General features: G+C 40.7%; 1 protein-coding gene, 1 long non-coding RNA gene and 1 pseudogene across 3 annotated transcripts; 1 reads left to right on the plus strand and 2 right to left on the minus strand.

Annotated features, from left to right (window-relative positions):
- Positions 1-8,525: 8,525 nt before the first annotated feature.
- Positions 8,526-208,874, minus strand: cdh4 (cadherin 4, type 1, R-cadherin (retinal)). 2 transcript variants are annotated; one of them, XM_067588137.1, is made up of 17 exons: positions 208,663-208,874; positions 207,256-207,367; positions 125,824-125,847; positions 85,572-85,798; positions 77,778-77,960; positions 58,480-58,635; positions 54,062-54,206; positions 42,827-42,999; positions 33,793-33,930; positions 28,958-29,143; positions 28,362-28,615; positions 19,012-19,163; positions 16,220-16,456; positions 12,791-13,024; positions 12,530-12,669; positions 11,058-11,222; positions 8,526-10,450 (listed from the first exon to the last, which is right to left on the minus strand). In XM_067588137.1, the coding sequence occupies exons 1-17, from the start codon at positions 208,714-208,716 to the stop codon at positions 10,244-10,246; spliced, it is 2,787 nt and encodes a 928-aa protein (XP_067444238.1). In that variant the 5' UTR covers positions 208,717-208,874; the 3' UTR covers positions 8,526-10,243. The 2 variants fall into 2 exon arrangements, with proteins under 2 accessions (XP_067444238.1, XP_067444239.1); XM_067588138.1 differs by having other exon boundaries at positions 19,021-19,163; positions 208,663-208,873.
- On the plus strand, positions 26,156-27,877 carry LOC137180776 (piggyBac transposable element-derived protein 4-like; annotated as a pseudogene).
- A 26,937-nt stretch (positions 208,875-235,811) lies between the features above and the next one.
- LOC137181974 (uncharacterized) lies at positions 235,812-238,330 on the minus strand. The gene is made up of 2 exons (XR_010928215.1): positions 237,631-238,330; positions 235,812-236,301 (listed from the first exon to the last, which is right to left on the minus strand). It is a non-coding gene; the product is annotated as an uncharacterized lncRNA (long non-coding RNA).
- Positions 238,331-288,358: the final 50,028 nt, after the last annotated feature.

The following is a 288,358-nucleotide window of genomic DNA, read 5'->3' on the forward strand; positions in this document are numbered from 1 at the left end:
GTGTCCTCTTCTTTGTTGGGCTGTCTTGTTTGAGTCCGTCTCCATTATCAGCCTAACACATGGTGCATTGGCAACAGCTGCCACATCAGCTGCTAACATTCAGTACAACCATAGGCTGGAAATAATTAGGCCATTCTGCCACTGGGAGAGTAGCCTGATGTTACAATGATTGGGAGCAGCTTTCGTTTGCGCACCGACCAAAGAGGAACAATAAGTGTACATTTGGAGCCATCGGTGATGATCAGCCACAATTTCAGTTTCTATAATGAAAGTACATCTGGGAGCCAGTAGGTGGCAATAGCTCATTTTACCACATTACAGGATTCTGCTGTGGTGGACATGGACTGAAACTGCATCTTCATGTTCTTCTTTGTAGTTAATATTACCTAGTTACATTTGGTTGACTTAATTGTTCACATGCTTATATTTTGCTCTGCTGGGCACCCACATTACAGACTTCTAGGCCAAACTGTCAGGCATTTTGCACAACATTTGGCAAAAAAGAAACAGTATGGATTGTTAATAATATCAAAGCATTGTCCTGCTGTGAAAAAGCAGAGCCAGATAAAACCTTGGCTTTCTGTTGTGAGTACAGAACCAGCGTGGCCTGACAGTCTCTCATGGCGTCTCTGTCTGGTGGCAGTGGTGAAGCAGGTAAGGCCTCGCGCCTTGTGCCTCAACCCAATCCAATATTTTTCCTGGTAATCCCCCCTTCCACTCCTCAACACTACTGCTCTTTCAGAGTTAAGTCCACATAAGCTCCCACTTGAGTGCCAGAGGCAGAGCAGCAACAGGGATGGTGCGGTTGCCTAGCGACGTCTCAGTCACTGCACCTGAGGGTGTTGGGTAAACACCCAGAGCTTGCCAGAGGGAAGAAGAGAGAAGTAACATCAGTGTTTCCTTCCATAACATTTATTAAAGGGGCTGTTATTAATTTGTTACATACGGTGTTGTCATTTTTGCTTTCACCCCAGGGCGAGATTATATAATAAACCATATCTAAAGCAAGTTTATTTGTGTGTGTGTGTGTGTGCAGGCACACTCATGCTTGTGAATGTTCGACTGCTCGTCTGTACTTCTGTACTTAGCTATGGGTGCTTTTGTCTGAATCCAAGATGGGTTTTGACTGCTCTGATAGTGCATCTCAGCAGGGTGTTCCTCTCGTGCTTTTATGATAAGTCTTCAGTCTAAAATTCTTTGCTTGTTTACGCTCACTGAAGGGCTCAGTTTTAATGATGGTTAGAGGCAGATAAAAGCTCTCCCAGCCCCCATTACCTACATGAAATAGAAGGTTATGAAATTCTTTATGAAGGTAAGACCCCTATAGCTAGATGAATAAGAAGGTTGTGATATTTTTTTCAATGACATTACTTTGCAAACCAATGAATTCAAAATTCCATTTGTAATCCCACCGTATTCATGCTGTGAGACAAATGCAACACTAAAAGTCAGTTAATTAATTTGATCCCTTTCAATGCCTCCTTGCATATTGTTGATTAAGCTCTGAGCTTATGAATAAAACTCTCTCCTAGGAGGGACATGAGAATGTGATTTGGATGAACTGATGTGGCACACTGTGATTCAGTCACTGCACTTTATCATCCATTAAGATCCACTAATCCAGTAGCCTATAACCATTTTCATCCTGAAATGAAAGAGAATGATTTTCAGCCTCTCTTGAGGAATCAAACCCTGAAATATAACATGCAACAACAGTTCATTAGTTTACACCTCCTCACAAGTCCATTTCCTGTGCGTCCCTGACCCTGTTCCACCCAGGTTAATGCTGACTTTAGGACTCTTTTGTTATGGGGTTGACCGGGGCAGTCTGCTTTGGCCCGGAGATACTATAATAAGGCCAGTGTTTATGACCGCTGCTGAATTGGGTTTGTAAGCGCAGCTGAACCTGTGAGGTATTGACGCAGGGGTTAATAGCCTGTTGGCCTCTTTAATGGAGCTGAATCAGGCCAAGCAGCAGGCAGAGTCAGCCCACAGGAGAAGAACATCTCGTTTTACAAAGTCATCTCCTATATGAGGCAGGACAGGCACCAAAATGTGTTGAGTGTACACACCTGTGGTTCACACAGAGAAATATGTGACATGCACTTGAACACACACTCGGACAGACAGAGGAACAAACATGCTGAGGTGCCAGACTCCACCTTTTTCTACATGACATAGGTTGATGTGAAAGTCAGACTGACTTTCTGCATTTGAACCCACTGAGCTTTTATCTGGTTCTCAGATTGGAGCACTTTCTCCTTTTTCTTTCTTTCTTGATCTGATTATGATCCTCAAGAGTCTGCACACTTTAATAACTTGCTCAGCTAATGCAAACCCAGTGTAATGTCAGGAGATATTACACTTTGACACTAAAAAAAAAAAAAAGACTAGAAGAGTCTACAGCTATGCTAGCAGCTCTGTGAGGCTGTATTTAGGCACAACTAGTGTTAACATGCTGATGTTTAGCAGGTTCAATGTTAACAGTACCATGGCCACCATGTTAGTTTAGTTTACAAATATGCTAACATTTGCTAATTAGCAAACACTAAGTAAAGCTGAAACTGAATGTTGTTAGATGTAAACCAAAGTATTGATCAAAATGAAATTTTGACCTGATGATGGCACCAATGTTATACAATCAATCAATCAATCAATCAATCAATCAATCAATCAATCAATCAATCAATCAATATATGATCTTAAAAGGTACTCTTAGCCATACTGGTCAGTGATGTTCCCCATCAGGACGCTCTTGATGGTGCAAGAGTAGAAATTCTTCAGTATTTGAGGGGATTTCCGGATTTTCTTCAAGCGTCTAAGGTGAAACAGTCTCTGCCTTGCCTTTCTCACCACTGAGTCAGTATGCAGCCCCCAGGTCAGGCCACCAAGTTACTTGAAGCTGTCTACCCTCTCTACCGAGGACCCATTGATATTAAAGGGGGTGTAGTTCCTTCCCTGATTCTTCCCAAAGTCCACTATCAGCTCCTTAGTCTTGCTGACATTTAGAAGTATGTTGTTGTCCTGACACCAGCGGGTCAGATTCTCTACTTGCCTTTCCATGTTATCTGTGATCAGGCCTATATGGAAGTCCTGAAAGGCAAGTGAGATAAAAAAAAATCTGGAGATCTATTTTCTAAGTCTGATCTAAATTGTTTTCTCTCCTGTGTCCACAAGAGGCTGAAGTGCACCACTACCCCTTGTTCTCAATAGGATTAAAAGCATTCATGTTTTCTTCCAGGTGAGTTTTAATTTCTCCATGCACTCCAAACACGAGGTACATTTATTACATGTTAGTTATCTAACATTACTCTCCAGACTCCACTTTGAGAACCAATGACTTAGACCAATCTAAATCACCCTTGAGTGAGTACAGCAGGGGGCTCAGAACACAGCCCAGGGATGCTTGAGTGATACGGATGAGGGTAGAAGAGGTGAGTCCACCTACCCGTCAGGAAGTCAAGGATCCACATGCACAGTGAGGTGTTTAATCTAAGGTCCTTGAGCTTGATGATGAGCCTGGAGGGAACTATGGTGTTAAACGCTGAACTGTAGTCAATGAACAGCGATCTCACATAGCTCCCTTTCTTGTCCAGGTGAGATAGGGTGGTGTGGAGGGATGTATGCTATGGCGTCTTCTGTTGATCAGTTGGGACGGTAGGCAAACTGTAGTGGGTCCAGTGTGCTGGATAGTGAGGAGCAGATGTAATCTTTGGCCAGCCATTCAAAGCACTTCATCATCACTACAGAGGTGAGTGCCACTGGGTGGTAGTCATTCAGGCAGGCTGTTCTTGTTTTCTTGGGCACAGGAATGATGGTGAACTTCTTGAAGCATGTGGGGATGACAGACTGAGCCAGGGACAGGTTGAATATCATTGTAAATACCGGTGCTAGTTGGTCAGCACATAGTTTGAGGACCCGCCCATTGATACTGTCTGTAATCTGTCATAGTTCTCAGACCTTGCCACATGCTTTTGGGATTGCCCTCCTGGAATTGTAGTTCCACTTAATTCCTGTAGTATAAATGATAAATGATCGAAATTGTTTTCTCTCCTGTGTTTATATATATAAATGAAAAAACAAATGTTCATGAATGCTGCTACAGCTTTCAATTACCTGTACCAATTCAACCTTGCACACTATATTCTTTATATTTCTTTCTTTATTTTATTTATATTTTTTTAAACCTTAATTTTAAATTAATCATTGAATCCTATACCAAATTTCATGGCAACCCATCCAATATGATGAAAACCAAAAATGTCAACATCATGGTGGCACTAGGTGGAACAGTCTCCAAGAGTACGTACAGTTCATCTTTTTGCCACTATGAGTGTCTGTACATGATTTGATTTGATAGCAATCCATAAATTGTTGAGATATTTCAGTCTGGACCAAAGCGATGGACCGACTGACCAACGTTGCCATAGAGCACCACTATCATGGCTAGAAATTGTCAAATTCTGCCAAAAAATATATCACATTAAATGAAATATCCGCAAATTCTGAATAAGAAAAGGCATGAAAAGGAATATAAAAGACCCTGAGTCTTTAGGTCAAGAAATTCTCCTCACCTTGAATCACTTTAAAATTCACAAAGACATGAATTATTAAAAGTGTTACGTCTTTAATGAGGAATCACCATGAAACATGTGTATATTATGCTGTATGAGTTTATGAATATAGAGTTGATATATGACACACACATAGCCTATAACAACAAAGTCATCAAGCTGTGACTAATCAGCTTACATTACGCACATGACCAGATAGGTTGTCGTTCCTCCCCATCATGTTACTGTAATATCATCATAACATTTACAAGACTAATGCTGTTACACACGTGTGGTGTTCAATTATTTATTTATACTAATGACTGTGCTATACATCTATTATTCATTGTGAGCGCTGGTCTGTCTTCCTGAAGTGATGCTGACAGAGGGAAATGGAGGGGCAGATGGGAATGGATGCTTGATTGTACCCTAAAGGACACCAGAGACAGACTTGGCTTCAAAGGAATCATCTCCTACCATTTAGAGATGTAGCCAGTGTCCCGGGGAAGGCACTTAACCTGTGGCGGAGGTGAAGAATTATATCCAGTTGATTAGAGCAGCCGCTCTGCTCGAGGATGCAGCTTGGATTTCCCACTGCACTCTAGCATGTAATCACACAGAGAAGTCAGTCTCTACAGGGCTGCTCAGCATCAGGAGCACAGGTTTCAGGTACTTGAGTTGAGGATGACTGTCAACAAATAACAAAAGGGCAATCCCAGGATGCATTTTTCATTATATAAGTGTTCCTTTACCTTACGAGGCAGCTGGATTCGCAAGATCACAACATCACGAGATCACATGAAACCATCTGGCACATCAGGTTAGGTGTTCCTGAATATGATAAGAGTATTTGGGCTGTTGTGTGAACATTCATTGTTCAAAGCTCTTAGGTTCATTAGGTTCATTAGTCAGTGGTACAAAGTATTCAGATCCTTTACATACTGTAACTTACTAGTTTACATAAAAGTTCCGTATCACAATATGGAAATGCTTGATTACAAGTCGAGGCTGATAAAAGTTTTACAATTAAAGTGGTACTGCAATTATTTAGTATTGTATCTCCATAAATTTTGTTTGTTTTGCAGGATTTTTGTAATGAACAAATTCAAAATCTGACCTGATGAAAGAAGTCAAAGGATCACCAAAGTTATTACATTTTATCCTGAGTGGAACATGAATGTTTGTATCATAGAAATCAACCTCATGGTGGCGCTATAGGAAAAGTCAGGTGATCACCAAAAACATTGGGATACATCATCTGGGGAAACCTGAATGGGAACAAAACATTTTGTGCCAACAGTAGACATTTTGACAGCTGTAAGTAAATATAAAGACTAATGATGGCTCAATTACATTAAGCATCTCAGTAAGTCATGTTAGTGAGTGAGCATGTACAATACCAGAGCCCTGAAACTGGCTCACTTAAATGGAATGCAGCCATCATTAATGTCATTAATTCCAGCTTTTGCTTTTTCTGCTTTCAAATGTCAAAATGTCTGCTGTGAAAAGCATCTATCCATCCAGTAATTCACACATAGTGAACTGGGGCTTTCGTAGTCCCTGGAGGTGCCTGCTGTTGCCTGATTTGCCAGTTTAAGAATCCAGCGGTGCTACTACACTACAGCCACTGCACTAGTACAACTCAATATTTTTAGGTAGTTTAATATATATGATTGCATCCTATTATCTCATCTCATTTCATCTTATCATATGTCTAACATGTAAAAATGTAATTAGTGAGATAGTCATTATAGTTTTCAAATAAATGTAGTGGAGTAAAAAGAACAATATTTCCATCTGAAATGTAGAGTAGAGACATAAATAAGCACAAAATTGATATACTCAAGGTATAACTACTTAAAAATTGGACTTTAGTACTTAAATAAATGTACTTACTCCTCAACTCTGAATAAGATTTATGTTTATTTCCGTTTCTTAATTAGTTACTCTCTAACAAAAAAACTAAATGATCTCTGCAAATGCTGTTTGATTGTGTAGATATAGTGTTTCAGAACCTTACTGAAAATAATTTCCTAATGTTGGTATTAGCTGGACCAGTCATCCATATCATGAATGGCTGGTCGTTAACAAGGAGATATTCTCTCCCCCACATGTAGCGGGAACATCAAATTTATTCTGCTGCTTTGATCTCATTTTAGACTGAGTCCTAAAATAGCAGGAAGCCCAGAGTGGTGTCAGCAGAAAAGCAGGCAGCAGAGCCAGCCCGTGCTGGGCGGTACCTTTGCTGAATAGCAACATCAACACTAAACTGTGAACAGTTGGCATCAGAACCAACATCCGGTGGTGTTTTTCAGATTTGGACCATTCCCAGCATCAGCCCAAGAGACAAACTAGCTATATGGAAAGTGAGTGAAAAGAGCCAGGCTTGGACATGTTTGAAGAGGAGAACTTTATTTACAACACACAACGCACTGGCTGCAAGCCAGCAACAAAGCTCAGTCTATGTACGCCATTTATCAAGGGGAGAACTTCACTTTACTTTCTTCTTTCACTCTGCCTATCTGCCACAGGGAAACCAAGTGAACCTCAGATAAGCCCATCAAAGAAACCTTCCATGAAGTTAATCTCCTTATCTGGCAACTAGCAATGGCCAAGATGACTTTTTTACCAACTTGATTATCATTTCAGAGCAGTAGAGCCCACCACTGATGAATCTCTTATTAACATGGGTCCACTATCCTGCCAAGTCTGTAGGCAAATTCATTATTGTACCAAAGGTTATCTAGTCCAGTATGCTCAATCAGCTCTGCTCATCTCTACCTAAATCTTTCTGTTGCCCACTCCTCTAATTTATGGCCATAATGCACAATACAAGATTAACTGCACTCATGTTTCACTTCCTCATATCTAACCTTTTGTTTCAAACCATTTTCTAAATGTTATGCATTGTCCCTGCTGTGCTTGAATCGTCCCTCCCTCTGCTGACCCTCTCTTCCATCCTACTAATCACTTCTCCACACGGCCTACCTGCATCTTGCCACCACCTCATTTTTCTCCCTCTCTCTTACTGCCTGCCTCTCTGCTCTCTCTCTGGGTGTCTCATTAAAGGCGCTCTATCTAATGAGATTACGCCGTGGGGATTAATGGTGTGGCTAATTGATAGACACACAGCCGGAGAGGATTAAATCCCTTTAAGTCCCCAGTGGGTTTTTTGGCGCTTCAGCTGACTAATTGAAATCACAGGAATGGACACAAATATAGTTCTTGACCCCATACACTGCTCTCAGAGATGCAATAAAAGGACGAATAGCGAGTGTTTTATTAAAAAATGAAGCCAGTTCCGAACAATAGGGTCAAAGATTAACTGCGTAATTCCAAAGGGAGTCTGCTCCACTTAATGACTCTTTCTAACAATTAAAATACATACATTCTACAGTTAAAAATAAAGAAGATGCAGCCAGTGAATCTGCAACTATACAAACTAGTCATTTCATGAACACATAAGTGGATTTAAAGCCACCATGTATAGAATTTTTTATATGATTATAGCATCTTAATTTATTATTATTATTATTATTATTATTATTATTATTATTATTATTATTATTATTATTATTATTATTCTGACAAATAAGACAATCCATGTGAAAACTGATGCTGTCTCTGCATTGCTTTCATCCCATTCATCATCAGTATTTCCTGGTTAGTACATGTGGGTGGGGGTAGTGGAATGCAATGCTGTCTGCCATAGTACTTTATTTGGTACTACCACTGGGGGGCGCCAAAGTCAGAAATATTTAAATCCTACATGTAGCGGCTTTAACAGTGGCCAACTCGAGATAAAGCTGTAATAAATAATAACTCTCAAAACAGGATCACTGTGGCCCATTATTATTTGAAGCTTTGAGTGACATTATTTTTAAATTACCACTGTTGAACCAACCAGGCCTCTTCATACAGCATACACCTGAAGATGATACATGTAAGCAATATTCCAAAAAAGATGGCACCTTTTCAAAACATGTCTTTATTTTCTAAAGCACACATCCAGTATCTAGATGAATGAATAAAAGAATTCCAGTACACTTAATAATAGAACAACTATCAGCAGGCATGGCTAATGAACCTTCCACTGTCCCAAGGCCAGAGGCCAGCGGGAGCAACACTGTCAGAGACAATACAGAGTGAAAGGGGAAGGCTGTGTTTTATATATAAAAGGAGTATAACAAAGCGTTTTTAAAAAACAATCTGCAAAATGAAAATAAAAGAGCAAAACCGAAACAAAGAATGTGTAAGCAGGCATCTTAAAAAATGGAATCATATGCTTCAACAGAAGAAAAAGAAAATATCTACATATTAAAAATGAACGGGCCAAAAATCCCCTAAGCCCAGTGAAGAGCTAGAGAAAGAGAGCAGCAACTTTTATGTCATCAATACTTCAAAAATAGGTATCTTACAGTATTTTTATTTTCTCAGTGTCTTTATACAGAGTATATTCATATAGTTTCTGCTGACTACTTTCACATTCTCACCACATAGTAACAAGTGCTTTGAGTAAAACATTTTGGAAAAAAAAATCATGCACCTTTAATACTTTTGTTGGCCTATAAAAAACGGGAATGTTCAAGGCGACAAAAAAATCTTTCGGTACTTGTTAGAGGTTTTCGTTCCAAGTCATTTCAAGTTCCACTTTCTTACACTGTCTGACTGATCAGATCATGCCTACATAAGCTTTACATTGTGGAGAAAGCAACACAAAACCATACAGGGCAGGCAAGCGTCTCAACATATAGGCTCCTAAATTCATGAGTCCACAGAGGAAAGGCAGGCATTCTCCACTAAATTAGAAAACCCCCACATGTATAAAAATGGTCTCACACAATGTCAGCGTGTCACTGCAGTTGTGTCGACAGGTGATGCTTGTGTAAGTCAAACTGAGCAGGTCCTTGGAGAAGAGGTTTGTCCTCACTTAAAACTCTTATTGGCTTCTTTCAGGCCATATTTCATTGGGTTATGATATCTGATAGTCTGCCCTGGTTGTGTCCTTCCCTCCTGGGACTGGCTGCTGGGGTTCATCTGCACCACTGTGAAGGGGAGAGGAGAGTGACAGGCAGGGCTGGTTTGAGGAGTGCAGGGGAGGCGGCGAGAGAACGTGCCTCCACTGTACTGCACGAATGGCAACCGATCCTGAGATAGCAGGAGTCTGATACAAAAACACACCACAAAAGGCACTTTATAAAATGACAGTGCTTCTGTTCTAAGGAAATTCAAGTTGACAGAGTGAAAGAGAGAGTCCGAGAGCATCTTCCCAAAAAACATTCTCTTCAGTGTGAGACTAAAGCAAGAGATGGTATTGTTTTAACAATCAATCAAAGCACAAATTCACTACTCGTGTCTCTCACGACCGCCTTGATTCGTCCCCAGAGAGCTCCGGGTCCAGCACGGTGAGAGAACAACAAAAATAAAAATAAAACATCACACTACAAACTCGCCACTAAAAAATATAAAGCCAGAATACAGTTGCGTTGCAGCAGAATTCATGTTTGCGGGCTCGGTCGCTGTGAGCAAACTAACGCAGCCCATGTAAGGGTCCATTCCTCACATGTCTACCGTGGAGCCTGCGTCATGTTCGTGGCCCCTGCCCATGGTTTTGAGGGGCATCCATCCAACCGATCCCGCCTCTCCCGACCCCTGCCACAGCCCTGCCCAGCCCCCCCCCAGCTCCGCTCTCAGTCATCGTCCCCTCCTCCGTAGAGGTCAGCCAGCTTCTTGAAGCGAGGGCCCCAGTCGTTGAGGTAGTCGTAGTCCTGGTCCCCTGAGCTGGTGGAGTTGAGCGAGCTGACGGAGCCGGCAGTTGAACCGCTGCCCTCGTAGTCGAACACCAGCAGGGAGTCGTAGGGAGGAGCTGTGGGGTCGTTGTCTGCTGCCCTCAGACCCTGGAGACACAAAGACATGAAAGATCGACGATGAAATCTTCAACCAGGACTCTCAGTGACAGTCTGTCCTGTTCTGTGTGGTTACCCCGTTATGTAAACATAGCCTTATAAACATGGATGTAGGCATTGTTGTCCACCGGCCATATAATAGAGGTGATGATTGTACTGTAATGGGTTCAGGGTGCACCTGCAACAAAACCTGTCTCACCCTGCTCAACCGCATGAAAGATTTTCATGAGTTTTTTATTGAGTGTTTTAATGTTCCATCATGGTCTGAATACTGTCTCGGTGCCAGACATTGAGCGGTTTACAGGGGGCCAAACATTTCTACTAGTGCTCCTGCTGTCAGGAATACAATTCTGGGAAAAAAGAGTGAAATTCTGCCTTTTTTTCCTTGACATATTTAAAGATAATCCATTTTGGGTATTGTTGTTCCAAAAACACAGGAAATTTTCAGCTCGCAAAATTCATGTTGTGTAAAGCTTTTGCATGAGTCACATCAATGAGGTAACAATAACACTGTGTGAACCACTGCTAGACTGCCTAGCTTTTAAATAGAAACAGTTAGAGAAACAACAACAAAATATTTACATCCATTCAAACCTACATCATTAATGAAATCTCCGATGTCTCCAGGGTGGGGCAGACTGGGTCTGACGGGATACTGTGACTCAGCGATCACAGGCCTCTCATCCACCCTGCGCACCCCTGCCGGCTTATTGATGATGTGGTCCAGAGACTCAGGCTGCTGCAGCTGGCTCAGGTCATAGTCCTGGATGAAAGCCGTGGAGAGAAAAAAATGAGAATCAGTTTGAACCTTTTTTCTAATCTAGCAATTCCCTAAATATACATTGTGTTTGGAATGGAGCACAGTTTCCAAGTTGGGATATATTCTCGGATCAGGACCCAGTGTGCGCCATCACAGTCTCACGGACTTTGATGTGCGTTCCTGTTAAGTCTGCGAGGGCTCAGGAGCGACCTGCTGTGAAATCTGTGCTACAGGGCTTTCTAACAGACTTTGACAGTTGACAGTGCTGCAGACTTTGCTCAAGAAAATTCCCACAATTCACAGTGTTCTGATGTTAAAAACAAGGATGTAAGAACATGTTTACATTTAAATAGCAGCTGTAGTTTGACTGAACATTTCTGACAATATATACGATGAGTTATCATTAAATTCATAAGTGAACAACCAACACTCAATTTTATGAACACCTGAGAGCCTCACACTTCATTCATATCACTCTTAAAGCATGCAGAGCTCCTGCAACCTCTGACTCATCAATACTCACTCTTTCTCACAGAGACACACAAACACTCACAGATGCTCTCAATTTGCTGATATCTATGTACTAATTTTTCTGACTGTACTTTGGACTTGCCGTTTTATTTGTATTCATTGCTGATTTCAGTGAGTCTAATCTGAGTCTGATTTGTTAGTACAAATGACTACACTGTATGTTGTAAACAGAGCTGGTCGATGAGTTCTTTTTACTGCTTTGCTGCAGCTGATAAATAATTGCACCTAATAAATCCTCATAGAGGTACTTAAGATTGAAAACATCCCTATACACACTGCAGCCATCTGATACCAGTGTATGTGTGTGTGTGTGTGTGTGTGTTTTTTTTTAACTCATTTGGTGTGTGTATAGCGAGTATCAATAATAGCATAATTAATAATATAATAAATTAATCAAACATGCTAGAGCTTATCAGTGTTAAAGGTTTGTGTTTTTTTAGAAAATAATATTAGATAAGAGGAGGTGGTGTGCAGTAGGTGTTTAACTTATATAAAATGTTTTTGGGCAGAAAAAAGCTCATCATATGGAAAGAGCTGCACAGTCAACTATATGTGGAATTCAAGCTAAGCAGCATATTCAGCCCCAGCACTTGTTTTACCGCAGAGGGCAGATTGAACCATTAAAAAAACTCTAAATCTCACTTAGTTTTAGAAAAACTGAGGGGGAACTGGTGTGAGACTTATGTTCAAGAAAAGTAACATTCCTCATAGATGCCACTGCTGACAGCTTTTTATGACTTTGGTTTATATTATATACATTTACAATCAACAAACAATACCTGGTCCTCCTCTCCTCCTCCTTCCTCATCGTACTTGAGGATGTTGTCCCTGACGTCGTCCTCAGGGTCGATCAGCAAGGGTTTTGCCTGCCGCTCCTTCTCTCTGCGCTTCATCCACACCACAAACAGGAGAACCATGCCTGCGAGAAGAGGAAACATGAAGGGTTTATGAGCAGTGTGGTGGAGAGAAAAGGTGGTAATATGCAGTGTCACAACTAAAATGTGTCATTTTTCAAGCTCCTGATCCAATGTTGTACTCACTGAGCAGTATGATGATACAGATGAGTATAGCGATGATGGCCCCTGTGCCGAGGCCGGCGGCCGCCACAGCCCCTGTGGTGCTGCAGTCCCCATTGTCATCACAAGGACACACTTTGACTCTGATCAAGGAGCGGTTTGACAGAGGAGGGTTCCCTGAGTCAGACACAATGACAGGGATCTCATACACACCTGCCTCCAGGTAAGGAATCCTCAACCTCAGCTGAGCATAGTCACCTAGAGAGTGGGAGTGAGACAGTGTTGATAATGGAAAGCAAACAGTGGAAATGGGAGGAGGACATTAAGAGACGGAAGGGAATGTGTAGGAAGACATGAAGGAGGAAAAGAAGAAGAAGAAGAAAGAAAAAATAAGATTGGACAGTGTACTGCAGAGAAATTACATTTTGTTTACTGCAGGATATCATGTCATCATGTGTGTAGGTACAGGTGAGTGCATAGCATAGCAGCACCCCTACCCCAAGGTGCAGCACCTCCAGGTGGTTGGCAACCTATAGGCCCATTTGTGTTTTTGCAATAATTAATTTTTTTCTGTCATGTGTGAGCCGCTCCAGCAAGTACACCCTGCATGTAATTGTAGTGGAGTGGGGAAAAGACGTGTGGCTCATGGACCCGGTTGACACATTCTGGTTAGAATTGTCTCCAGCAGCCCGACAAAGCCGTGATGTGACGCAGTCACTTAGTGTGGACATTACACTCCACCTCTACCAGAGCCTGTAGGCTACAATTATGCCTTTTAAATTATGTCAAGCAGCACAAGCTTTCCAGGTGATTTTTTTATTGTGTGTCGTATTGATGTATGAGTGTTTTCTTTAACGATTCACTTTAAAGATTAGAGAGGCTGCTTTCAGTAATTGTAAACGTTTGCATGTGCATAGTAGCTAATTAACCTGACGTGCCAGATGGTTTGTTACACAGAGCCATCTGAGAAGTCGTCCTTGGAAATTCTTTGGAAAAGGGCAGGCACTTTCAAAAAAAAAAAATACTTGGCAGATGATTGGATGAACCATCTGTCTATCACTGTCTATCACCGTCTTACCTTGCGAGGCAGCTGGATTCACGAGATCATGAGAGAATCGTGAGAGGATACTGATTGACAAGATGGATTCTCATGTGATGGTGTGTTCTTGTAAATCCAGCTGCCTAAGTAGCTAATGTCACTGCAGAGAATATAGTGGGACATTTAAGCAGCAAAGCTAAATACTGTAGTTGTAAACTCGACAGGACAGAGGAAACTCTCCAGGGGAAACAGAATTAAACTTTTAGCTTCTGAAATAAATTTTTTAGACCGCTCTGATGGAGCTCAGGATTCATCAGGACGACGGCTGCTTTATTCCAAACATTTTCACTGTATGAACCTGGACTGTGTGTGTGGAGCAGCTGACCTTTAGGATGTGTAAAAGAACACAGAACATTAATTAACATTAGATCCTGACTGATCGTGTCGGTGTGTCTGGGGATTTAACCCTTACATACTGTTATATTCTGACCCTTCTTAGTATGAAGTGGCTCATTTTTGACTCGGCTCAAGTATCCCTTTATAATTAGTCCCTATACCAAATTTTAAACCACAAATGTATTTTGCATCCATATATAGCATATCTTATCAGTCATTAATAAATAGGTGATTAATCTTTCATTAATGTTTCAGAGAGCAGAGAGAGCGTTTTCTTTAGGTTTGACACTATTCATTTATAGTGAAAATATATTCACAATCACACTATATTATGATCTCATGTTATTTAAAACATGAGAACAAGACAAGGCATAATTATTTCTATGAATTTTATTGAAAGTGAAGCATGCAACAATTTCAACTGCCTGTAAACTACATGCCCTCTTCTTTTTCTGTCAATTGTACACGATCAACTCTGCACTGAGCATATTAATCATAAAACATACAACACTTACAAATTTCAAACTAAGAAAACTGCAAAAAAAAAACAACATTACTTTTGCAGTCCTTTTTTGTTGTGCAGAAGTTGCATCTCCCTCTCTTTTGTCCTCTTGTGGCAATTGTGACTGTGAGACTGCAGACTGATCAGGGTAAGATTTGGACTACTGTGCTGCTGTAGCTGCTGTGGCTCGTGTGTGGGGAAGGTGGCATCACCTTTGCATGAGAGAAGTCACAAGGACCTTTCCTCCATTTTATCTATGTTGTCCTCTTCTAAAACTTTCTCCTCAATTCACTGTCTCTTTTTTCATTTTGAAATAATAAATGCACCAAATTACTCTTTTCACTCCACCAAATCAGTGAAATAGGGGCTCAGGTACTTTTTATAGTCCTATGAAGGCTACCCTCCACTACAGGGAGGACTGTGTTGGGCAACCACTCTGTTGGTTGCCTGGGAATTGATGGGTTTGTTTTGTTACATTTTATAGGCTTATTTGCAGGTTCAGACGAAGGCAGTTCTCATAATAGTGTAAAGGTCCCCCTTGAGCTCTGTCCCCACTGTCCCAAATTTGACCCGGAACACCCTCTTTGTACAAATATTCATTCCAGCTGCCCCAAAATAAGTATTTTTGAAATATTTCCATTTTTGTATGTTCTGGGCCACTTTAGGAAAAGCCATCACATTTCAGTCTTAAAGAATGTCATGTAGGGTGTTTTTAATGCTTTCAAATGTCAAAATGGGTCAAATTTGACCCGAACAGTATGTAAGGGTTAAATAATCAATAATCAAGTCGCTGTGTCTTGTGTGTGAATGGGCTCTCTTAAGTATCTCTCTTAATGGACCTAATGTACTTATAGTTTCTGCTTCAGGGGGATCACTGCATGGAGTAAATAGTCAGTACCCCCCACACCCCCAACTGAAATCATGTTCTTGTAGCTATAAAAAAGCCGCAACCAAATAAATTGCACAGCAGTCATTCTGACATGCATGTATGCGAAGAGGCATTAAAGATATAAAAAACCCCACAACATATAACCCTCTGCATCTATCACTCAGTCAAGCTACGACAAGAGTCTCAGTGGGAGAAGAATCCAGGTATGTGATCAGATTTGTCCTCAAGACAACTGCTGTGATACATCCATCTGGGTGGATTAGGTGACAGATCGGCTGCTCGGGGGACAGGGAGATGAATGGATCTCATTTGTCACAAACGATAGATCGTATGTCAACACTGGATGGCACCCGCGTCTCTCACTGTGAGCTTTGTGAGACATTTTGTTAAACTTGGACTTCTCTCCCAGCTCAAAGCAATCCCTGGTCCCCCGATTGATGTCGCCAGTCATCCTGCAGAGGGATTTTGCATCCCATCTGTTAAGTTTATGGTTTAATTCAGCTGAGGATGCAGAGCATTCATATATCACTCCACCGTACCTCCTAAATTTTAGTTTACAATGGTGCATTTCAAGGTAAAATATTTGTGAAATGAATGTTGTCAAGACAATGTACAGCATTTTATTACCGTTGAGTCTGGAAATGGTCCAGTTGCGGCGAACGCTGGCGGGAAAGGAAGGCAGCTCAAAGACAAAGGGCCCTACATTGGGGTCAGCATCAGCATCCGAGGCTGTGAGATTGATCCTGGAGTTTGGGCGTGCACGCTCGCACACTTGGGCCTCCCTGGGTATCAGCACTGGCGCGTTGTCATTCACATCGATTAGGTAAATCTGGAGGGTGCCTGTCCCACTGGCTTGTGGTGAACCTGAGGGGAGGCGAAAGGAAAGAGAGGAAGCAAAGAGATCAAAGGAGGCAGGAGGATAAACATTAGAGAGGAGGATGGCGAGATAATAACGTAGCGATCGAGAGAACAGCGAACAGCGGTGAGGCAGAGGAGCAGAGATGAAATGATTGGAGATGGAGCAAGAAGCAAGAAAGGGGAGTTGAGAGGCAGTGTGATCAAACAGCTACGGTAGACATGTGAGATGGCAAAACAATTCTTCCATTTGAATCACATTTTTCTGGTTGATTTATGTGTGGAACTGAGAAAATGAGGAGTACAGGTAAAGAAACAACTGGGAGGAAAAAGGTTTTGTTTACTGAGGTGGTTGGCTGTAAATGGAAGGACAACACTGTGTACTTTTGTATTGGAGCACCCAAACAAAACAGCCAGAATGAATGAAAGAACACATACATTTTTTAGTCCGTGTGTTTAGAAGTGGATCCTTTGTGAAAGACTGAGGCAAGACTCATATTGGAGAGGACAATGCTCACATAGAGGTTACTGTTATGTGTACTCCGCTGGGAAATGACTCAAACGCTAGTCCTCACTACATCCAGCAACACAAGCTCATCATAATGTCTTCAGGATTTCTTACTACTGCTACACCAGAACAGAACCATCAGCTTGGGAGACACATTTCTGATGTTTTATGCATTGTTAACAGAAAACCTCTAATGTGCTTTGATTACAGAACACACAGTAACTGAACTGTTGTTTTCCTCCCACTGTTTATGTTGCAGTCGATGCTGTACAACAAGGTGCTGGGAATAAGTGCCTCATTGTTTTTTAAGTGCACTGCTTACCTTCAAAATCAAAGTGAACTTGAACTCAAGTATAGTCATGAAAACAGTCAAAACATTTGTGATGAGATTGAACTCTGGTGCGAGGTTAAATACTGAAGTCTAAGAATGCCTCTTTAAAAATGCATACATCAATGTCTGTTGATTAGAACAGACACTTCATTATATATATATATATATATATATATATACATTCATATTTATATAAACACAGACATATGGGTAGCGCTAATATGATCTAGGCTCCACTTCTGATCGTAACATTAACACTCTAAAATACAGATGCAGAAAGTATATGTAATGCTCTGTTGAACAAACAAACTGCAGTGATATATTGTGGCCTTGATATTCAGTTGACAACCCCCTGCACACAGACTGTCAGCAAGCGGAACTGAATTACTGATGCAGTGCAGCATAGATAGAGTTTACCGCAGTAGCTCATCAGTGTTGTACTTCAACTTTTTTTCTCTATCAGACAGTAACTTGGTGCATCAACTATGTAAAGGTCTGTTGCCCCGGGCCCCAAGGCCCATCGACCGTCTTGTCGGTTATGATTGGCTGGGTGCTTTGTTGCTTCTTACGCTTCGCTTGAGTAGAATAAGTAAAGAGAATTTCAATCAAAGTGGAATATATCCCCTTGTTGACACTAGGCTCCAGAATCAATAGGCAGTCAACACTTTGAGCTTAAGTTGGTGTGCTTCAGGGCAACCAATCCCTCATTTCTCACTGGAGTCAAAACACCTTGGTCCCTCCCACTTACACAGAGAGCTAGCACCTCCATTTGTAGTGCTTTAGTTCTTTAGCTTTGTACGTTGTTGCAGCAGCTGAGGCTGATACTCAAGACCTTTATTGACACATATTACTTATTTATTATTTAAAGAACAATGAATGTTTGTGAACTATATATGGTATAGTACCCACTATATGAGTGCACTGTCCCACTTATTCAAAATCCACCCACACTATGGCTGAGATATGGCAGTAGCAAAGGTATAGTTCCAGCATGGAGCATTATTCATCTTTTACAAGAGCTAAAGTCTACTGACATACTTACAACTTTACTTTAAAATACTGAAAATGTCTTGTTATAAAAAGTTTAGTAGTGCCAACTTATGTCATCCGTCTAACCTGCACAAATGAGTATTTGCTTTGGTTAAATACAGAAGAGCAAAGAGAGCTGACAGACAAATATAAGGCAACCCTAATGTGTTTCTTTAATATTATGTGTGCAGGATATTTCCTGGCTTAAGCTGAGGGAGAGAGACTGAGGTCTGATCAGTACTGAGGTGAGTGAAAAGCTTACAAGGCTGTTATTTCAGTGTATACAAGCTAGTGCTGAAGGTACAGACCCAATATATACTATAATATATAATGTTACATAATGGGATCATAGTTTTAGATGATCAGGGCCTAAGCAATTATAATAATTATATTGTGCCTCAAACATTCCTTCACAACCTCTGTATTGATCCTCTGCCTGTTCTACTTTCATTCTGACGATGAAGGATGATGAAAAATGGCAATGCTTCTTTTCTGGTGTTTCTTATCAATATATAGCTGATGTACTTGTAAAAGTTTAGTAAGGGGCTAACCGAAGTCATTATGATTTATACTTTGGGGACCATGAAAGTCTACACCAAATGTCTAAGCAGGGCTTAAAAGTGCAGCTATCTTTCTTGGGGTTTACTTTTTATCTGATCATAACAACATTATAACACATAAGTCATCCTGACTTACCAGACTTACCATTGTCGAAGGCCAGGAATGTGGCCTCATACATGTTGTTTTTGACGTACATGGACTCTCGGTCAAGCAGGGCCATGGTGGTGATTTGACCATTGGTCCTGTTGATCTTCAGCCAGTTAGCAGGGTCTGATAACTTGGAGTACCTGTACACACATGCACACAGAGGCAGGGAGACAGAGAGAAACACATACTTAATAAAATCCTCAGGCGCATATACAAACACATAATCAATCAATCAATCAATCAATTAATTTTATTTAAAATGCAGAATCATCAGGCAGCATGATATCCAAATACACATTACAATTAAAGAGAATAAATAGGACAAAACATATAGCAAGCAAATAAAATAATTAAAAATTAAAATAAAACAACTACATTAAAAACATCTAAGTGGATGTTAAAATGTGATGGATACCTGACTAAGTTCTAGGGTCAGGTGTAATGAAGTGAATAAAGGTAGGCTTTCAGTCTTGATTTAAAGATTTCAACTGAACTTGCTTCCTAACATGTAATGGGAGACCATTCCAGAGATAAGGGCATGGTAGGCAAATGCTCTGAACCAAAGTGATTTTTTGTTAACTGACAGAATGTGGTGCAAGTCCATGCAAGGTCTTATAAGTTAAAAGAAGGACCTTAAAATCAGCTCTAGCTTGCACTGGTAACCAGTGAAGAGAGGCCAGAGTAGGTGTTATATGGTCACATTTTCTAGTTTTTGACTCTAGCTGCAACACTCTGAACAAGCGGCGGAATTCTAATAACACAACTAAGAAGACCAGAGAAAGGGACATTACAATAATCAAGTCCGGAAGATACAAATGCATGGATTAAGGTTTCAACATCACACAATGATAGAATAGGTCAGATTTTGGCAATATTAAAAATGCTGTCTTGGTAATAGCCTTGATATGAGACTGGAATGTCAGATGAGAATCCAAAATCATGCCAAGGTTTTTGGTGGTTGAGCTTTCAGAAATAATACAGCCATCAATGTTAACACTCAAATTCTCATACAAATGCCAATATTTGGCTCATCCAACAACTAATAGCTCTGTTTTATCAGCATTTAACAGCAAAAAGTTCATACCCATCCATTTTTTAAATTTCTGATAGACATACCTCTAAATTTAGGAGTTGTGAAGGGTCATTTGGCTATACAGGTAACATATAGCTGTGTGTCATCAACATGGCAATGCAAATTAATACCATATTTGCAAATGATGTCACCAAGGGGAAGCATGTAGATAGAAAAAAGCATAGAGCCAAGGACTGATCCCTGGGGTACACCAAACTTTACTTCAGAAACTTCAGAGAGTATTGTTGTAACTTACACGTTGAGTTCTATTTGATAAATATGAATGAAACCATGAAAGCATCATCCCCTAAATACCAAAATGCTTCTCCAAGCGGCCTAGAGGTATGCGGTGGTCCACAGTGTCAAAAGCTGTACTCAAGTAAAGAAGCAGCAACAATGATGTTAAGTCAGAATCAACAGTAATTAGTAGATCATTGACTACTCTGGTCAAGGCAGTTTCAGTAGAATGATGGGACCAAAAGCCAGATTGAAATTTATCAAAAAGATTGTTCTTGGATAAGTAGGCAGTAAGTTGATCAGCGACTGCTCTCTCAAGTAATTTCAACATAAAAGGAAGATTGGTCTCGAATTGTTCAGAATTTGTGGATCAATATTAGGTTTTTTAAGCAGCAGTTTGATAATGGTAGTTTTGAAAGCTGAGGGCACTGAGCCCATGGAAAGCAACTTATTTATAATATCAAAAATAGGACTAGTTAAAACAGGAAACTGTTCCTTAAAAAGATTAGATGTATGGGGTCTAATATGCAGGTTGTAGGTTTGGAAGCAGTTACCAGGCTGGTAAAGGCCTCAGGGGAAATTATTTCAAACTGTGAAAGAGTGCACTTGGTCCGAGTCACAGTACCTGCATCGATCAAAGTATTGGAAAGGATTGAGTATCTGACAGGATTGTGGACCAGTGATTTTATCTCTAATTGAGTCAATCTTATTTGTGAGGAATTTCAGAAAATCATCAGCATTGAATCAAGAGGTATTGGCAGGGATTCTGTTTGAGTTTAGTAACAATATCAAACATAAACCATGGATTATTTTAATGTTATCCTAGCAGCTGAAAATGCACGTTTATACTTGTTAAAACTCTCGACCCAGGCAAGGCGATAAATCTCTTGTTTTGTCATGCGCCACCTGCTCTCAAGCTTTCTGCAAATCTGTTTGAATGCACCGGTGTCATCTGAAAATCATGGTGCTGATTTCATAAGGGTGTGTTTTCTGGTTGTAAGAGGAGCCTTTGAGTGAGGCACCATTCAGATTCAGACTGCTTTTTTTTTTTTTTTTGTCCTAGGCCTACTTCTTTGATGTACAGTCTAGGCACTAGCTTGAGTTCTATTACATAGGACAGGTATGCTGTGGTGGAGGTCACTGTGTGTAAACTGGGAGAGGCCGTACTGAGGTTGATATGACCAGGATGTGGTAGGAAGCAAGAGGTGGTAGGAAGCACAATTACCCAGAGATGTGGTTACCTGAGTAAAACACCTTCCTACCACAGTGGAGTATCAGGGGGCAAAACAGGTGGAGATATCATCTAGCAGGAAGTGAGAACCTAATTCTGCATATTAACTTTTGCAGCCAACTGTTACTTGAATTCCAGCAGCTCTGAATCTTTTATTTGTTGATCCAAAGTACCCATTATCAGACTGAATGTTCATTACCATAATAAGCAATAGCAGCCAAGCACCTTTGAAATATTACAGTGACATGGAGAGCGGAACATATGTTCACCGAGCTTATCATAGCAGCAGCTCATTAGCATGAAGACCGATGAAAACTTGACGACTTTCCTGCTCTATGTACCCACACAGTAGTCACAGCAACTCTCATAGTCGTCAATGGTCGATACATCAAAGGAGTGGAAAGTGACAGCTGCAATTAAAGTCTATGAATCCCATTAACAACTATGACGAGTCTTAACTATTGATTGAGTTGAGGAAGTGCTTCTCTGTCAGTCCTAATGAAATATGGTTAATTGTGGACAAGCGAGAAGTCTCTGGTAGGTAGATGGTCAGCGTGTCACCGTAATGACAGGTGGTGGGGGTCAGAGTCACAGGCTGACAGGGAGAGAAAGTGAGAGAGATCAGAGGCGTCTTTCTAAATCTAAGCATGGTCAGTAGAAAGCGTGATGAGGGGGAAAGGGGGCTTAATTAAAGCAGTGCGTTGGAGGCTGACACTATAGTTTGCAAGAGCCTCACAGGCATTGAGAAAACTAAGTCCATCTCCATCTAATGACACACACTGCTGGACTAGTGCACACTTAGCAAACAGCTGAATTAGACGGAGAGAAGACATGTTGACAGGCAGGAACACTCTCTATCATATTTTTTACAGTTTCCCTACTTGAATAAAAAACAACACAAATAGATGAAAATAAATACAATTTCCAGTAAAGAGACTGTCATGCTGTGTTAGTCAGGATTTGATGCTGCCTCGCAGGTTAGATTGTGGTGTTTGCGTTGCATGCCTGGCACTCTCATTTCCTTCCTGTGCCAACAAGTTGTCACCATCTGCTGTCTTCTTCTGCAGCTGGCAGAGCAAAGTACACATGAATATGTCTTACTATACTTGTGAGGACTTGCTCCTGATAAGATTCATGCCAAATTTAACCCTAAATCGTAACCCCAATGCTCTCCAGCACATTCTTTACCATAAAACACACAACTAATTTCTAACCTTGAAGGAATAGTTTGATTTTTTTTGGAAATACTCATAATACTTTCTTGCTGAGACTTAGATGAGAAGATTGATACCAATCTCATGTCTATATGGTCAATATGAAGATGGCGCCCAATCAGAAGGCTTCCTTTTTGCTGGATCATCCAATGAATAGCAGTCAATGAATAATGTTTCTATTATCTGACTATATGATGAATAAAAATAAACCAATTCTTGTTTCTTGCTTCTTGTTTACCATGTGATGATGTTAAGCCAGATTTTTTGAGTGGCAGTGCATTTTGCAAATATCAGATTCACTCAGTGTACAGCCTGCACATTGCACTGAAAGACAGAAGCTTACTGTCTGCTAGCTAGCTGCTTTTAATGTAGTTTAAGATAAAAACCATGGCGAATCAAAGCAGTCAAAAAAAGACACTGAAGAACAGGAGAAAGAGAAGTCAGCTCAAGTTCAGCCATTATTCTCAACCCAGACACCTATTCCTGCGCTAGTTTCTCCTCAACAAGTGCCAAGTAGTAACAAAACGTATGTGGCTGCTAATACAGCCCTTTCTCTATCAGCAACAAACTGTACTGTTGAAAGACTCTTTTCAACTGTCAGTTGGATAAAAATTGGCAGGGCATCAGTGATGACATACAGACTGAACTCTTTGTCCCTGCTCTCCTTTGAAAGAGAACTGACTGAAGCGTTGGACTATAATGAAATAATTTCAGTGTTCAACACCAATAAGCCCTGTCGTCTCCTGCTGTAATCATCAAAAGTAAGCTAATTTACGATTTTAGACTATAGTAGCCTATTGCCTATTTCAATATTATTGTTTTACTGGGTGTTTGTTGGGTGTACAATTGGATTTTATGCTGATGTTGCTGCATCTGCCATCTGTGTGTGTGTGTGTGTGTGTGTGTGTGTGTGTTCAGGTGTCATTGTAAACATTACTCAGCATGTTGGTGCTGGTGTGCCTCTATCCATACATTGTGCTGTTGCGTCTGTCAGCTGTCTGTGTGTGTCTGTGTGACAGGTTATGTGATACTCTTAATGTTCATCTTGGTGCCTGTAACATTACCTCTGATGATGTATAAGGCCTGTATGATTAAACTGTGGTGCATTCAGGCAAGTATAGTTGTAATGGCCTATTTTGGTTAAAATATGTGTTTCAGAACCTATTAAGTAGGATTGGTCTTGGACGGGCTAGGCCCACCTCATTTTCTCTGTGCCCACCCACACTTTGATTTCTGCCTACGCTACTGACATGAAGCTAGAACCAGCAGCTGCTTAGCTTAGCATAAACACTGGAAACAGGAGGAAACAGCTAGCTCCTTCCAAAGGTAACAAAATCTGCACCTCTTAAGCTCACTAATTAACACTTATTATATATGGGACTATTTCTTGGCCGGGCGTAGTAACATCCTTGAGTGTTTGTTGGTTGCCTGACATACTCATAGTGATGACAAGATCCCTTGTAAAAGCACACATTGTCGTTTTAACATATCAGTTTTGTAATGATTAAACAAATGACATATAATGTGTTAGTGAGCTTTAAAGGTACTGAAATAAGCTGTTTATTAGTTAATTAGTGAATATCTCAAAATGCTTAAACCCTTGACCCAAGCACTAAACTTAACTTGAGCAGTAAAGATTAACCAACGGATGACATCAGAAAGAAAAGTCTTACTCCATAAAAGCAATATTCTGATATTAACCAGGGCAGAAATACAAGAGCACACACACGCAGACAAACACACATAAATTCACTCTTGCTGCCACTTAAATCACATTTAACAGGAAAATCAGCTGGCAAACGGCCTCACATCATCTTCTCTTCCCTGGAGGAGCCCACAGAGAGAGATAAAAAGCAAGAAATTCAAAACATAAGAAAAGCCGAGCTGGCTCCTCTCCCATCTACTGCTCACTCACGCACAGGCCTTTCATCCTCTGCGGGTGCTTGTGTGCATGCTCATGTGAGTTTTGTGAGTCTAAGTTTGTGCATTTCTCTTTCTTTTGTGTGTGGGGGTTCAAGCGAGGTCATCTAGGGAATACAGCAGCAGCAGAGATGAGGCTGTCTAAGCATGAGCTGAGCATCTGCTGGCAAGCTGCTTTGGTGAAGACAGCAGCTCTGAGCTCCCATCAATAACAGACACACAGACTGACAGAGAAGAAAGTGACAGGGTCAGCCAGAGCAAGAGAGGAGAAAGGATGAGAGAAAAGAGAGAGTAAAAAGGAGTTACTTCTCTAAAGGTGCATAGGAGCCCACTTAGTTGGCATGTCTTTTTGGGAGAAGAAACCTGAGATGTAGATAATGTTCTCTCTCTATATGTGTAAATCTTGCACTACCTCCCCCTCGCTATCTATTCAGTAACATTTCCACTGGGTTTGTTGGTGGAAGAGGCCGTCTCACTGACATTAAGAAAAATCAATCTCTCTCGTTGGAGCTGGCTATGGAGTGGAACGGTGCTGCTGGACCTTAGTGGGCATGTGGGCGTTTCTGTAATACAGGGTCGATGCCTGGATGGCACAATGCCCACTGTGTGTCATCCCAGTTAGGAAGGATGGAGGGAGGGATCAATGAGAAGGAAGAGAAGAAGATAGGGATCTAAGGAGGGCAGACAGACAGTGTCCAACTCATTACAGGATGACCTCTTCACACCAGTCACCAGGTAACAAGGAGGTAACTGGAGCCCGGCCTGTGGGCGGAGGAGGGTCAGTTGAGAATGTCACAGAAGAGGGATAAACTGTGGAGAAAGTGCTCACCACTGATTGAACACTGGTGGCAGATTCAGAACATTAAAAAAACTTAAAATATATTGCACCAGATTTTGGGTGTAGACTCTATGGTACTGTTGTAAGAAGGGCTGAGTTAAGATTTAGGCTATTTTTTTAATATGTTTTATATATCATTTCACTTACCCACAACCCCAGAAATAGTCTTAATGCAGTAACTATCAAGTTAATCATTAATGCTAACTGTAAATGACCCCAGTACAGTGTGTTTCATATGGCTTAAGTTTGCATTCGTAAATGTATTTCTTATCCTGCTTTTATTTTATTTACCATGAACACAGAAGTGCTTTATTTTGAAAAGACACTAGAAGCATGTAAAATGTAGAAACAGACAGGAAGTTACACTGGCTACGAAATGCAGATCTCAACAGTCTCCTTCGGTAGGTAATCGTGGTGCTATTCTCTCCTGAAAAAATATTAAATCTTAATAAAGTGACAGATTAACAGTCTACAGAAAAACTCAGACAAAACTAAAACCTTCTTGTGCATGTGCAGCATCTCCCCTCCACGACCTCACACATAACTCAAGTTCATGGACAAAATAAACAAAATTTTAGACAGGATAAACATTTCTTGAAAGCATTGTTTACTAATGGGGAATGCAGTCAGAGGCTGTAAGTGCTGCAGATGATAGTACCCCCAGTTCTCTCTTTGCTGAAGCCATGAGTGCACATTTCAGTGCCCTACAGGCCGTAGATCTGATTTTTTCAGATGTCCAGGAGGATCAAGAGAACAATGATTTAGAAGAGGAGAGGGTATCTGAAGAAGAAGATGGGGAAGAATACAACCCAGAGCACAATGCATTATCTTCAGATGAAGAAGAAATCCCCCAAGCTGAAAGAGAGACATTTTTGTCAAAGAACAGCAAAATAACATAGTCCTTGTCACCATATGACAACCAGGGTATGATGGCAGCACAAAACATCATAAGGATGACCCCAGAGCCCTCATGACATGGAGTTACCCTTGCCTAGGACATCGCCTCAACATTCTACATGTTCATCAGGCCAGCCATTGGTTTCCATAAATATGGAGACAACTGGAAAATGGATGAGATTGACCTACATAGGGCTGCTAATCTTAGCAGATGTGTATAGTTTCCGTGGCATAACTACATCTAGTCTTTCACACTTTCTCAAGAATGCCACGATTTAATAACTGTGAGTCAAGACCTCTAAGACGTGTGAGAGACAAACTGATGGCCAGAGAGGTCTGGGAGAAGTGGGTGGAGCTTCTGCCATACCTCTACAACCCTGAGCCTGAAGCAACAGTGGATGAGTAACTGGTTCCATTCAGAGGTTAATTTTTTATTTTCGTATCTGTAATGTAAGAGATTTTCACTGTTAATTTTATTATGCATTGCTGTAATATCATTGATTTATGTAATTGTTTCCTGTGACACTGATACTAATTACTGATAGTAATCTCTTTTGTCAAAAGGTCCTTTCTGGCAGTATATGCCCAGCAAGCCAGTAAAGTATGGCATCAAGATATGGGTGGCCTGTGATGCACAATCCTACTACCGTTAGAAGATTCAAGTCTACACAAAGTGTAGACCAGTGGAGGCCCACAGATGAACCAGGGAATGCGGGTTGTGTTTGATGTGACAGATGGACTGAGGGGGCACAATGTCACTTGTGACAATTTCTTCAGCTCTTATGAACTCAGCCAGCAGCTCCTGAAGAAAAGGATCACCATGTCTGGCACAGTTAGAAAGAACAAGACTGAGCTCCCCCTTCACTCCTAACAATAAGGGGGAAAGAGGCCTTCTTATCAAAGTTTGCCTTCACCCCACCACCACTCTAGTTTCTTACCTCCCAAAGAGGAGCAAGAATGTGGTCCTCCTGAGCACACTGCACAAAACAGCTGAGAGCATTGATGGTGAGGACTGGAAGCCAGCCATCATCCTGGACTACAACCACAACAAAGGAGGCGTGGACAACCTTGACAAGGTGATTGGAACTTACAGCTGCAGGAGGATGACTGCCCGCTGGCCCATGATCATCTTCCATAACATCATTGATGTGTCCTCGCACAATACCTTTATGATATGGAACAAGATCAACCCTACCCGGATGCCTGATAAGCGGAACAAGAGCAGAGTGTTCCTGGAGCAGCTGGGAAAGGCACTTGTAATCCCACACATTCAAAGAAGGGAGCACCTCCCCCACAAAGCAGCCTCTGCAGCACTTGTGAAAGCTGTTCAGGGGGCTGAATCTTGTTCTGATTCACCTGAGGCTGCAGCTGGGGCAGGCAAGAGGACATGCCAATTCTGCACCCCAAAGAAGGATTGTAAAACAAATACTATGTACTGCACATAAAAACCTCATTGTACGCTACCTATCCAAACAGCAGACAGACAAAGTTACCAACTGTAGCTGGAGAACATATGATGAAACATTTAGCAGATAAAGAACCAGATATTTCCGTCAGGAGTTGGTGGAGACCAAAAATGGAGCTAAAAGGAGAATGAATATTGTGTAGTAACTTACATTCATCAGGTGGACACAGCATGACTCAAATGAATGTTGATTTATGTGTAAATAAGCAACTATTTGCTAACAAGTGTGCCACCTTAAAATGTAAATATATGTTGACCCATGACTAAGTGGCCAAAAATTCCTTTATTGCAGGTTTAAGGATACTGATTTTACCATCTCATTTTCAGATGGTTGTCTAAAAATATGCTGATCAGGAAGACCAAAGTGTACTTACTGTATGTTGTATCACATTATGAGTACTGATGTACCACACTCAGAAAATATTGTGAGTGAACCCTCCATATTGAGGTGTCCTAAAAAGTACCTGACAGTCTGGTGGATGAAGTGGTCAGGGTCCTGAGCAGCAAACACAGTAAGAGTGGTCCCTGCTGGAACACCCTCCTCAAAGCGGATCATCTTAGGGTTGACGGGGAAGACAGGCGGCTCGTTCACATCCTGAACAGAGATGGTGACTCCAGCTGTGGACTGAAGCGACGACTGGATGCCACTGGCCAGGTGGGCCTGGTTGGACACCACCACAGTCAGCATGAAGGCGCGGTTCATCTCAAAATCCACCGGCTAGAGAAGAATGAATGAGTTAGGAGAGCGCAGAGCGATACAGATGACCAAATAAAGAGAGATGGGAGGAAAATGAATGTGGCTGATTGCAAAATTAGCTCTAACTGTCTTACAATTTGAGAAATGACATATCATTCAAAACAATGGAAGACAAAAGTGCTCAGTCATCAACAGCTGGCACTTCAGAGCAGCTGGAAACATGTGAGATGCAGAGCACAACTCATGCTGAATATTAATGTACAACAACACACTTTCAATTTAAAAGACTTAAACATCAGACTTACAGTCGTCACACATCTCGGGATGTGTGTAAAGCAGCCAAATGTAACGCTTCACTCTTACCTTGATCACTGTCAGCATGCCCTCATTGGTGATGGGGTTGGTGCGGATGGTGAAGTGTCCGGAGGGGTCCCCGCTGACAATGCGGTAGACGGCATTCCAGTTGGGGCTGTGGGGCTGATCCCTGTCCACCACCGTCAGGTTGGTCACCACCACATTCACCTTGTTCTCTGGCACTTCCCCAGAAAACTACAGAGCGGGAAGAAGGGAGGAAGAGAAGAGGAGAGGAGGGAGGGGAGGTGACAGCAGGGAGGATGGGAGAGATAACATTATGCTGATGTTGTTCCAGCAGTCGGCTAATGCATGTTAATAACTTGATTTATTGAGACTTGAAACTTTTGCTTGTGCCATCATCAATCTTTTAGCATTTTCCATAATTGTTGTTACAAACTGCTTTTTGGGTCATGCCAATAATGCTCATTACATTAAAACATGAATGGAAAGTGGTAGCTAAACAAATTGGGAATTGGAAAGATGGGAGAGGGAGAAAAAAAAAAGCAGACGGCAGCAAACATATTTGTTTAAATGTGAATAATAGAGAATCATATCTCCCATTATGTTAATGCAGTCCCTTACTCCACGCCATGTCTGCTCATATGAAACTCCTTATTTGAACTAATGGATTTGTTCAATTAAGTGTTTACCCATTTAATTTAGATTCTGTGCATTCACCAAATCTCGGTCTTAATAAGCAATTAGATAAGTACTGCAATTAAAGCAGCGGTAGGAATAATCTTTGGCTAATGATCTTCATTATATTGCAATCTGAAACAACTCCCCTCTGAACTAACTCTGGAGGAAACTTGGTGACAGCTGCAGAGCCTGGAGAAGAATTTCCAGTGCAATAGGATACGTGTCCTTCTCTATAGGGATTTATCTAGCTACAGAGGGATGGGCACTCAAAGGTAGACACACACAAACACACACACACACACGGGCACACACTAAAAGCTCTCATTGTCAAACGATAATCCGTGTTTCCTCTTGTGAAGCGTTAACTTGTTTATGGAGTGTGTCTGCCAGCTGCTGTTCACTTTAATGGCTTCATCATCGTGGGATTGAAGCAGCGTCCAAGCCACCCGATTCCTCTCTTCCTACTTCTTTTCCCTCCCTCCTGCCCTCCCTCCTCTTCTCCTATCCCCTGCAGTACAACCAGGCTGATAAGCACAGAACAAATTAAATATGTACTCTCAGTCTCTGGTGTGTGGGCTCCTCCATTTCCTTTTCACCCCGAGCTTTAGCACAACACCACCACAAACCTTCCAAGCTTTTTGGCCGTGCTGTCAGACAGCCAAATGGAATATGCTCTCTCAGAGGCATACACAATGGCGCTGACTGTAGGGGAGGGTGCTTCCAAAATGGCAACTCTCTCTAAAATGCAATGTGGACCCATTGATAAGACACTAGAGACAGAGGCTCTGAGTTTCTGAAGGGTTTTGTAGTTATAAAGAAGAGGGGAAAGAGTGGGGCAAATATGATTCAATTGTAGGTAAAACAGGACCTAAGTTTACTTAACCAGTGAATGTAAAATTTAAATGAGACAAAATTAATCATACAACTTAGCTATATGTTTCAGTATAGCTATTGTCAACATTACAGATTCTGGCTTTACATGCAAATGTTAAGTGCTCTGCCTATTTAAACAATCAACAATGAAAACTTTATTGCAAATCTTGGGAACAGTGTGACGTTGTTCAACTACATTAGGTAAAGACATTTTCTGGAGGCCTGCAAAAAGGATGAGAAGACTGCAAATGAACAGTTAAGATTTCTGAAACAAAATGTTTTTGTTGCCAAGCTTTAAATCTCTTGGCTTCAAAGTGAGACTGTATAACAGAGGCTGATTACAGGATAATAGTGAATGCTAAAATATAGTATAACAGTGGCCCACGTGGAGTCATACATTTAATGACCTGATTCAGTAATGTCACAAATGTAATGTTACAAAGCAACATCTGTCTAACGTTTACTAACTTTAGCTAACATTAGCCACCATAAGCTACTGGTCAAACAAGACCAAGTAAGGTTGTAGCGACAAAACCCCTTAGTGTATTGAATTGAGCGTGGGTTTGTTTTATTTCTTATTAATTCCTTTTTCTTACAGTTTGAATGTGTTTTGTCTTCCTTCAAACATTACATAGTCTTGCTTTGAAGAACTATGTAATAAGAGATGAGGACATTACAGGCCAGCAGTGGTTGTCCCCGGGGACAAAATTACTTTCATGACTATAACTTTTAACACCATCCAAGGCATAAGCATCATCAGTGACACTTACCACTGCGTCTTATTTTATGAACCTCCATCACACATGTATGAAGGACAGCACTAAACAAAACCCAGATAATATAGGGTCCCTTATGCCGGAACACTTCCATTTATTGCTTTTCACATTTCAAACTGTCTATAGACATAACTAGCCTTCTGATATTTGAATTGCAGTCAAGCCAGGGGAAATTAGTGAGAATACAGTGCTGTATAGACCCCAAATCATTTTAGAAAATGAATCTATATGAAGGTGTGCTGCACAACAGGGGAAATCTAATATCTTCTTACTGAAAACTGACTCAGCAAATGAAAATGTCCCCTTTTAGATGGCAGAGCTACAGCTTAACATGACTAAATGAGCTCTTATTTTCCATCATATAGGGTGTTGAAAACAACACCAAAGGGTAATGGCAGTATTACGAGGGAATAAAAGTCCAAAAACAGACAGACATCAGTTCACTTAAGATGGCTGCTATGGCTTCTCTATGGTGTAATAAAGATATAGCTACTGGCAACAGGCGTCTATCTTCATCCTCATTTTTCCTGTTATACAGTCATATCCATCTGCCTTTTCTTGGAGCCTCTACTCCTTTTTAACACAAAGTCGTGGAGTTGGAAGCATAGGTAAGTGTTGAATGCCAATAATCTCAGGCACTTCAACTCTTTCAGGTATTTAGAAGCCTCAGCTCTACAGGTTAATCACAAATAGCACTTTATTCAGATCTGTAAGCCTGTGTGTCTGGGAGTTTTTCAATCAACTCCCCTGTTCCTCGTCATTATTTGGTGAATGACAAACTACTGGGTACACTTTCGCGCAGGTGTGATACACTTGATTAGATAGTTTGATTAGATAGATTGTGGCAAGTACCGTTGTCTTTTTGTTTATCACATAATGATGAGCATAGCACTAACATAGCCCATTCGGGCCCATGTGGTGAAATGAATAAAACATTTGGCTTTTTTTTTTCAAATTAGATGCAATATATCAGCTTGGTTTACACCCCCCCTGCAAGCAATTTCACTTAATTAACGTGCTTATGTTTTCTCTATGACTCCCATAGAGAGCAATGAATTCTTCTTGTGTCTGTCATACACAAATAATTATGAACTGCTCCAAGTTTAGTTGCTTGAGTGGGAAGCAAAAGATTGACAAAGCAGTGGTAACAGCATCTGGCAGAGAGCAATTTCTCAGCCATGGATGTTCATGTGAACATGTGTGGCAGTTTGTGTCTAAGTGACATCAAAAACACATTTTTATTCCTTTTTGCTCATTATCACCTTTGAGTCACACACCAAAATATGGTCATAACTGTTCCTTCACCAGCAAGCTCAGGCAAAATTTCTACAGTCGTTTATTGATGAGTGTTGCAGGGAAAGTAATGAGTGAGGCCCTGTGGAGATGAGAAAAGTGACATTTATTACAAGGTGTGTGAGCATACATGTATGTGCATGTGAATTGTATGTGTCAAGGACATATGTGTTTCTGTATGTTTATTGAAGTGAAGCGTGGCCTTCGCTTGCGAGCAAGAGAACTATGGTCCAGAGCTCCTCCCCAGTGTAGAGCGGTGACGGAGCCAGCTCCGCAGACGGGGATGGAGCAGTTCTGAGTGGAGCGGCAGCCTTGTTCGGTGAGCTCTACCCCTGACAGCTGGGGAGCTCTTATCAGAGCATGCGGCTGGAACTGTACTGGCATGCATGCTGACGACGGCCCCGCCGAGGAGACGGGGATCACAGTGTGTGACGCTGACACACTGCTCGGTCTGCCTCTGAGCTCTGCTGCAGACAGCATCTGTCTCTCTCTGGAATCTCAGAAATCCACATAAAGAGAAGCTCCAATCCTGTAGGTCTGTCAGGCTGCGGTCAGCATTTGTTTCTGTTCTATGACCGGAGTAGAGAATACAAGCTATAATGGGGAAATGCGTGCATTCATGCAGCACGCAGAGCTTCTCTTTTCAATTGATGTTTCCTTGTCAATAACCTCTCATAAAGTAACCCTCATTCTCAAAAAACAAACAACTCTCAACTTAATCACACTCACACACTGGGAAAGTAGGCCAGCTGTAGCCTGGCTTCCTGTCAGACCAGTGTGGAGGTATCAGGGACCAGGGCCAGATGCCTGCAGACAAACCCTGGCCACCAGAGGCCCCGCTGGCTGGGATAACACAGAGAGGGAGGGAGGAGAACCCCTCTCATCACAAAACTCATCTCAAACTCACTTTCAGTCCCAGTCTCTTTCTTCACCTTTTTCTGTCTCTCCATATGTTATTCTCTCACAGTGTGTCTTAATCTGTCACTGCATTGTTTTCTATGCCCATTTTTGTCCCCTTATGTATCTGTCTTTATCCCACATCTCTGTCAGTTGTTCCCCTAATCTCAGTTTTCTCTCAAGGCGTATTTCAGTAAAGGTATTTTTCTAGCAATATCTCAGAGAAGTCTTTCGCTTGTAGATCTGTTGAACCTGTTTTGCCTACAAACATAGCCCACATAGTGACTAAAGGTGAAACTGTTTGGTGGCTGAGTCTGACCTCTTACAGGGACGAATAAAATATCTGTGGGGGAGTGTGGGACTCACCGTCCTGACTGTCAGTTCTGGGGGGTTGTCGTTGATGTCCGTAATGGAGATTAGGGCTGTGGCTGTGTTGGACAAGCCAAAGTTCAAGTTGCCTTCCATGTCGGTGGCTTGGACAATGATGGTGTACTCAGACACTTTCTGCAGAGAGAGGCAGACAGAGAGTAAACATGATTAAAGATTTGCATATCAAATTGCTTCAACAAACCTGGATACAAACCTGGATTCTTCTTTTTTCATATATATATGTATATATATATATATGTATTTATGTGTGGCATATTGAGTCATATGAGTGAAAGAGTGCATCAATGAAAATTTATCCAACTCCCACCCATACATACACATTTTCTCTCTTTTCACAGCTGCCCACTCACTGGAGCAACAGAGTAACTGGAGACTGCTGAAACACCTTATTTGGTCAGTACCAGATAGTAAACAGCGCACACACACACACACTCACACACACACACACTAACATGCACAGCCATACAAGGAGTAACAGGGAGGGAGCAATGTGTTGGTAAAAGGCCCATCCATTAATGCCTCCAAGTCTTGGCTTTCCACTGTGTGAACAGACCTGGATCATCACTCATTTTAATGGAGGCGCCGCCACTTTAAGAAGCGCCACAATGCTGCAGATAATACTAGGAGGTGAACGGGCCTTCTTTAGTCCAGTTACAGTGAGGAGGAGTTGCCCCAGAGTGTACTGCAGTACCAGCTGAAATATTACAGAGCTATGACAAGAGACACCATCAAACATTAGGCTTTAGACACAAGTGAATGAAACAGTTTCTAAAACAAAAAGGCAGAGAGACAGTGTATCCACATCCCAGCATGGTGTCTCTGTCCATGGTGCTGAAAGTTCAGTCTGTCCTCCAGACTCACCACTTGCGAGAAGACTGTGTGTGTATGTGTGTGCATTTCCATCCTAGCCAATCCTAACAGTATAAGCCTCCCTCTGCTTTGTGGTATTTTTCTCTTCTTATTAATCCATTTGGCTTAAGCCTCCAATGCGTCAGTGTGCAGAGACGGAGACAGAAAGAATGGACGTCAAGGACAGGCCAGTGTTCTGAGTTCAGAGTCTGCTGCTTTGTTCAACCTCCACATTGCGTCCTATCGATGGTCTTATGTTTATTTGTTGCTAGGCTAGTTTCGCTGTGTTCATCCTGGCGTTGTGCTTTCTACTGACTTGACAGCCAGTGGCAGTGATGTCAGGGACTGCCTGAATAAACAAGAACAAACCCAGGCAAAGGTCTAGCTATAGATGGGAGACTTATTGCTTCGTGCTTAGGTGGCATCTTCTCTGCTTTTCTTTTTATTTCTTTGAGCTGCAGCTTTTTTTTTTTCATCTGGTTTATTGTGTGTTCTTTGCAACTCACATTCTGTGCTTCTTTCAATCTCTTGCTATCTTTCTCATCGCATCTAGGTTGACACTGTTCTCCGCCTGTCTGTTCTCTATCCGTCTATCTCGCTGTCTGTCTTTCTGCATGTCTCTGTGTATCTCTATATCTGCTTTCTCTCTCCCACTCTTTTTTTTCAGTTGTGAAGGATGCAGTTGATTGTTAGATCAGTCAGACAACTGAAGCCAGTTAAAACACCCAGCTGGAGTCATTAAGCATCTCTCAAAATCATTATGAAGTGCACAGACATGTTAATCTGCACCAAACCAACCCTATTAATGAAAACTCAATACTGGCTGCCCTTTATTAGACTCATAATGAAATATCAATACCATCTCCCCTCATAGAGCGCTTCAGTAAATAGAGCCTCCAATGAATGTGTCTCTCTGCAGACTCATTTAGATCTGGTCACATACATCACTCTAGAAATAGCACCAGATGGCTGTGGGAAGCTAATAGGCTCGAGCTTTTGATGGACGCCTCTTTCTTTGGTCAGGTGAAGAGAAATGACTGGAGCTGAGCCAGCAGGTGGAGCTCTCACACAGTCAGGGATGTGGCTGATGCACCCTATCCTGCAGGGTTATATCACTCATCTGAGGGTAGTTGGGAGTTTATGGCCCTTCTAGTGCACACATACACATACGCTAACGCACCAGTGAGTGGGAACAGGTGGGACACTCAGACACTTACACACACTGGATACACACCAAACACACACACAACCGAGCGCACTCTGCTGTCCAAAAGTGGCTGCCCGAACAAGCCAGAAAAGGGCTCTCTAATGAGTCCTATAGAAGTGCTGAACAGAAAATCTCTCTGTTAGATTAGAGTCCAGTGCTGGCAGGAAATACAGCTTCTTGTCTCACTACCAACAGCAACAGCAACTCCCTCCAAAGGCCTTGAGCCTCATGGACTTAATCTGCGGACGCCGAAAGCCATCAGAAACACCTGTACACAGAGCTTTGCCAACGATAAAACCCAATTGCTTTTTTTCATGGGGCCTAAATTAGGTAGTTTACCATCCAGGAGACTGAAGAAAGAAAAAGGAAAATGGCTTTAGGCTATCCATGTTAGCTACTCAACAAGTCATGCCAAGCAGCTGACAGGACAGGTGGAAAAACCTGGCTGCTCATGGTTTGTAAGCAAACTGATTTGTGCCCCAGTGAGACTTTGTTAGCAAGGACAAGGCAGGGGACATAATGGTCAGAACTGGTAAGGTGATGTCGAACAAGAAAATGGAGAGGAGTGTTTTTCTGGCAAAACATTAACAGTGGTGAATTAATTATACCTATGAGCTGAGTCTGCATTTTCTCTTGGCGTGCTGTGAAGGACCACTCAAATAGAGTAAAGAGGGAAAGGCCAGATGAGAGAGAGAGAAAAAAGAGAAAAACTTGGTCTTTACTTGTTTCCTTTGTGGATTGTGTTCTGGCCTGCCAGGCTCCTACTGGCCATAGTCATTAGCTTGTCACTTGCAATCTGTCTCAAATGGCCCAGCACTCCACTCATGGCGACCAGCTACCCCTTTTCTTTCGACTACAGTCTCTCTCTCTCTACCTCAGTGACCCTCAGTGTCAGTGACCCTCACTACTGTTTCCAATCAGCGGAGATCATTTCAATCAAATTCACTGATTTGATGCTACTTGATTCAATTCAATTTGATTTCGGTTGAGTTCAATTCAGTCAAATCTATTTCAGTTCAGTTCACTTACACGTCCATGTTTCCAGTGAAGTGCCGAGCCATTAATGGAAGTTACAAGTGATGTACTTCCAGTTAGTGAAATTCTGACTGAATTATAGAACATGGCTACACAGTTATTTTCTATTCTCACATATTTTCCCAGTGAGTCCTAAAATTATGCAGAGAAGTCACTTTTATTTCTTTATCATCCATCCCTCTCTCTTTATCCCTTGCAGGGCTGCTCTTTCAGGCTGGGTTGAGGACACAAAACAGCTCTCGGACTAACACTGATTTGAAGAGAACACAAACCAGCGGTGACTTATTGCAAGCAACGCGCTGTTTGCTGAAAGCTTTTCTCTGAGTCCCACTGTACAGACAATCAGATACGTAGGTAAATCTGAGATATAAACTCAGAATCCACTTGATTAGATACGCCTCCACATCTACGCAAACAGCTCAGAGTCACATACTGGATAAATAAAGGCTGTGAGTCACATATGAATACAGCTGCTAAAATAAAGCATGAAGACCAGGCAAGAGTTTTAGTTAATTGTTTGACTGAGCATTGTGATACAATGGACAGGACATGATTAAGCAAATATGAGCATGATGAATATGCTGTTACCAGACTTTCTGGCTCCAGCATGTCTCAAACAGATAAAAAAAAAAAAAGTAATGCCAGAGAGCAAGCAAACACTCCTTAAAAAAACAAAAAAGTCAGAGAAGAAAAGAAAACAGAACAAAAGTGATGTGTAGAAGACACCTTGTTATGCCTTGATCTCCTACAGCAGCACATCATGTCAGGTTTCTTCTCTCTCATCAAAGAACACAAAAGGAGCCTCCAGAGGCCATGTGATCCCCAAAACTGGTCAAAATACCAAAATACCCGTGGACGTTTTGTTGAATCAAGGCCTTTAGCAATAAATCCTATCTCAAATTACATCTTAGAGAGGGTTATGTGAAATGTTAACCTAACATATTGAAAACGGAGCCATAACATACAAAATATATTAGATGAGCCCTGTGACTCTATTTATTTTACAGTTTAAGAATTAAGACTATCTATAATCCAACGGGAGTGAGAGGGAGGATATTTGGACAATGAATCAGTATCAATCGTCTTTCTAACAAGGTGACAAAAGCTATAACAGGAGAGAGAGGGAGTAGGAGGGATCCCGAATAAAGCTGTGAATGTGTTTGGCGCAACAGCGTCTCCAGTGATATCTGATATAGTGTTAAAAATCATCCAAATACTTAAAGAAGGACATAGAAAATATGTGTGTAAGGTTTGCAGGGGAATGCTGACATCGATCACATGTAGGAGGAATATTGTTATAGGTTTTAGTTAACCTGGCTTCGGTCTAATAGTAGGTATGGTGTATAATTCTGCATTGTATGAAGGCAAGCTTACGCAGATAAGGGATTTATGCATAAGGAGCAAAATATTGGACCAAGAGTCATTTGGTATTTCCTCTTTCATCTTATCCTCCCACAGGCAGGATGATTTATAGAGTTGGACATTTGTGTCCGGTGAATTCTAGTGTAAACGGATAAGATTAAGAACTTAAAAGAATTGGCTGGTATCAAAAAATCATCTAGGGGTGTGCCCATGGGTATACTGACTGGATATTTTCTTAGTCCTCTTGATTGAATGTTGGCTACAAGCAGTCAGCATCCACCTACATGCATCAATACTCTACATTCAGCAACCCGCTCACAATCCTCTGATGGCTTCGCTGTCTGGCTGTTAGAGCTCGGATGCTAGTCAGCGAGTTAACATAACTCAGCGTCTCTTAGACAATAAAGCCCCAGGCCCATTCAGGATGCCAGCACTCATGCCTGATTCCCCAGTCAGGCTCTGCATATCCTAATAGAGCCAGGTTGTGGGCGCTCATGTCCTTGAGGCAGCCCAAGCGATGTCCTAATCGACGGCGAGACGGTCCCACGTAGAGCTGGCATCAGCCCGGCGGACAGCCTGGCGAAGAGCCACACCACACCATGCCACACCAGACTGTTCCAGTCTGGGGCTCATGGGGGATTGAGACAGCCTGGGGTAATGAAAGACAACAGCTCTGCCTGCCAGTGCAGCCGCTGCCATGGACAGAGGGCACAAAGGGAGAACATCCTCGCCAGCTGTGGCACCCTGACATCTTCAGAACCTGCTTGGGGTTTAGTCTCTCTTTTCACACACCTGCAGCACTAGAGACATGCTTCATTAGAAATGTACTTGATCCATGATTGGCTGAGAGAAGAGTCTATTTTTGGCAAAACAATAGCACAGATAAACATACACAAAACTGTATAAACCCTAACCTAAACCTTCTTCGGTAGTAATTCTTATTACCCCAAATACCAAACCCACAACCACACACAAAGAGCCATGATACTGCCAAAAAGATTAGGAAGTCAAACACATGTACAGTATATAGCTTAGCCCTGCTTGTTGGCCTGTGGGCTGGAGCACATGGAAGCATGTGAGGTCAGAGGAGAAGAGGGGTTACTGGCGCTGATGAGGGACAATAATTGGTATTCATTGGTGTCAGAGGTAAGTGATACCAGGCTAACCTCCATGTACCCCCTGGTCTCCTCAACACGAGAGAACCTGCTTCACCCCTTAATTAGCGCATAAATATTCTAATTAGACACCAGCAGGGTGGATGAGGATGAGCTCAAGTGTGAGAAGAAGAGATGGGAGAGGAGACAGAGAATATATGTGCTGCAAAGATGAGGGTGCTCATTGTCTATACAGTGGGTATGCATATTCATGTTTTTGTGTAGCAGCATATGTACACACTCATCTGACTGCAAGGATCCAGTGTGACACCTGGGATTGTATTTATCATACACGCATGCTTTACTGCGTATAAACAACAAACGTAACTGCATGGGAGTGTGTATGCAAACACGTGCCCGTGTGTCTGAGTATGTTTGTGCGCTTGTGTTGATGACCTTGACAGCAGGTGGGTGAACTCCCAGGTGTGTCCCAGTTTTAGTGGGAGGATCAGAGGCAGGTAGGACTGAGCCTGGCTTGATGTGTCCAGATTAATGAGCTTTCCCTCACTCACATCAGCTGCTACTGCTACCGCCTGGGCCAAGCTGGAAACAGGGACACAGAGCTGGCCCGCATTCACTAGACTCATTTATATTGTCCCACAAATGTATCATGCTATCATGCATTGCCAACTCTGAATAAATTTTGGATAAGGAATGAGCACTGGTGTGTTGTATTCTTCTGTTATCAAAACCTGGTTTTGTTCTTGAGACTTTTAACCGCAATTATTCTCCAAATACGTATGTCTTACTGTTGGTAGAATCCAGTTTTAATTTTCAAAGTGTTGCCTGGCCGGGTTTAGTGTTGAGAGGGACCAGCGGGACTTCTCAGAATATAAACATTATGAGATACACTCAACGGTGCTTTTATGTCTGTAGTAAAATCAGCCAACTAAAATACAAGGATGAGATTATCCTTATAATGGCGGCATATGAATTTGAACATTTCTATGATTTGGCCAGTTGTATCTTTTTTAAGTCTTGCACCACAGAGAGACAAGGGTACCGTCTGTGTGTATGTGTGAGAGCAAGGCCGCAAGATGAACAATCTGCTATGAAACGCTACTGCCCACAGTCACCTGATGCAGCTTGGGATAAACAAAAGTCGACCCTGCGTGACCTCCCTCATTAGGAGAATAAGATGGAAGACTGAGAAGGGATGATGTGTGTTGTGGTGGTGCTGGTGTGTGGGTTGGCGGACAACCACAGTAAGCAAAAGACACACACGCACACACACACACACACACACACACCAGCAGTGGATGAGGCAAAAGAAAACAATGAGGAGAAAGCTCCCCTGACCTCGTCAGCAGAGAGGTGTTGGATTTGCGTGGCCCTTATATTTGCCGTGCTCTACGCTCTGAGAAAAACATTAGATATGAGCCTGTCATTTATATTTATACACAATAAGAAAACAAACAAATGACTATTTTTCGTCTTTGGTTTATTTTATTTGACATATTTGCTGCTAAAAGTGCCCCTGATTTTGTTAAGGTATAGTTATATCCAGGGATTGGACTGGGATTTGCAGGCTGAGATATTTATTTGGTTATTTCATAGACTTGTGCATCCATGAAAATGGTACAGAAAAGATATTGTGTTGCAGCAAGCTAATATTAAAAGGATGTTGAGAAAATTGCTTTTACATGATGACCAGTGGAATATAATTTAGTTTTGGGTTGAAAGTGATTGGATTTTAAGTTCATTACCTTTTTAACATTTAGGGAATTTAAAATCCCCCTCCAGTCAAAAATATCTTTTTCTTCTTGTTCCTTCAATTGGATGTTTGAGCTTCACTGTCACTATAAGGCTGTTTTCATGTTCATCTGCAGAGTGGAGAGTTGGAAGTGGAAATTTTCTCTGTGCTCACCTTAAATCTGAGTTTAAGGGGCAAACCTATAAGCATGATTTGTGACATCACATCTAGTTTGGGGCCAGTCAGCCAGTATACAACTTATCTAAGTGTGGTAGTGTGATGTGGAAACTTGAAGCCTCTAGTACACATGAACTGGAAATGGACTTTTCAGTGAAGTAGGAGACATCTTATCTCCAAGAGTTTAACTTTTGAAACGAAACATAGTGGCATATTTATAGATTCTGGATTTTTAATGAGGTAGACAGACAATTACACAATATATTATTCCAAGTAGAGGGTGTTCATATGCCCTAATACATGTCTGTAGGGGATCTTTAAGGATTTGTTTGTGGATGTCTGGAAAACATCTTATTGTACTAATTTACCTGTATTGTAGGTAACATGCATTTGATTGATTTGATGTCTTTCCATGAAGATACAAGCTGCTGTGAAGCAACACATTGCACCACAGCTGTGTGTGTGTGTGTGTGTGTGTGTGTGTGTGCATTGTGGGTCCTTGTCTCAGCAGAGAGGCTATGTGAAATAATGAATGACTGGATGGAATAGCTGTTTTATTTTCAAGTTCATTCTGGAGTGGGTAGGACATGGGGGAGCAGGTCAGTGGCTGTGACCAGACAGTGAAAAATCATTTACACGTTACATATTACCCCCTTAAAATAGTAGTAACATTACGTGTTACTTTACTTTCATTGCTCAGCCGTCACCTCTGTCAAAGGTGACTTTTAAACAATGTCAAAGCCTCCATCTATTGTGTTTAATATGTGTAGAAAAAGAAAACAAGACATTGTGGTTTAACAGGTATCCAGTCTACAGTTTGGATGTATTTACTGACCATCAACCACAGTTACTGGAAGATGTCCTGTCTTCTAAGTAAAGCTGTATTGTTCTCACATCCTCCAGCTCTGAACTAAACCAGCTGATTCCTGAATGTAGTCTTAGTAGCGAGCGGGTAACGTTAGCAGGCCAGCTAAGAAGACACAACATGCAAACAAGACAACTTTGGAGTTACCTGCAGTTACATTTTTCTTCTTCCTCCAGCTGCCAAACCAAACAAACACAACCTAACAGAACTGTTATCAACCCTCCATCAAACTACTGTAAGATGGCAAACATGTCAACCCCCAAACTGTTACTAGGATTAGTAACTGAAATGTAATTATGAAATTTCAATTTGAAAAAAGTAATTACATTACTCTAACATGTTACAAAGTAATGCATTACTGCCCAACATTGTAACTGGAGTAAAAAATCAAGAATACAGACACTACATTTAAGTTTTATAATGGAAATTTTCTCTGTTTGTCTACCAACAGTCAGGACTTGAAGCTGAGCTCTGACAAGACGCAGATAGAATGTTGTTCAACCAAAGCAACATTTTACCTTGTGATGGCTAAAGAGTGGAACATCTGTTCAGTAAGTTGTTAATAGCTGAAGGCCCAAAATGTAAGACACTATAATGATAGACTGGGTGGACGCAAATGAGAGGTAGAATGATCAAACAGTGACATAACACATGCAGCTGACCCTCACCTCTCTGTCCAAGCCGGCTGCCACTGTAACTATGTCTCCAGTCTCGCTGTTGATGGTGAACATGTTGGGGATGGGGCTGTGGGGTGTCTGCGAGAGGATGCGGTAGCGAACCATGCCGTTAGCTGTGGTGGAATCGTCCGAGTCACTGGCTGTCACCTGCATCACAGACGAGCCTGCGGAGAAAAAGTTAGTTAGCTAAGAAGACTAAAGAATGAAGTAGAATGAGCACTAGAGGAGGTCAAGTTGGGAAAAAAGCAAGACAGAAAAACAAGCAGGCGGCATTCATTAAAATACAAAGATGTGCTTTTCAAGGTCCTTCGCACACATACGTTCGAAAAATTTCAGCATAATGAGGGTTTCCTGTAAGCACATTACCGTTAATGAATTTGTAGAAAATATCAAAAAGAAGAAAGAGGACGCAGAGAAAACCCATTTATATGCACAGAAACAAGTCAATCAGACTTTGCAAATTGCCGTGACATTCTCTGTTCTTTGGCAAGCAACTTTTAGAGTGGGAGCTATTAGAGAGTAGAGTACAAAAACACAAACAAAATCTGTTAAATACACCCCTATTTTAAGCTGTGCTGTTTCGTCCTCTGTATATAGCCAAGCTAGTGGGACAAAGTTTCCACCTCTGCAGAGTCCATTTAGTAATGAGCAGCATTGGGTCTTCTGCCATTTCCACCATCCATTATTTCAGCCTTCAGCGGCACCGTGGCTGCCCTTAATGCTCCGATGCTCTCTCCCTATTTGTCTTAGAATCACGGATAAACACTGCCATTTAAGGCAGACAGCACAGAGGTGGTGAGGCGGAGGAAGTGTGTGTGTGTGTGTGTGTGGGGGGGAGGGTAAAGAGTGTATATACGCCTAATAGGTACGTGTGTGCATCTGTATGCATGTGTGTATGTCCTCACAGCACGTATCAGGGTGAGAGGCTCTGTGTCCCTGCATCTTTCCTGAGCAGAATTATTGATTTGCACGAGTTTGTCAGCTGGGCTCACAAATGCGACCAGGCAATTAGGAGCACTTTGTGCTGGAAAGAGGAGAGATCACCTCGCCTCTCTCACAGGGTTCTGTGAAAATGTCACTTTCCATCAGGCAGCCATTTACAGGCTGCTGCTGCTGAGAGAAAGACTGTCAACTCGCAGGAGGGGGACAGCAAAGAGAAGAGACGGCTGAAGCGCTAACATGCTTGTACAAGAAGACAGTGTAAGTAGAGAAAAACTTAAAAGGAGGGAGACAAGGACATAGGAGCTGAAGGGTGAAAAGGAGACGGGGAAGCAGAGAAAAGGAGAAAGGGTGGTGATTCTAACGCCTACATGTAATTCCTTGTCTAAATTATTTGGAAACCTATAATTTTGACAACATTTCTGATGGATTTTAAAGATATACCACAGTTTTCATGTCGCACCAACTAATGAATAGACACTCTGGTTGCCTCAGTGGGCATGACGGTGGGTGGTGGGTGACATGCTGAGCAGGCACTATACCAGAAATGCTAAATTATCACATTGAAAACCCATCAAAATTAGTCCGCAAAAAACATGTCTTCTATGATGTACTGTTCAGCAGAAGTAAGACAATCAGGTTTTGCTTCACCACCTTTCAAATCATAAATGTTAATGTCTGAGCTGAAGCATGAGAGCTGCTGGATTTGAGCAGATTCGGCAGTCCCCTGTGGGTCTGAGCAGTTACAGGTGTCTCCATTCCCATAATTGGGTCTAGATGGCACCATCATTCCTGTGACAGCCTGCATGGACAGGATAATTGTAGCCCAGAATTCTATTTCAAACTTCATTAAGTTTCAAAGCAGGATTTGTCACTTTGTCCAGCAAGGAAAAGAAAAGGGTCCCAGGAAAGACAAGAAGAAGAAAAACAATTACTGCTACTCCACCGAGGACAGCGTCAATATATATAATCAACCTCTCCACTCCCACAGGGAGAGAGAGGACGTGATGTTGGATCACATGTTAGTGCTGCTCCCTTTCATTTCAGTGAGGAGGATTCAGTGATATCATGATAGCGTGCCCTCAGATCCAAAGAGTGGTGGCCATGCCTGAAAGGGTTAATCTCTGAGCCTGTTTAATTCCTCTTTAATTTGAACACTAATTCCAAATCCTAATTGCTTTTCCGCCAAATTCGCTGGAGCTGAAAATTTAATTGGTGGCAGGCGCACATATTGTTGGTCATTTTGCTCACGTGATTCGAGATCACCGGTGAGGTCTATCTACTGCCTAAACATTAGTCTGCCAGAGTCAACATCTGCCTCCCAATTAGAGGGAAGTTTGAGAAAAAAAGATGAAGATGGATAGAGATAGACAGAGAGAGAGAGAGAGAGAGAGAGAGAGAGAGAGAGAGAGAGAGAGAGCAGTAAAAGGGAGGTAGACACAAACAGATGCAAAGCTGAGGAGGAAATTGTAAAGCAGATATAGAAAGAAAAGATGAGAATAGAGCTGAGATGGTATATAAAGACCACTAAAAGCAAAAGTACAAGGGGAAGCCAGGGAGCGAAAGGGCAGGGGATGGACTGTATAAGAGGATAATAACTCTCATCAGTGGAGGGAAGATAGAGTTTGCCTTGTAGAGGGAAAGAGTGGTGGCGAAACAGTAGATAGAGAGTAAGGAGGAGAAATACCAATTGAGAAGTAAGGTAGGTAAGAGAAAAGATTGAAACCCAGTGAATCTTTGAGGAAATTATGAAGGGGACACAGTGTTCACACAAGAGCCTCTAATAGAGTCCACTACTTTCTGAGGACACAAGCCAAACCATTTAAAACCAGCCACTACGAAAAATAATGTCAGAAACTGGCATTCGTACCTCAATGCAAAGGCCAGATCAAAGACTCTTTTTGGAGCCCTGATCCCTGTTACTGCACAATAGCCTTGTCTGTGGATCCCTACCTGCTTAATCTTATTCAGGGTCACAAGGGCTGAAGCTTTTGCCAGTGTGACAGGCAGACAGCTGACCCTCCTCAAGTCTAGTCTATGAAGCAGAAAAGCAACAAAGTGGCTAAGTGTGGGAAGTTATTTCAAGCATCAAGGATTCCAGTTGCAGTAAAAGACTCGTCATTTTCTGCAAAGACTGGCAGCTGGATCACTTTCAAGGCAAAAGATGAGCAACCACGTTTTTTTATTCTAGTTCTCCACATTTTACACATGGAGACGAGTTTACTTGTCATGGTCAGTGCTGCTCAGCCTGCGGAAACAGTTGTGTAATGTCTTCCGTGGAGGAGTTTTAATATTTAACACCAGAAAATAACAGGTGGTCAGCAGGGTATCAGACTGTGCTTGGAGACTTTAACAGAAAGTCTGTTAAAAACTGGGTTCATCTTGAAAGGTGCAGGCATATACATGGGTTTGAATTGGATTATGGGAAGTGTAGGATTCAGTGTTTTTGGAGCTTGGCCCATGCTAGTATCACCCTTGACAAAAAGTCAAAGGTGCATAAATACACCACAAGAGATGTCTATACAACCTCTTGCAGCAACGCTTGCTGAGGCTCAGAGGGAGGAGCCATTTTGGGCGCCCCTGGTTACAGTCGCATTCATTTTCTCCATAGATGATGTTATGTGACTCAGAGTTGGAGCACTTTTACCATTTGAATTGTTATGAAATTTTCCTAATTGAATCAGCAGTACAAAACATGAACAACGGTGGTAGAAAACATCTGGTTCTTTGATTTGAAGGTTGGGGGTCAATCTAAACTTAATTCAGCAACTATGGTACTGAAACTGCAACAACCAAGAACTTTATTACTTGTTACAGCTCTGATTTTTGCCTTAGCTTGGCTATTTCCATGACATAAAACAACAGTATTTTTAAATTATCAAGAAGTATCCCGTGTTTATATGTTCATGAACATTGAGGATATCACAATAAGACAACTCACTAGCCTCGTGATCTTAGTGTGTTTCCTCATAGAGGGTTCATTTCCTCTGTCTGTCTGAAAACTGCTCCTGGAGTTTTCTGTGCTTATTATTATTAACTAAATGGTACCTACCTCTGTGTTGGATAGGCAAAATTGAACACCCAACCATTTTGTTAGCACTCAATACAGATTTGATGAGGTTTTGAAGCATGCCAATGGCTAAACACACTTAATGACAAAACTCACTGAATTACAAATTGTTAATGGAGCAGAGGCTAAGAAGGTCAAGTGGCAGGACTTCAGCTTTTTATAACACCTACAGGTAAAATAGATTCTTTGCTCCACATGACTTTCCTGTCGGAACAAACTGAAGGACAAGGTAAAAAAAGCAAACTGACACAGAAATGGTCCTTCATACAAAGTTGGCAGTGCTAACCACTGAGCCTCCACGTCAAGAGAAACTGTTCATGTGACCCTGATTGGCACCATGACACACTGAACATGGCCATATAGTAAGGAGCAAATGAGAAACTCTTGGTGCCTTAGCTGCTCACACAGTCTAGGTCCAATATCCTGATTGAAATATTTTTCTTCCTCCACCTCTACTTGCCTCCATCACTCCATCTCTGCCTTCCTGTGCCTATCCTTAATTAACCCCCCCCAGGCAAGACAGAGAAAGTCTCTCACATCTCTCTGCAAGTGTTAGCAAACTCTTCAGGAGAGAGAGACAGAGAGAGAGAGAGAGAGAAACATGCCTGTCCTCCCTTGGGAGGGCAAATCGACTGTGAGAGAAGGCACTCAGCTGCTGGTTTTGATCTTGCACTCTCATTTCAGTAGGCCTTTTTGATAAAGACGATCCATAAAAGGGAACAACTTGCTGTCAAGAGTCAGGGGAGAAGCAGGAGGGAAGGAGAAGGACAGGACATCACAGGGCAGATGTTCTGAGTACACTGCAAACTCAGAACACACGAACTTTCTGAAGAAGTCACGGCATGTCGACTAATCTTTATCTGAGGCCACTTAACAAAACCCAAGGAGTGTCTCACGTCACAGTCTTGAAGATTTTATAGAGCATTAGATCATTTTGGTGACCTCACTTGAAAAAACAGCTATGTTTTATGCATTGTTTTAGTTCTATGTGTGTGTGCTGCATGTTAGCTTCACCTTATAGCACTTGACCCAGAAGCTATGGGTGATTTTTTTATGATACTGAATGACGAGAGCTACCAAAAGACCCTATTTGCACATCTTTAACCTGTTTAGCAGGTTTCCAAGGATAATCCTCCTAATTGCAGACTGAATTCCATTTATTCCTCATTAACAGCAACACAAAAACTGAATGTGATCAGATAGCTCACTTTGTTATGTACTGTTTTGTTATGTTTGATTACCTGCACAAATTAAATTCTATTAGTCACAGGTTCATTTGGTGCTGAGCAGGGGCCCGGTGGCAGAAAGTGACAAATGAAGCCGTTTCAAACTGATCCTGGCTGATGGTTTGATCGGATCTCTCACTACGTAACATCTGGTGACGGTGATAAGGGTGGTTCCCTGTAGGTCTCCCTCTTTGATGGCTTTCACACAGTGATAGATGGAGAGATGTGTTGTAATGCTTCAGAGAACCTTTGAGATGTAGGTCTGTTGATACAGAATGTGATACTACCACAGTTTAACTCCTTGTATCCCCAGTTTGCTTGGCTTTTAGAAAAAAATGATTATATCTTATATTTCTGATATTTTCTGATTTTTATTGAGTAACTATCCAAAATAAAGGTTTGTTACTATTACACACATTTTCATAATATTATGAATATTAACAGGGATGTATCGTGCAGATTTCCAAGTCTATATTTATATATAGGGGCTCTACTGCACAATCTTTGCATGATTTACAGTTAAAAAAACTCCTTATTTGTCTTATACTGCAACCCCTCAGTTCAGCCTCTGTCTGAAACAGGCAGTTTTAGATCTTGTCTCTTTAAGGCCCCCACCTGATGAGCCCACTCTGGTCTGATTCTTTACTGAAAATGGAAACTTCTGTACATCTTTGAGCCTAGATCTGATCTGAAATACGCAAGTGGACAACCTTGGCAACAAAAGGTTTGGAACAGATGGCCATTTGTGGGCATGTGTGAACAATCTGATGTCGACATGAGGAGAAAGTAGAGGTAACACTGTAAACAAAGCATATATAGCAGGTTGAAGCCTGGGCTTTTGACTTGCAGGGAGCATACCTTCACTTCAAGTTTTGGACCTTTGATCTTGTTTAACATAGACGTCCAACATCATAATTAAAAATAACAGAAAATCACAAAAACCATGTTATGTCCTCTTTAAGCATTTGAACTGTTTCTATAGAGTTGGACTATTTAGTGTGCATGCTGAAGATGAAGACTGTATTTCCTTTGTTCACAGATTTATTTAAACTCATTCTCATTGATATGACAGAAAACCATGCAATTAATTTCTCCACTTTTCATGCATCATGTTTCATCTTTCTGCTGAGACACTGTTGAAACAAATGCCTTCAATTAAGTTTGTATTGGATGCAGCACTGATTTGACTGCATGCAAGCAGCACATACATTAAATATATTAGAAATATTTCACACATTTTAGATTCATTTGGAGTAATTCTTCTTTTTTTGATGAAAATTATGGAATTAAAATATTTCACATTTATTAAAGTGAATAATTCTGAATGATCTCTAGTGATATTTATCCAAGCAGATAATTTTTTGCAAAGGTTTTTGACATCTCTGCTGCTGAGGCTTTTGTCACCATGCTCATACAAGTGAGACCCGCAAATTTATTTTTTAGTTTAGTTTTGTAAATGAGAAAATGTGTTTTAATGGCTTTTTGGTTTTTGATGTGGGTGAAGTGACTTTAAAATAAATTTCATGGCACTTTATGAGTTTCATGATAAAACTATTGCATTGCTTATTACCCTGAAAATTCATATAAAACATTGTATGATTGGAAGCCTGTAAAATATTGTCTTTGTTTTTTTCCACATATGCAGTGAATAGCTACAATAATGTTTTGGAAAACCCACAATGTGACTGTAACTCCATCACTGTGCATCATGATGTAGTACTGGATATACAGTACTGTTTTATGTGTCACTAATACTCTGACCTGCTGTGGGCAGTGGCTGACAGAGAATTGAGATATTCCAGTAGCATCGCTGCCCAGAGCAGCACCTGTCAGCTGCAATGCTGCGGCAGGTTTCAACACTGCACCTGTTCTCAGAATGGAAAGAGTCACCTGAGGTAACACCCTTGGGGATTTTCTTGGCCTTTCCTTTCCACAGAATGATCAAAACCACATCACTGCATTTGGTGTGTGACATTAAGCTTACATAAAAGTATATTAAAAGCATTAAATAAAGGACTGAGTGGAAGATATTAATATTGTAATGGTTTAAGAACCAAGGAGAAGTGAGGACTGAAAGACAAAAAAAATTAGAGAACCTGAGACACTCCTATGCCAAAAATAAGTGCCTCAGATTTATCTCTATTTCTTTTATTCACTGTTAATATTTTTGGTTGTTGCCTTAGGTTTTATGAGTCAATGCAGCAGAGTTTCTAAAGTGTAAAATGTAAAGAAAGGCACATACAAAAGAGTTTAGTCAAAGTCAGACCTGACATTAATTTATATACTTTACCTTGAGTGCATATCTCACAGTTGGCATTTATCCCTTTCTCTAACTGCAGGGCTGCTGGGTACAAAAACTGACTTTAGCAAAACTGTAGAGCACTTCATTTGAGGTCTAAACTGGGTCCATTATTAGTGAGTAAAAGACTTAACTGACGGAGGATATATTAAAGGCTTAAATGGGCCAGAAAAGTATAAAGTGTTTCCTTGAACCTACAGCACCAGTCAAAAGTTTGGACACACTTTCTCATTCAAGTGAATAGGAAGATGTGTCCAAACATTTGACGTTCTGTACACTGAAGATGAATCACAGTAATTCTTGTTTTCTTCGACTAAACAGGCAATTAGGCCAATGTGGCTTTGTAGCCTGTTTTCCTAATTAAAATTCATCAATTCAGAGACCAATGACTGAGCAAAGGAAGACAAAAAGAGCTGCGTTCGACACACAAAATGCTTTTTTGACACCAAACTCTCCACACCTGACATTATGCTCCACAAACAAATGTTACTTGGCAGTGACTGCTTAATGAAGAGCAGAGCAATTATGCCGTACATGGTGTAATATGTTTCTTGTTAATTGGGATTACGGATAGCATTCTCTTCAAAACAAAATTGAATTCAAAGACTTTTGTCATTGCACACTCTCATTTTAAACTAAGTAGAGAGTATCAGAGTGAAAAACAAAGAAAGTAGCTTTTGGAATGTCTGGCTGCCCTCGCTAATTAGGAGCTCTGTATATAGACCCACGCTCCACTGAGGAGTAACCAGTATTCACACGCACACACATACACAAAGTCAATCCCATACTCACTCATCCATACACACATACAAACACACACACACACACACACACACATACAAACCATGCTTTCCTATATTGTTTACAAATCCCCCTGAGATTAAACTTTGCAGCAGAACAATATCTGAACGCTGTGAAGACAAACATGGGTCCTCGGGGTCTGATTGTTAGTACATGAGTTCTTCCAGTCGAGACATGAGAGCTACTTGCACATTCTGCTCTCGTCTCTGGCTTTGCACTGACCACAACTCTGTTCCCTGATTCTGAGGGAAGGTCTACGTCTCTCCATGGTCTGCAGAATCTTATAATGATGCATCCAGCTAAGATACTGTAACACAAATATCTTATGAACTTGCCCTTGTCTGAACCAACTGAAAACTCAGAGAGTCAAATCCACACCTCAAAACGTTGGTTGTCCAAGTTCAAGTTATTCAAGGTTACTGTAAGTGAGATCGAAACATGGAGGAACCTCTGAAGACTGAAAAAAGTGCATCTGACTGGTCAAACTGACATTAAATGCTATCAAGTTCAAGGAAACCCTCCATGACTCATAGTTTAAAACAAAGACGCAAACAGAATCCTTAAGCAATAGGAGGCTTTGCATTTAAGTAATTTTGAACATTTTCTTTTTTAAATTATTTTTAGTTTTTTAAACTGAACGTTGCTATTAATAAATCAGTCTAACTCACAGCTTCAAATGGATTACTGCATTAATAATGTTCTGTAAAGTACAGTACTGGGGATACAAAAGTGCTAGTATAAGTGGTGGTTTTCAGTTAGTGCAGCAATTTAAGTTGTTACATTATACAATTTAAACTTTATAATTGCAAATGATTGCAGGATTGTACTTATAGGTATTTTATGGCTTTAGATATGACTCAGCCACTGAGAACTGAACAAAAGTGTAGTTTGACCTCATATCGTCCTCCTAAGCGACAACACTGACAGAACTTTCTCTTCACTTTGTCTGTGGTCACAGTGCAAGCCATGTTGTTGTCATGTCATGTCACTCTTGTATACTAATCCCCACAACATTTCATAAGACGCGACTTTAATTAGATTCTTTCAGACTCAGACTGTCTAACAGTGGAGAATAAATTCAGCAGTTTCTTTCTTTCTTTTTTCTTTTTTTTCTTCACTTTTGTAAAAAATTCCAGTAATACAATCAAAGTGTGCTGTGTGTCTATGCCTACATGAATAAGCTGGAAGCTGTCAATAAAAGAAAAGAATATGTTTGTTTAGAAAGCTGCCGCTTCCATATGTGTCCATAGAGTTGCTGGCAGTTGGTATATTGTACATATTGGAGCATCCAACCTGAAGAAGAATATGTGGAGTTGGTACTGTGTCTTTTGTCCAGATCAATACATTAACTAATTGATTTGCTCAATCTGGATAAAGGTGTTGACTTAGCAACTAAGCTGTTAACCCACACTGCTGAGCCAGCTAAATGAGTAATTTAGGCATGTCTAGCATGCCTTAGCTCATTTGTTTGTGTTTTTTTGGCTGGATCTCAACAGTGGGGGCAGCCCTAGAAATACGAATGTCTGTCACTGACTGAGTGATGAAGTCACACCATTGGTCAGCCGAAGGCAGCTGAAGCTAATTATCCCAGAATGCATTTTGCACCAACTGGCAGCGATGGCAGAGATTAAACTGTTGTAATTTTCACTGTAGGACCTTTAATATGTCACTTTTAATTTAAAAGTTTTAATTTAATATGTTTTAATATTTTTTCAGGCAAGAAAGTAACCATTTAGATTCCCAGTATGTGGCCAGTTTATCCAAATAACACCTGTTTGGAAGTTTTTGGAGATGTGAGGTGCAGCTGGGCGGGTGAGACCAGCGTCATCTCAGCTGCTAGCAGCCTGACTCCTGAGATGATAGGCCAGTCAACATCCATCTTCATCCCTGAAGAGCATGATCCACTGACCTGATCTGTGCAGCTCTTTGGTGATTTGCTGCTGGCTCTAATGTCTACATAGCATTTTGATATATGATATAATTCCTTTTGGAAGATAAATGTTGGTTTCACAGATGAAATCTAACAATTGTAGCTGCCACATTAGTTCGTCTGAATGTGAAGTGAAGCTTCATGTTTTTACTGGACAGAACAATAGCGCTGCCTCTGGGGCTCTATATGTACAGATATCACCACATTTTAATAAATATAAATGTATTAAAATGAACAGATCAGTCTATATTAAATTTTGTTTTATTTTATCAAGCTAAATAACAGTTTGGATTTTTATTATCTCTACATTACAGACTGAATAACAATTTACTGCATCTCTCTGTCACTGACGTTCTTTTATGAGAGAAAAAAGTGTTAGTGGAGCTTTAAGTTGAGATTATTTTGTCACAGTACAGTCAGGTAGTTGTGCTGTCAGCAAGTACGCTGCTGTTCCAAATGTAGAATCATTATACTTCGTCCTCCCGTCTTCGGATGTTTGTACTCCCAAGTTGAACTTGCCAAGTCTGAACTAGCAAGTATGCAAGTCTGAACTTGGCGTACTTGGTAGTGAGAAAGGCCCTATGTCAAATTGGCTTTGGTCAAAGCCACTTCCGCACTTCCTGGGGGCTTGGTTGCCACGTGTCGCCACTTCCTGTATCACTTGTTTCAAATTTAAAGCCCTCTAGCCTTTCATACAGGGTCCAGCCATATACTAGGTTTTGACCTAGTCTTGTTTTTTACTGTGTTTTCCTTCTTCTTCAGCTCCTGGTTGACATCTATTTCTCTATGAAAATCAACTTAAATTTGCATGAGAGACGAAAACCATATCACACTGAGCAACACGCATGCATTAGTTTCATTACTGCTGCTTGGTGATGGAGTGCAGACATTTCAAATGAACCTGCACTCCCACGTGAGTTACCCTGCAGCGTTTTCTATAATGAGCAGAAGGAACTCTTACCTGGTTTGGATCCTTCGGCCACAGAGCCGTTGTACACCTGGTTCTGAAACTCTGGTCTGTTGTCATTCATGTCAATCACATAGATGTACAGATCTATTGGATTCTCCACCTGGTTGCCATTCATGTCCACTGCATGGGCTCTCAGCTGTGAACATACACAAATGCGCACAAAGAAAGAAAGGATCATTAGCATTCAATGCTGAACAAGAGCTTGAATGAATATTCCAGATGTTGCTCAGCTGACTCTGACAGTAGGCCGCTGGCATGATTGATTGACTCTGCAGACCTGTCTGAACTGGAACAAAGTACACGGCACAACTTTGACTTTGTTAATTGGCAACTTCATTTAACAGACAAATATTCTGTTTCTTGTCTGCCAACAGGGCATGAGTATCCTGTTGGTATCTTGGCACGGACCATAACAACACAGAAAAGGGGCAAAGTAGTGAAATGTTCCAGACACACAAACAACGCCTATTTTGTTGTTAGCACAGCCAGAGGCCTAGAAAATATCAGAGAGGTGTTGCTGCTCAAGCTGTGGCTTCTTTTTGTTCAGGGAGAATGTTTGTCTCAGTTTGTTTTGACAAAGCCAGCCATTTGGATGGATGTCTCTGACTGATGAGCTGTTCCTTGACAATACACAGTGTGAGAATAGTGAGAGAGCAAAGAGGAAGAGAATGAGGAAAAAAGGCGGTGCAGGGAAAAGGGGAATGAGATGGGAAGGAGAGGAGAGAAGGAGAGTGGCTGAGCCTTGTGCAAGTAAATGAGAGATGAAAACACAAAGAGGTGGTGTGGGGATGGGCGGGTGTGTGGGGTAGGGGGGCTTGAACAGGGAGGACTGACAAAAGCAATCATCATCTACACTGGGATGTCTTAATCTCCACCGCTACTGTTACACACCCTCTACTCGCCACCAATCCCCACTAATGATATCGAACATAACGCAAAGCTTTGTAATAGCCCTGGAACCAAAATGGCACTCCTCACCGTGACTTACATTACTCTCATTCAATTGCTTAGAAATTCATATCCTCGGCAGAAATGTTATTTAATCACAGCTTTGCTTGGTAAGAGGAGAAAAGGTTCTCATTCTGGCTAAAACCAAAGCAAAATATTTTGTCTGCCACTGCACAGTAGAAGAGGATCTGCCTGCCAGCCTGTTTACAGGAAGTCGTGATGTATTGTGGGATGACATGAAAGATTGAATGGCGGCACCTGCCTTCACCGAAACACGACTAATCATGTCGGTTTTTGTGCCTGCCTGTCAAGGATGTTTCAAAACATACCCAAACACGCGCCCGCTTGAGCATTCACACACACATCCAAACACCAATTCAGACACATGTTTACGCATATTAACATGGACGCTGACACAAGCGCACAGATGCACACTGGAGAGACACACAGCCAATCAAAAGAGCCCTCTTTAGCCACTTAATGATCCTCAAGATGCTAGTTTTCCATTGGCTGAAGCACAGCAAACAAACATGGAGAGGAGACCCAACAAACAAACAAACCCAATCTGTTTCCTCAGCTGTGAGCGCTGCATGCTGAGGGATGTGTGACAGTGATATGTGTGACTGCTTCAGTGCATGTGTGTATGTGTGATAACGATTGTTCGTTTTTGACTTTGTGTTTAACTGTGTGTATATTCTTTTATTTATTTTGTCCTTTCCGCCTGTGGATTTGTATATGTGTGTGTTCCTGCAGGTTTGCCTCTGTTCTATATGTGTATATGCCTCTGTATTCACATCTGCGTGTGTGTGTGTGTGTGTGTGGCTTTCTCTGTGTGAGCTCCGGAGTCTGTTTGTGTGTATCTGCATTTGTGTGCTCGATGGAGGAATTGGAAATGTGATCTGAGGGCCTGGAGGAGTGTGTGCGCTTGTGCAGACTTCAAATATATGTGTGTGAAGCGACATCAGTATTCTGCAGGGTGAGCTTTAGTATGACTGGACCATCCACAGAGGAGCTATACAGTTTGTATTTGGCTCATTGGTCCCCTTACCTGATATACACTCACTGAGCTCTTTATTAGGAACACCTGTGCAATCTAATGCAACCCAATACAACAACTCTGCCATGAATTCTACTTTTACAAAGCTTATAGACTTTCAGTTTTTGTTGACATTGTCAGAAAGTTGATAATTCTTCTTGAATGCTACCAGCATTATTTTGAAAAGTGTTCCTTATATTTTGCCCCCCTCATGTATGTTAATAAGGTAGATAAAATATTAGGAACACTTTTTAATTGAATGCACTCCAGTGCACCACCCACCGAGACCTCAATAATAAACATAAAGTAGAATAACTATGTATTTACAAATTGCTGTTGGAAATACATCATTTATTTTAAAAGGTACAAAATAACCAGACATACTACTATAACTATTATTATTTCTCATCAGTAATAATAAATATTTTTACTTACTGTATATTTTCATATTGTCTGAATCATAAATTAAATACTGTTTATTACTGGTCAACTGATCTTTACAGAATTGATGTCATAAAGCACTATCAGCTCATCGTGATCAGTGTATTCCAGTAAAACACACTTAGCCTTAACTTCATGCGCTCATGCAAACAACTATGCATGAAAAAAATGAGAATCCCAGACATTCTCATATTTGCTCAAGTCTCCTTGTGTCCTGCTGACTCACAGTAACGCTGTCTGACAAAACTGAAGCTCAGGCTAACACCCACTCTCCTCACCTCGCGGATCACTTCCCCCTGGTGCTAGTCTGTCAAAAACAGCAGACTCGTCTCTCTTTTCACTTGAACCCAAAACTAACAAGCAAAGTTTGGCCGGCAAGAGCGCTGCAGTGCCGGGAAATTCCTGTCAAGTTGAAAGAAAGTAAGCAATGGACTAAATTTCCCCTGGGTCAAATGCTGGCTACATTCTCCTACACTAAATCATACATCACATCACAAGCAGCATGGGTCCACAGGAGTCTACAGTAAATAGGAGCCGCATTCAAGTTGAAGTGCCCTCAACCTAACATGCTGTTTTCGCTAGAGGCAGTGTCAAATAAGAACTGTTTACTGAGTGGCTGTCCTTTCCCAGGGACCAATAACCTGGCTGCTTTATTGATCCCAATTTGCTGGTTGAGTGTAAGAGCAGGTGTGGAGAGACAACATACGCAAACATGCACTAGTGTCCAGAGCCTGAGCAACGTAGCAAGTAAAGTAACAAGAGGCTCATCTAAAACTAAATGGAACACACACACGAAGGAGTATGAGACAAAGCAATCACGAAGACAATCATCTGGAGCTTTGTGTTTGTTTATACTCAGCGCACGTACTGTATGTGTGCATTGGTGTCTATAATATGTGCGTTCTGTGGAGTGTGTGCGCTGACTGAGACGCTGAAGAGATCCACTCTCCTTTATTCTACCCTTCCTCCGAGACAGGAGCATGCTTTTGAATTAGCTCTATCAGCAGCACAGCCATCTATCATGCTGACAGGCACGCAGGCGTTCTGAGTCTGACACCAGTGCTCACCTCGAGTGGAGGTGTTCATCTTTGCTGATATAAATTGAAACCTATAATGTGTGTATATGAACCAATGGCCTAGCGTTAGCAGAAGTCTCATGTGGTCTGTATATTTAATTCACGCATCCACAAAGCTGTTTGACCTGAGGTTCCAGTGGGGCCAGTCGTGAACTCAATCTTTCTGCCTCTTGTGTGTTTGTATGTGGGGCAGGGGGGGTTGGTTCTGTGTGGGTGTGTGTATAGTGGGAAATCATATGGGCCATATGCAGGGTACCTGTACATCTGTCAGCTTGCACTTTTGAACAGCACAGCTGCAAGGTGCATGAGGTCAGCAGGCAACAATGTGTGGGAGCAGCTAAGTAAAACAGGGCAGCAGTACACAAACGTAAAGTGGGAGACGGACAGAGCGTGAGAAGAGTTGGGGAAAAGAGAGACCTCGCCCTGCTTATGAAATAAACTCACATCATATATCAATGAACATACCGTACATGGAGATATACATACACCTTTGCAGACACACACTTGAAGCAGGACCTGCTCATTAGTTCTGATGGTGAGAACAAAGACAAAAGTTTTCCTGCTCTCCGTCTTGGCTCTGTCTCTTCTTTCTGTTCTATCCATCCTGCGCTGTTCTGTGTAGCTAAACCTCAAACTTAATGACGGCTGAAGTGGTTGTGTGTTTTAATCACTGGCTTCAGCTTCAATCAGAGCCTGGAGAGGCTGGAGTGAAGACACAGAGCAGAAAGTCCTCTGAATGTGCTCCGACTTGTGGGTTTGTTAACATTAGTGGTAAAATGAAAGGTAGATCGAGGAGGCAAAAGGTGAGGCACATTTCCACTGGGATAATTAGGAGATAATGAGACAGACATACATTGAGGGGAAAATGAAACAGGGAGACAAGACAGATGCAGTCATTTCTTCCTTACATGGAAGGATGCTCTCTCCTCTCTGTCCAGGGGTTGGGTGACAAACATGTTGCCGCTGATGGGGTCTATGTTGTAGATGCCACTAGGGGGCTGATCAGCGCCTGCTCCTGTGATGCTGTAGCGGATGCCGACATCCTTGTCCTGATCTGAGCGGATCTGAGGACAAAACCAGAGAAAACAAGCTCAACAATGAGAAAAATTGTCAAATACTTATTAGTCCTGGCTTTCCAAGGTTTTCTAGCACTTGCAACGGAAAACACAGTAAGTGACATAAATTGTCAAAAATGCTTTGTAAAATAAAACCAAGTTTGAGAGAAAACTAAGACTATAGTACATGGGATGTGTGGTAGATACATTGATAATAACATTTTCACTGCAAGCCGTCTTCTGTGCTAACACTTTGAATCTACAGTCTGGAGGTGAAAATAGAAAACCGAAGAATGTGCATTGTGGGAGATAGATCGACTGTCAGAACATTTTGTCTGACCTGTTGGGTTTTTTGGTTTTCTTTACCTTCATGGCAGTTTCTCAGCAGACCTTGAACAAGTGTAAAAGGACCTTACTTCCAGCTATGAAGGTACAGTATTTCTGACTGCTACCTGCCTGAATGATGTGAGACCGATTCATGCTGTTATTCTCAACTACCTCTGACTGGAGATTAATATATCAATGTGCCTGTTCCACCTTTAACACTGCAGCTGTTATTTCACACACAATTCAGAATGTGACATTTAAAGAGTGATATATTTCATTCTGAACAAGTTTCAGTACGAGCACCTCTTCTGTTCAAGCTATAAAAATATCAATACTTTTGCTTAGTGCCTTGCTGACTTGAAAGAAAACAAAAGGAGATGGGAATGTGGTACTTATTCCAGTGGTATTGATTTTCAATGGGCTACAGGGATTCTACTGTGTCACCATACAATGCAACAACATTAATGTGACATTAGTTAAATTTGTGGTTTGGAGTTATTACTAAGTGGGTATACAAGGACTCTCACCTCTGCACCCGTCTTGTAAAGAATCACCTGAATAAATCAGGCGCTTTGGAGAACTTCTTCGTCCATTGATTTAATAATTGTAGTATTTATAGAATATTTGTATAATGCATATAGTATTGTACTATTATGTGTGTTTTTGGCCATGATTTAAAGCAAATCAGTACATTACAGAAAATGTAACCCTCAAGACCCTTAGATTAAACAAATCACTCTCTAGCACAAATCATTTGAATTGTGTTATTAGCCCCCGCTAGCAGCGTGGCTCGAGGGATGACACTCTGTCTGTTGGTCAGTCCACCACTTTGGTCCACACTAAAATATCTCAACAACTATTGACTGGCTTGCCATGACATGCACAAACATTCATGGTAACCAGAGGATGAATCCTAATGACTCTGATGATCCAATGACTTTTCATCTTGTGCCACCAGTGGATCAACGTTTTCACTTATCCAATTAAATATCTCAACATCTACAAGTTGGATTGGCATTACATTTGTACAGACAGTCATGGTTCCCAGATGATGTCTCCTAAAGAATTTGACAAGTTATCCTCTCGTGCCACCATGAAGATAACATTTGTGGTTTTGAGGGAAATATCTCTACAACTATTGGATGTATTGTCATGTAATTTGGTGCAGACATTCATGTCCACCTTAAGAAGACTTGTATTAATGTTGGAGATCTCCTGACTTTAATCAAGCACCATTATCAGGTCAAAATTCTAATTTGTCTAATACTTTGGTTTATGACCAAATACCTGTGAATTAGCCTCAAATGTACTTTGTGTTTATGGCTAATTAGCTAATTTTAGCATGCTAACATGCTAAACTACATAGGTCAGCACAGTAAACATTACATCTGCTAAATTAATCTACAATAAAATTCAGACTTGGTCCATGTAGGGCGAATATTTGTCAACACGTACCAGTCAACCAGTGAGTGAGGAGCTCCCAACAAAAATTATATATATAACAACTTTTGTGTTTTTTTCTTCTTCATTGGCAACCTTTTTTGTTCATGAATCCTTAATAGTGAAACAATGTCTAGCGGCAACACTTGTCACAGGGCACATGAGTTGTGAGCAATTCAGTTCAAGATTGATTCATAAGTGCTCAGACTGCCCTGAGGCCTGAAGAGTTAAAAATATACAATGTTTTCACAAGAAAAAAACCACACAGCATTTGATTAAAGTCTAAAAAGATGTGTGACCCCTTAAGAGGATTCTGAAGCCCTGATTGAGAATCAATGTCCTTTAACAAACCACAATACAACCCAGTATACTGTACATGGCTGTACCCTGATCACTGTGTTCTTTTTAATAACTGTACAAACTTACAGATATAATTGTGCTGTCAACTTTAGCAGGTAAAAAACATTTGTAGATCTTGGACCAGTTTGATCTTCAAGTGCCAAATATCCTCATATCATCTTTTCTCCAACCTCACCCTCAGGTTCAGAGCACAACACTGCACTGTTGTTTTTTTACTGGGTCTGAACCATCACTATGGTTACAAGTCAGAGGGAATAATCACAGAGTCAAATGGAGAAAAGGGAAAGCTTGACTCTTTTTTTCTCTCTATCTTTCTCTTCCCCTCCTATGCAATTTTCCTGGTCTGTGGGGCTGCAGATCATGCATGAAAATGAAATTACTTCATCCGTTCAGCGGTGACGGCGGCTTCTGCATAAAACATCTCTCTGTTTGAACATGATACCCTCTCTCTTAATTTCCAATGTGGTCCTCCCAAACCTGCAGTGCAGAACTCCGCTGCAAGTTTTCACAGGTGCAATTTTCATTTCCTGAGTTCACTTCACACCGGATCCATATGTGAACCCTGCAGGTCCAGGTGTAACATACAGTAATGTGTAACTCCTATCAATCAGTGAAATCAGGCTGTAGTCACTGTAGTATGACAATGATACTGTACGACTAATTACATTTATTTTTCTCTACGCCCACCATCTGCCAATCATAGCAGGATAAAATTATGGCATAAATAATAACATAATTTGATCATTCACCCACATCGTCAGTGTCAACTGTTTGGATAACAGATAGATAATGTGGCAAAGCAGATGGATTATGAGTTTCAGCAACAAGAGCGTGCCTAAGAAATCCTCTTTCTTATCTGCGAAGGGAACATGTTTGGGCTTCCCTGTTCAAAACAACAAGAAATGAACTGAGGCACACCGCAAAGAATCTGCTCAAGCTGCAGGAACATACAGGAAAATAATAAAAAATACACCAAACTGCATCTACTATTTCTTCTGTTTTTTTCAATGATATGTTTTTGGGCATTTTTTGCCTTTAATGGAGAACTGATAGTGGAGAAGCAGATGGAAAACAAGTAAGAGAGAGAGGTATGACATGCAATGAGGGTGCCAAGCCGGAGTCAAACCAGGGACGTTGTGGTTATGTGGCATGCACTGTATCCATTCAGCTACCAGGGTGCTCTACATCTATTATTTCTGCATGTAAGTATTTCCTGGGTGCATAAGAGGCAGCTTGTAGCCATGTATGTGTGTGTAGTGAAGTGTTTGACAGGTAAGAGATTCACTATGTGTGCACCAAAGCGCAGATCAAAAGGACCAGCTCAGTTCAATAATTCACAAGACCGTCATGTGGGAAACACACATAAGAAATATTCACCTGCCACGGGTCTGTGCGTCTGCATCCGAACATGTGCGCAGTTGCATGTGAGTGTGTGTGTATGTGTGTGTTTGCGTGCAATCTGTCTCTTCACTAGAACTTCAAAGCAGAGAGTGTGTAGTTGGCACATTGGTGTAATAGCCCCAAGAGGAGACAAAGGAGCTCTTACATGTCATGCAGCCTCTGCTTCCATGCCTGCTTAAAATTCCACATCAAGGCCACCTGAGACCAGATGTCACATTTGCCGGTGTCTCTTAATGAAGAGTCTTTATATCAATAAATTGAATAAATGAAGAAGCAGGGCTTCTCAGAGTCCTGGGAATCCCATGAGTGACAACTGCTCAATTGAGCCATTTGAATGGAATGCTAATGATGAAAGCTGGGATTTCTCTCTACCAATCTATCGCTATCTCTCATTCTCTTTCTTACTTCAATACCTCCTGGCGGACAGAATGGCTACTAATCACGCTAAAAATAGCAGAGAGAGGCAGATGCAAGGGACTTAACTGGCTGTCTGTCTCCGTCAGATCAGACCAGACATCAGATAAGTGACCTATTTGTAGCTCTTTGAGAGTGATTTCCTTGATTACTGACAACTGCTGGGATCCTGTGGGACAAGCTATCAGCGTGAGAAGAAAGATGGCGAGGGATGGAGGCAGAGAGACACATGAAGTGAAAGCAATGGGGAGTTGGGGAAAATTAGATGAAGAATTAGTGTTCTGATAAACTCCTCAGGGTGACGCAAGACACACAAACAGATAGCAGGAAAGGAACGGAAAGGAATTTATTTCCATTTCTTGAGCATAGCGGCTGGCTGCCTAATTAGCGTACTGTGATGTTTCAGTCTGTCCAAATCTCCTTTAATTGATCCAACCCTGTATGATCACCCCATCTGCATAAATAGTTTGATGCCTACATAAACAGGAACTAATTTGGTGTTTATTTGATGGTACTCTGCATTTCATCCATTCACTCCCATGTCTGACTTATTTCTATCAACATTGCAAAATGAACAAAGCAGAATGCTGCAATGCAAAGGACAAGCTGTGCGGAGCTGTTCTCTTTGCCTCGTAGTATTTTGCTTCCAGGAAACAACAATCATTCAACCAGGAAGTCATTAAAGGACAGTGTGCTGCAGGCACCCACGGGATCATTAAGGGTTACTGTGTGCTATGGGCTAATGTCAAACAATAATGGGAAGCTGTGGTTTACACTCTTTGATAGCCTCTTTTATGTTTTGTCCATGCTTAATGGTTCAGGCCCGTGTTGTAGTCCTTTGGCTTCACACATCTCTCTCTCTCTTTATTTTATAGCTCTTTATGGGCACAGTCACCTCACTTTGCCTTTAGGGCACATCAAACACCCCCCACAGGTTACAAAGGCTCAAGAGCCACACCAGGGAACCACAAGATGATTCAAAACCATAAATCTATGAATTTCCAACATTCAACCTGCATTATTATCCAGACGATAATGCTGTATGTTGTTTCCACTGATGATCACTTGTTCAGTTGATCAAATGCTTGAAGAAAAAAAAAACTGTTCTCTTCTCTAGGTTAAAATGTGTCACATAAAATTGGCTTTACAAAATATTCTCTTAATGTCTGCAATGACTGTGAATGAGCAGCATGCAATTCAACTATAAGACCAGATTCTGTCGATTTAACCTTCTTAGCAGGGGTCAAATCTCTCCTAATATGAGCTGTTGTTTGCTGTTGAAAATATTTCTTGTCCATATATGTAAAATACAATATGCATCACCATTATACATTAGAAATTTAAGTTAATCACGTAAAGGAGAATTCTGATATTTTTCAACGTGGCTTATTTTGACTATTTACATTCTTCCACTGGGAGAAGCAGCGAAAACCTCCTGAAGCTTCCCAAATAAATGTAAGCATAATCAATTTACATAAATATTTTCAAACGCTTGTTATAGTTTGAATGGAATTAACACGAAATTAGCCAGGAAAAGCTATTGTAGCTAACATATATCAGGGCTAGCAGTACAAGCCTCTAAAGTGTCCACATAGTCTACTGGATAACAAGCCTTTGCACTTAAGTTTTCCACTAGTTTTTTTTTAAATCACTTTTCTAGTATGCACACATGCTAAATTAACAGTGAGCCGTAGTCTCACAAATCTAACAACTGGTGTGCGCAGGTAGGCATTGTTAGCATGGTTAGCCAGCATGTAGTATATTTCAATGTAGTTAGCTACAACAGCTCCTTCAGGGGCTAATTTCTATGTTTACCTTTAGTCAGATTCAGAGACTCAGAGAAGTATTTGAAATGATTTACATAAAATTTTTGTTGTGTTTTGCAATATACAGTATCAGTCTGTGTCTCCTGAATCTCTAATGGAAGTGTTAAGTTTAAAGTTAGCCTGACCTATAGTCAGAATGGACATAACTACTGTATGAGAATAACACCCAGGTTGATAAATCATAGAGTTTTTGCTTTATGTACAGTATGTGGAGTATCTTACACTTTACAGTATGAGGAACTGGATGATTCTTTGTACTCTCATTTATGTAATGCTATTTTTTTCTTTTTCTTTCCTTTTAATATCTTGTCAACTTTGCCTCTGATTGTTTTCTTTTCTTTCTTTGATTCTAGGGTTACATTTAACTGCTATATTTAATTGCCATGCTCTGATAATGTGTTCTTCTTCTTAACCCTGACCCAATAAAGATATGTTTAAAGCCTGTATATGTTATAATCTTACAAGTATAACAGAATAAATAGAGAGAGATTATGTACTGTAGAGCTGCAAAATGCTATTTAAATTGCTGGGTGGGATGGTAAATGTCACTAATGGCACTACAAGCTAAATACCTACATAACAATTATTACAATTTGGAATGAAGTATGTAAGTTTCAAGGATGTCTTATAGTAGATTAAGTAGATTAATACAGTAAAGGCAAATTAATGGCATTTCCATGCTGAGGTGCACTATGAGAGGAAGTGATGCCAACCACTCCGGGGACAGACATGCTATGACTGAGCCCTTCTGGTGGCCTCTCAGTCACGCTTTAGCTGTCATAGCTGTCAACCATAATTAAGACAGTGTCTGCCAAATATCTCGATGCCTTTATTAGAAACGACTTACTGACTGGATGCCTCATATACTCAAAAGCCTGCTCTGCTTTTAGACTCTGTCTGACAATATGGTTATTTAGCTGTGATGAAAGCATGATCCTGAATTGTCCAGAATTAAAATAATAAGAAACAGAGTCATGATTGGCTTGAGGTATTGATCACCTGATGGTTGATTTATTTTCTGGATTTAGTGTAAGCAGAAAACATAAAATTTTTCAACAGTGTGTCAGGGTTTTAGGGATAACCAAATCTAATTTTCTCTCTGATTCTCTACTCTTCCCCCTTGTAATGACTCAAATTTCCCTAAAGTAGTGTGAATTTCCTGTAATTTCAGCTGCAAGCTAATATGTCTCATTTTCTATTTGCTTTACTGCTCCTTTTTACACAGCTGCCTGTCGGCTTGGGCACTTGCTGGAAAGCTATTTAATGGTTTTTTTGTGTTTCTTGCAGTTTCATAGCAGGTCTGGCACCCAAGTGAGTGGCTTTAAAGAGAGAAAATGACGTTTTAATGCTGAAATAGACTACTGATTTTCCTTCTATCCTGAGCAGTCTGACTTCAGTCTCACCGCTGGGGTTAAAATGTTCTGACAATAAACCTTCGTACTTGTAGGGATGCTGAAATAGCTGCTAATATGAGTCACTGCGGATGGGTGAACTGCTATGTTAAACAGCATTATCAAAAGCATCTGTGCATCTGCAAACTACACAGGCATCCTTGAAAATCACTGTGTTTGATAATGTCTCATCTTTCCCTGCTGTTATACAGTATCTGTTTTCTCCTTGTTGTACATGAGGGAAATGGCAAAACTACATGCTTTTTAACTTCCTCTTAAATTTCAGTTTTGCATTGCTTTGATCCTTCCTGCTGCGCGCTTGTCACTCTTCAAAGCTGATGTGCCCTGCTTTTGATTGGGAAGAGGAATTCAAATAGTCTGATAGGCCATCCACACAAACATCCAACAAAATGACATAGAAGGAAATAGTGAAGCAGAGGATGAAAGAAAGAGAGAGATGGGCTGACAAAATGGAAACAAAATTTCCAATTAGGGAAAATGTGGGACCTCAAGTTTTTGCCAGCCTTCAAACTTTCTGTCCTACAAAATACAATAACAACCTTACATGCAAGAGTGTGGCGATAAAGAAGGAAAAAAAAACCTGTCAGTTTTGCGGCGTCACGAGAAAGGAATGGTGCGGATGGTTTTAAAAATAGTCACATAGGAGGTCTGTGAGAGCAAAGCTGCAGAAAGCTCAGGTTTAATATCTCTCAAGTGAGAGCCGCTGACAGCCACCATCGCACACAGTTATCCCTGATACTCATAAAGAACAGCTGCGTCTGCGTCTCGGCACACAGGCAGGCTAGTCCATTATGGATCGGAAACTGAATGGGAAATGAACAGGGCTCCATGCGGCTCTGAAATATGTATTTTTCTTTTTGCCTCCATTTCATTTGCTGTGCTCTCCCATTCTTCTGTCTTTGTGCTGCCGTATCAGTTTATCTATCTCTTTCTGTCTCTCACCCTCCTGCGCTGCCTCCTCCCATTTCTCCCGGTGGGAAGGAAGCAAAGAGAGTTCCATCTACAGAAACAAGCAAGAGTCGCCACCTGAGGAAGGTTTGTCTGCTCTGGTACTGGCACTGTTATTCAGCCATTCTTCTCCACCTTCTAACACGGTCAATTAAATTGAATCCTTTGAGTTCCTGAGGTTTCCTAAGGTAATGCTGCTGTGAAGTGGATTTGGATTTAAAGATAATAGAGCAAGATTTTTTTTTCTTGACAATTTACAGAAAACAAAGCTGAAACCTTTTGGGGGCGATGTTTTCCTCCCTCCAGAAGAACTGGTTTGATGTGATGTATTAGAGGAAAAGACAATCCAGTTATATGTGAGTGTGAAAAGTGGGAGGAAGCTTAGAAGAAAACATCTGAGAAAGAGATGCACTGTCAAGTAATATGTCTTTTAATAAACGGCAGAAAAAGAAAGGTGAGCATTCTGAATGCCGGCAGCATATTCAGTAAATAACCTTCAAATGAAAGAGTTTGGCTCTCTTTTAAAAAACAGATATTAAATCTTTGGAGCAGATATTTTTTTTATCCTCAGCTCACACTGTGATCACAGTTATCTGGACAATGTTCCTCAAATTTTGACAATGAACCTGTCTAATGTCTCTTTCTTTAACTGGAATATCATCCAACTTCATCCTCTGTCATTCATCATTACCCAGAGGAGAGAAAGGAGTCCCACCACTTTAACATTTTGTATCTGCTCAAAAATAGATTAGAAGCTTTCTCAAGCGCACACGCGTGCACGCACATGCACGTCACTGCCTCCACCTCAGACCATTAACCAGACGAAGGAATGAAATGTGGGATTGGAAAAAAGGGGGCAATTAGAGGGAGAACAAATATTAATGGAAGTTAAGAAGTGACTCACAAACCCAATTACGGCATTAGCCAGGCAATTTAGATGAGCTCTGCGAGAGGCGAGAATCCTGTTGAAATGTACCAGTGGTCTCTCCGCATTAACAATGGCATTAATTCCCCCGATTCGCAGCGAGGGAGAAGAATGGAGCAAATACAGCCATTCTGTCTGCCTTATAAAGAGAGCCACATTCCCTAATTCTGTGATGGGAATGGAGGAGGCAGAAGCCGACGTTCTTGTCTTACCCGCTCTGAACAGACCGTGGACCCCTGGAGAGTCTCAACTCGTTAAATAGCTCCATTCTCCTGCTCTACCCAAGGATTTCCAATACAAGGACAATAGGTAAACCAAACCTCAGGTGCTCCATGCACAGAGAAATGTCCCGCAGGATAATTACAGTGAAGACATGACTGGCTATTGGAAGGCTGATTAAAGAGAAAGAATGGGGCATATAGAGATAGAAGGAGTTATGGATGGAGGGAGGGGACAGTCAGCTTTCTGCTGCTCTCGCACTTTTTCTCTCCACCTACCTTCATTGTCAAATTGCAACCTTCAACCCAAGTTGCTGCCACACGCTCCCACAGGAGACATGTGGCCCTGACAGCCTGGCCAATCAGCCAGTTGGCCAGTTGAAAGCCCTTCTGGCATGCCTAAGGCAAGTGGGGTCCAACCAATCAGTTAGAGGCCAGGCTTGAAAGGAGGGCCATGCTTGGCTCAGGGAGCTGCTAAGGCTGCCAATGAGAGTCCAGGGGGGAGTTAGAGTGGCTCTGAGGGAGGCTGCCAGAGGGGTCAGAGTGGACGAAGGCAGACTGACAGTTATTTAGTGAGAGGCTGAGCTCCGTGTCAGTCACAACAGCATTCAGCCTTTGTACTACTGGGCTGGCTCTAATGGGACTGTCACCTTCTAATTGTCCGACTGGGGATGCTGCGAATGACAAACAGACACACACATAAACTCAAATACGCAGACAATACATACAGACACACACACATACACAGATACACACACATTCCCTCACAGACACAGGCATAAACCAGCTAACAAAAGGCAATGTTCACAAATGTTTACACATAAACACTCCTTTTATGCTAAGAGATTTGTGTCTCTGGAAAATTCTCATAAGGCACAGAACATACTGACTGCATTGTCCTGCACATCCATTAACACTCTAGGCCAAGGGCTAATTTATATATTAGAGCTGTACCTTACGTTGTGTTCATATAATATCTGAATATATTTGCTGAGTGCACAAAATTAAGTCAAATCCAACGTTGGCATTTGTTATTGACGTTTTATTGAGATTTCAAAGCCTTCGCAATTCTGTTAAATGTTGGCAAAGTTTGAAGAATTAGCCAGAAATGTACAAAGATCAATGAGATTATCCTATTTTACTGTAATTTAAACCTGTATTAATTTACTTTTTGACCACTTGGGAGCAGCATAATAAGCTCTAAATACAACACTCACATATAAGCGCATTAAAAAGTTGATGTGGTCTGGTAGTGTCCTCTGGGTTAATCAGAGCTTTTTTTGCCACCTGCTCAGGCTGAAAACAAAGTTGATGAGAGTGGAGAGATTGAGCCAAAACAATGAAGTTGTAGGATGTAAGACCAAAACAAAGAGCTAAAAGATGCTAAAACGCTCTACACAGTAAGGAGAACTGTTTCTGAGTTGGGTTACAATTCTCAGTGGGTTCATCTCCAAAAGGAACTCGTTTCACATTAAGACAATAACAGTAATTTATTCAGCTGTTAACATGAATATTGATTAGTGCAACTTTAAAGTTTTGTTTATGGGACTTTTATGGGAAAAATAAGGAAATAAACCTTTGAACTTCTCCAAAGGTGTAAAGTAATTGTATTACACCTTTTGTAGACTTCAGTTCATTCATGTATAAAGTCAAAGATTTTGCTATTCATGAATGAATGCGATTATATCAAACATCTGGCAAACTTGCTGTTTATATGTGCCTGCATCTACATCAGTGGGAGCAGCATGTACTTACTGCAATTTTCAAAGTGAAAACACAGAGAAGAAAGCTAAGCTGTAAAATTCATACAAAGTATACTATATGTCATAACACAGATCTTGAGACCTAGTTCAACTTTGCATCGAAAGTGACAGTATTAACCAAATACTCGTCGAAGAGCAAGTTTGGATGGACTGCTGTGAAGTAGGGGCAAATTGGACTGAAAGACTAATCATAACAGTGACTATAGTAATGTTCTTGAGCCTCTAACATTTAATCATCTGTTTGGTAAGAAAGGTAAAAAATTAAGACCTGCACTCCTGAAGGAGATGAAATGAAATATTTGGATCTCTTTTAGAGGACTTGGATTAGGGAGCACCTCCTCATCATGAAAAAGTAAAGTGGAAATGGAAATGGAACAACATCAGAGCAACTTTATTCTTGGAGACCGTGTTGTTCTGGATGATTCAGCACCAAGAAACTCCTGGATTCTGGGACACAATCTGAGGATGGTGTCAGGAGAAAAAGCAATGAGGAGTGTCCTGATTTAAACTAAAATGAGACATGTCAACAAGCTCTGTCTGCTCCTTGAAGCTGAAAGCTAAACTGACTCTGAATTTCTATCCCAGGCAGATGCTGCACATACTGTAGACTTGGGGAAAAATGGGACTCTGAGATTTGAGATGTAATGAGTAGCTGATTGTAGGAACCAATGCTTATCGGCTCTACTAATGATAACTTTAACTGCTATTAAAGGAATTACAGGCTGATTTGTTGGAGCTATTTGGAGGTACTGACATGGTTATAGTTTATTAATGTTAATCTTTACCTGCTGTCGATAGAAAGTGGAAATTAGTTTGTTCTTACAGATCAGTAATAAAGCCCACTGCTATGGCAATTTAATGAGGACAGATATTTTGACACATTACAAGGAAGGACAGGGGAGCAGCGCTCTTTTACACTTGTGAATACCACAAAATTGAGCCACTGCAGCATCTGAGCCCAATTAAATCCCAAATATTTGCCAAACTCCTCATCTTTTGAGATCTCGACACTGTTAACATTTGACAGAACACAGGTATTTTGTCAGTGCTGACACTGTAAAAAGTGCTCCATATATGGGATTTCCCCTCAGTAAGGACAAAGACGAATCTATTTATAGTTTTTGTATATAATTTAGCCTTTAATTGTATTTGTTTCTTTTACCTACCTCATTATTTTTGTGTTTTGATTTATGTCACTTTAATTTCCCTTTGGAATTAAAGGGGACCTATTATACTTTTCCTTTTTCTCAGTTATATATATAATGTTACAATATCGGATGTTCATTTTAAACGTGGCCAAAGTGTCAAATAATGAGGTAAACATATGTAGGAGTAATCCCTGTGAGCAAAAAGCACCGGCTTCAGACTGCTCTGAATGCTCGATTTCCAACGTTTTTTGTCTATTTTCAGCCTGAGTCAAAGTTGGCTCGTGACAGATTTCTTTATATGGTCATCTGCTCCACACACAGCATGTAAGTTCACTACTCCGCTCCGCTAATATTATTCTATTTTTCCATTGTTTTGGGGATAGTCATGTCATAGCCATGACTCAAGTCGAGCTGGCACTCTGTGAGTGTTTTTCCATTACACAGCAGGGCAAAGTAAAATAAGTAATTTACCTGTTAAAGGTGTGCTGGTTGTCTGCAGCTCTTCATCAAACATCATCAATATTGTGGCTGTTATACTAAGCGAAAACATCTCAAAATATCTCCATATTTTGTTGTGTCGCCTGGTTTTTAGCACCACTAATGAGGCTCCGCTAATTTGGTGAGGAACATGTTTAATTTCCTGTAATGTTCGTGCTCTGCACAATGAAAGTCTCCTGTTATTTAGTCATTTAAAAGCTTTAAATTTGAATCAGTAAAGCAGGAAATGTAAAGCAGCTGCCCCTCAGCAGACTTAAAGAGACAGGAGCTAAGACTGTCTGTTAGAGACAGAGGCTGAACTGAGGGGCTGCGTAAAGGGCCAGTATAAGATAAATAAGAAGTTACCCTTTGCATGATTCACAGTTCCCCTTTAATAAAGTGCTGTATCTACATATCTAAGAAAATTCTTTCTAGATGCTCTGGAGTCTAATTTGCTGTGGTAATTCAATATGTGTAATTCTAATTCACTACCCTTACAGACAGTGCTAACAATAATAACATGCAATGTTAATACAATGTATTGTTTTAATGTACTGCTTCAAAGTTAGAGAAATAAAATTATAGTTGTTTACTAGCCAACAACTGAAGCTCAGACTCCCTGCCAATCAGGTGGTGACAGGCATGACATGATTTTAAGGAAGCAAATTATTTTGCAATAGTTTGGTTAGAACTACACGTTTTTGGAATGCTGAATGAAATGGTTTGGAAACTTTATTTTGCTGTTGTTGCTCCTGCAGTATCCCCCACTGCCTTTTTCAGAAGAGAAGGAATGTGAGTACAAGTACTTTCCATAAGGAAGCTGAGCTGGGGTAATAAGTCATTGATGTAAAAACTGCTTTTTGGATGAATAATTCTGTTAAATGTTAAATTTAGATCAATTTGGTCTTGAATAATGTAATGTAATGTTTTAAATAGTGATACAACCTTACTATCGCTCAAGCTTCTGTTTCAATGCCGCTTTATCCTGCATTGTGAGAGAATATGTTTGTGGAAACACACCCATACACCCACATACACAAAGTAGACACAATGGACACAATGTATTTCAATGCACAAGGGATGCAATAAAACTGCAGACAAAACAAGCAGATCCAAAAAGCATATTACAAACTCATTATGAGCTGTAATGAAATACACTGTGCAATATGAGGTTGTAAATAAACCACCATGTTTTCATTTTGGGTACTAAGCAAACAACAGTACAGGCATTACAATGTCATTGAGCTAACTTTCTCCCACACACACACATATATATATATATATCACATATATTTTAGCTGATCTGCACAGTAAACCGAATTAGAAATCCAACATAGCCATGTAAAATAAGCAGCATGTTTTCTTCTGCCAAAGTATGAAAAAGTTAACTTGAGTGGTGGGTGAAGTTAACCATTTGTTTTTGTTTGTGTGCTTCTGTTTGCTTTTAATAAAATCCTTCTAAATGAGGAGCCTCCAGTCACTCTGACTGTGACACATTCAACGCTACACTGTACCATATTACATTATCCATGAGCAATACCTTAATGGGCTATTCAAAATAATGAGGTAAACCAAATCATGCTGAGATGCACTCTAATATCCCAGTTCACCTATTCACCTCAACACCCTTATTTTTTTTTTACAAGAATGTGAATGTACGATAAAGGCTATGTATTATACATATCATTACAGTTTAATTTAGCTCCATGGAAAGGGCACAGAGTCATGCAGCGTTCACAAAAGGAACAGCAAACACAGACATTTCTCTTCAGTCACATAATATTAAAATAACCTTCCACAATGTGTGCAATTATTTCCAGCTCATATTGTTCGTTTCCTTGTCCTAACCATGGTCAGAAAGAGAGAGAGACAGTGTTTGAGGCCTGGTTAAATGAAAGGAGGATCTTTTCTCTCCCATATTCAGACTGCTTTCCATCAGTTTTGCCTCATTGGCCCCGGTGTAGGTGCTGAAGGAGACAGTTGAGATGAGAATGCCACAAATGGCCTGAAACTAATGTTGGCCTCCCTCACCCCGCAGATTTACAGCACTCTTCCAAAATGTTTTTCTTTTTCTTTTTTTTCAGTCTCAGCCTGTCCCCCTTTCTCCCCTTTCCATCTCCCACCCTTACTGTTTTTCAGTCTCTCAAAAGGAGTAGATCCTGCCATATACCTGAGTATCCATTTAACTTAAGCTGTTTTTCAACCTCTCTATTTCCACTGCACTTATATCTGTCATGTCAAATAATTTGACAGCGCAAGCTCGGAAGCATATTCCATTTGAGCACAATGGTAAATCAATGCCATCAAAGCTGCACCACTTGTGGTTCTTCATGACTGAATTGCACATGTCAAGGTAAAAATGGCCAACAGTGGAATGGAGCTCTTGCACACTATTGGTGTGTGTGTGTCAATGTGTGTGTTTGTGTGTTAGTGTGTGTGTGTGAGAGAAAGAGAGCGCATTTATTTTGTTTCAAGGAAGAGAAAGTAGCTTTCAGAGAGTGAAACAGGGTATTGCTATATGAGCTGGAGGACTGTGATGTGATGGTGATGATGATGGTGGCAAAGTCAGAATACAATGGAACATAACCTGAATGGCACCATGCATAAAATAAAATGACAAAGAAGTAATAAGTGAAAGCATTGTGATCATGTGAATTATTATTTACAATTAAATCAGTGAGGAGTTTGCTTTGTGTGTGTAATTGGATCTGTCAGTGTAACTAGGATGAAATATCCTACAGAGGCAGAGCTACATTAGCCTCTCATTGTACTCAGTGTCATGCTGCCTGTTCTTTCTCCACTCTCACTGAATCAAAGAGAAAGCGAGCACCAGTCCACCACACACCTCTTTGGGCATGTCATTTACATTATTTGATGGTTGCAAAGCGGTAATTACACGCCGAGGGTTAATTGGTCTTTTTAAACCTGGCGAACCTGACTGTGTGAAGGCTTGAGTGTACAAACACAAGTGAAGAAAATTCAAAGAGTTTCCAAAGCACATGAGAGATGGTGTGTCCTGAAATCAAGTGCGTACACTTTAAAGGTTGTTCTTGGCCACTTCTGAGACCGGCACGATAAAGCACAAAATCCCCACCGCTCCTCTCCATGGCTGCCTGTTTTAATGGAGAGTTGTGTTGCAGAGAAAGCAGAGGACTGAGGAGTAGGGGTCAACTGATATGTTTTTTTCAGGGCCGATACCAATACCAGTACTTTTACTTTAACATTTTAAGTAAATTTACTGTGGCTGGTAATACTTCTGTACTACTTAAGTAGGATTTTAAAGGCAGGGCTTTTACTTGTAATTAAGTGGTATTAATACTTTTACTTAAGTAAAGGATCTAAGTACTTATTCCACCACTGTTTAAATGTTATATATTAACAACATGTTATAGTAGGGAACCTGTCATTCAAAACTAGGCTACTTCATTACTAATGATTACTATAGCTGAATATGTACAATAGCAATAGAAGTGACTATTCATCTCTGATAACTGTACACCATCTATGCAGTCCGTGTGTGGATTAACAGGCCTCAGATGCAGTTCTATTACATCTTGAGTCTCTAACAACAATCCTGCACCTCTAACAGTTACAAGAAACAGAGTCAGAGACAGCTTCAGTAACGTTACTAGTAGTCGTGGGTTGAGACTGAGAGTATGATCAGCCCTGGTAAGTAAGCATGAAAGACAGTAATGTTATAGCCTATCAATTTTTTTGCTGTAGTCAGGTGGCTAAATTATGGCTCAACAAATTAACTTGTTGACATTCGCTATCGCATTCAACTTAGCTCTACAAGACTCAACATCAGCTTAACTTACGTTATATCACTGCAATAAAGTGCATTTTTGACACTTTCAGCAGTGTATCTGGGAAACTGGGCATGTTTGTCATCATAGAAATAGATCATAAGATTGTGGTGTTTTTAAAACTTCAGCGTAGAGGATTGTGATGTTTATTGCAACTCTGGTCATATCTGCTGCCTTACCTTCGAAAGACAGCTCTGCTCGCTCACTGGAGCTGATCCAGTCTGCAGATGCTTCTCTGTGCTGTCTGTGGCACAGCAGCATGCACAGCCTTCAGTGTTGATAGGCTATTACTTGTGATGTGTAACCAGATAGATCAGATAGATCAGATAGTGGTGTACTGTGGGACATTGCTCAAGACCACAGAGTGGTGACTACAGACAGAGGGAGACGGCTGCATCAGAGCCAAAATAGCACATATCAGCAATTGGAAACAAAAAATTATGATTCCAATAATCGTGAAAATGCTGAATATTGGATCTGATAATTGGCCAGGCCAATAATTGGCCGCTCCCTTCTGAGGAGCTCACAGAGCAACGGACAGCATGAGTCACATCCACCATGGTGCACTGCTTTCAGCTATGTCTGGGGGCTGAGACACACCTATACAGTCTTAAAATATAGTATACACAACCACAAAGATGCACCTTCACACACATTGTACATGTAGACACACTCACCCACACTCAGACTACCTCAACCTCAACACTCATGTAGCCACACACACAAAGGAAGCCCTCGAGGTTTAATCCCGTCATCTAACACCCGACATGTGAAAAGGGGATAAAAGAGGGTCCATTTCTCCAGCGGGGAAGTACAATTTGGTGCCTCCCCTGACGCTCCATGGCCTTGCTGTGTGTGTGTTTTGTGAGGGTGAGTGTTTCCATGCTTTGGTGGAAAATCTGCCCTCTTGCCGACACATTGGTGAAAGGCGATTTCCGTAATCCGGGAGTGTAAGCCTCGCTGTACAAATGGGCGTAAGGGACTTTGTGTGTGTGTGTGTGTGTGTGTGTGTGAGAAATGCCAGCTGAAAGCTGCACGTCTGTCTGGGTGACTGATAAGAGGCAGCGAGTGAGGAGAGTTTAGAGTAGCAGCACAGAGCAGAGACTACAACGCCTCCTTGGAAACTTTCCTTTTTCGATTTTCCTTATTTTTAACATCCATTGTTATCTACTGGTTGTAATTAGAAACTGGTTACATATATGTTCAGTTAAACTTTTTTCTCATATTTGTGTGACTGGTAGCTGAACTGCACTGTAAAAATTGATTGATTTTAGGCTGGCAGAGGATAGGTGGTAGTTTTATCCTTTTTGTGTGTCTAGTATTTAATGGGAAACTTGTCATATAGTGCCAAAGTAGTGCCATTCACTATAAAACTACAATGTGCAGAATCATTTGCTCCATTATTACAAGTTAAAATAAAAACTGCCAGCAAAAGCATTCCTTTAAAGGGGGCATAGTGTATTTTTTGTGATTTTCCGTCATTTATATACTGTCATGATGTCAGATATCTATACTAAACAAGGTCAGAGTTCTAAAACTTGAGGTGAACGTTTGTAGAAATGCTCCCTGCAAGTCAAAAGTCAGGGCTTCAACCTGTTCTGAACGCTTCATTTTTTTCTATCTTGCCTGTCACGCATGCCCATAAACAGCCATCCATTCAGTTGTCTTTGTTGCTGAGGTTGTTGCTATGGTTTTTCCACGTGTTGTTTGCGTTGTCCACTCTCATATTTCAGATAGGATTTCGGATGTACGGATGTATTTGAGAAGCTGACATTCCTAGTAAAGAACATAAAAAGCAGTTAAACCCTACTACTATAGTTTGTTTCATGGTTTGTTGATGCAGCTTCCAGAGTTAGTGAAAGTCTCCCAAGGGAGCTGGCCAATCAGAGCAGAGTGGGCTTATTGGGAGGGGGGCCTTAAAGAGACAGGAGTTAAAATGACCTGTTTCAGACAGAGACTGAACTGTAGGGCTGCATAAAGGGTCAGTATGAGTTAAATAAGGGGTTTATTTAACTGTAAGTCATGCAGAGATATTCTAGTAGAGCCCCAGATTAAAAGCTATAGACCTGTAAATGTGCAGAATATGTCCCCTTTAAAAAAAATATTAATTATCACATGTGTTTGGAAGAATATGGATCATGATATCTCATCAATTTCAATGTGCTGTAATCTGCAACGTGATGTAAAAAATACTCCACCAGCTATATTAACATGTGTAGCAATGCCACTGAGAGAGAATACTCCTGAGTAATCTTTAGATCTATTCTTTTGAGACCAAGCATGAAGTGCGTATTTGTGTGCTTTCCAAGCAAGGATTATTTTTTGTCCGTCTACCTGTCTGTGATGCCCAGAGGCACAGCAGACAAATCACCTGGCATCATGACTTAAATCGGAGACAAGAGTAGTGCTTTTGGCCTGCTGGGTGTGCTTGATAGAAAATACCAGAATAGTCTCTGGGCCTCCTGGTGATTGTAAGAGATATTACAGTATATTCCCCACTCTTCCTGCTTCCCTGGCCTGAGTACTTAGATAGAATATATGGGTTGTCTATCAAGTCTTTCTTGGATTCTTAAAAATTACAGCTTCATCTACAAAGACAAGTTACATAAAGTTTTGTGGCCTTCAAAAGGTTTTTTCAATCAAGTAAAGATGTATGGTATTTGCTGAAATTATAACTGTCACTCACTCTGACAAGCATATGAGGGAAGGGTCCTCGGGAGTTTTCAGGCACATTGATAGGTGGGATGACCCAGTCTCTCTTCTGTCGCCTCAGCCCATTGGCAGAGGAGCTTCTCTGATGTTTTCGAGAAAACTTGATAACTCTGGGTTGGGATTCCCAAACTCTTGACAGCATTTCTTCAATGCCAACCTGAAAAGAAGAAAACAACATATCATATATCACATTTTGCATTGAATAACATGTGCATGTTATCATTTCAAGGATGCTATTTTGCTAAGACAGGTAGGAGATGAATCTATAAAGTGCTGTGAAATGACACGCTTTCCCCTCTGCTAAAATTGAAACTGAAATACTGGGTGTCAAACCAACAATAAACCCATTTTGTGAGAGTGACAGAGAGGCAAACACAAGTAAATATAAATAAACATTTTCTGAATGCTGCTGCATCACATTTCATGAGGCCTTTGGCAAGACACCTGAGCCTGCCCAAGCCCTCGGCTTCTGCCTAAGAGAGCGAGACCTCCCCCAGGCTACATGGCCGGGTTTTGTTTATAGAGGCCCTGTTCACACCTGGCATTACCATGTGTCTTGGGTGATCTGATCACAAGTGGACAGCTCTAAGTACGTCAGTTCACACCTGGCATTAGAATGCGTCTCCACATGTGTCTGGAGTGACCACTTGTGATAGGATCTCACTTCCCTGGTCTATATGCAATTAGACATGTACATCATTGCTGTTTGCAAAGACTAAATGTGTTGTTGTTTTTAACCAGCAGGAGTAAGCAATGCACTTCTTGTGCCTAGTGTGCCAGAAATTAAAAGAATTTTGTAAAGACCTTGGCATGCGGGTAAAATCAAAACTCTTCAGCCCAAATGGAAAGGAAAGGACACATTGCGTACACACTGTTAAAAGAATGGGCCATATGTGGCCCAGACCGCCTCCGAATGTGGTCTGAACAATCAGATCACAATGCAAGACACATTTTAATGCCAGGTGTGAACAGGGCCAGACGTGCTGTGCTTCGTCTGCATCCCTGCACAGATTTTTCAGACAGGCAACATGTTCTGTCCTCATCCTCTCTGTCCCTGCTGAAACAAGAAAACAAAGTGACACTTTGCCCTGACAGAGGTCTATCATCAGACAAAACAGGTATTGATGAAATACCTGTGTAATAACAAGGGGAGCAGAGGAGAGAAAGAGGAGACCGCCCAGTAGTTTCATCCTCGCTGCAAGCACTTAGATAAAGAGCAGCTCAAAATGTCACATGCTATTGGTATTTTTTCATTAAAAAAAGTATTGAAAAGTGGTTGGATTTTGTGGATTAATACAGCATACCTCAGTCCAGGGTCAATGCTTGACTTGTCTGAATGAGTGTTCTATGTCTTATTTTTGATGAGGTACTTTTGAACATCATACAGAACCATGGTTTAATGGCAGCTTCCAGGTAGGAATGTATGGATGTATATATTGAACCCCTCTGCCCCCTGCGATGACTCCCTCCAGCTGTAGCTGCAAAAAGAAGATTGTGTTCTTACTCATCTTGTCTTGTGAAATAAGGGGGTTAGAAGGGTGTGTAAAAGAGTTTTTTCCCCCCGATCCTCTATGGTGTCCTCCTGTGTAAGATTGTTGTATTGCTGTAATCCACCTAATCCTATTGTTGTCTCTGCGCCCTGCATACACACACACACACACACACACACACACACACACACACACACACACACAGACACACACACACAAACACATTGGCAGTGTGCCGCTGTCACCTGAAGCACATTGGAAATCCTCCTGTTCATCCCACCTGGAACACACACAACGCAGCCATACACAGAAAGACACACATGTGCGCACACGTACACTCACACGTTGCCATGCCAAACACAGGGCGGAAGTTCAGCCTATCAATATACTCCGGCTTTGTCTGTGAGAGAGGCAGACTGTCAGCTACACCTGAGCAAATGCTGTGTATATTTTTCATCTTTTGTTTTAACTCTTCACATATTCACAGCTCACAGCATTGGACCACAAGCTCAGTGCAGGCCAGGCCTCTGGACAGCCAGGGCTGTGTATTTAGCTGGGCATGAGCACGACGTAGAGGGAGCGTGGCGACCGGGATAGATGATTAGAGGACAGAAAGAGGAACGAGGGGACCAGATGTGTTTCCCAGATAAGATAACTCTCATTCCAGCTCCACTCATCCAAAACACTCACAGGTACCAACTGGCACGGGGCAGGCAAGGTGCGTGCCAGCCCCTCCATGGGCGGCAGGTGGAATTAGTCCCTGTCTGTGAATGTGTGTGTATGTTTCTGTGGCAGTGTATATATTTGCAAATTCTCAAAACAAGGGATGTAAAAAACAAAACAAACATGCAACAGAGGATAAACAACACTCTCTCTGACAGATGATAATGAATCATCAGGACTGCCTACATGTCAGCGCATATGGACAGTTATGAATATAGAGGACATTGATTCAACGAGCACACTCCTCCTCATCTTCGCTCAGCCCAGTGTGCTGCTACTATGATAAAGTCCTTATCTGTCTTCCTGCTATCAGCAGAAACACACAATGTATGAATAGCTGCTCTATATGCCACTCAGCCTGCTGACGAAAGCAGTACATCAGACCTGACGATAATGAGGATGAAGCATCTGATTGGTCAGGCCACAACATTCCTTTGGAAATGTTGCCAAAACAGAAATGAATAAGAGAGATGGTAAGGCAGAGAGACAGACATGGAGAGAGACAATGAAAGAGAGATGTCTTTTATTGTACGTCTGCTTGTGGATGATATCAGTGTAGCAGCTGCATGTGACTGTCACTTTCAAACAGCATGGCAGATGACAGGCAGTTGGCTTAGAGACAACACCAGAATTACAAAGGAAAGAAAGAAAAACCGGAACCGACTCTCTGTGGGCCGTCAGGAAGCAAGGTGCTTATTAGGGTTTGGGTATTTTTCCAGTCTGACTGTGTGTGTATACAGTATGTGCATGTGGAGTGATTTCAGTCATGGCTGTGTGCAAATATGGGAAATCATGTATTCTGGCCTTGATGCAAGCATGTGTGCACACATGCAAATGTGTAAAAATAATGCATGAGCATATGTGCAGGAGTATTTGTCTGTACGCATGAATGTGTGTGTTTGTGTGTGTCAGTGTGTGTGTGCATCAAGGAGTCAGTTAGTGTGTCCCTGATGCACCCAGGGCTCCTGACACCCAGAGGCAGGCAGGGCCAGCTGCCAGCTCTCTGCTCCCAGGCAGCCTGCACATTGCAGGGGCATTCTTCAGGCCTGCAGCCCCCGAGTCTTGGAGCTGACATCTGGAGGTTATCAGTCTGACAAACAGGCAGAACAATACAATATGAGTGTGTGCTCATTGCCCGTTCTGTGTTCAGTGTGGCTCTGAAAACATTTGATTCAGGTCTTTTGATGTGTTTTTTTGTGTGTCTTTCAGTGCTGCAGTGTTATTTCCCTTTGCTGGTTCACTATGATAAAAACTGAGATCAGAGTGTTAGTCTTCAGTAAGAAAATGTTCTCCCATGAGATCTTCTCCAAAAAAGCTAAAGTGAAGAAAAATAACATTTAAATCTAACTTTGAATTAAAAAGAAGTATTGAAATTCTCACTGATGTTATTTGCCTGTTGAGACTCACAGCTTTCCGATGCAGATTGTCAACATAATCAGGCTATAATCACAAAGTTAAAGCACACAGCAAAAGTGCAACCATCCAACCTTGCCGGTGTTGCTTTTCAATGACCAGTGGACCCCGGGGTCTTACGTTCCACCACGCTGCCAGCCCTTGCTGTAATCTACCTTGAACAGGTGAGGCTGTCTGGGGAGAGTGTGGTAAAAATGCAAATCAAATAAGCACTAAAACCCGTTCCGGCAACCAGTCGACTTCAAATCCACTGGTGCATAACTAATGGGCTCTAAGCTGGTGGAGAAGGCAAATCAACGTGCCATGAAATCAGTACGAGTTGGAGAGCACTCAACGAGAGGCCCTACCTGTGTGAGGTGAGATAGCCTGAGTACATAAACACAGTGGAAAGGGCTCTCAGGCCAAAGATGCTCTACACTTCAATTGCTGCGGTATTGTGCACTGGAAAATTAAATACTAAAATGATCTAGTCGATCACGGAGCACATTCCAAGTATGTTAATTTCTGCTACTAAAACAGAACAGTGAGAAACTTAGCCAGTTATTAAAAGCAAATCAATGCACTCTTACTGGTGCTTTATAACAAAGTAAGCATAGCATACTGTAGTAGAGAAGAAGAGAAGAACGCTATATTCTGTGTTGGACTCAGTTCATCTCAGTAGAGATGAACCAAGAATATAATTTGTTACAGTACAGCATCTCTATCTACGTATCATCCATCTGTACACAGAGCAAGAGTGAAACAAATAACTTGTCTTTTAATCGCCATTGGGAAGAAGAGGATATCTTGAGCTGTATATCCTCTGCTCCTGTTTCCATGTTGACACAGTAGGCTGCGGTTAGATGATGCGATTATGATAACCTCTTTTCCAAAATAACTATTGACTTTCAGAACAAAGAGATGGGCTCAGATAACAACTACTCACCCCCATGCGTGTTTACCAAACTGGAAAATGAAAATGGGCCACACAGTTCAAAAAGACTGCACTGCATTGATCAAACTCATAAGTTTTAACGTCAATTCACAGACATCATGTCAAGTCATTGCACTGAACTGCACACAGCACGCTTCTCTTTATTGACCTGAGCAGTTTTAATGTCATATATCAAAGGAAAACAAATATGGAAAGGGAGAAGGGCAATAATAAATAATAGGACAGTTCAGCTCTCTAACTCACTGCTGTTCACAGTTCATTTTGGCCAATGAGTAAAATTAAGGCTACAGCATCTTAACTGGTGCCACTGATTAAAGGGCCAGATGTACTGCACAATGGAGGCAGACACACATGCAATTCTGTTCTGTCATTATACACGCACATGTTCACAAATGATTGGCAGGTGTTTTTACATCACACACACACACCAGTTATGCAGATACGTAAAGTGTAATTTGGCCAATATTTTGGTTTCATACTTATTGGTAACCAGCCCTGTGTGTTGTGCTAATTAGCAAAGGTTAGCATGCTAACATGGTAAATATACTGTAGGCTATATACGTGCTGTACATTAGCATTGCCATTGGGAGCATATTGGAAAATTGATGAAATTAGCATTTAGCTCAAAGCACTGCTGTGTCTAAGTACAGTCCAAGGAGAGCTATAAAGGCGACAAGACCTCGACGTTTGACATTATTCCAGATCACAAATTTAAACCAGTCTCAGCTACGCTATATGGATTAACTTTCTGCCTCTTCCATGTCAATGAACGTCACTCATCTCACTCAAGTCAAGTCCTCATGGAGGTTGTCACTCAATTTCATATTTTTTGAGACCATCAAAAACAGCAGTATTGGAGTATGTAACACACAATAAATGAATAAAATTAAGCTTAGCATAAGTTCAAGCAAGACTATCTATGTACTGATTCATTCATTCTCATTCCCCCCTCTCTCTGTCCCTGCTTCTCTTGCTCTGTATCAGCTGATTAGGGGTGTTAACTCTTTTAGTGAAACCAATCAGATTTTACCACAATTTTTTATCTGCCAATCATGTCTTAGCTGCCAACTTTAAATCTGTTCTCCTCTTTGTCGTTATCAGCTGTCATTTCAGTGCGAAGCATCGCGACCCTCCTCCGACCCATTCACCTCCAGTTCATCATTCCAGTACCCAGGTCTGAGCTCATCAGAAGCCCGCTCCTCTTCTCATCATCCAGATCTCAGCATTCTCTTTATCCATCACCACCACCAGTCTAGACTCCATCGGGGGATGTCCTACTCTACTTTTGGCTTCACTATCCCTTTTATAAATATGATGATGTCAGGATGGGGTCTAATTGCAAAAGATTTTTCACATTTCTCGTCATTATTGTGCCTGTGTCAATAAAAATAATTGTTTGTCTCTTGACTGAACTAAATTAACCACAGACCAAAGTATTTGGCCTAGCTAGGTATTCCTTACCTATCCTATCCTGTAGCGCATACTGCACTTTTTATAATTATATTTTTTAGGACTATGCACTAACAAGTATTTATTATAATTTCTCTTCAGAACACACCAGCAATTTCAGACTCAGGAGATTGGACTAAATTCTACCGTAACACCCATTTATAACATCTGAAAAAAAAAGTGACAAGAACGCATGTAAACACTGTTCTGGCAAGAAAAAGAAAAAAACGCAAACCTTTTAAAGATGGTTTTCCTATTTCCATGCGATTAGAGACAACACATTTATTTCTTGTTCAATTATTGAATCGTTCTCTAGCTCCACAGTGTGGGGAACATAATTATATACTGAAACTACATCACCTGGTCCTCGCAGACTCTGCCAGAGTGGAACATTAGCTCAATCAATGTCAATTATTTCCCAGTCTCCATTATTGCACTGCCAGGAGTGGGCAGAATTTTAATCCCCACTCTGCAATTGCTTTAGCTACATGAGTCTTGGGCTTTTTGTCATGATTAGAAACATGACTGAACATTAAGCCCAATGGCGTTCAACAAGTAGTGCAGGAATAATGATAATGGGTTTGTCGCTCAACAAAGTGCAGCCCAGCAATGGAAGTCAGTAGCTATACATTTGGCTTTGTGTAGTTACACGGTCGCTAATAGTGCCTTGGTAGCAAATAGGGCCATGTCTCTACTTGTCACACAGAGAAGCACTGCATCTTTACTGCTGTGCATGCACTCTTATAAAATGTTAATTTAGAGACAGCAGGACATGTATATACATGGACAGTGTAAGAAAGACATATGCAAAAGTGTCCTTATTGTAAATGGTAAAAGTAGAAATCTTGGCTCATAATGGTTCTGTTAATTAGCAATTTGCCTTATTGCATTTCATCCTGTTCATATTTTATTTGTTGTGTTAAGGTGATTAGTGTCTCCTGTCTTAGCTAATTTCTAAGAGCCTTTGACAGAAAGATCTTTTACAGCTTCATAAAACAACAAAAGATTTGATCCAATCCCTTATCAAATATTATAAACGTTAGTTTCAACAGTTGCAAGTAAATAAAGTAAAAAATGTTAATTTTCATAATATGTTGCTACAACCTGAAAATGAGATGAACAGCATAAGAAAGGAAATGTTGATTAAATGTATCTGACGCTGAAATTATAGGTGCTGCCTTCTTATTTGTACACCTGATTTTTCACAAGCAACTTGCTCCAAACACTGGAGGTCCCAATGTAGAACTATATAAACTTAAATATCCACATGCATAAACTACTCCTGAAACGCTCTTGAAAATTGTGTGATGGCTGGATCAGCTGGATCCTTTCCTAAACAGTGGTGTGACTGTTTAACAACTGATATAATCTGCAGCTGGTAATATTTGTCATTTTAACCAGTGAATGCATCAGTCAGCACAAGCTGAAGGTAAGAAGCGTGCCACCCAAATGTTTTCTACACTGTTCTTGCTTGTGAAAAAGAGCAAGACATGAAAAAGAGGATTGATAAGATATGTCTTGGGAGTCTGAGCTTAACAAATCTGGACCAAACAACTGAAAGGAGTTTGAGACAGGGGATAAACGAGTTTGGGTCAGATGGGAACATGGCTTGTTAGTTTCTAGAAGTGGTAAAGCAGGGAGAAGGCATTTTAGTGGTAAACACCCAATTTATATTTGTCAAAGTGTAATGCAAATGTATTATTTATTAGTTTCAGTGCCCTTGTGTTTTTGTCTTATTGCAATTGTTTTCCCCCTTTACCTTTGTCAGGGGTAAAGGATGTGGGTGTCCGGCCAGGGCCAGCTTAACGGTGGTCTCCCAGATGCGTGGGTCGTGTAGTCCCCGGGCCGTCACCATGAACTGGACAGGCTCTGACAGGTTGGCCACCTCCTGCTCGGCATACACCATCCCATCAGGCCTCACGCTGAAGTTGGGGTCACTGCTGACAAAGCCCACCTCTCTGCTATGCTGGCAATCCTCAAACTTCACTGCAGAGACAGACAGAGAGGGAGAGAGGGTACAGAATTAGAGAGAAGCACAGTAAGATTTACTCCATGAGGTGTTCGCAAATCCTTGACACATCTGGCAGGCTTAAGATTAACCTGCATCCATCAAGACGCATCTTGAAATATCTCATCCCTTCTGCTGTCACTTCTGATTCTGATTTTGACATCTTTGGCTAAACAAACTGCTTATCTGTTTCTGAACCGGAATACACGGAGAGGAACCTAATACTTTTTTATATCATTCTTTTCCCAAACTAGACAGATAGCAATGTCAAAACAACGTTTTCCCTGGCTTCTCCAGAGAAGGTCTAAAGCGCATTAAGCTGACTGGGCCGATTGCGCTCCATGTTTTGCTGCCAAGCACATGGAGTGCAGTCTTGAATGACATGAAATGATAGCTCAGTCTTTGTTAACTATGCACCAAAACTATGGAATTACCTACCTCAAGATATAAGAGATGCAAGCTCTGTGAACATTTTTAAACAACAACTGAAAACGTATTTATTCAACAATGCTTGTAAGTTTTTAACTGTCACTCTTCCTTTGTCCTATTCTTATCTTTTACATGTTATTGTTCTTACACCTTCCTTTGTTTTATTTCTATCTTTTACATATTCTTTTGTTCTTAGCATACCCATTCTTGTCATTTGCTGTATCTTTTGTTTGTTATTATTGTTTGTGATTACTTGGTTTTATCGCACAGTATTTGCACTTGTTTTAATTTGTCTGTTTTTATTTATTCTCATGTTTCTTCACTTTATTGTAAAGCACTTTGAGCTACACTCCCTGTATGTAGGTGCTATATAAATAAAGTTTCATTATTATTACTATTGTTTGGAGTGTTTTGCTTGACTGAGACAAAAGAAAGGGAGCTGCGAGGGAGCTCATATTTGCACACACACACACACAAACATACAGTGCTATTCCTGTTTCCAGAGTAATGTACCATATGCGTCTGTATGAGGAGCATTTGGAGGTTTGGGTGTGTCAGTATGTTTGCCGTCTTTCCACTCCACATATGAGTAAAGGTCTGCGACAGATTGCACAGAGGCAGAGGAAAAGAGATGATGTCGGCTGTTGAGTTCATCAGTGCAGACTCTCCAGTGACAGCTGACATGAATATGCCATTACACCGCACAAAACACAGGGGAAACCGGCAGCATCTCCGACATGACAATTTGGAAAATCCTTTTATTCTGATGCCAAATTTAATCAACACTCAATGCAAAATTATCCAATGATTCACAGCTTGATGCAATGGCACAAATGTGCATATGAATGTTTTCAGCATGTCTACACACACACACACACACACACACACACCATCCCTCCTTTCCCTCTACCCCCATGTTGAAATGCATGTGCTCTGATCTTATCCCACAAACTCTGGCTGCTAATAACAAGACAAATTGATTTCATAAATCACCCAGGGAACAGATCGCCTCTTATGAGCTATGGCAGTGTGATTTTTCAAAAATCCAGCGTGAAGAATTCTGCACAGCAAGCTTTTTATCAAGCCATCTATTTAATTTATCGCCCAGCTTCCTGTCAAAAGCAGCTCCCAAACAACAGGCTAATAAAGCATGAGAGTCTTCGCGGCCACTGCAGCTCAGCGTCACACAAATGAGGTTGCTTGTTTTCAACCTCTGAGTAATTGCATGCGTAATGGGACGGATGGTAAACACAGTTTTGACAATGTGTGCATCTGTCTGTGTTGGCAGATGCAATCCATATTTCCATTAAAAAAAAAAAAAAAACACAGCCCAGTTGAGAATGTCCTTATGTGAGTGATAAGCTTTGTGTGAAATTATTGCCTGGCTTTGGGGAACATTTATAAAGGCGCTAGGTGATTTAACATCAGGTTGTGACAATATGACACAGACCTGCTTGGATTGTCCACAGATGAATTGTGATGGCAAGCATGTATTATGTAAATGACTTCAATTAGCTTGAACTGAGCAGGCTAATTGTTGTCACTTAGACAGGTCTCTTGTGGTACAGCTGGAGAAGCAAGGCTTAAGGATACGAGCACTGCAAAGCGCCGCTTATGAATGTGTGTGTGTGTGTGTCTTTCTCTGTGTGTGCATACGCATAGGAGTAAGTTCAAAGTACAGCTAGTTTGAGAATGTCTGTCCTCAGCTGGCGCATATATTAATTTCGATGTTAATTCTACAATAAAACCACCGAGGTCTCTGAGGGCCTGTCTGAATCGGCTGCCTTGCCTGCTGCGGTGGTGCCAGTTGGCATGGGAACACACATGTGGTCTGTGAGGCATTGCCGTTGTGCAGCACTGTTAGACGAGGGTCTTTTTAATTCTTCGTGAGGGCACGGGGCCGGCCCTCAGTTTACCATTCACCGCCTACTGGTGTGTACCCGTGAGGGGCAGGGACCATGACCCTGATTCCTGACACATCTACTTAGTGTGGAGATATTCATAAATGCTTTGCTACTCATTAAAAATACTGTCCACATAGCACATTCAGATCAGGTGGTGGGATCTGATCTGTCACGCTGTTAAATGGAGATGAAAGCGGCAGAAAGAGACAACGCTGAGAATAGATACTGATAGAGAAACTCTGTGTGTGTGTGCGTGTGTGTCTGCGAGAGAGCAAGATGGCAGGATAAAAGGAGGAGGCGGGACAGGCAGATACTGTAGCACACCACTAGACAGAAGAAAGGCATAACGATGCATTTCAAAATATATAAAATACACCCTAATGGATATAATTTTTTAAGGCCTTAAAAAAAAACCTCAGTTTACAAGACAAGAAGGGTTAATGTGCAAATGCAGCTGTGCAGTTTATTCATTGCTGTCACATAATAATGGAAATGGAAACAGTGAATGAAGACTAACAGTGCTGATGACTAATCTGTGCTTATTTATTGTTATTGTTCTCTAGTGCATGTAATTCTTTTTGTCACCTCACGCTTCGCAAACTACAGCATGCCTTTGTACAAAAAAAAAAAAGGAACCTGAAATGAATAAAAGACGACAAGGCTTTGTGGCGTTTTCCCAGGGTACAGCCGTGAAGGTCGGTAGACCCACAATCCTAAAATAAATAAATAAAAATCACATACATATTTTCCACCATGTTCAATTGATGCTGCCTCTAGACCACTCCATCACCTGGTCAGCTTACCTGGAGCACTACGACTAAATCGGAGAGACGGAGGAATGAACTGAGGGCGGGTTAGCAAGGGCTCTAAAATCTGACTGTGTGGAAAATCTTTCACTCTATAAATCTATATAAATATACTAAATGTAGTTATTGACAAAATCACACACTGACCCAAGGATATCAGACTTTGCTGCCAGACATCTACAGGCGGCTGAATTCACCAGCTATGTTTTATGAATGTTTAAGGGTTAAGTATATAAGTGCATGTTTGGCACTGGGTGTCAAATTTCTGAATAAGACATTGATTTCACCTACGCTGAGCTAATACACCAATTGGCATCATGTCATTGCCAAAGCTTTGACGGGGGAATGGTTAGTGGCTTACCTATAAGCTGCCAGTCTACATCTTTAAGAGATTTATGATTAATTTAGAAGAGCAACAAAAATACCTACAAGGTGATGTCATGACACAACATTTCCGTCAGTATGCCTCCCTCTGGCAGGGTAAAGGCTGCCAGGAAGACTCACTGTCTTAAAAATTTCAAGATGTCTCTGCAGTGTGAAGCTTGGGTGTGTATTTCTGAACACATTCCTTGCAAACACCATGGGTTACAATATGAATTAATGGGTTAAAATGACTACATGATAATTGTGTGTCACTATACAACGCATGTGGGGAATGACAGTCTGTGGGCGTGGCTGCTCTGCTACAGGGGACAATTGATAATTCGAACAAACTGCTCAGCAGTTCAGATTCAGAAAACAATTTAAACTGCATGAAAGTATAGGGACAATTTTATGTCTTGCTGGTTATGGTAGCAGCCCTCTCATTCAGATATCTATTGTGTCAATTGCCTTCTTTTTTATATATTTTTTGTGTGTGTATGTGTGTGTGTCCTTGTACTTTGCCTCGGTTCCCTGTGGTTGGTGAGGAAAACATCAGGGGTATTTGCTGCCAAGGTATTCTGCGCTGCACATTCAACTTCTGTAGCCTATATTGTTCAAGCATGTGTGTGTGTGTGTGTGTATATTGGCCTGCCTCTGTGTGCCCCTTTGTAAGCTTCTGTGTGTATGTGACTTGCGTCTGTGTGTGTATTTCTGTGTGCATGTCTCTGTGTGTCCTGTATATTTTAGTGCGTCCTGCCATCCACAGCGGTGTTTGGCAGGCTGCTGAGCCTGGTGTCATTCTGCTCGGCTGCTCTTCTCTGGACTCGTACTGCAGAGAACATGCTGTCCAACAGAGCGGCTAGCGCAGCACATACGCGGCTAAAACAGAGCAGCCAAGCAGCCGTGACCGTCGACCACCAACTCCTCCACACACACACACACACACATGCACGCACACACACAGAGACATGCTTATGCTCTTTGTCTCTTCCTGCTTGTAGATCCAAGACAATACCCTAGGGGAGGCCAGAACAGCTCTTGTATGGAAACATTACATGTGCATAATGTAGATGGCAGGTAGCAACTCTGCACAGCCAGCTTTGTGCATTCACGTGGAGCATGCCTCCCTCATCCCTCTGCATCTGCCTCCTCCGTGTTCACCTGTCGACCATGCACACCTCCCCTCTCTTCCCTGGCATACTCTCCTCTTTCTGTCACCGCCTCCTCCCCGTCTCCTCCACTTCCTTGTTCTCTAGTGTCACAGCTCCCCTGTCCTCCTTCCCACTTACCATCCTTATTTCCTCCCTCTCCTGCTGTTTAACCGCCTCCACCTTTCCTCATCCATCCTCCTCTCCTTCTCCCCTCCTGAGGCGCTTTCTCCCCCGACGCAAAAGCAGGACAGCTAGTCTGAGCCGACGGCCCTGCCAGACATTAGAATGGACACCCTGGTGGGTCAGTTTTTACCACTGTTAAAGTGAACCGAGAGAATGGCACAAAAGAGCTAAACGAAATTTATTTTAGCATTTATACATTGGTTAGCTGGTTTTAGGAATGTTTATAGGATTTTACTGATCATTTTTAAGACTAAGATTAGATCTTTTTATAGACCCGCTTCTACTAACAACCTTTAATACTGTTCTTAACCTCCCTTTTATGATTCTTGCTTTGCTTCTGCATGTCTCACATTGTATTTATTGCCTCTGCTGTTGATTTGATCTGTTTTTTAATCAGTTGCAAAGTGCCTTGTTTTTGTGATTTGAAAGATATATAAATAAAAATGAACATATTAGCTACAACAGCTAAAAATAGACATTTGACAGCTGGTGTGGGACACAAAATCCCCCCCCTTTACAGAGTTGACACCATTGCGAATGAAAGTTGAAGTTAAAAGTCTGACTGTGGCATACTCCAAGTCAGCTATGCCATGAGTGGGAATGGTAAATGGGTCCAGACTGAGCATATGGAGTTCCTTTTGTTAAGGTGTTGTTCATCGCAGTCGTGGCACTGTGCTAAGTAAACATTCCCTCTGGTACCCTGCTGCTTTCCTCAAGCCAACGGGAAAATCAACGCCACCCACTCAATTTGCAAATAACAGTATTTTTGCCAGGCTGAGGCTGTGATAGACAGCAGCACAGAGCCCACTGATGAGTAAACACTGCTAAAATATAGAGCATACTGTATGCACGTAGCTGTGAAGAGTCCTTGTAAAAATGACTGTGACTTCAGTGTTACATTTTGTGCACTTGCTGCAAGTAATTTGATAAAGCAAAGCGATCAATATTTGCCTTTTTTAATCATTTAATTTTCATAAGTTAAATCTAGAATGACTATGATTCATTAAAAATGACAGTTCTGGTTTCACTCGCCAGATTTAAAAATGAAAAATGAATAAAATGCTAGGTTGCTCAAGCATTTGTTTTGAAGTACTCTGATGAGTAGTGTGAGCTTCATTTTTAATGATAAACTGTATCAAATTTGGCCCTGTGAAGCAAAATACAAAAATCCACTGCTGATACCAAATGAAAAACCAAAACAGGTAGGAATGCTCCAATCCAACTTTTTTTAGTCCTAATACCGATACTGATACTGATACCTGGGCTTTGGTGTGACAGTGTTTAATTAATGAGCTGTATGCCTCACTGTGTGGAAGAGACTGGGATCATTCTTTTATGTGTAAGGCAACATCAGGCTTGACTTAAACATTGCTTTCCTAACTTTGTAAAACAAAATGTAACAAATTAATACATAGATATACATTTACTGAATTGTTATTTATTATTAAAATAATAATCATGCGCCAGCAACTGGGTAAAAAAAAATCTTCAAGATTAACAGGAATTACAAATCAAGTGTAAACCTTTTGAATGCAGCGACAAATTGGTCAGGAATTTTAAAAAATCCAGTAAAAAACAATATAACTGCATCAAATGAGAACAAAATGTAAACATTAAATCACAATTAAGTCACAAACTAGTGCAAACAAGCTTGATGAATTGAATCACAATTCACACAAGTAGTATAAACATGTAATTTGGTAACTGCTGACACATGGCGTAGTACACGCATGTAGACGTAAACATAGAATTGAATTGAATAGATCGACCCCATTGTCACTGACACTCGATCCAGCTATTTGAGTCAGTATTTGACCGATATATGATATCAGTATCGGTGCATCCCTAAAGAAAAGCCCCGTTGTCAGCTTGACCGCTAAGCATTTTCCATTTACTGGGAAATTAAAAGGAAATGTTGAACTAAAAGGATCCATAAAGGAACATGCAATCCTCCAGTGGAAGTTTAAGAAAACGTGAATATTCAAGGTTTCCACTTGACAGTGACATTAAAGCAAATAAAAATCTACTCAAGTTCAGACATTCAAGTGGTAATATTCTTCCCGCCCACAAGCAGGAAAAATAATGAGAAAAGTTTATACCTTTTAGTGGGCAGTTAAGTAACTACAGTGGAACAAACATGATTGGCAAGTAAAGATGTAAAATCTATTTTTATAATCTAATTTAAAGTCTATTCTGGTGTTGTGATTTATCACAAATAAAGTACATCTTCATGTAAATCTCTAGTCAAACCTAAATAGTCCCATGCAGTACATCCACAACTCTTAAAAGTCTTTTGAAATCCAGCCCACTGTGCCCCCACAGGAATGCTTATAACTAATTCAATTTACATGCTGCTGTTTTTAAAACACTGCAGGTACAATGTGACTTTCCTGAAAAGGCTTTTTTTTTTCTGCCGCAGTTGGAAATGAATTTCTCTGCCTCTGCAGTTCTCTGTTTTAACAAAAGCCCACACAGTTCCCTCTGACAGCTCGCTCTCACAAAAGGAAACCGCTGCGACTCAAGTATGTGTGTGTCCCTGTGTGTGCTTATGCATGTGAGGGAGCCAGAGTGAGAGAGATAAAGAGCCAGAGTGAGAGAGAAGGGGGACATTGGAGTGGGAGTGTGTGACATGAGCTCTTTGCATATACAATTATTACAGCTGATGCATAAATGGATATGGGTGTCATCGACTCCCGTTCCCATAGTGTGTGTGTGTGTGTGCGTGTGTGGGAGAGAAGGTGCTGTCAAGTTGCATTTGTGTGCGTCAACGCACATGTTTTTCTTTTTAAACGCCACATGCTTGTTATCTGGTGCCGCTGCACTTAAGGGGCTGAACGAAACCTTGTCACATTGTTAGTGCACTGTCACATCTATATGGCCAACATCCGCCCACAAACTCGCCGCCCCCACCCCATTACACCTTTGTTTTCCTCCTGTCACCTCCCTCCTTCTGCAGGTATGAGGGAACAGCTGTAAAAGAAGGCCCTCCTGTCATCAGCAGTGAAGGTGTTGGAGCCTACAAGCCTGTCAGGATACAGAAAGGTCTTTATACTGTAGTGTAACCACACACGTACAGGATGTTGTGTTGGCCAGATGCTCTGTGGGGGTTTTTCAAAGTTTGCCACAGTATTTCAACGGATTATACAGATTTCCTCTAAGATATTTGTTTTTCTGCTGCACACCACCACCTAACACATCATCACATTACACAGTCAGCTCCGTTCTACATTATAGCTCCAATCTCAGCGTGCTCAAGTGCTGCTGTTATTCGCTGTCCTGTGAGTTTTGGCCGGGGCACTTTGGGAAGAGCATTTGGGTTTTGCACATCCCCAGCCCTCCCTCTTATCTGTGCATTAGCATCCTCTCATGGGTATGTGCATGAGGAGGCTTGAGGAATGAGAAAGGGGAAAGAGGCAAGATAAAGAGGGAGAGAGTGGAGCAAAGCAGAGCGGATGCAATTAAAAGACTGGGTCACAGATCGCAGTGCCAGGCGTCAGTGTGATTAATACACCACCATTCAGCCCAGGAGCTTTTCTCCTCTCTCTCTGTGTGTGTGCAGAGTGTGTATGTGTGTGTGTGTGTGTGTGTGTGTGTGAGTGTGTGTGGGCAGAAGGCGTTGTTTGTGAATTTGTTATCTCTTTAGCATACTGCAGCTAGGGGGCACCAGTGCGTCTCAATACGTATTATCCTCAGGTGTGCCAGGTTTAACCCTTTTTAAGTCCTTGGGTCTAGGTGACCTGAACAAACAGGTCAGAAGACATGATGTGTCCCTGTGTGACCTGATTTAGTCTGTTCAGGAAACAAAACAGTCAAACATCCAAGTCACCAAACATCTCTTCTTACATCATGAAAAAACACAGAAATGACGGTGGGCAGATATTTGCAGTTGCTCATCAAATGACTAAAAACTGGCTTTAAAAACTTTTAAAAAACAAACAAATCAAAAAAACAAGAATAATTAATATCATCTTAAAATACCAAACAAAAAAATGTTGCTAAACTTCATAGACTTGCACAGTTGTGAACTTTGAAGGGCTGGTATCACTGAAAACTAGAAAAAGGAGCTTTGGGATGAGTATGCCGCAGGATTTTCTACTTTTTCATCTTCAATCTTTGGAATAAGTTTTCAAACAAGCGCACTCGTAAACATTGTTTCTTTCTGTTACTCAGCTAAAGGAATATATCTGTGCTAAAGCTAAGCTAGCGACCTCCAGCTATGTTTGAAAAAATGACTTTTACTTTGTGAGGAAATTTAGACATGATCTTATCGCTCTGAATCATCTTTTTAAAATCTCAACTGTGCAACAGCAAGTTCTTCCCCTTCATTCAGGGTCAGACTCGCTTCACAGATCGCATCACGTCTCCAGCTGCAGCCACTACTCCAGGTAAAGATGTGGCGTAAGGGAACTTGCATTATTCCTTAGATCGTATTCCAATTGGCTGAGGGTGAAGGTGGGGCAATACCTCAAGCCAATCGGAGTAGGTGGTCATCATGCAGATTTTATGTAAATAGCTTTTGAAACAGCTTGCTGGAGGACAGAGGAATCTGGGTTGTAAGGAAGATGGATTTAGAGAAATCTAAACAACTTACGGTGAATAAAATGTTACAGATATGTTTAAAATAGACTCTGTACTTTCAAAAAAAGGCCGTAATACCAGATCTTTAATGAGCACCTACTATCCTTGACGTTTTTTTTTTTTTTTTGTACGCCTTTTGACTGACCAGCAGCTACCAACTAATTTCAGACGACGCCAAGTTGGTGAAATCTGGCTCCCAATCAATCCACCTTCTGCAGAACACTAGCATCAAGGCAGCAAACAACGCCTCAGAAAATTCCCCCAATTGAGCTGGTGGCCCTTCTCAGAGTCTTATGGTAATGAGAAATGTTTCTTTTGAAACACAGCAAGCCACACAAACATATCAACTGATTCTGTTTTTTTTTTTTTTTTTTTTATTTCTTTCATCTGGCTCCCACTCACCAGACCTTGCCTTCAAGGCTTCCCCTTCGATTTAGTGCGAGCAAAGAAGGAGCCACGCTTTATCACAGCAATATCTTTTTTAAGGAGGTGAAGCGAAGAAACTGCCTCAAGGCTATACACTGTCTGTTATCTCCCAGTACAATATAATAATTTCACAAAGCCCAAAGTGAGGTGGTGGGACCTCAGCTGGGCCGAGTGACAAAGAGGGGAATGTGAGCAAACTAGGGCCAAGGATCAGGGGACAAAAGGGACTTCTGGGAAATATCATTGACTCTCACTGAACCGTATAATGACTGTAATGAAAACCCATTATTCTCAAATAAGTTTTTTTTTTTCTGGAATGAATCACATTGCCCCTACTGCACTCAATACAGTACAATGACTAACTTCAAGTTTTAGATAATGGTTACTCTTCATAATAACTGACACGGTACAGAAATGCTGAATAAGAATGAATAAGAGAGATGTTATGGCCGGACGAGTAAATGAGTCCAGTTACAGTACATAAGGCAGTGTTCAGTCTGTGTCCAGTGTTTATGACTGCGGCACCTCTAGCTGGTTATTTTTAGCTGCTCTTGATTACCCTGGAGACTGGCCTTAATAAACACTATAAGACTAAAAACAGGCTTCCTCCTTCTGCTCCTCCTCCTCATCCTCAGAGATACCAAAGACTCACTCACACGGTAATCAGCTTTTAATTTTCTCCCCCTTCTCCTCTTACATCTCCCTCACTCTCAACTCTCACTCTCCATCACCCTCACTCGCTGGCTGAGCCTACCAGCAGCCCTTTCTCCTTTCCGGTTCTTCCTATTTTTCTCTCCATCTTTTCCCCCTACTCGTGTTATTAGCATAAAAGTGTTTGCATCCTTCCCTGGTGATTGTTTAGCTGCTGTGTTCAGCATCTTGATTTGATTCCCTACAATTGCCCCAATTAGCATTACAAATATACACTTAGAGAGGAGCAGAAATATCTGTTATGCCTGACAGACTAATTTAAGGGAATAGAGGCCAGAGGAAAAGGCAACACTACATTTGTGTGATAAAAGGTGTATCACTGCGTCTCAATAATGAAGTGTCTTATCCGAGACCACCGAAACCACACTTTGGCTACATTTATGTAAATCAATGGTGTTTGCTTTGACTCAGTCAAGCAAGAGACTGTGCATCTGACAATGGTAATGTATTGGATCTTCAATTGTGATAAACGGTGTAATCACAACAAGAAACGTACCTCTTATCTTCTTTCCTCTTGCACCCTCTACAGCCCAGATCATGTCTTCTAAAGCCAATGATTAGACTTAAGACAGATCTCCTTCATTATCCGTTGCTCTCATCCATTTCTCTCTAATCCTGTCTCGACTCCAAAGCCCCCTGGGGCAAGCGATAGGACAGAGCCAGCCATTAGTCTCCTGGCCCCGAAACCAGGGAGAAAACTCATCCGTATTTCCCCAGGAGGAGATCAAGGCCATCTCAGAGGTCAGCTACAGAGACTGATATCACATACCCATAATTACCCCAATGCTTATTCTCTGACTCTTCATTTGGGTATGTACTTGCTGTTATGGAGGTGACCTTTGCCTTTCCACAAGCTGGTTCATCTAATCTAGGTAGGGAGACTTTGAAATAGAAACATTCAGCCAAAGTGAAGTTGAAGTAATTGTACAGTCAGATTCCTGCCACCTGTATCTGCAAAGGTCATTCTCCTGATCAATCAGCAGAGTAACTGATGACAGTAATTGGTCTCATTATTGTCAACCAGCACAAAAAATGTGAGTTTAGGTTCCTCCAGAGGGCCAAGCCCATGAGCTGATGATGTTCATCTGAAGAGCACAGGTACACAGACTAAAGGGACAAATTGTTGTGAGCCGGGTACTGATGTTGTCATTATGAAGATAATTGCTTCACCAACAGTAACATTAAGCCAGAAGGCACAATGTTAAAGTCAGAGCAGGAATCAATGCCAAATGCTTTAGGCCCAGAGAGGAAACATTTTGCATTTAGTGTCAAACCCACAAAGACAGAGTTAGATGAACAAGGTTTGTGTAGACATACTGTTGGAGTCATGAAAGGATGTTACAAAATGTTCAAAGGACAAGTTAATCAAAGACAAAAAGTCACATCAACTATGTAAAGGAATAAGAGATGGATACAATCATTATTAAACCTTAGAGTAAGTAAAGAATCCGCATTGTTAAACCTGTACAGGTAATGTACAGTGGGTTTCTCAGAGCTTTTTCCATGAAAACAGGTGTCTGTTCTGGTTAAAAATGAGGTTGATGAGATTGGTGAGAGTGAACTAAAACAGTTCTGGGCCATGAAAAACCAAAACAATGAGCTGAAAGATGCTAAAATGCTCCCTAGAACTGAGTTCAGTGATTATTCTCTGTTTGTCACTACAAGCAACACCTTTCACATTACACATAATCATGAAATCTATTGTTAATGTATAAATATTGACTGAAGCTTTACTATACCGTATGTACTGCTAGCATGTGTATGTAAGCTAGTATTTATCATTAATTCTGTAATACCATGCTGCAGCTAAAATATTTCCTCCTGTGTAATCAGCCTTTACACAATCTTAGTTTGAGATTGGACATGCATAGGTACTTGAATTAAAATAAAAAACTGCCTGAGCCTTTCAGAGTGCAGCCCTCCCTTAAAAGCAACAAATCTGACTTTCTTTCAACAGCTTATTTGCTTTGAAGTCACCCTGGCCTGTTCCAGAAAATCAATTAAAAACATGACTAATACATTTGCACCTAACATTTTCCACTTTTCCTCTTTAGAGTGTTTGATGTCCCCCACTGCCTTAAAACTGTGTAAATGCTGAGATCACAGAGATAGTGACGGGAGGATTTCAACAAGGACCCTTTCGCACTCATTCACTGTTTCAAGTGAAGCTCCAACCTAAAATGAAATGAAATAATGAAGGATATCAGTGGACTCCTACTGAGCTCTTTTTGCACAACACTCGACAGAGAAATCCAGCACGTCTTAAAGGCCCATCAGACCGATGGTACAATATTACTCTTTTGTCTTTCAGCCCTGCACAGACATTTTCCTGTTGGATGATTTTGTAATAATCTAACGCAGGTGTCTTTTTTCCCCTAGGACTCTGTCCCTCCTTACATTTCCTATAGTGTCCCCTAGTGACAGTTATCAGAGAGATCTGCAATGGTCCTTAATGCCGGCATACGGCTATCCCTTAAGTGGGCACTACTAAGCCTCATTGTCTGCTATAGATGTAGGAGACACAATAGCACAGGCTGAACCTCTCTGCTCGGCTATCTACAGGGAGGGAATGGGAGGTCGGTCTCCCCGGGCCACGGCGCCAAAACCATTATTCTTATCACTGCAGGACAACTCACCGCAGGCCAGAAAAACCCTTCTGAAAGGTCAAATGAGTGTGTCTCTCAGTGTGTGTGTTTACCTCCTCCCTGCCGCTCTCACACCAGACATTTCTGTATTTCTCATTAACTGATAATACATCACTCATGACCTTGTGATAAAAATACATTAGCTGCAGACAAGTCATTAATCTATAAAGAATCAGGCTGTTTAGGTTATCAGGTGAGAATGGCTATATGTGTTATCGCACAAGTAATGGGAATAGGCTTAATTGCTCATCTTAAGTGAGTCTCTATAGTGGAAGAGAGGTTTATCTGTTGTCTTTGGGAGCAAAGTTGACACCATCATGTTCGGCTGTCATTGAGCAACGTGGTGTAAGATTGACCAGTATGCAACAGGATCTCAGTTAGAACTGAATGTATTGCAAGAAAACCGCTTTTTCATTGGTGTTTGATTGAGAAATAAAGTACTACTAATATTATATGTTTGATTGTGTGTGTTTGATTGCTGCAGTGTAGTGCTTTGATGCAGTAACCTCGTCACTCACGACTATAAATCCAGTTTGCCCAGTTGCCCAGATTTGGACCACCGCTAATCATTTTGTTGCTATCTGGTCAGTCTTATTCAGTCAGTCTCAACTAAAATGATTAAAAGAATCCCACAATTTCCCTCCAACTGATTAGGTCTAATCTTCTGCCTACGTAAGCAAGAATGCTGCTGTTACACGGATGATCCCTGTTAGAAATAATGAAGCTGAAAAATCTAACATAACCTGTCAGCACCACAGGATAACCCAAAAGACAGTACCCATCTTAAGACAGCTCATTTTGACCAAAATAGAACATTAAAACTTTGTCCAAACCGTGGATCTAAAGCAGTGCTGATGAATAGAAGAGGGCAGGTTAAAAAGGGAAGAGGAATGCAGCTCATTAAGTTTTCAACAACACTGTTTACTACATTCTCAGAAACTTAAGAGCCTGTCTTATCTCATTTGACACGACTGACAAACTTTGGCTCTAATCAGTTTTGCAGTAGGTAATTATTCCACCTATTTTAATTTACCGTACTAGATACATTACTTTGAAAATACCCAGTCTAAAATTAGTATGTAATCATTTATTCTGCCTCAAAGAAGCTGAAAAACCTTGTTCTATGTGTGTGGTGTTTGTGCGTGTGCCCATGAGAAACAAAAGACAGCAAGAGAAGCAAAAAGTTCTTTAAATTAAGTAAAATATGTTTAATCATTCTCGGTATCATTTTTCATTAATTAAATATGGGCTATAATTACACAGAACCATTATCACTCCCATTACAGAAAAAAATTAAATACACCATCCATTCTGTTGATTTGGCAACCAAAAGCTGATGGCTGGTTGTCAGCCTGGCAAACCGCTTCTAAAATTTACTCTGGGGCCCTGGAGAGGTTGGCTAAATTTTGTTTTCCGTTGAGCAAGAGCTTGAGAATTTAAGACCCAACAGTATTGAATACAAAACACAAAGCACACCAAGGGCCCATCTCCCAAAACAGGATTATTAAATTAGCAGTTTAGCAGCATTGAGTACACGGCAGAACAGCTCTTTTTACTTCAGTCCATGGTCAGGTTTGGGGTTTTTGTATTTTACTTTGTTCAAGTAACATGATTATCCTACTTCTTGAAAAAGGCCCAATGGCACAATGCATTGTAGAAAGATTCACTGCCAACACTTGTGAGAGTAACACTGTTGATTGCACAGATAAATATGAAAGCTACTGGATGTGTAAAACAGACAAGCTAATCTACAGCAAATGTTTCAAGGCTGGCACAATTAAAACACAAAAATGTAAGCGGTAAGATATGTATACAGTTTTCATACCCTAATTAACGGGGGCCTGTAGTGTTTTCAAGTAAACAAACAAAAGTTATGTTTACATTCAGTGTTTCTCACCCAATGCATTTTGTGTATCCTTGAGGTTTAACAAACCCCTTGAATGCATTTCCTTCCTCATAAAATGTTTGCTAAGCTGATTTTTTAAGTATTTTAAATCCTGCATTGTTTACATCTATGTTTACTAGCTTGTAGTCTTCCCTGTAGCCACCTGTAGATTATTGGAATAGTGTAAAACCATCGGCAGGACTGTGTATCGTGTTACCCGTGTGCACATGTGCATGCACAAGACAACATGGGGACCCTCTCATGAAAAAAAAACAACTGCTTAATGGCGCTCAGAGTTTTCCATAAGCACTGGCTGTCGGACGGATGACTGCACATTAAAACATGTCCAGCCAACTACTACTACTACTACTAAGATGCACCGATCGATCGGCCCCCGATCGAAAGCAGCTGGTTGTCAGCTGATCGGCCTGGACTGGTGACAGACCCGATCAGTCTCATACATCTAATTTTTTGAAGGTCAAATTCACACATGTGCTGCACGATGGTTCACATTGCACACACAGCAGCACAGACAGTAACGTCACAGCCAAACACTCTAAAACTAAATGATATAAACTGTAGCAGAGACTTGCCGTCAACTGGAAACATTAAAGCACATCTGCTGCAGTTTTTAACTTGTTTAAACATTCGTTTACCCATTTTATCTACTGGCAACATGCTGCACACCATTATCACGACCACCACCATGACCAAGTGAGTTGCTTCTTGCCCTATTGATTTAAGGTGCCTTGCATCCAACTAAGCGGGGCCTACATCATGAAAGCGAAAGCTAAACTGTCACTTTCTGCTTGTTTGTGTGTCACACAAGGAGTAGGCAGTACAGGTAATGAGGCCACATATATTTTTGTGGTTTGCCAACTTAAGTCCAAATGGTTTTCTGCTTCTTTCCGGCAAACAAAATAGACACATGGCATTTTGTTATTGTGAGCTTCTTTTCATGCTGATTCTATCCACTGATGTGGAGTGTTGTTTTAGAACTTGTTTGTCTTGCCCGTCTACTCTGTATTGCTTTTAACATCAGTCATGCCACTGAAAGGTATAAAATGTAACTTTCCTGCATTATAATGTCTAAAAATGACTAGACCTGTTTTATATTTTGTTGATTTGTGTACTTACATCATCTCAAATGTTTCCAACAATGTTCAAACCCAGAGAAATCTGTAATCAAGGTAACAATCTGTTTCATCGCCTGTCAATGGCGTCATATCCCCTCTGCGCATGCGTCAGCGTTGTGGTTGTCCACCAGAAGGTCATAAGTTGACTTTTTATCCAGTTTTAAGTCACACACACATACACACACACACACACACACACACACACACACACACACACACACACACACACAGAGAATACAGCCTTAAAAATGTGTGATAGACATGAATCTCTCCTGCTCTGTTCTCCTCACATTCACAAACGACACATTCACAAACAAAAAGTGTTTTCTACTGTGTTTTCAAACATTCCACCTGCACAAAACTATCAGGGTGAAAATACATACTGTGCTAAAAATATCAAGAAATAAATATGAGTGTGAAAAGTATATTTAAACCTTCAACTCACCATGTAAACAAAGTCTGTAGCGGAGGAATGTGTTTCAACAGTCAGCTGTACTGCAATCACAGCTTCGTGCTTTAAAATATCAAATTAATTGCTGTGTTTTATTTTCATGCCAAATCCATGGCTGAATTTGACTTTCTTGCCAGCATCAATTTGACAGTGTAGGTGTTAAACTTTCCAAACCGTGAACGCTTCAGACACTAAGCCTGTCTAAGCTAGCCAACAGCATTGCTAGTGTCATGCGCTGTAGCTTGCTAACCTATAACGTATGCTTGGACTTGAGCTGTCTGCTATGCATAAATCTTCGCCCTGCCGCAGGCAGAGAGGTGACAGAGAGGCGGATGAGGACATCCAGTGCAGTATGAAGGATGATGGCAGCCGTTCCCCCAGGCCACGGTGATGGCACTACATCGATCCAGCCACTCCGGAGCCTGAAGTGCAGAGCCTTTTGGCTTTGTCAGCACTGTTCAGCTCAGCATTGCTCCAACTCCCCTGATCACTGTCAGAAACCCGGGAGAAAAAGCCCAGAGAATAGGAGTGGAAAATGCTGATGTTTCTGGAGCCAGACAGGTGGTGCAGGATAACTGCTAAATAACTGCTAACTATTCACAGAGCACTTAATAATCATTTTCTAGCTGTTTTGAGACACAGGCAAATTAATGTTTACTGTCAGGCAGGGGAAAAGCAGAGAGACACAGAAGGTTTTTGGAGCTGTTCCTTTTTCATCTACCTCTAAACAGAAGCACCTGTTTGTCCTATTCAACCTGCCAACTGGTCCTCCAGGAAACTTAATTCTACTAATCCACTCTATATTTACTCAGGTGGAGGTGTGCTGGCACCAGTGACGGTATGCACAAACACTGTTGTCTTCAGGTGGCCAGTGTTTGTCTTCGAAGGTGATTCAATATGTACACTAGTTTATATCTTGTGTCATCATCGATCTATCAATCAATCAGACTCACTTGCTGATTGGAATCAATCCAGGCCAGACTGGTCTCAGGGCTTCTTGTTTCATCGTTACCTCTTTTTAAAGTTTTCTCTAGATCAGGGTCACGGTACAGGTGGGCAGAAAACCTGCAGAATCTAAAAGCACAGGCCTTGGAACAGAGGAGACCTTGAAGTGCACAGACATAAAGATTCAATAAAGACACACAGTAAGATTAAATCTGGCTAAAACATCACGTCCAGGGGTAAGTCTGGGGCATTTAGAGTACGGCAGCCAAGGTTGGCCATAGACATGTGCGATGTGGCCCTGTGCATGCCATTTTGAAAAAAAGACATTTGAAAATCTTTGGCAACAGTTAAATTAGCCAAAAAATGAGAGATTTGCAAACCAGTTTACAGTACATGAGTATTACTTTTTGATTTTATCTTCAAGTCTGTACTGCATTTATCTTTGACAATTAATAGTTTGTCCACATATCTTCTTGTTTTAGTCACATCAAAAAATCACCTGTGGTTGGCCATCAGTTTTCACATACCAATCAAACGTTGCAGCAGTAAGTCTTGTAGGACTTGTAAAATTGAACTTTCTGCTGTGCACGGGAAAAAAAAGCTTTCATTCACCCCATAACTATTTGTGTGTTCAGCAATAATGGCGCAGTGAAATCCATTAGGCACAATTGTTACGTTGGCATGGTTACTGTTCAGGTGGGATAAGCAAATTCTTGCACACACAGGGAAATTTGCAGGCTTGTCAGATGTGGAGCGGCGACAAATATACATCTCTCCGGTTATGCTTCAAAATAATCAACCTAGCTTGTTTTAGACTGAAGAGAAATTTTCTTTTCTCAGAGGAGCCTAAGATGCCAATATATTATAGAAAAAAACCTATTTAAGTCCCTTGAAGTCCTGAGTGTGTCATGTTTCCTTTACAAATTGCTAGTTCTGTCCTGGTCAAAAGTTGTGAATTGCTGACACCTCAAGATGGATTTTTTTTTAACCTTTTTTCAAATATTTTGGAATCAGTAAGAAAAATATTTTATGAACTAGATATGCATTGATTGATAAGGTGTTGATGAAAGTTAGTTTACAGACATCCCACCATGAAATAATCAAGCGACATGGCATTTCCCTCCATTCTACTGGGAAAAAAACCCCCTCTAAATTAGTATTTCCTATAAAAAGCTTGCTGGGAAATGTCAAGACGGCTGCCATTAAAAGGCACAGTGACATTTTTATTCCATCTTTTGAAGCTGTGATTCCATCTCTGCCAACGGAGGCCCTAATCTCTCCCGCTCCCCAACAGACAGAAGCCAGACAGATTAACTCAATTACTCTTTGACTTGAGTGAATGAAAGAAACAATACATTTCTCATTTAAGCCTAATCCTGTGTGGGAGAAGTGGAGGAGGAATATTGCAGGTGGAGGGAAGGCAGAGATGGGGAGAAGACTGAGGCGCGTGGGGCTTGAAAATGAATTCCGAAGCAGCCTGCATGTTTGCTCATCTTTTTTCATGCTCTCTCTTAACTACAGTCGGAGAGAGGCAGAGCGGGAGAGACAGCAGGCAGGGAGACGGAGGGGAGCGGAGAGAGCAGTAGACGGAGAGATAGACATGATGGAGTGACAGACAGGCAGAAGGGAAGAGGAGTGAGAGAGACAGAATGGGGTTTACAGCTCCGGTATGTCAGAGGTAGTTTGCAGGATGAAGCGGCAAAAAAAAAAAAAAAAATCAACCAATTTCCACAGTGCTGACACACCCGAACTAATACGCTGCACTGGGCATTACAGTCAGCCTTGTGTATGAAACACGGTGTGACACATGTGGCCTCTGTATTGTCTGCAGCATCTGTTGCAGGGGCACAGATGGCAACGGCCATCCTCGCCACCGCTTCGCCAAGCTACCTCCTCGTGGGAGATGTGGTCTGTGATGACGTTTTCCTGACAGCGTGGGCCATCTGTCAACACATGACAGTCTGTTTTCAACTTCCTTTTCTCGCCCATAAACGTGGATCCAGACACACGAGGTAGGTCGCAGAAAAGCGGTCGCCGTGTGAAGGATGGATATTTGTACGGTGCGCATGAAAAGGTCAGGGCTGGGCGCTTACTGCAGCAGCAACATCAGTGAAACCCTGGAGCGGCAACAGTGGTGAAACCTTGGATCCTCAACAAAGCTCTGTCAGACTGCAGGAGAGAGCTGTCAGCGCAGACGCCTAAACCTTTACCGCCCTTCCCTCTCCCTCACACTCATTCTCGCCTCGCTCTGACTCATTGTGTCAGCTCTTAAAACTCTCTCTATTCTCTCCTGCCTTAAGCTAGACGCGGAGAGCAAAGGGAAGAATGAGTCCATCTTTGGCTGCTGTAAACAAACAGGAACACTCTTTGTGGTGTGTGAATCTTTTCTCCCCTGTGTGAATGCCACATCAAACTTTTCTGTTCCACATGCACGCAAGAATGAATTATTTTCTCCTTCCTCATTCACTAGTGCTCTGGTTATTCGCAGATAAAAAACAAATTGAGGGAGGGAGAGATAATGAAGATATGATGAGGACAAGGCAGAGACAGTGATCCAAGAATATTGAAATTGACTTGAGTGGCTCCAACGCTTTCTCTGCTCCCTGGCTCTGAATGGTGATACAGGCTCATGAAAAATTCATCTCTCTACTATCAAAAGAGCGAACGTCTGCATTTTGGCCGGAGTGAGAGACAGCCAGCAATGTCTGGACTGTCTGTGCTTTGGTTTGTATGATCATGTCTGGTTCTCCAAGGACTGATGTTTGAAATTCAAAGATTCAAAACTAAACATTTATAAAAATGAATTAATGGACACAGGGGGCAAGAGTAAATGAGGAAGAGTGTTCAAAATGCACAGGAACTGAAACTATTCAAAGAGATGTGGCAAAAAGTCATTGGTCACTCAGGAGCACCACAGATCCAAATATCCTTGTCATCTTTTTCTTCTTTATACAGCAGATCAAATGTCATAACATAAATCTTGATTAGTCTCACAATATAAGCTAGTATTAACTGTTTTTATGCTCCATATGAATGTATTTCTGTGCTGCACTACAAGTAGCTTCAGTGGGTTTATGAAAATAATCTTCTCATACAACATTTACAGAGAGTGCAGTTCCATGGTGAGCATGTTATTTACCAGGTAGAAGCACAGTTCAGAAATGTAAATTAAATGAGCTACCCAATTCCCACAATGGACCTTTGAATATCCTCATCTTTTTCTATAGCTTTAAAACCACTGCAACTGAAGAATGCAGCTGATGCTGCTTCCTGTGAGCCATTTTCACCTCTTCAAATGATGAAGAGCAAAGAAAGGATCTTTCTCAGTGTGAATACGCAAGGACATCCTGATAAACCCACAGAAGAATATGGTCAAATGATAGTTTGTCTGCAATTAATATTCAACATTTCTGTGTGGTCTGCTATGCTGTGCTGTGTCAGAGGTCAATGAGAATGAGTGTTGGTGTCTGCATGCTAATGAACACTTTGAAAACTGCATTCAAACACAACTTTTATATACCTGCTTTTAACCTACATTGAATCAATTTTCAAAGTAGTATTTAATATTTGGAAGGAATTAGAGACATCCATCTGTGTGTGCTGTTTCTATTCTACAGCAGCACTATAATGTATACAACAGTTATTATATAGTATGTGACATTTTCTTATTAAGCACTAATCTTGCTGATTAAGGCTGAACACAATAATATTTAACATATTAATGGTTTGAGCCTTTGCATTACAACTGATGTTTGTTTTGTTACCATAAACAAGGATTACAGCCATGCTAGCAGCTTGTGGTGCTTTGAGCTAAATGCTAAAGGTGGCATGCTAACAATACTTTTATTTGGTGGGTATTATGTTTATCATGTTAACCATCTTAATTTAGCATGCTAACAGAATAATTAGCACTAAACACAAAGTACAGCTCAGGCAGTCATATTAGTTTCAGATAAAAAGTCAGGGCACATGACCAAATTTATCACAATTCATCCTGTGGGGAGCATGAATGTGTGTACCAATGTTCATGGCAATCTACCCAATAATTGTTGAGACATTTCACTAAAAATCACTCTTATGAACATGTCAAATACTGGCGCTTGAGGAAAAGTCAAGGGATCACCAAAGTCATTAACATATATCCTCTGGGGACCATGAATGTCTGTTTTCACAGCAATCCATCCAATAGTTGTTCAGACATTTCAGTTTGGACTAAAGTGGTGGACCAACTTACTGACCAACATCCCTAGAGCTGACAATGTGGCTAATAAAAAGGTGATCTATTAACCACAGTAACCTCCAGTAATCACTTCCTGTCTCATCTCACGGCTCTCTCTCTCATCAAAACCGCCCCATCTCGTAAGGTCCTGCCATAATATTCCAATGGCAAATTAGTGCAGACTTTACCAAGGTTTTTCCAAATTCCTGCTTTTCCAAATTGCTGTGTGTTACCCCCTCTTGTACAACAAAAACATACTGTCGCAACATAGCACTACTAGTGGCCAAAAACTCCACAGGGAGCACTTAATGAGAGTGAGGAAAAATGCAGCTACTGCAGTGAACAGAATACATTTTTTGAAAAACTACAGTATGTGAACAACTAGTTCAGTGTGGTTTTGTTTGACATTATACAGCAGGATGAGTGAGAGAAATAAAGAGGAAAACACTATGAGAGAAAGAGAGGGTCACATAGCAATGAAGGGAGAGGCGAACAAATTGAGCGACTGATCATGTATAATTTAAGGACAAGTGGCTCTCCCCTGAGACATCACTGACAGTTAATAGGTCACAGTTATTAACGCAAGAAACCGATCCAGCTTGTGCTTTATGTCAAAGTGTTTTGGAGGCAACAATGAAAGAGAGAATGAAAAGCAAGGAGACATAGTAAGACAGGGAGGATTAAAGAAAAGAGATGTGAGGAGGAGATAAAAAGAATGAGGAGAGAAAGAAAGGAAAAGGGGAAAGCACTGGAATTAGCAAGGACGCTGGGGAGCTTGTGATCAGATAAAAATAGACAGGGATGAAGAAGCGAGTTATGTTCATGGCGAAATGTGCACTTTAAGACCTAAATAGTTCTCAGACTGGCTATTAATGCATATCTAATTTTACCTTATTAACAGATTATTAAATATGATTAGGTGGCTCTTACTGTAGGTCACTCTATTCATCATTCATGTCTAAAATGCACAATCACACTGCTGTGAGTACTTCTAGTGAAAAAGGGCTTAAAACACATTAACTGAATGAAGCACTATGGAAGATTGTTACTGTTGGATGCAGACATTATAGATCTTGAAAGAGTGCTTGACAAAAAAAAAAGAAGGAGAAAACATCTGAACTTGTTAACATTCCTGCTGGGTATCTTTGTGCTAGACGAACGGTAATGCTTTGTTGCTTGCCACTCAAAGAGCTACAGTGTAAGAGGCTGTGAAAGCCGGCTGCAGACTGACTGACAGAAACATCATTCTAGCAGTGGCCTTTCCCTGTTTTTCCCAACACTGGTCACACAAAATTGTATGCATGTCCATACAAACACACATACACAAAAAATATGGAAATATATGATTAAATACACACACGTAAGAATATAAATACACGGACGTTCATAGTACAAACTGGCATGAAGAGTACATACATGCAGGCACATACAGTACCAATCAAAGTACTCATTTAAGGGTTTTTCTTTATTTTTACTATTTTCTACATAGAAGAACAATAGAGAAGACATCAAAACTATGAAATAACACATATGGAATCATGTAGTTAAAAAAATAGTTTAACCAAAATATGTTTCATATTTTAGGTTCCTCAAAGTAGCCACTTTTTGCCTTGATGACAGCTTTGCACATTCTTTGCAGTCTCTCAACCAGCTTCATAAGAGATTCACCTGGAATTGTTTTTAATTAACAGGTGTGCCTTGTCAAAAGTTAATTGGTGCAATTTCTAACCTTCTTAATGCATTTGAGACCATCAGTTGTGTTGTGCCGAGGTAGTGTTAGTATATAGCAAAGAGCTCTATTCCACTACTGTAGTAAGAACTGCTCAACTAAGTAAAGAGAAACGATAGTGCATCATTACTTTAAGACATGAAGGTCGGTCAATCTGGAAAATTTGAAGAACTTTGAAAGTTTCTTCAAGTGCAGTCGCAAAAACCATCAAACGCTATGATGAAACTGGTTCTCATGAGGACCGCCCCAGGAAAGGAAGACCAAGAGTTACCTCTGCTGCAGAGGATAAATTCATTAGAGTTACCAGCCTTAGAAATCACCAATTAACAGAACCTCAGATTAGAGCCCACATCAATGCTTCCCAGAGTTCAAGTAACAGACACATCTCAACATCAACTGTTTGGAAGAGACTGTGTGAATCAGGCCTTCATGGTGGAATTACTCTAAAGAAACCACTACTGAGGGAGACCAATAAGAAAAGAATTGCTTGAGCCAAGAAACACAAGGAATGGACATTAGATCACTGGAAATCTGTACTTTGGTCTCATGAGTACAAAGTAGATTTTTTATTCCAACTGCCATGTCTTTGTGAGACACAGAGAAGGCGAATGGAGGAGGAGGTGTGATGGTGTGGGGGGGGGCTTTGCTGATGACACTGTTAGTGATATATTCAGAATTCCAGGCACACTTAACCAGCATGGCTACCACAGCATTCTGCAGCAACACACCATCCCATCTACCTTTGCTTACTATATAACTGCATATGTGTTATTTCATAGTTTTGTGGAAAATAATAGAAATACAGAAAAACCATTGAATGAGAAGATGTGTCCAACCCTTTGACTGGTACTATATGTAAACGCTTACATGAAAATATACATATGCGCATCATACAGAGATGTGCAAAGTATCTGAAGTGGCTCAAATTACTGCCTGGCCAAAGTTCTATTTTATCTCATTATTACTAGTTTTGTTGTCATGGTTGCCACTTTTCCCTCAAAATTTCTTTGATTTTGCGATATAAGAGGTTCCTTATCATAGTGTAGTTGATTTACTTGGTAGGTTATGTCTAGTTTGCATGTTTTCCAGAAACTCAGTTACTTAGTGTAAAGGTACGGTGATGGTGACACAGTGAGTACTACTACCATTGTGACTACTATAGTGTTTGGTTTTGTTGTCAGTGCAGTATGTTTTTATGGTTAGACCTGAAACCTTACTCTGTTTAATGTGATGTGACACTGCACCAAATGGAGTAATGGCTGCTGGCAAATAACTTTATTGAAAAATTACATAGAAAGTGAAAAGCAGTTACTCCTCAGAATCAGCTGTAGTATTTTGTATGCAGAGACACTCAAAAACATGTATATGGGAACATTTTCAGTCTTTATATAATTTCTTCACATGTATTTATGTCCATAACAAGAAAACTATTTCTATAACAGTTTCATCATGTTGACTTAGATATCTTGAAGCTCAAAGTTGCCTAACACTTAGCTTTATGAATGAAGCTTCATGTTGGGTGATGCACGTTGTTTACTGTGACAGTGCCTTGAAAGAGAAGAGACAGAGGCTGCAAGAAGAGCTTTTTTACAAAGCTGGTTTTAAATCAACAACTGGTGAATAATCGTTGTGACTGCATTATCTTCAATAGCAACAAGCTCTTCCCAAATTCATCTTCAATAGGTGCTTTTGTTTTTGTATCTTTTGTTTAAGATGGTAGTGAACTTGTTTTCATAGATGGTGGGTATAATACAGCATACATAAGCTTCCTTTGATGGATAGAATATGTATTCTATATTTGGAAAAAAAACATCTGATCTTTTATTTGCCCTCCAGGAACTACTTGGTTTAAGTGCAAAAGTATGTTTGTGTGGCCATCTGTGCACATACATGTGAGAAATGTGTTATAATATAACCCTAACCCTTTGTTTCATTTCATATAATGTAGAGTACTAATATCAGGAGGAGCAATGGAGACTGTACAATCGGGGGTGCGCTTTTTTGAAACGAGCCACTGTGCATGTCCCTGACATTCATGCACATATGCACATTCATGCAATTTTTGTTGACATGTTATAATCATTAATTTATCTCAAAATCCTGATGCGCTCAGTCAAACATCTTCAGTCAGCCAAATATTTTACTGCCTTCTGGGTACTTACATGCTGTCAGACCTCTCAGTAAACAGTGGGTGTCCTGAAAACCCTACTTTAACTCATCAGCGATGGGATCATCAGCTGCTGCAGTCTTTGGCTAATCTCTCCCTCAGCAGAGCAGTATAAGACGCTATAGGTTGTGTGATCCTAGCTGGCGTTTCTGGTGTATGAGCGGTGTTTGCGCGGTAAGTGTGCAGAGTTGAGCTAATCACTTAACAGGTCCGCTGAGGGAGCGTGCTCGCTGGGAGCCTGCACTCAACACGGCATAGCGAGAGGCAACTGAGTGTGTGTGTGTCTTTGTGTGTGTGTGTGTGTGTGCGCGAGCCCTGAGGATGACTGAAGGGTTCTGGCAGAACGAGGTCACTCTGTTCTACCAGGTGAATTTGTGTGGGGGTGGACAGGATAAGGAGGTATATTTGTGTGTGTGTGTGGATCTATGTGTGTGATAAGTGTGTGCATGTGTATGTTTGACTGTAATGCGTGTAGTTTGAAAAGGCTTTGTGAAATTGTATTTTCATGATTGTAACATTGCTACATTTAAATAAACATTTGAGAGCTATCATTATTTTTCATGTAATGAGCAGAAATCAAATAATTCTACATTAATTACTGATGCAAAAAGTATGATGTTGATAATATGGAATCATCATCATGCTGGAGAGTATTTTCCTGCGAGAGATAAACATATTGTGGGTCAAATTTGATTGCTCAGTCATTATTTTCATCGCAGTGTGACGATCAGACACTGCGTCTGCTGGGTCTTGTTTGTTTTCTGCTTCTAGTCTGGCAGGTGGAGCTAGGACAGCCACTGAGTTGCAGCTGATTAAAGATAAAAGTTTGGTTACAGTTTCATCTTATACCAGCTCAGAACTACCAGAACCCTCCATAGTACGACAGTGCTTATTTTACCTCCTTGACAAGACTATTTAGGCATCTGCTTTTGAGCCCCATAAGGCAAATACTTGTATGTGCATGCAATGAAATATAAATAAGTAGCTAATGTAGTTCTCCGTGGGACCCGGGCAGGGATGTGATGCGATGTGAACACGGTGCTGCTTAATGAGTGTCTCGGGAGAAGACTGGTACATGTCTTCTGTCCCTCTAGCCACCCCAGAGCAGTGCCCTTCTCTCTCAGCATCATTAACTCCTGCAGTAATGATGACAAAAACACACACTCGTGTAATGACGTTAAGTGACACTTAAATGTATTGAGACTACCATAAATGTGAAGCTTCACAGTATGTCATCATAATGAAGTTTACTAGAAAACTCACAACAGAACTCATTCATTAAAATGAACTTTAACAATATGTCAGCAGGATTTTTAAAAGTGCTTGTGGTACTTAATTATATTGTTAATGAGTGACTCATAGAGAGGTTGTTTTCATAACTGGCCATCCTGGCTGGGTCTCAGGAGAGCATCTTTTACTGTTTGATTATTTGATAATCCAGTTCAAGATGTCTTGGAACCTTTTTATTTGTCGCCCTAAAGGGTGCATTTTATTTCCTGCTTCAGACATACAGCCTTTCATTTATCACATCGCGGGCTGAAAAGACACCTGTCGCATAGCTGGCACTAGAGAGAGAGGAAAGAAAAGCCTGGGGGAAAACTAATGTTCAGTGTGCTTTGTCCTAAATATTAACCAGGCGCTTCCTGCTCTAAACCTGCTGATGGTAGCCACTTCTGGATAGACGGAGGGAGGATGAGCCCCAATCCTCCATGGACAACACTGCCCTACTTGTGCAGAGGTGACCCCCATGTGTTCTACACAGCCCTAACATTCACCATTGTTATTTATGAGCTTGCAAAGGTGTCCTATTGCAGGGAGACCATGTGCCACCTGTTTTAGCAGTAGGTTAAAGTACAGCGCAATGTGTTCTACAAAGGTGAAACTGGAGGTGCTTGATTGTAGCTAACCAGCAAAATGGGATGGGAAGTTTTAAACTAGGCTGCAAGCTTTCAAGTCAGCTACTACCAGTTTAACTAAAACAGATTACAGATTAATTTGACTTATTTGTGGAGCACTCTCAAAAACTAAAACACCACTGTCCCACTAACTGTGATGTTGATAATTAACTTTAGATGGGGAACGGCTTGCCTGGCTCTGTCTGAAGTTACAAAATCTGCCTGAGGCACATTTAAACCTCACTAATTTACACATTTAATCCGTACAAAGACTTAAGTGTAAAAAACTCCAGCTACATATTGATCTTCTCATCCAACTCTTGGCAAGAAAGCCAACAAGCCTATTTCAGAAAAATCTCAAACTATTCCTACAAAGACCAAGAACATGGAGGAAAAAGCCCCACAACAGGAACTTGTAACATAGACCAATGCAGCAGATTGCCCACAAAATTACACCCAGTGTATGAAAATGTGATAACAAAGATAAAGGCTGCCAAGTGAGGTCTTGTTTCTTTACTGTAACTATAATAATGGCTGCAACTTAATGTAGTATACCACATTATGTTTCAGACATTAGTGTAAGAAATATTGAAAAAAAAAAACATTATAATAGTGTGAGGCAATTTTTTTTAACATGCATTTACAATTTCACAAAATGGTAATGTACAACACAGAGCAAGGTCTGTTCACTCTCCTCACAATGTTCCTCACCTTCTCTTATAAAGTGCTCATGTATAAAAAATCAACAACTGTGCTTTAAGATTTTATGCACCTCTGGCTTTATAAAACCAGGTGGGCTTTAGTGTGGGATTCAGGTGCAGGAAAGAACAGAGTTCTTCACAGAGACACCTTGAGAAATCCCTTATTGCTGATTCTTTTATTTTCTTTCTGTGAAGGAAAGTTCCCATTTAGGCTAGCAGTCAAGCAGGGAATTAAGGATGTAATCAGAACTGAAGATAGTCATCTGGACTGTATTTGTGATTAAATGTAGAGGACATAGGTTGGCAATTTCCTTAATAAGTGCTGTTGTGCTGAATAAGGGCCCTTGGGGTTTATTATCTGTTCTTTAAAATTCATGACATTGAGGAGGACTACCACAAAGACCTACATCAGTCAGCAGCAGCAGCTCTCAGTATGGCCAAGGATGCACCAGTGTGGGAGCTATTATTGAGTTTATTCTCATAGAAGTTGAGGCAGGAATTATTTTCTCCTTCTTACTTTGCATTTATTCAAGCACTGTACACACAGTGTAACACAAAAATCCAGAGGTGCATGATTATACTGGCTGGACATCTACATGTAGATGCATACATGCATGTGTATGAGGACACACACACACACACACACGCACACACACACACACACAAAAGAAGTAGACATGGCCTGTGGACTCTGAGTGAACTTTTGCACCACTTCAAAGCATCAAGGTTGAACAGAGGACTCTGTTTCCTATAATGAAGAGGAGATAGTTAATCTAGTATTAACGCCTGGCTTCCCATGAGGACACACCGTGATTCAGGGAGGTGTGAAGGGGTCTTCAGTATGCACAGACATACTCTCTCTCTTTCTCTCTATCTCTCTCTGACCATCTTTTTTTTTCTTCCTTTCTCCATGGTGATACAGACCCACCACAAAGAGCGCTTGAATGAAAGGGGCGTCAAACGGACATCGATTTCTAATAGGGAACTTTCTGGATCAGCATGGGGCTCGGCCTAAGTCACGACTGTGCTTCGGTCAAGGACACCATGTGTGGGAGCATCAACCGCACCTGTCTCTCTCCGCCAGGCACCAAATGAACCGCCACAGCAGGACACAGGGATCAGAGAGCAGTGGGAGTCTCCTTTCATCTCTTGGGGATTAGCACTCCCATAGGCAAGAAGTATATGTGTGTATGTGTGCTGTGTAACACTCTAGCAGAAGTATCTACCTTTTAGCCACAGGCTACACACTTCCTGTTTCTGCTGCATGATGAGGTTTCCCCCAAGGCCACAAATATATGAGGCTCAATAGGTAAGAGAGGGATGAAGGTGAAGACATCCTCCTTGGGCGAATTTTCTTAAAATAAACATGAAACTGTGTTTGTGCACTCTTTCCTCATGTGCAACAGTGACGGTTAAAGGTTGAGCTACACCACTGTTGGTTGATTATATTTAAAATATTCAGCATGTAAAAACACTGTTCAAAGCTCCCTGTTATGTTTGAGAGGGATCCCATTTGTATGAAGCAGGCAACACAGTGATGGTAACACAAAAATGTTGACATATGGTGGAGAGTGCCATCCGTGGTAATTCTAGTACAGGCATTAAACATGCATGGAAACAGTGAAAGCTTCAGTGGACTGTATCCACTCAGTTCTATTGAAGTGACAGTGCCACGGGGGAAAAGGTAAGGCAAAGAGCAAAGCCATCTGGGAAACAGAATTGCGTGACAAGTTGTGGGATTGTGGATCATAAGCCACTTCACACTAAGCAACACCTTTAGTGCACACAAGCTCATAGCAGAGGTAAGAGAATAACTGCTACACAGATACACTTTATTCTGTTCCTCACTCTTAATCTTCTTTCTCTTTACACATAGAGTCAGTCCAGACACATGTGGGCACAGCCCATACTTCCCTCCTTCCTTAATTTCTGCCACACAGCCTGACACTGATGGCAACTCTTCACACACTGTCAAGAGAGAGTGTCTGTGTGTCTCACCTTGCACAGTCTTCCTCCTTTATTGATGTCACTACTAAGAATAAGAATGACTCCTGCTGCGCTCTGTGTCCTGGATACCAGGAACAACCACTCAGCTCTAACTCTTCAAAGCTGCCTGTCTGCACACATCGAGGTACTTAGTCTCACCATGGAGGCAATTTAGCAAGATTTATGTTCAGTTACAACAGTCCAAATGTGAATACATCATATGATATTGCCCATTTACTGAATAGAAATTGGACAGCTTGTATTTGGTCTTATGTGAATGAGTGATCTTCTCAGTTTTGATGACACAGGTGTTTTCTAATTGTGTTTTCCTGTTCTATATATCACCGACTGTAAACATGACACCATATTCACGACGGCCTACCGCTCCAGTAACACCAGTGTACAATTTCAGACAGTTAAATATCATGGCTCACCCAACAGGTCTCCTCTCCAGAACATATTCCTTTTAAAAACAGACCTGGCCCTGCCACTGCTGAATGCCCTGGCACAGCCGTCCACCTGCAATATGCCCACTATGCCAGCCTTGGTCTGGACACCAGGCTCTGGGCAGCGAGCAGCGGGCAGCTCATAAATGAGTAATGGCAGTCACATTAACATTCGGTGGTAGGGCAGGCTAAGGGCAAGAAGGAGGGGACCCAGGGAGTGCTAGCGCTCCCTCTGTGTTATAAAACAGCAGCTGATTAATGTTTGATTCTAGCTGGCCTCATTCTCCCACCAGCACTGTGCAGAGCTAATCTGCAGACTGGGTGAGAGCAAGAGTGATGGAGCTAGGTAGTGGGGTGAAGAAAAACAGTTTGTACAGGTGCTGTTTGGAAAGGTTGAGCCAGCAATATGCTGTCTTTCCTCTGGTCGTAAAATGAAAAATATCAGGGGTGCAGAACAGTTGAATCAATTTGAAATGAATTGGGGCATTGATAGGATAGGGCATAGAAACGATGATAAAGGATGAGAACAGGACAACAGCAGGGTCACTTTGGGTGAGTCTAAAAAATATCAACTGCTTCATAAGAGAAAACCAACTTACAAAACTTTGACACTTACTGGTGATAACCTTATATCCATTTTTTGTTTGATGATGTACTTTTTTAAAAATGTCTGTACAATATGTGACAAGGACGTTTAAGTCTAAAGTCATGGTGAAGCTGTACTATAGACACAGCTGTGCTTTGAGATAAGCATGCTAGCATTTGCTATCTAAAAATAAACAGAAATTAAATCTTAACACACATTAGCTGAGGCCTGAAACATCAGGGGAACACCAAGGACACTGGGATTCATCCTCTGTGCACCATGAATGTCTGTACACAATTTCATGGTAATTCATTCAGTTATTGTGGAATTTCAGTCTGGATGAAACAAGTGGACCAACTGACTGACATTGCCATCCCTACCCACACCGCTAGCTTGGGTACAAAAACAACAAATGAGAGCTAATGAATGAATGAATGAATGAATACATGTCAACAGACAGTAACGCAATACAGAAACACACCCTCTAGTTCGAGGGGCAGTGGTCGGTTGATTTACAACCGACTATTGCAGTGCCGTGTCGTATTGCAGTGTTGATTTAATATTTATTTGTACTTAGTTTGCTAAATTAAGTACAACAGATACGTTCCAAAATACTATACACATATCCTAAGAACAACTAAATACAATATTTAAATTTGAGCTGAATTTACACATGTAACCATGTAAACCACAGCTAAATGATCAAAAGAAAAAAAAATGCTGGTTTTCAAAAATTGTGCGTTTGTATGAGTGTTGTAGTGGGTGTTTGGGTGGGTAAGCCCATATTCAACAATTTGACGGTTATGGGGAAGACGCTGTTTTTCAGTCTTGTGGTGCGTGCATGTATTGTCCTGTATCGCCTGCAAGAGGGGAGTAGTTTGAAGAGGTGGTGAGCGGGGTGGGTTGGGTCACGGATGATCTTGGAGGCCCTGCATCGACATCCGGCCTGATAGATGTCCTCGACTGCCGGCAGCTCTGTCCCAGTGATGTTTTGGGCCGTCTTGATGATCCTCTGCAGAGCTGTCTGGTCCTTCCTGGTGCACTTGGCATACCGTGCTGTGATGGAGTACATCAGGATAACATCTGGATACACTCCACTGTGCATTGTTGTAGAGGCATTGTTGTGCCTTCCTGATGACAGTGAAGGTGTGTATGGTCCAGGAGAAGTCCTCAGTGATGTGCGGCCCCAAGAATTAAAACTGGAGGCTCTCCCCACAGCCTCGCCATCAATGAACACTGGGCCAGGATCTGTTCTCCTTGTCTTCCTAAAGTCCACCACAATCTCTTTAATCTTTTTGTTAAGAATGAGATTGGCAGAGCACCAGGCTGTCAGGTTTCACACTTTGTCTGTGTAAGCTGACTCATCGTTGTTAGACATCAGGCCCATGACTGTCATGTAATCTGTGAACTTGATGATGGTGTTTGTTTTGTGGGCAGGTAGACAGTCTTGGGTGAAGAGGACATACAGGAGAGGGCTCAGCACATTTCCCTATGGAACACCAGTGTCCAGGGTGAGGGCAGAGGATGTATGTTTTCCTAACAGTCTGGGGATGGTTGGTCAGAAAATTCAGAGTCCAGTTGCAAATGGTTCAGGTCCAGGCTGTGGAGTTTGGACACTAGTGTGTTGGGAATGACAGCGTTGAAGGCCAAACTGAGGTCCAAGAAGAGCATCCTGATGAACGTGTCTGGTCTTTCCAGTTGATCCAGGGCGGTATGGAGGGCGAAGCTGATTGCATCCTCTGCTGATCTGTTTGCCCAGTAGGCAAACTGATGCTGGTCCAACGTGTCAGGGATGGTATGCTTGATGTGGGCCAAAATCAGCCTCTTGAAGCATTTGGCTATCACTGGGGTGAGTGCAAACAGGTAATAGTTGTTCAGACAACTTACATTATTTTGGGGAAGGGCACAATGGTTGTGGATTTGAGGCATCGTGGAACAACAAAGTAGGTCAGGAAGAGGTTGAAAATGTTGGTGAAGACCTCTGCTAGCTGATCGGCGTATGCTTGAAGCACTTCAAGGAGCACCAAGTTGCTTTGTCCATGTGCGCCACCATCTTAGACATAATGATATGGAAGATGTAGATGTAGAGGTATATAGCAGTTAAATGGGTAAAATAAAAGTACAACCTACTACTTTTCATCAGAAGAAGTGCATACAGTATGAAACATCGACTGAACAAATAACTCCGCAGACAGTCCTATCCTATGCAATTCAGTTCAAAATTGGCAACAGTGAATCACTGCAGATCCACAGCAATATAAATTTACCTTTCATTCTTTTATTCATAAAATGTCAACGGCCATATGTTACTGTGTGTCTGACTCACAGGTGGATGGTGAATGTGCTGTTTTGGATGATGAGGGAGAAAATTGTAACAGCAAAGTGGTTCTGACAGTTGCGTGACTGGGGAGCAGAGGAAATTAGAGTTTGTCATAGGTGAGAAATACGCCTCTTCATACTTCACAGAAAACATTCATTTCATTTTCCTTTTCCAGGGAGAATACTTTACAGTGTTTCACATTTCTCCCTCTGTCTCCATAAAAATGAGTGGTTGCATTACATTGTAGTCCTGGAGCTATTTCAGTGTCTAATCCCTCAAGATTAAAAAGGAACATCCTGTGTTGCAGGCCTTACCACTATAACAAAAGGGAATTTACTTACATAAACATTTAGTACTGACTCTCATAGCCAGAAATGATAAATTTAGAAATGAAACATCTCCAGCGAATTTTTCTTGGGTATAGGTACATTTTAAGTTTTCAGGTTCACCGCTGTTCAAACTGAATTTTAAGTTTTTACACCTTATAAAAGAATTGTTCATGTTAACAAAACAACTGGATTGTACATAACTCTAGCATTATCATTTGTGAATTCTTCAGCTTTTAGTGCTATTTGCTTTCAAGTGGAGATGAGCAATAATTACACAACAGTGTTATGTTGTTAATGGAAAAAGGCCCAGTGAGACTGGATGTGCTCTACATACCAAATTTGCCACTAAATGGGAAAAAATTCTGTGCAGCAGTGAAGGAGTAAGTGAGAGTTTAAATGATATTAATGTGTCAAGTTAGGGTCGATTAAAGTAATTTGGTAACATAGAGGGAAGTGCAGTGAGAATAAACGTCAAGGGAAACAGGAACTCAGCAGGTTCTGTCAGCTGGGATGTTGACATATGCCGCATGAAGTCAGCTCCAGCAGTAATCTTATAGAAGTGACAGATTAATGCTTATAACATAAAATGTCTGGCATGCATACACACACGCTCACCCATCCAGCCACGCTAACACACACACAAACACGCATGCAAATATGCACACTCATTTGCACACACACAGAACAGCATTCAGTACATCCTCATAGTAGCAAAGTAATCTGCGTGCATAAGGAACACTGAGAGGTAGTGTTGACTGACAGGCAAATCGTTCCTGCTGAAATACCCATTTGACAGAGAAAAACACCAAATGCACGAGTTAAAAGCCAGCCACAGAAATCGCCTCAGTATACTTCACATGAAAGCAAACTTGAGTATTTCATGCGCCTTTGAGAAGCGACTAAGGTGAAATCTGTGGAAAAATATCAGGCTTCTTCTTTTTTTTTTTTTTTTCCCAAAATGAAGAAACGTAATGCTCTTTGTGCAAACCCGGGTGCCAATCATGAGCACGCCTCTTTGAGGGCCAGGCCTCATGCGTATGTCAGCTCAGTAGTACATTATAATTCCACCCCAGATCTTGAAGAATGACACAATTCAGAAGCTGCACTTGCTCCACCGTGCAGCTCTGCCATGGAGGGGAAAAGGGAGTAATAAAAACTACTTGCCTTTTTGTTCAAGAGACATTGTAATTTAGCTGTTGGTAGCAGGCAGTGGCAATTGCTTTTAATAATGGTCTGTACACTCTAATTTGTGTAGGGATTTGCCTGGCCCAGCCTTGTCTCACAGGCCCTTAATACTACTGTGCCATAAGGCCTTGTCGCTGAGAGAAGGGGAGGATGTGCCTGAAAGTACTGAACAGAGGAGAGGAGGAGAGATATACAGTATGAAGAGATGGAAGGAGAGCTGGGTTGGAGAAAGTCTCCCACAGTGGGAGGTGATGAGGAAAGGTAGAGATACTAATGCATGCCATTTCTTGTTCCTTATAATGTCACATAATGTTGGTATAATTAACCCCAGGAAATGTGGCTTCATTAGTCCCAGTCCAGGTGTTAAAATGAGGTGTAAACTAATTGGTCAAGTACACACCATGACTAAAATAATGATGCCATGTGGAGATGATGTTTAGTTTATCTGATACTTTATGTTAAGATAAGATTTGGCAGTAGGGCTGCAACTACATGATTTTTTTCATTATCGATTAATCTGCCAATTATTTCCTTGATTAATTAATGAACCATTTTGTCTATAAATGTCAGAGAACAGTAAAAAAAAAAAAAAGCCCATAATAATTTTTTAAAGCTCATGATGATGTCTTCAAATGTCTTATTTTGTCTGATCAACAGTCCAAAACCCAAAGATATTCAGTTTACTATCATGTATGACACATGAAAGTTTCAAATCCTCACATTTGAGAAGCTCCAACCAGCAAATGTTTGGATTTATTCTATAAAAAAAATCACTAAAATAGTTGCGATTAATTCTGTCGATCAACTAATTGATTAATTGACTAATGTTGCAGCTGTAGTCGGCAGCATGCGCTCTTTCAACTGAAACAGGCAGGACTGAAGGAGAAATACCTGCAGGTAAAGTAGGAACACACTACACAGTAAAATGGTGTGACCCTGAAGACATGCTTGTATTATCTATGGTCTATTTTTCCTCGTTTGTATGCTCTGAACCTCAGCACAAAGCCTTAGACCCCGTTGATTCCAGAAACTTTCCTGTCTGCTTTCATCTGCATCACAAAAGAGGCCTTTTCTCTCTAAAAATACTGATCAAGCTTTATCTTTGTGAAACATGTAATCCACTGGGGGAAAGCCGGACTTGTAGCCATTAGGCGCTGTCCTCTGTGCCTTGACTCTCTACTGTCTCAGCCTTTGTAGGGAAAGGCCGGAGCAAAGCTTGTTTCCATTCAGCTGGGAGAGCTGGTCAAAGCCATGAGATCAAGCAGCTCCAAGCACTTTTTTTTTTTTTTGTGAGAAAATACGATCCTCAATAGCTTTGGAGGATGGTTGCAAAAATTCTCAACAAGAACAAGATCTTTTGTCTTCCCTAGTCTCACGCAGGTTTGACAGCATTTTTGAGGAAAAGTTTGAAAATTTGGAAATGGTAAGTCTTAAATTGGGTAGAAAATAGGAGCTCCTCGCTGGAGACGGCATGCCATTTTTAAGCTTGTTTGTTTCCTTCTTCTCTGCTATCTCTCTTTGCACATAACTTTAGCACAAACCATCTGCCATACAGGTCCTGTGCGACTTTTCTTCAAGAGCTCTTAGTGGCTGTCTTCATCAGCTCAAGATCTGCTGCAGAAAAACAGCTTTAATTGGTACTGAGGGGGAAGAGAAGCAGAAGGGGCCACACGCTTCACCACATTTTAGAGAAAAACGCGTGTGAATGATCAAGAATTGCATTCCGTGCAGCTTCTCCTTGGCAGACGCATTTAATGCATCAACACACAGGTCTTTTTTAACATGATCCCCTTCGTACAATCAAACATAAAAATTAATAGAATGCTCAGATTATTAAGCACAGCACTCTTTACATGAACACATGTTCACATTAGCTCAACTAAAGCAAGCTGTGAAACTCCATCCCTTAATTCACTTGGAGTAATAACTCTCAGGTTCCACACAGGTAAATCAACTTATCCCACTAAAATTGCCAACTGTAATATTTCACATTGCCCTGTCAATATCCCTGAGCCCTGAACTGCCCTACTAAGCACTGAGCTAGAAAGATTGAAACAGCAAATGTCAGAACACTGTTGAGCCGCGTTCAGGATCTTGCGTTACACGGGGAAGGAAGGAAACCTCACAGAGTGCAGCCAACAGTGTAGTGCGATCCATTCCAGCAGGCAATTACGCCGTTTCACCAAGGCCACTAGCTTCACTACAATTAGGCTGACAGAGATGGCCTCTCTAACACATTAGAGGAAACCAGGGATGCTTTCTTCCCCCTTTTCTTCTCTTTGCACTGTCAGGGTTCTTCGCCGCTTGTGTTGTTTCAGAAGAGCTTTGAGACATTAGCTTCTGTTGTTTCTCTAGCTTTGGAGACATTTTGCAGCCCATTAGCTGCTCTTTCAGCCCCAACTGCTACTCAAAACCAGCGAAAAAGAGGAAGGGGTGGGGGAGACACAGACAGACTGAGTGAGAGACTGTACGCAAAGCATCTCTGTAGGTGTATCTGCTTAAGTGTTAGTGATTTTAGATGCTGACGATTAGAAAATATAATCTATTGTTAAGATATTTAAGTGTTTATAGGGATATTCATTTCTAAAATTGGATTGCTGACATGAAAGGATCTGCAGGGAGATGTAGCCTTGTTAATTTGACCATAAAAAAGACATTCATGCGGTACATCAGATGCTAAACTGTACTGTGCAGCCTCTAATATAATCACTGTTGTCTTTAGCAAGGGAAAAAAAAAAAAAAAAAAAGGAATGCATGTAACACTTTGTGAGCACACACAACCAGCAGAGACCAGAAATGAAAGCCAACGGTCAGGATATTGTAGCCTAATCAGCAGTACATGCACCGTCCGGTTTATAGTTTGCTGATGTGCACTGCGGTTTGGCCAAGACAGAGTTAAGGTGGTTTCCAGCACAGCTGATGGGGCTGAACAATTTGCACGGCTGGCAGAAAAACCATAATCAATCCGGAGATTATAGATAAGGGCACTAAAACCAGCCAAGCACAGCGTTTTCTCTTATCGCAATTACACCTTGCCCTCCTGCCTCAGGTACAGCCAATTAAGCTGGGAGAGGATGCGCCAGCAGCCACTTCACATTGAGAAGGCCTATCAGACGACTCCAAACACACCCCATCGCTGCAGAGGGGGCAGAGAGGAGCTTGTTAAGCACAGGAAGACAAAGGGAGGAAGCACAAGTATGTACTGTTGTGCACTGCAGGTATATACTGTATGTTTATGTCAGTCCAAAAACACACATGCACATATTTTATGAAAACAGTTATTGACAGGCATGAATGATGAATGCTCTGGTGAGTGATAAGCAGTCTACTGGATGGCTGCCTGCTGGCTGCAATTCATAAACGGACCAAGGGCACACAGACCTTGCCCTAACACCGCCTCCCTCTCACTCTCTCATCTGCTTTTTAATCCATTCATTACTTTCCTCTTCTTTTTCTGCCTTTCATTGTGGAATATCACTCACATTATGTGACTACTCAGCAGTATAGAAAAGGAAAGTAGGTGTGGGAGAGGAGACAACTCATGCATGTGTTTTAATGTGAGAGCAGCAGGGCGGTTAAGAAAGGCAGAGATGAGGTCAAAATCAAGGATAATACTCAGAATGAATACAAATCTTTGCCTATTGTGACTTCCTATTCCTTCCTCATTGTTCAAAACTAACTGGATAGAAAAGAGTGCCATACTGTTGCTAGGTCAGCAATGAAAAATTGATCACACAAAGTTCTCTGTGCCGCGCATCACCATCTCTTCCACCAGTGGATGTAGGTTAACCAGGTACACAAAAATAATCCTCGAGTGCTTGATCTGAACCACAACTTTACACTTCTCTTCTCTCTCACCACTTTGAGGTTTCAAAGACCAGACACACAGCATGTGGTGTTTTGTCTACACTGTGTGATGCCACCATACACATTTAGCTCAACAATTTCACCCCGAAGCATCATCCTTTGTGGGGCGGAGCGCGAGTTAAGCAGGATCACTTCCTGTCTCAGTGCCACACCGAAACTCGACATGTACAGCGAGAACATCTACAAGCACATGAAGCCGTGTGACAGAAGAAGAAAGACTGACACAGGTGGTCTCACTTTGCTTACAGGGCAGACCAGATGTCCGGCCAGAGCACACACACATACACACACACACACACACACACACACACACACACACACACACACACACACGCACAGACATGCAAAATAAGATACAAACAAAGCCAGTGCACTGCATCTTTCTACCTGTTTGATGAAATGATTAAATTGCTCCTTTGAGCACAGGAAGCCATTAATAACAGCATGACAGAAGGGAGTCAAATAGAAAATAAAATGAAAAGAGAGGCTGCCACAGTGGGGGAATCCATCTACTCTCTATTTAGACTACATGGTGATGTATTCCACTAATGCTGGAATGAGACAAAGTGAAAAAGATACTCCTTATTGGCTTCTTATTAAATACTATTGGAGTCAAAAGGGGGTAAATTGACTAAGTAGGTCGAGGCAAAATGCGTGCAGGGAAAATATGCTAAATTCAAATTCTGATTGGCCACATGGGTCTGTGGATGCTGCTTTCATAATTGCCTGCGCTTGATGTTTTTGTCCTCTTTTCAACATTTGCTGTGACATGCAATGTGCTGGAGAGCAAAATATCTTCCTGGTGATGCAAATGATGTTTGTGGCTCGACACTTCCCCGCTGAGACCAACATCTGAGAATGGTTCCTTCCACATCAACACAAACAGCCAATCCGCTGTTGCTGGCAGAGTCCGCGCACAGATGGCTGTAAATCAAGGGAGTGTGCGGCTGCGGTACTTACCACGTTCACTGGACAGGGTGGTATCTGTCACAGAGGGAGAAAGAGAGAGAGAGAGAGAAGAGAGGAGAGAGAAGATGATGATTAAAACATAATAGGTTTCAGTAAAAGTGGCATTGCAATACTAAAGTCACCGGTAAACAAGAGAACAAAACAGATCAATGAGGAGGATTAATGAAAAGTCAGGCAATAGCCGGACAGTGACATATACAGAACGTAGGGATGCTATTGGAGAAAATTTGCTGTCACAACTGCGTAGTCGCTCACATTTGTCTCTGTCTATTATCCAGGCAGCACCATTTAACCAGAATACAGTTTGTTTTCTCTCTTATACTTCTTGTCATTGCCTCAAGCAGCGGGATTCATCATTATCTTCAAAAGCTTGTAGTGATGTCTATATTGCTCTCGTGCTCACTCATTGAAACACAGGAGAATTGCGGGATATTGCTTATGCACATTGCACACACTTATATACATCGTCGTGGGCGATATTTATTCAGACCTTGGCACTACAGCTGTGTGACAGAAAGAGGAGAGGCAGCCGTGGAGGTTCTTGATGTCTTTCTCCTGGTTGCCTGCCCTTCTCATGTCCTCCAGCAGAGTTGCTTAGTGAGATTTGATCAGAAGCAATCTCCATGGCTCGTTTTTGCATTTATTGCTCACATTTTTTAATCTGGAAAGCCTTAAAGCTGACTAAAACTTTTTTTAAAAAAAAAAAAAACCCCAGCTCTGATCAGATGCACTTGGTTTTTAAACTTAAGGTTTGAGGAAATCATAATTCCCAGCCCTGTGATTTAAAAAATGTTTAAATAAAAATGTTAGGTAATGGCTCTCTGTTGGTTCCAGGTTTCTTTCCTGTCTCTGTGGTTTTACTTTAAGTGCAAAATAATAATGTTTTATATTAGTCAGTTGATCTTTGCTTACTCACAAAATATTAGCAAGAAAATTAAAAATGTGGTATGGCTGTACACTCTTATGGGGGATATTAACTGTCACAAATTACCGTCAGGGGAGAAAATGTTTGCGACACCCCAATTTTTTTAATTTAGCGGGGTATTTACTGAGACTACAAATATAACGAGCTCAGCTGCAGTTAATCTAATTCTGCAAAGTCTGCTAAGTAAGAGCTGATGCTGGGTTGTTTTGATGCTTGTTGCACATGTCTAGAAAGGAATGGAGCGACAAAAGTGTTTTCTGTTGTTGAACTTGGAATAGTGATTGAGGAGGAGACACTTTTGGAACTGCAAGTCTAAATTAAGAATGACGCTTTATGAGAGAAAATATTAGTTAAATATCCTGACTTGTCAGCTCAACAAGATCAGTGATTGAATGAGTTATGAACAATCTGTAGGTGAACTCCTTTGATAAGATTATTTTTCTGCACATAATATAACAGCTAATAACCTGCTAAGAGCCATTAAAATCAATCAATCAATTTCCTCCTCACATGTTTTGCGCCTTTAAACAGGAGTGCCTTAAAATACATATTGCATGAGAAGCTTGGTCAGCTTTTCTTCTGTTTTACTGGCACAAAACACCAGTGCGGCCCTTAAGTAGATAAGGAGAAACACAACTTGGTTGTTTTGCGTCTAAAACGGGTGCAGAAATCCCTCCATAAATATCCCCATCATTCTTGTTTTGCTTTAATTCCAAGCACAGGGATGATTTCAGTATGTTGTCAGGTGATGTTTAGTGGATTTCCTCAAGGGGATGATGTGTTGATAGTTGACACACTCCCTCAAATGATGACACCAAATGTGATAGGGACATACAACATATGGGACATATAGGAACATGCCTCATATCCTATATGTAATCATCACCTGAGAGCTGTCATGAAGAGTTTCTCACACATGGCAACCTTTAAATACAGACTTGTGCCACGTGCCATGTTCATCTCAAATAAGGTCAACATGCTGAAGTCGCCCTGACATTTAATTTAAACCTAAACCAGCCATGTTGGATGGAGTTGTGCTAAAAAACATTTTCCTCCACTTGTCTGCCTTACTGAGAAGTGTCACATTTTTGTCCTTTTATTTGTTTGAAATCTTGAGATAATGTACAGCTTTAAAAGTGGCTACACTTGCTCACTTGCTAAAGGTATGTGGACTCAAGGTCACTTTTCACCAGAATATACAATACTGTCTGAGAATCTGTTGTCAGAAGACTGAATTGAACTTTTATAAGAGCTTGGTGTAAAGTCCTACAACTGTAAGAAATTGTAAGCTTGTCCTAAAGTTGCATTTAGTGGGAGCTTTTCTAGATCAGTGTCTGCTAAATAAAAATTTGAGTATGAAGTACATACCCCGTTTGAATAAATGTCTCCACTAAATTGTTTAAGTTATACAGATCTCTCTTGCTTTCTCTTCTCATGCTTTAGTTTTCAGTATGCACATTTATTTTCTCAGTTTTCTGTGAGGTTGCAGTGCAAACTTGCAGAATCGAAGACAGCTTTTGGCCTCTTTGGTTGTAGTTGTTATGATCAAAATGCATGAATCCCAATGAGTTGTGCTTTCTCCACTCATGTCTCACCATAAATCCATTGAAGTTCATCTTAAAATCTTTGCAACTTTCTGACTTGTTTACAAAAAGCAAACACATCACTATCTAAATGAGAGTTTTGCTCATAGACAGCCCCACTCTCTCCATTCCCCCTCTCCATGTATAAAGGCACCCCACTCTATCCCAACAGAACTTCGCTCCGCACATGTTCAATTATTCATCTCCCTCTGTCAAGAATTCAGCCTTGCTAGCACTTGCCAGTATCCCCCACAAATTGGCAGGCAGGCTCATATTTGGCATATGGTGCAGAGCAGTGCTGCTTTTCCTCCTCTCTTCAGTTGGCCTGCTAGCATTCCCGAAGGGCACAGTTACACACAGTGATATGCACACACACACACACACACAAAAACATAATTACACACACCAATGATGCACCATGTCTATCAGTTTTGTAAGTGAGACCCCCCCATTGAGTTGCTGGGCATTCGTCCACAACCTCTGTGCAACAGGTTTCAAGGTTTTCAACAACACTGTACATGCTGTAACAGCTAAATCAGCAACAGCCCGCTATCACAATACTGAAAGCGGACATCTTAATATCACTAAATACTCAAAAAATGTCTGACTATCAATTAAGACCACTACCAGCCCTGCACACCCACACTGGTGTTTTGAGTTAATCTGCCTGATATTCCAGGAGTTTGTTGAGGTCACCAAACTAATCCAAAAGAAACCAGAAGAATCACACTGGTAAAACGTCCTGTATCCTGTTAATTCTATTAACACCAGTGTAACTATACCATGGCCGTGTAGGGGCTTTAAAGAATTAACCATTCAGTGTCATTCATATAGGCGTTTTTCACTGAGGACATTTTGACAGGTCACAGTTGGAAAATCACAGGTGAACATAATTAAATTAATTACGGCCGAATTGCATTTAGCTGCTTCAGTTTCAGATGGTGTTCATGCTGGCTCACTGTCACACCGTCATGGCTTACAGAGCTATCATTAATGGTATTAGCAACACCTCTGCTTTTCCTGCAATGACAAATCAAAATATCTGCCATGAGAAAGCAGATATTTGCGATGTACGTGTATGCACGTATAAGATCTCAATAGAATACTGAGTGTCCTGCAAAGCTCAGAAATGGACTAGTTTACATGGCTGTTGGTACACTGCCCTCACTGAAACCAAGAATGTCATTTTCATTTCATAATCACAACAAATGACATTTGATTATAATGTTATAATATAGATAGATAAAACGTAGATTGTATCATACAAACCTAATGAGCATCAGGCTGTAGAAACACTCACAGAAACACAGCAAAACTTATAAGAGTAGAGTTACTCCAGAAAAGAACAGAGGCTTTGTTGTGGTGTTTAAGCGTTTGGTTTAACATTAAAACTATCATCAGGAGCAGGTAGAGGTACCGGGAAACAACAACTAATAAATACCAGCCGATTTCTAAGTTGCATCAAGTCGGCTGATGAAGTCACAGGTCTAAACTGTTTGTAAGATTGAACACATGGGTTGAGGAAGCATTCAAAATGTGGGTGGGACAATCTAACGGGGGTTTTGGGAGTCCTCCCTCAGAAAATTCATCAATCATTTCATATCATGTCATTTACTGTATTCTGGTGCCTTTTAACAGGTGGTATGATACTTTTATCTGGTTATACTAGCATGATTAAAATTATGGGAACATTTTGTAATTTCATCCAGAGGAAGTGGTTGGATCACATATTTGAACATATTAAAAAGCTACGAGTACAGACATTGATTTGATGACTAATTCAGAGCCATCCTTAATAATAACCGCTCATTGTTCATTTAAACTTGAGGATCTCTTTATGCCTGCATGCAACTGCAATTTCTGTTAAATGAATTTCTTTAATGTTATCAAATCAATGAGTATAGCGGAGACGACACCTGTGGTTAAAGTGCCTTTATGCATTCTCCAATAAACTACATTCACCTTCCAATCATTTCTGCTACTATGAAGAATCACCAGGACCTGAAGCCTGTGTCTCAAAGTTAGATTATGTTGTTAGCCAGTTGTCTTGGTTACTTCTATCTATCTTTGTTTACACACACAGTTTTTACTCACATAACTGCTACCGAGAAGCACTCCACATAAATATTTAGGGCAACATTTCATGACAAAAGGCATCAATATAACAACCATCTGCCACCTTTCATGAAAAGCAATAGTCTTGAATTCATAAGTGGCAAAAGTGTGAGGAGTGTGTGAACAAATCCATCAAGATAGCTGGATAACATCATAATACTGTAGCTTTGTGGCACAGGCCCCTGATATATACTTTTTTGGGCTAAAGATACATATTTGCTAACATTTCAAATAATAAGCAAATAACTTAAAATCCAACACATAGAACCCAAAAATCTCATGAAATATTGAAATGAATGTGACACAATCATCAACAATGACTTAAGAGGGTTGATGCTTTTTGAAATTTCATAACCTCACATAATCATCAGTTGCCCAGTTGTATCAACTATGTAATGGTGGCACTGCTGAAATGTTGGGACTACAAATACACAGCATCCAGTCTGATATATAGCTTACAACCTTTAACTCCTATTGCATTTGTTTAGTGGTGTACTAAAAGTACGCTTTACCATATAATGTAAAGTAATCTTTATTGACCACTAGGAGTCATTTTTACAATCTGAAACATGTGCATTTTCAGAAAATCTCTGATAGCTGGCTAGTACACTCCCAGGAAGCGAAAAGATGAAAATCAGCCAAAGCTTACATGCATTTGTTCCACCATCCACTGATGTATGAATACATGAGAGGAACACACTGTTCTCCTGCAGCTGGCCAAAAAGATACATACTGTAGAAAATTTGTAAGAGTATTACAGATGACACAGACACAGCAGTTTTACTTGTCATGTCCTTTTACAAATTGCTCAGGTGTTGTGCATCGACTAAAACAGGATCTTGAGAAAGATGAATGAGTAGCATCAAAACACTTCTCATATTTCTTCTTTTCACTTCTTTTCATATTTTACAAATAGTAAATTAGAAAATGAAAGAAAGCACTGACACAGGTATGTATCCTGTCACTGTGATGTTCTTGTGCTGCTTGTTTCATCTTTGCTCTCCAATGAATAAATTACATTTTCAGACATACATTCTGCATCCTTGAGTGAACCAGTTTTCTGTTAAATTCATCCAACACATTTGACCAGATTCCTTACAAAGCTGACTACTGCTGTGAAAAGAATCAGTCAAAACAAGTGATAATGCAGACTCCCACATATTACAGACTCATCCAAAAGGTCACAGTTACTCATTCCCTTCATCAAAGGCATGAAGAAAACATTTTGAGCTCTCACAAAACACCAAATTACATCCGTATTGTCTGTGTGATAACCTTTCTTTAAATCCGTGTATGGATCTAATTATTGTATTGAGAAATCTTTGCTTGCTTACTTTTTATACCCTCAAAAAAACTGTGAGTCTAAATGACTTTCAAAACACATGCTGAAAGGCAGCCAAAATGTTCACTACAGCCGAACAACGTGTTAAATCACACGCACAATGCTACATGCCATGTGAGTGAGCGTGGATTGATGTGAGCACGTCTGTTTGCATGCAGATGCGTCCTTATGCCAAATCTTCTTGTTGCCCTTGTGATGACTAATAACCAGAGAGCATTTTCAGCTAATAAATTATACATTTAAGAGTCTAATCAAATTGAACAAATGAGTATGTCTAGAAAACTATTAATCAGAGAGCAAACGTGTATTTACAAATATAACACTGGCAAAAACAATCAATTATTCATAAAGTGAATGCTGGGTAAGTGGGCTTCTTCCCGGGTGAGATGCTGCCATAATTGGAGTGGGACTACAGGAGTTCCGGCTGGTGTGTGTGTGTGTGTGTGTGTGTGTGTGTGTGTGTGTAAGCACACCCACACACACACACACACACACACACACACACACACACACACACACAAACACTTCTCCCCATGCGCCAAACTTCCCCCAAACACGACAAGAGCAGGCAGAGTCGGCTCATTACTGCCTAATGAGTTGTCTGATTAGTGCCGAATATAAAAGCCTTATTGTCAAGCGCTGTATGTTTATTTTGATTAATTATTGTACTAAAGTGACAGAATGGAAGCACAATGACATGGAGCATTAACGTTTTGTGGTAATAGGGCCCTTGTAAAGAGGGCAATTGTATACTCATCCCTCAATACAACACATAAACCAAAGCCACTGCCCAAAGAGGTTTCATATTGAGACTAACAGATACTCCTCCTAACATGCAATTCAATCAACTCCATATGGTAAGATGAGGGCTGCCTAATCCATGGACCTGCAGATACTAATACCCAGTAATGACCAGCCTCTCTCCTGGCAGGTGGCTGGCATTGAGTGTGAGATCCTTGTACAGTATGTGCTGATCAGTGATTCTTCTCTTTCTAATGTTTTTTGTTTTCTCTCCGTGATTTTGTTCTCAAAATGATAAGAAACAAACAAACATCAAATTCATGAAAATGTACAAAACTCTATATTCGTGTGTATCTGAGGTGTATCTGATGATAAATGCCACTTGTGCCAAAACTGCATGTGTCTGTTGACAGTGATTTGCATGTACACATCATTGATAGCTATACGTGTTGTAGTTTGCTTATTTGATGACAAGCTATAAGTTATACAACATTGTATAAATACTCTATCACAAGTAAAAGCCTTCAGAATTTTTAAGTTGTTCTAATCAATATATTTGTATCCATGAAGGTTCAAATCAGTAGATGTAATGTCAGATGGGTCGCTAATAGTGACAAACCCACAGATAACTATCAACAGACTCTGCAGTTCCCTATGCTGTAGGTAGCGTTTTAGCATCTTTCAGCTCATTGTTTTGGTTTTACAGTCAGCAACTTTACTGTTTTGGCTCACTCTCACCGCTCTCATCAGAGTTGTTTCCAGCAAAAAAAGCCCACCAATTCAATCTCACCATTCACAACCTGCTCAGCACCAAACAGCAGACAAAGTAGGCGACTAGCTGGTGAACATAGTGGAGCATTTAGCAGCTAAAGAGCCAGATATTTACCTCACAAGTTGTTGTCATTGTCTGCTGGATGTGTGAACAGGCAACTGTTTCCTAAGACTACCATGTCAGCTTTATAAGAAGATATTATATCAGTGTAGTGTTTACATCTTGTTGTGCTGCCGCCAAGTGGCCAAAATAGTTACGGTTTAAGTAAAAGTACATCATCAGCAGTGTATCAACAGTAAGAGTACTTATTATGTAGTGTGATATATTACTTCATTATATTACTTTAGTGTATTGCAAATTATTGATGCATGAACATGTAATTAGCATTTTAATGATGTAGCTGGTCAAGGTGAAGCTAATTTTAGCTACTTTATATTCTGTTAGGTAGTTTAATCTATAACAATCATATTTTATTAGCTGGTCATATGATTTGTTTGAAAAATCTTAGTCTGCTGTGTAACTGCTAACTACAACTGTCTTGGAGTAAAAAGTACAATCTTTTCCTCTGAAAAATACTGAAGTATGATGTTATATCAGTGGAAATACAAGTAAAGTGCAAGTACATCAAAGAGCAGAACTGTTACTTTCCATCACTGCAACTGGAAAAATGATGAGTGCCAAAACTTGAAATCTAAAATAGAAGTGTTGATTGTGAGAAAAGAAAGTGTTTGCCAGATGGCCAAACACTTGTTCTGCAGTGAGTCATGACTCCCTCTTGGCTCGCATGAAACCACATGTTGAGAGATTAGCCTAGAATAACTGATTACTAGAATGTTGCTGGATTGCAACTGTTTGTGATTCAAACGGGAAAATACTTTCGGACACGTTGCTTTGGAAGCCGGCAACATCTGAGTGTCTTCTGCTGCAGAATATAGGATGATTAATTAATACCAGCCAGCACATTTGGGGATATATTCTCATTGTCCTGAGGAATAGAAAGGTCTAGTAATAGTAAAAAATTCTATTTCCACATTTAACTGTGAATTTTTATCATAATTATTCACTTTGTTCAGTCAGTTAAACATGTTTCCAGTTCAAAATAAATACACTAAATGTGTTCCATTAAGTGTGGTTGACATACACTGAAACACATTTTCTTGTTAACTTGAGAGACGTAGTTTTGCATAAATAATCATGTACGTAGAGGAAGTAGAAAGCTTTTCAGTATATCCTGCCTAATGCACATCTCAGAAAATGTAGATTTTGATTAAGCCAAAGACCAATGCAGGTAAGAAAAATGGATGCATGCCAAAATGTTCTTAATGTTAGAAAATATGACTTCATGCCTGTGAAGACCCACTTTCTTTCCCAGAATTTAGCTCTTTTTCTCTCTGTGCAGCCGTCCTCTCCTTGAGCAGAATGCTATTTGTACCATCAGAGGAGGGACTGTATTGCTTGCCCTGTTGCTCTGTACACACTTTAAATCAGAGGTAATGGGGCACTTCAGGAGACCGCTGTTACACACACCCAACTGCCAATACACTGTAATCACTAAAGGCCCCTTTTCTTCAGTGATAAGCATCGCTTACGTGCATTGCACCCAAAACTACACGGATGCACTGAGGATGTATTGATGATAACTTAGTGAACAGAACTTTGTGATTTAATGTGTTTTGACATTACTTCCTTGGTTAGCAGTCATACTAGGTGAGATTTCACCCTGTTAATGCTGGAAAAACATGTAGCACACGTTCACACATCACATGGTCACTCAAAATAGATGTCAAAACAAATCTTCAAAAAGTGCTCCAAACAGATTGAGAGGTTGATTCAGTTTCCATCAGACATGCTAACTTCTAAAAGTTCTCCATCAGAGAGCTGTCAGGAGCTGAGCCACTAATTTCCCCATCTGGTACAAGTCAAGACAGAAGGCTAGAGTGTCTCAGGCATGGGTATCAATCCTGCCAATAATCTTGACAACAAGCAAATAGAATCCATTCAAATGTGCAGCGGCTACTTAGCTGCTTTTCTGACTCTTGGGTTTGAAGAATTTCTCAAAATGTAAACCAGAGGTGATGTTCAGCACTGGGCTTGTTATTTAAAAAGCATTCTTCATTGTCAATCGCATCAGTTCTAGTGTTCGTAGAAACAAAAGACAGTAACTGAATAATTCAATAAAATCAACAGCGGGAATAATAACAACATAAATCAATTTAAAAAAAACAATTCTGTCTTTATTCATCTAAAATGACAAATATGTATGAAATAATAGTGGATGCTGGCAGCATACAGTTTTTGGGTTTAAATCTAATACTTAAAGGTAATTGATGCATAAATGAAGCGTAAGTGTTTTTTGATTAGTGGCACCAATAAATACAGAAATAACTAATTTGCTACAGTAATTTTTATTCAGAGAAGTAATAGAATCACTGTAAAACAATACAGAGTGAAACAAAACACTGAACATGACTCATTTTAATGAAAATGACCCTCTCATTGCTGGTTAAATGTACCACCTGGCCAATGTTTAATTATTAGACGGCTCCACAGGCATGACTTCTACCTTCTCATTTCTCTGTACAATGTCAGGTCACTATACATTCTTTGTCATAACTTTCATTGTCAACAACATCATGAGCCAAATCAGTCATGTTGTGCAAAATGCTCCAATTAATGTATACTGTATACTCCAGCTTGTACTGAGCTATTTGTACTTTCTCTCAGCCAACATTAAAGCACTTTCCCTGGAGGCTAAACACATTTAATGGGGTGTCTCAACCTTAATGCTAATGCACTGTAGGTAGCAACTGATAAGCCCAGTAGGTGGTTTCATTTCAGCATGTAAACATCTTATGTGTAAGGATGTTTGGCCTTTGTGGGTGCATATTGGCATGCATTTATATGCTCGACACTCGTACATGTTTAACCAGTCAAATCTAGCATTTTCTACCTCTGCCTGATGATTAAATCCAAATGAATATGCATGCAAACCCTCACTCATAAATAGCTACTCCCCAAACCAATATGCATCACAATGTGTAATGCACAGAGTTTTCTCTGAATGCAGCCTCCCAACATGTAGAGACAGAGGCAAAGAGGGAGGTGGGCGGGGGGTCCCTGCTGTGATGAACTGGTGCTGACACAGCCAGATGTTTAGTTAAAATGCAGAGCCCCGATGTGGGATGGAGGGAGGAGTTGACATGTGCTTCGGGGGCTTTAGGCAGCCAAGTGCTCCTCTGTAGCTGCCTCGTATCTCTGTAGGCAGACTGTGTGTATGCTTTATCTCATAGCATTTGCATTCAGCTGAGTGTGCCCATTTGTGTGTGTGCGTGTGTACACAGTCACCTGGCAATTCAGACTACATATAAGAACAATAAATTGCATGAGTGTGTGTGCTGCTGAATATGCACATACTTCCATGTCTGAGTGTGTGAAGAATGCCACATTGAGCATGTGTCTAAATCAAGGTCTCTTGTCGCAGTTCCCTCTCTGTGGACTGTGTCAGAGCTGGAGGGCGAGAGACTGCACAAGCTCGCACAGAGTCAAGTGGAGCACACACACACACACACACACACACACACACACACACACACACACACACACACACACTGCTGACTCAATCCTTCCACTAACATGCAGAATCTGACGCTGCTGTTTGATGGAGAGCAATATCCCAACGGCAGAGCTTCTGCTAATATAATGAAGTAGGAAGTTGCATTGAAGAAGCAATCAGCGACGTCTTGTGGATGTGATCACATTACCAACCGACAGCATCAACAGCCTGTCATCATCATCATCACTACTATCATCATCTTCATCAACATCATCTCTGTCATCATCTTCCTGCTGGCTCATTGGGGCATGCTGCAGTGAGTCATGATGGAGCCTGTGACAGAAAGACAAGCAATGGACTATAATAGCATTAAAGGACCAGTGTGTAAGATTTAGTGGCATCTAGCGGTGAGGTTGCAGGTTGCAAACAACTGAATATCCCTCCTATTCCAAGCTGGAAGAAGAACCTACAGTAGCTGTGAAACGTTTGAAAAACGCCAAAGGCCCTCTCTAGAGCCAGTGTTTGGTTTGTCCATTCTGGGCTACTTTAGAAACATGGTGGTGCAACATGGCGGCCTCCATGGAAGAAAACCCTCTCCCTGTGTAGATATAAAGGGCTCATTCTAAGGTAACAAAAACACAACAATTCTTATTTTCAGGTGATTATACACTAATTAAAACATACTTATGAATATTATATTCCATTTTTGCCAAGTCTGTTCTGCTAGACGCCAACTAAATTCCACACACTGGACCTTTAAATGTGCTTTTCTGAAATGACTTGCACTTGAAGCCAGCGAGGCAGGTAGGTGGCGGGTGACGGGCTGCGACACACATATTTTCACTTTCTTTCTCCCTCTCCTGCTCTCCTCTCTGTCCCCCATGTCCTCCTCCGTCAAAACTAATCTCATTTCCCAGTAGCTCGAATTAAATAAATGTCTGTCATTAAGACCGGTGAAGGATGGCGAAGGGCCTGGGGAGATCAAGAGTTGGGTAGGCTGGGGAGAACAGAAGGTGCTTAGTTCGACCCTGTGGATCCACAGAGGGTGGGAAGGAAATGATGAGGGTGGAAGACAAAAAAGGCGACACTGAAGCGGAGGTTTCAGTGCTCCTCTCACTTCTTCCTCTTCCATTTTAGTCACATGTTGCATGAATAGGAGACAATTTGAGAAATAACAAGAGAAAATAACTGATAAACTGTCATGATGACACAAGAGACTTCACCAGGCCAGGCAGTCTCTTTCCATTTGCTTTGTGTCAGGTTATCACCCTCTACACCCCCCACCACACCTCCCTGCAACTCCATTTAACCATTGAGCCAACAAAGAGCATCACTGCCTGCTAACCAAGTATCATCCCACCTCAGCTCCCTTCTATCCTCTGGCTTCTATTGACAACCAGGAGCTAACGGTTACTGTGAAGTATTTCACATCCACCTGGGACTCATCCTCGCAGTCATATCTGTCCAATGTGTGTCTATTAGGAGGCGGCTAAAACCTGCCATCAATCCCTTAGGTGTCTATTTGATTATGCCCACATGGGAATACTTCACTGCTACTCTTAGCTAACCTGCCACACTATTTAACAATCTCCCTTGGGTCTGTTAGGGGTCTATTATATGTCTGCTGGAGGAGTTGTAGAGTACATTATGAGATGCATGTCGACATGCAGACACTGCTTCGCCAGGGTCCCTGCAGTGTGTTCTGAAGCAGGTTGTTAGGCCCTGACTCTCAAGTAAAATGTGTAAGACAGTTTACCAAAACATGAAGCAGTGCAACAAAATCAGAGAGAACAGATGAACCTGAAACCCATTCGATGACTGTGGACTCTTTGATCTTGATCCAAGAGAATAAAGTGTATGAGCCACTTACTTCAGGAAGATATGTCTTTAAGTGGAGGTGACATTTATGGAGATGTTCAAAGTAAGCCTTTATATTGGAATCCAGTGGCTTTCTCTCTCCTCCTAAAGCTTTGATTTAGAGGCTTTTGTGGTTGACAATGACCACAGAACCCTCCAACTGACCCTGTGTGGTGATTTGCTTCCTGGAGACATCAAAAGAACATGACAGACTGGGAGACTGGCTACAACTGTTTGTCAAACTGGTTCGTACACTGGTCCTATGAAAGGGCCAACGAGTGCACTTTGACAAGTGAAGGCACAAAAACAGCTGTCATCATGCCTTTTTCCTGAAGAAAAACTGGCAAAATGAAGTCAGACTTTGAAATGCAGCACCACATCAGGCAAAGTCTTTCACTTTGACCTCTCTAAGCTCCTAAAATGTCAATGATCGATAAATGTCCCAGTTCTATAAATACAGCATCCACGCCATTGATGCTGTATTTATGGAATTAAATACCATGTTTTATAATAATGAACATCTGAAAATTGGTTTGATTTTTTCAATTTGTGTATCAATACAACAAACATGGACTACAAACTACTTTTTTGATTGGACCTGTTGCCAACTGATGGAAATAGTTGCTTGTTAATTATTCATGTAGCAGTTTACTGCCCGCAAAAAAACAGTCTGTACCAGCACGCGAAACCAACAGATACAGAGTTTTAATTTGGTTTTTGTATGTATATGTTCCAAATGGTTCTACATCGATTCTGTTTTGGTGTTCACTCCACTGTCTTTGACTGGTTGTAGTTCAAGGAAAATGACAGCAAGCAGGCCTGAGAGAGTAGGTCACATAAGAGGTGATGAACTCAGTTCTGGGCACTGAGACAGTGAGAAGGTCAAACAGAGCACTTAGATACATGAACGCACTACAACACACTTCAAACCATTCTTGTGAAAGACTAAGGTAGGACTTAGGAGCAGTTGCTTTTTAGTGCTTTCTGTGGCTTGCCTGAATATTTCAACAATATTTTAGTGTGTGTGTGTATGGGTGTTACCTTGTTTAAAAGGAGGAGCAGTCAGACCCAATTTACTACTCTAATACAGTGAAATGTGACATAACATTATTGTTGTTATGTCTACATTACCCAATCATTTGAGTAAATGCAAAGTGTGGATTTGCTTGGTATCAACAAATTGCTATTGAAACATTAACTGCATCTTAATGTGTGAGACAGTGGTCATGCTTCCATGGGGGCTTTTATTATTGCTATGGAAGGAGCATTTGGGTTGGAGGTACAGCACCTACTGAAACTATCCAAGCCACACATCTCCCAAACTGTGACAATGTATCCAAAATTGACGGTATTTACCCAAACAACAGCTATGCCCACTGCAACTGGACAGATTTTCTGCTACTGAACGGATTGCCATTCAATCCAAGTCATGTACTTCTGCTCATCAATGTATCAAGAAGGTTGCTGATTCCCAATGGACTTTTTTTCAGTGCTGGGGAATCCTTCCACCGTGGTGTCTTGGCTCATCAACAGCAAAAAAATAACAAACAAACAAACAATAAAGCTGTATTTTGTCTCCTAGATTAATCAGGTTATCTGCGATTATGACTGTGGCCACTATGCCAGAAGGCGCAGTTCACATTTCTAACCCTGAATTTATCATAATTTTAGTAAAGTGACATTTTCTAAAGTTTGTTTCATATTTCATATGGGGTTTTAAACCTTAAAGCTGTCATGTGAAATAATGTTTATATTTAGTGTTTTTAACCAGAACACATTATGTGTATCCTTGAGACCAAACAAATGTGTTGAGCTCATTTCTATCCATCTATGAAGCCAATTTTTCGATCTTGAAAACTGTGTTGTTTACATCTTCTTCTTTCTCTCCTTTTACTGATGCATTGCTACAATCCTTAGAACGTTAGCTCAACATTTCTATCTGTGGAATAGTTTGTATGCACTATAAATTTCCACAAGATAAAATCAACACAGAGACCTGCTCATCAAAACGAAGCTCCAAAGTGTCACTAGAGGTATGAAATAAAATAAAATAAAAAATCTGCTGGGTACATTTGGGTTCATAACATGTCATGCTAATTCATGCTAAGCAGTACTCTAACCCTTTCCTGTTCCATTAGTCTGAATCTACAAGAGGTTTCCTCACAGTTAGAAATGCAGCATTAGGGGGTCTCTGAATAGGCCGAGGCACAAAAAACTATTTCCCTCTGATATCTGACTCTTTTTGTTCCATATCTTTTTTCTCTGTCTTTCTTTTTCTTCTTCAAACTCCCCCAATTTCCCAACATTCTGTAACCTCATTGTATGACTCATGTTCCATATGTGCTGTATTTGCATTTTTATGGGATGACAATTGACTTGAACAACAAACACAATAAAAGTACTATGCAATTATGCCCTCTACTAAAGCCCACATAGGGAGCAGATGGTTGCATTCGTATGTCATGCTGTCAGTTGTCTGCATAACCTCAGCAAGAAGAGCTTTTCAATAAAACCACCCTCTGTGGTGCAAATATAACTGCGCTGTATTATGGGTGGCAGGAAAGCAGTAAAATCCCATCATCTTTCCAATTCAGACTTGTATAGTACCAATAAACTACCTGATCTATTCCAATACAGCTGCAGAAACATGGACCAATATTTTGCCATTAGGAGAAATACAGTTGTCATCATGCGGCTCTGGAGTGACACTTGCATACACTTAGGTACTGATATAAAAGCCCTACTTTTTATTTGATACACATCTTTATTTGATGCACAACATGCAGCACGAGTACACCATTACTCTCCCCCTCAAAGAATTTGTAGGAAAAATCCAACTTTTGCTTTCTTTTCTGTGTACAGGAGGGACAAGATACAAAGATAGAAAGCACCCAAGCGAATGAGAGCACGAGTTTGTCTGTTCGCATTTACTTCTGCAGTTCTACAAATCAGAAAATACTGAGTGGACTGCAGCAAAGAGTACTGTGGGGCTTCTTCACTAGATACAAATGTCAAATCTTTTATTTATTCTTAAAAGTTTGAGTCTAGCGAACTTAAATCACCTGACTTTGCATGTCTGGGAATGAATTAACAGTTGTGCAGGGTTGTGCATTTCCTTTAGATTGGTGGCTATGTATACACAGGCATTTATGCATCAACACAGGACAAACTAAGGCAGACAAACAACAGCTCCAGCCCATCTAATAACAGTGGGGCTTATCAGCCGCCTCTGCCTCCTCTAATTTTCATCAGTTTTGACAAGCCCATTAAATGAATCTGGGACCAAAAATAAACATGTTTGTGTTTAGCTGAAGTGACAGGCAGTGATCACACCTCCCAATGTTGGCGAGAGAGATACGACGACTTTTAATTAAAAATGCGGCCCCCATGCACAACAGCCTGGACATGATAAACAGGACTTTTGCCTCCAGCACACAAACTCGTGCGAGGATACTAGGACAAAGTGTGATCCAAGACCCAGCACATTACTGGTGTTGATGATCATTAACACAGAAGCTGGAATATTCTGGAAGATCCATGTTGCGAGTGTTGGTAGAAGGATTACAGAGCAATCCTCCCTCTAATCCTGATCTAATAGTAATGAGTTGTATTATCCTTCTCCTTGAGTATATTAGTTGTGTGGTTACAAGGACTGAATTCATGATAAGAGGACAGTCGACTTTCTATCTTTTGCTTTCACACCGCTCAGTCGTTCCGCATCCTACACTCATCATCAAATATGAAAGGCAGAACTCTATCTTTTCGCCACAGTTCGTAACATGTCACATCTCCAGTCTTGCAGTATGTTATCTTAAACAGGCCCTTTGGGAAGCACTCTTCAAATTCAAATAAAAAAGAGTTACACAAGAGAAGCCTTTAGAATCCTCAGCGGACTGCCCAGGACAATACGGCTTTGGCAAAGGCAATGTCAGCACTCAGGGCCATTGACGGCCAACACCTATTTTTCTCAGGATGACATCTTTATCGGCGGGCATTGTCATCCCCTGGAAAAACACAAAGAGACCCCCTCCCACCCGTCAGCAGCACAAAAATCTGTTTCCATGACAACGCCGGTCTCCAAACTTCCAAGTCATTTCTGTCACAGAGGCTGACATAAGGTGAGCTATCATTACTTTTTTTCCCATCTCCATCTTGCTTCTGCTGCTTTCAGTTCGACTTCTCTGCCTCCCGTTGAGTTGTCTTGTACTATTACTGTCCCTATCATTCTTCTCAAGCTTTGTCTCCACCTCTCTCTCATTTTCCTCTCTTTGATAGCTATTTATTTCCCAAGGCAGCACCCCTGGGTTAAGATGGGAAACATAAGTAAAGAAATAGAGGCACTGACATCCAGAAGACTACAAGTTAAGTTTGTATTTTCCCAAAGGCATGAAATATTGTGTAGCAGGTTCACGACTTGAGATTTTTCCTCTGCGTTACTGAGTGGGTAATGAATACAATGGTTATTATACAAACATCTTTTTCCACACTACTACAACTTGTTCTGGACTCTGCATCCCTGAGATGTTTTGGAGAGGTCTATAAGATAATTTCTTTCCATCTGCTTGCCAGGGTTGTGCTACATGGGGGCAGAGCAGGTGAACTCAAGTGCAGACACAGAGAGGCAAGGAAACAGGTACACACTAGGGCAAGGTATTTATTAAAGCAGGCCAGGGGGAAACCAGTACTAGTGGCTGGGAAACTGGGGCTTGGGCTGGTAGCTGGGAACCAGGAGATGAGGCAGGCTGGGGAAAGGGGAGCAAGTCCGTGGAAGCTGGGTAGAGCGGGGGCCCGGGGCAGGGAAGCAGGACTGAGGAGACAAGGGACAGAGGACAGGGACCGGAGACAGGGTAGACGTAGAAGATGCATAAAAGAAACATAATACCTGGGTTTTACTTCCCAGGTATTATGTTTCTCGTGAGTGCGAGTTCAAGGTCCTTGGGCAAATATTCCTTTATTTTTTTTCTCTATCCTTATTTGCCCTGCTCTGAGTAAATGTCAGACTGTGCTGGGAGATGGCAGGAACATCTTATTATAAAAATGTGAACCTGAAGCATCATGCTCCCTGTATGCCAAATGCATCAGAAGCAAAATATGAGGAATAAGCTGGAGTCAGATATGAATGGTCTGCTGTGCTTTAAGAGCCTATTCCACTCTTTGTCATGACAGTCTATATGACCATGAACAGGGCAAAGGCTGCTGCCCACCAAACCTGAAATTACAGTCACTGCTGTCCTGTGCGATGAAATGAATCATTACCACTGCAGCATGAAAGAACATAATCTGGCCCGCCCCCAGCTATTCCCCTATGGGGACTGATTTGCGATCGCATCTGACGATAGACTGTGCATTCAATCAACAATGCAGCTTTCAGCTTTCAGGCCACCCTGCTGAAAGGCTTGAGGGATACAAGAGATCAATAGAGATAAATTAATTACTACACTGCCAAATGGGAATATTGTGTGGCCAGAGTTACTATAGAAACACAAAACTGCATGGCTGCCTACATAAATGATACTGAGGCTAATATCTGCACTGCTACAAATGGGGTCCAAGGGAGGTCTTGTAGTCGCCTGTGGCACGCCATGATCATTTCTGCACCACTGACATTAAGAAATACCCACTGGTTTGATGCAGAGGAGCAGCTGGTTGCATGAGAGGCATAAGTGAAGTGTTTGAGCAGCAATGCCTGGATATTGAAGCCAATCGAGCAAAAAATAATGCTGGCTTGCCAAGGAGGTTTGTGTCTCATTAATGTGAGTGCGACTCATACAAATTCATGATATGAAAGCAATTAAGACAAGAAGTAGGCGAGATGAAAACAAGAAGAAAGGGCAGATATGAGGCACCACTGTGGCACTTGTCCCCACCGTCCACTCCCCTCAGCTGGTTCCACAGTGAGCCTACAGCAGGGCCGGGCTGCAAATGCACTTCTTCCTGGCATGCTCATCTATAAAGAGTAGCAATGTGCCGGCTGCCCTGCCTGCCTGGGGGCTACATTTGCTACAACACTAATATCATACAGGCAACCAATGAATTCCTAAAGAGTACAATCAAGAGAGAAACAACCCCTGCCGCTGACATCGCCCTGGCACTTGCCTCCCTTCCTGCTACTTACACAAGCAATATTCCAAGCGTTGTTTTGCTTCCATCAAATTTTCCATTAAAAGTGACATTTCATCTAAATCAAGCCCTGGGGTGGAAACCCAGACAAAAACTAAAAGAGGTGAGGGACGGGGGAATTCTCACGTAAAGTTATGTGCACGAGCGGTGAGTCTGTGCGCACGGGCCTGTGTGTACGCCTCCAGCACCTAACTGACTCCATAATCATGGAGAGTGCCATTATTTGTAGCCATCAAAGCAAGATCAAAGCAATTACTTGTGTCTCTGCATTCGCGGTGGTTATTAAAGCAAACAGCACGGTCATTTATCTGAGATGTGTAAACATCACAGCTTTCGCTCCCTCTCTGTCTCCTCAAATGTTGTCAGCTTCACACCACTGAAATAATATTCACAAGTATCCCAAAGCAAGGTGTGTGTGTGTGTGTGTGTGTGCGGGAGGATGTTACAGGATGGGATGCATGGTGGCGGCGGTTTGGGAGGTGTGCTTGGTGACTTCAGTGGGGCTCACAAGACATGTGAAATAGGCTCTATTCTGCTCACTGCATATGAATCATTGCTCACTTGTCACATTGCCACTGGACTGAGAGACTGAGAGAGACGCCAAAGAGGAAAGGAAATGAGTGCAGGCAAGGAGGTAGGGGAATAAAATGAGTTACAGCTCTTGACCAAACACTCCTCTTTTAGGAGGATTGAATCTGGGAAATATTCGTCCCCTCAGGCATCCAGTCACTGAGTTCGCTGGGACTTATCGAGGTCCGGGGTCTTTTAACAGTAGAGAACACACTGAACTCCCCCAAGACATCACCACAGTTTCCACCAGAAATGAAAAACTAAGACATAATATCAATACTATACGGATAGCCACAGACTTCAAAAAAGTGAAAAGCAGTATTGCCTTGAAGCGCAGCAGCTACATTTAAGTGCCAAGCTCCTGCTATTTCTCCATGTTTGCCGAGTCCCTGCAGTATCTGAACAACTGATGAAACAGTTAAGAGGAATGGCTGATGCATTCTTCTTAGAAAATATATAACTGCTTGACAAATGTAGCTCTGTGGTCTCAGCCTGGCTTATTTTGATCTATCCATTTTCTATACAGCAGAACTTATTCTTTCAGAGGTTCATTTGTCAGCACACATTTAAATAAAGACAGGAGAACAATCTGTACAGGTCTCCAGTCTATCACAGAGAGACAAACACATTTACACTTACACCCACACATACATTTGTGGTCTCGTACTGCTCATAAACCGACATGTTACTGAACGATGAGAGGGAAACTCACATGAACACAAGCACAGAAAACACAAAGTGTTAAAAGCCCCCCAGCTGCCCAGCACTTGTCTTTTGAGCTATTAAAACAAAATCAATCCTGATAAAAATGTCTCACAATGTTTCTACTCAACATATAAAATTGATAATATATTTATATACGCTATGAGTGAATTATTGCGCTGTGCCATCATAACTGTGACAATGCAGTGGGTGAAAGTATTACATCATTCTCAGTCAACTCTATCTTGAACACTCTTTGTAAAGTAACACAAAGTTTGGTTTATGTCACTGCACAATCCACAGTGTACAAGTCACCTGTGCGTCTTTGAAACTATACAGAGGCTGTGTTAAAAACAACTGGGGCATTCATTTACACGTCTGCCATGACCTTTACCATCTACCTTAATGAGATTTCCATCGATTCACTTTCCCAGAGAAAATAAATCAATCGGAACTCTATCAAAAATTGACACAACACCCCTGAATGCATCAACGGTCATGTCTCCAACAAGTCAATTGCAGGTATAATGAGACATCTTATAAAACAGCCAGGTGATTATGTTTGCTGAGCAATGTATATGTCTGTGTGTGTGTGTGTGTGTGTGTGTGTGTGTGTGTGTGTGTGTGTGTGTGTGTGTGTGTTAACATTTGGATCCTGTCTCCATGTGTGTTCTGCCAGGAGAGGGTTATTCAGGAAATTTGAAGGCTGAACTCTTCACCTGCCATAGTCCAATTAGCCTAATCTTCACGCTGGTTCATTGCAGTTTGGATGGATTACAGGTGGAGGATGAAGAGGATCAATAGGAGTTCAAGTTCAAGTCAATTTTGTTTATTTATATAGACATTTATCACAGATAAGACTCACAAAAATTCACAGAGAAACTCAGTCGGGAGTCGAAATACAAAGAGGAGAGAAAAACCTAACCAGATCTTACAAATTAAAAAACACTGAAGCCCCTTTTACACATGCACAGCAACCCTGAAGTTATCCTGACATGACTTGGAGGAGCTGTATGTGAGAACACAAATGTCTGAATCAGTCGGACCAGACATTAAATGGACTTTACCCTGCCAGCTCCTTAGTACAAAGTCTGTGTTATGTCCAATTTAGCCCATGTATGAATACAGCGGGTCATTGTCAGGAGAATTCACAGCGAACAAGTGGGCACTGTGACATCTCTAGTGTTTTTATGTTTCTATCGTGAGAGTGGCGTAACACTGGAAGAATAGAAACATTCTGGAAGATGCCAACGAAAACGTCTACCGAAGAGACGACGGGTTCGGAAACTTCCGTCCGTGAGGGTCAGAGCCAAAATTGTCAGACGAATTCCAGGAACAGCACTCGGTTGTTTATGACTAAATTACAAACTGGCTACATGACCATGCATACTCTTTGCATCATGTTGTGCCTCCTGCATGCTCTACTCAGGCGCAACCCCTCACCTAAACCAAACAGAGTATTTCCAGTAGGTGAGAACTCGTCTGACACAGATAATCTCCTGTTGTGTGCTACATGTGTGAAAGGGCAACTAAAGACAATGTCTGGACCTGATTCTCCAGACATTGTCTGGAGTTCATATGAGAAAACGGCTTTGAGACAAAGCAAATAGTGGAGGTTGAAGGCGAGGAGGCTCTTTATTGCCTCCCTTGTCAATTAAAAAGGTGTCAGCATATTTACACATGACAGCAGCTATATAAAAAAAGTTCTTCATCATTTACTCCACATTCTGCCAAAACAGAAGTAAACATTTGCTTTTATTTCACTATGTTCCTCATCATCCGGTATATTGTATCTCAGAAAGTGATCCAGCATTATGCATTGAGGTGCTTGTGTGTGTACAATGTGGAAGTGCATCCACAAGGAACTCCTGGTGCATCACAGTATCCATCTGTGTGTGCGTGTGTGTGTGAGTGTCTGATTAGACAAACAAAGGAATGTTTTCGAAGGCAAACGAGTGGGAGCTCGGCAATTAGGTGTTTCAATTCCACTGATTGGGGATGACAGGGGCAACACACTGTGTTGAGCCTCACACAGTTAGATATACACACATACATGTGCACACAGCCTTCCTCACACACGCAGCAGAGGATACTTTGCTTCATTTACTGCAATCCTAAATTGGATCTGATAAGCAATTAATGGTGTAATTGGCCGTTGGAGAGGTTGTCTTCTCCCTGGAGTCTCACTGGTTCCGCTGGGCGGTCGAGTGGAGAGAGAAGGATGTGTTACTGATAGAAAGGCACTATATAAGTGTAGTCCATTTAATATTTACGTTAACCCAATTCAAAAGTATATTTAAACAGTCAAACACAGGAAATACAACTAATATATTTTCACATTTCCTCCATCAGCAATGCTGTATTTATGTGTTTTTGCCAAATGAAAATCAAATCAGATTTCTTTTTTAAAAAAAGGAATTGTCCTTATTAACCCCACTCTGCTTCACATTTGCGTCTACAGGTGTAGTGGTGTAGGTTCATGTGGGAGGTATAATGTGTATCCTCGCTAAGCACCAATATGGGAATCAGTTTTCATCACACACGGAAACAGACACTGCATTATCTGCTCTCGAATCATGAACGCACTCAAACTACAGGAGTATAGAATCATGGTGGCTTCTGCTCTACATATTATTATAAAAACTGTCTCTACAGCAGAGGTAACCATCACCTAAAGCACACACAGGTTCACGTCTCCCTCCCTCTGTCACAGACACAGACACTGGCATACTAGCTGCCTCTCTATCGCTTTATCACAACAAACACCTGGGTCTGCTTGTACTGTCAGTTACAACCTGCCTCAACAATGATAAATATACAGTATGTACTGTATAAATACAGTATAAAGTGAAAGATATACAATTCATTTGCTGTATTCTGTATAAAATACTATGCTAAATAAATACTGTAAAATCTGTTTTATATAATATTTAACAACCCATTATTATGATTAATTATAATACTCAAAGGATGAAAGCAAATGCTTTTCTATTAAAGAAAGAGCTCACAGTATATAGTTAAAAAAAAAGGCTGAATAATTTCCAAAAACAAATAGTGCATCTGTTGTGGACTATTTTTAGTTGCAGATTAATGAATATTTGTTTCTCTAGTGAGTATTTATGACAGCAAGATGGTGTATTGCATGTGGTAGTGACTCAAAATAACCTACAAACCCCTTGTTCATAGTGCCGGTGCAATAGTGTGACTCATTGTTGTAAAAGAAAAACTATTTAAATGTATCAGTGACGGTTTATGACACAGAGGGATACACTAAATTGGATACACAAACAATACGTCATTGGTTCTTTTCATGGGATTTGTTGACACTAAGAAAAATATCAGCTTTGTCACCAGCTTTGCCTTTTAGACTAAAATGGTGAACCAAAAAATACATCCACTAATAATAATAATGTTCCATCCATCCATGTCTTTAAATACTGTACATCATTTTGAGCATTTCTATATCGTATATAAAATGTGTTTCTTCGACTATGTGCTGACAATGTGAACAATAAAACCCTGAGTAAAGATCCATCCTTAGAATGGTTTTGTTGCCACTTCTCTCCAAAACTGTCTGTCACTGATGTCTTTCAGAAATATGGCGATAATCAAATGAACTCCCCTCTGCTCCCTGTGTCATGGCCGAAACATAAGAGCTGGTGATTGATGAACAGGCCCGGCAGCTCTGGGCCATACATTCATCCTGAGGCATTCTTAATGGAATTGACCTTGTAATAACCCCACCCCCTCTTCCTATTTTTTTCTTTTATTACTTCTGTCCCCACCTCCTCATATCCCCCAGAAAAACTGTCTTTTCCAAATAGAAAAAAAATACAAATTACTAAAACCACAGATGTTGCCCACTGCTGCAGCCGTACCGGATTTCAGTGAGTCAGCAGAATTATAAATGCACAGTTCATTATTAATCTAGGAGAAATGTTTCTTCTCGACGCATAGCCATCAGGTTATCGCATGCTCCTTTTCTCTCTCTCTATAATTAGGTGCCTCTTCAAATCTCTTACACACACAAACTTGGACATGTATGCTCACATAATAGCATATATGTAACATTACACACACACACCCTGCTGTGAAGATGCACATGTAGCAAGACTTTTTCAAATTCAATCCCTGGTAAGTAAATAAATAGATAGTAAAAAGGTTGTTAGTGGTTGTGCCTGGGTGTATGTGGGTGGTATTTCAGATGTCTGAGTGTGTTGACTGCATGAGCCTGTGTCTTATTGCTCTGTTAGTGCAGTCACTGGACATTTATTTGTCCAACAAAACCAATGGCACAACAAATTGATCAGTGAGGTACTCATCCTGCTCAATCCAATAACTAGATATGTGGAACACTGTGTCTCCTGACTTCCCACAGATCTAACGGGGAGAATGGCCACACTGGAATAAGTCGACATGTTCTTTTCTCTCTGGTTCACATTTTCTGGAGGTGCTGTCCACAGAAACAGCATCATGATGCATACTTGATGTGCAGAACAAATTCCCTTTAGCCCGCGGTATGTCAACCGTATCTCCCTGGAGAAAAGAGAGGAGGGAACGCCACAGTCTGGACTGGCACAGAGAGAGAGAGAGAGAGAGAGAGAGAGAGAGAGAGAGAGAAGAAACAAGGGAGAAAGAAAAAAGGGATGGAGAGAGAGAGAGTTGTAGGGCAACGGTAGAGCTGTGCTTTCTGGCATAGACATTTGACCACTCTGCTTTGACGTCCTCAATACAGGTTTTTTCCTTCTATAGAATTCCCTGCTGCATGTTTTCTGTAAGCTGAAACACCCACAGGTGTGCTGCCTGCATGTAAACCATACACAATAGGACATCTTCAAAGCTCAGCTGAATTTGCTTTTCACGTTTACAAAAATGTAACAAAATATGTCTCCCCGGGAGAGTGTCTGTGAGCTTGTATTACAGTATAAGCTACAGCAGGGAGGATGCTGAATGAAGGAGTGGTAGAATATATTTCAAAATGTGATTTTTAATGGCTGAATATTCAGCTGTTTTGTGTTGTGAAAAATCCTTCGTATGCTTGGCTGAGGAGCGACCAGGGCCGGAAATGGGCCGGAACGCACCCTAACAGCATTCCAGGAGTAAAATCTCAGAGGAGACACCATTTTGTTCAAGGATATTCTTGCCTTGAATATGACCTGTTTGGCAGTTGATTTTGATATTAGTTTCAGTGATTAAGCTTACCTGAGAGGCTCAACTGCCGACCTTTAATATGATCAGCAGCAAATATGAATGACTTCAGGTCTTAGTTAGTTTTCTCTTGGCTCTGTTTTCTACTTTGCCTTCACATAGAGATCTGAAACTGGTATAAGCTGACTGTTTTTCAGGCTAAAATCTCAAAGTTGTGTACTATGATCAAAGCAGCAATCAGAAATATTTATGGGTTATTTTTAACAGAGTAAAGGGGCCAGGAAGGAAAGACTGACTGTTAGAGTTGAAAAGACTTCCAGTTAGGCTGACGTACAGTATGTTCACCTGTAACCATACACTTCAAAGTAAAAAACATTGCAATTACCACTCCCCACAGTCTTCCATTGTGAAAAAGTGAAAAAATTAACTTAGTTGTGTGAAACATGTCTAAATAATTACCTTACAGAAACCTTCCATTTTTTGTGTGCTGTTATGTTGATGTAATGTTTTATTATGATCAGGAACAAACTGAAAACAGCACAAAGAACAATGAGATGTAAAAAAATCTAAAACAAACCAACCAATAGTATTTCTAATATGAAAAAAAACAGCTAGATTCTTTTAAAGTGTGTTACTTCCATTGTTTTTGGAAGAATAATACATTCAATTTTCATTCACTACACAAAAATATTCAGGGAACATTTAGAAACAGAGGTCAACAACGTGAGCTTAAACTTATTCCATCTTATTCTCTTTGTAAACTCTTCAATATAATCTACAAAAGTGTGCTTTTCATCATTTTTTGTGAGAAGAATGTCAAGAAGTTGACCTGCGTCAATCTTCAGTATTCTTTGATATTACTGTATTCGTTCTCTAAAAATCTCATTGTCACCGTCTTATGAAAACCATGTAACTCCACAATGTCAGCTTTTCATGAGCTACAAAAAAAACAGCTTAGCTTTGTGCTCATGCATTTTTCAGATAAAACAGAGGCTTTTTTAAATGGTTTATTCATTTTAAGAAGTGAGAAAATATTTTCAACCTACTGTATAAAGGAACACTTAATCATTCAGTGCACCTGAAAAATTGAAAAAACAAACAAACAAACAAACAAATTTGGATAGTTGATGATACAGTTGGATTTCCAACTGTATCACCTTCACAGAATCTGGTTGACTTATGGAGACATGCACATGATATTGCTTTGTAGGACACATCATCATTCAATTAGCCAGTCAATCTACTGGTAATAATTCGACGAAGCCAGTCTTTAATACAGGATTGATTCTAGTACAAGCACAACCTTTTTATACCCACTTTATGGAATTACACTGTACACAAAGTCAGTTTGGTCATTTCTGATTTCCTAAACAGTGTTTATGGAAAACTGACAGGAAGTATTTTTCAAAGGTTGCCAGATTCAAACCTATGATGTCATGAGTACACTGCAAGCACTTAATCCCTCTGAGCAACGAGATTCCTTCTTTCCTCCGCTCTCTGATAATAGTTAAATTTGAGGTAGGAATGCTGATGAGGTATCCCACTGAGGAGGATCTGAGGATGAGCCTGCCACAGACACCACCTGCTTACATGGCACTGATGCCCGGCTTCCTTTCTTTCATCCTACATTTTCTCCTCTCTCTCTGTTGTTCTCCCTTTCAAGTCCTATCATAGATTTGCAGAAGCCTTGCACTTTTCCCGCATTTCTCTCTGTTCGCTCCTGCCTATCCCTCTCTCACTCTCTCTGTCTGCCTGTCTCTTTCCCTGTCCATCTGCTTCTTCCTTTATTTCTCTTTCTGCATCCCCTTCTACCTCTCCTCTTTTTCCTTGTTTCCCAGCCCCTCCCTCCTGCCAGACATCTGAGCCCACAATCAATGCCATTTCATTCCGGTGAGGGAACAAATGGAATTCCAGCTGAGAGTGCAGCAGCAGGCAGCGAACAAAGGCTTTTCTGTGATGCCGACTGCCCCTGCCCTCCCCTCGCTCTGCAGCAGAGACCCCAACCTGCACCAGGTCCCTGTCACCTCTTTACACATATACACAAAACCTGTCGTACATGGAGGAGTACACTTTTGCCATTTACAGAATGAAGAACTGTTCATGCTAGTTAACTAGAGAAGATTTGATGGGAGAGATGGATAAGGAACTCATTCTGTTGTCAGTAATGATTTCTTCTCTGCAATTATATTATTTATTTTACCAGAGACAATATATATACTGTATAATATATTGTATATATATATTAATTTCCATCACTGTATCTCTTAGGTGTTACTGTCTGTGGTAAAATAAACAATCTGCTACATTTCCTGTAATGCCCATTTAGCTACGATCATCTGTTAATATAAACAACAGTGATTCAATCTATTGCCAGTTAAAAATCTCACCACAAGGTCCATGTAGTAACTGCTCTGGAGCTCTTGATCCTATCACATGATCTTCATCAGCAGATGGAGTTTGCCCAGTTGTCTGGGAATTGTAGATGCTCAGATTTTCTTTAGCTTTTTTTTTTTAAAGGATCTCATGTCCACTTTATCTTAAAAGCTGAGGTTCAAAGTTCATTCTTGACCTCCATCAGTAATTCCATGGCAACTGGACACACTCTATCTGCTGATTAAGATCATGTGGTATGATTGAAAGGCTCCATACCCAGCTATTAAACGGAGCTTGTGGTGAGATTGTTGCTGTTGCTTTTATCCAGAGTCAAGGCTTAAATTGCAACCTCAGGTTTACATTTGTCAACATAAAATCCAAGCCAAAATATGTAATACTACTGGTATTATTGCATGGTCAGAAAGTTTCATCAAGTTCTGGGGAAAATCAAGACATAAAGATGATAAGAACATAGATATCCTGTTGAAGCCATTCATTTGGGCTGTGAGTTTGAAAATGCCTGCCTCTCTAGTGACTGCACCACCACTATATCTTGCCCTTTTTATTATCTCTGTGACTTTAATGTTCTACACCTATGTAAAGCAACATCAATTGCCTTGTGTACTGTATGAAATGTGCTCGGCAAATAGACCTGCCTTACCCTGTTTTAGTTTTCCTCCTTCCCTTTTCTTTCTGTGTGCTTGATGCGATGACGGACTGAGGAGAGAAACACTACTGGACACATTGAGTGACACAACGGCAATGAGCACTTACTGTAGCTCAAAAAAAAAGAAAAAAGGGAACAGGATGTTGCAATTTATCACTTTCACTGATATACTGGTAGCATTTAGCTTTTAGTGAAAATTCAGATGTACCAGAATCATAACCACCACTGTTTTTCACTAAAGCTGTAACCACCATAATCAACACGTACATCTGTGAAATCCCTGGGAGAGAATTTATGATCATTCAAACAATACTTTTAGATGACTGTGCAATTTAACAACATGGCAAAAAAAGTCATTTCTGCACTGCAGTGATTTGATATTGACTGCTACTTGCTGCTTATGTCCACCTCTAACTGCTGCTGTCATGTTGTTTCTCTGAGTCGGTGCGATTGACTGGCCTGTTTCTCTGCCTGACAATGGAGGATCAGAATGGATAAAATACCATATTAATAGCTGCCTCCCTGACTCACAGCTCAAAGATGTGTTTCATTAAACGCAACTGAGATGTGCCAACTAGAAATAGCACTAAATCGAAGCAGGAGAGGAGAGAACATGCCTGTCAGAAACAGCATTGTTATAGCTCTCAGCATTCTCGTAAGAAATGATGAGAAAATGCAATTGACCTTCTGCAAATGGCTTAGATTGTCTGTTATTGTTGTAAATAACCATAGTGGGTTAATTATTCTATTTATATAGAGTATACAACATTAAACTAAGTCTTCATACCTAAAATGCATAAATACAGATAGGTCTTTCCAAAACATCCCATTGAGTTTTTTTTCTAATCTGAAGTCCCTATCAGCAGAGAGACGAGATGACAATTACCCATTATCTGTTACATGATTCATATAACCATTTTCTCATCTGCCACAGCTCTATGGTTTAGATGTATTTAGGTTTAGGCAACTAATACGATTTGATGGAGGTTAAGGAAAGAGACAGGAAAGTGTGAAAGTCATACACTTTTTCCACCCCACTTCAGGAAAACCCAAACACATGTTGTTTTAAGTATTTGAACAGACAGTCAGTGCTTCACATCAGCATTTAAAACTGCAAAATTTTGCAGCAAAATCAGTTTATTTCAATGGAATCACTGCAAGGAGTGGATTTGCTCATGGGGGCAGAATAAATCTGCACAAATTTGTCATGTTAAACTTTGGCAAATTCTGACATTGTAGCATTGTTTAACATTGACCAATAGCAAGCCATCTTAACAGTGCCAACCTTTGGGGGATTGGAGAGGCACAGAGTCCAAAATCGAGGACACTTATTAGGTCTGCTCCACCATCCACTTTTATTTAACCCTCCTCAGTCTGAGTGTTAATAGATTCACAAAAAAGATGGCACAGATCGTCTTTTGAATAAACTGTGAACTTAATTTCCCATTAGTAAACAAGCTAAAAAGCTTGTTAATTATCAGTTAGCACAAGCTTTTTCTCCCCTTTCAGTAACACTTTACTGAAGGAGATGATGTTCAATCCCCTGCACAAAATACCAAGGGTGAGTGAACAGCCCAATGCAGAGAAAATATAAAGAAGTTGTGGGAGCTAGCCAAAGTGACTGACTAGTGCTAGCATGTTCCCAGATGGCTAACGTGTTAGCGGTAAACTCCCCAGCAGTAGTTCACCAACTAGTATCTTCTAGAGCCACATATTTCGTGAAGACACACAAATGAATTTTGGTGTCACACTTTCTGGTGTGACTGGCCTTTAGTCATACTGTAAAACCATGAAAAACAAGAAATACATTAAGATGCTACTAAAACAATCATGTTGTTTTTCAAATCCACTGTATTACATGAATCCCACGCCCTGTCCCCACCCCCTCGCCTCTCCCCAACATCCGCTACTGCACCTCACTATCTCCCAGCTGCATGGGGCTCCCTCAGGCATAGCCCCGCCTGAATGTCTGGCCAGCTGTGGCCATCCCCCTAAGCAAAAGAGAAATAGTAGTGAGGAGCGTAGGAGGGAAAAAAAAGAGGCCGGAGGAGAAAGGGAGTGTAAGAGAGAGAGTGACTGACCAGCTGTGAGAAGCTATATCCCTGTCTTATAATGCAGCACAATCTATTGAGAGTGAACCCATAAAATAAAGGAAGGAAGTGAGAGGTTGAACACACTCACACTCGTGCACACACACTCACATAAAACATACACTAATGCAGGAGAGTGCCATGGGATGTGAAAATTGAACAATTCCAAGATGCCCGATATGACTGAATAAGCACAGTGAGCACAGCAGTACTCAGTGGAATTATTAATGAATGCACTGACATTTCTTTTAATCACCATGCCCTGTTAGATGCTGTCCAGCACTGTGGGAGATGTGAGTGAGTGAGTGAGAGAGAGAGAGAGAGAGAGAGAGAGAGAGAGAGAGAGAGAGAGAGAGAGAGAGAGAGAGAGAGTGAGAGAGAGAGAAAGAGAAAAAAAAAAGTAGTAACAGATAATGAAAAACATAATGCATCAGCATACGGTGGATTGTGCAAAGGATGGCAGAAATAAGTCGGTGATCCCCGAGGGAAAATTCAGCCCCATGCAAGAGCAGCCCAGGAGGTCCAGCTAACATTAACACACATTATACGCTAGGCCAGACTTACAGCAGGACACCCATCACATGCTGCTAGCATCTCTACTACTTTTACTCTGTTGATTTGAATTCATAATAAGCTGGATTGTAAGGTTTAGGACCAGCTCTATGTCAATATAAAGCTGGTTATTTGCTCAATGCATGCTAGCGTAGCTCATCCAAAGGGGAAAAGAACATCTATTCACACAAGTTTCTAAGAAACCTGAATGTGATTCATGATACTGTACATATGTGCAAGAGATGCATATGAATATGGTAAAGTTTACATAAAAGACATGTAAATGGCCACAGGCAGCCACATTGTCTTTGCTTACTGGCTCCGTCTACCTTCATATGACAGCAGCTTCCTGGAGACCGTATTATTAAAAGCTTTTAATGACATATGCTTCAAATATTTGTATAATATATTACAATGGCCGTGGATTAATCTGTTCCTTGATTTAAATTAGTTGTATTCAGAGATTCGATTAAATCACCATCACTTTCCAAGTAGAATTAAGCTCAATCAACGAGGGCAATGCAAAATTACATTTCCTTTAACAAAATTTGCATATTACATTGGCACTGTTAATGTTTCAGCTTCTTGGCAAAGAATGTGCTTACTTAGTTCCAACTGCTACAGACAGTGGATAAAATTGTTCCTCTGTGTTTCTAGTTGTTGTGTTTTTCTTGACAATAAATTATCCAAGTACAATTTGCAATAATTTCTCAGAAGGCAGACACGTAGAATGATTCTGTTTCTAAATTGCAAAATGTCTAATAAATATATTAGCCAATATTGCCACATCATGTCTGATGATTCATGGTGTGATTCTGAGATTAAGTTGAGCCCTCTATCGCATTCACACACACGCTTCCAGGTGGGAGCACACATAAACAAGCTCTTCAAACCTGTGCACGAAAACACTTTTGTGACTCAAACACAAGTGATGTGGTAATGTGTCATCTCTTAAAAAATTCTGGCACGTTTTCCATAAGCTCTCTAATAAATAGTGATGATGACAAGCAAATTCCAATTCTTGTTCCTTGAGTGTGCACAATTCAGGCGAGACACAGCATCCCCAATCACCACCACCACATCTGTGCTTCTCAATTCACCTGTGAGCCACGCAATCAGTTTTACTGCACCTATCACTGTACTCAACTTTCCTTCCCCCCTCCTCTCCTCTCACCTCTCGCTGTCAGCTTGAGTCCACTCTTCACTAACATCACCATCCTAGCTCACTATACTCCATAGACAGCCGAGCTGACATTAAGGCAGATGGATTTTCCCTCAATCCGCTTAAGACATCAGACGCTGAGTGACTTTGTTCCATTTTTTTAAAGAAGCATTTTAATACTGCTGCTTTCATGTTTGAGTGCCTCCCCACTGTTACAGATATTGAGTCGGTAGACCGCCGCATGACAGGCAGGCTGGCAGTTGGACATTGTTGAATGCGAGCGATGAAGCGCTTCTAAACTCCGCCCAAGTGCTTTAGTTTGCTAGTCCTAATATTAGAATGACATCTGGTGATATCAGGTAGGAGGTTGCATGTGTAATATTTGGATAGAAGAAATAAATCTCATGAGGCCTAATTTAAAAATGAGTTAAAGACACCCATGACCACATCCAGGTAGCCTGCTCACAGGTGGATGCTTTTCAAAATTCAATATTTGTATGAGGTTTGTATTCACCTGAGGGAACCATTCTGTATGTTAACTATGCTAGAAAGTTAATGGAAAAAAAAAATCTCCTCAAGCAGTTTGTGGTGGTGTTCAAATTCACAAAAGGCTCCTCTTCATCCCTCAAACCTTATCTGTCCAGACAAAGGGACTTTCTCTTCTCTTCCAGAACTTGAATTTCTTCCAACCTAATTCCAACACAGACACACAGGCTCGCAAATCCAAACTTGTCACTTTCTGACTGTTTTTTTTTTTTTTTTTTTTTTCAAAGGAAGTAGAGGAGAGGAGGAGAGCAGATAGCGGGAGGCCAGGGACGAGGCAGTTTGTCTGATGTGAATGTGTTTTCTGTGTTATCACTCTGAGTGGGTGAGTTCCTATGTTGGCCTGATGTGAATGTGTTTTCTGTGTTATCACTCTGAGTGGGTGACTTCCTATGTTGGCCTGATAACACACTGACTCTCCCGCTTTTCTCACTGTCTGCCAGAATGGCTAAGTCATTTTGTGTCAACACAGCTCAGCTCTGGAGTGAACAAAAGTCATATGCTGTCCACACTGCACAGTCAGAGGTTGTGACTCCTTCTCTCTACTGTGCCATCTTTTCTACAGTGGTTGTATGGTTTAGACTTATGCTGGCATCACCTCAAGGGCATGACCGTTGTGGAAAGCCAGAGTGACAAGACAACATGGTAAAATACAGGCATGATGTATCTTTGAAAAAATTCAGCAATGTTTGCGAGGAAAGGGTGTTTTTTTGATTTTTGTCTCCCTGCTTCCTGCTCTGCAATCTGCATTTTGTCAAAGGTCCATGCCTTCAGGGCCTAGTAGTGTAGTTGCTAGCTTCATTGATAGAAATAAAACCCCCTGAGGGAAGTAGCAGAGCATGTTTCATATGAGGACAGCTCCATTACTTCAATACATGTAACATAGCTTGGAATCGCAGAAAGTGATGTATAACCCTGGCCTGCGACATTCATCACTCTGCATGACAGCTGTGAATCACATGCATGACTTACCCAAATCTGACCTTTACAGGTATTCATAATTTCCCAAAATGTAATAAAATATAAGATGTGGAACAGGAAATGAAACATCAAAAACACAGGAAATGGTTAAAAGTGTCTTTAGCCTTTAAGTTCCTCCTTGTAATGAAAGCACAAAATGCAGGGAATAATGCAGGGATTAGGCTCATAATCAATCAAATAGATTAGAACCGGTGACAACAGTGCAAGCAGCGGTACCACATAGGGTCCGCAGTCAGCCTGGGTAGGAAGTGTTGAGTGTTTTGGCTGTGATTGGCTACAGAGGGGGGTCTGCAGGAGAAGAGCAGCACTGCAGTCAGTCCTACATCGTAAATCATGCTCCCTACTCCTTTAGATTGGTTTAAATCAAGCTTCTCTTTTGGGCCTTGACTGGGTCCCTGGGCTTATTAGAGCCTCACGCTGAGAGAATAACCAAGCTTGCTATTCATCAGAGAAGCCTTAGAAAAGAAAGCCAGGCCAGGCCCATTTATTTGGATCATCCATTTAGATGGGCTCCCTCACAAGAGCATCTTAAAACACATATGTAGCACTTAACACACCATCTTTATACTGAAAAATCACACTGACCCTTCTCAGGAAGAAATTTATTGCTTAACTCGCTTAAGATTTGCTGTTAAACATCATCCTAACTCTCATATTGACGGGAGAAGCCAAAGGTGCCATGTCATCCTAAGTGTTTACTGAATCCAATTATTTCACACACAGTAAGCCGGACATAGCCTAACACAACCTCCATTTTTTTGTCAGCTTCATATGTTAAGACTTAGTTGTGTATCTTTGATCTACGAAAGAAAAAAGACGTAATCAATGAATACAACAATACAAACTGAAAATTGTGGCAAACGATTACCAAGCTAATACATTTCTTAAGAGTGAATGTCAGGCAGGCCCAGGCAAGAAAATGGTAGCGAGCTATTGCTGCAAAACTACACCTCCACATATTTGCAGAGGAACAACAAAAGATCGAGGCAGAACATAGAAGCTTAGAGGAAAACAACTGTAACTATCTGCACTGTGAACGCTAAACCTGCACAAGCCCAACAAAAGCTTTAAAAAAGACGGTATTCAAACCCAATCCCTTTTGAATAGAGGCTATTTTATCTGATCAATACAGATGGTGCTTTAAACAAATCCGATGGCCACATAAAGACACAATCCCAGAGGGGGGGCTCCTCAACTCTGAGTATTTCTTGAAATTTTTATTGAAGAAGCACACTACCCCCATCCTGGCTGTTTATGATCGCTCCTCTCTTCTCAACATGTCAGTAACAGCTAGGAGATTACTCTGTCAAATCACAAATCACCATGTCACACAGCTATTTTACATCCGATTAGCCTAACTGCTGTTTAAAAAAAACATTTATTATAATTCTACACTGCCTCGTGGTGGGATATTGGCCAATACGTTAAGCCATAAAGCTTGACAGGGTTGATGGTAACATGGAAAATTGCTGACTTTTTATCAGTAGTGAAATCCAAAAGCCTTAAATATCTGATAGCTCATCATGTAGATGCAGCAACTTGGCTTATCCCGGCAAGGCAGCCTTGAGAGCCATACATAAACACTGGCAGCTTTACATCACTGACAGCCTGATTCTGTCTTGTCAGCAAAACCCAGAGGACTACACCAGGATGTTCCCCAGAGAGTCAAACTCCGAAACTCAGCATCATGAGAGAGGAGAGAGAGAAAAGACTTGCAAAACAAGTGAGTTGGTTAGAAGTGTCCTTTTGACTTCTGTATTTGCAGTGCTGACTTACAGTAATTTTAAGAAGTTGTATCAATGTCTTTCCACCTTGATGACATCCGCTGAATTTTGCAGATATAGTGGGCTTAGTATTCATTGCCCTATTCACATAAGACACCGTGCTTGTCATTACACAGCACAGCACATCATGGAGAACTGCCTACATTAAACCCTTCTGATCGACCTCACTGATGACTAATCTTGGCATGATTTTAACAACTACACACAATCTGGTGAGATATTGTGCTGAATAAACCTGTTTCTTAAAGTGTGAGGACCCATTGATGCAGCTCATATTGATTTTTCCTGTCTATTTATTTCTCCCTCATGCAGAGTCTCCTCCAGCCTAACCTGCGCTGGCTGATAAACACGGGCCGTCAATGCAGAGTGAGGTGGTGGGATTAGACGGGGACATCCTTCAAAAGGTCTCTGTCTCGTTCACAGGGGAAGGGTCAACGGGAGCGCTGGGGACGGCCTGAATGTGAGACAAGGTGACAGGTAAGGAGTGGCAGGTGATAAGCAGACCCCGGAAGATTGTACATGCCTCTGTGTTGTCAGAGATAATGGGTTCAAAGGTAGGCCAAAAGGTCAAACAAGAGACATGCATGTGCGTGGATGTCGTGCTAATCACAGTCACACACACAGACATGTCAGACTGGCTACAGAACAACAACACCTCACAACAAAGAGACATTCTCTTAGTTGAAGTGACACCTGCGAGCTAGTTTAGGCAGCCCAACTCGAGCTGCCGCGCCACTCACACGCCATACTCCCCTCATTGTAACATATATCTGACACACCCTAATAATCATGGGGGTTACTTAAGTCATCAGTGCTCTGCACACATTTTGCTGCGTGCCTGCTGCCAAGCCCCTCATATGCTTGCTTGCTGCTATGGCTGCTACCGCCTCTGCCATTTATATAGCGTTTCAAAGCCTCACCTCAACCCCAGCATCCACCTGTAGGCTCTGAGTCTATCCTCCCTGAAGGGGAAAGTTAGTATTGTCACTTCTCACTCCCTGCTGTGTGAGGTCAATGTTTCCTTGTGGGGAGTGACAAGGTCAGAGCCTAGATGTCAAACATTAATGCTGTACATATTCCAGTGTTTCCCCTATAATTGTACAGGCCTGGTGCGTCGCCAAGACAACTACATTTTTTTTAATGCCAAAAATAACTCCATTATTCATTCATTCAGAAACCAATTGCGTTTAGGGGCCTCTCTGTGCAGGCTGTTCCGAAAAGTGAGTCAACCTCTGTGTCGTTGCCTGGGAAACTCTTGGTAGTGTGGTTCCTTTAAGGAATAGGGCAGTGCATAATGTGTGTGCGTAGCAAGTGTGTGGTTGAGCCAGTGAGAGTGAGCGAGTGGCAGAGCAGCAAGTCTTAAAAGTTAGCAACAGTGGGTTAGCCTAACCTGACAACACTAAACAGAGAATGGAGAAATGTGTGGCTGCTGAGTCTCTCCTGAGTTTTGCTCAGCACATCCTTTTTGGCATTATGTGTCTGATGAGTAACTTTCATTGGAATGAATGGGGCGCCATCTTGGTACATGAGACTGTCCTCCCAAGGAGAACGACAGCATCAGTTGTTTCAGCAAATTCCCCAAAACAACACACTGTTTTATTTGCAATACTTGTTATGGGATACAGTCACCATTTCACTTAATACAACCATGGAGAAACTACCATGGACATTCAACCCATTAAACTGTCTATTTCTTTTAAAAGGGATGAGAGGAGATGATGTAATTGGCGATCATTAAATGCCGCTTGACAAGGTGGCCTTAAATAATGCTGCTGATACAGTGCCCCTTCTGTTCATAATCTATTCCTCCTGCTCCAGCCTTTTCTCCACCTTGTTCCACTCAGCGCCAGGATTGCACTTGTGCCTCTGGACACCGAAATTGCAATAATTACTGGTCACACCCATGCACCCAGAGTTTGCGCCAGCAAATGCATTTGCAGATTTTAATTTTAGAGACCTATCTGTTTATTAAATCCATTTACCAACCAAACCTGTTACTGTCACTGTGTCCCCCTGCTGAAAGAGAGGTAAACAGAGTATATTGTATTTCCAAGAAAGAGCTTTACAGACATCATTGCAGAGGTTTAATGCAGCATGCCAATCTGCTGATGTTTTTCAATTAAAGCTGGTGGATATGGTATAGGCAGTGGGGCTGCCTGGTTGACAGGCCAGTAATTATGGGTGCTCCATTTAAGCTATCACTCTCAGGTAATGGCAGACCTGTCACACTCACAGCTCTGATGATACATACATTTATCACCACAACTGTCTGGACACTCAAACTGCACAGCATACACATAACTTTGCAACCATGCTGCAGTTGAATCATAAAGTACAGATGGAAAAAGCCGGTGCCGGAAAAGCCGTTTGAAGCTGTCTGAGTCTTTCACTGAGACTTCCTGTGACTGAACAGCATGAGACGCTGTGACAGGTGAATGTGACAAATTAATTTGTGTGTGCCAATTATCATTACGCATCTGCAAATACCATAGTTTGCAGCAAGTGACAAATGTCTGTTTCTCTGTGATCTCTCTCTCTCTCTGAACATATTTTGGGCAGATGTCTTACGTTTTATCTAAAATGTTAAAAATTAACCATGAAGACTGTTAACACTCAACATAGTAAGAATTAGAAAAAGATGAAAACCAGATGTTCACACATCTCTCTCTGTGTAGTGAAATAAACAGATTGTATGTATTATTATCACTACCTTATCATAGTGTGTGGTTTACTGAGACATATTGAAAACTGACATCCAGTGTTTTACCTCTAATCAAACATTCATTCAGGTCATAATTTCACAGCACAAATAGTTTTACTGAGCCACAACAGAAACTTCACTGGATGAGGGAGAATTTCTGCTGGAACACAAAATCATTCAGGGGATGTAAAAGCAGTTTCCACAGTTTAAGTGGTCATAGCTTTTTATGGGGTTGTTCAGACAATAATTTACATGTTGGATGGGGTAATTGAGCCTTTGTCGAGTAACTGGAACAGAACAGAATAATTCATCCTCCACTACAGTGCAGTAGCTCCAGCTCTGAGATGTGAATGGCACAAATATTATGAACATGTGGTGTGATGGAAAAGAGGCAAGGAGGAGAGAGAGGGGGGGGGGGGGGTCCTAACAATATTTTGGAAAGAGCACACAGAGATAGCCAACATTTTTTCCCCCTCAGCAAAATGACTTCAGTGGACTGTGATGAATTCAGCCTAAGATGGATGACGCCTCAGAATGCAGACTCCTCTGCACTGCTCCTCTCTGCTGTGCTTTGTTTTTCTTGAGCTGCACAGCCAATATTCTAGCACCACACTCTCATTCTCTCACCCCAAAAATCAAAGGTGGGGGGGGGGGGGGGGGGGGGGGGGGGGGGGGATTGTGTGTGTGGGGGTTTGAAAAATGAAAAATCTGTGAGAGTCAGAGATGCTTGTCCCAGCGGAATCAGAGGCACTTCAAAGCATCAAACAGAAGAGGTGATTCTCCCAGCCGGGCAATTTAGGAACAATCAGTGTGAATCGTTGAGATGCTCCTTCTAGCAAGACAGACGCAACAGTGCCGTTGTTCATGTGAGCACTGCTAAACATGCTACTACAGAGCTCTCCTAGGAGGGAAGGGAGGAAGTGAGTGCCTAGAGGCCTGATATGGATACCGGCTGATGCAGAACAGGCGGAGAGCAGTGTTAGGAACAGGGCTGAATAACCCAAAAAACCTTTTGTCTCCATATTAAGCTTCACACATTTAAATTGACCACAGAGCTTTCGGTCGATTGCCTCAATGATCTGCTCTGTTGCCCGTGTTCTCAGCTCCCCTCCGAACACTTAAATTTCCACTGGCCACCCCTCAAGTAATCCATCACGATCAATCAAGTCACAAATAGCCATCTGACATCACACCAAAGCCAATAAGCTGTTTGGAGCATTCAGCCACTTTACTGCATGTATAATACACAGGCTCTGCACATTTTTTTTAAAATGAAAAAAAAAAGAATCTTATCATCTTATCATTGAAATTGTGATAATACCAAATATACTCTATTACTACAGTCAAAGAACTTTGTTTGCTACATCGGGTATACTCTGCTCTCATCACATAACTGAAACGAGAGGCCAAATCCATGGGGAGTAGTAGGAGGGGAAGCTTTCACTATCTCCCAATACCTCATTTATTACACTGACCAGGGCATTAGAAGCTGTCAGGCTGAGTTTAACTTGGGCAGGTATCCATCCACACAGCACAGGATACTTCATTTCATCCATGAGTGAATGGGCAACAGCAGAAAGAAAAAAAAAAAACAAAACAACCTACTGACAGAGGGGAGAGAGGTGCCGAGTGCTGATTGTGTGCGTGTGTGTGTGTGTGTGTGTATGTGTGCGCGCGTGTATGTGTTATGTCTGTATATGAGTGTGTAGGTGTACCAAGACTGTTTTTCCAGTCAAAAGAGAGCCTTCAGGTTGAGGTTGGAGGTTGGCGCCTGGTCTTTCATTTGAATTCAGCTGTACACCAGAGAGATAAATGACCATGTAAAGCCTCAGGCAGGCCTAGAGACATGATTGCATATATGCATACTGTATGTAAAAATCACAGTCTAATTCCTCATGGCTCTGATCTCTGATTATGTCTCAGAACCCCTCTGTCTAAACACTCTTAAGGGTGCAAAGGCTTCAGCAGGTAGGGTTATATGAGAAGCCGTTCAACTACTTGAAGAAAAACTTCACACACTAAACATGCACTAAAATTAAACCATGCCTCAATTATAAATGTTGTGGTACTCAAGATGGAAGAAGCATCTTTTGCACCAAATGTCTTCACACAGTAGCCTACCTAAAGCCTCATCTATGACTGCAATGTGAAATTCCCTGTTTAAACAAACATGAAACTATAAAAAGAAGCAGACTGAGCTGAACATGATTACAGTATACATTCTATATTTGTAAATGATTTGTTCAGGTAGTATTTGCAAGCACTGATTCAAAACAGTGTTATGGTTAAGTCGGAAGAGCTTAATGAATGTGAATAAAGAAGAAGAATGTGAATAGATCTTTCTCATAAATGTACTCAAGTGAATAAACTCCTTCAACTACCAGAAAATGGAACAGTGTGATAATTCTAAGAAACCAATTAAAACAGAAATTCACAGATATTCAGTTGGTGATTTTTAACCACAATTAACACCATAACCTGGGGCACTTCACAAGTTCACCTTTGCAACGTTTTGCATAACATCACGGAAAAAGCAGCCGTTCATTAGAAGTGTTAACTATGTCACTCACCTTTGCTTTTATGTCAAGTCATCCCAGACCTGTGTTTTACTTTTAAGAACAAATACCGTCAAACACACAGCCAGTGCTTGAGTGTTTGCCTACAGGTGGTGGTTGTACCCTGAACCTTAAATTATAACAGTCATAACGGTGATAAAAGTGCATGCACACATGAGACTCAGCTACTCCCACTTCCATGTTTACAGCTTCTCCTCTTACATAAGCAGTCAGGAAAGAACAGACACATATGCTGGTTGCTTGTCAGTTTCCCCGGTGCTGCAAAAGCCATGTCAGCATTCTCCCTTTTGGATCTACTGATCACTGTGGCTTCACAATTTATTTAGGAGGTTGGTAGCCTTAAATTTCTGTCAGTGCTATAAGCTATGAAACACTGTTGAAGCTGCATCCGGTATCGAGCTGGAGGTCCGACTGTGAACAGCTACTGTGATTACCTTTATGAGGAAGCTGCAGGGTGGTGGTTGTGGAATCTCGCAGGACTAAATCTAATGGCAAATATGATATTTTACTACATATCCTGAAAATGAACAATATGTTTTGTTGCATGCAATAGTTTTATTGTCTGTGATCTGTATAGCATTGTGCTGCAAGTACTTGGCAGGTATTGCGGGTATCCCTCGTCATCATTGTGTGTTTGTGTGTGTGTGTGTGTGTGTGTGTGTGTGTGCAATTGTATTACTCAGGTTGTGGGGACCCAGTCACATTGTGGGGAATCAGTCCTCATTACTTAATCATGAAATTTTAGAGTGAAGACATGGTTTAAAGGACCAGTGTGTTAGATTTACTGCCATCTAGCAGTGAGGTTGCAGGTTGCAACTGAATGAATACCCCTCCCCTCCCCCTCCAAGCATGTAAGAGAACCTGTGGTGGCCGTGAAATTCATGAAAAACGTGAAAGGCCCTCTCTAGAGTCAGTTTTGGTTTGTCCATTCTGGGCTACTGTAGAAACATGGCAGTGCAGCATGGTGGGATCTGAGGAAGAGGACTCACTCTCTATGTAGATATAAAGGGCTCATTCCAAGGTAACGAAAACACGAAAATGATTCTTATTTTCAGGTGATTATACACTAATGAAAACACACTTATGAATATTATATTCCATTTCTGCCAGGTCCTCTCTGCTAGATGCCACTTAATCTTACACACTGGTCCTTTAAGGATAAGTTAAAGTTCAGGTTAGGTTAAGGTCAGGGTAGGGGGCAAGTTATGGTAACGGGTTATAGGTTTGGATCCTGTAAGTCAATGTAATGTCCTCTGAAGCAAAGGGAACAAGACTGTGTGTGTGTGTGTATCATGGGCATGTGTAAATTGTCAGTAGCCTGTTCCCGGTGTTTCAGCTTTTCCACTCCACCCCACAGCTGACGCAGCTTTATTTGGATTTATTTTCTTTTGTTGGGAAATTGGTAGTGCTATTTCATGTGTTTGGTGCAAGCTGTATATATGTTTTTTTCAATGATAATTTATATACATGATTTATTTTGAGCCACTCAAAAATCTCAGTTTTGAATTTAAGCTTTATTGCAATATATTTAGCATTTTTTGGGAGAAGTTTGTGTCTCTGCTCTTCAGTGGCTGCTTTACATTATGTACCATATTCGGAGAGTCATGGGAATTTACAGTAACTGATTTCAGATTGCTTCTTAAATTGGAACTTTATAGGATTATTGACGAAACCAAACAATAAAAGATCAATGTATGGCCTCACCACTGCAGGTCCCACATCCATTGTGAGCCAGCATTTATGAAGCCAAATGAATGTGTTTGATGCATCTAAACCTCTTCAAATACACATAAAACACGCCTTACATTACACACGTTATTGGTATCATTTCCATAAACAGGCTATTGCAGCTACAGAATGAAATCTTGTTATATTCTGAAAATGTCAGTGAGACATTACAGTGTGGATAAATCTTGAATAATTCTTTAAGATTCAGCTATTGTGTTTGTAATTTCAATGAGGCCTTATTCACTGTTTTTTGTGAATCTGCAGAACAACCAGGTGGTCTGGTGTTAATGTGCTCCTCATAAAGTTAAGGTTTTCAGCCTCTGTATGCCATGTGCACATTGTGGCGGGGAGATATGAAACACTTAAAAGTTTCAATAGCTCTCTGAAGCTCTTGAAAACTTGGCTTCCACTTTAACACATATCTGCTGTCTTTTATCACACTGATCAAAATGTTTTGAGTTCAACAAGCCTCACTAAGCATACTGAGGTGAAGGGTCAACTCAGATTTCTGGGTGAAGTTCTGTCTAGACTGGAGCAATCTCTTTCTCTATTCATGTGTACCATCATCAGAGAGCCCATCTTTCTCACTTGCTGGAAGCTCTTGGAGAAGAATTCATGTCCTATGCATTTGATGCAACATTCACTGACATCCAGGTAGTGTAGGTTGAGTAAAAACCAAAGCTACCCACCAAAGCGTTTCACCCGAACACACAGCTCCTGATGCAGCCTATACTCCTGCCAACACTATGTGGCATCTCATTTATCATCAATCACTTCAAGTAAATGCCTCCTAGCCACAGATCAGTCTCTTGGATCTCCCTTCAGGGATTTTTGCCCACCTCTCTTTGCTGAACTCCTTGAGCTCTCTTGCATGACCAGTCCGCTAATGCCACAGCATCTCAGTTTGATTTAGGTCAGGACTTTTACTTAGCTGATCCAAAACACTAAATGCCTCCTTCCTAAGCCTTTTTAGTAGACTTGCTTGAATACTAAGGATCATTGTCTTGTTGGAACACATTCATCCTTTCTTATCAGAGCAATGAGCAATTATTTTCTTTTAGAGTCCTCATGTATCTTTCAGACTGTATTTAGTTCCATAGAGAAAAAGCCTTAGGTCATGTCTCTCCCACAACCATGCCTGACTGTTGGTATTAAGATATTCTGCAGGTGACTAGAGTGGGATTTATTCCAAAAATGGCATTTTTTACTCTAACTACTCACTTAAATTTTGGACTCTCCAAAGAGAAGGCCTCAAATGTTCAGGTTTGTCCAGGTGCTCTAAGGCAGACTTTCGGGACAAATGTGTTCTTCAACATTAAAGGTTCTCCCGGGCTACTTGTGCATGAATGCCGTTTCTATTCAGTGTTCTGTTTATCAGTGACATCAAATGCAGCAGTGAAGACTTGGAGATCTCTCAAATATATTCTTTTCTTAATTCTTTTGCTAGTTTATTTGGCATCTGTGATATTTTTAAAGAAGGACTTAGAGGCAGAGTCACTGTTTTGTGAAATTGTCTCCATTTGTGTATTATTTGTCTAAGTTGACTGTAGTAACTTTTTAATGTGACTTTATAACCTTCCCCGAACTCATACATTTTTACCTGGACATCTCAGATCATGTTTTTCTTTGAACTGAATGAGAAACACAAAACTCGACAGGTTTCTCATCTGTATTCACAGGACTGCCCCAAAAACATAATGACTTGGTTAACTTCTTATACATTTTTACCCCCTTCTGATTATACTTGACATTTTAACCTGCACTCAACATTTATAATCTTATTAGGAAAACCCACTTATTTTGCACCTGCATTAATTACAATTATCATTTATAAAGTATTGAAAAAGCCGACACCCATGCAATGTAGAAAATGTCAGCGGTCATTTGGTCTCATATTTGAATAAATTCAACAGTGAGAGTGAATTGGGTAAATTAATTTGCAAGTCATTATAAAATATCATAAATTACAATGCTACTGACAGTCTCAACTAAAACTAAACATATATATATGTATAAAAACACCTAACCCTTAAAATAAAATTCATGAATAAAGTTGATTTTAAAAGTTAAATTAGTTGGTGGCAGAACTTTTCACTTCTTTAAAGAAACAGCCGCCCTCATAATGCACTGTAGATGTAGATTAATACACTTGTATTATTCTATAATATAATCTCATACCTGCTTATTTAAAAGGTCACGATTTCTGCAAGTGTACCATCAATGACGCAAATCCACCAAACACAGGAAGAAAAAAATGTCACTCACAACAGCAATATGTGACATTTTGATTCCTGTCAGGCTTGATTTGCTGATTTTGCGGACCAGTGTTGTGTCTCCTCCTCCTCTTCCTCCACCTCCTGGTCCGCCACAGACATCAACATGACAGCCACTTAAACTATAACCTATTCTGCCTCCGCCAGGGAGGCTACAGGCAGGTCACACCCAGGTGATAAGTCTTAGTGCTCCAACTGATTCTCTTTTCATTTTTCTGCCTGTGTGCACTTCACATTTAGTGACCTTCCCAGTCCATCCCTTCCGGCCTCAGAGCCTGCTTTACAAACGCAGTGAGGGGAAACCATTGTGTCAGGCTCAGGTCAGCAAACATTGCAACAAATAATTTGATTGCTTTCCTAATCACTGATCAGATGCAATAAAATATTTTTTATAAAGTTGTAAATGCTACACCATGCAGAAATTGTGCTGCAATAACATCTCTTGTTTTTTTTCCACTTATATGGTTCCATTTTTTGTTTTATTAACACAGTCTACTGGATTCAGGTTTCTGTACTTTCCAAGTTTAAAAGAAGATTTTAGGAGTTCTATAACTAAATTTCCTGGCGGTGGGCAGCCTCTTCCATTTCCCTCTCTTAAAAAGAGAGAAGTTGGACCATTAGAGGGAACATGTTTACTCTTTCTCTTTCTCTCAGTCTCCTTTTCAAAGGTGGTCTGGGGGGGATATGTGTCTATAAATGACAAAGACACACAAGAAATAAATGGCTGCATGTAGGTGGAGAGAACAAAGCAGAACAGGAAGCAGAACAAACAGATGAACTGAGGGAGAAACAACCAGGTCACATGTGTGAGTACTAGTCCGCTTCTCAGCAGCCAGCCAGCCAACGGCAGGCTAACGTGATCTGCATCTCAACAGCACTTGTCCTCTGGCACACTGGCAGCTCGCTACCTCCTTCAGACCGAGCTGCCAGGAGAAAGAATGAGATTCGAAAGCTTCAAGGTCGGATATCAGATCTAGATGGGGAATAATAAACATGTTTGAATTGGCAGTCTTGTGCCTGGCGTGGACAACCATTCAATTACAGATTGACAGTGTGCTAATTCAATGCTAGATCTGAGCGGCTGATTGAGTTTGAATTGTTGCTGCTTGTGGGATTATGAAACATGACAGGCTTTTTATAAGGTGTAATTAACGCTCTGATTTTAATGGGGACATGACAGATATTAAATTGGTTTCAGATCTCAGTGTCGAGACTGTCAGGGATGCTCTTTGGTGTGTGTGTGTGTGTGTGTGTGTGTATGTGTGTGTGCCATAAATGTTCACAAATGCATTTGTGAGCATTTCATAATGACACAAGACTAGGTCAAAACCTTGTATATGGCTGGACCATGTATGAAACAAGAGGCCTGTTAATTTAAAATGAGGGCTTTTAATTTTAAAATGGACAGGAAGTGGTGGGATTCAGCCAACCAATGGTGTAATTTCATCACTCAGTCAGTCAGTCACAGACTTTCATGTTTATAGGGCCGGCTCCACTGTTGCAGTCCAACCAAAAATCAACAAGTATGTTCTCTTGAAAACCAGTGAAACTTTAAAACATCTCTCCTCAGCCTTAATGATGTCTCTAGGTACCTAACTTTTGTATTCATATTCAGCTGAACAGCTTGCAACAGGGCTCAACCATATGGCTCAAATGCAAAAGCAGCTTCAACAAAAAATTTCCAAGGAAAAGGAAACACTGGGTCTGTTTTTTTCTGGCATGTGAGTCAGGAAAACAAATTCTAATGAGCATTGACCGTTAAATATAATACTGTACTCATCAAGATTAAAATCCATCCATAGTCCATAGACTTTTAGGTATAAGACCTCTTCAGCTATGATACACAGCAATGACCATGACTAGTATTGTGCATGCTGGAGTTGTCATCTGCTTTGTCTATCATTTTTTGACTCTCTTTTCCAACATGAACCCCTGCTGTCCCTGCATTGTAATTCCACAGCAACACCTGAAACAGCACTTATGTGCAATCTTCCGAGACACATACCCTTCTTGTCCCATCTCTGTGAGCACCAGCTGTAGCTATCTCTCTGTCTTCTACGCCATAAATACTGCCAAATGGAGTGTACAATACCCAGTAAAAACCAACAATTAGTAAACCCATCTCCCTGAGGGACAGGCTGTCAAAGGTAGTCATGCCCATCGGCCAGATCTCTTTTAGCACTTTACTTTTGCAGATAGAGACAAGTGGGAATACTGATGCACAGTATGTGTAAATGTGTCTGTCTGATGGCTCGCATTAGGGCAAATAATTAACTATCCCGATTATAAAGATGACTTGTTCTGTTTTCAGTCACACACCTGTCAATGGAAGTAGTATGGGACCACACCAAGAATTCTCTGACTTTTTTTCCCCTCTTCTCAATCTCTTTCCCTCTAAACTGCTCTGGCAAACCACCATTATCATTATTATAATGTGTACTTACAACTTATTCTTTTTATTTCTGATCAAATATATTATTATTATGTTTATTATTATTATCATTGTTATTATTACCATTATCATCATTTATTTTCTTTTCACCACCTGCTGCTGGCTGGCAGGCTTCATTTAGCATAAAGCCTGGCTCTGTTCAAAGGTAACAAAATTCATCTGCTAGCACCTCTAAGCTAATTGTGTTAACTAATTAACACATTAGAACTATTTTTTTGTTTGGTTTAGTAACTGGCGTGTTCACACCAAGCCTTGTTTATACTCCTGTGAGACACCATAGCACAGGTCTTGTGCACTATAGTTATGGGGTTTTTTGTTTGTTTGTGAAATAAGCCCCCCACACACACACACACAAACATTGTAAATACAATTTTTTTTATTTAAAAACACACATTTTTGTATTGTTTGCACACATGTAAATTAAAAAATAAAAACAAAACTATGTACAAAAGAATAAAAATGTCTCTGTTTTATTATATTGGGAAGTCCCTCTCAGCAGCACGCACCTAGTTACAAAAGTTCAGAGGTGCACAACCAAGCACTGCAACAATTTGCGGGGCCTTCACACATAATGTGAAAGATGCAATGACATCATTTTTGGCACACTGGGGACACTGCATCAAGCATAAACCTAGCTTCACTCGCGTGAGTTTGACAAGAAGATTATTTCTGTTTATTCGCCCCAAACTGCCAGAATACATTACTGTACATTAGCCGTAATCTGGCGAGCAACGGTAGGCACCGACTGTGACTGGGAGTGGATGTGTGTGTGTGTGTGTGTGTGTGTATGTGTGAGTGTGTGTGTGTGTTTGTGCTCAGTTCAGCTTCTGACTGAAACTCTGGTTCTTTCTGCTATTTCCCTCCAGTCTCCCTTCTTTTTCCCCTCTCCTCTCTGTACATCCATGAAGTACATTCAAGTACATTTCCACTCCAGTCAGCAGTCAACATGGACGAAAAGAGACTATTTACATTAGAACACCTGACAGTGGAGGTCGGCACCTCCACGGACCGCTGCTACAGACAGGCTGAGAAGCAAGAGTGAAGATGAATCCACTTTCTAATCCCAAAAGTTTAAAAAATAAACTCTGAGCTCTCCTCCTTGGTAAACAGCTCCAGATCAGAGCAGAATCCAGTGTGACTCTCCAGAGCTCCCCGGCGCTCAGCAGCTGTCTGTCGGCATGCAGCCGCTCTATTCTTCCGATCCTCCACACACAACACTCTGCAAAGCCCCGTGATACGTGCAGATTTTCACTCAAATTGTATATTTTCAACTTGTGTGAATACGCGAATGACGCAAATTTCACGTATTCACGTCATTTACGTCATTTGCAAAAAGACGCAAATCTTTGCATTGACTTTGTATGTAATCGCATCTCGTGAAAAATCCACTCCATGTTTGGTGTGTATACACAAGAATTGCTGGTAGGCAGATTTTGATATCAGAGCCAGGCTAGCTGTTTCCCATTGTTTGCAGTCTAAGCTAAGCTAAGCTAACCAGCTGCAGGCTGTACTCATATTCATATATTTACCATACAGATTGAGAGTGGTATATCTTCATCTAACAAGGACACAAAATCTTGAACCGGTCTCACTACGGTTCACTATTTTACTCTTTAATATAGTGTAAATGCTGCAAAAATAGCATTTGAAAAATTAAATAGTTTTTTACACTGTTGCCCTTACAGTGAAGTGTGATAGTTAGGCAACAGGGACATTTAAACCCGTTCTCTCAAATGAAAATGTATTCACAGGAACAGTCCTGACAATTTATTTGCTCCACTGCATCTGTCTAATGCATAAACATGTCAGGAAAATTATAGGTAATTTTCCATTTTGTTCCTCATGAATTGTTAAGTCAGACATCGCTACACTGCAAAAATAGCGCTTTGCATTTAAAGCTGCTTCAGTCAAGTAGCAAGAAGAGCCAATAACATTATCAAGTAGATATTGGAGAGTACTGCTTTCAAAAAGGCTGTATCTGTATCTGAAAAAAAAAAACACATTTCAAGACACTTTGCTTCCAATTCTTTCTTTTTTCAAATCATTCCTCTAACCATCTAGCAAAGTACGAAGTTTATGGTGATGTTGAACTGCCGTACATACTTTCTGAAATCATCTAAATCTATGCCATATCATGACAACATAACTGATCTGATGCCATATTAGATCACACACTTGGGAAAAGAAACTCATCTACATCTTTGTGATGGACCCTCAGATGAAACAGATTAACCTTAATACCAACCCACTGGAATGTGAGGAGGAGGCCATCTCACTGGGCGCCCCATTCAGCCTTCACCCTCCACCTTCACCCATGTGAAGATCTGCATCCATTTCCTCTCTGGAGGGTTCATGGCTGCGGGGCTGTGGCTTGTCAAAAACAATTACATCCCTTGGTCTCTGGGAGGGCCTCCTCTTAATTTGCACTGATAAGCATCTCCTTGCATATTAGCAGTGGGGCCCAGCAGTCATTCTGCTCCCCACAGATAATGGACTGGGCTGGCAAACAGCATTTGTCAGGGACAGCCACTTACCTGGGCCATGCACGACATGCTGAGCAATGCTAATAATAGCCACTCAGCCAGACTAGCAGTTAGCAGGCCACGAACACCAACCCTGTGGCTGGCCAATCGATAGTCATTTACTCTCACTCTCCCTTCAACTCTACAGAGAAAAAGATGTATTACTGAACCCTCTTTCTGTTGCTTTAAGGCTGGATGGTGAAAAAATACTTTTTAGTCCTGTCTGCTTGATTGAGTTTCACAGTTGCCAACTGTTGTACCAAAGCAGTTTCTCTCAAATATGAATCTTTATGCCAAACATGCATGTTCCCTAATCACTCCATGGCATGCAATGGAAATCCAATATAAGTTTACAAGAGCATGATGAGAGTAAAATAGCATTAAAGACCTTGAGGGAAATGTAATAATAAAACAATATATATATTTGTGCACCATGGGCGGCCTAAGGCTTGTAATATCCTGGTAAAGTAACTAACATCCATCTTTAATACAGCTGATGTGTTTCCACCTCATCTCTCCATCCCTAACTAAAAGACACAATATTATTACATGGAAAATGTGAGTAATTTTGAAGGATGAACAGATAGATGGACGGATTAGTAAAGACAGAGAGAGAGTGTGAACAAGAACAGAAGAAATCATGCAGGAAGACTGACTGGCTAACTAATAGTGAGATGGATATCCAGCCAGAGAGATGGCGACGAGAGCAGTGAACGTCAAGATTAGAAGGGCGTGTGAGACAGCCAGAGACGGGTGGAAAAACTGAAGACACAAACACAGAAGACAGTGTGATTAATTCCTGTTCATCATCTCCACTCATGCAGTACCCAAGCAATAATGGCATTCATTTGGCTGGCAAGTCAGCCTGAGTGGGACGCTGTTTCCTTATGGCCGCAGGTTGGCATTAGCCCAGCACACTTATATCATTAAATCACTCATTAGTGGCGGAATAAACGACATAATTTGATTTACATAGCCAGTATCACTCCCCAAGCAAACAGGTGAGTTGCACAAATACAATTACATGGCAACAATGACTTCAGGGTGGCAGAAATTATCAACGGCACCCGCCAGCTTTCTTGGAGCATAAATGCACATTGACATTTACAGGAGGATCCAGAGCAATCCAACTCATACACGTTCGTATTCAAATTCTCTCTCTTCTTGTACAATGTGGGACTTCATTGTGAACAAAATCAAAGAAGCACAGATACAGATGTCTACATTGAACTGTAATATTCTCTACAGGCCAAAGACTGTCTGTTAAAATATTCGTGAAATGTGTAACATAAATTACAAATCAAGACAATTGCAAAGGTTACAAAGGCCGACCGTTTTACTGCAATGTTGTGTTGACAGATTAAAAAGCTGAGAACAGTACAAGCTTGTTGTACTTGTTTGGGCGACTTCCTGACAGTCCCTTTTTCATATTAAATGTGTTCAATTTCACTGCTGTGCCTCAGAAAAAGCCATTTGCCAGAGACAGTTAGATCAAAGCAAACGGTGTTGATGTCGAAAGCAGTTAGAGCCATGATACAGCAGACAGTCTATGAGCCATCACTTCCTTTAAAGAAAGACAGTGAGCAAAAAAAAATAGACAGAGGGAGACAAAGAAGTGAAGGAGAGAAGGACACTGATGCTGGATTTTGTGTTTGCACACTGCTAAGCTTCTTAAATGGAATCTGTTGTGTCATTCTTTTTGTCTTCCACTAAATGCATGCGTATCTAAATATGTCACTGAGAATGAATAATGCGCCCCCACTACTGCCTTTGTGCAGTAGAACATTACTCCAGCAAAGTATAATATTTGGGTTAGAATACATATTCAAACTAAGTGATTTAGGAATCCAGTGTAGTGCGAGGGGGGATTTGGATTCATTCCAAACAGCCTTTGCTCATTTGCATGTGAATGATCACTGCCATTAGTATGGTAAATATGCTGTAACACACGATAAGCACATTTAAGAAAGAACATGCACCAAATTAGGATCAAGAATAGTTGCACAAAGTGTAGCACAAAGAAAGTTGCTCTCTCCCACACAAGCACACAGACACACAAACCAAGTAAAGCTTGCAGAAGCCTTTTGTACCTGTATTTCATCCTTGTCCTGAGGGGCATTTGCTTCCCCTCTGTGTAAGCAAAACTGACATCCTTTATAAAAGATTTATGAGCCAAAGATGCAAACGATAGAGCGTGAACTCCCTTGGGTGCAACCTCTTCCATCTGTGAAGGATCACCTGTTCTTAGGTGGGCTAAAGCGCTTGTTCCCTGCCAGTGTACTAACAGGCGTCCAGGCCATAGGGAGCAGGCAGGGGGCTGCAATAGGATGCAGCGCAAGTTTACAGCCTCCTGGCAGTGGCTGCAGCCTGGCTGAGTGATGCAGCAACAGCAGCAGATATTATGGAGTTCTCAACCAGCTGACAGAACTTTCTACCAGCTGTGGCGATGCTTAAACACATGGCCAAAGGCGACTGGAAAGTAACTGATAAAAATCTGCCTTTGATGTGAGCAAACTAGAAGATATTAATTCAGCAGTCTTCACCTGAGTTTTTAACTACACATCGACCTGGGAATCGGTGCCGCTTTAAAGATTTTTTGTAAGAGATTTTCAAAATGCTACAAATCAGCAAAATGAGATCTTCCAATAAAGGTGGTAACACATGGGAGTACAACACATGGTATGTGAATCTTTAACATCTCTAATATTAGCACAAGTAGGTACATGGTGCAATTCAAAACACAGATGCACCTACCAATACACAGGCTAGAAGTAGGACAGCTCCTCCTCTGCTGCTGCCAGCTGAATGTAGAAGTTAGGAAGGCCAGAGAGACACTAGCCAAGCCAAGAAGCTAAAACAATTTGCAACATCAACAGGATCTACAGTGGAGGATGAGTGCAATGGAAAGCTCTTACATCAAATCCCAGGGAGCACCAACAGGATTACAGCTCCACGCCTATTTCTAACAGTCCAAGCCTACAACTGGTCCCAGTTGATCAACACTACTGGTTTAACTAAACACCCCATATTGACACATGTTCTGTTAGGAGTATAGCATCATTTATTGAATTTTACTTATCAGTAATAATCCTGAGACACAATTTCCTCACCTGCACTTCTACTTCTTTCTCTGCCTCATTCCACTTGTTATTCAGATAAATGAATAGCTAAGCACTGTTGCCTTGACTGAGTTGTGCTCCTGGAGAGGCACATTCAGCCAAGTCTCCCACAGGAGAGGGGGGCCACTGAAATAATGCCGGGCTTTGTGTGGGGATCCTGCTTCATCCCCCTCCCTGACTATTCGCCATCTCTCTCTGTTGGCCTCCCGGGGCACCTCTTCGCACCTTCTTCCATCAGTCTGAAAGATAAATGCGCCCTGGTTCAAAGTGGGGTCACACTTGTTGCTTTTATCAAATTTTCTATTCATCCCCTGTATGAACTTGATACGCCTCAACCCAACCAACCCCCACAAGGCTGCTGAAAGCTTAAACAATGAGCGTGGCTGTCTCCCAGAGCTACTTGCTAATATGGAGGACATGTATTTAGTCTGTTCAGACACATTTAATTGCCAGCCTTGTTTGCACACCACGCCCCTGGTGCTGTTTTGTCCCTGGTTTATCTCGGTTGCTGTCAGCGAGGCTAACAAGAAATACTAAGGCGGTTAAAAAATACTGATCTGAAATTCAATATACCTCATCAGGTGAAGTGTTAGGGCATGACCACATAAAGAAAGATAAAGCTAAGATAAAGGGGTCATTTCTCTATTCACACTGAAACTAATAACCAATTGGAAAATGACTACATTTCTTTTTCTTCCTTGTCCGTTGTGGCAAACAACAAAACCGTGCATTACAGCCATGGCTATAGATAGTCAAGTAAGTATGATGGACAACTCAGTCACTCTGCTGAGTCTCAGCGGGTTAAACCTCTGTTCGGTCACCTCCTACTCTCCATAGTCTTATATTATGATTTAGTATAGCTGACACAACCTGAATTGTGTGATTCTGGCATTCAATATGACTGATCACATGTAGAGCTGGAGGTGTCAGAAAATTCACCTCTTAACATCTCTACTACAGAGCACCCGATCGTGGCTGTGAAGGCATACGTCATTGTTTAATAAAGCTTTATTTTCCACATCCACGCTACAAAATGATATTTTCAGAATCCTCTAGTCTGTAAAATGTTAAAAAAAAAAAAAAAAAGAAGCTGTTTGGGGTTGTGAAAAACACCAGCTTAGTGTGGATGGCAGAGGAAAAGATGTGTTTTAAAATGTAGTCAGCTGGGTGGGAACATAGTCTTAAATTATACCCCACATTTTTACCTTGAAGAGACATTTTGATTCTCAGACAAAAAAGGGAGCGTAGGACTTATAAAAGAAAGAAAATTGGCCAAATGGTCATTATCAGCTGAAAGAAATTCCCACTGTGGCCTGAATGAAACTAGTGTCATTACCAGGCTTTGCTTTGCAAAGCCATCAGATGAGGAGGAAGGTGGGAGGTGGGAGCCATTATCCGTTTGTTAATTGTGTCTACCATTCATTACTCATCCACCTTTGACCTTATAGGTTTTGTAGAAGAATTTACTGTCAGTCAGTGACAGGGTGGAATTGCTTTGAATTGAAAAGCAATAGAGTCAATAAACCCATTCAAATTATTTGTTATCCTAAGTTGCTGCTTTCTTTCTAATCACCACCTTTATTCCCATCTTTCCCTCCTCTTTCCTCTCCTCATTTTACCACTGACCCCTGTCATTTGTCATTTGAAAAGCACTGATTTTACACATCAAATTCAGTTTACTCATCACGAGGAGTGCTACTCAGCCTGTGAAAACCATTTCATAATGTCTTCTGTGGCAGTGGCGGCAGCTCTCCAAAGTCTGAAAGAATAACCGTGATGATCAGGGCTATCTCGACTTGGCCTTGGAGACTCCAAATTTATAATAGAGAGCCTCACAGAAAGTGGATGTGAGGAGATGGAGAGACGGGGGTGTTTACCAGGCAGAGACCCCTCTCTAATAAATGATGCTATCAAGTTGCATTATGCGAAATAGGATACAGTACTGGATTCAGTTCTCTCTCCTTCTTCCACTCCTTCTGTCTTAAAAAAATACCTTTTCTCTCTTTCCCTGACATTCCTCTGCCTCGCACTACAACAGCCAGCTGTATCTAACCAGAGCAGAGAAAGACAGAAGGCTTATAGCTGAGAGTAATGGCGACCCCTGTGAGTAATGCCTAAGCTAATGAAACATCATCTTGCAGCTCATCCCCATTCCCTTAACTGTACTGCTACTACTCTCCTATCTCTCCTTTCTTTCCCTGGAGCGCTCCTGACTCAACAGACCAGTCCACCAACATCCCAGGCTGAATCCTCGGGGTCATCCCTTCCCGTTGGTGCTACATTTCTTCAAAAATATCAAATGAAGGTGTCACTATGCGTCACAGGAGCCCTTGAGTGAAAAGCTTTCTCAAGCTCTCACACATATCTGTGTAAATGGCAAACATACACACACACACACACATATACACACACACTGCTGCACACTTCATCACAGATGCAGACCCCTTTAAAGGACAGCCAACAGTTCTCTTATGTCGTTTCTTCAAAGAATTAAATTAGCACATGTGTGCCATGTGTGCATGTATGTGTGTGCAGATAGAAGAGCACATGCATGTATGTGAAATGGATTATCACTACTGGTTACACTACAGTATGTCTCCATTAGACCTCCTGCTTTATTGTGCATCAAAGGGATAAATATTAGATTAGCCACATTTAAATATTTGTGTCGTTTGCTATTTGCATTTCCATTGCTTATGCATTGCCCCAATGTTCACATTTATTCTTGTTCTGATCCCATTTAATGACTCTGCTGATTTAATGAGTCAAATCAGAACTTTATGAATCTCATCTAACTTTAAAGAATAAATTGTGCCCCTGAGCCTTTATATCACCTATGAGAGAATGTGATAGTGAGTGTTACATTGCGGGCAGAGGAGACATGCAGTGGGGGAACAGGTGCTACAGGGTAATTACAAACACAGCAAGCTTTTAATTATGCTCTCTAGTATGAACTGTTAATGAATGTGAACCTCATGCAAATAGCGATGTGTTCCCACTGTGTCTGCACACATGTGCAATCACCCGCGCGCACGCACACAGTAACACATTAAGTGTTAAAGAGGGGAATTGGCACTAGATAGCTCCAGTGCAGTGCCTCCTCATGGCTTGGAGTAAAGCTAACTCTCCTCTCAAGCCCCACTCTTGTTTCTCCAGAGTTCCACTCATAACACAAACACTGACAGCTGGAAACTTGCTGGGCTCAGCCTGGGCTCATTCACCTGGTGTTATCAAAGGAGGTACCACGGTGCAACATAACAGGATGTGAACAGGTTATAAGATGTCGCCGTTTGTTGTTACAGCCTCTACGAAATAAGCCAGCATGTTGTTTATGGTCCAAAGCTTTCTCTCTTCAAAGCCTGACCTGTCTAAAAACTCTTCCTTTGAGGGCTTGGTCATCTTCCTTCTTTTGTGGCTTTCTTGTTCCTCCTGCTCCTCACTGTGGGCTCTAATCCCCGCAACCTCCCATCCTTTCGGCTCACCTCGTAGCATGATCCTGCCTGACACGGATGGAAGCACTGATAATTGATTCACCGCAAAATCCCCTCATATCATTCCTCTGTAATCTTTCCTGTTTCTGTTTTCTTGTGTTTGTGTACGCCTGTGTGTTTACCGTGTGTGATATTGTCTGTTGGCATGTGTTCCATTTTTCATATGAATGGTAGATAAATTATTGCTTAAGCTATTCAGCCTAAGCTCCTCAGTCTGGGAGAAAAGCAGCAGTGTAGAGACTGTGAAGCCTGCGCAGTGGCTGTGTGTCCTCCTGTCTGCATGCTGGTTTGTCTCTCTTGCTCGGCGTGGCCGCCTCGCTGCGTTACATTCTGTCCCTCCATGTCTTCATCCCTGTTCTTCTATCTCTCTGCTCCACTTTCTCTCCCTGTCCTCATGTCATCTCTGTCTCCCAGATCTGTGATGTAAAAACAAAAAAAAGAAAAAAGACTAGCCAAGCCAAGCGGCAGACTTAAAGGCTTTTATAAGGCATACAAATAGGCTGCAAATCGGATTAGGGCGGAGGGGAGGGAGCCTTTTCTATTGAAAATCCATTTTGTGATAGGGTGGACATTGTATGTACAATGACAGGCAGGACATACACTTGTCTCAAACAGTGTGAGGGTAACTAGCAAAGAGAGTGCCACTAATCTACATGAAAGAGAAAGCTTTCATATTGAATGCCACAGCAGATGATGCTGCATTTGATGTTTGCACCGAGGAATCTCCCAGATTCTTTGTGGTCTACTGTTATTATCCAAAAGAAAAAGCCAGAGACAAAGGAATAGAGTCCAGTAAACACATTTATACAGACCGATACTCTGTATGAATGTGACTAGCACAGCATCACCGATCAAGGAGTATTAAACAGGTTGTGATTAGTCTGATTAATGGAATAAGGCTGGCAAGATTGCATATTTTTGTCATTGTCAATGAATACATAAATCTTTTCAAACAGATCAAATGTATAGTCTCATTAAGAAAAAAAACATTAAATCATTTCCAAAAATAGATCATACTGAAGCTCTTTAGCAAAAGTTACACAAAGTAAGAGAGTTAATTTCTTGTTGACTATTTTCAGCCATGGACTTTGTGCGCTAGTATTTACAGCAGCCAAACGGTGTATGTGAGATAGACTCATAATACATTACAGTGTGTGTGTTCATGGTAATGAGGGAACATGTCACCCAGTGCACAGTTGTGGCTCATTAAAGTGTGTTTTTTAATTGTCTTTGGACAGCAATGGAGCTCAAGGAAGGAATAAGGAGGAATAGAAGAATAAGCTGCATATATTCTATCATGCTTCAGACAGATGATACTTTTTAGTAGGATCAATTAATTATTGGTTTTAGTTTGATTTATGATAATAAGAAGAATACAGAATATCACCAAACCTTACTCTACGAAGACAACTGGGAATTTTAGAACACATAAAACAGCTTCACTCATCAGAGGATGTACATGCATGTGTAACCACAGTTAGTGGTGCGTCACATATAGTGTGTACCTCACACAGTAGCCTGCTGAGATACACACTTTCCATAAAGACAAGCACAGGAGGGTATGGACCCCTGTGGTCTCCATTTCTAGTGTCCTCTGTCCTTTGGCCATGAATGTCTGTCTGAGCAAACAGAAGGAAAAAGACCAAATATCAGCCTTCAAAGCACATACTGTTACTAGACATAGTATGGCCCATTATCACCATGGTATTTCTGCTAACAATGTAGAATACAGTCGCCTGCATTCAGACTGTTACATAAAAAGTAATTATGCATGGTATTTCAAATGTGTTGTACAGCAGAAATGTCAGAGAAATGTCAATGGATCATGTGTACAGAGAACAAGCACATTACAGAGAAAGTGCAAAACAGGAAGCCTGCAACTTGTCAAAAGTTTCAAAATTCAGACAGTTGATATTTTGGAAGCTGGCTGAGATGCTCCAGTGCTCCGCCGAAGCTGAGCAGGCTCCAGTTGATAATCATCTGCTTTGTGGCGGGAAGCAAGGGGAGATGGAGCAGATGGCACTAGTTTTATTTTGCCGCGGATGCTTTCTCTGAATAAGGAACGCTCTACTGAATGCCAAGCTCTGTGGGAGAAGAGAAGCAAATTGAAGCCCTCCTGCACTGCACTCCTCATCAGGGAAAGGACTATTGTTGTGTGTGTGCTCCAATTCCAGAGTGACAGGCGAGTTCTGCTCATTCATTAATGTGCCGAGCTCGGGGATGGACAACCCACGCGGGAATTTTATTACCTCATTCACTCATCCACATTTCTCTCTCTCTCTTTCCCTCTCCCTCTCTCTCACTAACTCACTCTCTCCTGCCCAACTTGATGAGAAGTGATTCTGTTGTTCCAGCAAATAACCAGGAAAAATAGAACAACTCCAATTCAATTAAAGAGTAATGATTTAGTGTTTCAGTTGCCGATGGCTTTCACCCTGAAAGCAATTGGCATTCTGCTCCCAGTATAGCCCTGATTCAACGCTTCCTGAATAGATAGGGTACAATAACAGCCCTAATATGTACACCGAGAATGACTACCACAGTTTAATCATGTAAAATCCAAACCCTTTTTACAGAAATGAAACAGTACTTCGGATGGTCTAAATGTCACATTTGGTGGCATTTCAGTGAGCAACGATAATTTGAAACCAGAGGGAATTTGTATCATATGGCAATAAGAACCCCACCCCCCCATAGCCCATTTGAATGTAATTATGAAAAAGTATAATTCAAGTTCAACACAGTCAACCTTAACAGGCTGCCACTGCATCATCTGAATGAAGTAACTGTTAATGGAATGTGTTTATGCAGGAAAGAGGCCAGTGGGGCGAGAGGTTAAAGGGCATCGGTGAACAATGGAAACAAGAGCATAGTGAGGCATGAGAGAGCAAGTGAAGAGGGGAAGGAATGAGATGCAAAGAGAGAGAGAGAGAGAGAGAGAGAGATGGAGGTAAACCCAGAGGGAGGGCGACAGGGAAGGGAAGCAAAGAGAAGGGACCACTCACTAGTTTTGTGGTAATGTGTTCACTACAATGATGTTCTCTTTTTGCTGTGTCTGAGGACAGTTTGTTCACCTCCGACTCTCCATCCAAATGTCTTCCTCTCTGCGCCACCCGCTTGTTTCTGCTCATCGCTCTCTGCTGTACAGTACATAACACTCAACACTGTGCTGTGAACGCTCTCTCATTGCAGCCCAATACGTAACAGTAATCTGTCAAAAAAGCCGACCATTTTACTCAGACACCCTTCTGAGATTTCACTGTTATCATTCATTATCAATGGAGCCCTCTGTGTAAATGGAAGCAGACTGACTGTGGTGCAGTTTGGTAACTGAGGCAGCTTCATCTTTTGTAATGACACTGAAAGAGGAGCCTGGCAAACAAATATCAGCCGATTAAGATTGGTTGCAAAAAATGTATAGAAAAAATGTACATGGTTAGTACAGTCCTTCATTGCAATACGGGATTTATTTAGCACTGTGGTGATTTGTAAAATTTCAGTGAGGCCATCTGAGGAGCAGGCTGCCGCCCCCTGCCCATGTGCCATCTTTCTGTGCTGGACATGGACACTGGCACTGGCTAGCATAAATGATTGAGTTGGATGTCAGAAGCAGAGCTCTTGCCAAGGGGCCACAGCATCCATGCTAATGGGCTGATGGAGCCTAATCTAAATAAGTGTGAATAAAAGGGCTTTTACTGTGAGTGCTCACATCTAAAGCAGAGAAACGTGCTGGAAACTGCTTCATCTTAATCAAACAGTAGACAAGACAGAAATTCAATTCATTTAACTTTCACCATTTAGCTTTTGCCTCAACGTCAGCTGTAGCTGGGAAAAGTATGTTGGTGTGTGCGAGGCGTTTTCACGCGCGTCTTGTGTGCGCACAGTTTGTTTGTTTTGTTAGTCCTTAGTCTCCCGAAGCCCATCTGAGATCAATCACTGGGCCGAGCATGATGGAGAGGCCTGCCAGAGCTCACTGTTGTGGCCTTGATTCAGTAAAACAAATAAAATAGGCAGAGGCATTACAGAAAGGTTCAACACAAAGTAGACAAGAGACCACACCAAAGAGTATTCAGAGAGAGGGGGTGAATAATGAGGAGGGGGATAAATGTCAAAGAGCAAAGCAGGGAGAAAAATGATGATATAGAAGAGATAGAGAAAGGCACATGTACAGAAGAAGACTGAGAGAGACTGGAACAGAGGCGGATATAAAGAGCGCAGCAGGCACAGCGCTGTTGTCTGCCTACGTTAGCCCTGCTCATCTCCTCACCCTGTTTCTCTTCGACAGCATGTCATCAGTGCAGCCCTCTTCTGTTTAGACCCTGCTGTGGATGGTGCAGTGCATAGCCATGTGATGAAAGCGAGGTATATTTAATGCAACTTCCTTCACACATTCTGTAAATTCTATTATGTCAAAGCGCATCAGCATCATGCTGGCCTGAGTAATACCTCCTCTCTGATGATTATGTTGGCCGTGTAACCTGAGCACTGCAGCATTCAGGTTGGCTCACTTGGATTTGATTCAGCAGCATTTACAAGACTACATATGACAACGCAACACAGTTCTTTCTCTCAACATAACATAACCTGAGGAAGCCATTATACACCCCTGTCAGCACTTAACCTTCCCTCCGCACTTCAAAGAGACATTCAGGAGTGGGTAGCGCCAAGGTGAAGCCCCCCCTGGGAGCCCCCTGCCAGACCTAAGCCCCCGCGCTCAGCTCTGTCAGATACACCACCAAGCTCACACATCAAACTACTTCCTGTGGTTCCACTCTGTTTTGTTTGTTCTGTGGGTTCTTCGATAACGACACCGTAGTCTAAATTGAAAGAGATTGTTCTTTATATACATTACTTCAGTCACATAGTTACTGGAGACGCTGTCTGTACACGTGCAGTTCATGTAACTCACATAGGCGAACCCCCTCTCCGTGCATGCTCCATCTGATAGGCTTACAGATGAGACTAGACAAATCAGTTTGCTCTTATCATTATTTTCCTTTGCTTAAAATAAAAGTATTCTGCTTTTATAAAAATAACATTTTTTTAACTTTTAAAGCTCAATTTTAACTCTTAACTAACTCAATGTATCACCATCAATGCAAGTTACTCTTATCTTAGTCTGTTTAATTCCAGTGTGCAACTAAAGTAATACTTAAAGAGAGATTATGACATACCATATCATAACCTTACAACTAAGCAAGTGTCCTTAAATCTGTTCAATGAATCTCTCAGTTGGCATATCTTGAGAATCTTTTGAGGGTTTGTTCTTGAACTCTAGCTGTTGCCTAAGGTGATGGATTCTCTAGTGTGTGTTGAGATTGTTTCAGCAGCATCAGTCCTCTGATCTGCTGTAGAACAGTCTGCAGAAGACCTTGGTTGGATTTCACTGAGAATAGCTGCTTTCTGTGCCCATGTGCTTGTTTTGTCTTTGACCTTCACTTAGTCGCCAGTATGAAGTTCAGGTAGGTTCTGTGTTCCTCTGTCATAATAGAACTTCTGCTTTGCTTTTTGCTGTTTCTTGAACCTCTTCACCTTCTCCCCTCCTTTGTCTTCCAGCAGGTTCTCCTGGATGGGTAGGTTTGATCTCAAGCAACATCCCATCAGGGATGTGGGGGTGCTGTGAGGTACACAAGCAGGCTCTGGTAGATGTCTGTTTCACTGTCCTTTGCCTTGTGCATCAGCCTCTTTACCGTCTGGACTGACTTTTCCACTCACGCATTAGATTGTGGGTAGTGAGGACTTGACGTTGTGTGCACAAAGTTCCATTCTTCGGCAAAGTGTGGGAAACTCACGTTAGGAAATTGCGATTCATTGTCTATGAAGACCTCATTTGGAACATCATGTCTGGAGAACATGGCTTTCCTGGATGTTATCATGGCCTCTGCTGTTGTAGTGTGCAGTCTACAGACCTCTGGATACAAGGAATAGTAGTCTGTAACCACAATGCAGTCTCTCCCTTTAGAAACAAATGGGTCAGGGCCTTCTGATATGGTCTGTCTGGCACTGGGTGTGGCAGTAGTGGCTCGGCAGGATTGCCTGCTTGATATTTCAGGCATGTTGTGCAGTTTGACACCTCATTTGTCACATCTTGATTAATGCACAGGCAGTACATGACCTCACGCGCTCTTTTCTTACATGTTCCAATCCCAAAATGTCTTCCATGGATCTTCTTGAGCAGGTCTTTTTGCAGACGCTTCGGGATGATTCACTTCCTTTGTAGATGATGTCTTCCACCACCGACAGTTCCGCTCTGCAGTTCCAGTGCTCTCTGATGTCAGGTGGGTAGTCTTGTTTCATGTTGGGCCATCCATCTATGATGGTTTGCTCAGTCTTCTTAGAGTTTCATATCTGTTTGTCTTGGTTTTTATGAGCTCCATCTTCAAATCTGCTACGGGCAGAGCACTTGTGATCACATCCACATAAGCGTTCATGTCATCATTCATCTTGGTGTTTGCTGGCTCCTCCAGGTCAACAGCTCTGGACGTGTCAGCTGTGTACATCAGCTTACCCGGGGCGTACATCACATTCAGTGTGTAGCATTGCAGCTGGATCATCATTCTTTGGATTCTCAGTGGACAGTCATTGAGTGGCTTTTGGCATAACGCAATCAGTGGCTTATGGTTGGTTTCAACACTGGCTGTCTGTCCTGACATGAACTGGTGGAATCTTTCACAGGCATATGTTATGCTGAGTAGTTCTACTTCTGCAGAAGAACAGCTCTGAGCGCTCAAAACTAGTTCTTCTGTGAGCAGCTTCTTCAAGTCACTCCATGACTTCTCATTCTCATGATTCCACTGCCATTCAATTTTTTTCAGCACCATCCTTTCAGAAAGGTTGGGCATGAACTTTCCAATGTAGTTTATTATTCCATTAAACCTCTGTAAATCCTTCTTGCATTGTGGCCTTGGCATGTTTTCAATTGCTCACACTTTTCTGGGATCTGGTCTGATGCACTCACTGCTCATGATGCCTCCCATAAATGTCAGTTCTTTCACTCTGAGCTGGCATATCTCTTTATTCAGCTTCAAGTTGGCTTTTCTTATTGCTTCTAGGACATTTTTCAGTCTCTCACCATGTTCAGCTTTCATGCTTTCCTATACTAGATGTCATCCATTGATGTGTCCACACCTTCCAGGTGCTCATAGGTCATGTGGATTGTCTTGTGATACACCTTAAGCACTGAAGTGATGCCAAATGGCAAATGAAGGAATCTGTGTCTGACAAATGGACTGTTAAAGTTGCACATATTTGAACTTGTGTTGTCCAGCTTAAGTTGCCAAAATCCTGATGATGCATCTAGCTTGCTGAAGTACTTTGTATTTGTTAACCATGACATTATTTCTTCTCTTGTAGGAAGTTTGAAGTGTTCTCTCCTTATTGCTCTGTTCAGATTTCTTCAATCCATGCAGACTCTGGGCTGCCCATTCTTTTTGTCCACAACGATGAGGGAACTCGACCACTCGGTCAGCTCATCAATCTTTTCGATCACTTTCAGGCTTTCCATCCTGTCCAACTCTGCTTTCAGTGGGTTTTGAAGAGCAAATGGCACTTTTTGGCATGGATAAATGACTGGTGGTACACTTTTATCCACTCTGATTGTGAGCTATCCAGGGAGGCAGCTGAGACCCTGGAATAGGTCATTGTGTTCTTTCACAAATTCATCACAGTCTGTATCTCCTTCACTTTCTACAACAAGCACTCTCTTTACTAGGTTCAGTTGCTCACAGGCAGACAAACCTAGTACGGCCTGCACATTTTTTGGCACCACAATGAATGCAAGTGTGTGCTTTGTGTATCACTTTCACCAAGCATTTTACTTTCACAGGTATTGCTACTCCTGAGTATCCTCTTACTTTTATTGCAGGCAGTTTGGGTCTAATTTTGGGTCTAATTTTCTTTAACACACTTTAACACAGTCTCTGAGATCATATTATTTTGAGCTCCAGTATCCATTTTGTTTTGTCACTACATCCACATAGAATTCCTCAGTGTCACTCTCATCTACTGTATGGACTTTGCTTTGTTGGGTTTGATTTTTACAGCATGGGCATAATAGTTATTTTTGATGCAGTTTTTACATGTTTTGCCATATGCTGGACATCTTTTGGGAGGATGCTGCGTGCCACATTGACCACATGTCTTTCCTTGTCCGTCTCTGTTCACTGCTTTTGTTCCATTTTTCATCTCTGGGCTGGCGCTCTGTGGGTGACTGTAATCCTTCCATTTTTTACTTTGTTAGGTCCTCTTTCTCCCACGATAAAAAGGCTAACGATGTCCTCTGCTGACTCGCTGATGTATATCGGTTTAATTTGCTGGGTGGCTTATGTTGCTAGCATGATCCGACATCGGGGCTAGTCTTCTTTGCTAACTTTGAAATTCGTCTTTTCTCTTCTTCTGACACTATGTTTTGTGTGTTCTGTGGGTTCTTCAGAAATGACACCGTAGTCTAACTTGAAAGAGATTGTTCTTTATATATGTTACTTTAGTTAGACTCATAGTTACAGGAGACACTGTACACATGTAGTTCACCTAACTCGCACAGATGAACCCCCTCTCTGTGCATGCTCCATGTGATAGGCACACAGATTAGACAAATCACTGTTTGCTCTTATCATTAAACACTCTAGTTCATACTATACATGCGGAGGAGATGATGGCATGCACCCTGTTGGTCTGACTGGTCACAGAGAGGCAGAGGTCAGAGGTCTGCTGTGCACCAGCTGCATGAAACTGAACAATTAGGCTTTGGTCAAATTGCTGTAGCATCATATTGCTGCCATTAGAAGAATAAAAAGAATAAGTCTCTCATAACAACAAGAAAATGTTCTTTTTCTTTCTATTTTATCATTTAACAGAGATTTTGGAGCATTAAATTAATAGTTAAACTTTGTATGTAGGAAGCCTTCAAATTATGGCTTTAACAACATTAACCAAAGTGTCTTAGTAAACACAGACTACAATGTCTTCACCTTATAGGCTTTGACCGGACCTTTTACTAATTTCAACAACAGCTGAATGTTTGCTTTTTATAAAATCGTCATAACTTATATTTTTGCAATGAAAGCATTTTGTTGGTTGGTTTTAATGACAAAAGTTTCTTCTTGATTAATGATGAGAAAAATATATCATTATAACACAAAAGTATCCAGAGAAAAGAAAGAGAGGATGAAAATGTTCTCATTATAATGAGAAAAGGAGCAGGTTTTTGGGTGGCAGTAGCACAGAGCTGCAGTTACACACAAATTTGCTTTTTCTTTGTGTGGGAGGGCATCTTTGACTTTTTTGTCTCTTTGCTCCCTCTGAAACTTGGTTTCTGGGTTCCAATCCAAGAAAAAGCAATTTGTGCTTGACTTTTGTCTTTCTTCCTCTTAGCACTTTGCATATCATTTAACAGCAAAATTGACTTCTGATCTTGCATTCAAAATATGACTTCCGGATCAAGATTCTGACAGCTGAAAGACTATTTGAAAATTCCTTCCTGTGAGCATGTTTAGCCTATGTGCATTTGCATTTCCATTTAATTCATGTGCCATACAGTATGTGAATAAATACATATCCAAATCAAATGATGTCCATCACAGCCACAGGAATGTTTTTTTCTTCCAATGTTTAAAATGTATGTGTGTGCATAAGCAGCTTCTTGCCCCTTAAAATAAAACTGATAACAATTCCTCAATAATCATAAATCTTAGCAGAAGACAAAGTGTCTGTGCCTGACTGGCGGTGTTTACAGAAAAAGCCTGTATAACACAGTACTATTCATGTGTATTTATTAGCCCTAAGGGGTCCATTCATTAACTGATTCAGTCCTGATACAAAACACTCATATTTCTATCAGTGTTATCAGGCACAAGCTGTACCCCTGGCAGTAATATTGGAGGATCCTGCTGTAGTCTAACGGCCCTTCTGCTGGATCCTCCATCACTGCAGTGTTAGTCTTGCTGTTGTCTCTCACACAGCAGCTGACCACACACACACACACACACACACACACACACACACACTGCTCATCACAGTGGAAGAAAACTGTACAAGTTGGTTCAGACAGCAGGAATGGAGGTGCCATCTCATTTACCTTGATTTACATTTCATCTGTGTGCTATGTGCGTAGGTCACACACTCTGCGCTTCAGTTATACGTGGGCTGTTAGCTTTTTATTAAGGTGCCATGTTTGATGTGTGCAGTTCCATTAATGATCCAAGGCAGGGTTTTATAAATACATAATGATGTTTACCATGAGATCGGTAAGATTTTCTCATTAAAACATCATAATAAAACCAAGGTTGTTGGCTCATGAGGTTTAGATTGATATTTAATCATGCCCTTAAGATCTGTTAATGGAAACTGCTACAGAATTACAGTACATGTCAACACATAGTGGTGCACATGCTGACAGGCACAGCGACAGTGGGAGCATGTTGTCACCCCACCATGATGAGCTCCATGTGAATGGATGGAGGTTTGGTTCATCTGCAGTGCGTCGGAGTCTCACGGGCTGGCAGGGCTCCAGTCCTCTGCTCGCTTATTCATCTCTTTCTCCCACAGCCAACATCGTCTGACACTCACACACACACAAACACACACACACATGCGCGCACACACACAAACACATACATTTGGCACACACTCATCCACCAGAACAGTACCACTTGATTCACACAATGTCATTAATCTAAAACAAAGCCAAATTCAGCTGCTCCATGTGATGGCCAAAAAACAAATCATGCTAATTGACATTTTAAAATCAATCTCTTCATGAAGATAAGTGCAGTGAAATGAACAATCAGAGTCCATCAGAATTACAGCTCTGCGCAAAGTCAAAGTCCACTCGGCTGATTCCCAAAGGTGTACAGAGAACAGACTAAACTCAACATCCTAAAGAAAATATTCAGTCATGAAAGTAAATTATGCATACAAATGTGCCACAGGTTCGAAAAAATGCTATGTAGATTTGCCAGTTAGGTGGTTCAGGGTGCGGAGGAAGTAAATAAATAATCCTGTTTAATAATTCATTGAAATTCATGTTGCTTTGCCTCCAGCCTTGAGAGTATTTAGAATGCAGCCTGCAAGGGCCCTGCTTCTGACTTGTGGTGGTGTGTGGTAAGATTATTGAAAATGGTAGGAAGCTCAAGTATGCGTGCACACACACACACACACAGAAATACATATATATATTTATACCATGTATCATATGTTTTATAAGATACTAAAAAAGGACAGCCACCGTCAATGTCTTATCCCCTGTTTGCTCCATTTCTCCCTGGAACGACAGATACAATCTCCAGAGTGTGAAGAGAAGTTCACACAGAGCTTCAGGCTGGTGAATATACTAAAGCTGAGAAAGATGGCAAGGCAAGAACAGAGAGGACTGCAAATTGGATCTAAAAGAAGAAAATAAAAACAGAGAGCACAGAGAGTGGGGAGGAGAGGAGAGGAGAGGAGAGGAGAGGAGAGGAGAGGAAAGGAGAGGAGAGGAGAGGAGAGGAGAGGAGGCTTAATGCTAGTGATCCATGTGTGACCTATTCCTGATGATGTCTTTGCTTGATAGAATTACACCAGCAAATAAAATGATCTCTTCTCTCTGTCAGTGTGTGTGCACATGCGTGTGTGTGTGTGTGTAGATTCAGTGTATACTCACATCTTTACAATTCTTTACACTATGCCTTAATTCCTTAATATATGAATTTGTCACCATATCTTCACAGATTCTTTCTGGATGCAGTTCATTCAGTTCAAATGTTGCGACAGGTGAATGTGGCTTCTGCATAATAGACCAACCCCTTCTCATTCCCAGGTTGTCAAATACCAATGCTTCATCACACCCCTTGGCATCTGATACTGATGCATAAGGCATCCTTTAGCATCTGTATGAGACGCACCAGGCTTTCAATTTACACCACTGTAAATCCATCCGCGTCATTATTAGACACGTTTTTCGATGTGCAGTATCACGGCAGTTTGTGAAATTGAATCTATATAATGTATTTCAATTGGAGGTATCTTTCGTGCCTGCACCAACCGTTACAAATCACTATCAAAAAATAATTATGTTTTATGGTGTGACAATGCTGTGGTTAAGGTCTGGTTAAGGCACAAAAACCACTTGGTTAGGGAAAAATCATGGTTTGGGTTAAAATGATCACTTCAAACGTGGTTGGCAGTGAGAAGCGAACAGTGGTCACCTGCAGCAAAATCCTGCTAAGTCCGCTTTTTGCCATGAACTTTTAGACTACCCTGCACGCTGAAAAATGAAGCTAAGAGATACCCAGTGCATTAAAAAGTGACGCCGAGGGACGTGACAAAGCGTCTGTATTTGATGAGTTGGGAGTGAGAACGGGCTGAATAAATATGAGAATGACTTGAGGGGGGTTGATGATTAAGAGAATATTGTGAATACAGCATCTTCAAGTATTTTCAAGGTACAGTTAATGTTTTGGCACCAGGCTCTCTTAATGCCAATTAATGAGACAAAGTTAGCAATTCTTTTGCATTTTCCCCTCTGTTGGCAGCTGAGAAATGAATGCTAAAATTAATTTTGTTGAAGAGTACACGCTGTGAATTAGAGTTGAAATGTAAGTATTGAGATATTTACTGGGATTTCACAGAGTAACTCGCTGTAGAATTATTTTAGCATATGTGCACCTGTGTGGCTCAACTTTTCAGCCTGCAGCTGTTTCTCTTAATTACCTCTCCTATTAAAATGGCATCTTACAGTTCACCCGTGTTTGTCAGGATAAATGTGAAGGAAGCAGAGTGCAAAATCTGTTAACGACTAATAAAACATGCAGGTGGTTCAACAAGTGGCTTCATCAAATGCAAGCCTCCATCCCCAAAACCAAGTGCAGAGGAGGTATTCAACTGGTGAGGCACTGAGTGCAGAGGATAGTTCTCACATTACAACAAAATGTACTACGGCAAAGTGGGTGTGAAAAAAATATCTTGTTTTATAGTTTTTATATATTTTTCAAATAATATTGCCAGAAACAATCTGATGGATATTAAAGAATGCCAACAAAAAGCGACAATTTTCACAATTTTTTGATAAATATTCTGCAGTTTTATGTTTAAAAATCCAAAAAAATGAGCGATAACTTAGTGGGAAATAATACATGTAGCCACGAAAAAAAATGAAACTGAAGTATGGATGTTCAAGCAGGAGACAGACAAGAATCATCATCTTTTAGCCCCACTGTGGACAATACACAGATCAACTATAATAATAAAATATCCATCAGTGATAAGGACTCTTTATCGTATTTCAATTCAATTCATTCAGCCATTGTTTTAGTGTAACAAGCCTGTATTTTTACACTGCACTACTGGGATATTTCACCTAAAGGACCAGTGTGTAGAATTTAGTGGCATCTAGCAGACCAGACTTGGCCGAAATGGAATAGACCAACAAACCAAACACTGGCTCTAGAGAGGGCTTTTCGTATTTTTCGTGAGTTTCACGGCCACCGTAGATTCTCCTACATGCTAGGAAGGGGAGGGCTATTCAATTGGTTGCAATCTGCCACTAAATCTTATACACTGGTCCTTTAAAGAGGCTTGTATTATTGTAACAACACCATCAACGCATTGTTTCATCTTTACATTGACTCAACATCACAGATACTATGGAAATTAACTCTGTACATGCCAAGCATCCCAATGTCCACTACAAGTTTAATGCATTTGTAACTGTATTATTCATTCAAGTTCATTGCTTACCCTTTGTGTAGATTTCTATACAGCTGGCTCTTTTGATCTCATATACTGTATGACTGCACTGATGTTCAAGCCTTCTTCCAACTCCTCCTCACATTTCTTCCAACATGCTGCGGGGCCTGAAGGTGGAAATGGGTCTTGTATTGTTGCCAACATCCACCCTAGCTCCACAATAATGAGCTCTACAGGCCCTGAACCTGACCCAAGCATGCAAAGCTATCAGTTAAAAATAACAGGCGGGACCATCGCTGTGGTCAAAGCATTGTGTGTTGTTTCAATGGGTTAATATAATCTTGGAGAGGCATAACAGAAATGCAAATCAAGCTGTGAATCACCACATGAAATCAGGAAACCCACCAGATATCTACGGATGGTGGATGTTTATTCATGACAGGTGAGTTATGCGCAGTAGGCCTATGGCCCTGCAGGGCAGCAGTGCTTATTCAACCAGGACGTTTAACTATCGGCTTCGTAATGATAGTTTTAGAGAGCTGCTCAAAGCTTTCCATCTCCTCTGGTCAGAATGCAGAGGGCTAAGTTAGAAATGACTACAGCATGTTCAGCCAGTAACCTGTGGGCTGCAAATCAAAAGGCAACAGTCTTTAGCACAGACACAAGCTATTTTGTGAAAATACCATCACAAATGTAGGCACAGCAATGCAGACAAGCACCAAACTCTATCCTTCAGCGCTAGTGTTGAACATCTTTCACTTATCTGTGTCATCACTGGGATTAGCCTTGATGTTAGATCGGTTTACATGGCTATAAATTTGATGCTGTATTTAAATAGGTGCCTGAATGTTACAGCCATCATTCACTTTGCCACAGCCCTGTGGTGGCTGTAATCATGATGACACAGTAATATGGTTGCATCCGTTTGTCTTTTACCCAGGCTAAATTGCTGTTTATGGCAATAAGAAGGCTTCTATTCCCAGAGGCCACAGTTAGTCAGACTGCCTCTTATTGTCTTACTGCTGGGTTGTGGTGCAGAGCGCAAACACTGTCACCAACACCACCACCACCACCCCCTCCTCCTCTATGCCTCTCTTCTCTGTTGGTTCTCAGAGCTATTATTTTTATCTGAAAACCTATATGGGGCTACAGAGAGAAAAGAGACAAGAGAAAGAGAACAAGAAGGGAGGAGAGGCACACAGAGAGACAGAGCGGGGCGGGAGAGGAAAACTGTGATTCTTCTGAAGCTGTGATCGATGCTACCGGTGTGTGTCTGCATTGCACGTTGCCAGCAAAAAGGAAGACTCTATTGATTTGCTCCCATATTTCAATCAAAAAAGTGGGTTCTCAACCCCAGATTTTATTCTGTATGTCTGTGCATTACCAGGCTCTCGCTAAATAAAGACTAAAATGCCAAACGCCAAGCTTAAGCATATTTGAAAAAACTCAATCTCGTTATGCAGAGACAACAAAAGACACGTTTGCATGTGTGACTGGGACATCTTTGGTATGGTAATATGATATTTTATGTGGATTTCTGACTGTTGGTGGCTGATGGCTATAATCTTCTCATGAGTATTTGCAGTGCGCCTCTATCCACGTCACACATCAATATGTCAAGAAGTGAGAAAGCAGTGCAAAAGGTGCGATCAGATTTAGAAATTAATTATTTTCTTACTGGCAGTTTTACTGTGTGCTTGTTCGCCGGCAAACATCAGGAATATGCAGGTCTGCAGGTGGATTATTATAACGTTGAAGAAACCCATCTGGAGGTCAAAGCTAATAGTGTAATGGCACATTTAACATTTGTGCAGATACCTACAGGGGCCTGTGCTACAATGAATTAACCTCTATAGTAAGTGTTAAAGTGTGTGTCAGTGTGTGCGTGTGCGTGGGATACAAGCTGTGTGTGACCCGTCTCTGTGTGAGTGCAGCTGTAAATAGAAATCAGGCAAGGCGTGTTGTGCTTTGTTTGGCATCTCAGTTTTGGAGGAAATGGGTTCATGAGGGAGTCAGTGATAGCATGATGAGCTCGCTCAGGTTGAGAGAGAGAGAGAAACAGACAGACAGACGTGAGGACAGAGAGGAAGCTGATAAAAACATAAAAAGATTCAATTCTTTACTGACATCGGAGCTGGCAATGAGAGGGAGCAGGAAACAGAATGGATTAAGCTGTATTACGATTCTACACTAGACTATCATCTGTTTATTCTGGTCAGCAAAGCATATTTGTAGATTTGTCAGGCTCCCACAGACAAATCTGCATCACAACAGGACAGAGCATGGTTCCGTATTGTGATTTCCAAATCAGCCATCTGAATCCTGGCCATAGTGCTCTCTTTCAAACAGCCTGTCAGTAGAAAGTACAACTGAGTTTTCTCTGCTGTTGCAACAATTGTGTTTTTTCAACAAAGCGAGCCAGTCATTGCTCTAGAGGTAACAGCTACCACAGATTTAGCAGAAATAAACCTAAAAAGCTTGTCTATAACGTAATAACACGATTAAATCAACGGTTTCCTCTGAATCGAAATTGGAAAGTTTCATGGGAGAAAATAACTCAAACAGGGACACCTAAATGGGTGAAGTATACTCTATGAAAAAATGCGAAAACAAACAAAAAAAAAAGGTGATGTGTTTCAAATTAAATGAGATGAGCTGCATGAGAAGTGGGCATCCACAAGTCACTGTGCATGAGCAAATAAGTCTGCACACAGCCCGCTTTTTAGATCAAAATAGACAGCAAATTGATACAATCAAATTCGAAAAGCATCACCGCCATAGGAGATGCAATTTCTCCCCTTTTTTCCATGATGGAGTCAGGATTTGTGTTTCTATTTTCTTTTATGGTGTCATCGTTTCCCGGACTGTTTCTTTTATGTGCCTCAGAGCCTGGTGAAAAATGGCAGAGACGCTGTATATCTTTCAGCACCAAGGCTAATCTGCAGCACACACACACTGTTTACATATACAGTACGTCATTGTAGTTGCACTCATTCATTCATTTAAAACTGTAAATAGCAGCGACTGTGAACCAAGCCCCACATAAATTCTGGTATCACTTGCCATATGACTTTTTACTATTAAGAGGTACAATAACAATATGAGTCCTTAAACTGGTTTGTAATGTAAGGCGTCATGCTCCATCCTAGTGCTGTTTAATATACTCAGTCTTAACAGTTGCATAGCGTGACTTGGCGTGACATCTCCTTTTCTAACAGATTGTGAGCATAAAGCTGAGTCACAATCAAGAATGCAAATAATCACATACTGAACAGAAATATCAAACCCTCATGTTGCTTTGATGCAGTATATTAAGACCAAAATGTGCAATTTAATGGAATGTCATATTTTTATATATTAAACAGTCTCGGGAAGTTGTTCATTAACACAGGAATTCAGAAAACCTTCCTTTCTGTTTGATTGACAAGTTTACACCTTTACCTCTCACTCACCCTTTCTCTCTCCCTCCCTCTCTCTCTCTCTCTCTCTCTCTCTCTCACAGTGTGTTGTATATCTCTCTCTCCCACTTCCCTCTCCTTTGCTTACTAATGAGCCGTGAGATTGACAGCTGGATTACTGGGCTGGTTTTTAATCCTTTAATTTCTCCATTTAAAATAATCACCCTCTGGATGAAGCACTGCCTACAAACACATACGCACACAAACACACACAATGCACAAAATATACTGTGTTTAAATATAAATAAATAAACCAGCGTTTTTGCATTTAACAAAAATGCACAAGAGAATATGGTGAGAGCAAGAGCACACAGGCGCCCTGATCAAATATAGATTCCAGGCTGAATTAATCCAAAGGACAAAGTAGAGCACAAACCCCTCTCTGGCGAGGGACCTTTTTGATATTAGAGTTTGTAGAACAAAGGCATCTTGACAGTACAGTCTTTTAATTAAGGCGATAGAATAGCAAAAGCCCCGTGGCTTCAGAAATGGCTGTACAGTACAATACAGCAAGGCCCTCTGGAGATACATTTAGCAGCAGCTTAGAAGGATCTATGTGTTGAGTCGAGCCAAACGTAAATCATTTTGATTGGGCCGTGTTTTTCATCTCCTCCAGTGCTGCAGACTGAGGATATGAGTGTTGGAGAACATGTGAGGTCAAGTGGCAGCACAAGGTCAAACCGCTTGGCTATAATTCATCAATAAAGTGAGAAGCTATATGTCACTTTGAGCCCCTGATTCAGGCATAAAGAGGAGGGGGAGAGCAGATGTACAGCTAGTGGAAGGGGGCTTCTAGATAGGTGGAGGTGGTACAAACACACGGCTATCCTTAAATATAAATATCTGTCTGATATGCTGGATTTACTGGAAATGGTGGGCTTCACAAGTACAGGAGAGTGATTTGGAAAGAATACCTTCTATGTGTGTTGTTCTACCTCCATCTCATCCTGTCCTCAGTCTCCAACTCCTCCTCCTCCTCCTCCTGTGTTCAGGAAGAGGTCTGAGGGGTCTGATGACTTGTGAATCCTCCCCCACTGCCTGAGCTAATAGAGATCCACTCCAGAGTAATTACAACATGTACAGAAGTGGTACATAAAACTCTAAACATTCAGGCCAGGCTTCATGGAGGCTGACTGGAAAGAAACAGTAAAGAGGTAAAAACCACATACTGTAGGTAGATGAACAACAGAAAATAATTGCAATCTATACAGTGCCTGAATTGCTGCTTTTTATTCCCGTATGTATTGGAAGAAGAAAGCATGACTCAAAGCCAATCAAAAAACGCAGCACTGAAAAGCCACAATTTCAGACTGATGATAAAATGGAAAATTAGTTCAAACTGAGCTTTTCCACATTATTTTCTGAGCGGCGAGGTCTGCACTGAGCTCTGACTCTTTTCTTTTCAGTTTATTTTGCAGGGTTACTGTAGTTAAACCTCTTTCTTTTTTCTATTAATTGTAATCTGTAATAAATCTATCCAATAATCCACCTAAATGACAAGTAAGTGAACTTTGTCGTGACAATACAAACAGGCAAGATAACATGCCAGTGAATAATTTGAGCTGAAGAAACAGCACTTTACACTGAAGGCCTGATTTGTATTCAGATGCATGTAAATCCTGGAGCCTAGAGGAGAGGGTAAAAACCTTTGTAATGAACTGATAGATTGCGGGTTATACTTACAGCTGAAAGGTGAAACAGAGGTCTCCAAGTGGGGAAAGTGTTCCTTTCTGCACTGCAACAAAAAGCCAATAGAGTCTTAATCAAGGCCACCGATCATTAAAGTGCACTGAGTTGCAAAGCGCTAATACACATCGATTGAGAGAGGGGATGGTCAATTAAAAAAAGGTTTTCGATAACAAATGCAAATAGTATTCACGGAATACAAGGTCATCAATGGTGCGCAAGGTGTTTGTTTCGTCAAAAGGCTGCTCTCTGTTACTTTCTTTGATATTGCATGTAAAGAGGGGCATCCATCAGGAAGGTTAACTGTTAACTAATTTGTTTCCAAGAAAAATAAAAGAAACTTTACTTTATACTTTATCCATGAATATTTTTTTCTAAATTTGTCCTTGTCTTAACTCCTGAAATACAATAGTAAGTCTCCAGTTCCCCGTCCAACACAGTCCTCTTTCTTATCCGTTAATCCCTTGCCAAGGACTCTCTTTTTGGCTAACACCATCAGAAGTGCCTCATTTCTTTTTTTTTCATATAATCACTTTATGATTCCACCCTGAGCCGCCAGCTCTTGCAGATGCAATCTAAAGGTCTGATAATATCGCGATTACCTCCGTTTGAAGGTCAGAATTCGGGGCACAATTAGCTCACCCCTATTTTGTAAGGAAATGTAGATCTACTGCATAATCTCACTCAGCAGAGTGCAAACAGAGACCGTGCACAGCAGCAGGAGTCTGAGGCGTTTCCTCTCTGACAGCTTCTCCACGTCTAAATGCAAGGAAGAAGTTGAGATGAATCACCGCTGTCTCTCAACAGGCTCCAGATGGGCAAGTAGTGAAACTATATGTGTCGTAATGAAATTCCACGAGAGTACAAGCCATGACCCAATGACCAACTATCAGACTAAAGCTAATACCAGTACACAGCAAGAGGAGCTCAGTGGAGATCAGTGCACTAGAACTAATAAAATTCACATGGAAGCCCTGACAAGAGGCAATAATATTTCTGCTGACAGCCGATTTCCCATCTATCAAAACCCCTTTTTTTTTTACTTACTACCTCCACAGAGGAAATGACTACAAAACAGGATGAAAAGCATTGTGCTGTGGCATGTACTATATCTTGGGTGGCTTGCTTGATGGAATTGGTTCAGCGTGTATGTCATGTTGTAGGGAGTTTGAGGGATATAGGAGCATAGCTTGGTTTGGTAAGAAGGCAGGCGAGATAAAGAGAAATGATGTGGCTCATCTTCTGTACCTGTATTCTATCAGCTCGCCACAGACTGCAGGTCCTGGCTGCAGAGATGAAAGACTCTCTGGAGGACAAGAGAGACGTTCGTGAGTCAGAAGGAAAATGGCATGCCGCTTATCAAATGCCTGGAAACGTAATCCCCCCCCCACACCCCCACCCCTTTTCAGTTCTTGGGTCTGGACGTACTTATGAAAGTCCTGTCACTTTGGATGGTAGGTTAGGAGTCAGAAGTTCTCTACAGCACAGCATATACTGAGTTGGCTGCTTCAAAGCAGATATGGCTCCTTGCCAGATTTTTCCTGCTGCAGTCTAATTGGGGTCATGTTACAAGTCATTTTGTATGTGTAACTTTTAGAGGTGGAATTAAACAATAGGAAATCCAATCCGAAAGCGTATAGCTGATGGAGGCATGATCCTCTTTAAATTAATCTTTTAGATTAAAGTACAGTGTGTATATTTTTTTTCCCTGCACAAGCTGCAGCAGTTATAAAGTAACTGCAAAAAGACCCAATTTCAAAATTAAAAGCCTTGGGATGAAGGAAGCTAGGAAAGGCACCCAGTTGTGGATTTTTTTTTCTTTCATAGAGCAAGGTCATCTCTTGTGATTCAAGGAAAAACAGAGGGACAGAAACTGAGCATATTATCTTTGAAAGGGCAGTGTGGAGTCGAGGTGACAAAGCACCAGCTTTAAAAAAAGATACTGAACACTTGGTTAAGGAATAGACACATCTCTTTTGTTGCTGTCTGCCAGAAGACATTAAGTTATCATCATTGTTTTGTTTTGTTTTTTTATTTCATTTTCCCACAGCGTAGTGGACCTTTACTGCATTTCTGAAACTCTCCACTCAAAAGCCGAAATTGATTTCTCTCCAAAGACAAGGTTTCTGCAATCCAGTAAATCCATCAGTCATTTTCTTTGTCACAAAATCTTAGCAACATAAAGCAAAGTATGCAGACAGACAGGCGTCCAAATCACACAGAGCTGTCTTTTCTCCTGTGTTAAGAACTGGCGAAGGGCAAAGGGTGAAACTCATCACTGCTGTCTTTTCAAATATGCATTGACAGTGTCTTAAAGAGACACTATCCTGACTGAAATGTATTTCAAATCTTTTCTCTTTTTTTTTTCACGCTAAGGCCACATCCCCTTGTCCGTGTTCCTAGGTGTCTGTTCCGGCTCTTGGAGCGAGGTGATGGTTTACACAGCGATGTGCAATCACTGGAATATTTCTTTTCATGGCTTATCTGCCCACAGCGGGAATCTGCACGGACCACGACTCAAGCCCGGCTGTCTGCTTGCCTGTGTGCCACTGCCTCCTCCTCCAATCCTGACCCAGCTCTCAGACAAACATGTCCATGGGAGCATGGGATGATTTATTCAGCACAACTTAGCGGCAGGGCAGAGATTTGTGAGTTAGTTAAACAAAGGTCTTTTATGGTCAACCACAAACCCATAACAGCCTTTTTAACCTATAAAGCCAGCCAAGAATGACCGAAGGGGCACTGAACGATGCATTACAATTCAAAAATGACCTTTCAAGTCTTGACCAGAGACTTTACTTTATCTACAGTGGGAACAATACAAAAAGAAAGGTTAAAGGTCCATACTAGTGTTTTAGCGTGACGTATTGACTACAAGTCATGTATCATTTAAATCACAGCTGTCCATTTTCAAAGCCATGTTGATGTGTTCATTTCCAGTTTGTCACTGTCCAGTGAAAAACATGCATCTCCACGTTTATGTTTTCAGATAGGGTAAAGCAGAGATTCCCAACGTGGAGGTCGGGACCCCCGAGAAGTCACAATATACATCTGAGGAGGGTCATGAAATTATTATCTTTTGACAGATTTTTTTCTTGTCAAGTACTGTACAGTTTCAAGACTCTAAAAACACATTATGGCATATCATGAGACAATCTGAGATAGGAACATCACATCCTGTGATGAGAGGTCGCAACTGGGCATTTTTTGGCTATGAAGAGTCAGAAATAGGTTGGGAACCAGTGGTGCAAAGGATTACATGATCCTTTATGGGTTGAGAACCCTCCCTCATCAAACAATTAAAACATTTAAAATCCTTTTGGCATTTCTGTGTAGTAATGCTGATAAAGTTGCAGGTTGATTTTAAAGTTTGAATCGTATGTCCAGGTAATGACGACATTGTAATAAACACAAAAATGACAAATTTTGAAGCCTCTAAAAGTTGTTTGTCACTCCACGTTGAAATGAATCAGTGGCTTCAAACATTTAAAACAATACTATTTGCCTTGGAAAAAGGTGAGCAGCAGTAATGGAAAGGGTCAAACATACAGTATGATCCTTTAGGCACAGACATGACTGACACATAGCGTGACAACCAGGCATAAACAACCATTGCATCAAGGGAAATATTTCCAACACATTCAATTAACGCAGATTGGTGTTAATGAATTTGTCATCAAAAATACCGTGTAGTTGTAGGGGAAATCTTATTTCTTAATCTGTTATTCTGATTTCGAAATTGTAAGAATGATGTACTCTCTGTACAGGGCAAAGTATGTTTGAATGAACTGTACAAATAAATAGCACTGAACTCAAATCACTGGTCTTAAACAAACTGATGCCCCTGCGTCTGGGACAGTAGACGGAGTTGAACTGTGTGCAGTTGTGAAATCAGGACAGATGTCAAACATGACTATCTACATGGATCTGTCTACATAGTACATAGTACACAGGACAGTCATTTCAGTTGACCTGTGTTCAGTCTCTTGATGCCACCTTGGTTGAGAGAGGCTGCACCCTATTCGGCCAAATAGCGAGACTCTGTCTCTGTTTGCTGATTGCTGTTGGTTGTTCATATTAATTTGACTTGATACTCTGTAATAAATTCCTTAAATCTGAGATCAAGCTCAGTGTTATTAATGAGTCTGTAATGTCTTGTTCCTCACCACAGAGCAAAGCATTTTTGCCTCTACATAGTCACTTCTAAACTATCCGCACACCAATGCAAAACAATAAAATTTGAGTGAAAACGACTTCCCCTTCCACCTCAGCATAAAAAGAGCTGCAGTCCACACATTGTTCAGCAACTGGAAACAGAAGCCGGGTTCACACTGCACCTGCTGGGCCACAGCTCTCTGGTCCATCCCCCATCGCTCACTATCCATCTCTCCAGAGAGACAACAGCCACGGCCCACAGCGGTCCAGTAACCCCCTAGCCAGCATCCCAGACCCTCCCACATCTCATCCCTGGCCCATTCATTTTCTTGGAAAGTGACAGTTTCAGGTTATACATATTGTGGCGTTAGGATTAAAGGCATCCTCCTGTTTCGTGTCCCACTGTATAGAAAACAGAGCTTCAGTAAGGCTAGCCCCTGCACATTAATCATTGCATGAGGACTTAAGCTGCTGCAGCACATATCCCTTTGAGTGGCCAGTTGGGAGGACAGCATGGCTTTCAGATTGATTTTCACAAAGAACAAACACAGAGATGGAGAAAATGAAAGAGAGGGACAGAGACTGGAAGTAGAGGTAGTATGAGATCAAAGCTGAGCTGATGCACCACATAATCAAAATCAAATTGTTACAGTTGAGCTTCGCCGTAACCTTTTTGGAACTGAAGTGTTGGCAACTGATATGTACACCAGGACATGTGTGTGCACCAACATCCCCCCCGAGACTCACACACATATAAGCTGCTAACACACACAAACACTGAGTGGGAGAAACCAACATACGTCATCTGTCTAGTAGACACATCATACTGTGTTAATGTTGTTTGGGTCAGTAACGATGCCTCAGCCCATTTCCAAACAGGCAGAAACCTTGAGCCCAGAGCCCCTTCAGGCAAACACGCTCCCCACTGACTGGCTGCACTGTCCTTGTCAGCCTCCTAAATAACAAAATAACCTCCAGAATAATTCAATTGTTTTGCTCTGAGCCGGAAAATGCTCAAACAGCTGTTACAATGAGAATGCCATTTCCTCCTGGCAAATAGCATTTCACGTAACAATAGACAAATATTTGGCTATAAAAGCAAAGTGTCAGGGGAGAGCTAAGCTTATTGTACACTGTTGCTGAGCTGTTACCCAGAGTGTGAGTAACAGCCTAGAGTAGGTTACAGGGAAGAAATAGGAGGAAATGTACCAACCAAAATGTTTACCACATTACCAAAACCAAGTCCCTGGACACTTACAGCCCAAATCTACTGCATAGATCTTCACTTCACCATCTTGCAGTTCTAGGAGTTTAAAGCTTTAGATATAACATGGTCTATGTTATAGAAATCCATTCTGTGCGTATCAAAGGTTTTGTTTATCTGTCAATTATGCAAATTGGGACTCTAGGATGAGGCTGAGAGGCATTTTTCCATTATGGCAAAGATTCACCAGCAAATAGAAGGGACACACTGAAGAAACCACAGCATAATTTCACGTGGCAGGAGATGAACCTCACAGTAGATGCAGTACAATGCCTGCGCTGAAAAGAAATGGAGCGAATGAAAACAGAATTGAATTCCTCTGAAAAGCAGAAAGAATAAAAGGGATGGAAAATATATAACAATGAACACTGGTAATAAAATAAAAGTTTTGGGCTTCCAGCTGCAAATGTGCAGAATAGGAAACAAGCCATTTAAATGAGTCTGCTCTGCAAGCCTGCTGCTTAGTCAATCAAAGAAGAAGAAATGTATTGTAGCTTTTGTACTGCAATCACTGACATTTAGGTGTTCATCCATCAATGAAGCTCCATATCAAATGACAACCCTTGAACAGAGTGCATTACACATGCTGCTGTCACATCATGTTTAATCACTTCGCAAGATTTATTCAACCCAAGTTACATCCCACATAGACACACACTTACTCACTCAATCACACTATGAGGTTGGGGACACATCTGGGCAGAGAAAAGAAAATATCATCAGTCAGTAAATGAGATCCAGCAGCGGCAGACTTACCTTTGAGAATGCTCTGGCCGTGCAGTACGTCTCTCGAGACAATCACTGTGTAGAAGTTCTGGGAGAAGCCTGGTCTGCATGGAGGTTTAAGGGGCTGACCTGCCTTACTCCCCTGAGGAATAAAACAAGACGGCCTGTTAAGCATTGGCAAATTGACTTGCGGCCACGGGGTCACAGGCTGATCTCGCAGCCTTTTCAGACTGATATTGAACCTCGTAGTCTCTCTGGCTACAGTGAGTGATTTGCTTCAGACTACAGTATGGCACACTTGGACCATCACAGTGGGGAAATCCACATCTGGAGCTAAAGACACCTACTCCTATCACTATCAAATATCACAGAGTCACTGAAGAAAAACTGAACAAAGAGTGAATAAATGGCCTTGATGATGGTGATCATTATCATCATTATGACTGACACTGTAATTGTGATCATCATGAAAATTCTGACACGTCATGATAATGGCAATAATGATAATAATCATTACACCAGCAATGACTATTGCAAGGAAGAGATGTTTAACTCAAACATTCAGTAAATGCTGCATGCTGATGGGATCGTTAGAGCGAGAGAGACTCAGAGAAAGTGTGTGTGTATGTGAGAGAGAGAGACACCAAAGAAACAAGCCAAATGTTTGTGTTAAATTACACACATTTGATGTGTAAGCATAGTTGCAGGCACACAGTACTTTATGTCCAGCATTTAATTCCCCATAGAATGCACATGCAGCAATCCACCTAATACATCATATCAATTTATGGCTTTTATAAAGAAAATATATTGCACTTTTTTTGCATAATATAGGCAACTCAGTATTTCCCTGATTGCAGATCAACAAAGCCCAACAAACTACAACTGCATATATTTGGAGAAATAGGGCTGATTGCCTAAGTTTGAAAAATAAAGTAAGGTAAGCTATTCATGATTGATGATTTGCTCCTTAAATCTTCCCCTTTGAACAGACACCAAACCTAATAACCAAGTCGCCAAGTTAGACATTAATCCCATAAATTTAGAAAAGGAGAAATGACAGTGCGTAAACGTGCGTAAACGAAGTTGATCGCAGCCAACAGAACGAGAAGCCCCTCTAAAAACCACTGTCCTCTGCAACAAGGCACTGCAGTTTATTTAGGAGAGAGGATGGAGATGCTAACGAACATAGTTGCCAGTTACTTTTTTTCACCACAGTTAGGCAAACATATTTTTGACCTTAAACGCAGCCGTAATAAGCTCGATTACACGCATCGTGTTGCCTTTAGCGCAACACTGCGGGGGAAAGTGAACCTTTCACAGCCACTCTCGAGGTCTCATGCAGCGCGCTGCAAAGCCCGAGTAAGCACTACAGCAGTGCAGCACTTCCACATTACTGTTAGTCGAAAAAGACATAAAGAAATTAACTCATCTTACCGAGGATGCGCCCACAAGTAAGGTGCACGCCAGAATGACGCAGCCAACGCTCATCTTTGCAAAATCGCGTGTTAGGAAAAAGGGGGGAAGAGATGAGTCTTTTTCGCCAAATTCCCCTCAGTAATTCCCGAAGCCCTGTTTCTTCTTCTCGGGTGCTGAGTGAGAGACCGTCCCTACTTGTCTGGCGCAAAAGTGCCGCTGAGACAGAGATGCTGCGCTCCGTCCAGAGGAAGCCGGTGCCCATTGGATAACAGCGTCACTACAACCCCTCCTACCGCACGGCGGAGCAGGCATGGCAGTGTGCTCCGTCTGCTCTCCAGTTCACTTCATGTGATGCCCCGTACATATCTGGGATATATTGGTAGAAAAATGCATTTTCCGGGCTATTTAGATTCATATTTTGACTTCAGATGGAGCAAAGGCGGGTCTGGTGGTGTGAGTGACAAGCAACCATCCGAGTCCTTTCATGTGTCCATCAGCTAACTGGAGTCTATTTCACACCCCAGTTACCCCCTCTGCCCCTGATCCACGGTATAAGTACGGCAAGAGCTGCCCAGTTATTAGCTTTTTATTAAAGCTGCTGTGATAGACCACTGCGGGATAAGACATTGATTGTCAATATAAGGTTCAAATGAAATAAAGTCAAATCAATCAGAGCCCTGAGTGATGATCTAAAGGACATATGTGTGCATTTTTCAAATCATATTCAGTCAGTTCATATCTCATTTGAACAAAAAAGATGACGAGTCTTGCACTGATGTGAGATTATTCTGTTTGTTGTTATAATTGAGGGATTTTCTGACATTATTTATTGATTACAATTCTGACACTGAAATACTGTAGTGATAAATGTGCAGTGATACATCTGAAAACATTGCAATGTTGTAATATTGAAATAATAATGGGGAATGTATGAACTGTGCCTTTAACTGGTCTCACAATTAAATAATGTTGACATTTCCAAAGCCTCTGATCAGTCCCTCAATTTCCATATCTGAGAGGTCATGACAATTTAATCCCCTCAAAAGGAATAGGACAGTATTGCAGTGTCAATCAACACAGCCCAGAGTCTGCCCCTGTCACTGCCATTCACATTTTCTGCTTTATTTTCTGCACTAACTCCTTCAATATTGGGTAAAAAAGATGTCTTAAGAGTTTTTTTTATCAGTATCTTCCCTTTAAACAGTATCTTCAAAACAAACTGCTTGAGGCTGATAATTAAGAAGTACTCCTAGTCTAGTTGACTACAGCTCAGTGGGTGTTTCTGTCCGGAGGGCGGGATTTTTAAGGTCAGAGATATCAGAAATACACTCCACTCATCTCTCTTCGGGGCAATGTGCTTCTGCTTTTATTACACCATCGAAAAGTTGGCAGAGAAACTGCACAACAAGGATTTAAAACCTGCGCCTTGTACGATAAACAATGCCTTTAATAAATAATGTCACATTTTGGTATCAGTCACTGTCATTTCCTCATGTATGGGTCAAGGGAAAGAGTTCCTGTAAAGAAAATGTCTGAGTGTGCTGAAAGTGGCACGTCCTCAAGTGAAAGAGACTCTTGCCAGCAGTAGTGTGATGATATTTCCCTGCATTCATGAGTTAGAGGAGGCCACCCACATGCAGTTTTAACTTTAAACCTGATTAATTACAACACATAGTGACCAATTCAGACATATCAGCTCATCTCTCTTTATGCTTAAGTTCATATTGTCTCTTCGCGGTGGTTCTTAATCATACAACTCTCCCTCGTCTGCCTCCGTTGCACAAACATGATGATATTCATGACATTATTGTTTTGCTGGGAAAAAAAAAAAAAAAAATCCTCCTGCTCAGTAAATTCTGTGTGGCTCGGAGGTACCCTGCCAGTTTCGGAACGCAAGTAAATTATTCCTCTCAAGTATCGAGCATTTGCCTAATAAAAATACCATCTGGGCACTTGAAGTGAATTGGTTTAGGGCTGTGCTGAATTATTAAACAAATCTCACAAAATGGGTCCCAGTTCTCTTTTTATAAGGGGGAGGGAGGTTACTGTATGAACACCTTACTGTTGATTATTCAGGATGACAAATTCTAATTTCAATTTGTTATTTTGGTGAATTGCTTTTTCTCCTCTAGTGCAGCCGTTCGTGAGGAGTTATGATTCTCTCGAAGCAACTTGGTGCGTCTCTGCATCTCTCTGTTTATGTAAAGATTTAATCACACAAATACTATCAGAGTTTGGGTTTTTTTGTTTGTTTGTTTGTTTAAAGAACACAAGCAAAATTTATTAGGAGACAATATCATCCATAAATGTTGTTTTGAGAACTGCATATTTACTACGGCACGGTTTTGTTTATTGCTTTTTCTGTATTGCCAACTGCCAAAATGTGTATGTGCTTCTACTGAAGGGCTCATTGGGAATGTAATGATCCTGCCTGCATAAATTAGAGCCAACCAGTACATGATTACTTGGGTCTGATGGCAATATAATAATTAGGGATGAAATTTGACTTACTGATGATTTATTTTGTGTGATGCAGTAGTTGCTCAGGAATCTCTGGAACAAATTCATACAGAAGAACTTTTATAAGCTTATAGGCAAGTTGAACACTTGAAAATATTCATATCAGTGCTGTCACAAAGAGGCAGTTCACTTTAGTAGTGAGACATTTCACTGCTCTGCACCTCTGAGTTATAGCAAACAGGTTCACAATCTCTGAGGAGTATTTAATTAGTAAAATGAAATAAAGGGTGTGTTTTTGTACCTTTCTTGTGGCTTTTTTTGTGAATCTTTACACCTTCACTGTGAAGTTTCACACAATAAAAGCTACTTCTTCCTCTTTTTTTTGTCTTCATCAGCCGAAATGGACTGCTGCCAAACAGTCATGTATGATATTGTTTCAATTTCCCAACCTTCTAGTCTAGTAATACTAATAATGTTGGCATTTTTTTTTAAAGCCCATTGTATAGGTGTGAGATAATTTGTGATAAGCCTGCCAGCTCATTACTCATTACTATCATTAAGGTTGTCAAGCAGATGAATGATTAAACTGAAACCCAAAGAATTAATATCACGCTTGAACGGATAATTATTAGGTCTACTGTACACATCGTGTCATCTCTGTGAATGCACAGTGGGACCAAATTTGCATGTGTGAACTTTGCTTTGAACAGACGTACTCGCAAGGTGTAAAAGCCACACAGAGTTCCTCACCGCTGTGTTCACAGTGACGCCACTGATGATGCAACTGTTGCAGCGTTGTCAGCTGTGCACAGAAGCGTAACGATTTGCCATCAATGTGAAATTTCCCTCGCTGCTGACCAAGGAGAAAACTTCACAGATGTTTCCAGAGCTATGTGACAGTAGAGTGAAACAAGCGAACAAGCTCTCAAGGATTCACTTACTCTCTCAGAAAGAAGAGAATAACATTTCAAAAATGTGTTATGGTACAAAGCTTTTGTAAAATATTTGGAGGGTTTTCAGGTTTTTAATCACTGTCACAGGTGGTTCAAAGGAAACAGTGCTGCAGCTGCTGGGAGTGTGTATCTAATAGTGCCTATTAAATGATTTTGGTGACCATATGTGAAGCAGGAAGAGTTGTGTTTTTCTCAAGTTTCTCATTGATTGTAATCCTATCATACTATGCAACTATGCTGGAATGATGTTTCTCTGTCACCACCATATCAGTGAAATACACTATATTTTATGGCAACACATAAAATGCATTAAGAATTGAAAAGCCAACTTCGGCATAACTTGCCACAAGTTGTTTGCTCTCTTGCAAAAAACATCTATCATATAGTGAGTAGCATGCTGTAACAATAATTTATGAGTGTGTTCTTCCCTGAAGTTTCAGGTCGACATAGTTTTCAGAGTATGAATATCAAATTGATCCACAAACTGAAAAGCAACGAGGGAAAGCAAGCTCCATTAAACTCTAACACAAATTCTGCACTGCCAACTCTCCACAACTAAGTCCATTCAGACTTACAGGAACTGATGTTTTGTTTTTTATCTGCTCTTCTCCAATGAATGAAATATGTGCTCCACAGAATAGCCTGAAGATCACAGGAAGCAAATGATCTGTCAGTAAAAGACCAAAGTAAACATTTGCTCAACACCTTGAGAGGAGCAAAAGATGTAAAATGAATATAAAGCAATTTCACCCATGATCTGATTTTTTAATTTAGCTGTGATTAAATAATACGGCTGTGCGCTGTTCCAATGGGATTCGCACATTTTTTTAGCAGTACAACAGCAGATCTTTCTTCCTCCACAGGGACTGGACCGTAGAATCCAAACAACAGGGAGAAATCAATGGGTCAGTTTTTATCAGAGACTATAAAACCGAGGCCCAGAAGTAATGACACAAGGCTGTAGGGCTGTTCTCCATATTTAACACAGGGAGGATGAGCCCCTGCAGATGCATTTATCCATAACCTTTTGACTGCCATTTCAGTATATACCACGACTGCCTAATAGGTGCACAGAGTGGCTCGACGGTGATGGATGATGGTGGATGTCATTTGATTTTCATTTGAACCAGAACATCAGAATCTACTCCGCCTAATTAACCTCTCTGTCTGTTTCCACTTGGAAGACTTCCACAGCCATGTGGAGAGAAAAAAAAAGTCTGACTGAACAGACTACAACACACAGTATTTCACACGCAATTTATTATATATTCCAAGAAGTCATATGTCATGTAAATAGATTTGTTTATTTACTCCGTGGTATCAACTCTGTCTTCTCGAAATTACATTTATATTATACTAATTTGTTTTTCCAACTATGAGTTGTGCAGAAACGTAATTGCTGCCTACCTTTCAGTATTTTCCCTGACAATTTTTTTTTCTTTTTTCTTTTTGTTTTGGCACTTTATTTATGTAGCTCACATAAGTCATAGGGAGGAGGCCGTGATGGATGCTGAGCATACAAGACTACCACACCGGAGACTTTGGTAGGTTTAGGTCAAAGAAAACCACTTGGTTAAGCTTAGATAAGGACTGAGGCAGAATCTCTCTGTAACCTTAACCAAGTGCTATGAGTGCATAAACATACCAAAAGTTGAATCATGGGTTAGTTGCTTAGAGTGAATGTTGTATTGAATACATATTAAATATGATGTCAGTGAACATTTTGCTGATATCTTCAGTTTCAACATTTTGCAACTTGACGATGTTGATTAATATTAATGAATTAACATGAATCATCAATGTTTCCTCATTCTACTGATAGAATAAGTAATCCTGGTGGTGTTAAGTTTCCTTCAAAGCATATTTACTGTTGTAAATGAGTGGTACATACATATAATTTGTAGGAGACACAGCAGATGGTACATTGTTGGGAGTCTTTGAAGCAGCATGAGCTTTCAAGGCCTTTAGGTGAAATTCTCAAGACTAGTCAAGTGAGAAGCAAAGACTATACAGTGCGGTGTATGGATGTGCTGTATGTATTCACTCTATGTTGTTTTGTTTGTGTGTGTGTGTGTGTGTGTGTGTGTGTGTGTGTGTGTGTGTGTGTGTTTGTGTGCACTGATGTTTCAGTGTTTAAGAAATTTCTAGGAAAGCTGATGTATTCTCTAAAGGCAAAATAATTACGCTTATTACACACTGTATAGTTGCATTAAGCAAATTCATACTTGTTTAAGCAAAAAAATGCAAGCACAGCTTTTACATGACTGCATTGTGTATTACTGCGTGGTGGGGGGGGGGTTAATTAATAAAAGAAGCAATCTGGAGGGAAGTACTATTCAATAACGACAACTCCACAAGTTCTAACTGTCTCAGGAAAAAAAAAATGCAATAACACATAAAACTGCAGTGTGAATAATTCAGAAGCAGAATGCATAAATAGTGGATTAGGCTTGATTTAATTACGTCTGTGTGAAAGCAGAGCCTGGCGTTAAACAAACAAACACAGGCAACCGGAATGAAGCAGTTCAGCACCCAAGTGGCAAGGCCTTGCAAAGGAGCCAAAAGCACGCTTCTGTAGAGATCAAACACAACCAGCAGCATTTAACTGGGGCCAGACAGAACGACAGGTACAATAGACTCAGCTCCTCTTTTCATTGTTGCGTAGAGAATTGGATGTGATTCTCTCACAGGAGTGTATCCAACATCATTTTCATGGGAAGATCATTGTTTTGTTTACTTCATAACACTGTCCTCTGTATTCTCATTTGCACGCATCAGGTGATATTTATTTCACTTTGATAGAAAACCAGTATAGTATGCAACAGCGGGTTTATGATGGAGCGCTGTTTCCCTGAAAACTTCTATAATGTCATATCTATGGCGGTCATATCGTTGGAGGCATGCGTGCTTGCTGCATACATTTCCAACATTCTTTATCTGGTGCAGAATGCAGTCAGCACATTGGCCTTTATTGATTTGCTGTAAGCAAATATTAGAAATGGCTTATGAATAACTGCATTACCATAGAAATAAGTCTGCATGGGGGAATATGGTCACAACATTAACATCTTCATGAACACTCATGATTCTCGGACTAAAACTGATCACATCACATCATTCACAGGTGTAATTTCGACCCTGATAAGACTAGTTCATTTGTGAGTGGCACAAACTCGAATGAGAGCAGATGTAACCAACCTGAGAGGGATATGGGGAGAAATGTGAACTGATTCCAGAGTTATTCTCTGGGCAATGGAAACCAATATGAGAAGCCAACAGTAAGCTCTGTCTACATGGGCTGAATGGCTGATTGAGTTCAGGTGGAAGAATGGGACTTGGCAGCGAGGAAGGGAACACCCCTTTCATCCACAGCCATCCACTTTCATTACAACACACCTTTGAAACCAGCAGCACATAATCACAGCTGAAACCTGATCAGAGGGGGGAAAATTGCTACTATTCACAAGTGGCATTATTCAAAACTTTCAGCCATGTCCGCATTATGCGCACAATGCATCCAAAGATGTAAAAGTTTGACAATTTGATTTATGCTAATGTAACTTCACTTTTATTGTTGTCCTTGCATTCAATTTTCCTGTTTCCATAGTGCAAGCGTTGCCATCTTTTTATAAACCATGTTCTATTTGCAAATGTTGAAATTAATGGATTCCTTATGTCAGGAGCCGACAGCCATATAGCCGTCTGCAGCGTGTCCCATTGGCGAGGTGGTTAAAACTGTGTATGGGTGTCATACATCTTACCCTATTTGAATTTGCACTGCCCTCTGTGTCTCCTTCCAGGTAGAGATATGAAATATTGACTGTTCTCATCTGGGGCTGCAGCCCCCACCCCTTCCCCCCCCATTAAACCACCACCCCCAGCTACTCCGCTATCAAAGTGCTGGCACAGCAAAGTGGAGAGAGGAAAGAGTGAAGGAGCAAGAGGCAGATATATGAGGGTGAGTTTAGCAGGAAAGGGAGGCACGTATGAGAAAAAAATATGCAAATCGTTAATGGAGGGGAGAAGAGCAGTCACAAATTATGCATAAACAAAAAGTCATGTGGGGTGCTATTAAATCAATAAGACCTATAATAAGTTAGAGAATAGGAAAATGTGGATTTAAATGTAAAACGAATGCCAAAAAGTTAGAAATCTGTGAGAGGAAGAAACTCTCTTCAGCAATTTGAATCTGAATCTAAAGAGTTCTGGCACTGAGGGTGTGACAAGACAGCTGATTGTGCAGTAAGTGGTAATTATACACCCCAGTCTGCGGTCTACTGCTGAGTGACAAATAGTCTTCTTGCGGCACATTTGCCTATCTAACCATCTCTAAAGCACAGGAGGGAAGCACCAGTGGTAAGGCTGCGGCTATACGACCGTTTTGGAAAAAATTTGCCGGGTCTGTCATTAAGATGTTCTCAGTACAGTAAATCCAGCAACAGGGACAAAGGCAGTTGTTAGCAGAGGAGACAATTATCTGTGGCCAGGCCTTTTTTCCAACTGCAAATTAAAGGGGACAAAGGTAGAGCTTCTGTGGCATGCCAAATGATGATGACAGGATATTGCTCATAAACAGCAGCTTAGTGCACAAATAGATGAACTTGAATCGAGTAGACAAAGAAAAGTTGGCATACAGTACATCAGACAGTCTCCCTGGGAAAGAAACAGAGTAAGTGAGAAAAGCTCAGACTTTAATGGTGGTTTCAGTTCTGACAGACATTTTGTGTTTAATACAGTTTTTATTCGTTTTCTCAACATGATGAAATCATGGAGAGGTCAGACTATGAATCAGATGTGTCTGTCAAATATACTGCCATAAATGGGATGCTATAAATTTTTAAGGTAAACCATTTTAGCTCAAATTTTAGCTTCAGCTGCTCAAAATTTGGGGTTAAACAGCATCTTTTTATTCATTTTGTTTGTTTTGCTTTTAATCTAATTTAATTTTTTAATTTGATTTAATTTATTCTGCCCTTATTTTAACAGTGTTACAAAAGAATGCACACATACATATATATAAATCATAACAAATTATATCCAACAAAGAAAGAAAGAAACATTATTGACCGAAAATGTGTTTTACCTCATCTGAAAACAAACAATAGTCCCAAAATACAAAATATTCATTCACCATTATGTTCATACCTCAGTTTTATATTTGTCAACTGTTTTTTTTTTTTTTTTTTAGCATTTTTTTAATTCAGAGTGTATTACACATTTTTAATTCCCTGTCACAGTTATTCCTTAAATTAACCCCTTTAACAGTCTTTATATTTGTCCTAGCCCTTGTTTTTAAACATACATATTCCCCTAAATCCACACCGTCTCTCTTTGATTTTGTACACACTCAGGAGGCAGGTTGTATTTTACTTTGTATGTTATTTGTGCAGTTTTAAAGTGAACCAGATCGCTGAATTTTAAAGCATGAGAGTTAATAAATAGTGCATTGGTTGATTCATAATAATCCGTTAGATGTACAATTCTTATAGCTCTCTTCAGTAGTATGAAAATTGGATTTGTGTTGGTTTTATATGTTTCCTCTTAGCCCCACACAGTAACATATGGAAATATAAGATAACAATACGGTATGTAAAGTGAGTTTTTATAAAAATAATGCAATGGATTTAGACATTTTTGCCTTAACATGATTTATGTGTGGTTTCCAACAGAGTTTATGATCTATTATCACTCCCAAGAATGTGTCCTCATACACTCCTTCAATTTCAGCATCATTGATCTTGATGTTTCATGGCTCTTAGACATGGTAAAATGGGTCTATTGTTTTGTGTAAGAACATTTTATCATGAAAAACAACTATTTGCATGGCGTGCACATTTGGAAATCATCTGCACCCACATGCGATGAGCGCTGTTTGTTTCTGTAATGTGTTTATTATTAATTTAGCAACAACAGCTGAACTATTCATCACTAGTGGAGTTTGAATTAGGCAGGAGGGTGTATGATATCTGAATTTATTCCAGTACTGGCAGGATTTTTACTGCAACGCTTTTAGATTTGATGAAAGAAATGGATTTATTTATTTTAATGTTTTCTTTTTTCAGATTAAATCATAGGACATGGACTAAAGATTCCCATGCTGAACACCTGTCAGCAGTTCATCAGTTGAGGAACAAATATTGCTGACTGTGGTTTCAGTGAATGAAATGTGAAAGAACAACAGTTAATCCAGGGTTGGGCAGCAGTAGTTGTCATTTCAAATTAACACCTATGTGTGTGTGTGTGTGTCTGTCTGTCCTAGCCTACTTGTCGGGACACATTTCAGGCTGAAGACCAGTTAATTGGGGACAGCTTGTCCAATTGGAGACAAAAGCCATGTCCCCAATTGGGAAAAAGCTGATTAGGGTCAGGCAAGTAGTGGTTATGGTTAGGGCTAGGGTAAGTCTCCAAGAAATGAATGTAAATACACATAATATTACATAATGTCCCCAGAGGTGACCTAAGTACACTTGTGTGTGCATCTGTATGCCTGTGTGTATATGCTTGTACATATCAAGAAAGGAAGTTTGAATGAGTGAGGGTGAACACTTAATTTGCAAGTGTCTTCAGTCGTTGTCATTAGTAAAGGCAGCAAAGAGTCTTACCTTTATCCACAGTTTTTCCATCCATGGTGTCAAATCCAAAATGCTTACATACATTATTTCTCAGATGATTTGGTGTCATGATTATCAACTCAGCACGGCTCACTTAAGTTTCATTCATTTTGTAGTAGCAAAGACAACAACAGACAAATGAACCACTCAATGCTAAGAAGCCTAATCAGTAATTAGAAACACCTGTGTAGGTGTACATTTTAATTTAAATAAAATACAGTCAATACATACCAACTAAATAAACCATTAAAAATAACAAATGAACATTTTCCTTCTGAAAAAGAATCAGCAGTAGCCATGCAGCTTTCATCTGAATAATGAAGAGGCTGTTAGCCCCTTGCTAGCCTGGCATAGTTTTGTATTAAGCCTTTTCTCTTCTAAATATTAAATACAATATATCAAATAAAGCATACCTAACCTGTGTAGCTTGTTGAAGTACATACAAGTGCGGCTGCAGCATTTCTCTCACATTCTCTGGTCAGGTTGTGGGAAGCAGTTGGTTTGAACAGTCATAAATATGTTTTCTGACTGTTGGCATTTTTAGACTCACCATCAGCTAACACGACACCCTGTAACACCATCATTTTGGCCTCTTGACAGGTGAATCTGCCCAGACCATTTCTGTATTTCTGTAGTTAATATGTCAGGAGAGTCTTTCCACTTGTTTCCTCTTGTTAGGAATTTATTTCCTCCTCGGCAGGAAAATGTAACAAGCATCAGTGGGTTAAACAAGACTTACGGACACTTTTAGGCTGACAAACTCCAGCAGGAACACTGTGTAGACAGCCCGACTGACTAGCATGGCACCTTTAAGGCTACGAACAACATCGTTGTCTAAAAAGAACAGACTCACTCTGTAATGCAGTTGTGGGTAATGATCTCACTGACAGCTATGACCTGCAATGTGAGGGTCCTGTGACTGATGGAAACAGCCAGAGGCATTACAGGCTAGTTTGCTGGTAGCCTTGCTAGCTTGTCTTCTTGCACTGTAGAAGAGGGTGAACTTGTTAACATGTCATAGTGTAAAAGAATATAACCCCAACTGTCCTTGGAAAATTATTAAAACACCTTACAGCCAAGAAGGAAATGCTTTTTAATCAATTTGCCACTTTTCTTTCCCCACTTTTTGACGAATTAGGATTCGAACAATGCTAAAATTTTCCAGTGTGAAAATGATGATTGTAAGAAACAAACTAAAGACCAGTATTCCTGCAAAATATCACATTGTGTCCCCAGTCAATGTTGCCTATTAGATAATATGGAACCACCTGGCACAGCCAGCTAAAATCATGCTAACAGATTAGCTGGCTAGTAGTAGTGCTAGCTAAGCTTCCTGCCTTGAAAGGTCGTAACAGTTCATCAAGATTCTCATTTTGACTTGTCATAGCAGGAAAGACACAATGTTTAATAATACCAGCAAACCAGGACAAACATGCAGAACACCTAAATCACCTAAATTAAATGCCGCTGTCATTAATTTTATTAATTACACCTGTAATTTTCCTATATGTCAAAGTGTCTGCCATGACAAAGATCTATCACTCCACAATAAAGGTACATCTGCTGTTGTAAATACATAAATGTCTTAATGCCTGATCTCATGAGATGACCCACGCTTTTTTCAAATTTAATTTCAAGCTAAAAATAAAACATTGTTGTCTTCAGGCCAGTACAACATTTTGCTCTCTATCTTGTGTAATGTATTCATCCAGAACTTAATGTGCGTCTGTAGTGTTAATCATATCTTTGCTCATTTGTTGTTATTAATGCACAGCCCACACTCTGCTTGTTAGTACATGAGAGCGCGGGTGCAGCAGTAGGCAGCACTGTCCTTATTTGGTAGGGGTATTTGTTGGAACAACAGTGTGGATACGAGAAGGAACTGGGAGCGTTTTCCTGCTCCGCACAGCCAGAGCTGGCCATCTTCATATCCATGCTGGTTTGACCCACTGTCAGGTGTTTATAGAGACATCACTTCATTAGCTGATGATGATGCCGGACACACATAAGGGTCCACCATCTGCTCCCTGAGCCTCGCCAAGGTTAAATATTCTCTTGGCGAGATAGAGAGGGAGGCGGTGGTGATATGTGTAAGCAACAATGGATGGAAAAGGTTGAGTTAGAGAGAAGTAATGGAAGAAAAAAAGGCAATATTTCATATACCCTTTGATGGACTGAGGGCTACTGAATAATAAAGACCAGTGAAAAGCATTACCGTTGTAATCACTCACTGGAGGGGAAGTTAGAAAACACTAAAGTGTTTTTTATACAAGTGTGACACATACATACAAATAAGGGGAAGTTCAAAAAGTGCATAATTATAATGCTAGAAAAAGATAATTGTGTGTTTTTGTGTGTGCCTGAACTAGCTGTTACTAAGATGACCGCTGCATTATATATATTAATATATATATATATATATATATATATATATATATATATATATATATATATTAAGGCCATTACTCAGCCAAGTAACTGGAATGCATTAAAAGATGACATTAATTTTATCTGTCAAAGCATTAACATTGTTTAATGCATCAGGATGTCATGACATCCACCTCGATCTAAAAAGTTGTTCAGCCTCATTTCATTCCGACAGTCTGGAATAAACAAAGCATTAAGGCCAACAGGTACGGCCCCGCTGGAAGTCACTAATTGCTGCAGAGATTCTCTGCACGTCAAATGCTCACCCCGACACCGGGGTCACCTCAGAGATGAGGGGATTGGCTAATTCGGCTAATTACCCTGGCAGATACTGATGAGTCCTTCCATTAGCAGGGTCACCCTTTAGAAACCCTGTCCCAGTGTAGGAATGCAATTAGAGATAGTTCTGAAATCAATTTCTGTATGTATTCACTTCATTTCTTGTTTTGGACAACGGGCCACAATAACAGGACTAAGAGGGAAGTGGTGTGGGAGGGGGTCGAGCCGTATGTCAGGGTGTGTTATTTTATATTTCTGAAATATGGATACATTGTCAAAAGGTGCTTTCAAAACAGATACCTGAATGGTGCTTTGGGGGGATAAAAAGACATCTCTCTTCCTCTGAGGAGCCAACTGTAGCACCACATCCATCTTGTTCATTGCTGTGTGAATGTTCCTGCTAACAGCACACCTTTGTACAGACTGAGCCGTCAAGATACTTTCATCATGCTCTGAATGGACAGGATCACATATTCAAGGCCATTATGCTTTAGGGGTGCGGAAGATCAAACATCAAATTAAGGCTGATTTAGGGCCATTTAACTGTCTCTCTCAGACACAAAGGAGCCAACCAGGTTTTTTCTCTCTTGAAATGGAACAATTTCCTGGGACGTCTACTGTGATGCATTATAATGTCTGAATTTCAACTGTCATCTCAGCTCTCATTAGGAAGACTTCCATGGCAACAGTCTAATCTGTGTGTATAGCCTATAAGTGTGCAGGAGACAGACTGTCTCTTTGTATGCACCGTATGTGTGTGTATTTGTATGCATATGTACTTGTGCGTTTGCGAGTATGAGAAAAAGCATGCAGAGGTAATCTGCTGATCTCCTGACCGATCTCAATTTACATGAAAACCAATTACAGTTGAGGCTGATGTGTCTCGTTCCAGAGCAAAAAACAAAAGCGATGCAAGGGAACGTATCAGGGTGAAAAGGCAGAATTCAAAGGATGATTGCCGAGATACAGAGCAGTGGATCATCTGAGGGTTTGTGTGCTTTGATAAGACTAACTGTCTCCATTTAGTCAAACTACAGCTTCTGCATAGGAAGGACTCTTTTCTGTTGGCAGAGATCACAGTTTGAAAATGGAGCTCAATCTGAAACACTTCTTTTTCTCACTCATAATGATTCTGCTGTGATGAGTTGTAGTTACACAAGCAGTTTTAGAATGCAAAGATTTCCATTTTTCATGAATGTGATATTTTCATGGCAGATGGCAAACAATCTTCTAAAAAGAGCAACACCTTGGAGATCTCAGGATGCAAGAAATGGCATTCAGTCTGGCTCAGTTCACCATAAATATATTGGAATCCTTTATAAAAGCTCCTCAACAAAGAAAATAAGAGGCACTGGCGAGACATTTTCAAAAAGCTCTTGAACATGAAATAGCACCTTTTATCCTTACACCTTGAGAGATTTTCCTCTACAGTGTGTTATTCCATAATACAATCTTCACCTCCTACACAAACACATACATTAAAACAAAACCAGACAGCAGAAGAGAGAAGCATTCACTTAAACAGCTTGTCTATAAAAAGGAAGCCTCCATGTTTGGCGTGATGTTCCCCCAGCAGGAAGGCAGGCGGGGTGGGCTGAGGTTTGGAGCGGTAGGGTTCAGGTCAGGGAGCAGAAAGGAGGAAATGAGTGGAGACAGGCTCTGCTCTCTGCGGTGAGCCTGTGACACTGCCTGGCCACCTGTCAGGCCCGGTTTGCTGCCTGTCAGGCAGCAGCCTGGGATGGGACAGGCAGGCAGGGGCTCAAACATGGAGACGAAGGATGGGGAGGGTGAGAAGGATGTATGAGAGACAGATGAACTGGTGTCTGCATTGCCATGTCAGGTCAGGAGGAGGCTATTAGTGGGACTTCAGAGGACACATGACTTTTACACAAACCATAGCAGCTGGTGTTGTGTAGTATTAGTGACAGGTGAGAGGAAGAACATGCATAATGGAGCTTAAAGTTTTTCGCTGGATTTACTACAAAATGTTTTTCGTCTCAACAGTGATGAGGCAGTGAATAAAAAGATGTATGAGCTATGACCTCTAGCAGGTTACCATCACAATGTATCACAGCCAGCAACTGAATCATTTATGTGTACAAACAAATATTATCTTATGCTTTTATCCTTTAACAATGAGATCTTAGATCTTTAAGTGAAGATTTATAGCACACTTTTATGTTACTGCATATTCAAATTCAGTGTGCTTCACACAAGAGTACAAATACAAAAAAACTATAAAAGCAAAAGGGCTGCACCTACAATAACAATGACTTTCATCATCAATTGCCAGTTACTTTGTCTTATCAATAATCTTTAGGTCCATAAAATGTAAGAAAACAGCGATAAATGACAATCACACATTTCCAGAACCACAGGTGACATCTTCAAATTTGTCCAAACAACATTTCAAAATCCAAATATATTCTATTTACCATCATTTAAAACAAAGAAAAGCTGGAAATTCTAACACATGAAAGGCTGAAAGACATATTTTTATTATTTATTTATTAATTGTTGAAGATGTATTTTCTGTCAATCAACTAATGAGTTAATCAACTGACTGTTGCAGCTACAGACTAGAAGTAGAACTACTATATATATATATATGTGTGTGTGTCTATAGTTGTTTATGACACTTATAACTGATGTTTCTTCTTCTTCTTCTTTGCTGTTTTTGTTGTACATGAGTAAACAAGAGTATCATGAGTATAGTATCAGTTTGTAGAGGCTGATGATTTGCTGTTATATTCAATCGAACCTCCACCACGAAAAAATAAAAATTTCCTCACAAAAAAAAAGAAAAACTTCTTAAAAGGAAATATTTTCATCATGAAAGTCGATTTTTCTTTCTCTAGACTGATCTTTCCTTTAGGAAAAACGAATAACTGCCCTTTTTGTTTTATAGAAGGGTTACACCATCAGGGAATAAACATGGTCTTTGGTTCTGTTTTGACCTGCTGCTTCTAAATACAGATGAATTGAAGTATTTTTTTAAACACTGTTGAAAGCATTACTTCTTCCTGCCCTACTGCCATGATGTGCAGGAAAGGAAATCTAGGAAATGTGTTAAGAGTCGACTCAAAAAGAGCTTGCTATGTGTATGAGTAAACTGCAGCAGTCCCTCTTTTGGGTTGGGGTCGATATAGTCACTTCTCTTCATGGAAACCATCCATCTGGTCACCACAGGGAAGCCATAGTGTGAAAATCTGACATGTTATATCCTGTTGGAGGATTGCATTAATCCTCAAGTCATCCTCGAGTCGCTCTTCTCCACATACAGAAGATAAATACTGAACAGTCAAAACAATATGGCGCAGGAAAAAGGACATACACACATATTACACACAGAGAAAAGAACAAACTCGTTACACTTGAGTGGGCATGTGCACACACTCGTCACACACTGGTACCATGGATGAAAGCTGATATCAGGCCCTGTTTGCAGCAAGGTGAGGTAGGGGACATACTGTCTGAGTTCTTTAACACCAAAGACTTGACAACAGCACTGGCTGAGAAGGAAGACAGCTTCTCCCCATACAGGCTTCAGCTCTCTCTCTCCTCCTTGCACACTATTCCACACACACTCGCACTCACCCACACGCGCACACACACAGAATCCCTGACCTCTGTGGTGTGAAATGGAGGGATGGGGAGGGAGGTGGGGGTGCAAAGTAAAGCAAGAGAGCTGTCAGAAGAATGCATCCAACACACCCTTGACAGGATGGAAGTTCAGAAGCTCGCCCTCATCATGCAGGCAGAGCACAAGGGGTGAACATCTCAATTCAAGCGATTCAGCAAGCAGAGCACAAATCAAGGCACATTCTCCATATGTCCGCTGCCTGAACTCAGTCGGCTGCTAACCGTAAACATGAAAATCTGTTCATCAGCGTTGATTGTGGAATATCCTGACCTTTGCTATTGTCCCCTTTTTTCATATTTTAATTTTGATGGTAGAGGATAAGAATATTGTTTTGAAGCTAACTCCAAATAAATACATGTCTGTGGGGTTTGTTTGTGCGTAAATGTTGAAAACATGGTCTACACAACGTTTAGTCATGATTAATGGTACCCAATCAGATTGCTGCGCAGTAGCCTTTCACCACCCAGGGGTGTCTATGGAAATCATTTTCATATCCTGAAATTGATACCCACTCTCTTCTCCGACTGCCTCTCTCTGTACATCTGACCTAATCAAGTATACGAGATGAATATGGGATGGTCATGTGATTATGTCTTGTCTCTTTCTGCATTGCAAAAGATTGCTAATCGGCAGTGAGTTATGGCAATAATAACCAAGCTTCCTTATAATAAGGTAATCAATTCAATCTACTGTCAATTGGCTCAGATTAATGCTCCATCTTTGTTCCCAATAGGGGGGGCATAATTGAAGGTTTCTGAGACTATTGACTTAGGTTGAGTAAACATCTGTTCTTTAATATTCTTTGTTGAGTGCATCCATTAATTATAATTGTGCCCAATTAACAGAGTACACATTCAGTGGAATATATCGGGATTCAGTTTGTTCTGTGATGAATGAGGTGTCAGCTTTCCCCTCAACATCAATCGCAATTATTTTTTTATTTCCGACTGTACTTCTTCCCACAGGCACTTCTTAATATTCTTCTTTTTAGAATCCAGTATAGCCCCTCTGAAGCAAGTGACCTCTGATCTTGCAGCAAAGGATGAAAATTTTATTGCCAAAACAATCACACAAACCACCTTTGACATTTGCACAACAGATGCCCATCGTTAAGCCCAAAGGAAAGTTTGGGAGCTGGATTTCCATTGAACACCCACATGCTTGGCCTTTTCTCTCCATGGAAATGCTTCAACACTGACCCTTCAAAGACCCTTTGTGGTTCTGTGGGTAGGGGTTGAGAAGACTTTGTAAAAGAGAGAAGAGGGAGAAAGATTAGAGCCTCTCTCTTTCTTTCAGAGTAATGCATCTCTCTCTCTGAGGGGAAGAAATCAGAGAAAGGGGTCAAGCAACGATATTGAACAGGGCTTCAGACAAGTCTGAATTTCAGGATATCTATGCTGACATGAAACCACCAAATTAAATTCAGTGCAATTGAATCCCCCTTTTCTCCACTCTAAACCCCTCTCTTTCAAAGCAGGCAGAAGGGAAAAATCAATAGTGTATGTATTGATATTAATGTTCAGCATTATGCGTCTAAATGAAATCATAGCAGCAGAGAGGAGCATAAGGCCTTTATTAACAACATGTGCTGAAATCAAATTACCATCTAGTTCTATCTCTCAGGTGGCTTTCCTCCAGGTAAACCAAACTGCTGCTGCTGCTGCCGTGCATTGTTTACCTCCCTCTCAACTGGGCTCTGCTGGAAAGAAGAACCTGCTGCAGTAAACTTGTTGAAGTGGGAGTTAGCCCACCTGTTTCTTTCATTCATGTCCTTCTGGCTCCTTTTTTAAAATAGCAGTCCCACAATGCAATGCTATAGGCAGAGTGCATGAGGTCATCTGAAAGAAGCAAGGAGCGAAACGGCTCAGTATTGATGTTTTAATGCTTTATTCGTAATCTCTTCCACATTGTACTCATTGATATGTAGTAATATGCAAAGTAGCACTGACAGTGTGACCTGCTGCACAGAATCAATACATTAATTCACACAATACCGTACATCCAATTTAGACGACATATTCCTCAAGAGTTTTAAACATAGCATGCACATCACAGTCGCTTGCTCTGAATTAGTGAACTACAGCGAAAACAAGCAAATTCTCATTTGCCTATTTCTCTGTTCAACAAACCTCACGAAAATGAAGACAGCAATTGAGTGTCGCTGAGATGACAAAACATGCATTGCAAATGTAGTTTTTAGATTACTGCTGTAGCTCTTCTTGAAACGACACTAGTGCACAAGCTGCCAGTTATGTAAAAAGCCAGATAGGAGCTAAGGAGGCGTATTTAGTTAAAACAGGATGAAAGGAATGAAAATTTAACTAAATGGTAATTTAAGCAAAACAAAAAAAAAAAAAGGATGTGCAACTTGGAAGTGTGTATGTGTCTCTTAACATGCACTGAAGTGTGAATGGGATAAACCCCATCTTCTCTGCATAAATACAAAGTCAATACATTTAGTGTATAAAGAATAGTGCCTGCTGGGCTAATTACACTTCAGAAAACTGTTGTTTAATTAAGGAGATATTATATTGGAGTCACGTCTGCTTGACTGACAGCTGAATATCAAACTTAGCTGTGAAAGTGTCTGTTTACAACTTGTTTATGGTCAGATACATTTTTGTAAACTGACATTTCAATCTTGTAGAAATCCACTGTAAATCCATTGTAAACTGTATCATAAATAAAGTGGTTCTTCACAATAATTACATTCTTTAAGGAGCAAACTGGACCTTGATTAAAAATGTTAAGATGAATCCATGTCATTTATATGGTGGTGGATGAAGAGGCCTCTTCATTCTCCCTCAGATGGCCGACAGATTTGGTGCTTGGACCAGTATTTGCTGCTTATGAAGGAGGCTTTTCAATATTCAAATCAAATCAGAATGAAAGCATGAACTTGTCACGCCTGGACGCATTTAAATATTGAGTAGCCTTCCATCATTTCTTTCCTGGGGCCAGCTCTTGAGATGAAAGGTAAGAGAGTGGAAAGGCCATGCCTGGTCAAGCGATTTGAAAGTGCTGATATCTGCATCCCTTTGAAAATCAAATGCATTGCCTTTGTCATCGAGGGCTCCGTCTTTGATATTTCTTTCTTTTTGTCGCCATGATGCCCAGCCTTCAGCTGTTTTATGGGTAAAACGGCTCCAATATTAATGGTAACTGACTTTATTTTCACATCCATTTGATCCTAAGAGGCAGAAGCAAGACAGACACAAACCCCTGCAGTGCTTCTACAGAAAAGCAAATCTACTGTATGGTAACATAGTGAAGAAAAAGTGAAAGCGACACTCACAGTGTACTGTTGTCATGGCTGTGATGTCTCACACTGCATCTCCCAGTATTTAAGAGCGACTGTATCAACAAATTTAACAATTTACTTACATTGTTGTCACAGTGGCCACAAGGAAATTAGTTATACAAGCAGTTTTTAATATTAGCATTATAGACATAAAGATGGATGTAAACCTAAAGAAATGTGTTTTAGTGATTTAGGGTAACTACGACCCTCCAGAACAGCTTTTTTATTTTTGAGTATTTGGGGATTTTATACCTATCAGAGTCAGCGTTAGAGTGATGGAAAGAAATGATTCTTCTGGGAGATATTCCATCATTTGGTGTTTTGATGGTGGTGGTGGAGACTGCTGTCTAACATATCTCCCATAGGTGTTCAACTGGGATGAGACCTGGTGATTGTGAAGACCATAGTATAAGATTCACATCATCTTCACACTGATCACACCATTCAGTATGGAAGCATCTGCATTTTTGACGTTTCTCCGGTTGTTTATTCGACCTTTTAATTTATTTTGCCAACTGTTTGTACATTTAGTGCTTACATACTTTGCAATAGATCTTATAAGCACATTTTGGTGCTAGCAAATCATAAAAGAGTCACTGCAGTCTACTGCTAATAAAGTGTGGTCAGGCCTGACTGTCCTGAAGGATTAAACCATCTTTTTTGCATGTTTTAGTCATTTCCTATTATTATTAATGATGCATACATTACATATTCCAAAGCATACTATGATGTTTTATAGTTTTTGATTATTAGATTTTTATATTTTTTTAATGTGTTTTTCTACCATCATAGCAACAAATTGGTGACTGTGTTTGGTGCTAGTTGGGGTATCGGAGCTTTGCAGACTGGAAAAATAAAAAAATGATCCACAATAGACTAAAAGGCTCTGAAGAGCTGAGGGGAGCTGCAGAGCTGGGAGGTAATTCTCTGTGGCTTCAGCACTATGAGCAACTCCTCTCACATTCATAATTATTTGATCCATGACTGATATTTAAATATTTATTAGTGCAACTTTAAGCTATAGTATATTTATGTAAAGAATTTTGAAAACAATTAGAAAAACCATGAAGCTATATGGTGCATATTGGTTCAAAGAAAATCATTTTAAAACTAACATTCAGTTCCTAATCCACACTCAAACCAATAAACTGAACTCTTAACTAATGAATGCCTATGTGAACATTATGAATATATGCAGGGGGACCTTAACACTACTATAGACAGTCTTGTCTGTTTAACCTGTGACCATTAGCATGGATACTACTAGGGCTGTAGTCTGCTGGTTGACTGGTCAATTAGTTGGTCGATATGCTCTCGTCCGACTAAATTCTCATTGGTCAAATAATCTCCGTGTTACTTTCATAAGGAGAAAAGTGCTACATCAACAGCTTTCCAGGAGTAATCCATTATGTCCTGCGGCAGGAGGGACAGACTAACAAATTACCTGTGAAAATGGGGGTGTATTCAAAACCCCCCCGTTGTTTTCACAACTTTGAAGTCGCCCAACCTAATGGAGACTGCTGGATCTAACTGTACTCAACTGTAGTTTACTGAATGTACTGAACGTTCACTGAATCTGTGTTTCTCCACAATGACATATCCATTCATTCGTAAATCGACAGCGTTTGGGAGTCTCCGAGCAACGCTGTTCCGGTACGTGAGTCAACCTCTGTGTCATTGCCTGGGAAACCACTGGTAGCGTGGCTCCGTTAAGGAATATGTTTGCGTAGCGAGTGGGAAAGAGCGAGGGGCAGAGAAGTGACGGTGGATGTGAGCGGGGCAGAGGAAGAGGTTAGTAGTAAATTGTCAGTCTGGCAGTAAATGTACAGTACAGACTACAGTGAGTCAGTTAATAAATGCTAAAAAGTCAAATCTGTTGTTTCCCCAAATGCTGGGAAAAGTAAAGGGGGTTAGCTCCAAAGTTAGCAACAATGGGTTAGCCTAACCTCAAGACACAAAACAGAGAAATACAGAACAGAGAAATGTGTGGCTGCCAAGTTTACTGTGCACTCTGTCCCGTTACAAACCAATGTAATGATGTAAATAATGTTTTTTCAAAGAGTGTTGAAGCACATCAGCTCCTCATCATGTCCGCCCCTCAGCACAGGTAGCTCTCTCTCCTACATCGTGTTTACTGTGTTGTTGTTTTTTAAGCTCATGTCTCGAGAGGCCCCTGGAGGCCCGAAACCCAGAGTGTAAGCACAACCTGCATGCACCAACAAATAGTTTTAAAAATATTCGTATGAAATAAATACTCGTAAAAACCCACTATTTGTGCTTTACCAAATACCATAGTCGGATTTGGCTCTACCCCAAGTGTGTGCCTTCAATACACTGGAGGTTTTCTAAACAACAGCATTGCTGTGGGCTGTTGTCAGGATTCAAACAAGTCAGATTTCACTTGGGGGGGAAAATTTAAGAAGACTTTTTGTTTTGCGGCTGTTTTCAGGAGATAAATGACAACCTGAATGATGACCACAAACACCAACAGACTGCAAAACAGTTTATGAAGAAGTTATCTAGAATATAAAATCTGTCCTGCTGCTAGAGCATCATTTTAGGATTGCCTGGAATACTGTTGCAGACAAGGATCCAGCATGACTCAGACTTCCAGGGAGACTGCTCCATAATCAGAGGGCTTGCCAGTAATCATAACACACCATCTGGGATCTGGGTGCAATGATTTCTTTAATAGGGATGAAGAGGCTAACAGGGACAAGAAGCAACGGGTCTCCCTGCCAGGACACCGGTCCAGAGGAGGTCTCACCAAGTGCCAGTCCAGACCCATCAACTCACATGAATAATGCTGGAGAGTTGCCTGTGGTCATTGTCGTGGCAGGAGTGAGCAGCGAATTGTGTGTGCAGAAGTGTCTTTGAGTGTGTGCATGCATTTAAGTGTGTGCACTATATCAGCAGGTGTGAATATGGCCTGCATATGTGTATTAGGTGTGAGGAGTGATTAATTGGGGCCCCAGGTGACACTGGACGCTGAGACATATTGTCAAAGCTGTGAATCCTCACTGGAACAGACAAGACAACAGCTATTCTGAGCCATCAAACTGAACATGTCATGACTGACCATGCCACTGGGAATGGTCAGACACTGAGAAGACGCGTCTTTGTGTATCTCAGGGCCCAGCGTGGGCAGGCTCTCGCTGGGCCTGTGTCCACTCTGGTGCTATATTGATGCCCACCATCAAAACAACTATTCCTCCTGAGCTCAGGATTTGGCAGATCACTCCCCACGGCACTCCATGATCTACAGAGGTTTTGTCAAGCTATACCCTGCACTTTAGACACGCTGTCACAACTTCAGAGCTTAGCACCTTTCAGATGCTTAAGTGAAGTTAATAATCAGCTTTAGCGTGAGTTCAAGTGAAGTGTGATGTGGTTTCCTAGAATCGTCCATTAAACTTTAACAAGAAAAGATTGACAAATTTTATATTCACTTGAAAAATGAATACATTTGCATTAGAGGGACTTCAAGACCTTGAAATTGATAAGATCTCTTCTAAGAATCATTAAGCAGGTTTTAAGAATTGTGAATCTGAGCAGTGAAATCCAATGAAAAATATCAAAGAAAGATTCCCTTTTCCACATAGCTTATAGATGAAGTTTTCATTAAATTTGTGTCTTTGAAAGTTCTTGTATATCATATTTGAATGTTTTATCAATATTTTTGGATTATAGGCTGAAATGTTTTGGCAAGAAGGCAAAAAACATTTTAGAAATAGATGCTCCCAAAATGTAGCAGAAGTTTTAATCACTTGTAATAAGCTGGACAGTTTTTGTTTTTTCATTTAATTACTATGAGATGGTATAAATAACTAATGGGGGGGGGGGTGAAAAATATTACCAAAAACATTTACCCAACTGGTGAAAGCAGCTTGTCACATTATGGCGATCTTTAATTCATCAAAATCCTCAAATAAAGAGAACATAATCTGCATTCCTACCCGAAAAAAATAAAAAGGGTTTCCAGGGACTGCTGTGCAACATTACCACCACTCTGACTCCATTTTCAGAAGTATAAAGCCTGCATTCTGTCCCAAAGGTATTGAAACCCTGCATAAAAGTGTTCTGTTATAATGCTGGCTTGCTGGCAGAATTAAAGTGTCTGGGTAGAGGAGACCTCTCAGACACTTTAAAGGTCTAGTGTGTAGGATTTAGTGTTATGCAGCAGTGAGGCTGCAGATGGCAACCAAATGAATACCCCTCCCCTCACCTTCCAAGCATGTAGGAGAACCTACGGTGGCCGTGAAACTCGAAAAAAAACAGAAAGGCCTTCTCTAGAACCAGTGAAATGCAGTGTAAATGGAGCTCCACCGTTACTGAACCTGTCTGCTGCAGAGCAGCAGCGGACTACAACTCTGCAGCAGAGAGATTTCCTCCAGCAGGTCAGTTCTCCTGTTAGGTCCTGAAGTTAGAACTGAATTCATATGAAAATAAACCAAGTTAAACACATTATTATTATAATTTTTCTCTGGCCAGGGGATGTCATTGAGCTACTCCTGCCCTCCTGCCTCACACATCCACGCCCCACTCTCCCCTCTCCCCTCTCAGCCTCTTACTCACTTTTTAGCATTTTTCAAAATTATGCAGTGGGTGGAGTAAGGATCAGACATGGGGATGAAGTTACACTTTAAAGTCTGTGTAAAGCAATAATAAATATGTGTTTTCAGGTTGTCACACCATAGAAAAATGTGTAATTAACCACCCAGCCAAATTTGAATGAAAATGAATGAAAATCTCCAAGTATATAAAATAGGTTTCAAAATCCTAGAAAAATAAGCAGTATTCTCTGCTCTGAAAGTCTGGGGGTGTCTCCGCTGTAGGCACTGACAGCACAGCCCAACTGAACAGCGTCTGAGTTAACAACGCTCACACCACACTCCTGTATAAAAATACACAATTTAAAATAGGTGTAAGACAAGTAACATGGTTTATTTCCACTGTTTAGTTTGGAACATATTTTCTATGTAATATGGAGTAAAAATGTAACTGAAATGACTAGTTAACACCAGTCATTGTTATGTTGAATGATCATCTTTTTCAATGGAGTATGGTGCACATAACGTTACTCACTTTGCAGCTTTATTGTGGCCATCACCCTTGGAGCAAAAGCCTCTCACGTCATACATTTTGGTGAAGTGCTGCCCAGCAAATGCTCTCCCTCTGGCCGGGGACCTCCCAGCTGCAAAGCTGGTGCTGAAGCTGAAGTCACTGGTGGCTCCACCTGTCAACGGATGCTGCAGCTGAGTTTAAAATAACTCCTTGAGTACTAACGTTGACCGAAAAATGTCCCCATTCACCAGTAACAGCAGGTTATCCAAAGTGAACCCCACTTGTCTCTGATAAAAGTTTGTAAAACTACCCGGTATAAAAATAGTGACTATAAGTATGTGCGCTCTAGTGTTTATAGAGTGGGGGAGGGGTCATGCTAGTTACCCCTCTATGTCATAGAGCCACCATGTCAGGCCCGCCCAAATAATCCTGAACCCAGAAATGGTGAAAAACACTTTAACGCTCTGACTCCACAATTCAGTTCTACATAGTTCACAGTCTTTTCACATGTTTTCAGTTTTGTTTTTAAATGATCAATTGTTTTTGTCTTGTTTTTTATGAATGCAGATGGGGATTATTGATGTATATGTATTTGTATTTTATACAGAGGTTCTGCACATGATGAGTTTACATATGTGCGTCTTCTTGTTAGTGTGTAAATAAATTGGTCACTTATCTGGTTGTTGCAATAACAGAATGTGATGTATTTCTTCTTATGACTTAATCTTCTTTACTACTATTTTTCTTACTATTATTTGTCTTTTTGATGCTGTTTTGATGATTTGTATCAGCTGGTTGTTAATCACCAGCAGGTCCATGGCTGCTGTTTAATAGGGGTCACACCCACATATGTCTCAGAAATGCTGAGGAAAGCCTAGGGCTGAAACGCGTCAGTTTCCTTCTGCTGCTGTGCATTACTAAAAGTGTTACATACTTATCTGTGAGTGCTGATGACTTCATTTGCTATTTTTGGATACATTCAGCACACACTGTACTCTAGCCGAATGAGGAGAGAATCGATATGCCGTTGGCTCCGCGAACAGGATTTAGCTCCAATTAGATTCAATTTCCAGGTGTCATGCTTAAGATTATTTTTCATTTGACGGAGTTGGGGTGTGAGAATGTCATAAGCACAGATGGCAAGTGAAGGAGATGGACAACACAGGGCACAACCTTGGTATTATCTCCTGCAGTAACTGGATTGAGGAACTTTGTTGAAATTTGAGGTTGTTGAGATTGATTTTGTCCTCCAGAGAAAAGTTCAAAGAGGGGACAAGTTTTCTTTTCATTTAAGTCAAACCACAGTGTTTGAGGGGAACGGTGGTATCTGTGCGTATAAACCAAACTATTTGCGCTGACAGCTGATGATTTTATATCTTCACATCTCACTCAGTCTCCATCCATCGCACCACCACACAGTTTCTATTACTTTTCCTCTCTTCAGGCACTTTGGCTTTCGCTTGCTATCGCCTGCGCAGAAATGGCAGAATACAATCATTCAATTTCTTTTCTTTTTTTTTTTTCTTTTTTTTTTTGCCTTGGGTGAACACTCCTATTCCCTGTATGGATGGAGACCATTACAGATCAGACAGCGCACAGGGGAATGTGTCACACTGGATCGTCAGCACAGAAAGTCACAGGTGGGCACATGACAAGTCATTAAGTGTCAGCTCTGTCCCCATGTAGGAGGGAGTGCCCTGGGTCAAATGGAGACAGTGACTGTAGAAGTGTAGCAGAGACAGACAGCGATCATAACAGGCCTAATGGGCAGGACTAATGGTGCAATGGGCTCCAATTACAGGCCTCTCTGACAGCTGCTCACCACCACTCTGGCTTCACCTGCACTGGGAGCGCACAGCAACCAACGGCCAGCCAGTTGAGGACATTGTTAGCTCACATAGAGTTGCCTGCCTGGACTCCCTGCTGGAAACAATGGTCCACTGCACACAATTTAAAGGCCTCACTGTGCATGGAGGAATTTTGCTTCATGAGCGAGGGGACTTTATTCTTTATCTGTGGTTGACGTTCTGTGAGAGAGGTAATATTTCAACCCAGTATCATGGCAGTTTGTGAAACACTCACGAAATTTAATCTATAGATTCACGTAGAAGGACACGAATTTCCCATTTTTTTCATAACACTCGGCATGACTTTCAAACTAATGTATTTCAATTGAAAGAATCTTTCATGCTTGCACCACGTATGACGCTGTGAGCATTAGTCTGGTGGGCTGACCGGAGGACTTGCTGCCGGGAAATATTTTCCTCATTGTCACCGTCTTAAGGTTTTAATGATATTTTTAAGATTTCTCAATACAAAAACACAAAAGTGTCCTTGATAACTCAACAATACGATTACATTACATTATGGTTAGCCTACATTACCCATGATCCTCAGCCATCATTACTATGGAGATGAAGACAGTCAGCTTTGTTACCCATTACAAAACCTTTATTTATTGAAGCTTAGCGAAAGTTCAGTCAGGAAGACTATCTTTTGCATACCAGGCGTTATTTTATTGCTTGTACCTCCTTGTCATTCTCATTTCTCACGCATGCTCAATCATTTCCTAGCTGTTGATGCACAGGTGCGTAGTTTGACTTTCAGCTTTCACCAGCTGAACACTTCTACCCAATAGCACGGCGACACATTTTCATTGTTAATCTATCATCTGGTTGCTGTCTTTTTAAATATGTCTCTTTCTCTCTGCTTTGGTCTGGCATGCTGCTGTTATGTGTGCCCCTCCATGTCCCCATCTCCACCCAGGCTCCACAGGATCGCTGGTACCATCACTTCATCAGCTATCAGCCTCATCTCAAGTCATCTACCAACACCACCACCAGTGTCTGGACTCCATGCGGGGCTCTATCTCATGGCTGCCTCAGGGATGATGTCCTTGTTGAGTCCAAGCACATCTATCTGTATAATAAACATTATCTTTTCTCATTAAATGGTCTCTACTGATTGAACTATTTTACCTACTATTTAGTTTTAATTACTGCATTTATTCCAAACAGATCTACCTATCTATCTATCTATCTATGTTTGGAATATGTCCGGGGTTCTCATTTTGAGATTTCTTTGTTGTACAATGACATTTCTTCTTAAATTGTGACTTAAGCAAAATCTCATAACAGTCAATTAAAACAACGACATTGGTAATATTTCGTAAGCAGTATGCACACAATAACCAAACTTTTTCTGGTTATGTCAGGATACTGCATCCTTGAAGCCCCTTTGACCCTCTGGCTCAGGTGACGTCACAGAGCTCACAGGCTATAAACAACAAATTACAAACAACGTAACCGGCTGCCATCACTTTATTGGCTGAGGACCTTCAGTTGTGGGGCTACAATTTAATAAACATCTAGAACACAATATGCGTAATTAAGATACAAATGTATCTCTTACATAACAAGGATCCACGGTCATATTTATACAGTATATTAGTATATGATTTGTCTCTTTGTGTAATCATGTGCAAATAAGTAAAAGCAAGCAGCATGACTGAATTATATGTGCATGAACTTTACTTTTATTATTCACTATTGTGAACTTTATTATCCCGCTTTACCTATGTAGCCCACCTATTCCTAGTCCTCCACCTATTCTAGTCAGGGAAGGGCCCTGAGTTCTTTAAATCAGCTTACTTAATGTACAATAAGTAATACTTAGATGTTACTCTGTTTCTCTTTTGTTTATATATACTTTTGTATTTGTCTTGGGTTCCTATATTCACTAATAATGAACTGTATTACACTTATTAGGCTCACTTTTATTTAACCATTGTATTAAATCTATGCACTGTAATCTACCTAATGAATTAGACTACTGCAATAAAATAGGTGTATCACTCCTTTAAACAAAACTGTCACTGATATCCACTGTTAAATACCTCTAGTTAAAGAAATGACCAAACATCACACTGGAAGTTGTTTGAGAAATAATGAACTTCTATTATTTACTTTTGCAAATTTCCCATATAAACAATGAGATAATATTTAGTCTCTTTCTTATGGCAATAACTCTCTTCAAATGTAAAACAAGGCACTCACAGTGAAATTTAGATTAGCTCTGGTTTAAATTTATACCCAAGTTTGTGGGCCCACATTCACCACACACAAGCCGGCAGGTATTCAAATAAAATAAAATAAACCCCATTGCCAGCCTGATTGAATGCATGGGAACGGAGAGGTCCCAAACTATTTGGCCACTTCACTCAAAAGAGCATCAAATAAAATGTGGTACCTTAGTCATGAAGCTTGACTCCAATCAGCAGTTTAAACCAGCCTCACGGTCTCCGGGAAGGAACAGGATACACACTGAAGTCCAAAGATGGCGGGTCCGGACCATGTAGTGAAAAGTCTCTCTGAGCGTTGACTTAGTGGCTCATGGCGCTGTCCGATAAATCCTCAGGGTTTCCACGTCGAAAAAGATTAACTAAAGCCTTTAGCATAAACTGGGTTAGCTACACAGTGGCTATAAGTCCATTCACTGTGCTAATGAATGCTAATAAACACACGTTCGGCTAATGAGCTAATAAACAAACAAACGTGAACAACTGTACATCAAACTTCGAGTAGAAGTATCTCCAGCTGCTCGCAGAAAAAATGTAGCATGTAGCATGTAGCCTGGCCTAGAGTGTCGGGTAGATAATCTCAGACACCAGCTACACATTTGTTTGTAAACACTGCGCATACATCACTACTCAGTCTGTCAAGTTACACAATTTCACTTACACTCTACTTCCTCTCTCTCGCTCTCTCTTTACATACACCTGTGTGATCCCACCCACCTCAACCATGGATGTATTATAAGAGCTGGATACCGGACTAAAAATGGCGCCCATTCAGTCCTATAGGAATTGCTCGCCTGGCGCATACGCCAAAAAAGTTTCTAGCTTCCGGGTTTGCTTTCGCGTTATGCGGCCCACTGAATGCGCGCGGTAGTGTTTCTCCCGCTGGCCCCTCATAGACTTTACATTCTGATGACGTCACGGATATTTAAATCGCTTTTCTCGGTTTGAGGAAAGTTTTACAAACATAAAACCTCCATGGATCAAAAGTTTATAATAGAAAGAGTCATAATCGACGTTGTTTGCAGTTCGAGGCGTCCTGTCAACAGTTTTACAGGCGTCTCTTTTACAGTGGTGGTCTATGGGGAAAATCCTTTTTGGGCCGCAGGGGGATTTTTCGCTGCAATACCGCGAGTGGCCACTTTGAAAAAATGGCTGCAAGGCTGAGCAGCAGCGCCCTATCCAGCTCTTATTATACATCCATGACTTCAGCTAATGAATGACCAGTATTAAACTCTCTCTGGAATACTACTTCTTTTACTAGCATGAACTCTTCAAAATAAAACAAATATTTATAACTATACATGTATATTTTCAAACTTATTTATTCCACTGAACCTTTTAATCTTTATCTAAAAGAAAAAAAAATCTACTATTTACACAACCCTGGAGATTTTTTTGTGTCTTCATGATTCTTGGTTTTGGGATTATCTATCAGCATGACATACACTAGTCCATTCAATCAGAATCAGAATCAGTTTTATTAGCCAATGCAAGCATACAAAGAATGTGTCTCAGTGTTTGCTCCCAAAAAACACAACACGGAAGAATAAAAATAGACAACAGTAAGGTAATAATAATGATAATGACATAAACAAAGTAATATCAATATTAAAATTAAATTGAAATTTTAAAATCTATTTACAGAATGGAATAGTAAAAGTTTTGAAATGGGATATAAAACTTGAAATGAAATGTTGACTGTACAAAGGAAATATGGACAAAGAAATGAATTGTATTAAATACATGACGATGACAAGAGCAAAAATTAAATGTTACATGTCGCTACATAATTAAATTATGTAGCTGTGGAGGTTGAATGCAATGAACAATCTAAAGTCCAGTTTGATGAAATATATGAAAGTGACATGTGCAGAGATTGAATGAGGGATGTGAAATGTAAAGTCCAGTTAGATAACACCGACCTCAACCCATTTATGAGGCCATGGTACAAAATTTCAAAGGCAAAGGCAGGTTAGGGTTAAGGAAGGGCATTGTGTTATGGGTGGACTTTTTGCATTCATCTCCGTTTTGGGACGTCTGCCGTGGGTGGGCTTCATTCCATTTCAAATTGCCGCCAGTCGGCGGCAATCACAACCATCCAAATCCAAACACCACTATCTCTGTTGTGTGTGAAGGGGGGACTCCATGAGCACACACAAAATCTTAATCAGTTTGAAATGAATTCAGTAATTAAAAGTAAATAGTAGATATAAGAGTAAATAAAAGTTTTGTAACGGGTAACAAAGCAGACTGTCTTCGTCTCCATAGCAACGGTGGCTGAGGAACATGGGTAATGTAGCCTCCTGCTATCCAAAACAGACAAAAAAACTTGATTTCTCAGTATCAAAGGAGAAATAATTAAAACAGATGGCCATGACATTCATCTATCATATTGTTGAATTATCAAGGACACTTGCATATTTTTCTGTAGAGAAATATTGAGGATATCATTAAAAGACACGGGAATTGACAGTGAGGAAAATACTCTGGGTCCTCCGGTCCACCCACCGGACTGATGCTCAGTGTCGTACGTGGTGCAGACACGAAAGATACTTGATACTTGATATTGACATGCATAAGTTTGAAAGTTGTGCTGAGTGTTTTGAAAAAAATGCACATGAATCTATAGATTAAATTTCATGACTTTTTCACAAACTGCCGTGATACTGGATTGAATATTTGGTCACAAGTCACTTTTTCTCTTCGGCTGTTTAAATTTTGTTTGTGTTGAGAGAAGATTGTATTGTTTCCTGCCCCTTCTGTTCCTTACTGAACAATGCTGAATTCAGAGGCATGTCATTATTTAGCTTATCACTAATGTCAATACGTCTGGAGACAGCTGAGTTTGGAGCCATCAGTTGACAGCTGCAATACATCACTGGATATAATTTTCCCAGAGTTCTAATCAAAATATTAATTGTGCTGCTGTGCCGGGCTCCACAGCTTCAATCCATCTGTGAGGAGTATATTAAATAAAGGGTAGGTCCTTCCTCAGGAAACCCCGCCCGCTAATGTTCCCCAGCATTATGCACACACATTTGTCTTCAAGGAGGGCAGCTTGTCCTGCTAGTGAATTACTCTCCAGCGCTTAAAGAATATTCATTCACTTACTGCCGGAGCAACCTGTCTGCTTCCTGCCCTTCTAAATGGCTGCGGATCATTATCAGTGATAGAGAGGCTTTTTTTTCCCTCTCTATGTCTTGGCAAGTGCTTTGCTTACAGTATCTAAACAGCCTAGCTCAGCATTTGTGTTGATGGATTAAAGCTTGTTACGGCAGAAGCATTTTTGACCATCAGTGAGGCACGTCACTCTTTGAGGCATTAATCATTTATTTTGGTGAGAGGCAGAATTGTTAACTAGCTACAGTGTTGTTGCAACATTGCTGCAGCAAAGTCTGATGGATCGAGAAACAGAAGCAGTCAGACCACTGGCTGAGCAGCAGGGTTTGTGACCAGTACAAAAACCAATGCAACATTAAGGATGAGAATATTATGGGTTATTCTGGGGCTAGTATAAGTAAAGAAAAGCCTGCATCTACCTTGAAGGGTACATCATGCTTATTGTGATTTTCTGTTATTCTATACTGTATGATGATGTTAGATATCGATGTTAAACATCAAAGTTCCAAAACTTAAGGTGAACTGCTGGAAATCTTTTGGGAGCTGGCCAATCAGAACACAGGGTGGCCTTAGAGAGGCAGGAGCTAAAACAGCCTGTTTCAGACAGAGGCTGAACTGAGGAGCTGCATAGAGAGCCAGTATAAGATAAATAAGGACCATAAATCATACAAAGATATTCCAGTAGAGCCCCAGAATATAAATATACACCTGGAAATGTGTATGATACATATCCTTTAATTAATCAATAATTTAATGCAGCACCCAGTGAGCATGCTAAGTGAGCCAAATCAAGTACACCAACAATGTTGCATGGCCAACAGGTGCACGCTGGATCTGGCCAAAATGCTCATGATGTTGGTGACTATACATTCAATGAGGTGTCCATGGCCTATATGTTGCTTTTGACCATTTCTGCCAAGCGCTCATTTTCAGTTCAGAATCATTCAAAACTATTTAAGGAGCAGAATGGGAGAAGAGAGGCAGAGTAGACTGGTCATATTATGTGCTGATAATGAATGAGAAAAGAAGTTGGACCTTGTGCAGACTGTTGAGGTCTTCGTAGAGTGCAGGGTTCACAGAACTCAGACAGGTGAGTGGGACAACACAATCACTGATTGTTTTCAGTTAACAAGGCTGTAGACGTTCTCTCTCTGGTATTAGGAGTGCAAAGCTGTCTTGTTTATGTAGCCTATTAATGCATGTTGCATCTGCCTGAGTGTCCACAGCACAGTCTATTTATTCTGTTATTTTTGTTTTTGCCTGAGTTTTGTCCTTTTTTCTGGTTAATAAGGAAATACTGAGAAAGGCAGCTGTTTATTTATAATTAGTAGTTAGTTGTCTGTATAAGCTGCAAAGTGTCTGTCTATAGAAAAAGAAAAGGAAATGATTTGGACTTAAGGATTTGGCAGCGTGTTCCCCAATCATACCCAGAGTGAGGTCGTTCTTCTGTTGGGTCAGACAGTCATACAGGTTGTGAAAACTGGAGAAAAAAAAAAAACTGAACATGAGCACTCCTCAAAAGTCGGTAATAATTCTTAATTTAAGTGAATTCTTTTTAGCATCTTGATGAGCACGGTGTTATTATTACTAATTGAAATGTTGGCTAACACTATGAAAATAAGACTCAAGTTTTGTCAAAGCAGAATTATCCTTTAAAGTGAAAACTCCCCAAAAATTTTAACAACACTTACATAAAGTAGTGACCATGATATTAGTATTCTATACTATATCCAACCTAAATACTGCAGTAGAGTCTATACTTGCATATATTTCTTTTCATATCCTGCCTTTGCGATGGTAAATATGCGTGCTGACCCAACACCTCCAGTTCAGCATTCCCCATCACAAACTGGACCTTTGCATGCCAATTACTCAACAGATAATATCTGTGGTGACTATGTGACTGGAAGGTTCATTACCACATTGAACCTGAACCAGCATTAGCCTCTCCCAAGTAAGGTTATATACATACTCAATATTGCATTTCAATAGGCTGACCTCAGCAGTTGCAGTTTAACTCTCAGAGCTCCGCAGAAGACTTCACAGCTCTATTATAAGAGTCAGTGGGTCACACTCTGAACAGACATTATTCTCATATTAAACAGTGATCCGCTCTCACATACCATTTTACCCAGACCATTTGTTATTCCCCAGGTAACCACACACTCCACACAGGGAGTCTGGAGAATCAGACCGCACTTTCTTCATTCATTTTTTTCATCCTTAAATTTCATTCTTAATCCTGTGTGGCCACGCTGGTGTGAAATGCAAGTGGATAGGGCATGACACAGCGCTCAGTTATTCCCATTGTGCTGTAACAGCACGGATGCTTATTTTTGTATAAGTACCTGTGTTACAGCATGTTATATAAAAGGCTCTCTGTTGTCCAGTAACTGTAAGTGTACTCAAATGAACATGATAGCTCACAGATGTGTTATTGTTGCCCAAGAAAAAAAAAAGCGTTTTTTGCTGGAAGCCTGTTTGCTGTGTTGTTTTGGCTCTTTTTCTGTCTGTGGTGTCAATCATCAGGTCCAAAACAGCCCTGGATTTATTCCCTGCAGAGGCCTTGGAAAATAAGCAGAGAAAAATATCTTTCTCAGTCCTAAAACTAGTGTTTCTTACATGGGGGACCTCTCCTCCCATGTTGCATAGCTTTTGTCTGATAGAGAGGGAAATAGACTAGTAAGTCTCTCCTTCCCTCCTCCAAGCTGTATCTGTTTTATAGGGACTCTCCAGAACTCAATTTCCATGTCATTTAAGGCCTGGCCAAGGGAATAGTGGTAGTCAGAGGTGTAAAATGTGCCCTTATCTAGCCTCTACACACACACACACACACACACACACACACACACACACACATTTATCCCCTCATGTCTTCAGAACACACAGTGCCAAATCAGCTTATAATGTTGACACACTGTATTTCAAAAATATATTGAGCAGAAAAAGGATCTTTTAAGGTTCTTTGTTTAAACACAGAGTTGGATTGAATGTGTGTATCTGTGGAAACAATGTGGATGAATAATGTGAGGCACAAGAAAATGTCATTTTAATCCAGGTAATGGTGTTTTGTACTGTATACTGCTGCTTGTGTTCACTACTGAGTATGGTGCACTTACAGTAGAGCATTTAACAAGTAGTTTACTTCACTTTCCGCATGCCGGCACAAGTATGGAAACACAGAGATGCAGTTAAAGTGAGCGTCATCTCCTGTTTGTGCAGATTTTATGTATAGAATATCTACCATTTGGGTTTGTACATATTATTCAAGTCCCATTTCTTTTCCTCTGTTGCAGCTACATATTTGAGAATTACTTGCTTCCAGCACCACAGCCGATCTTAAAGCTTTAACTCTCCCCTCACGCTGTAGAGTCACTGCAACAGACACCACATGCAGAATGTTGTCTTGTTGTACAGTATTCACATAAAATATGAATGTTGTATTCATATTTTATATTATATGAAATATGAAGCAAATATTTGTTAATTATATATTCATCTAGTATCTATTTATTTATTAATAAAAGCTTCTTCACTCTCCATGCCGACTGAATTGAGCAAATTCCATGGAATGTAGCTGAAAGCCCAGGGAGAAAATTAGTAAGTGGAATTTTTTTTTTTTTGGTCAGACTTTTTTTTCTAAGCTCAACATGTCTTTTTGAGTTTTGATCTCAATTATAAACAGTTTTAAACCTTTCTGTGAATGATTTGTACATCTGTATAAACAGTTAAAGGGACATATTATGCACATTTCCAGATCTATGTTTTTAACCTGGGGCTCTTCTGGAAAATATTTGCATGATTCACAGTTCAAAAAACTCCTTATTTATCTTATACTGACCCTTTACGCAACCCCTCAGTTCAGCCTCTGTCTGAAACAGGCTATTTTAGTTCCTGTCTCTTTAAGGCCCCCCTTCTGATGAGTCCGCTCTGTTCTGATCCTCCAGAAGCTGCGTCACGGCCAACTTCCAGCTGCTTGGGAGGCTACATCAAAAAACTATAGAAGTAGGATTTCACTACTTTTTCTTGTTCTTTACTCCAAATGTCAACTTCTCAAAGTTCTTCTCACAGCTTCTCACTTCTGAAATATGAGAGTAGACAATTCAAACAACACACGGCAAAACCTTAGCAACAACCTTAACAACTGCAAAGCAATTAAAATAGTTGACAAATACATTAATAAATAAATAAAAATGTAATTATCTGCTTACATGATATAACACACAATTTGTTATCTTTTTATATATTTCTTACAACTACTAAATAGAGAGGGTTTATTTGAAGTGTTACCAATAAACCATTTATTGCAATAACATTGCAAAGACATATTTAAGTTGCAGACAAGGACCGAGACCCAATAATGTACCCAGGTAAGGTAAAAGTGTCACTAAAATCAATAGGTTTCCTCCTGTTTCGAGTGTGAAAGTGCACAGTATATATTTCATGTAAATATACAACTGCAATCACAACCTCCATTCCCTGAAGTTAATTAGACATGATGTGTTGTACTGTGGACTTGAATAGAACAATAATATACTTAACTAGTTAGTGTCGACAAGATTAAAGAGACTGCTGTTTATAGCATGCTAGCTTCAAAGAGCACCTGTAGGTGTAACAATATAATGAAGGAAAAAGCTGACAAACTGTGCTAATAGCAAGTTTTCAACACTCATCCACCTGTCATTTCCTGTCAAAGTTCCTCCTACAATCACCCAGGCTCAATTCATCACTGAGATCTATATTTATTTCCATGGTACAGTTAAGGTATGACTGTGAGAGTCACGTTTTTTGTCATTTCCCTGCACACGTTGGTGATCATTTATACTCTGTGCTGGAGCTGCAGCAGTATGATGTAGAACACAGTGTTCTCATTATGATCACTGGAAATAGTCTGCGCATCCACCCATCCAGCCATCAATTTATCTGTCCAGCCATTTTCTAAACACACCAATTTCTTCTCACAATCACAACTTGTGCACATCCCAGCGTGCACTGGGTGACAGGCAAGGAAAGACAAAGCACCACTGGGCTTTGTTGATTTTGGCATAGTCGCCCTTGGACTTTTTGCATTACACATCCATTGTAAAAGACAAGATCGCAGGAAAGATGTCCAAAACACACATACAAAAATAGGTCTTTGAACCATCAAAGTTTAAATATATATTTCAAAGCAACAAAGAGTCAAAATCATTTTTGTCATCCCTGTGTTTAGACAGTCAGCCAGAGAAAGAGACTAAAAGCAAGCACGAGAAACTTTTAAAGTGAGCAGCTGTAACTGAAATAATGAGCCACAATAACTCATCCTTTAAAAAAAAAAAAAAACCCTCATGGTGTGTTCGTGCCAAATTGTAGTTATCATAATTACCAGTTTCTGACTTGTAAATAGCATTGTATTGTTATAACTGGGAAACTCAGATTTTTCTGAATGCTCCAACGTGTAATAATACACAATACAGAAGTGTCTGAAAAACCAAACATAGATGCCTGACATCAGCCAAGTTGGTTGTTCAAGTTAATTAAACACGAAAATTTATTCATATAGTGCTACATTGATAACATACAGTATTTTAACCCTCACACAACCAACCCTGCATTCACACAACTGTCTTGAGTTGTCCATTGACTTGAAAGTTTGAAAGTAGTGAACATGGGAATCTTTCCCACGTTTAACATCTATCTAATATGATGTGAAAGCAGCATCAGGAAAGCGGAAAGAGCATTACAAACTGGGGGTGCGGTGTGATGCGGAGATTTACTCGGCAGGGATGGTCTAACGAGGGATACCATCAAGTTACATTGTGGGAAGTGCAGAATCCACTTTTTTCTTTGTTTGTCCCATTCCAGGATAAAAATCAGGATATCTTGTCCTCCACTGCACTGCACTCAATTTAGATTATCCTTTTCTCTTGTGAGTCCCCCTAACTTTATGGAGAACCCTTTAAACGATCAGTGCTAATAAAGTTATTTGAGTTGACAACATGTCATTTGTTAATGAGGCTCCCATAGTTCTCCACAATATAAATATAAATATAACCAAATTTTTGATAATCAATAACAAACTATGACCTGACCATCATTTACAAAATAATGATGCTTTTGTTGCCTTTGAGTCCAGGTGAGAGGAGTGCTGACTGCTGAATGCAAGTTTACCTTAAAAAAAAGGGAAAGAGATGCATGTTGCAGACGTGCTGGGCTTCAGTGATGGATATTGGTAATTACTTTTAGTGATCTCATTTAACCCTTTACACACGCACACGTTTAATTGCCTGGAACAGAAAACACAAATCGAATTAATCTAGTGTAAGAGGATCTCATGTGGAGAGAGTCCTGAAGAGTGACTAAAGCGGAGCAGCGGTTCATCTCTGCAGACAGGGTGTGTCTGGGGACTCCTACAGATTTTCCCTAAAGAAAAGATTAATACGACTCTGATCTCTATCCTGCAGAAGATATCATCTCAGCTAGGAAGCCAGAATGTGTGTACTGTGTGTGTGTGTATACTGTATGTGTGTGCGTGTGAAATTCGACTTGTCTTGCACTAGCAGCACTGGTGAAAAAAAACAAAAATACAGCTAAAAATTATCAGTGTATTTCCCTTCATGTGTCTTTTGTACTATAGGGGGTGTAATGCAAAGCTACTATCTGTATCTGTTTGTCACAAAACTATCTGTATTCATATTCATTATTTATACCAGAAGTGGGTATGCTATAGAAGTTGTTGTGTTATATATGTTGAAGTTTATTTGCCAGCAAAATATACAAAATAACACAATATTTGAACTGTGTACCTGAACAAATAAATCATGATTTGTTTTTTTTAACTCAGATCAGAAAACACTTACATGTGTCATTGTGGATGACATGGACAAGTAATGTCTTTTGTCACTCAGTTTGGAGGACTTGTTGGTTGACTTGTTTTTATATGGTTTCTAGAGAGATTTTCACTGTAATCCTGATGGAAACTACTGTAAAAAGTTAATTCTGCTGACTGTAGCCGTGAATGTGATGTTGAGTTAGGGGGGGGGGGGGGGAGGGGGGGGCAAATGTTACTGTAAAAATTCAGATGCAATAAAGGCAAAAAAAAAATGTAAAAAATTAATTTTAAATGAAAGCATTCTTATGCTGTTCATATCTTCTGAAAGTAAATTATCTGTTCATATCTGAATGATGTATTAATTTACATCCCACTGTGTTTTGAGTCACATTTTAAATTAAGTCACTTTCTTAAATTTGACTTTATACACTTTCTGCATCTGATTATGTTTCTTTTGTCAGCATCTGTAACAGATTAAGGCTCCCACTCATCTCTGATCAGTATAATTGATTTTTGCATGTACATAATCTCTACAGCCTGCGTTTTGCTCTGTATTGTATCTGCTTAACGTATGGATCATCTCTGTTATCTTCAAACCTGTCTTTGTTGTTATGGTCATGTGTGTCTAACGTCTAATCAATCATTAATCAATGAACATATGCAATCCCTTTATGAATAAAGGGAGCAATTAGCACTCGGAGCAGTATATCAATAGCGTATATGACAAACATGACACCTTCATCTCTAGATAGCTGAGGCTCATCAATACTTCATGAACTGACAAATATTTGTGTCTGATCGTATCTCTGCGATGGGGATGGCATCTCTCTTCTTTTTTTCATCAGCCAATCTAACAGCACAGGAAATTAAGAGAAACAAGAGCCAGATAGAGATTCCTATCATGCCAACATTTTATTTCCAGTGTTCTAAAGCAGGATGAAGGTTAACAAAGGTTCTCCTGCTTTTCAGGTGGAGTTCTTTTCATGTCTTTTTCACCACACGGACAGTAGCTTCGGCATACTTTGTAAATGAAAGCAATGCACGGAGCATATAGGGGAAAAATGTTTACTCTCCCTTCCCTTTTGATAAACAAAAAGCATTGTTCCTGTGTTTCACAAAGACAGGGACATGTGAAGTTTGCTGACAGCCAATTTAGAGCAAGTGGGAGAATTTTTTTTTTTAGAAAACCTCACAGCCCTGCCACAGACTGGACAAGAAAATTTCTGTTCTTTGATAAGCTTCATCCCCTGCCTATCCAGCCACAACCCTTTATTTCATCACACACCTTTTCTGTTGCTCTGTTTTTTTTCCTTTTATGCTATTTCAGGCTCTCAATTTTCTCCCAGCCATAACAGTTGAATGCAATAACCACGATTTCCCCCCTCGAGATGTTCTTTGAAAGTAATATGATGATTAAAATGTCTTTATGAATTCACATGCAGTACAATGTCTAATCCTTAAAGCTTGTTGGCATTATTTAATTGGGTGTATCCGGCTATTATCAAACCTAACAGCCACCATTAATTTATCGACCTTTGGATAAACAAACTTTCATCTCCTCAAACAAAGACAAGGGAATCATTTCAGGCTTCATGCTTTTTGGAGAGGGAAAATGGCATAACCTCCACTAAACAGCGTTTGTTCCTTCAGATCTATTACAACTTGAGAGGGTTCATCAGCAATATAGAAATGAGAGAACCTGACATTTTCCAAATGTTTCTGCATCCATAAGCATCACTGGAAAAGGCTGTAATAATGCATATTTAATTACATTCCTCAAATCATGAATGTCACTGCGGCTGAACTCTTTCCGTCGATCGATACGCTTGCATGACCTGGCAAGTTAATATGATCATACTCCCACTGCTGAATTTCTCATTGCGCATTGATTGTCATGATTTCTGATGATTCTCTATCATTATCACTCATCTGCCGCTAATAAAACTATCATACAGCTTGAAAACTTCTACAGGAAAAGGCAGCATATGAAAGTTGGAGGGAACTTTCACGGATGTTGTCAGATTAATCATTTTTTTCTATATTTGCATGATCTGTGCATTCTTAGCAAGAGGTCACTGTATAAACTGGACTTTGCAGTGATGTGGACACCTCACTGACATGGATCAACCTATTGTACTGGTTCCTGGAGACATCTCAGAATAAATTAGCAAAGTTCCTCTCTTGTAGGCCTCGGTCGCGCGGCACCATCATTCATGGGCCGGCTCATTTTCTTTACTGCAGGCTAAAAATGACCTGACTGCTCTGTTATGAGAGATGGTGGTTGTTCCTCCTTTCAATGTAGTGATGTATGATTCCTGCGCAGAGTGGGCATGTGTTACCTATAGACTATAGGAGGGATCAATACTGCAGCTAGCCGAGCTTGCATCCAAAGTATAAATCTCCAAGACATCTGAAGAATGGAGCAGCAGCACTCCGTCAGAGCACTAACTCCCTCATCACCTGTGATTCTTAAGCCTCCCCCCACCTCGACCCCATCTCCCACACACACACACACACACACACACACACACATAACACCACGATCACCACTCCCATCACACCACCCTACTTTGACACGGAGGGAGAAATAAGATCCAGTGTACTCCCAAGGTCACCGTCACAGTCTCTCAGGCTCCTGTGATGATACGATACACTTCACACTGTCTAGGAGAGTTAAATGAATCTTCAAGTGCAGGCGTACAAGGGAGAGATCCAGCGATGTTCCAGACTTGACAATAAACAACATATCAGATGGTGAAAGAAGTCGAAGATATTGATAGCTCTGTCTGTCGAGGCTCTGTGCTGGAGCTGCTGGCGGGGGTCTGCCAGTTTTCTGATTCCCAACAGCATGGCATGTGCTTTTAAACTAAAAGTAAACTTTGGAGTTTTTCATGTCAACAGTGTTCAGCGAGGCCTTGAGGATGAGCGTCACCCAACCTCAAACTAAATTATGAACCAGCAAAGAGGGGAAAGCATCTGCTCGAAGAAAGTGTTTAAAAGAACACCAATGCAGACTGGTTTCCATGAATATTTGATGCCTCAGTCCTTGAGTGCGAGAGTGCAGCACATTATTTAAGGTCCTTAATGGTGTTAACTCCTCCTCTGCTGATGTGAATGTGAGTTGCTTGTCTAGCTAAATCTCAGAAATCTCTCGCTCTGTGCTGAATTGAGCAACCGAAGCATTGTCTCTTTGTTAGTTTTCTGCTGAAAGTGAACAGCTCATTTCTCAGCTTCAGTTAGGGATGTCTCACTACCTGAGCACACTTTTTTTGTCCTTTAATTAAAACATTCGGTGCGGCGGCAGGTTAGAATGGCTTCTGAAAAGCGGAGGCATACGTCACAGGGAGGATTATGAGAGTCTAACTGGGGAAAGGAAAAGGTGCTTAACTGTGGAATTACAGCTGAAATGAGTTTTTAATCGTGCAGTTAATGTTGGGGAAATGTGAAGCCCTGAGACAGTGCAAATTGCCTCCATGAGGGATAAGACAGCATCAGGGGAGCCAAGTGGACAGATTACTTTATATCAGATTGCATCTTGGTGGAGACTATAGAATTAAGTGTGTCTTTGTAGATACTTTCACCTCTACTATTTCCTCCATACTCACATAATTGGTATTTGAGGCATTCAATGTGCATAAAGAATGTATTGATGAAGTTTGCAAGTTAGCAGGCTCAAACTTAAAACCTGCTTAAGTTGCAACTTCTACCTTTTGTGGAATATGAAAGCCAAAGGTCACCTGGACTCATTAGCTACAGCTAATCCTGTTTTAGGCTTTAATGCTTGCATGGCTTCATCGCTACAAAAAGTGACTCCCCCCCTTTATTTTTTTAGCCCTCACTGGAAGAGCAGGGGAGCTGAATGTGCTCCTGTTAATGAGATACTGGTTATCTCTATCGCACACTGCCTCCCACCTTCTCCCAGCACTGCATTATTGTGCATCAGAGAGGAACTCTCAGTGTCATTAGTGTTGAAAGAGGGTAATGGAACAGACCTACCAAGTTTCATCAGGGGTTACCATGACCCAGTAGGAGTAATACGCCTGGATGGAGAGGTCTGATTATGTGGGATCTAGTATGTAAAATAAAATGGAGACTTGCTGTGCCCAGCACTCCCTCAGGTTGTTCTGGGGCTCCGTGCCCTGTTTTATCCACCTCCTAAATGAATGGATAACAGTGAGCTATTATGAAAATTATCCCCCTTGTCATTGGCTTTGGAAAATTCTGCAAAAAGTTCTCAACCTGAGAAATTTTAAGGATCATTTGCAGCATAATGCGAGTCCATCTTTCTCAGGAACGAGCCTTGCCTATGCATAAATGGATGATGAATACTGCGATGATTAGAGATTCATCTTTCATCGCTTTGGCCATAGACACCAAAGTTCCTGAGAGCAACAAGTCAAATGGCTTGTGTAATCTTCAGCATGGAGGGCTTGTTTCCTTTTAATTCAGGCGGAGCGAGCCAGAGAGAGAGGAGCCCGGTGATTGTAATTCCCCAAAGCATTTCATTATTTCAGCCTATGTGATAACATCTTTAATTCCATTTTAAATAGGTTTATATGTCCATCATAAAATACTCCCTCGTGGGTTTAATTATTGCTCTAAGATAAGAGACGCCATGGGAAGAGAGCAGGGACAAAAAGGAAGAAAGTCATTTCTAAAGATGGAGACAAATTATGTGGCTCGGTGTCTGATGGTGTCCTTGTTATTGCTTATCGCTTGTGACATCACTTCCTGTAGCTTTCATTTGTTTGGCTTTATCTTGTCATCTATTCAGCACAGACAATGGACCTGCGGCATCTGCTATGAGCCTGACACAAAGAGGCTTATTATGGCAAGATTAAGTGTAATCTAAAATTTTCCTGATTCAAGGGGCTTTTGACACAATCACAACACTGTAGATCTTACCAGCACCCCATTTTAACTATGAACACATTCACCTATGCTTACTTTGACCTGGGTGTTCTTGTATATAACACATGAGCATGACTGTTTGAAGTGATTTTAGACATCTAGTGCAGAATTGCTTTTACGCAATTCCCTTTTCACTGTTTTTCTTGCTCTCTCAATCCAAGAAAAAAATTGATACATTCACATTATTTGACATGCACTCACCTTCACGTGCATACATGTACACACACACACACACACACACACACACACACACACACAGGAATCCATACATGACCAACAGCTGAGCCTCTTTCTCTGTCTCTCTGAGGCACTGTCACCTTCAAACCAGACACCGGCTGGCCAAAAATTGCTATGTCAACCATAAAATTACCTTAAATTTAAATTCACTTCAGATACTTGGCAATTCTATTTCATCTAGCACATTTCAGTGATATAGGTAAATTCTTTATTTCTCTTTTTTTACCCTTCTCTCTAAAAAGAAAAACAACTGGTTCGAAGCCTGAAGAATGTGCGGTGCGGTGAAATGGTAATCTCTTAATCTGTCTTCTTATCCACCCATGAAATTTTTCTGAACTATTCTCTCTTGACTTGCGGTAACCTCCATCACTCCCACGTACTCTCTAGAAGTTAGGTAAGCTGCGTTTACCACTTCATCTGCTGCAGGAAATTATCACCTCTGAGAATCTGCCTGAAGAGACAGAACTGAAATAATTCTCAAACTAAAATAAAGCTCCTGCTCTGAGAGGAAAAGACAAAGAAGTCAGTGAACACAGTTCCTCTGTGAAGCAATACCTGCAGTGACTTCAGTTCATCCTCTCTGACTCTCTTAATCAGCACCGCCTGAAGTTTAAGCCATGAGGAGATGTGGAGAGTAGGAGAGATTCACTTGTAGTCAGGAAGTCTCCACAACTTAATACTTTTATATACATAGATGGCATTCTGTACTTGTAAGAGATTACAATTAACAGTGAATATCCTCTGAAGTTTGAATTCCCCTGACTGTATTGATAAGGTTTCAGTTGAAGTCAACAGTATTGATGGGAGCTTTATTACACCACTTTATGAATGATGTTTTATTAATGGCCATGTAATAAGATTACCTTTATCTCAATGAGAGGCATCAATCTTTAACGCCTGCTGTTCAATGCTGTGAACACTCATTAAGCTCCGTATAGATCTTGTTCTCTAAATCTATGGAGGACCTACAGTGCCTTGCTTCACATTGACTGGTATTAAATTGAACAAAACTATAAATCATGTCACATTAATGAAAGCTTTATAAATTATAAATCTTTAGATTAGTTTGCAAAGTCATTTGTCAATTGATTAAAGGAAAAATAATAAATTAATTAATGAAAAATAGATACAAAAAGGAGAAATGGATAGTACAGTATAATAAATGTCAAGTGCCAAGTGTCACTTTTTGTGTTGTGAAATAAAGGAAATCATCTTTGTAATTATTACATTATTTTATATCTAAAGGTACTTGATTGACATTGTGTTCCTCATATGTAATGAAAGTGTATTTCATGACATGAGAAGCTGTACAACCATGTCATGCACAAAATGCCTTTCAAATATCACAAAGCATATTTTTATGTGTTAGGGACAGGGGCACTGTGTATTTACATGTCAGCAAAGATTGCCATAGCTGAATGTTCCAAAACTTGCGTTTCCTCATTATGTGTTTAGCTGTAATGGCAACAATTTTGTCAGTAAATTGAAAACATGAAGCAAAGTATTGTGCGCTAACACTGTGAAAATTACACTCACCATTCATTTGCAACAGCAAAAATATTTTGAAGGAAATGTATCTGCCTAGATGATTTTTTTATCAACATGAGGAAATGTTGTTGAGTAACATATCTGCAAAATGTTCCCAAACAACATATTTATTCTGTTTTCCTACAATATCTGCTCATAACGATTAAAACATTATTTTAAAGTGTTTATGGGTATGTTTATGGACTCACAGCACTTGGTTAAAGTTATGGAAAGATTAAAGATATTGAATATGTCAGCAGTGACTTAAAACATGAGGAGACGTTTTTACTTCATCAACATTTAACCAAAACCACAATCTTTTTATAACCTTAACCACAGTACTTTTGTTGGAAATAGGATGTGTCTTCAAGAACAGGAAAGGGAAAAAAGAGAGAATTAGTTTTTCCCAAACCATAACTGGCAAAACATATTGGTAGTATAACTGTAAATGCTGTATCAAGGAGACAGGATTGTGTGGGGTGTAGCAGTGATATACAGCATGAGGAGCGTTTACAAGGGCGAGTCAAAACAAACAATTTAGCTTGATCAAAAGCCATGTGACCATAAAACTATACAGTATATTTTAGCCTCTGCAGACACAGAAACAAAACCATTCTGTTATTTAGTCCCAGGGTACCACAAATACATTAAATGGTTGCTGCATCATGACCTTTAACTTCCACAAAAACAAAAATCATTGATGTAGAGGTTGAGAAAATATAATCCAATGGTTCCTAAATCCTCCAGGTATGGGGACTGGTCTTGGATTGGTTGAAAGTGATGGTTGACAGCTCTGCTGAGGTTTGTTTTCTGCATCCAGCCTCGCACAGTGACAACTAGTGGACTTAGTCTCTGAGGTAAAACCATCTTAAACAATGACGGCCCCCCTCTCCTCCTTCATCTATCAGAGGCTTGACACGGGTCGGAGAGATTGATCTCTCTTTCACGTGGGCCTGACACCCGCCGAGCTCTGGCGCGGCTTGTTTAACAAGCGCCATCCTCTCTGCCAATAAAAAGCACCTTTTTCCCCCCTAAGGCATCTCACAGGGCAGCGCTCAGCGTATATATTAGCCATAACTTTTTTTAAGAGCAGGATTTATAGACCCCACAGTGGGAATATTTGACAGACCATGGTGAATTAATTATTCCAAAACAATTTGATATATCTGATTATTAATTCTGGGACACAAGCTCGCTTAGAGCAGAGACTGCTTGTAAAGGTTGGATTTATCATGTTGACATTTTGCTACAGCCAATGCTCCTCTCTCTCTCTCTCTCTCTTTCAGTCTCTCTCTCGCTCTCTCTCGCTCTCTCACATACAATGCAGTTGTTCAAAGCTCTGCCCTACAGTTTTTTTTCCCCTGCTGCACATAGTGGCAGAACACAAATATGCCCTTTTCGTCTGTCTTCTGCCTCTTTCTCAATGAGAAAGCTACGGATGTTTTAGTAAGAGATTACAGCGAGCACACAAACATATTGCTCGCACACACCGGCTGTTGACAAGCGTTCTCTCTACTGATGTGCCATGCATGGCGGAGCACGCAAATGAAAGGTCAGGCCCATCAACATCCATCTCCCCCTCAAACGGCAGAGACACCAGCCTAATCCAGCTGTACGAACAAACAACAAAGACGCGAGAAAGGGAGAACTCTAGTAGATGCATCAATCTGAAAGCATTAGAGAAGGTTAAGCCCCTCAGTTTGTTCAGCAAGCACTCCACGGCAGCTATGCACTCCCGGCTAAAATGCATGCAAATGAACAAAGCAAAAGTGTTATTGTTCAGGTTGCCTTCTGCTACAGTACATTTAGAGGGTTACATTGACTGTGTGTTACACCATCTACAGCTATAAGCTCTGTGGTGGTAACCTGCAGCCCGGGAGTGCATACTGACCTGCTGAGCCATCGAAATTGAAGAGCTGATCTCACCAAACCTTTGACATTGACTAAAAGCCAGGCCCCAGCCTAAGACCAATCTTATGAGCCTTGCAGATATCAAACCACAGTTGCAGCAGAGGAGCATACAACAGAGGACACCCGGTGAAGTGTTGTCTGCAAAGACACACTCCAACATGATAAGTGACCTTGAAAACAAATTTCAGCCTTACCTCGTATAACATTAAAGCGAGCCAAAACACACACTATAGCGATTTCCCAAAGCACTCAGTTTCATTACACTTTGGTTACCTCAGTTCTATTTTGGAAGGCTCTGTATGTGCCCTTGATGTGATGAGAAATGTGAATTTCTATATAGCCTATAACACTGTGCTGCTCTCTCAGACTCACTGCCTCATAGTCATAATTTACATCCCACTTGAAACGTTTCTCTCGGTCCTCTCTGCAGCTTGTTTTTCACACACTCCCTTGCACATGAGCAAGCTAAAAGCACTGTCATTACTCCATCACGCTCTTAAAGCGGTGTATCTGACCCATTAGAGTGGGCTGGTGGGAGTAGGGCTGTGAAATAATGATCACTGAGAATTCTATAAAAAGAAAACTGTTGCGAGCATTTGTTAGTCACAGCGGAGGAGCGATTAAGCAGACTGATTGAAAGTGTCCCGTGTGAGCGGACGTGTCAGACTCCAAGAAAGTTTGCGATCGGCGTAATGGGCCAAATATCTGCTCCGCTTGGCTCCTCTCTCTCCTCCACTCCGCAACGCTCTGCTCAATTAATCCAGAGCCTCTTAATGACCCTCGAAGGTGACTCGCTAGATAAGTGCAATTACACTGGAAACAAGGGTGCTGCCAATTAGTCCTCAAGTCTCCCTCCATCTTTGCAGCAGAGGCTGGGCACGTCCCACCGGGTCAGCCTGTTTGTGACTTCATTAGCAGACTTCTAAAAGGGGAAAATGAACGCCTGGCCTAGATCACACTTCTGTGCACAGGGATCAACACTGCATTGGATGTGTTTGTCCTTAGATGTTCAGGAATGACAGAAGAGGCACTGGAATGGCAACACATTTCCCGACACCCTGACATCTCTGACTGTCTGGACAGATTAGAGGCATTTTTACACAGCGGCTGCAGTTTACTTGCTTTTTGTTATTTTAGGCAGGAAGACCCAGGGGAAGTCATACTGATGTCTGAGTGTGTTATCATGCCAAAGAGTGGTGATGATGATGATGATGATGATGATGTTGGTGATGATGATGATAACGATGATGATGATGCATCCAGTGACAGCAGAGAGGAGGTCTCACTCCTCATCCTTGCTCTCTCTCTTTCTCTCATGCCTCTTTGCTCATGTCTAATTGCTCCCCCATTGTTCCTTCCTGTGCAAATTGTTAATGAGAATTTCCTGCTATGTAGACGTCAGGGGCCCAGTCACTTGTTGTCTGCCAGTACAGAGTCTGTGAGTAATGGGTGTGACTAATGCTGCTTGGCAGCTTCCACTCTCGTCCCTCCCTGCCATCTGTCCCCTGCCACCCCTCTGGGTGCACTGGGGTGCTCTCAGCAGGTCTCAGTAATCATACACACACACACTCAACACACACACGCTCAAGCAATTCCAGTCATTTGACAACATTTTAGAAATTGTGTTTTTTCAAATCTGTAAGTTTCTGTGCCACTGCATGATATGAGTCACCTTCACAACTTAGAGTCACCAACAAAACATCTTCCTTTAAATTCACTGATATTTATTTGGTCTGTGGAGTGAGTGTGTTTTACAGCTCCTCTCATCTTTCTCACCTAACATATCCACTTCACATTCTACATAACAGAGAGGATTGAAAGACTTTAGCTAAATATTTGCTTGCTTTCACATTTAACTCCACATAAAACCCCACACCTTCATGTAGAGATGCAACAGCAAATGAGATGTGTGAGTAAGTTTGGAGGATAAATGTATCCAGGATGTCAGTGCTGGCTTAAGATAGGGAGAAGCAGCATGAATCTCATTACCACGGCCCCTGGACCTGCCCCTGCAGCCAAGTGAATCACTCTGAGTGACTTTAAATTGGTGTCCAATGAAGAAGGAATTGATCCTTGGCCCTGTTCTGGTTCTCTAAGGCGGTTTGGACTGTAATCCTCAGAAGCTGCAGCTCTGACGGATTTAGTGATACAGTGTTAACCCGGATAAGTCGACTTTACTTACTAAATTTAAGGCAACAGATTACCTTAAAAATTTTAGGAAATCAATAAAGAAGAAGCAGTAAACTAAAACTAAATTATTTGTACTTAAAGTCTGCAGTGAAATCAACTGTTTGTTGTTGACATATACATACAAAACATTCCTGTACCACTTTTACCCTATAAAACAACATTTTTATACATTTGCCAGGGCAGGTCAGCCCTACACTGGTAACTTATTTTTTGGATTTTCAATTTTGTGTGTCTGCTCACATAAACCCAAGTTCAGCATCACCTGTTGAATAAAGTTAAAATGTTTATGATGCACTTTGAGTACTCCAGATGCAGCTCATAAATTGGGCCCAACAGGAGGCACATTGCCTGAGACAGTTACAGTTCATTCATGACAACATTACCTTCCAAGATGTTCCCTGCTTTTGATGGGTTGAGCTGAGGAGAAGCCACGTTTTGGGCCACATCCTCCTGAAGGCAGAGGACTCCAACAGAAACGTCTTTGAAAGGTTTTGCATCATCAATATCCCAACAGAGTGTGAGAGACATGAGAAAGAGAGAACATAATATTGCCAGTTAACATTTATAGGTAGTACTCCTATTTTACTAGTGAACTGGGATTTTGTTTAAAGGACCAGTGTGTAGGATTTAGTGGCATCAACTGAATACCCCTCCTGTCCCCCTCCCCTTCCAAGTGTGTAGGAGAAGCTATGGTGGCTGCGAAACTCACGAGAAATGTGAAAGGCCCTCTCTAGAGCCAGTGTTTGGTTTGTCCATTCTGGACTACTGTAGAAACATGGCGGTGCAACTTGGCGAGCTCTGTGGAAGAGGACCTGCTCCCTATGTAGATATGAAGGGCTCATTCTAAGGTAATGGAAACACAAGGATTCTAATTATACACTAATTAAAATATGTTTATGAATATTATATTCCATTTCTGCCAAGTCCATTCCACTCACTAGATGCCACTAAATCGTGCACACTGGTCCTTTGACACCACACACATAGCAAAAAGGGCCCACATCAATTTATGATATCTTCAGTCTTCCAAACAACAACAACAAGAAAAATGTAACAACCTTCTGTCATAGTAAGAAGCCAAACAGCTGACCAGTGAAACTTTGAAACAATTTGTCAATATAAGCCTGAACTTACCAGATTTCATGATATGATAGGAAAGATGAACGGAAAAATCGCAGTCAGTGGTCAAACTGATCCACATTTATCATATGATGGTGAAAAAATGTTAAACTGAGAAAATCACAGTGTTATTTCCTGCAGATAACTCGGTTAGTCCAGACAACATCCACTGCTGAGGAGAAGGCGCCTTTAGTGAGATACAGATAAAACAGTGAAGAGAACATGGTGGTTGTTTTGTTTATCATTAAACACGCCCTGGCTAAAAACTGCAGTACTGATGAGGGGGCATGGTTTTAGCTACAATTGATTTATACATACTTATTAAGTCTGCTCAACTCAAAGATGCTAGTGAAAACAATGATGCTTCCACAACATACTAAGAATTGTTAAATTATACAATCAAACTCAATATTTTAAGTAATATGTACTTAAAATATTGAAGTTTAGTTTCCATACAGCTGTGGTCATTTTAAAATTGGAAAGCAATTCATCTGCAGGGAGAAATATTTGCCTCTCCAGCGATCCCAGAGGTGTTAACCTTGACTGAGTATTCCTTTTATGCTATTTTGAATGTTGTAGCAAATTACAGTAAAAAAAAAAACAAACTCCAGTCTTTTTCAGTGTGCTCTGGTTGTGAGTGGTCATTTTTAAGTGGAATAAAATACATGCTCATGTACAAGAATTTGAGCAGAAGCCTGAGGTATTGGCGCTGCACTCTTGGCACTTAAGTAGCAGAGGTATCACTGGGGATTTTAGTTTGCACTGTTGCCGGTATGGTGGGAGTGTTTTTCACTCTCTGAATAGCCAGAGGCATAGTCACTCTCACTCTGTCTGCCAGTCATTAAATGAAAGCAGCTTTGGCAGGGAGACTGTTGCCCCAAAAATTACCTCTCAGCTTTTGTATGCACTTTTAGATAGAACAGTTCCCCCTCTATGCTGTGCAAAAACAAACCTTTCCAAGCATAATAACATATTAGACTGGATTCAATTTTAGGGCTGCATCACACTGTAGTTGTAAGGGTGTGATTGCTAGAAATGCACATTATTCTGTGTAATTTTGCAGGGGTAAAAAGAAACGTTAATTATTTAAAACCAGAATGGATAACAGCTTCTAAAGCCAGTCAGTTTACACAAACAAGACTGACTCTATTGGGTTTCAATACGATATTGATATCAGGTAGAGACTTTGTTCAACCTTACTGAATGCAGTCACCAAACCGTGACAACCCATGATGTATTAGCCAGCAGCCAGATGAACAAACTCACACCAGCACATAAAATATAAAAGAAGAAAAATCATGCAAATAGGGGATTATGTTCATTTATTGACATAACATTGAACCTGTAATCCTGGAAATATTCTCGTTCATTCTCATTGAATAACATATGTTTGTCCAGTATATAGACTCTTTATGCTCCACCTTATGAGCAATACACAGACTCTGCCATGCATCAAGAAATGGATTTGCTATGGATATTTTCAGGGTCACTCTGTTGGTCCATAATCTCATTTGGAGTGAATGAAATAAACATATCCGCGGGAATTGGACACAGTTAATTCTGAGGGGCGCAAATTGATTTTCTGAGGAGCTGGGTATGAAGAGTGGCATGAACACACTCCAGCAATGAAAACCTCTATCTGGGTTTGTCTTTATCAGGCTGCTTACAGTAGAGAAAAGCAGGAATTTTAGGCATTTGAAAGAAGCAGAAGAGTTTTCTTCTCTCTGCATCGACTTTCTTATGACTTGAAAGGGTGACATAGTTTGAAATGTGTCAGTACATTTTGAAGTAGTGACGCAGCATTTATATTTCTGCTGATCTTGGCTCCAGCCTTGCATTAGTGCAGTAAAAACGTCAGTCAAGAATATATATACTTTTGAGATATATCCTGCGCGTGTGCAGCAGCTGAAGGGGACAAATCAATGTGACCAAATCAAATACTCTGTTGCTGAAACGGCTCCGCGGTAATGTCTAAAAGTGAAACCAGTTGAATGGCTCTGTGTGATTCTTTGATTTGTAGCATTGAAGTCGTCTTTGTTGTTTTCAAATGAATGCCACTCTTGCTCAGTCTCAACAACCTGCTGTGGAAAAAGCCTCCCAGCCCCCCATCAACAGAGCAACCATGGAGGTACAGAGGATGTTAGAGGGACAGGGGCCCAAATTCATAAAAGGCAATATTTGCAAATAATTAAATAAATATATACATGGAATGACTACTTTTGCGAATGACTAAAATGTATGTATTTAAAACAAACCCATGACTAAGGTTGGTTCAAACACTGCTACATGGCAGTTAATTAGTGATACATGCAAAGAAATTAAGTGTATTAAATTCTCCTCACAAGTTAATCAGACCAACTCTTACCTACTGTAGCCCTCTGACTGACATCCTCACTTGCAGAAGTTCACCTTCATACTGCTGACAAAGATGCACTTCCTCTGGCTGCATGGCTGCCTCTCTCGCCTCTATATTCGTCTCTTAGCGCCTCTCTACAGAAGGTATAATTGCCTCAGTAATAACAGGCAATAAGATGATGCTGATATTGTATGGCTAAGATACTATTACTATGTGCCAACAAATTAGTTTAATATAATTCACATATCATATCATAATACTGAGGCTTGGAAGACATTATGCATTTAAGCCACAATTCTAAAAAGCAGCGCATAAGCTTTAGATAAGGTGTATTAGACACTGGTTTATAAAAGATTATAAACCAGTTAATATTCCTTCATCCCTCCCCTCCCTACATCCAAAAATACTGAAAATATACTGAAAAAAGTGCTTGAACTCAACTATTTGCCTAAATATATAATGACATTTAGTAAACAGTTAATGTGCAACATTCATGTAAATGTAGCTACATTCACTGTCCTTATACACATATTCACCTGTTGAGCAAACATAACGTGTAAAATACAAAGAAAGGAAATAAGTACAGCATACTGTCTGATATTAATAACACAAACACAATGACAACATCACCCTGGTTAATGCAGGTCAATTTGATGCTAGAAACTCAGATTAACTTAGCTAACATTGAACACACCTCATTGACTGCATGTTACAGAAGGAGGAAAACCTTAATTTCATTGTATTTCTTAAATCATATTGTCGTTATCTTGTACCTTGTGGCAGATAAAGATGCAAACCTGTTTCACAACTTTATAATTAACTTAAACAACTTGGAGAAATGTTTTACGTGACAGTATCCATACTCACTTTGCATGGGATGTGTGTTGACAATAATAGTCCCCCCAAAAGTTATTTCCATGCTACCGAGTTCCATCAACTACAGTCACGGTCTTCTTCTTCTTCCTTTGTTGTTTATTGGTGGTTGACAAACAGCTTTTGGATGCATTACTGTCAGCTGCTGGATTTTATCAGTTCCACAGTGTGAACTATTTACAGCATTTACCAGTGCTCCCATTCACATCACTGTCCATTCTAAAACCCAGACCCAATTGACTGACTGTGTGTTCAGACTACCAGCTACAAACTGATGCCTTGTCTCTGCATGACAGGTGTGACGCGCTATAAATCAAAGTTGAGCTGGCCTCAACATTTTTTAGCACTACCATAACGTGGTGACTGGTCAACCAACCAATCATATGTTTATGTTTCACCATTTCTACTCCCCTTCTCTCCCCCCACAATTCCTGTTTCATTCTGTGTAAAAATGGAAGAATCTTAAAATGGAAGAAAGACTCTTGCCGTTAGCCAGTTCCCTGTGCTGTTTAACCCTTTTCATTTACCGTGACACTAACAAAAAAAATGCAGTTTGGCAAAGAGTGGCAGCTAATGCGGAGTACCAGGTATGTAACATACATTTTTAAACGCACAATGGCTGGCTGTGGTAGTGTGTTATTTAACAATATTCAATCATGCTCACTGGCTATTAAAGATAATTGTAAATTGATATGTTACACAAGCCCATGACGACATAACCACGTCAACGAGCTCTTCAGCAACACTTCTACAGCAACTAGGCGACAATGTAGCTGGCCATGCTTGGCAGTTTTGTTGCTTTGTCGCTCATAATGTGAACACCCTATGAGTTTGTGCAAATCCCTCCCTCAATATTACATCCAGTTCCTCTCTAGAAATGAAACATTCAAGAATCTCCTGGAAGCATCCGACACCATCTTAATCCTTTCTGACTTTTCATGTATTTCAACATCACAACTGATAACCATGGCAATGAATGCCAAAAAGCCTTTTGTTCAGCTCCATTCATTTTTTGCTCCGGTTCCTTTTGTACTCCAACCATCTCGTCTTTTCTTTCCACTCTCTTAACAGCTTCGGCGTAAGACAAACCCATTTCTGCTCTGGTCTAACTCATTTTCACTTCTTTAATCCTTTTTAGGCACTGTGCTGACCCCACATGGTGCTTCCACTCACAGTGCAGGCACTCTGCTTGTACTTTACAATCCCCCATTTTGCAGTTGTCCTTCCCACATCTCCCACGTCTTCTGACTCCTCTACACACTGCAGCAACATGTCCATACTCCTGACAGCAGAAACATCAGAGGAGCCCTCTCATATGGCCTCACCTTGTAGCATTCATAATCCAGGCACACTCTTTCTAGTACTTCTCCTTTAAAGGTCAAACATATCGACGTACTGTCCTCTTTTTTTTCTTCTCTGAATCTTTTCATTCTTCTTGCTTCAAATACATCTTCTACTTCCTCAAATGACTCAGCATCTACTGACAGTGAAACACCATTATTACTCATTTCTTCATAGCTTCTGTGCAAGTCGCAAACATTCCACACAGTTATGATCTCTATATGTACTAATATCCAGGGCTTTCAATCCCTGAAGCTTGGATACACAAACGATTATGACCCTCCCACTTCTAGTTATCCTAACCGACTCAACAGCTCCCATTCTTTCTTCAACAAACTTTCCAACCTCATGTGGATTCTTGAAAATACCATCCATTCTTGTCACCTCTGCCATTCCAACAAGATACAACCCCTTTTTCCTCAATTGCTCACTGGAATCACTTGAAACACTTGATGAATTCTTTCTTTTTATTTTTAAACCCTCTCATATCCTCATTTTCAAATTCACTCTCCAATTCCTGCTCAGACACCATTTCCACCGTCTCTCTACCAACTCCCTACAGTCACTTTACCTCATGGTAAACTATTAACACTAACATATACTAATATAAATTCTCTGTCAGCTATACTCAGAAACAAGACGAGGTACTGAGTATATTTATATAGTTAAGTCACGCTGGATGTAGCAGGTTTAACAAGAATTTATTTTTTTATTTAAAAAAAAAAACCCAGAAAAGGGGTATTTTCTCTCTGAGAGGCCAAATGGGCAGGTGATCAAGCCCCCTTTGAGATCTATCTATGCACACACCTAAGAGCAACTATAACTCTGTTAATTTCACTTCCCTCGACAATATGAAGATGCATTACCTCACCATCAGCACTGTATTTCAAACTTATCAGCCATTATTAGAATCATTGAAGGAAGGCTGCTATGGCAACTAGTCGAGTGGAAATGCACTTCTCTCATCACAAAGGCAATAGCTCTCATGCTGCTTTAGCTTCTCCATAACATGCAGTCTCTTTGTAAGGATGCAAATGCATATGATAAGATGTGAAGTGCAATTTCTTTGTTTTTTTTAATAGCAAGATTCTCTGCAGTTTGTTTCCATGGTTACTAATCATATGTCTGATAGCATGAAAATCAAGTGACCAAAAGATTAGACTGAAGAGAGCCAGTACTATATATTCAAGGATTGTTTGAATCTATCTATACATCTAACTACAGTATATCTATCTCTACCTATGTGCTACACGGGTCTCTATTAAAATGAGCTTTATGAAACTCGTCCCGTTCACCTTTTTTTTCTTTGCTCCACCATCTCTTCATAAAATCGTCTATGAATAGTTTTATGTACACATTAGGCTTTCAAAGTCTGTAGATTGTGAAGCTGAAAAACACAAATGATGAGTTTATGACTTTATAATCTCTCTGCATACATCTTGCAGAGAAGAGCTTAGGCTGGTTCCTAAGTTGTTGGAATCAATAGTAATTCAGCAGAAGCCAGAGGGAAGAGAGTTAATTATCTTGAGGTTCTCAGATATAATTGAACAGATGTGTTTTGAAATTGGTCAGCTCACCATTGCAATGCCAGTGGTAATATCCTCCCACACTGGTATGGTCTGCAATGCAGAAACCAAGAGAGAGAGAGGAGAGAAAGAGAGAGAGAATTACTGTACGGTCTTCATGAAATACAATTCAGTTGCAGCACACAACAGTCCACCCGAGAGACTGCTGGAAAGGCAATTAACCTATGACCCCTCTGAAACACTAGCCATACGCTGCCTTAGACTAGCTAGCTTAAAACTTTTAACCTTACAGGACCTTGATTTGCAGCAGTTTGAGCCTGTTTTGAATTGAGTTAGCACAGCTCTGTCATACATCATTCATACCCTGAGCGTGCTTTGTTGGATACCCTGTGGTCTCAGCACCACCACAGTTCTCATCTGTGTGGGGCCCTCCAGCCACAGGCTGCTGCTGGTGATAAGAAGATGGCGGGGCCAGGCCTGACGAGTGGCATCTTCCCTCCATCACTTCTCTCATTTCATTTCCCTGCTTTAAAGAGGAGACATCAGGATGCGCTGGCCTCAGGCTGCTATCTCCACTCTACTTCCGTGATTCAGTCTCTCTCTCTCTCTCTCTCTCTCTCTCTCTCTCTCTCTCTCTCTATCCCTCTCTCCTTTCCTTTGTTAGTCCACATTAAAAATACTGCCTCTCTCCAGCACAAAAAGATGAGGGCTGCTCAGAAATCTGCAGGTTTATATGAGCAAATAAAACTTGTTCCCCTTTATCTCTCAAATACCCACAACACCTATGAGTCATGGGCCACTAATGAAAACTCAATCAATAAGGCAGCCCACAGGTCACCCAATACCAAGAGACAATCTGACACCATTCCTGGCTGTTCTCATTCTTAAATTGTTTGGGTTTGCTGTGGATTCTTCAACAGTGAAAATGATGGACACACTGTGCTGCATGCTGCATCATTACTTCAGCACGTCAAACAAATTAGAAATGTATAGAAATATCTAAAAACTATAGATAAATACGATTATCACTACACTGAATTTCCTGTGGTGGAAGAAGTATTCAGATCCTTTACTTAAGTAAAAGTATCAATACCTGAATGTAAAAATACTTCATTGCAAGTAAAAGTCCTGCATGAAAAATTCTACTTAAGTAAAAGTATAGAAGTATTACCAGTTAAATATATTTACTAAAGTAAATTATTTGCCTTGCACAAAAATTGGGTTGCAACTGATAGACTCCAAAAGGTCATATTGGGAACTTCTTTCAAAAATATTTTGGATTCCCTCATAAAATGTGTCCACTTCCAATCGTGGTCAGTGACGGTAGCTTGGTTGGTTCTGGGCTTTCTCCAGAAATGTGGAACAGAGGGAACACAAATAAATTTCCAGAACTGTACAATAACAAATTGTCCTCACATCGAGAGCAGACAAAAAGATATTTGCTTGGCTACCAGGTTTGTTACACAACCTGGTAGCTGCAGTGGCCACTGAAATGTAGCGATCTATTGCTAGCGACGTTAGCTTGTAGGTTTTTACAAGTCAGTTCACTAGGTAATCAGAAGAGATAAAGGTGGCACTATTTACAACAACACCACCGGGAGTTCCAGAGCAGTAAATTACTGGGCCGACTGACGCACAATGCAAGACCCTGGTTTTCCTGCTGTAATAGGATTGTGTACAGTGGCCATCAAGGGAAACACACTGCAACTTAAAAAAACACATGCAAATAGATAAAACACAAGCAAATTAAGAAAACATCTTTATCAATTTGACAACACGTGCAGCATTTAGAAAACGCACTGCAAATACCACAAACCAACATATAACATTCATTTTCACCAAAACAAGTCCTCTGAGCTGGACAAATAACACTGGTCTCTATGTAGAGCTGGCTGTAAGACGAGTGCACAGGGACCGTTTAAAAAGTGCAACAATGAAAGAGATACTTCAAATAATACCTGCAGCCCAGCTGTCAGTTTAACATGATGTGCAGCAGACGAGCTTCCTAGCAGGACATTAAAACTGCTGTAGATTTCACAAACACGCCGCCAAGCAACACATCTGCAAGCTAACTGGTGAGCTAGCAATGTGATGATGCTCAGACCATCGGCAGACTAACAGCAAGGCCCGACACAAGCACTGCTGCTCATTTGTTTTTACCTGAGATCCTTGTCACCAAAGGTTATTTTCTCCAGCGGATTGGTCTATTGGTCTGTCAGTGCTATTACCTGTTAGCCTCCTGCTAGCAGACTGCACTCCATCATGGAGCTGAACTTATACAGTGTGCACTGTAGCGCAATACTAATGATCTCTCTGTAAAAGCAGTTCATGGAGACTTTTTAATCATTTACGATCTAATATTGTCATATCGCACACCCCCAAGGTGAAGTCTTACAATGATACAATGATTAAACATATGCTATTATGAATTAATTGTAAATTACCAATTTTGATGTTAACTGAGTTGTAAGTTATTGTAACACAGGATGCAAAAGAATAATTTGCTAATGTAGATATATTTTCTCTGTAGGAGACAGTCAGTGTGAGTGAGTCTGATCCTGAAGCAGGTCAGTGTAACACTGTTATCAACATGGGGAGTACCATACCAGCCTGATCCAAAATTCATAGAAGTATAGCAACTTCCTAACAAGATGTTGCAGACAAACTGATGCAGTCAATATCCATGGCTTGACTATAGTCCAACACTGATAAGGGTTCTTTGTTTTGAGTGTGTCAAAGCATACACTATAAAAAATATCACTTTGGAATAAGGAATTGCCTTGCCTTCTGTACAAAGGGTCCCAATAATTGGAAGAATGCCACAGGTGGTTTTAGGCGCCACCAAGCCAGCAAAGCACACCATCATGCAGTTACAATCAATGCACAGGAGCAAACTCCAGTTCACACACAAATATCAAGTGCATGGGCTAAAACACAGGAAGAGGCGAGGCACTGTCTGGAGAAAATAATGGGTGCTTTAAGGTATCTTGTTAGGCAGGAAGTAGCATTTCAAGGGCATGAGGCAAATCAAGGGAAATTGTACCACCTTGTGAAGTTACTTGCAAATGATGACCCTGTTCTTTCCTCTTGGCTCACCTGTTGCCATGATTATGCCAGTCAACGGTACTAAAATGAATACTTGACCTTGCTTGGTAACACAATTGTCAGAGGTCCTTAGCAGTGGTTCAGGATATACTAGGAAAAGAGCACATTTCCATATGTGTAGATATGTGGACCATGGCTTGTTGCCACAGGACGTCTTTTTGGGATTGTATGAGGTGTCAGGGACAACTGGTGAGCAGATAGCTAAACTAGCCATTGATATGCTCTTGAGATTGAATATTCAAATTCCAGGCTTACGAGGTCAGACATATAATGGGAAGTGCTCAGGTGCACAGGCAGTGTTGAAGAGAGAACAGCCATTGGCTCTGTATGTGCATTGTGGTGCATATTGTGTAAATCTTATAACACAATGTGCTTGCAGTGCCTCTCCCCTAGTACACGACACATTGCAATGGGTCCATGAACTTGGAACTCTTAGCAACCAATCAGGGAAATTCAAGGGGCTATTGGCTGGACAGGTATACCAAAATAGTGAAACCTGTGTGTCTGACCAGGTGGACAGTGCATGGACAAGCTGTTGATACAGTTCTTAGTCAGTATGAAGCTGTGTTGTCCAGTTTGCAGGAAATGGCCTCAGTTGGTTCCGACTCTGGTACAAGGGCAAATAGTCTCCTAGATCACTCCCTGACGGGCAAGACTGTTTTTGGACTGCTGGTAGCATCAGAGGCATTGGGAGAGCTTGAGTGCCGAAACAAGTCATTGTAAAAGCAGTCCCAAACAAGTGAATGCATGCAGGCTGCTGTTGAGTATGTTAGGTCAACTCTTCAAAAAAGAGGAATGAGGAAAAGTTTGAAGAAGTGTTTGAGAAGCCAGTGTCAATGACAGACTCCCTGGGTATTGAGCCAATTCAAATCCCTCACCAAAGAAATCCCCCCAAAAGATTCACAAGTAGGGCTAGTCAGCATAAGCCTAAAACACCAGAGGAATACTATAGGATAGAATTTTTCAAGGTGCTGGACAGTTTGGATGTTCAATTCAAAGAAAGGTTTAACCAACCAGACTTGCAGATCTTGAGAAAAGTTGAGAAAGTTCTCCTTACTGGGCAAATTGGACAGTACCAGAGATAAACAGAGATAGTTTGAAGGTTCAGCTGCCAATGTTTCTCTCAAAGAATACCTTCATGTCAAGAAGTGAAGCTGTAGATATCCTAAGAGGAATGCTAAATGAGGTAAGAGGCTTATTCGATGAGGTTGAGAAGCTTGTTAGGGTGTTGTTGGACATCCCCATGGCCTCAGCTGAAGCTGAAGGAAGCTTTAGTGCACTCAAAAGACTGAAAACTTGGTTAAGATCTACCATGTCTCAGCAGCAGCTTAACAATGTAGCTGTATGTCATGTACATCAAGAGGCTCTTGACCAAGTAGATCTTAAAGATATTTGCCAGCAGTTTGTAGCTGATAATGACTGATGTAGGCATCCATTTGGATTGTTTAAATAGACACCAAGGACCATCATGAGAAAAACACAGAAAACAAGGAATACTACAGAATAGAAAAGGAAATTAGGTAATATACTGACACTGGTAGGCCCACTGAATATAAAAAAGTTGATGTTGGATTAAAAAAAAAATGCAGAAATATTGTTTTATGTTTTTGCTCTCTTTTCTGTTAACAAGTAATTTCCTAAAGTTTACTTTCTTTGGAGTGCCCTCCATGTGGGAGCAGCCCATGTAACTGCAATGTTACTGGTTTGATTCCAGCTACTGACCTTTGCTGCATGTTGTACCCATCTCTCTCTTTTTGTTTCCTGTTTGCCATTTCACTGTCCTCTATCCAATAAAAGCAAAATAATAATGTTTTTTTTTTTTTTTTTTTTAAGATTATTAATTTAAATATAAATACAGTTCTTAATGTAAATACAGATCTTATATATTATTTTTTGTAATTCATTTGTATTGCTTTTATCTTTGGTACATGACAGTACAGCATTTCACATTCCTTGTTGCTTACAATACATGTAATACCAGTGGCATAAAAAACATCAGTGGCATAAAAAAGATATGTTAATATAAGTTTTTGTTTTTTGTTGTTGTTGTTTGTGTATGTGTTGTTTTTGTTTTGTTTTTTGCAGTGGTCACACACCCTCCCTATTCATTGGTTTTGCATTAGACATTTTGCAATGTATGCAGCCCAGGCCCCATGAGGGGTCTTAAGGGGGCTTAGATCCCTTAGTTGTATTTTTGCCCCTGTTTAAACCTTCCATACTGTTCAGGGTCAAATTTGACCCATTTTTACATTTGAGAGCAGTAAAAACATCCTAAACCCTTTTCATTTGGCCTGAAATATTATGACTTCTCCTAATGTGACCCAGAATATGCAAAATGCAAATATTTCAGATTTTTAAAAACATTTTTGCACAGTTGATACACATTGTTGTAGTGTTTGACCCATATTTATTAAATAATTCAAAAATCACCCTTCAAAAATACTGTTGCATTCATCACATTTAATATAATTTATTGAAGTCATTTTGTTCTCCTGTTTTATATAACATAGGACTATCATATAGTGTTTTTGTGAAAGTGTAAAAACTAAAGAATAAACTCTCTCTGCTCTCTGAAAGCTTCATTAAGGATTAATCACACATTTATCTGTGACTGATGAGGAATTTTATGAATGATTCATGTTTTCAGAAATTTGGTATAGAGACTAATTATGAGGGGACACTGTGAAGGGTCAGAATATGAGCAGTATGTAATTGTGAGGGTTAAGCTTTATGCATCTATAGAAAAATAGCAAAAACAACAGAATTATTGTCCGAGATACATGTGACTATCGCTTAACTGTTGTTTCAGAACCATGGACAGCTGAGAGAGGGAGAGCTGCAAGCTGCAAACAAGTTTTTCTACACACTTCCCCCTGATTTTGATAGAGAATCATTCATAAATTCAAATAATATTTAGCGCTCTGCTAATGCTACATTCTTATGTGAGTGTTCTGTCTGATTATTAAATGTATTCTTTGATTTTGAAACAGCAGCTTTAGGGCTTGTGGCCATATAATGTTTTTCTCTCTCACCAAACAAACACTTCATCCCAGAGCTTTTCTGTCAGCGAAAAATGCAATGTTGACACATACCCGTATGTTGTTGTTATTTTGCCTTTCTGAGGCTATTGCATGGTTAAATCAATTAATTTTATTTCATGAAAAAAATTGCTGCCTCCACTCATAATTTTTTAAGGGTGTCGGTTGTTGTGTCCCACCAATGTTGAGACCAAACCTACGCCCTTGGTTAGCAACCAGCTAAAAAGCCTGATTTCCCCCAGGAGCTGGTGGAGACCAAATCAGAGCTAGCAAGAAAGTGAATATTGGACTTACAGTCATCAGGTGGATAGAAACACAATATCAAATGAATACAATTTTTCACTGGATTTGCTGGATTTGTAAATAAGAAACTGTTAGCTAACAAGTTCATCATATCAACTTTATAAATGTCCTGTTTGCTGCTTGTGTCTGCTGTCACCTGCTGGCCAAAAAAATCAGTTTTAGCAGGTTTACAGAAAGTAGAGGTCAAATATTTCAGTAGTTCATGTGACATTTAGCTACTTCTATGTTGTAATTAGAGTGTAATTACCCCACCATGACAAAGATCCAGAGCAGTCTCCCCTAAGTTCACCCTGTCACCCTCTGCTCCCTGCCACTTCCACACGTTGGTGAAGGCAGCCAGCTGCCTAACCATATGCCTTTGCCTTTCCTCCCAAATGGAAACGAGGCAGAATTACTCTCCTGTCAACTGTGCCATGGTGTGTACTTAGAAGGCTTTTCATAATTTGAAAGTGAAGCAGCTCCAGCCACTTCTCCACTCCATCCTCTTCTACATCACATGTCTAAAGTGCACATTCTCCCTTATGCTCCTTGTATACCATCCATTTCAAGCTATTCCTGAAATTGTCTACATTGTAAGTTGCTCTCAACCTGCGTAAAGCATGATGGTGCTTTGTGTATTTCTGAATGCTTTATTTCTCTTTTTGAGGGGCACTCCATTCCAGCACATGCCGCACAGTATTCAACTTCCAACATGTAATATAATGCACGTGTATGTAGCCTACTGAGGAGTTTGTTTTGATCTTAGGTTTTCAAAGTAGCATTAGTCCCCCTTCCTTCCAAAACCACAAAGTCCCTCTCCACTGCTGCCACTTTAAACTTCCTCAGTATCAAGTGACATTGATAAAAGCTTTCAGCAAAGGGCCGGGTATGTGTGGGCTGAGAGGCTCAAGTACAGATCGAAAGCATGAGTTGATGTACCACTAATGTACATTCAGATGTTTGAATGCAACGGACCACTGATGGAGGAACATTTGAAAGTTGGCCCTCAAGGTCATCATATTTTGATGGCAAACATCTCTTTCATTAAAAAATATATATATTTTCAGATGGAAGAAAACTTGTGCTTGGAGATATGATGTCATTAAAATGTTGTGTAGGAACATGTTCCATTAGTTCATTTGTTGCAATGACTTGAGCCAACCTTGAAACTCTAAAGCCTTGGAAGCTAGAATCAGCCTGATAATATTAAGATTATTATTATTATCGATAATACATGTCTAAAGTGTGTTCTGGGAAATTATTCTTGTCATGAGTTTCTATCTTCAGCTGATTTGCTCCTTCACACACACGCCTCGCTTTGATCTTCTTCCATTTCTGTAAGATATTTTCATACTTTGTAATACTCATTAATAATTTGGCCCAATTAATTCCCAATGACCTCGGAAACCTATGCAGTGGAGCGGAGTGACTTGTGGTGTTAAGCACAGTAATTTAATTACTTTGTATGTGTTTTTCATGTTTCAGCCACAAGGGACCTTTTAAAAGCAGAGCTCTCATCATTGATTTCTTTCTTCTTTTACCCGGTCCAATCCAATGCTATAGGGTTCGAAAGTCTGAGCTGGAAATAGACAGGAGACATTTGTGTGTGTGCATGTTTAATGTGCATGTGTCAGTGTATGTACGAAGCCAAGTTTAATTATCTGAGGATTCTCATGTATCAGTTGCTTCTCTGCTAATTGCTGATACAAAACAAAATCAAACAGAATCCACAAGATGCATTCAGGGTATCCTATATCCAGACCGTAATACGGCCACAAGCAGCAGAATAAAAAACATGCGCTCTGTGAGCAAAGTCTCTATTTTTTTTTCCTCCTCTGTCTCTCCTTTTCTTAGTTCCTAATAAGGGTGATCAGAGCTGAATGGCCTAACAGCCTGACCCTCATTATAACCAAAAGTAATAAGGATAAGACACCAGTGAACCAGGCCTCATTAGGCCTATAGCTGGAATACTCGTCGGGGGTCATCACCCTGGACATCTTGCACTGCTCATGACTCTTCTGCTTTCACATTGTCTACAGCTACCCAGAAACCTTTGTTCTCCAGCCAACAGCATCTAAATTAAATGGACTGAATTACTATGACATCTGTGGTTTGTGCTATCCTTTGCTCTTCACTGCTATTGATATGTTATTTCTCCTTCTACAGGCACCATGTTAAAAAATGTGAGATGTATTTGTTGGTGTTTTGTGACTATTTTCTGTTAGGTATTGTGTGTTAGAAAGTCCTGAATCTATTGATTTTAACCATATTTTCCATGAACAATGACAAGCAGAGCTGTCTGTTTATTAGACAGGTGACGTGACAGTTCTCTGCTTTACTGTAATACACAAAGTAATCCAATAATATCCAATCACTATCAGTCACTTTTAATTTCAACCATTTATACACACTTTTATTGATTCAATTTAAATAAAAACTGAATGTCGTGTTGCCTGCAGGTCAGACACAAGGAGAGAACTACTTTTTAATTAATGCACCCTCAGCAGGGAACAGTTGCACAACAATCAGCTGTAGAGCAGATAGGAGAAGTTGGGTTTTTTTTTTTTTTTATGATTTTCCGAAAACAATAATTTCCTCAAGCACTCACTACTCAAGCAAATAGCTGCCATTCAGAGATTGTATTTTGCGACAAAAGCCAATTCATTTAATTGGTGTAACATAATTTTACAAGTAAATGACCTTGAATATTGAAAAAACAGGAAAATCTCCCATGAATATAATTACCGTGCTCTCTGCAGACACATTCTTCTGACTGAGAGCAGAGAGGTATTTTAATAAACAAGCCTGGACAGGGTGGGTGTGTGAGCCAGCCTCCTGACCAGAGTACTCACAAGCTGCTTCTTACTAGGGCATCATTTGAGCTGATAGGACTTGGTTTTACAATCGCGTATTTTAATCGGCAGTCATATGCTTAATGTTGAATGTTACCGCGAGACGATACCTTTGGAATAATAATAAAACACAGCCTATTAAGGTTCCAGCAGTATGATCACAGGTCAGGGATGACCTGAGGGGTTGTAGTTTTAAACCCATTGCCCTACACTATGATAGTATGAGCATTACTCCAGCTACCTCCACAGCATTTTAATGTGCTGGACAAACACATCATAGATCTCCTTGGATCTGTGTGTATGTGTGTGGTGGTATCTATCAGTCTTTCGTGTTTTGAGTGATATAAAAGACCATATACTGTATGTGTGTGTGTGATCATGAATATATCTACAATATTACTATATGTACCATTATACTAACTTACATAAGCCAGTTTTTTAACTGAGCATGGAAAATAAGAATCATCATGACTGTGAGGTCATGATGATAAAGGTCAGTCAATGTTATATTAATTTTATGGTAATAAAAGGGAAGTCCTTCCTTTGAGTAAAGTATTTTTTAACAAGAATTCAAAATTTAATTTCTGTCAAAACCTTCAGGCCTATTGGGAGTGTGATTCAGCTGTCCACATTTAAGATTTTGGTATTTTTTTTAAGAGTTATGAATATGATCAAATCAACAGAAAGCTGAAGTTCAGTCTCAAGGATCTGTCCATGGTGCTGAAGTTAATGCAGCTCTTGAGCTGTGCAGCACTGGTGCTGTTGGCTGGCTGCCGAGGACAACAGGTTCATGGAGCTCCCTGATTAAATGCTTCCATGTCAATTAATAAATGAATAACACCTTGAAAGTGCAGCCTTTTCACATTCTACCATATTTACCTGTTTACAGCCTGAGGAAGGAAATGTCAGTTATAAAGTGCATAGAAGTGATCGACAGTGTGCAGGATTCTTTGGTTCCTGCTTGCTGTCACAGAGACATTCAGCCCATATAAATTCTGCATGAGTGCTCATGTTGGCAAGATGCACGCTTCGCTGGGTAAGCTAAATAATCAACCAAGTGCATCTCAACACACTCCTGGAGGACCAAAGCCAATCCTGATGTGACAGAAGTCAATGCAGGTGCTCAGTGTTGACACGCACTGTCCAATCAACAGCGGCCTTTCAAATGGCCTTTTTTAAAGACACAAACATGCACACACACAAACATGTCTTGCTATGTTTGTGGGGACTGTCAATTGATTTTCAACCCTTTACTGGGCCCAACCTTAACCCAAAACCAAACAAAAGGGCTAGTAAATTATTAATATCACTGAAAAAGAAAGAATCAAGCATGTTAGGTGAATATATATTAACAAAAGAAATGCTCTATTCCATAATATCTACACTTAATATACGCAACTCTAACCTCCTTGTCTTGACCTTTTTCACAGGATGTCTATTTTCAGGTTTTTATGCAACAATGTTACTGCTCCTTTAGTTTTGTTCATTGAAGCAGAAAAAGCTATCACTTTATACAGTTGGTAGAAACATAAATCTGTTGGCTGCCACAAGTGCTCCCCTGACTACTGGGTCTTTTCTGAGCTAAGGAGCACCAGGAGCTAAACTCAACAATTAAATCAGTGACTTACATAATTGTTTTAGGTTTAGAAAAACTCTAAATTCAGTGTCAGTTTTTTTGTTAGCCATATGCGCATTTAAGCTCAAGTTTACTGCTACAAAATTCCTGCTATGTACGGTTCACAGATGTTACGTTACTGGTCACAGATGGTCCTCCTCTCTCTTCAATAGCCCCCCTCCCGTTGGCGAAGCTGCTGTCCCACAAAATCACTCTTGTACCTGCCAATGTTTCCTTGATTGCTTCCTGTACTTCCGAGTCTGGCCTTAGGGATAACATCGATTAGGAAAAGCCCACACTCAATTTATTATTATTCTCTTTCTTTTTTTTTTTTTTGGTGTCCTCAGCCATGCTCTGTTCCGAGAGCTATTCCTGAACCACTGGAGCCAATTAATGTCCAAACAGATGTGCAATGCTGAGAGCTAAGCCTTGCCGCAGGGTCAAGCAGCCTAATCTCCTCAACAGAATTACATTTCTGTCATCATGGCCCCATACCTGCTGACCTGCTCTCGGGCCACAAGAGAGCTGACAGATTTTGCGTAATCATGGGTTGTCATCGCATTGGAGTAACAACATATGACCTGAGAGGAGTATTGAGTGGGTCAGTGGTCACATTGTCACTATATTGGACTGATGACTGTGCAGAATCAGCTGCCAAAAATGGAAAGCATGCAACATTTTAATGAGGAGAAGCGTCTCAGTTTTATTTGATTCTTAATGTGTCATATGATCATGTCTTTGATGTGTATTTCCATGTCTTTCCTCTCCTCATTTTATTCTGATTTGTGTTTGTGGAGAATGGAGAGCGAGATACAAACAGCGAGAAATGAAATACCTGAGGCAAAAGTGGGACTTTACACTTGAAAGTGGAAAGCATTACTTATGCATTAGGTATGTCTTTGAAGAACCCAAAACATGCATATTTCACTATTCCTTCCCCCCAAATAATACAGATAAAATCAATTATTCATTTGTAAATGTTTATTTCACTTCAAAAACAAGTATGACAGAGGCCTTGATGTTGGAAAAACTGTTCCTTCAGTAACCCACACACACAATGCCCTCATTGGAAGTTTGTACTTCTGTTTTGAAGTTATACAGAACTGTCCTACAGCATGAATTAAATAAGAAGTGATTACTAACAAATATATAGAGTCAGCCCATGTTTTTAATGTTATCAACCAACATTTTAATGTGGGCAAAATGACCCCTGAAAAAGAAATAACAAGGGACATCAGTTCATTTTTTAAAAGGTGCTCAAATGTAAGTAAGAGCTTAGCTAACAAGATGTTTTAAATCTATAGCTCAGCCAAAATAATCATGGATAACTTGTATAAGGTTGTTACAAGTTCTTTGCATGGATTGATATACTTATGAACACCTGTTAAGCATCACTTTATTAGGAAAATTCTTCTAAAAATACAATCAACATACTGGACAAACTCTACACTTAATTAGAAGAGAATTACTTTGGGATTAAATACTTTAAACTAATTAAATTCAAAACTGTCTAAGTGTTAATTTTAAAAGCTGAACATAATAATCATCAGGTGAACTTTTTGGATCAGCCATAGAAACATTATGCTAATTCATTTTAAAACAACATCACACAATAGAAGCTCCTGATGAGGTCCTGATGGTCTGCACAGATAAATGGAAATATCTATTGTTGAAAATGAGGTTGAAAGCCCTGATGGTGTCTGTAGTTACATTTTCATTACTTCAGATGCTCTTGGCGCTGTACAGCTTCCTGATTAGTGAGATTTTTAATTTGCAATTTTCAGCACTGAGGGAAAGAAAGAGAGGGGAATTCTGTGGCTCAGGCCCATAATTGAGCTTGATCTCTACCACAGTGGATGTATCAGACACAAGCAAAATTCAAGGTCAGCTTCTTGTAGATAGAATTTGTAATAACCACTGAATGAATGCATGTCCAACCTTTGTATCACAGTCTTTTCAGAGCTGGTTCTGCATTTAGTCTCTTAGCCAGTCAGGATGAGTCTATGTACAGGTGGTACCACTCCTGAACCAACTCAGAATTGCACTGCAGTGTATAGACGTTAGCTGTCAGCTGATCACCACTGAGTGATCCAATTGGGTTGGAATCTCTGCAAACCCTGTCCCTTGAGTGTGTGGGGGGGCCCAAAATTACAGCTGGTGTTCATGTGCAAAATACAATAAGGGTTGTTCTTTATAACCCCAGCTCTATGAGCACAGAAGGAGCAACTAATTTTCAATACTGAGTAATTGTCATTAAGTCGTTAAAATATGAAACAAATGTTCATCACAATTTCTCAGTGCCCAATGTGACTTAAACAGTCAAAAGTATTCAGTTTATGACAATATAAAACAAAGAAAAACACCAAATATTCATATTTAAAATGTGGAAGCAGCAAATGTTTGGCTTTGTAGCTTAAAATACTGTATGACTTAAACTCTTGTTGGCAAATCATTTTCTGTTAATTAATTATAATCAATTTATCAATAGCTCTAAATTCATGGATGCTTTGTTAAATCATGACATCCACATACAGTACTGTAGATATACAGACATGTTTCTATTAAAAACACATTATCAGTACCATGCAGTCCAATGCAACACACTGGAACATTATAATATTATTCAAGCTCCACAGTGTAATTGCAGGGCCGCTGGATTGAGTTTGATAGTTCAGACGTGCCTAATGAACCAGAAACTCAATGTATTGCTGTTACCATAAAGGAAAAACTGATTGAGAAGGTACCTGCAAAATCCTAGACCTCATTAGAAGACTCCACCTGTGCTTATACAACCAGGGTTTGTAGAACCAGCTCTGATGCACAGCTTGCATTGATTATAACAATACCGTAACATATTGGCGTCAGTATTAAGGGGAAAGGAACTTGCACATCCAGCTCAGTTCAGTCATCAGCAACTGTCTTATCTATTATTTATTATCATTTAAATAACAAGAATGGTGGAATGGGGAATATCACCTAAATACCAGTGATGGAAGATAGCAGATAAAGTGACACAGTTGGCCATAACAAGGCTATTTCAGTTGGCAAGACAGTTCATTTTCCCCGTAAATGTTTCATTCCACAATTCATCTCTGACACATAAATTGTATTTGAGCCGGATCTTCCAAGGGCTAAAGTAAAGTCCCTCCTCTGCAATGTTAAATGACCTCTGGAACAATTTGATTATGATGTCTTGCTGACAGACAGATTTATCACAGGAGTGGAGCCGTGTAATGGATATGAGCACAGCTCTGGTGACAGGAGAGAAGACGGTGGGAGTGAAGGATGAAGGATAGTGGAGTAGAAGAAGGAGAGAATGGACTCTAAAGCCCAGCTAAGTAATCCATTTGCATGTGTGTCATATGATAAATAAATGACAAATGACTCCTCTTTCCGTAGCCCTAGTAAACGTGAATTATGGTTTTAAAGTAGCAGCGGCATGTTAACTTCACTCAGAGCAAATGGATCCTGAAGGAGCAGTTTTACCACAAAACCGTAAACACTGATTACATTTATGATCCTGTTTGAAGCCAGAATGCTAGACATCAGTCCTGACGAGTTCCTTACCAATTATATTCCCACTCTGCAGGTCTAATGAAGCTAGATGTGTCTTTCTTTAGCTCCAGCCTGAAAGATTGACACATTGTTAACAGTGTTGACATCTCTGCAGACACAGCACAGGGGGTCTTAAAAGCTGGATGCACCACAATTCAACACTGCAGGCCAACAACAAAACAAGTATTTTCAAAATGTCACCACTGAGGTTTCCTGTCTTCACCGATTGTCTGTCAGCACTTGGCTGAACTCCATAACACCACGCACAATGGAAATACAAGGAAGACTGACTCCTGTGACATTTGTTTGGAGACCTGCGTAATGTCTGGAGTCTTTCTACGATGGATGGAGGACCTATGTTAACCATGCCACTGATGGAGACCTCTGCCAGGCAACAAGTGCTGACATTATTCTTCTGCCTGCACTTTTCTATCAATCATGTTTTCTGAGTGTTTCCACAGAGACTGAGGAGGACAGAGGTGAGTTGAGGAGGGGGAGTGTGTAAGGACAGCTTATCTGTCAGAGAGTGCATCAGGACAGGAGAAATAATTTGACTGGCCCTGACAGACCTTTCACTTTACCTTTCTTTGACATGGGCTGCTGTCAAACTGACAGTGCAGCAGATTTGTTTCCGTGTGTCGGACCAAGGAAAGTCACTGTCAGACCACTGGCATACAAAACTGAAAGGGGAACTGATGTAAAGACAAAACTGCTGTGAACGTTCTAATAGGTAGGTGAAAATCTGATTTATCATTCCATTCCATTCCTATGTGTACAAGGAATGACATATGGTATCTAAGATATTAAAAGCTTTTCCATATATAGATGTGAACATCAAAGAATAGCTAAAATAATCTATTTCAAGGCCCCAAACAACAACATATTTAAATGGCTTAGATTACTACTGCAAGAGACAGAGGAATCTCACAGTCATTGTTTTCAGTTTCCCAGCCTTCATCAGCATGTATAGCACCAGACAGCAGACAGACAAATGTAGCAGCATTTTTGTAGGAGCATTTAGCAGCTAAAGAGCCAAATATTTCTGTCAGGAGTTGGTGGAGACCAAAACAAAGCTAAAAGAGAAGGACTATTGGACTTAAATTCACCAAGCAGCCAAAAACACAACTCCAAATGAATACTAATAATGCTCTGTGATTGCTGGATGTGCAACTGGATGTATCTATGTTGTGATTACAGCTTGTTCTGCTGCCCCCAAGAGGCAAAAAAATCCATTAATACAAGGTCCTACATATCAGCTGTGCCGTAACTGTGAAAAATGTTCAACACAATAGCTCACTGTTATTTGGGGGGGGGGGCAACCAACCAAAATTAAGCCGACATGTTTCACCTGTAATAGTGCTGATCTGTTCAACAGAATTGACAATTCATCTTATGTCAACACTAATGATTAGTGGCTGTCAATCACTCACTCAAGAAGACGCCCAGGTGACGAAACCCTGCCAATCTGTTTTAAAATCCAGTGTCTGAATCAGGAAGAAAGATGATTAACAATTTAAGTAAAATAACAACATGGGAGCAAATAACAGCAATGCAAGACCACAAACACAATTGACTATTTATTATTAAGATTTCAAAAGAGAAAACTATATCAAAATAACATACAAAAAACAAGACTTTAAAGCTGTATTTGATCTTGTTTCCCATGTTTTCTCACACAGTTCACACTGCGACTCACATGGTAAAAATATAAAAAAGTTTATTTAAAAATTGACTCACAGCAGTCTGTAATACCTAATAGTCAGTTAGTCATGAATCATGGCAATATTCAGCTCTTTCATGTGACCAGGTTCAATATGAACAGCATCATCCATCCTGATGGATTTTGACAAGATGTGTCACTGCAATATAAAGAAAAATGAGTGAATGAATAAGTCGGAAATATTAAGTTAAAGTTTAAATGGACATAATTTTTTGATGCTTCAATCAGTGTAATTTCATGTATTTGATGGCATCAGTGATGATCTGAAGACTTGAAATAATCAGCCACACATTCATGTGTTAATACCTTGTACAGCATGAAGACCTCCATGCTTTCTAAGGAAATGCCTCTAGTTTGTGCGTTGCATCCCATTACATTTTAATGTTAATGAAATGTTAAATTTTAAGTGGGAAATCTTCTTACATGAGTTTCCGTTGTTACCTTAATAAATCATCGTCATTAATCTTCTATTGAGGAAGACTGCAGACTGCATTTGAGATGATGGTAATGACTTCAACTGAGAAAAATGTTGCTGTCATCAATACACGGGCCCATGAGGAGTAAACACACACACGCACGTTCACAAACACACTCACGCATATGTGATGGATTTTCTTTCTTCAAACAACTTTTCAGTCTTTTTATGTATATTGACCACGTATTTTAGCAGTTTATTTACTCCTTCAGCAACTGCCGCTGCTCCAGCATATTCACTTCAACAAAAAAACAGCTTCTGATGAAACACACATCTCAGCAAAATTAATGACTGGTATGATGCAAGTGTTTTGCCTCTTTTGCACAGTATTTTAACACATTTCTTGCGTTGACAGTTTTGTGGGCTTTCGGATAAATTTGACGGAATGACTTAACCAGTGAAGAAAAAATTTACAGTTCATACAGTGCAGTTTACTGTTAATAATTGCATGTTTGCTATATGGCTCTAGTGACATTTCAGCATGTCATCGTGTGCCATGACGTAAGCTTTCATCTGCCTCATTCATCTGGAAACATATTATCGGAGACCACACGTTTACTACTTTCTTTCACAAACACTTTTACAAGCCATTGCTTGATAAACAGGGATCAGCTAATCACCACATAAATTAAATGAACGCACGCTCTCTGAAGTCTACAATCCAGTGATAAAATCACCCTTGAAGATCCTGAATCTACACTTCAAACTATACAAAATCAGATAAAGCAACCATTTTAAGTAAAATGCCTGTTGATGTTTCTCTCATTGTTTCTTGGTTGTATTCCCTCAGTGTTTTTCCTTCTAAGAGCCAACAGAGAGACTGCTGATAAGGCAGCTGGCCCAGATTTGGCTTCCCCCGTGCAGCAGTATGATCAATAGATTGCGATTCATGAGGACCTGGGAACGGCAGTGTGAAACTGCACCCACTTCACCCTCCCAGAATTGCCCGTCTAGGGAAAATCAGTCAATTAAGTTCAAAAGAAAATGTACAAGAGATTGATTAAGCAAGCAGAAACGGGTCTTTCAGCACTATCACAGGTCACACCGCCATACTCCAGACACTGGAGTCAATGCAGCAGAGCGGGAGGCCACAACACTCAATCTTCCAACAGCAAGACTCAAAAAAGATGTGGGAGTGTTCACAAAAGGCAATTGAACTGCTGTTGAATAAGGAGCTGCCAGCGAATTCCAGCAGGCTGACTGTAACTCAGATGCAGGAGCCTGTGGGGCGTTGTGAACAACCACCCGCTTGTATTTCCTCTTCAGACAAATTGGACTTATTATTGTCAGGTTCATGTTCAGTTTTTTTCTATACTGCCATACAGTTTCTCCCTTGTGTGTCTTCCCTAAGGACTCAACGTGGAATAAGAGAGACTAAATTGTCAACGACAGGTTTGAGAAACTGTTACAGGTTATCACTATATGAGGATCCCAGGCTCACACACTAATCTGCTTCTATCCCCTACAGCTATACATGTTTTCATCCACAATAAATATAAACAGTGAGCTAAGGCAATTATTTATGGTTCTGGGGGCATTATACCACAATGGAGGCGTGAATCTTTAAAGTGCCTTTATGTGTAATACATTTCCGAACTACAATCTGTCTCCAACATCAGAAAACACAACACAAACTCTGAACCAAAAATAGTTACAGCTTTAAATGCAACCACTGCTCATTATTGCATTTTTATCTTGAACTATTGCACTACTGCTCCCTCAGTCAAAACAAAATGCTGCATCTGAGGTGACGCAAAAACAAGAAAATTAGAATAGCGCTGCTAACTGCGAGTGTTGTTTTGTTTTCCGCCCGGGCGCTAGCAGCTTGTTCATTGTGTCGACTGTTATTGAGCAGAGGTAGATCCTGTAGTGGCACCAGACATCAGACATCATTCCTGCCTGGGCACTGACTGTGCCTTGTCCAACATTTCTTTGGCTCTGCCTCTCCGTGTGTGTGCTTCATTCCACTGCTGAGGCAGACAGCAAATTGGGAGAAGTTGCTTTATCTAATTAAGAGAGTGTATCATTAACAGGCAGCCCCTTGGCAGTGAGCTCCTGATTTATGTGCCTAAGAAGACTAGAGACTTATGCCAATGATATCTGACAGCAACAAAAGCAACTGCAAAACAAGATGATACGAGAGGAAGAAAATAATAAAATGCATTATGGTATAATATGAAGAGTTCATTGTGTATGTGATGTGTGCTGTTTTTAGTCCATCCATTTGGTCCAGAGTGAAATATGTCAACAACCATGGGATGATTTGCTCTAAAATTTTGCTTGACATGCATGGTCTCCAGAGGAGGAATCCTAGTGACTGTAGTGATCTGCTGACTTTCTTCAAGTGCCATCATCAGGTCAAAATTTGAATTTGTCCAATACTTTGGTTTTATGACCAAATACCTGCAAAACTAAGCTGGGATGTAGTGTTTAGTGTCAGTGTTTAGCGCAAATGTTTGCATGCTAACACGCTAAACCAAGATTGTGAACACTTTAACATAATCTCCTAAACATCAGCAGGTTAGCATTGATATTGTGTGCATGTTGATGTTTGCATTTGGCTCAAAGTACAGCTGTGTCTAAATACAACCTCACAGAGCCGCTAGTGTGGCTGGAGACTCTTAATCTTTCATGATGGCCTCCATTCTAACTTCAGCCTTTCTTTGCTAAAGCAAGCTAAACAAGGGGCTGCATTGATGGGGTTGTGTTGTTTCAGGTAGAGGAAAGCTATAACAGCAATATACATTTTATCCTCCCTCTTGATGATTGTGAGATAAACAGTGATTGATTGGACCGTGTTGCATTCTATTCCAACAACAGTTGAGTGAGGTTCAGTGGTCAGAACAGCTGCCTCCCACCCAAAATCTCTAAAGGACCAAATTCCCCTCCAGCAGCTTACTTACAAGTTCAAAAAGATACCACTGCCCTTTACAGTATCAATACACTTTTGGAGCTGACTAATATGAAATATCTAGACACTGCTATACAATGAAGCACTATATTTCAGCTGAAGTTTTGCCTTTTCTTGTTATATGTTACTGCAGTCTGTGTTTACTGCCTGCTTGTCCACCATTTATAAGCTCTACTAGCACAACCTATCATAGGGAAGGCAAAGAGCCAAAAAATGTAAAGTTTAAATATAAAAGTTTGCAAATCCAACCTGCACTTGCTTCAGGCTCCTCTGATGAGACACAAGATCTGGTTCAGGCAGCCTCTCTTATCTTGCTTAGAGGAAATGATGCAGGGTGGGTGATGCCTTTTGGGTAGTTTTGGCTGGCATGCAGGGAGGATTCATGGACTCACTCAGTTGCTTCTCATTCGCCTGAACTAACATGATTTAAAGATGTCTTGTATTTCATTTAAAGCGTGATGTATTTAACAAAAACCAAAACAATGGATACAATAGAGCCTGAACATTTCTATTTTATCTGTTTTTCTGACCTTGTCATGAAATGGCATCAGTTAGACATATAATCCGCGACAATGCTCCATAAACATTTAATTTGCACATGGATACCCCTCCGTCATGTGTTCTGGCATCACAAATCAGCTCAAAGCAAGCATGTGTCCTCTTTCCCCCTGCCTCAGAAACTGGCCCAATGGGAGCTCATTGAGGGAGTTGTAGTGTGCAGAGCCTCTTGTGAACCAAAACTGGGAGGTTTGAGATGAAGGGTCAGCAGATTGCAGGAGGTTGCAGCATGAAAGAAAGAGCTCGAGACATTTCAGACCCATTCTATATACTGCTATAAACTTCCACCACTGTCCTTTGCAGAGCAGTTCACTGGGACTGCCAATCTGGACTTGTGTCAGAAAGTCATGATTAGACCCAGAAATAATCTTTATATCCACTTATTTTTAGGATCTGAAGACACAATCCATTTGCATTATAGATCACGTCTTCACAGGAGTCATTCGTCATCTGGTTTAAAGGCCTTATGGCAGTAGGTCATATTGGATATTTTCTGTATGCTCAGGTAAGCCAAAGGCACAAATTATGCCACAATGTATATCTCACCATAATGAATGTGACGTAATATTAAACCGGACCCCAAAAACCTAAACACTCCCAAATCTCTTTTGTGTGTTGGGTTTATACAGACATCATCCTTTGCTTTTCCTTTTCCCGGAGTCCTACTGGCACTTCTGCATTCAAGTCACCGGCTGGCTTTCTTTATATGATCAGTAAATATTAATAAATTAAATACATTTTGACAATAGCTGAAGGCAGCAAGAGAGGTTTGTAGGATGAATCAGTGCTGGGGATGGCCTCAAAAGTGACGTCATGCCTGATTTGGAGGTATCAGAATAGCTATTATTATTATTTAATCAATAATACACATGAAGGTTTACTCATCTTCATTCAATTGTAGGTTGTACGTTTTACATACAGTATGCACTGCAGCCTGATATGGTGTACAAAATATATATTTGCAAAACTATTCTTGATTTATAGATAAAATGCAAAGATCTAACCAATGTCATTACTAATGTACTCATATCCTAATCATTTATAAGTGATTTAAGGAACTGGTATATCATTGATAATTAAGTATTTTTAATTAATTTAACATCCACTTTTTCTGAGAGCTTATATTTTTTGAAGTGTTACTAATATACTTAAGCATGTGTAGACACCGTCATAATCAAGTGCACTGGCACTCGTTTCAGTACTACACCGAAATACTTGATAAAATGCATTTCATAGTATTAATTTTGCAAAAGTATTTCAACCTACAGTTGTAAAACCAAGAGCACACAGACACCGCTGTTTTTCACTTATTTGTTTATAATTAGACGTCTTCTCAAGGCTGGGCTGAGACAGGACAACTTTCCACCTTTACCATCCTTATAGACTATTTTCATGGAAGACATTGTAACATGTTATACCAGGAAAGGCACAGGTGTAAGTAGTAACATTAAAGTCTGCATAAAGGAAAATCAAACATTCCTTTTCAAAACACATTATACATGTTAGAAAATAATTGCTGAAAACATGTGAAAAGACTGAACTATGTAGCACTGAATTGTGGAGTTAGAGTGTTAAACTGTTTTTTCACCATTTCTGTGTTCAGGATTTTTTGGAGGGGCCTGAAAAAGTGTCTCAATGACATAAAGGGGTGACTAGCACTAACTCAGACTGTTCAGTTGGGCTGTTTTTTCAGCACCTTCAGCGCACAAACCCCCAGCATTTCAGAGCAGAGAATACTGCTTATTTTTCCACAATTATGAAATCTAATTTTATATACTTAGTGATTTTTTTCATATTTGGCTGGATGGTTAATTACACATTTTTCTGTGGTGTGACAACCTCAGAACACATATTTATTATTGCTTTAGACGGATTTTAATCATGGCTGCATTCCATTTAAGTGTGCAGGTTTCAGGGTCGTATCGTTTTGTGCATGGTGGCTTCAGTGTCACAGCTTCCTGTGACCCTTGAATACAACAGAGCCATTATTAATGTTAATAGTAACACCTGTGCCTTTCCTGCTATGACAAGTAAAAATATGTGCTATGAAAAAGGTTTATTGGCACACTGACTTTGTTGACCTCACATAATTCCCAGCATAGCTTCTCCCAACCTCAACCTCAGCAATGATCACCTGTGTGGGTGTGCAAGACCTTTAATAATATTGTTGCACACCCACACAGTTGTTTGTTTTCATTTACAGTATCTGGCCTGATTCCACCTTACCTCAGGACTGTTTTGATGTGTACAAAGCAGGTTTGACTGACATGTCCCTGTATCTCCTGTTAGTTATGTTGCACTTGTTAGATCAGGGATACTTTGTCATTATTTGGAGTCCATGGAGCATCAGCCAGAATAAAAGAAAACACCTGCATGGGTATGCATCCCCTTTATTCAGAAACACATTTTAGATTACATTTCATAAATCCTGTAATACTATAATAGCGAATAAAAAACCATGACAACTACAAACCAGTGATTGTGTGGAACCATTTTTGTATCTCTGATGATCACCAGGGCGTGCCAATGCTTTAAAGAGTTCAAGTTATATTGCGTAACCTTATTATATGACTTATAGAATAGACATTGCAGCAGTGTGTGGACCAGCTTGCTTGTAAGAGCTTGTGTGCAACATTGTTTCAACTGTATCTGTAAGTTTTTAGTGTACAGAGGAGTGATACTACATGAAGGTCCACTTTTGTGTCTTGAGCATGTTCATTTGTTCATTTAATATTCTCCAATCGTATCACAATGCCTCTTTTGTCTAAAAGGGGAAGAAAACAGATTCATACCAGTCAATGTACGTACAGTATATTCCCTCCTGTGTGTTTCCCCTCAGTATGTCTCTGCGCCGAACCACAGGCC

This window comes from Thunnus thynnus, chromosome 4, assembly GCF_963924715.1.
Source record: "Thunnus thynnus chromosome 4, fThuThy2.1, whole genome shotgun sequence".
Lineage (NCBI taxonomy): Eukaryota > Metazoa > Chordata > Actinopteri > Scombriformes > Scombridae > Thunnus > Thunnus thynnus.

Bases quoted from the DNA above. Each gene is read 5' to 3' on its own strand.
- cdh4 (XM_067588137.1), bottom strand. From the start codon at position 208,716: ATGAGCGTTGGCTGCGTCATTCTGGCGTGCACCTTACTTGTGGGCGCA. The intron at 29,144-33,792 runs GTGAGTCCCACA...CCCGCTCTGTAG, and splicing joins CAGAACTGACAGTCAGGACG to TTTTCTGGGGAAGTGCCAGA. The intron at 13,025-16,219 runs GTAATAAAATGC...CCCACTCTCTAG, and splicing joins GACCATTTCCAGACTCAACG to GTGACTATGCTCAGCTGAGG.